This window comes from Lissotriton vulgaris, chromosome 3_1, assembly GCF_964263255.1.
Source record: "Lissotriton vulgaris chromosome 3_1, aLisVul1.2, whole genome shotgun sequence".
NCBI lineage: Eukaryota > Metazoa > Chordata > Amphibia > Caudata > Salamandridae > Lissotriton > Lissotriton vulgaris.
The window spans coordinates 1,122,389,797-1,122,678,154 of record NC_141689.1 but is presented as its reverse complement, the minus strand read 5'-3'; the positions used below and the strand labels follow the sequence as shown (position 1 = coordinate 1,122,678,154).

At 44.5% G+C, this 288,358-nt stretch overlaps 1 protein-coding gene across 1 annotated transcript; it reads left to right on the top strand.

The window, feature by feature from the left end:
* The first annotated feature begins 105,958 nt into the window (after positions 1-105,958).
* On the top strand, positions 105,959-282,103 carry DAPP1 (dual adaptor of phosphotyrosine and 3-phosphoinositides 1). Its single transcript, XM_086961596.1, has 11 exons — positions 105,959-106,351; positions 206,920-207,042; positions 210,628-210,761; positions 221,990-222,120; positions 230,786-230,833; positions 239,728-239,790; positions 254,623-254,708; positions 256,969-257,056; positions 278,064-279,135; positions 279,201-279,780; positions 280,006-282,103. Exons 1-9 carry the CDS (start codon positions 106,245-106,247, stop codon positions 278,115-278,117), a joined length of 834 nt encoding a protein of 277 aa, XP_086817722.1. The 5' UTR covers positions 105,959-106,244; the 3' UTR covers positions 278,118-279,135; positions 279,201-279,780; positions 280,006-282,103.
* The last annotated feature ends 6,255 nt before the right edge of the window (positions 282,104-288,358 follow it).

The following is a 288,358-nucleotide window of genomic DNA, read 5'->3' as shown; positions in this document are numbered from 1 at the left end:
TTATGTTATAACAGATTTATAGAGTGCACGTAGACCAAGGTTTCATGGCGCTATTCTGGACTGGTCGCATACTGAGGCAGGGCTTACTCGTATGCTTGTTTAAATAGCCATGTTTTAAGAAGTTTCCTGAATCGCAGTAGTTCTGTGCAAGACCGGATCTCCAATGGAAGCGAGTTCCACAGCTGTGGGGCCAGATATGCAAAACGGCATCCACCATGTTGTTTCCGTTTAAATTTCGGAGTGACTAACAAGTGTAGATGTTTGGAGCAAAGATCCCGAGTAGGGGTGTATCTAGATAACAAATTGTTGATGAATATGGGACCATGACAGTTTAAGGATTTAAAAATTAAGCAAGCTGTCTTAAAAGCAGATCGTTGAGGCAGTGGAAGCCAGTGTAGCTTTTTTAAAAGCGGTCTGGCAGAGTGCCACCTGGGTTACAGGTGGATCAATCTTGCAGCCTGGTTCTGCACCAGCTGAAGCCGCTTAGTCAGACAGGCAGGAAGCCCTAGGTAAATTGAGTTAGCATAGTCTAGGTGAGACAGTACCAGCCCTATCACCACCTGTATCAGTGCTGCGTGCGTGAGCAGGTGATGGATCCTATAAATCTTTCGTAATTGAAAGAAGCATGTTGAGACTACAGTCCCTATTTGGGTTTTCAGAGATAAACCTCTGTCTATGGTTACCCCCAGACTTTTCACAGAGGTAGAAGGTTTAGGGGAAGGCCCTAGCTCTGCTGGCCAATAGTGAGGGCCCCAGAAGACGTGGCTGCCCCCTATCAGTAGCACCTCAGTCTTCTCAAAATTGAGCTTCAAATGATTGTGATCCATCCAATGGCAGATGTGTAACATGGTTTCCTGGAAATCATTGATGGAATCAGGAGAATTGTTTATAGTAAATGAGAGTTGTAAGTCATTCGTGTAGTTGAATGTATTCACATTCCTGTTTTTTAAGGACTTGATCAGAGGGAGGAGGTACAGATTGAATATGTGAGGGGACAGGGAGGAGCCCTGAGGGACCCCACAAGTGATGTTCAGCCTGGATGCTGTGAAATTAGCCAGACACACTGCTTGTGTGCGGCCCTCCAGGAAGGATGTCGTAATCCACTCTAGGGCATCCACCCTTCCTCCCCCATCCTGCTGAGCGAGCCTTGGACTGCACTTCCATTGCTACCAGTCAGTGTCAAGTGCTGAAGGGGTACTTGGCCCAGTTGCTCAGGATCCATAGCTGGTCGGGTCCTGGGACATCAAGAGTAAAATGACTCAACCACCAGGGTTGGGCCCAGTAACCCCTGCGTGCCCTGTGGCCCTCTGAAAGGAGTTCTGACACAACTCCCCTTCCATGCTGATTGCTACTATCTCTAATCACAGCGCATGCTGTCAGAGAGTACAGCCTGCTGGAGCTTGATGGTTGCAGGTGCCATTAGCAGAACTTTGTAAGTGCATCTCTGCCACCTCCAGTAATGACATGGTAGGGATACACTGACTGACTCCAAATGCTCAGCTTCCCTTGCACATCCACATAGGTCTGGATGACATATTGCAATCTCTCCTGTTGCCTCACAGTGATGACTGTACATGATGAGGTGATTACATCATATTTCTGTCTCTTTGTAAGCAAAACCATTTATGTGTGGATCGCATGTTGTGCTCTTGTGCTACTCAGGATTCATGATGTCAAGTCACACACTAGATCCCACAGCTTGATACCAGTGGAGACATACTTGATCTCCTTGGTGCTCAACTCCACCTACACACATCCCCCTGGCCTTGCCAGGGCCAAAAAACATAGTGGCATATTTGCAAGCTCCCATCGCCCGAGGAACGTCACTTTATCCGACATTGCTGTGGCGATATAGGCTTCGCACAACGCAGCACACATAGAAGTTACAAATCGCCATTTAAGATTGTTTATGTGCTGGAAGGGACACTTGTCTGCACATAAACAATCATTCCCACAACGCAGGAGGCACCCTTGCACTATGGTGCAAGGGTGCCTGTATTGGCACTAGGCAGCTGTAATTAGTGCCAGCACAGGGGGAAACGCAGGGCTGCACAGTATTGTTGTGATACGGTGCAGTGCTGCATTTGGTATTGGCGGAGCGCTGCTTTAAGCCAAGAAGGCTAACGCCGTGCTCCGTAACTTTTCTTGTAAATATGCCTCATAGTGCCAGCACCTTGGAAGAGTCTTTTGAGAAAGACCCCTTTGCTAGTCGAATCCTAAGGCAGGAGATAATCAAGATCCTGCATGTCTCCCGAGTAGTTCAAAGGTCTTGGAGACTTTGGTAAATAAGCAACTGATGCTATATTTGGAACCGCGTAGCCTACTAGATCCCTCGCAATCAGGATTCCGTCCGGCCCATAGCAGAGAGGCGGCATTAGTGTAGGTCCCCGATACCATCAGGATGTCACTTGACAGAGGGGCCCCCTCTATGCTTGTGCTTTTAGATCTTTCGGCAGCCTTCAACACCATCTCCCATCGTGTCATGTTGGACAGACTGCGGGAGGTTGGTGTCGGAAGTGCTGCCAGGGTCTGGATACAGAGTTTTTTTAACAACAGAACTTGATGTGTTTTATCTAGGAACCCGATTCAATATTGTGACCTTAGGCCCATATACGGCTATAATCAATAAATATCCCTATAATGGCATAATAATCAGAGCCATATTTCAGTAAAATCGCCTCTGCAGTCCATGACACAGCAGAAGCTACTTCCTTAGATTCCTAGAGAGCACACCGAGTTCTTTCGACACACCAAACCCCCAGCAACCTGGGAAAGCCCCGCTTGCTTTGTTTTGATTTGTAATAGAACTCCTGCGAGCACTGTAGGAACTACCAGTTCTTAGTGACATCTTTATTGACGTCTTATGTCCAAACCTTACGTCAAACTCTGCACATTTCAGGTATAAATATACCAACGTTGCCTTAAGCAAACGCACGGTGGTGATTCTGGAGCAGAGCATCAAATCTACTTTCCGAGAGCCCAGCAGAAGCGAGAAGCCCACGGACGCTGCCCCTCCTCTTTTGACGCGCTGAGAAAGACGCTGTTTTTTCTCCTGCCGAGAAAATCCAGCTTTGGCGTTTCCAGCCTACCCTTGCGGGTGACTGGGATATCGGGTCCTGAGAGGGAGATACCAGACCTCCTACATTCTATTCCCAAGGTACAGTGCTGATTAAACCCTTAGAGAGAATTCTTGAACAGATCCTTGGCAACAAACCTACTTAACTTAAACTGCTACTTACTTACTCCTTCCCACATATTAGGCTTAGGTCAGGTACACTGGGGTAGGCGTATTTTAGAAGCACCAGTTGAGCACGTTAGCATATGTATATATATGTATATATATTTTATCCATTTTAAAGTGTCTTATGGCTAAGAAACCATAGCAATGCTTTTACAGTATTATTTCATAATACTCCTTTTACTGTACGTACTTTACTTTATAACAAGTATTGCAATTGTGGCAATTCATTTCTCTTGCATGAGAAGGAAGACTGCTCAATAAATAATACCTTTTATTGAAAACGCCCGTCTCTCTATTCTCTGCACCCTGGTGAAATTAAATATGCACAACTGACTGAGTAAAATAGCTGTCTATTGTTTCACACGACTCTAGAGATTGACTCTTATCCTGAGGGAGCAAAGTTGTCATGTTTATGCGGTTGTCGGAAGCCAAATCCCTTCTTGTCTGAGCCAGGGAAGTTGATCACTTCCTATTCAGTCAAGAAAGTTTCCAGTGACCTCTGAGCTAGCTGGCGCAAACCTAAATTAAGTCTAACATAGTCAGTAGAGACCTAGAAGACCTCAGTCCTACGTCTAAACTGCTGTTTATGTTATTCCAATGCGCAGGGCCTATAGGGAAAATAGGAACTACACTACACGGCACCCAACGTTTGGTAAGGCGATAAAACTAATGCAAGACGTTAGAGTAACTCAGTCGTGCTTTTTCACACAGACCCTTTCTCCCGTAAATACTCCAATAGACGTCTGGAGTGGGTGAAAGGTTAAAATCCGCCGGAACTTAGTAGGAAGAGATTACTATGTAGAGTTTCTGGTTTAGTCAACGTTGAAGGATACAGTGTTCCAAAATATTGTGCACCTAATCTTTTGTTTCCTTGAAACTTGATCTGCAACAAAAAACCTTTCTGACAGCAAAATACCAGATAGTGAAGACGAAAGGGAAGCAGCTAGATTAGCAGCCCGACTATTAGAGGATGACACGAGTCTCCTACAGAATGACCAGAATGCTATCCTCATTCCGGTCAACATAAGAAAAACTATAACTTTAAAACTTATAGAAAACGGACTGTCATCACGAGGTGGTATAGTCATTTTCGTGATAGAGGCACACGAATATCGGCAGACGGAGGTATTCTATTCATGGATAAACTTCCCAGTGGGAAACGCTACAACACACAAATTCCACTATTACAAAATAGTGGAACTACCAGAAGAATATACTACTTTCGAGGATATTGAAATACCACTAAATTACCAAGAGCCCCTGCTCTGGTTTAAAGGCGCCCTAAAACATAATGATCACATCACCAGGCTCGGTCCACTAGGTAGACCAGGAGCAACGTGGCCGGATCTAGCCAGCTACACACCACATCCAGACATTGAAAAAAATATGAATTAATAAAACCTGATTTTAAACCAATCAACTAGACTCAAAAACACACGGAAATTTTGAGATCCCTGCAAACAGACATGTTAGCTAAAACAAAATTGGAAACACGTGATAATACACGCAACCTTGTAATCTGAGTCATCCCAGGAAGATGCGGATTCACGTACCTGACCTCTAATGAGGGAGAAACGGTACCAATAGCTTACAAATCACATTTGTACACACAAGCAGAAAAAACATTCAGTCTCACAGAAAATACTGTAAAGGCAGTTCAAACTGCTGTAGCAAGAGAACGAGCCCTATCTAAAGGCAAAAGAATAACTGTTTTCACAGCAGAATCAGCTTTCAAGGCACTATTCAGCCCAGTAAATCTAAAAACAGTGGCATTAGATCCGAAATGGATACAGTGGGAAAATTCTCTTGCTGCAGAAGACGTGACATACTATTTTGTCCCGAACATGAAAAAACTGAATGATTTAAAATATGAAGAAGAATATCCTATGCCAATCGAAATTCTGCCTCTCCAACAATACTCTTGTATAATCTATACAGACAGGTTTGTACAGCATTATAATGTAGATGATAAATCCTACAATGCAGCCTGCGCGATTGTTAAAGGTCGCTGGCTCTGCGGTAAATTCAGACCGAAAATAACAAAAAACTGAATCTCTGAGAAACTGTTCAGCTCTGCGAGCTGAAATCAAATCTTTAAAGATGGCGCTTGAAAATGCAGAACGTGAATTCCCGACACTAATAGTGTGCGATTCGCATTTCTGCGTCAAATCTTACAATAATGATTTGCAGAACTGGGTTCAAAATGATTACAAAGACGGCACATGTGCCACAATCAAGCATAAAATGCTTTGGAAACAGGTAGTTCTTTTACAGAAAGAACTACAAAAGACTCATGTGATACACACTCTGAGTCATCAACGTGATGGCGTTCACGTTGCAGGGAATTCATTGGCTGATACAGCCACAGCGGAAGCAACTAAACCGGCTTCCGTAGCCACAAAAAAGCGTTCAGAAAAATACATAGACGGGGAAACCATGCTGGCGATAAAAACGTCTTCAAAGGCAACTGTGCAGCACTACCAGTGAACTATCCACTCAATTATACATACATAATTGACGCAAAATCCGTTCCTTTTGCTCGAATCCCTGGAGTGGGGGATAGGGTAATTCCAAATACGAACCGGAGAGTCTTATTAATAGCAGACCCACACATGGGTGAAGGTCCAAGGCACAAACAGATGAAGGAATCTCTGACAGAATTACAATCAGAATACTGGTGGCCGGGGATGAGCCTGCAACATTATAAATTTGCAAAGAGCTGTCCAGACTGCAACAGAGACCGCAGTAACGAGTCAACCGGAGTATTGCCATGGCCATTTCTGTAGTTAGTATAAGGCTATCTATAAGTAAAATCCAGCGTCCTATTAATTCCTTTTAAGACTAAAATCACTTAAAAATGCGGCCCCAGCGCTCGACTGACGCCAGAACTGTTATAAAAGATTTGCAAGTCTTTATCGGCACATACGCAATTGCCATGCTTCATTCTGACCAGGGTCCTGCTTTTAGCTCTCGAGCTTATAAGGAGGCCATGACCAGCATGGGCATTGGGTTGCGGTTCTCTTGTACCTTCCATCCTGAGGGAAACGGAGTTGTGGAAAGAAAAAACCGAGACATAAAGCAATCTATAACGGCAAAGGTATTAGGTTCGGGTGATCGGTGGGTCCAGCATTTAACAAGTGTCCAACGTAGTCTTAATAACCTGCCAAGAAATTCTCTAAAAGGTTTCAGCCCGTACGAACTATTGTTCGGAACGAGAATGTATGTTCAGGACTTAGATAGTCATGCTTCAGTAGTAGAAGATAAGAAAAAATGCTTTGACATCAAAGATCGTTTGGCTGTTTTACAGGATTTAAATGAAACAAGAAAAGCCCTGAGCAACATAAAGTTAAAACAGCAGCCAACAACCACTGAAGACACACCACCTGTCCCAGCAAGACCTGTCTGGATTCCAAAGATTGGGGATCTGGTCAGAGAGAAAATAGCGGTGAAGATGGAATTTGGGCCTTCTTACAGAAAAGCAGTACCTGTCTTAGCAATCAACGGATCAAGATCAGTTGTACTACCGCCCCTTGCTGGTAAAAAGGAGAACCGAGTTGTATCCATCGATCTGGTAAAACCACAATCATGTGGCCAATAATAAGTAGTAGGCCCAGTGGACTCCCAAGAAATAGCAGAATACCAAAATTTGCTACAATCCAAGAGGTTCAAACTGAGAGACTAATCACATTTAATAAACCTGCAGTGAATAAAAAAGGACTATGCAGAAATGCCATGGAACTTGTGCCTCTTGAAACCCAAATTGAAACAGTTCATCAAGAAGCACCAGTCTACAATGATGTAGCATCAGAATGCGCTAATGAAAGGCAAATTGAAAAAACAATTCCACCAATTGACAGAACTGCATCTGGCTACTTCATCAATTTCGATAACTTTTCGGAAGACCAAAGCGAGCCTGAAGTAACGCCAGCAACAAACACTTTTAAAGACAAAGCAATAGTACTATTTCATCAACTCAAAGAAACCTATCTTATTTCTCCATGGTTAGAATTTTGGATTGTGCTATGGGTATTTTTCCTCCTGCTTTGGCTCATCATGGTACTTTGTTTGGGAAAATTCATTGAGGGAAAATACAGTACAATGGACACAGCAAGTCAGAACATCAACTTAGTTCTGAAGCCACACAAGTCATCTCACATCGAGAAAAGAGAACTATCATCAGTGAATGTCACAGCCATTCCATTACCCGGTGGGGTAGTTTGGGACAAAACAGATTACGAAATATATGGACAGGTCGAACTCTTGAAATATCCTCATCAGTTTAAGGTTTCATTAAGTGACTTTGTAAAACCAAGTACATTCTCTGACGATTGGGACTTTGAAAGCATAAATAATATGATGTCAGATTTAGTATTGTCAGCAAAATTTACAGAACATGATTATTTGCAAGGTTCATCGAATTATGAACAGATGTATTGCTATACCCACTATGCTGACCACTATTTGCATAAATCTGCTCAACCTAGAAATGTTTTTAAATATAATCAATGGGAACATTGTGCAACTCCACCTAAAAGCAGTTCAAAAACATTCTATGGGAAATTCCAATACTTCTCAGGGTTTAACACGAGTGATGCAGAAACATTTTATTATAAGCTGTTAGATAAAACAGGAACAAAAACCATGCTGACAAATACAAAATTGATCTATTCGGAAACATTTTACAAAAAAATGATTACCTTTGGTTTTGATTTCTGGAAAAAAAAACATTGAAACAAAAACCATCTGGGGTACAAAAGAATGGCAGGTACAAGGCCTAGAAGCATTGTTTCGAGCCTGCATGATACCAGAACAAATAATGTTCTTGAATGACACCATTCAACAAACTACCTGTTTTGGCCTAGCCAAAATCAAAGATTTAAACAAACCGTCTATTCCAAAGCCAATACCTGATAACACAACCACAGATATTGAGATAGACGTATCCAAAATTTTACATCAAAATAGAACACATCCTGATTGGAAAAAGTGGTTAATCTGGCCAACAGACACAAATAAATGTCAAGATAGATTCCTGAACAAAATACAGGGGTTAAAAATGACCAGACCAGACCCTAGATACTCCCAGAGACAACATCCAGGGATAGTAACAACATACAGTGTAGGGAAACTATGCCTTGAATGGCTACAAACATCCACACTGGCACAAATTAAGCAACACTTGTCTTTACTTAAAGATGGTGCTGACTTGCGCGATTTCATAATGGGACCACGCAAACAGCGTCAAAAACGTTTCATAGCAGCCAGTATATATGCTGCTTACAACGAGGCATGGAAAGTGACTCAAATTGAGACAGCAGAGAAAATACGAGAAATTGATCGTATTAATTTGGAAAAATCACTTTCTGTTGTGGACAACGGGTTAATGACTCTGTCCTCCAGAATATATTCACTGGACAGTATTGTATCATCTGCTAAGTTCAAGGTCAAGTTTGGCATTTATACAGCGCACTACTCACCCATAGGGTCTCAAGGCGCTTGAGGGAGGGGGGAATTGTTTTCTGAAGGAGAGGTGGTTTTGAGTAAGGCGGAGATGGGTGGGGAGGTAGTTCCAGGATTTGGCCGCAAGGTAGGAGAAGGATCTTCCCCCCATTTTGGACCTGTGGATGCGTGGTATTGCGGCGAAGGCTTGGTTGGACGATCAGAGTTTGCGGGTGGGGGTGTAAAAGGAAAGGCGTGTGTTGAGGCATTCGGGTCCTAGATCGTATTTATTTATTTATTTGAGAATTTTGTAGAGCACGCAGCGGCTCCAACGGGGCGTCCCGGCGCTGAAAACTCTGAAAAAAAGAGGTCATAGGGTCGGGTGTCCAGTATTAGGCGGAGAATAGATGTGTTTTCAGAGATTCACGAAAAGCTGGTTCTGTCTGACAGGTGCGTAGGACTAGTGGAAGCTTGTTCCATCGTTGTGAGGTGCAAACCTCAAAGGTTTTCCCTCCTGCCCGGGAGCGTTTGAATCGGGGGGTATAGTATAGTGCTTTGTGTGCGTGGGTGAGGAGATGGAACGTTATTCTTTTGCTGACGGGGAGCCAGTGGAGGTCTTTCAGGTGACTAGAAATGTGAGCTCTGCGGGGTACGTCTAGAATGAGTCTGGCTGAGGCGTTTTGGATACGTTGGATACGTTGGAGTTTTTTCTGTAGTTTGGTTGTGGTTCCGGCATAAAGGGTCTTTCCGTAATCTAGTCTGCTTGTGACCAGTGCGTGTGTGACCGTCTTTCTTGTTTTGGTGGGGATCCAGCGGAAGATTTTTTTGAGCATACGTAGGATGTTGAAGCATGAGGGAGAGACGGCGTTGACTTGTCTGGTCATCGATAGGGAGGAGTCTAGGATGAAGCCCAGATTACGTGCGTGGTCCGTAGGTGTGGGGGCGTTTCCCAGAGCCGTTGGCCACCATGAGTCATCCCAAGCGGAGGGGGATGATCCTAATATGAGGACTTCCGTTTTGTCCGTGTTCAGTTTAAGGCGACTTTTTCTCATCCATTCGGCCACTTCTTTCATCCCTTCGTGTAGATTGGTTTTGGCGGTGTTTGGGTCTTTGGTGAGGGAGAGGATCAGCTGGGTGTCGTCTGCGTAGGAGATGATGTTGAGGTTGTGTTTGCGAACGATGGATGCGAGCGGGCTCATATCCTTTGGCTTGCATCATTAGAGCCTGTGGATTTGAGACAATCTCATATGCGGACGATACGCAGGTAATAGTCTCCATCGAGACAAATCCAGCTCAGACGAAAGTCAAGTTTAAGTCCTGTATACTGCAAATTGCTGTCTGGATGAATCAGAACTTCCTGCAGTTAAACGCCAATAAAAGGGAGATCCTCCTATTTGGGAAAGCAACAGAGATATGGTCTGCAGATTGGTGGCCATCAGAACTAGGGGAGGCACCAAATTCTAAGACACATGCACGGAACCTGGGCATATGGTTCGATAATAAAATCTCGATGGAGGAGCATGTAAAAGCAGTATCAGGAACCTGCTTTGGCATCATTCGTATGCTGACAAAAATCTTCCCATGGCTCTCTATGAGTGATAGAAAGAACTTAGTACAAGCTCTATTAGTCAGCAGACTTAACTATGGCAATGCTCTCCTGACAAACATTAGAGAAGATCTAGCAGCAAGGCTACACGTGGTGCAAAATACTGCTGCACAACTGGTTCTTAACAAACCATGGCGTACCCCGTCTCACCCTCTTTTGCAACAGCTTCACTGGTTACCTGTAAAGAAGAGAGCATTGTTCAAACTATTGGTAATGGTGTTCAGAGCGCGACAGGTGATCGGCCCCCTCTATCTAAGGAGAAAGATTACAGCCTATACCCCTGCAAGTGTTTTAAGATCCAGTAATCGAAACCTACTCCGTCCATGCAAGATTAAGAAAACAAAAATGGGAGGACGAGCATTTTCCTATCTAGCCCCTCTCCATTGGAATCGCTTGCAGGACGAGATGCGTGCATGCCCCAACCTGAAACATTTTAAGAAGCTACTAAAAACCTGGTTGTTTTAAAGTCGTAACTCCTGGATTTGCCGTCTGCATTTTGCTGCCAAAAATACCAAGAGATCCCTCTGGGGATGATTCGTTTGCGCGATATACGTTTTAAAATACATAAAAATAAATAATTTGCCTGATAGTAACAACAGATGTTTGTTGTTAGTGCGAAGGCCACTAGGCTGTTGACGGCTTTTATAACGAGTGCGTTAGTTCAAAGCTGGCATTAGCATGCCATTTTGTAGAACGAAGTATATCAGTACACCGGCACCTCGAGTGCTACCTAACATGCTGCAATAATGAATGCCGTAATCATGCCACTTACATTTTTTTCTTTTAGTAATTATACAGTTTACGTATTTGCTTTTTGACTGTCTTTCTAATGGTCAGTTTACACGCTGCTTCAATGATCAGTATTTAGTTTATGCTCCGTTCTTCCTCTCACAGGTGACTGCAAACATTGCGGGCATGTCTGGTAGCGGGACCTTTAGTCCGCGGCCCAGGCCACAGCTGTGGCCCGAGTCAGGGAAGGTGCAGGCTCCTCCTGCCTCATGGGTGCCACTGTGTCTTAGGGATTGTGCTGAGTATTTTGGGTACGACGTGTTACACTCCCACACCCTTAAACCCCCTCATACCCTAACCCCCACACCTTTAGCCGTAAAACCACCCCCACACTCTTAGCCCTAAAACTGCCACTTCCCTTAGTCTTAAACCTCACCCCATACCCTTAGCCCTAAAATCACCTCTTCCTTTAGCCTAAAACCTCCCCCTTCCCTTAGCCCTAAGCCCCTCTCCACACCCTTAGTTCTAAAACCGCCCCTTACCTTAGCCTAAAACCACCCCTTCCCTTTGCCCTAAACTCCACCCCACACCCTTACCTCTAAAACCACCCCTTCCCTTTGCCCTAAACTCCACCCCACACCCTTACCTCTAAAACCACCCCTTCCCTTTGCCCTAAACTCCACCCCACACCCTTACCTCTAAAACCGCCCCTTCCCTTAGCAGAAAATCGCCCTTTCCCTTAGTCTTCTGGTGTGATAGGGAAAGATTCGGCATTAAAGATGGACATACTATGGATGCCGTCATGATGCCGCTTTCATTCTAAAGGCTTTCTTAATAAAGCCTTCATTCAAAAGGGCATTTCCCAGTAACAACACAGGGTCAGACTGGCAAGCAGTCAGTGCCAGAAGGGCACACGTGGGAATGGCTCCATGTTTCTAGTCCTCACTTTTTACAAATCATTTTGACAAGTCAGTGTGTATACCATGTTATTTGGCCTATGTGTGGCCTGTTTAAGGGTCTGGTGGGAGGGCTTTAACTGTTGATTTCCTTTATATTATCACACACATTGCCTGCAGCAAGAAGAAATGCATACAGTCTCCCATACCATGCACATCACCTATACAGCGTGTCTTTACAAGTTAATTTCCACAATGTGCAAATGTGGGTCACTTTTTTAGCTATGCGATTTGCTAATGGGGACTACTTTTATTTTGGTGCCCGGGCCTATTTTCTGTTCATGTCTGACACGTAAAGAATACATAAAGGCCTGCATTTATGCAAAGTGACGCTTTGATATTTACTTTCCAGACCAAAATGTATTGTGCTGCCTTTTTCAGTGCAAACACTTCTTAGCACTGCTTTGTGTCACTTGCATCAAGGGAGCATTACTGGGGTGTTTTTTTGGGTGGACCAGTGCAAATGCCCATTTAAATGCAAATCCTGTTCTATTAAGATAGCCAGACCAAGTTTGTGTAAAGAACTGCCAGCTTGAAAAAGTACTAAGAGGAAGACATTATTTAATTTCTCAAAAAACTACACATTAATAGCATGATGAAGCACACATCAAGTGCATGGGTTCCTTCTATGTTGCACTATGGAGGAATGCATACAGCACAAGTCCTATGCTAGACAGCGCACATTGATGTCTGCAAGGTTGTGTCATGAAAGGGAGTCTTTTAGTGCACCAACACAGGGAATGATCACAGCAGCGAGTGAATCTTATTAGATATGGCTCTGCAATGTGTTTTCCCCAGCACATACGCAGCTCAGCAAAATGAGGGTGCTGCTCTGCGTTGCATGAGAAATTAATAAATCCCCCAGTGCGTTTAAAGTGGACCAATCCAAATTGTAAATGTCCCACCATACGCTGGCTGTGGTGGACTTACCCACTCACCCTTTCTGTCCACTTTAAAACATTGAAGTATTGGTTTCCAATATCAACATTGACACTAAACCAAAATTGTGTAATTCTTGCATTCTGGGCATAACTTTGATGTGTTTGGTGTAAAACATAACTATTCGTTCTACTGTTTTCCAAAATGACATGCTTCCATCTGCCCCTTTCCTCTTGCCTCATGCTTTCTGTAGTCTGACTTGAATCATCACCACATATCACATTATTCTATATAAAGTTTGTGCTTTTGATACTCCTGTCGCAATCTTTTTGCTTAAGCGTGCTTAGACTATTTAAACCTGGGTTTGCACAGTAGCAATAAATAGAATAAATAATTTAGCTTCAAGGGATATACACAGAAAATAAAGTGGACTTTTTAAGAAACAAAAGGTTAAAAAAACAAGTATGTGTTTGTTATCATCATTCACAAACTTTGCCAGTAATACATAATACTTACTTAGTTTATAACAATCAGAATCTCATTTGTCAATTTCATCTAAAAAAGAAATTATTTAAAAAGAGAGAAATTATAATAAAAGTAATGCAATCAAGAGGTAATCACGTCATCCAAATAGTCAACACAATATCAATACATTATATCTCATATACAAGTGCCTCAACTTCTTCACTAATGAGAGTCTAGCCTGAAGGTCACGTGGTCTTGCCCAACTTTGGCACCATACTGGAATGGTCAATTATCCATTAGTCAATCAATGTCCATTTTGTAACTGTACAATCCATCATAAATGAAGACATCAAAAACATAATCACAACATTGTCATATTTACATTGTCTGCATCTTGCCTCATAATTATGCCCAAGTGAGCTTATGTGTCACAGTTGTGGAAACATGCAAAAAAAGATTAAAGGTCCGAATTCAAAACAGTGAAATCAAAGCATAAACACAATTAGCCCCAGTGGGCGATGACAACAATTCCTTCTATTGGTAGATGCCCATAAACAGGTCCACAGTTGGTGTCTCTCATATACTTTTCATATGTTCTTTGGAAGAACCAGTCCAACCAGTGTCCTCTTACCCCCTGTCAGAACATAACAAAAGTATGGAACACACACAAATAATTATTTTTAAAGAAAATGTAAAGAAATCATATCTGTATCAAGGAACCATCACCCTAGTTTCTGGGACAGAAGAAAAGGGTAGGGGACACCATAGATCTCCACTAGTTGTTGTGATGATCCCCTTCCTTTCCTCCTATAAATAAAAAAGCAATTATCCATGTTACACAGATATTCAATAAAAACAAGAAACCTCAAAGTAGAATAGAGAAGGAACAGATTCATAATTAATAATTGGATTCAGCCCATTTCCAGGTGTATTCTAAGTTCCTCTTCTATACTAAGACCAACAGGAGTATTAGTCTCAAGGTCAATAATGTATCTTGACTCTCTTTTTCTGAAGGTCAGGGTCGTAATTCCACCCCTGGCTCATCTCGGTACATGTTTCACCAAAATTTATGAAATCAGGTTCCTGTCACTATAATGTTTCATTTGAAAATGCCTTGCTATGGGGTAATACCCATCAGCATTATCAATCGCTCTCATTTGTTCAAATATCCTTGTCTTAGCTTGGTGGATGGTACTAGTCACAAACCTTTTGCTGCAAGGGCACTCAAGAATAGACTTTGAAAACGGTTACTTACATTTAATAAAAAATATGATACTTTACAATATCAAAATAGGCCAGCACATAAGAGGGATATTGACAATTCAGTATATGAAAAGGGGTTGGAGTTGGAAGAAGAAACTGACATCTCAGTGATGGGTTTAGAAATATATCAGATGGTGATGATGGAGGAAGGCCCAAAAAACTTTTTAGAAGAGTGCTGCTTCCTACGAAGGAGGGGAAACTGATTCAACAAAGCGGCTGTGGCAGAGAAAAGAACAATAGGTTGAAGGGATGGAGAGAAAAGAAGAACAAATAGTGCCTGAAGAGGAAGAGGCAGAAGCAAAATAACACAAGACCTGATGGAAAAAGAAAAGAGGGCCAAACACCAGGAATCATGACAGTTATGAGCGAATTGAATGGTACAGTCATGAATTTATCCAACACAACTCTCACAAAGGATCAACTATCGGTAATGGGATATGGGCTTTACTTCTGCCCTACTAAGAGCTTGGACTATGCACAAACCCCTATTGATTTCTTTAAACAAACTCACAAGCAAAAACTGAAGAAATGTAATATGTTAAAACAAGGGGCTGGAAGAACCAAGAAGAGTACACTGAAACATTGGGAAAGCAACAGTAATTAGTCGGTAGGAGAGGTTAACGTTCTGGTCACCCTACATGAGTTGGAACATGAGGATACAAAAGGTAGATTATTTGACGCACTGTTCCCTCAAGAAAAGTGTCTCCCCAGAGCACTCAATGCCATATGTTCAATAAAAAGTTCAAAAAGCGTGTAAATAAGTTCTTGATGTCTTTTTTAATTGTCTTTTTTAATTGTTCATTTTAATTACTTTTCATGATTCATCTCATGGTTTGTAACTTTTCAACTCGTTGGCCCAATGCATTTCGGGCTAAGCCCTTCTTCGGGGGCCCTGTACAATTCTGTAAGAATAGTTGAGTACAGTTTCAAAAAGCAAGAATTCATAATCATGTCCTGTTATGCAATTATTACAATTTTCAACACTTGTGCACATGCAAAGGAAGAGGGTTTTCAGTGTGAGTGTTACTATTTGCGATGATATTTTAAAAGAATACTAATGTTTAGGAAACCACTCAAAATATTAAAAAGGTGTGTTCAATAAATTCGAGGTATATGCCACAAGGGTAGGAATGAAGGGAGTGAAGGGAGTGGGGTGAGTGAAGGGTGTCGATGATGGCGGTGCTTAAAAGTGCTCCAGGATAACGTGTGAGTCTAACCTGTATAGACGCTTTGTTCACCACATGGTTCGCGGGTGAAAAAATGGGTCTGGAATATAAAAGTAGATTTAGTCAAATGACTTGTGGCGGCGTAGAGCGGTTTGTTCACTATGTAATGGCTTACATTCATTAAAGCTGCAGGGCTTACCGGGTAGAGTATACACGGCGTGTTCTCTGTGGGTCCGGTTGAAGAGTCAGTGCTCGACCGGTTTGTCGCGTTCTGAATGAGTGTAAGGAGTCGCAAGACTCATAAGATCTAAAAGCGGTGCTGATTCGTGGAAATATCGCTGTGCGCGGCAATCCTTGGTAAGTTGGATGCTATAGGCTGACACGGGGTCACGTGTCATAACAATCGGCTTACCGGAAAACTTTGTGTTTGGAGTATATGTTACTAAATACATTATAACGGTCTATTACATTCCGTTACTGTTGTATACCTTATTAAGATTGCTTCCTAAAAATAATACACGGAGTTTGATGCGATATCGTGTTCTACTGTGAGACATTGTTTGTGGAAAATGTCCTGTTGACTGGTACATGGTCTCATAGTGAAACTCGGTCGGGTCAATATGCGGTAATCGTATTGATACTGTGGTGGGAGTGCTGGAATGAAGTGCAATGGTAAATCATCCGGGAGAGATGGATCGTGTATAATTGACATGTGAAACTGTCAAATTAAGAGTTCTAGTGAAAATTATATAAGTGATTGATAACATAAAAACTGCAAGGGTAATTTAAACACTTCACAAAGTTCTCCACAATTTAAACATATAAATTAACTGAAACGCTAAGGACTAGAAGCTGGTGGTAATTTTCATATGCATACTGTATAGTTCATGTATAATCGTAGTCTATAGGTAACAACTGAATTCCAAGCGTTCGCTATGCCCTCTCGGAGCTGTCGATGACAGTCTATTAATCCAGAAGAGTTCTCGTCTTAGAAGGTATTGGTCATTATCTCTTCCTGGAAGTAGTGGTACCATCTCTAAAATGCAAAACTTCAGTTGGCTGGGGTTATGTTGATGATCATTAAAGTGTACTGCTACTGTGGATTTAGTGGATTTGAGTCTGATGTTACTACGGTGTTCTGTTAATCTGGTTTTTATTTTTCTTGAAGTTTTGCCCACATAAGGGAGTCCGCATGGGCATTTTAACATGTAGATTAGGTTAGTACTATCACAAGTACCATTCACTTTCAGTTTGATTCTGCTTCCACTCGAAGGATGGTTGATTTCGTTCCCTTTGATAATTGAATTGCAGTTTCCGCAATTGTAACAAGCTAGTGTACCTTTGTATGATGTTGAGGGCTCTGTAGGTTTGGATTTCAATAGTTCTTTAAGATTTTTTGTCCTTTCGTATGCGAATCTGGGGTTTAAGGAAAAAATTCCCTTAAAGTCTTCCTCAAGAGCCAGTAACGGCCAGTGTTTTAAGATGGTTTTTTTGACTTTGTGACTTCTTGTGGAGTATTTTGAAATGAACACTGATCTTTGCTCTTCCCTTGGAATGGATGGTGTCAAAAGTTGTTGTCTGTTTATTTGTTTTATCCTGTCCACAGCTAGTTCCAATGTGGCTTCCGGATATCCTCGATCCTTAAATTTCTTAATCATGTGTTCCTTTTGTTCTTCATACAGTTTCTGAGAGGAGGCAATGCGGTTTACGCGTAGTAGTTGAGAAAAAGGAAGGTGATTTTTTAATGACGGTTGGTGGAAGCTCTGATAGGGCAATAGGTTATTTTTGTCTGTTGGTTTCTGAAATACTGTGGTGAGTAATTTATCCTGTTCCTTAATGATTAGTACGTCCAGAAATGACAACTGTTTGTTGTTGATGTTGTGGGTGAATTGGATTCGGTCATTAACGTTGTTGAGTTCTTGGATAGCTGACAATAGTTGGTTAGTTGATCCTCTCCATAATAGAAAGATGTCATCTATATATCTCTTGTATAGTATGAGATTGTCTTTCCATACTTGATTGGTTAGGATGTGCTCTGTTTCGAAGTAATGCATAAAGATGTTGGCGTATGCCGGAGCGGCACAATTTCCCATGGAAGTACCGTTGCACTGTGCAAAGAATTTGTTCTTCCACAGACAAAAATAACCTATTGCACTATCAGAGCTTCCACCAACCGTCATTAAAAAATCACCTTCCTTTTTCTCAACTACTACGCGTAAAGCGCATTGCCTCCTCTCAGAAACTGTATGAAGAACAAAAGGAACACATGATTAAGAAATTTAAGGATCGAGGATATCCGGAAGCCACATTGGAACTAGCTGTGGACAGGATAAAACAAATAAACAGACAACAACTTTTGACACCATCCATTCCAAGGGAAGAGCAAAGATCAGTGTTCATTTCAAAATACTCCACAAGAAGTCACAACGTCAAAAAAACCATCTTAAAACACTGGCCGTTACTGGCTCTTGAGGAAGACTTTAAGGGAATTTTTTCCTTAAACCCCAGATTCGCATACGAAAGGACGAAAAATCTTAAAGAACTATTGAAATCCAAACCTACAGAGCCCTCAACATCATACAAAGGTACACTAGCTTGTTACAATTGCGGAAACTGCAATTCAATTATCAAAGGGAACGAAATCAACCATCCTTCGAGTGGAAGCAGAATCAAACTGAAAGTGAATGGTACTTGTGATAGTACTAACCTAATCTACATGTTAAAATGCCCATGCGGACTCCCTTATGTGGGCAAAACTTCAAGAAAAATAAAAACCAGATTAACAGAACACCGTAGTAACATCAGACTCAAATCCACTAAATCCACAGTAGCAGTACACTTTAATGATCATCAACATAACCCCAGCCAACTGAAGTTTTGCATTTTAGAGATGGTACCACTACTTCCAGGAAGAGATAATGACCAATACCTTCTAAGACGAGAACTCTTCTGGATTAATAGACTGTCATCGACAGCTCCGAGAGGGCTTAACAAACGCTTGGAATTCAGTTGTTACCTATGGACTACGATTATACATGAACTATACAGTATGCATATGAAAATTACCACCAGCTTCTAGTCCTTAGCGTTTCAGTTAATTTATATGTTTAAATTGTGGAGAACTTTGTGAAGTGTTTAAATTACCCTTGCAGTTTTTATGTTATCAATCACTTATATAATTTTCACTAGAACTCTTAATTTGACAGTTTCACATGTCAATTATACACGATCCATCTCTCCCGAATGATTTACCATTGCACTTCATTCCAGCACTCCCACCACAGTATCAATACGATTACCGCACATTGACCCGACCGAGTTTCACTATGAGACCATGTACCAGTCAACAGGACATTTTCCACAAACAATGTCCCACAGTAGAACACGATATCGCATCAAACTCCGTGTATTATTTTTAGGAAGCAATCTTAATAAGGTATACAACAGTAACGGAATGTAATTGACCGTTATAATGTATTTAGTAACATATACTCCGAACACAAAGTTTTCCGGTAAGCCGATTGTTATGACACGTGACCCCGTGTCAGCCTATAGCATCCAACTTACCAAGGATTGCCGCGCACGGCGATATTTCCACGAATCAGCACCGCTTTTAGATCTTATGAGTCTTGCGACTCCTTACACTCATTCAGAACGCGACAAACCGGTCGAGCACTGACTCTTCAACCGGACCCACAGAGAACACGCCATGTATACTCTACCCGGTAAGCCCTGCAGCTTTAATGAATGTAAGCCATTACATAGTGAACAAACCGCTCTACGCCGCCACAAGTCATTTGACTAAATCTACTTTTATATTCCAGACCCATTTTTTCACCCGCGAACCATGTGGTGAACAAAGCGTCTATACAGGTTAGACTCACACGTTGTCCTGGAGCACTTTTAAGCACCGCCATCGTCGACACCCTTCACTCACCCCACTCCCTTCACTCCCTTCATTCCTTCCCTTGTGGCATATACCTCGAATTTATTGAACACACCTTTTTAATATTTTGAGTGGTTTCCTAAACATTAGTATTCTTTTAAAATATCATCGCAAATAGTAACACTCACACTGAAAACCCTCTTCCTTTGCATGTGCACAAGTGTTGAAAATTGTAATAATTGCATAACAGGACATGATTATGAATTCTTGCTTTTTGAAACTGTACTCAACTATTCTTACAGAATTGTACAGGGCCCCCGAAGAAGGGCTTAGCCCGAAATGCATTGGGCCAACGAGTTGAAAAGTTACAAACCATGAGATGAATCATGAAAAGTAATTAAAATGAACAATTAAAAAAGACAAATAAAAAAGACATCAAGAACTTATTTACACGCTTTTTGAACTTTTTATTGAACATATGGCATTGAGTGCTCTGGGGAGACACTTTTCTTGAGGGAACAGTGCGTCAAATAATCTTCTCCAACCCGTGTACAGAGGGTTTAACCCCACGGGCACCACCCACCTACAAAGAACTTTTCAAGCACATTAAGATTACCAAAGGAGTGCGTATCCCAACCACCGGTTTCGGATTGGACATTCATTAAACTTCTGTACAAACACAGTGGATACAGCACCCACACCAAAAATGCAATTTGACGATATGATACACCCAACGGATCAAAGAGCCGAAACTCTGGCATTCACAGAAGATGACTCCAAACGCATCTATGCTCTAATTCAGGAGGATGAAAGCCCCGGTACCAGTACAGGTTCAACACAAGCAAACATCAAACAACTAATATACATGTCCAAACGAATAGTCAATCAACGTCTTCACGCAAGTACCTTAATAAAATATCACAAGGCACAGCGAATTCCACGAGGCCTACGAATATCATTAAAATCAACTTTGTGCAAGAACAACGCACGTTTCACAAAGAAATGGTTCGCAATACTCAATAAGTGCTCTTTAGACCTTATTCTGCTCATTATAGAAGAACTAGCAAAACTAATTGAAGATTTAAACAAAGAAACGGCTCTACTGAAAGATGAACTAAACACCATGTTATCTAAGGAGGAATGGGACGAAGTAATAATAGACATCAACAAACAATTGGATGCTTATACCAAAGAGATAAATGATCGCAAAATTCGAAAGTTTAAGAGGGACACTACAGATTATCGCACAGTAGAGGTATACAATTGGGCAGACATATACGCCCGAAGGCGTCAACAAAAACCCCAGTACAAATCATCAGATGAAACAGCATCAGATGACTCGCAATCAAACAGGAGAGGTCCTACAACTACAAGAAATGCTCCTAGATCAAGAGAAGAAAATCAAACACTAGATTCCAGTGGACAACAAACAGCAACCTCTTCAACCACCGCGACTCCTTTTTTAGAGAGAGGCCAGGGACGCCCAAAAGAACCAGGAGGGGGAGAAGCAGGAACAACAAAAGGGCAACAACCAGAAAGTGTAGCACAAAACACCAGGAGTCACAGGATTTAGTGATCAATATTTCCAGCCATAACATCGACAAGTTTCAATTGAAAACTTTACAAAAAGGTACATCATTCGTCCCCACTTACCATTCCAACTTACTGGAAATACAAATTTGTGTGTAGGAATTTCTAAGAAATCTACGACTCAGACATTTTTTCTCAAACGTAGTAGAGAGACCGATTTCAGACACAGAACCAAATAAACTGATGGGACTAAGGAACCCCAGTCGTTTCACATCACCAGTAAGTCACAAGGTACTCGATGCCTTTGAAAAAATCGTTAATCAAGACATCATAAAGATCTTCAAAGTTCCGAGACGAAAAAGAACCAATATCACTCAAAAAGAGAGGGAGGCCATCCAAAACTTGGCGGAAAATAAAAATTTAACCATAAGACAGGCAGACAAGGGCGGCGCCCTCATAATCATGGACACTGAGTTCTACGACAAAAACGTCAATGAACATGTCAACGATGCTAACACCTACATGAGACTGAGGGGAGACCCCACAAACGAATATAAGAAAGTTCTGACGACAATCATCGAGAAAGCCATTGAACTACGAACCATTGGCAACAAAGAAAAAGAATATTTGACCAAACAAAACCCATCCATACCCTATATCTACATGATTCCGAAAATACACAAACACCCCACAGTTCCCCCATTTCGGCCAATCGTTTCCACCATCAACTCTATTCATGAACCCGTCGGAAAATTCATCGATAAACATTTACAACCACTTGTACAACAGATTCCTACGTATTTAAAGGACACCACCCACTTTCTGAATACTCTGGAAGCACACAAGACTTCATTCACTACTGAGATGATCTTAACCAGCATTGATGTGAAATCATTATACACCTCGATCCCCCATGATTTGGGATTAACAGCACTAGAGAACATCTTACTAAACAGTGAATTAGAAGAAGACCTGAAATTGCTAATCATGGAACTAATGCACTTTACACTATTCCACAGTTATTTTCAGTGGAAGAACGAATTCTTTGCACAGTGCAACGGTACTTCCATGGGAAATTGTGCCGCTCCGGCATACGCCAACATCTTTATGCATTACTTCGAAACAGAGCACATCCTAACCAATCAAGTATGGAAAGACAATCTCATACTATACAAGAGATATATAGATGACATCTTTCTATTATGGAGAGGATCAACTAACCAACTATTGTCAGCTATCCAAGAACTCAACAACGTTAATGACCGAATCCAATTCACCCACAACATCAACAACAAACAGTTGTCATTTCTGGACGTACTAATCATTAAGGAACAAGATAAATTACTCACCACAGTATTTCAGAAACCAACAGACAAAAATAACCTATTGCACTATCAGAGCTTCCACCAACCGTCATTAAAAAATCACCTTCCTTTTTCTCAACTACTACGCGTAAAGCGCATTGCCTCCTCTCAGAAACTGTATGAAGAACAAAAGGAACACATGATTAAGAAATTTAAGGATCGAGGATATCCGGAAGCCACATTGGAACTAGCTGTGGACAGGATAAAACAAATAAACAGACAACAACTTTTGACACCATCCATTCCAAGGGAAGAGCAAAGATCAGTGTTCATTTCAAAATACTCCACAAGAAGTCACAACGTCAAAAAAACCATCTTAAAACACTGGCCGTTACTGGCTCTTGAGGAAGACTTTAAGGGAATTTTTTCCTTAAACCCCAGATTCGCATACGAAAGGACGAAAAATCTTAAAGAACTATTGAAATCCAAACCTACAGAGCCCTCAACATCATACAAAGGTACACTAGCTTGTTACAATTGCGGAAACTGCAATTCAATTATCAAAGGGAACGAAATCAACCATCCTTCGAGTGGAAGCAGAATCAAACTGAAAGTGAATGGTACTTGTGATAGTACTAACCTAATCTACATGTTAAAATGCCCATGCGGACTCCCTTATGTGGGCAAAATTTCAAGAAAAATAAAAACCAGATTAACAGAACACCGTAGTAACATCAGACTCAAATCCACTAAATCCACAGTAGCAGTACACTTTAATGATCATCAACATAACCCCAGCCAACTGAAGTTTTGCATTTTAGAGATGGTACCACTACTTCCAGGAAGAGATAATGACCAATACCTTCTAAGACGAGAACTCTTCTGGATTAATAGACTGTCATCGACAGCTCCGAGAGGGCTTAACGAACGCTTGGAATTCAGTTGTTACCTATAGACTACGATTATACATGAACTATACAGTATGCATATGAAAATTACCACCAGCTTCTAGTCCTTAGCGTTTCAGTTAATTTATATGTTTAAATTGTGGAGAACTTTGTGAAGTGTTTAAATTACCCTTGCAGTTTTTATGTTATCAATCACTTATATAATTTTCACTAGAACTCTTAATTTGACAGTTTCACATGTCAATTATACACGATCCATCTCTCCCGAATGATTTACCATTGCACTTCATTCCAGCACTCCCACCACAGTATCAATACAATTACCGCACATTGACCCGACCGAGTTTCACTATGAGACCATGTACCAGTCAACAGGACATTTTCCACAAACAATGTCCCACAGTAGAACACGTATCGCATCAAACTCCGTGTATTATTTTTAGGAAGCAATCTTAATAAGGTATACAACAGTAACGGAATGTAATAGACCGTTATAATGTATTTAGTAACATATACTCCGAACACAAAGTTTTCCGGTAAGCCGATTGTTATGACACGTGACCCCGTGTCAGCCTATAGCATCCAACTTACCAAGGATTGCCGCGCACGGCGATATTTCCACGAATCAGCACCGCTTTTAGATCTTATGAGTCTTGCGACTCCTTACACTCATTCAGAACGCGACAAACCGGTCGAGCACTGACTCTTCAACCGGACCCACAGAGAACACGCCGTGTATACTCTACCCGGTAAGCCCTGCAGCTTTAATGAATGTAAGCCATTACATAGTGAACAAACCGCTCTACGCCGCCACAAGTCATTTGACTAAATCTACTTTTATATTCCAGACCCATTTTTTCACCCGCGAACCATGTGGTGAACAAAGCGTCTATACAGGTTAGACTCACACGTTGTCCTGGAGCACTTTTAAGCACAGCCATCATCGACACCCTTCACTCACCCCACTCCCTTCACTCCCTTCATTCCTACCCTTGTGGCATATACCTCGAATTTATTGAACACACCTTTTTAATATTTTGAGTGGTTTCCTAAACATTAGTGTTCTTTTAAAATATCATCGCAAATAGTAACACTCACACTGAAAACCCTCTTCCTTTGCATGTGCACAAGTGTTGAAAATTGTAATAATTGCATAACAGGACATGATTATGAATTCTTGCTTTTTGAAACTGTACTCAACTACTCTTACAGAATTGTACAGGGCCCCCGAAGAAGGGCTTAGCCCGAAATTCATTGGGCCAACGAGTTGAAAAGTTACAAACCATGAGATGAATCATGAAAAGTAATTAAAATGAACAATTAAAAAAGACAATTAAAAAAGACATCAAGAACTTATTTACACGCTTTTTGAACTTTTTATTGAACATATGGCATTGAGTGCTCTGGGGAGACACTTTTCTTGAGGGAACAGTGCGTCAAATAATCTTCTCCAACCCGTGTACAGAGGGTTTAACCCCACGTGCACCACCCACCTACAAAGAACTTTTCGAGCACATTAAGATTACCAAAGGAGTGCGTATCCCAACCACCGGTTTCGGATTGGACATTCATTAAACTTCGATACAAAAGGTAGGACAGTTATTGATATTGAAAGCTTCTTAGACGAGTTGGGCATTATATATGATAGATCTGTTCCAAGTAACTTTAAGCTCTAATTTACATTCCTACCCCAGATGGTGTATGATGCCATAGATACTTTTCAGGACACCGTAATAAAAGACCTGAAGAAACCTAGTAGGGCTGGGGGTAGCAGGAATAGAGCCTAACATGGGAACAAAAGCTTGTCCTTGAATATTTAGCCAAAGGTGAGAATATCATATTCACCTGGCGGATAAGGTTGGTAAACTTGGGGGACGTAGCTTGCAGCCGAACAAGATGGCTGCAGCTTAGAGGAGCTCCGAGGGAGGCCTAGGTTCCCCTAGCAATCCGACACACCATCCGGTCATTTATCCTGCCCCAAAGCCACACACAGTGAGCAGAGTGCACGAGGCATCAGCCAATCCAGCTCCCAGCCTGAAACAACACTCAGCGTGCTGAGGAGAGAGTGGAGAAGGGAGCGGCCTAGTTACGCGGCCACAGCCGGGGACTAACACGATGCAGAGGCCCGTCTGAGAAGTGTGAGACCCGGCAAGCAGCAGGCGGCGAGGTGGGCGACTCTGAAGGGGAACGGAGCCAGGAGCGGAAGCGCCTACCTTTGTCTGCTTCATCCGGTCATCAATCCTGCCCTTGAGACACACACAGTGTGCAGAGTAAACAGGGCAACTAACGAGCCAGCTTCGGGCCGGAATCGACGCTCGGCACGCCCCAGAGAAAGCAGATAAGGGAGTGGCCTAGTCACTTGGCCGAAGCCGGGGCCTAAAGAGAAGCAGAGCCCATCCTTAGACATGCGAGGCCCAGCTTCTGGCCTAAATTGACATTCTGCGCGCCCTGGAGAACGTAGAAAGGGGAGCGGCCTAGTCACCCGGCTGAAGCCGGGAACTCAATTGATGCAGAGGCCCGCCTGAGGGGAACGAAACCGGGGGTGGAAAGCGCCCACCATTTCGGCCTCAACTCGGCAGAAGATTGCAGCGCTGGAATCCCAGTAGGGGGCCTGAGGAGTTGAGCTTCGCCCGGGACAGCTCCAGACGGACCGGTGAGCAACTAAATTGAAGGTGAATCGGGGGGAACATTGCCCCAGGCCTCCAAAAGTCTCCCTTCCCGGCACCTGTGGCAGCAGTGCTTACAAGCACAAAACATCGCCCAAGGCCACGAATATAGCCGAGTACAGACCCACTAGCTGGAAGCCCGAGATTCAGAGAGAGGGCTCACGGGGTGAAAGTGTGTCACAATAGCATAAGTGCAGCCTCGTTGAATGCACATTAATGGTCACAGGACCCACAAATCACAATTTTGCGGCGCGGCAGAAAAACCGACAGGCCGCGCGTGGCTTGAAGTCATGCAGCAGGTGGCAGAGACTACCGGCCAGCGCTGCATTATCTGGACGAGGATGGGGGGGCAGAGGCCCACGCACGACCTCTCAGGTCAAGCTGGACAAATATGCTTATGCAAAAGAATTTCCTGCCCTGCCTGAGCACAAAGGCCTATCAGACAAGACCCCGGAATTGGAGGGAGCGGCCAAAGTAATGCTGGAAGATATTATGCCCGCTTTCACTAATGTGCAATCGACGGTGGGATCTATCTCCATTGATGTCTCCTTCCTGTGGGCAGACTTTCAAAAGATGACTGCCAGGGTCACAGAAGTTGAACATGTGACAAAGTCCCTTACTAAAGACACCACCACTCTGCTCCAAAAGGTCAGTCATTTAGAGGCAGAAAATAGAATCATGGCGGCAAAGCTGGATGACCAGGAAGGGCGCTCTTGGCGCAACAACGTCAGAATTACGGGCATTCCTGAAAGCGAGGGGGGCCCAGCCATGGACCTTTACATAGAAGACCTCATAAAAACCAGACTTCAGCCCAGGAGGCTCTCAACTTTCTTCTCTGTGGAAAGAGCGCACAGGGTGCTGGGGGGTAAGCCCAAGCCTGGGGCTCCCCCTAGACCCAACCTTGCCCGCATCTTCAACTTCCGAGATAGGGATGCCATACTGCAAACAGCAAGGGTGGCTCTGCCGCTACGCATTCAAAACTCGGTGGTATCCTTCTTCACGGACTATACGGCGGTGGTTACTAAGCATCACAGGAGCTTCCTTGAGGTAAAAAAGGAACTTAGACACAGACAACTACCATATTTAATTCTGTTTCCGGTGAAACTGCGTGTAGTAGCGGATGTAAAAAACTTGTTTTTTTGAAACACCGGAGGAGGCCCAGAACTGGCTCGAGGGATGGCGACGGGTGGAGGGATCCAGACTGGGAGGAAGAGGACTCCAGGTATCACGGACAGGAGCAAGAGGAAGAACATCCGCTGCGGACTGAGACCAAGGAGTGATTGAGGCGACATTGCATGGTCAGGATCTGCCCGAACTGAGGGACATATGTACGGCTTGGGCCCACACGAGGTGCGGATTCGATTGATGGAGGGGGTTCGGCCGAGCTGATCCTCCGCCCGAGGGAGGCAAACAAAGGACCAGGGCAGCCAGATTTGACCATGAGGTGTAGTACTCCATTGTTGCAAGATTGTCTTTGAGGATGGGGTAGACTACGGCACCTCACGGACTTCTCCCCCCCACACGCAAGTACTGTTTAATGGGATTGAAGCACTCTGCTATGTTGGAGTGGCGGGTAGTTGGGGATCCGTCTGGCAGGGGAGCAGAGAGGGAGGTGGTTGAGGGGGGCTGTTTTTCACCTGTGGTTTTTCACGTTTTTATTCTTTTATTATTCTTTGTTGACTAGTTACCTTGAGTTAAGCATGTGAGCACACACACAGTGGGCATGGTCGTTCCCGCGAAAAATAAGGGTTATGCTGGGCACACCACAAGAGAGGACCATAAACTATGACTACATCACACACACCACAAACACCAGTACGATAGCCACACATTCGCAACTGGATAATAACCACGCCCGGGCTCCCCCTTGGCCGTGATATCCTGGAATGTGAACGGCCTGGGTAACAAGATAAAGAGAGGGTTAATGTTACAACACCTCAAGAGACACGCCCCATCAGTCGTTCTCTTACAAGAAATGCACCTGGTAAGTACGGCCATCAGAGAGCTCAACAGATGGGGTTTCAAAATGATAGCACACTCCGAATTCACGTCGGTTTCAGAGGGGTTGGGATCCTAATCCAGAAAAGCTACCCCTTGGTGGTGACAGGAACGTGGACAGATGACCAGGGATGCTTTGCAGCGGTCTCTTGTCAATGGGAGGGGCGCATTTTCAATTTTGTCATGGTATACATCCCTCCGGCGCTACACGCACTTGCCTTCCCGGCCTTGGGTGGGTTTTTGTTGGGCTTACCCCCAGGGGAACTCATAATTGGGGGCGATTTTAACACCACAATGGGCGGCGAATGTAATAGGCATCCCCGAGAGGTCAGGGACCGGTTTCATCACCTCTGCAAGGCTTTACAGACGCACTGGGACTGCTGGATATTAGGCGTATGCGAAACCTCGCAGAACATCAATATGTACATCACTCAGACGCGCATAATAGTCTCTCCCGTATAGATTATTTCCTCACCCCCCCTACTGGTATTGATAGAATACAGGAGATCAAACACCTCCCCAGGGGTATATCTGATCACTCGCCACTATTGTTAACATACACTTCATACCTCATGGGAAGGAGACATATTTTCCCCATCCAACCAGGGTATTTTAAGGTCCCTAGTGTAAGGAAAGCCCAGCATAGAACTTCGGAACACTACTTTCAAGAAAACATGCAGTTGGTGACCTCCCCAATTGTCCTCTGGGAAACCTAAGAAACGGTTATGTGCGGACAGGCCATTGCAGGGATCACGACCGACAAACGTGACATGACACAACATGTATCAGCACTATTAGAAGCGGTTGCCTAGGCAGAGGGCTCACACGCCAGAGACTCCATTGACACAAACACCCATGCACTCCGCTTCGCTAAACAAGCCTATAGAGACCACATATAGGAGGCGGCCAGGGCAAGCATGGCGAAAACGCAACATTCGATTTATGAAGTGGGGGACAAAGCTGGCAAATTGCTAGCATGGCTAGACAAAAAAGAGAGAGCCAGCCGCTGGGTGGCGCGGCTGAGATTGCCCGCGGTTTTTGCAAACCATTATGAAAAAGTGTACACTCCCGTAGCAACAACAACCATTGAGGAGAACTTAGCATTCCTAAAAGACTTACAACTTCCAATACTGACTCCACAAGACGGACAACTGCTGGAGGCTGACCTCACAGCAGGGGAGGTTGCTGCAGCCATTAAGGGCCTCCAGTCAGGGAAGGCAGTAGGGCCAAATGAGATCCCAGTGGAGCAGTTCAAACGAGAGGCAGATACGGTGGTCCCGCACCTATTAGAATGTATCAAGCCAGTTTGAAAGAGGGAATATTGCCGCATGACCAAAGGGTGGCGACATTGATAATGATACTCAAACCGGGCAAACCCCCCCAAGAGTGTGCCTCTTACCGTCCGATTTCTCTCCTCAACACGGAAGCCAAAATATTGGCAAAGGCTCTAGTGGCACCACTGCAGCCCCACTTGGCGACACTCATACCAGACCAATCAGGATTTCTGCTCAGTAGGAACAAGGCGATGAATCTTAGAAGACTGAATGGCATACTGGCTCATGGGCCTTATATCCACGAGGATGCAGTCATCCTCTCCCTGGATGCTAGTATGGCCTTTGACTGAGTGGAGTGGCCATTTCTTTTTGCAGTACTCATTCATTTTGGTTTCGGGCCTAAATTTTGTTCCTGGATTCAGCTGCTCTATACATGGCCACTGGCACAGATGGCGGTTAATGGGAAATTGTTCAGGGATTTCATGCTGGGACGGGGGACTAGACAGGGCTGCCCTCTCTCCCAACTCCTATTCGCCCTGGTATTGGAACCTCTGGCATTGTGGATACGGAGAGACCCCGTGATAAAAGGACTGAAGACAGAATTAAGACAGACTTAAGACAGACTTAAGACAGTCTTAAGACAAACTTAAGACAAACTTAAGACAAACTTAGGACAGACTTAAGACGAAATCCTAACTTTACTACTACTAAATGCCTTCTGTGAATACCAAAAGTAGTAAGTTTAGGATTTTATCTTAAGTTAGTTCTGTGAATCGGGCCCTATATGCTTATCCCTGGCTAGAGTTTGTAAAATCAGTGTTTATTCAGATAGGTGGCAATTGCAACAAAACACCAGACAAGGATGCCTCTTGTCTCCGCCCGTTGCGCTGGAGCCACAGGCATTTTTTATGCAAGCAAAAAGCCGAAGCTGGGGAATCCTACTGGGAGACAAATATCACGCAGCAGCAAATATTTTTGAGGGGCCCAGAACAAACAATACCCTTATTAGTAGCAATACAATCAGAATTTGGACAGATGTCGGGCTCAAAGTCAATTGGGAGAAATTCTGCTTATGCTGGCTGAGGAAGCTGGTGGCAGTGGACAGACCACTGTATTTCGAGGATACACTCCGCTGGGAACTCACCATTTTTAAATACCTGAGTATCCAGGTTTATCATACTGACTCGGATCTGAAGGGCAGCAACTTTGATAACTGTATTGCAGAGTATGCAGTACTCTTCCGTTCTGGCTGCCGCTCTCTCCTTTTGGCTGGGTGGCTGTCATAAAAATGGTTGTTCTTCCCTCCTGCTCTATTTTTTTATGGTCCTGCCTTTACAATTACCAAAGACCTTCATTAGGGAGTTATGATCCTTATTCTCAGAACTGATATTGGGGACACAGTGTAAACACCTGGCACTTGATAAGGCCTCGTGCCCCATAGATTGTGACGGACTGGGAGTGCTAAATCCAGAAAAGTATAGCCGCTAAACTATTATGGATGATGAGAGGGCTGGCAGTGGCGGGTGACCTGGAACAACAGGACCTAGTGTTACTGTTGAAGGAGGAAAACCTCTAGAAACTACTCTATGACAGAAATAAACCAATACATACTTACCCAAGAGCAGTGAGGGTCATAAAGACCTGCTGAGATACATATACCAAGAGATTGGGAGTGGAATCCCCATGTTCCCCGTATCTACCACTGTGGTTTGCACCATGATTATTGGAAGTGGCAAGTTGTCATGATACGTGGGCATGAGGGGCATTGACACATTTACTCTGATTGTAAACTTCTTACATTTGTAGAGCTAGTGGATAATTGTGGCTTGCACAGAGGACAGTTTCTAACCTTTGAGGTAGTGCATGGCGCAATTCAAGATCTATGGGACTCTGATGCAATTGAACCACCCACTCTGAGGCTCTGACCGTTTGGCTGATGCACGAGCTCCAGTGTAGGGCAGTGACATGTATGTATCGCGCCCTAGCTTCCACCTTCTTAGATCCACTGGAACCTTTAAAAGTCAAATGGGAAAAAGCTCTTGGGTAGGCTATATCAGACAAAGAGTGGGGAAAAATACTGGTGAATACAAATACGTTGAATAGGAACCTATGATTCAAATATACACAACTCAGTTATCTACATTGTACATACCTATCCCCAGCTCTTCTGGCCACTATATACCCAGGGCATTCATCAGAATGCCACAGATGCAGTGCTGAAATAGCAAATATTATTCCACATGGTGTGGGATTGCCCATGCCCCTGCTGGTCTACCATCCTCACCTTGCTCTCTAACATAACTGGCAGGGAGCTGCTCAACACAGCAGCTGTGTGCCTGCATGGATGGTTCTCAAAATGGAAGTCATCCAGACTCCGGAGACCTGCAACACGATCCAACCCTGACCATTTCTCTTCAAAATGCTCCACTCTTGGGACAGAGACTCTATGCTAAGGGAAACTTGGAAGATGTGTGACATATGAGTTGAATAATGCTAAGGTGATGTTCTTACTGGACTATACTGTGGAGGGTTCAATGCCAACATGGTTCCTTTTTAGCTGTAAAGCGGCATCTTTGGCAACTTGACATCCAGTATTCTCTGTACGTCCCTGCGAGATTATGAGTAGTGGCAGAAGTGAAAACTCGATTTCTTGATGCACCACATAATGTATGGGACTGGCTTGAATCCACTGGAAAATTCTCAGACCCCAGACCGACTTGAGGGAAGGGTGCACGAGGGGCTGCTGCAGAAAATATCAGGAGGTGTAGTCGACAGAGGAGGATCCAGATACCACAGCTCACTGTGGTTCCCAATCTGGAGCAGATAATAAAGGAGTGGCGTCAAGTGGTCCAAGAGGCGGAACGGATCTCGGACCCGGTTAAAGACTCAGACAAAGAACTTATATTGAATCGATCATCAGAAGACGAAGGCTCTTTGGTGGTTTGTCCGTCCGATACAAACTCTCTGACATTGCCTAATATCACACTGCAGACATCGGAGGGAATCATCTAAGGCTATTATATATCCTTTGTTTGCCTGGAGGGTGGGCGCTTTAATGCCAAAATATCGCTCTGTAGGAAGTGTTGTATTGCTGCTTCTTGGAGTGATGATGCACTAATGTATAGAACAGGGGATGCTGAGCTGTGCTACAGTCACTTGCTAACGGGTGGACACTTAGGGCCCCATTAGGATCGCGGGCTGATTGCCCCCGCTGAGCAGGCGGTGGTCACCGCCGGCCATATTACTATGTGAATTTAGGAATGCCTTTCCGTGGCAGCATTGCCGCCACGGAAAGGCATGCGGAGTCTGCTAGGGGGCCCTGTTGCAAGCCCCCAAGGACTCCGGGGGGTGCACATGGGGTTACCTATAGTACGCCCCTGCAGTTCCATGCACATGCATGGAACTGCACATGCACTTCCATGCATGTTGTGCATGGAAGTGCACAACATGCCTCCCTAACATTGTGGCGGGCGGTGCTGAGTGCACCGCCCGCCACAATGTTAGGGATGCAGGATGCACCCGCCACTGTGGTGGGTGCATCCTAATTGCCACCACGGGACCCCCGCCCTTATGGCAGGTGGTCCCGTTTACTGATAGGGTGACGCTAATGTCCCCCTTAGTTCTGGTGAGCTCCTAGGAGACATGTTCCCTCATACCCACACACCTTTAGGGGTTGTTTTGCTTCAAGCCAACTTGGCTATAGGTTTGGGCAGTCCTGCGTGGTTGAAGGATCTGCTCTTTTGCCTGTATACATTAGGAAGTTTGACGTTATGTTTAATGAAAAGTTTGAAAAGCCTTGCGGTGCTTGAGAATGGCTATCCCAACATATTATCCTCCAGTATGACCATACAATTGAACCTTCGCCCTACCATCCCCGTACATAAACATAGCCGAGTCAGGACATCACAGAGTATCAAAACATGGAATGTAGAGGCCTTCGCACTCCTTCCCGTAAATATGCGGTTTACGCATGTCTTAACAGACATAACATCCAACTAGCCCTTCTACAGGAATCCCATTTAACATAGGTAGAGGAAACCAGACTACAACACAGGTGGAGGGGTCACATCATTGCCACTAATTACTCTGCATTTGCCTGAGGGGTACTGATATGGATTCGACCGTGTACCCCCTTATAGTAGAAGAGGAAGTGACGGATGCGGAAGGAAGGAAGATATATTTTTCTTAAAGGTTGACAGGATGGTAGATGTCTACTACTGGGAAATGTGTATGCAGGGGCCTTTCTGGGACAAGCTCTTAGCGGTACTTTCCAGGTGTAGTGATATGCCCTGTGTGATAGGAGGGGACTTCAACAATGTACTAGATACGTCCCTTGATAGATTGTTCCCTCCGTTGAGGGGCACAGCAACGGCTAAGGGGTCTGCAATGTCAAAGAGCTGGGCGAACAGCTGGGGATTGATAGATAACTGGAGACACGGTTACCCTACCACACAAGTGAACTCCTTCTACTCTGCACCTCATACCTTACATGTCCATATTGACAGGGTACTATGCATGCCCAACCTGCTACCATATGTGACACAGGCACTATACATGGGACGCAAACACTCGGACCACAACCTGCACGACATAACATTGGTATGGGACATGCTTCATAATGTGTCTTCAACATGGTGCCTGCAACCTAACATGCTGGAGGATCCACCTTTCTGTGAATCCCATCGCACCACAGCAGAGGACTATTTTAGATACAGTACAGACATTGCAACACCGGTCTTACTGAAATGGGACACGTTTAAGGCGACCCTACGGGGTACCTGTATGAGTTTAGGGTGCGGTATGCAAAAACAAGTGGAGCGGGAACTCCAAGATTTAGAAGGCACATTATTGTCACCAGCGACACATCTGGCTTTGGGTCCCGCCTGCTCTTGAGAGCTAGGGGAGGCAAGGGCTAAGCGCGCTGCTTTGATAGAGAGGCTGAGGTACCTCAACTATGCGGCGCACTTCGGGAAAACGCACGCCCTAGCCACCAGATCTGGATCACTACTCGCATGACTATTTAGCCACTTGATCCCATTACGGCACCCCGTTCTCCAGATGGACTGATGTCACTTTGCCCACCTCTCGGGCCTGCAGCTTAACAGGAGGAAATCCTGCTTGTTTCCATTTGATCCCAACACTCCTGACCCTATATTAATTATTAATGGAAGCCAGATAACTTGGCAAACATCCTTGTTTCGCTACCTGGATATCAGGCTGTATCATCGCGGACAGGATCAGCTGGATGTCAATCTCACTACGGCACTCACGTCTCTGTCCTAGCAGATGACTTTCTAGAAGACGCTTGCTCTCTCAGTAGCAGGTAGGGTCTTGCTTATCAAGTTGGTGGTCCTCCCTCAACTCCTTTATTACTTTCCAAACTTGCCGCTATACTTACAACTCTCCTTTTTTTGACCCATTGAATGCATGGTCTGTAGCCTGATATGGACTACATCTCGCTGTAGAGTGGCGCTTGCAAAGTTATACTTAAACCGATGGGACGAGGGAGACGGGTTGTTCCCAACTTGGAAAACTACTATCTAGCATCCTAGCTGCAATGGGTGGCATGCTGGGTGGAAGGTCGATACTTATCACGCAGAGCAGGAACTAAAATACCATCTACAGTGCACGCCATCCCCTATATGTTTCACCCTAGCGGCGGGAAAAATGGTTTATCCCCCCTCCTGCTGCAAGTGGCGTTCCAATGTTTTAAAAGAGCTCTGTTCCTTACTAACATATAAAGCCTTACGCTGCAGTGATTCCACTGCTTGGTGCACCCAAGGGAACCAGACTCACATCACTGACTGATCTAGCAGACTGGCATAATGCAGGCAAACATACACTGGGAGACCTCTATTTGGACGGTGAGCTTAGGCAATTTGGGGATCTGGCAGAGGAGGAGGTACTGTCTCCGGGGCATTTCCTCATGCATGCCTCCTGGATTAGTCTTGTACAGAGCAAATGGGCGGATATAATGCAGGAACCACAGACATATCTGGTGTTTCAATATTACACGTCATGGGAAATGGCAGGCACCTAATTCGCTGGTTTGCATACACGCTCCGTCAACACACAGCAACAGACCTGACTCCACTGCATCCAAAATAGGAATCCAACTTAGGCCGTGCATGCACATACACAGAATGGAACACAGTATTGGAGAGTCCAACATACGTACCCCGAAATGCCCAGGTTTAAATTATTACAAATCTATTTAATACATCGAGCATATCTCACCCCGAAGAAAATCAATCGTCATTTTACAAGAGACAATGCACAGTGTCCTAGGTGTCTCCACCCTGATGATGACATTATACACATGTTATTGGCATGTCCTAAATTACAGCAATATTGAGAAGAGGTCATATCACACTTAGCTGACTGCACAAGTAGGCAGCTTTCTAACACCGGGGAGGTATGTGTCCTGGGATTATTCCAGAGAGACAAAAAACACAGAGCCTCAAACCAGTTTGTAGATCTAGGTCTACATGTGGCCAAAAGACTCACAACTAAACACTGGAAATCCCGGTCAATCCTCAATAGGGCGAGGGCCGAGGAGGTATCTCTACGAAGGGAAGACACCCTGGGGCTACGTAAATATCCCAAATCAGACAGCTGGAACTCGATTCTACTGACGCTTCAGGTAAATTTAAACCGTGAACAGGAGTCCACTATTCCACAGCAGTTGGGATTGGCAGAAGGCGGAGTGGAGTGACCGGAAATCTATTGCTTTGGGATGGGGGAGGGCTGAAATGGTGAATGAGATATCATACGCACAGTAGAATGCTGCACCAGAGAAATATTGGTCATGTGATAATGCAGTTTCATATCATATTTATCACGGGGGGATCTGAGCACTGTTGGGCCTGAAGTTCATATATATGTTGGTTAATAAATTCACTGATCTTTTGATGACGGCAAAGTTCAAGTTACCAGTCTGGATTTTATAGTATGTAATAGGAAATTTATATACACTTGGATATGTTCAAATTTGAAGTATAACCATACTTGTAACAAAGGGATCTTTACCTCCCCTATATAATGGTGTTATGATCAATGTTGCTATGTAGGTGAATGTAGATGGTTGTTGTGTGTTACTGCTACTAAAAATAATAAACCGATCAAACACAAAAAAATGGAAGTCATCCAGACACACCTCCAGCTTCATATACCTGGCTCTGCTTCTAGGAGGTGAGCAATAGCTATGCACTGCAAGGATGAAGATCCCCCATCTAGGACACATTGGCTGTGAGATCTACTTAAGTGGAGTGTGGCAGAGACAAGTGTACTTACGCGTATTTATCAGCAGGCGGCGAGCGGGTCCATCAATATTGAATGGGACATATCGTTCTTAGCTTTTCAAGTCATGTCTGGCAAAATACCTGTGATCACAGCTTACAGTACACACAACAAACACACATGGGAATGGATCATTACTGACACACCAAATGAGAGGTTATAGGCAGTTCCTCAACAATTATGGGCAGGAAAGAACAATGCACACACAATAAATGTAGTGGAGATGTGGGGACAGTTCTATGCTGTATGTGTGGTATACATAGTGCACAGCGGTGCCGCCCGAACAAGAGAGAGGACAGCGGTAGTCGTAGTACGGAGGGGATGATGTGAGGGTGGGTATTTAAGGGTTAGGTTGCATACATTTTAATATGCATATATTATTTCAGTAAACACTGTGATATGTGACCACAGTACGTATGGCCAAGTATACCTTTGAAGACAAATGCAGACATACAATATTTTTTCAAACTAATAAAGAGCTATATAAAAAAACGTGGTTAATCCAGATTTTACATGTACCATCAGTAAGAACCATATTGAAATTTTGATGTGTTGGTGGAAGTTGAAGATGGTAAGATTCACAGTAGTCTTTACAGGATGCCCTTGACAGGAAATAGCCTGCTCCACGCTCTCAGCAGTCACCCAGAATATTTTTAATGGAGTATTCTTGTAACGGAGTAGCCGTACGGGATGATCCCGTCCATGATCAAGGGACATTGCAGGACGTTTTTCCACCTTCAACACCCCTCTTCTACCCTTCACAGAACATCAATACCCGAGCCAGCACGCAGGAGACCGAGGAGATACACTGGCCCTTTAACTCTGAGACAGCAGAGGAATGGGCGGGTCTGTACAATGAGGCGGAGAAGTCTTATACGGAGGAACGCCAGAACCAGGTGTGCTTGTTCACCCAGAGAGAAGAGGACTTATGGAGAGAAACTGTCGAGGAGCGGAGGACTACGGACGTGGAGGGGGAAGGAACAGAAGAGCTAGAGTGCGCTGAAGCTGCGACATCAAGGGCGGACGAGAAGCCAGGAGGCCAAGGTCTTTACGAGTCGCCCAGCCACACATCCAGGGGAGGTGTGTGGCTAACTCAGGTACGCGAAACTATCCGGAACTGGGTGGAACGTAAGGGCGGTTCGTCTTTTTAACCTCGATACCTCCTTGTCCCGGTGCGCCCTTCCCCGAGCACTACCCTTCACATTTAGCATACCGTCACAAAGAGTGCTACATGGGTTACTGTGTCCTCACTCCTTTTCCCCTACACTTGTATATATATAGACCACCCATCTCACGAGACATTATTTCTGTCTGTTTAAACCGAGAGTCAAAACGGACCCGTAGGAAGAAAGGCCCCGACGGAGCCCAGAAGGCTTTCGCCGACTCGACCCATCTGAACGTCACCACAGGCGGCCCAGTAGAAGTAGATCTCCACGACGAAATACACCTTTAAGGAAAACGTGTACTGATCACCTATATAGTATAATAAAGCCCGTTAAAACTAAGACCCGTTTACTGCCGATTTCTCTTGAACCCGTCACAATTCTATATGAGCAATTGTTGAGAGCGAGGAGCAACTGCAGTTGTGCTGGAGGATTTCTCAATCAGCTAGAGAATATGTGAAAAACATTTCGAGAGAAAGGATATCCTAGATGAGTTCCTAGAGAGAGCAGAGGAAAGAGAGAAGCCCAAGAGCAGGGACAGATCCCTTTGTCAGCATGTGACAAACCTAGGCAGGTTAAAACAAAATGGTAGAATGATCACCACATACAACACAGAATTGAGGAAAATTAGCAATATCATGCACAGACATTGGAACATTCTCCGCAGTGACCCTGCCTTGGGTGCTGTACTGGAAGGTAGATCCCACATCACATGTAGGAGAGGTGTCTCCCTGAAGGACAAACTGCTGCATAGTGATATTACCATCAGTAAGGAAAACAGGTTATGTAATTTAAATAGTTTCTACCCTTGTGGCCACTGCAAAGCCTGTAAGAACAGTAAGAATATGAGGGAATATTCGGTTCCTTTTGGCAGGGGCACTAAAATGATAAATCAGTTTCCGACATGTAGTACCGACCACGTGATCTATGTTCTTGAGTGCCCTTGCAGCAAAAGGTACGTGGGTAGTACCATCCACCAAGCTAAGAAAAGGATATTAGAACATATGAGAGCAATTGATAATACTGATGCGCATTACCCTGTTACACGGCATTTTCAAATGGAATATCATAGTGACAGGAACCAGTTCCTATATTTTTGGGTGGAACATGTACCTAGCTGAGACAGGGGCAGAAATAGGACCCTGACCCTCAGAAAAGAGAGTCAAGATACATTATTAACCTGGAGACAATGGCGACTGGTAACTTCTATTTAGTTGCCTTCTTTACCATCTAATAATGCAAAATCCAAGTTCGATAATTCACTGAAATGCCTGAGGAGGTGAAAGAAACATCACATATCCCATGGCATCACGGGAAATTACACCATATGACCTTTGACCCATATGTTCCATAAAAAAGCGCACAATTAATACAATCAAACACCAGCTACTTTCACAAATGTCGCTTTCAGATGCCAACTATATCTTAATTAGTATTCTGAAATGAGATGCCAAGGAAGGTTGCACTACTGAATATCAACTTCCAGAATGTTGTGAACAAGAATATTGAGGACAGAATATTGAGGGGCAAAATACTGAAAGGTAAGTACATGTAGGGAAGTATAGATTTACTATTCATAACACAACATTTACGTACCTTGAAGATATATAAATCACCAAGGTACATATGTGGAGTTTAGTATAGAAAATCTAAACTTCCTTAATTATCTATATATTTTTTTGTAATATTGTCCTTGATATTGTGTTCCATTGATATTCTGGAATCAATATTTAGGGTTCACCCCCAAAATAAATATTACGTGTTTCTTTATGTATTGCACAACAAATTTGTTTTTTCGAAGTGGAGCTTGTAGTTCCACAAAACACAGAAAACATTGTGAACCAGGATTATTTATATCACAAACTGTGATGATTTTATAATTCCTCGTGTTACCTAAACAGAAATATATTGATGAATCACAAGGAGATGCACAAAAAAAAGATTTCAAAACTAATAGTTTGTATGTCCACCTGTATTAATGCTATGAATCGTATATTAAATATATCATTATCACTTTTAAAATTATTTGATTTATGAGCACTTGTAAGCTACTGCCACTTGTGCTAAGCACAGAGAGGAAGGTTTTGTTGAAGTAGATTATTTTGAATGTATTCACAATAATGAAACAACACAACAATTTGTTTAACTGTATTTTTGTTTAACTTTTATATCTATTCCGAATAGTGTGCATTGTACTGTAGAATGCACTTTTTTTTACAGAACTGAAAGGGAATTTACAAAGTACCAGAGAAAGCTGTTGAAAATAAACAGTGCACATGAAGACTCTGCTTACCTTCTGTTATTGGCACTACTTGTGCTACCTCTCAGGCCTGGGGTTGCAAAAGCAGTGCCAGGTTCAGAAGGGGCAAACCAGGGGTAACAGCTGGTACCTCTGGTAACTCCTGAATGCAGTGGTAGCCAGTTATATGTGCAGGACGGGGATGAGCGGGTCGGGATATTCCGACATATCAACTAATACGCTTGCAGCTAGTGCAAAACCGAGCGGCCAGATTAATCTACCACCAGCCCAAATAGCACCATGTTACGCCCTTTAAAGGAAAATCTACACTGGCGCCCAGTAGCCAAACGTTGTGCATTCAAGCTGGGGTGTATCACTTTTAAAGCTCTTTATGGCAATAGTCCGGCATTTATTTCCTCCCGGATCCAGCGTTACATCCCTTCTCGGGACCTCAGGGAGTCTCACCTGAATCTTTTGGTCTTCCCGTCTTTCAAACGCAAGAAACACGGGGGACTAAGAATTGCGGTTTTGGCCCCTCAATTTGGGAACTCTCCCCCTGTGGAGATTAGATCACTGACCTCCTACGCTCAGTTTAGGAAACAGATAAAGACTTGGCTGTTCCGCAAGGCATATGACTAACCCTCTCACTGATGCAGCATTTCCTGGACGCCAGCGCCATGAAACTGTTTGGTGTACGTGCGCTTTACAAGCTCATTTAAAATAACATAACATAACATACATCCTAACTCACTCACAACCCCATGCATTCACAAGTGTGCACACATACACACACCATTCATAAACATGTACACTCATCATAGCACACATGCACAAATACACATACATTCATACATACACACATTCATGCTCACACCAAACATAAAAAAATACAGCTTACCTGCTGCAGCGGTGACCCCAGATGGTGATCTGTAAGCATCCAAGGTTCCTGAAGGATTGGAATTGATACCTTCTCTCAAACGAGGTGGCAGTCCCTACCTCGACACAGAGTGGGATAGGGTCAGTGAAAGTTTCTGAACCCAGCTAACTCTATGAAAAGGTGTCACTGATTGACACTCTACCCTTGGACTTCGGGGCTTAAATCTGAAGAACCCAAGTATGAGGCTTTCAGTGATGCTCCCCATAGTCAGGAGGTGGAGGCCCTCGAGGCACTTTGACAGGCTGAGGAGATCATGCCCACAGGGCTGTGACATCTTCAGCCCAGCAAAGTTAATCTTAGGCAGCCAGGTACCTGTGCATTTGGCGCATGTATAGCAACTGGCTGCCTGACCTAAACATAAAGAGTGCCTGTCACACTGACCTTTGCTCAGCCTGACACACACTCTTTCTGTTTGTCAAAGGGTTGGGGGTTGGCGCCCCTCTGCCCTTAGGGACAGGCCATTACTGCATAAATGACGGCCATAGCAATATATCTAGTTACTGCAAGTCTTTTTGTAGTGAAGATTTTTTGTGGGATTTCAATTCATTATCAGTAACACCATCCATGCTGGTGACGAGCTCAGCTCGTCATGGCCGTTGGAACGTTTGCACGCGGGGCTAATTTTCCCGCTGTGCTGAACGTTCTAAAAACGGGTGTGGCTGTGACGAGCTCAGCTCGTCATGAGGGCAGCTCCGCTGTGCCTCATGACAAGCTTAGCTCATCACCAGCATGGGGGCGCTGCACGCGCCCCCTCCCCCCCCCCCCCCCCCGCCCCACAACGGGGGGAAAACACCCCGCAGCTAAGGGGTTAAACACTCTCAGAATTCCCAGTAATCTCTTTGGCTGCTATTACATTTTTTATCTTGACTTGGAGAGTAGAAAAACAGTTTTTTGAATTAGTAATCCTAATTATGCTCTGGCTTTACCAATGCATTGTACAATTCTTACTATAATTTTTGCATTGTGCATTTTGGAACTTTTACCTGAACTACAACCTCCCAACACAGGGTCAGAGCATTGAGTCAATGTGTACGTTGGTTCAGCTGAGGCCAAGCTCAAAGGTCCCATAGGAGCATCTCGGGCTGCAACTGTTGGTCAGTAAAGAGAGGGGACCTCATGAAAAATATGTTGAGTGACCAATGAGATCCCTGTCTTGTTCTACCACTCCTAATAGCTTGAATTTTTGGGCCAGTGGATTGTAGCTCAGAATCGAGTTTGAGAACCCATTTTATGTCTAGTTTGACAGTATAGTTGTTTGGTAACCTATTGTTTACAATGTATACAGAGTAGACTCTGTGTCATCTGCCCCTTTCAAACATTGGCTTATATGGGTCATCCCTTTCAACCACTGTTTTGAAACAGCATCAATCACATCATAGCTTATCCTACAGGAGTATACATGTGTCTGCTCATTCTATTGGCTGTTTGGTATACCCTTGCACCTCCGAGAAAGTAGAAGTAGTTTCAAAGGAAAGCATTGGAAGGGATTGGAAATGATTTTAGCTCTAAAAAGTGCTCTCAATCTTCACACTTTTTGTCACATTCATATCTTTATCTCATACATGCATTGTATACAAATGCAATCCTTTTTTTTTTACTATAAGACACATTGGTTCACATTACAGCAAAATAAATGTAGGGAACCCAAAAGACTGTTCCTCTAATTATAGTTTCCATTAGAGGAATGACCCTTTGGCGTCCTGAGCAAACAAGTTTGGTCACTGAGCTGCTTATATTTATCAAGGGTGTGTGTCGACCTTGCGCCATGCAAGGGGAAGCAAGTGCGACGCAAAACCTAAATGAGATTTACCAACCCACCTTGCATGGTGGCCCTGCGTGGCTTGATAAATCTAGAGTCACGCAAGACAACAAAATCACTGTGTTGCTATACTCTGCGGATGGGAGGCATCCCATGGGTGGAGCGTGGGTGTTCCCACACATTCACCTATGCATTCTGACACATTCCCAGATTCACCAACACAGGTAGCGCTGTTAATGTGCCAGAATTGTATGACTCCCCATCAGAGATGCAACAAGGAGAAATATCTTTTTGTGCAGGAAGGTTTCCCTTCCGGCACAAAAACAATCCTGTCGACAACAGAGACATTGGCGCTAGGCAGCAGTTTGTGCGCCAGTTCAGGCAGAGAGCAGGAATGCACCTTATAATGTTAAATATGGTGCATTCCTGCCCTTTCACACAGCGCTTGCTGCACTGCAATGGGTGGAATATTGATAAATATGGGCCTTAGCGTGACCAGCAGCTCCCGCTTTTCTGCTATCAATGTGCTCAGTCATGAAACACAAAATGATGTGCCCCCCCACCATGCAGAATGGGATATGGGGTGTCTGAGTCGCCATACCTCACGGATATACATTGTTTCTGGGTGAAATGGGGGCTGCCTGAAGGCTTGGAGGCCTCCCTGCACCACAAGGACTGTAGGGACCTGCGTTATGCCCATCAGTGTGCTGCTAAAATGCAAATTCTGAACACTAGGCGATTAAAGCAAGTTTTTCTGGTGTATAACTGAAAATGCAAGCCAAAACTATTGACTTTAGCAAATTTGTTTTTATAGCAGTGTTATTCCGACTAGCTGTGGGTACCTGGTGCTCAGAGAAAACAGTTGTTCTATATAGTGGGGCCCTCTAAAGGGGTGTGGCATGACTGCGCCTGGTTGGCTAGTGGGATATGTGTTTAGGATGGTCACCTCACTCCATGTTATCGCAGACACTGTTTCCAGTTCTGACATTTTTCCTCTCAAATCAGTGGCATAAGGAAACTCCCCCCCACCCCCCTCCTCTGCAAGGAATGGTAAAGGGGCCTCTCGCAAAGCCCATACTCTCGAGCCCACAAGCTGAGGGGGCCTCCCTCTATGTCTAGCTGACTGGGCCCCCACACCGCAGGGGATGCCGGGTATCCGTTAGGCTACTGTCTCAAATCATTCCTATCAGGTGTGTAAGTCTCGTTAATTCAATTGAAGCACACCCAGACTACAATATCTAGGATGTATTAAGTGCCACATGAAGCCCTGTACCAGAAGAGTGTCCTTGATGACAAGCAGTAAGGTGGTCACCCTATGTGTGTTGTACCCCTGGCCATGTATGGGATAGGATAGGACACAGTTTCCATGGGGATAATTGCCATTGTAGCTGAGTCAGGAGTTCTGACAATGGCAATCATGAGTCTCGTTGCCCATTCTGCATCTATTTTACACCCATACAAAACCTATTTTGCCCCAGTTTTGCACCGAGCCCTCTGTTTCTTTGTTGTACTCCAACACTTCACGAAAGTTGTTTTTTTGCAGTGGCAGAAACTCCGGATAAATACGAGATGGGCTTTTAATTCTAACCTGTTTAATATTCCATTTTCTGGTCAAACTGTGACCCCCCACTAGGTTCAACGGTTAAGGTGATTTTGACTGAATCAAGTTTCTTCCGGTCGAAGAGGAACTATATTTCAGAATTATACATAAGTGTGCTGTAATGTAACCTGGATAATGATTTCACAGTAATAAAAATACAACAATGTTATGACTAGTTTTAACCATCGCCTAAGAATTCCCCTAGGGCGACAGACGTCATGCAAATGAGTAAGAGGAAATTCAGCAATGCTGAAATGTAAGCTACATGTACACATAGGTTCTTCTTTGCTGCACCTGCACAGCTACTGATACATTTTCGAAACAGCAGCAGTGAAACCTTTGTTCGACTCAATTTCTTAAAAAGCCAAAACACCTGGTAACGCTTAGTGTTCAAAACTTCTGCGTTTTGGTTGCACTATTTATTGACCTCTTATAATTAACTCTAGGTGACTCACCGGCAAATGAGCTTAAGTCTCCCCCATTGCCATGTTATGAGCTCTGACCCTGAATAATGATATGGCAACATCCCTTCTAATTGCAGCAGGGCCGGTTGTACGATGAGGCAATTATAGCCCCATAGATTTCAGCCACAATACCAAGTGCCTGATATCCACTCGCAAAAGTATTGACTTAAAGATGTCGCCTACCACTAAACTGTTAATGCAAGTATGTATAAGTAAGTATAGATTATCTATTCTTACCTCCATATCTATGTACACTGTCTAAATATAAAGAGTGGAAGAGAGTGTGAGAGAGAGAGAGTGTTTGTGTGTGTGTGTTTGCGTGTGTGTGTGTGTGTGTGTGTGTATATATATATATATATATATATATATATATATATATATATATATATATATATATATATATATATATATATATATATATATATATATATATATATATACGAGCTAGTTGTCCTGTCGCAGCGGGAGCGCTTTACAGTTGGTGCTAGCGTGGAGACCAGGGCAGTGTCTCAAAGATATTCAGTACAAATGAAGAATACGCTGCACACTTCTTGGACTTTGCAGTTGTTTATTCAAAAACGTGGCACGTTTTTGAATAAACAACTGCAAAGTCCAAGAAGTGTGCAGCGTATTCTTCATTTGTACTGAATATATATATATATGCTCGTAATTAACATTAAAATTGTTCTCCAAGTTACGAGCAGTATAAGGACACCCACTGGGGTAAGAATGGTACGCACTACAGATCCCAAGAGGCCACAGGGATGGCCACGCCCAATGGGGGCAGGAACTAATTTAAAAGTAATGCGCACCTATAAGCACTTCCCTGCTCTTGAAGAAACACGCCGCTGAGGAAAGGAATACTCCTGAAACGCGTCCGGCGTTTATTTTCACTGAAATGCACCACGGATTGTGAGCCTGCTGGCAAGCTGTTAATAAATGAAATGAAAGCAGATGAAACTCGTGTGGCTTCGTTTCGAATGGGGTTCCTGTTTCGAATTTATTAATGACGGCCGGCCCGGTCGTGAGATGAAGCCCACTGCTGTGCAGGTCCAAGCTGACACCACGATGGTTGTCAGTGATGGAACGAAGGATCTGGCGCTCTACAGGAGGGCTCCAGTGATGCCGAATTGACAGCTGTAAAGCAGGGCAGGCACCGGCCTTGGAACATTTCTAACCACATGGAGAACAATTTTAATGTTAATTACGAGCAGTATAAGGACACCCACTGGGGTAAGAATGGTACGCACTACAGATCCCAAGAGGCCACAGGGATGGCCACGCCCAATGGGGGCAGGAACTAATTTAAAAGTAATGCGCACCTATAAGCACTTCCCTGCTCTTGAACAAACACGCCGCTGAGGAAAGGAATACTCCTGAAACGCGTCCGGCGTTTATTTTCACTGAAATGCACCACGGATTGTGAGCCTGCTGGCAAGCTGTTAATAAATGAAATGAAAGCAGATGAAACTCGTGTGGCTTCGTTTCGAATGGGGTTCCTGTTTCGAATTTATATATATATGCAGCGTATTCTTCATTTGTACTGAATATATATATATATATATATATATATATATATATATATATATATATATATATATATATATATATATATATATATATATATATATATTTACTGAAAAAACCATAGGTTATAGACTATATATAGTTAGGGATTAGCATTTACAAAACCTTAATTTACTCGCACAAAACCATAGAAATTCGCATATATAGTTAGTTGCAATAACTATATATCGTGCACCCGCAATCCACTGCTGATGATGTCACATATTACATCATTCATGACATGGTCAGTGACATCACTGATGACATCACTGATGACATCATCCAGTGACTGTCTGTTTCTGTAAAGTTAAAATATGTCTTACATATTGAAGAATGAGTGGATGTATAAGTGTCTGGATGAAGGATTTAGTAGGTGCATGAGTGAGTGAGTGATTAAATGTGTCTCACTGAGTGCATGGGTTAGTGACTAAACTGTCTTAATTTGTGCATCATTATGTCTGTTGTTCTGTAAACTGCTGCATGTGTTGATCAGTAGCTATATGAGTAACTATATGGGTTATTGATTGATTGTCCAAGTATTTGTATGGAAGACTGAGTGTGTGTGTGGCTGGTTGGGAGATGTGTGACTGTGCAGATCAATGTGTTCTTGTATCATTGATTGTATAAGAGAGTAAGTATGTGTTAGTATATGTTTGAAAATGTAAGGTACTCTATGTTTAACTGTATTGATTAGAAAATGGAAGAGTGATTGATTCTTTACAGGACTGACTAGGTGTGTGAGTAACTCCATGGATGAGTGGCAGAGTGTGAGTGTCTGTATAGGTGTATGAGTGCATATGATAGTGTTATAAAGATGAGTGATTGTATGTATGAATGATTGTATGGGTGAATGAGTGAATGTGTGTGTAGACATAGAAATCAGTGAGTGCGTATGTAGAAACTAGTATTGGTGTGTCAATGGTTTAAAAAATTATATTCTGTATTTCACACTTGATGTAACAGAGGTTATATTAAAGTGTGAGGAGATGCATTGTATTGTCACATGAATGATATCATCAGTGATGTGACCATTGATATCAAATGAGATGTCATCAGTGATGTCATTTGTTATGTCATCAGTGATGTCATTTGAGATGTCATCAGTGATGTCATTTGAGATGTCATCAGTGATGTCATCAGTGATGTCATTTGAGATGTCATCAGTGATGTCATCAGTGATGTCACTGACCATGTCATGAATGATGTAATATGTGACATCATCAGCAGTGGATTGCGGGTGCGCGATATATAGTTATTGCAACTAACTATATATGCGAATTTCTATGGTTTTGTGCGAGTAAATTAAGGTTTTGTAAATGCTAATCCCTAACTATATATAGTCTATAACCTATGGTTTTTTCAGTGAATTTCAATGGTTTTTTAATAGCAAATATGAAAAGCTGTAAAATGTCAAGTACGTGGTAGGTAAAAACATTTTCGTATTTATGCACGCTGATAAGCTTTGAACGCTGCCCCCCCTCCTCTTTTCTTTTAAAAATTGGAAGAAACAAAAAGTATTCCCTTCCATAAATAACCCAAGACTTTTATTTTGTTATGGCAAGGGAACGAAATAGAGAATAAACTATAGTTGGTCACCATAGGGTTTAAAGAAGGAATGGTTCTTCACCAGATTAGATATTTTCCCAGACCCTCATTCTCCAATGTAATGAACTAGGCTAAAATTCTTCTGGTGCCTGCACCCTGTCACAAAATATCACCCTAAAACATGGAATCTCCCAAACACCAGATTGAGTTGAACCCCACAGTAAGCCTTATTTCTTCAGGGCCTCAGAATTTCTTTTGCTTTGCTCATGGAAATTGTGGGATATTGGAGAGATAAGGTGTCACCATTAAGAAAGGGTAGTATTTAAATTTGCATATCAATTATGTTAAACCTTTTAGACATATGATATGCTAGCTTGAACTTATGCTTTACATTTGAAGCCGAATTCAACAGCTTAAGTAAGTAGGTTTTCGTAGTTGTAACTTTAAAGGGTGATCTAGCAAGTTGTAAAGATTTTCTAAAACAGTGGAGCGTATTTAGTTTTTTAATGTACATGTTTATGGAACGATTACACAAATGAAACATTTGTGAGTTTTAAATTTCCGGAGAAGTATAATTCACCAATAGCTTTCTCTGTAGATGTTTTTCCATTAACAATCCCAGTTCCATCACCCGCCCAGGATATCACTACTGTTAGTTGTCATTGTTGCTTCTGTTTTAATAAAAAATGTTTTAAGGTGTTTACTGTTTTTGTTGCGATGTATATATTTATAAGTTATTAAAGTGTTATAATCCTAGTAATTTTTTATCGATTATTGCTCTTTGAGATATTCCCTGTCTACAAACAGAGAAGAATAGGAATATTCTGTCTCCCTTTGCAGATAGTGAAGGATAGGTAATGCGGACTTTTGTCCCCTGTTGTAATCCGTCATGCCTGTTTTTCTCCCCACTGATTGATTGATTGGCTGGACATTTATTGTTCAAGGAATAGTTCTTTCGAGGTATTCTCTGTTTGCAAATAACGTGGAATAGAAATATTCTGTCTAGTCTTTGCAAGTAGTGAAGGGTGGGGAATGCGGACCTTTGTCCCCCGTTGTAATCTGTCATGCCCATCTACTCCCCACTGATTGATAAACTAGTTCCACCCGGACCATTTATTAGAGGTACATCATCTGGCTCAACCGGAGGGTACCCCTAATAAAGAAGACATATGTAAAATACGAAGTAATCACTGTATCCTGTTAAACAGAAACTTTAGCATGAAACACACTTGAAAAGGAAGGGAAAGAAATCGAACAAAATCAGTAGGCCACTGATGAGTTTTTGACTTCGCTAGAAATAAGAAACATGAAAGTGGTAAGAGAAGCCAAGCTTGACGTTACGGCAGCCATGAGGTAGCTAGGCTCCGCCACCCCCCCCACTGCTCCAAGCATGTCTGTCCCACCGCCCGCCACGCCCAATAACGGTAACATGAAATAGATACAAATCAGCAGATACCTACCCCCATTCTGGAAACTCCCGAAGTGCAACAGGTTCGCGGCTACGCCCATCCGGAAGACGAGGCCTTCGGCACGTGTAGGGCGAGTCCTGCTGGCAGCCGTCAGCCGGGGAGGTCGTCGCATAAGGTGGGCCAGGAGAAGAGCCGAGGCCGACGGGATCCCTTGTCCCATTCTCTTCTTTTTTTCAATAATGGCTGCGACAACGGGGGGGATGTCTTGCACATGCCACCAACCCCCCCCCGGGCCAGGAGAGGAGCCGAGGCCAACGGGATCCCTCTTCTTTCTTCAATAATGTCTGCGACAACGGGGGGGGGTCTTGCACAAGCCACCGACCCCCCCCCTCCCCTGCCCTCATATCTCCTGGTCTGGCCCCGGCTTGGTATGAGCTCCCCGTTCGGTCCTGAAGCGGCGCCCTGCAGGCCACGGGGGGATGTCTTGCCTCTGCCTCCGACCCCCCCCTCTTATCGCCTGGTCCGGACATCACGGATATCAACACCAGGTGTCGGCGTGAAGTGCGCTGGGAGGGAGAGGCGGCGCGAACGAGCCTCTCCCACCCCCCCAGGTGGGGGCCCCTCAGCTGCACCCCTAACGCTCCACTCACCCAACAAAAGGTCTCGTCCACTATTGCGAGGCAATGATGCTCCGCTCACCCAGCGGGGGTCTCGTCCACTGTTGCGGTGCAACGGCGCTTCTGAATTCAGCTAGAAAATGGGTCCTGCGTCCAGAAACGTTCTCCTCAACTTTGAAGATTCTATAAGAGCCACGGGGGCCCCCGACCCCCGCAGACACCCCCGATGGGAAATGACTGCCATGATCACCCATGGAACGACCACGAATTAGCCGCGGGACGTCGGCGCGCTCATGCCGGCGCCGGCCTCAGTCTTGAAATGACCAAAATCCTGCAAGACTACCAACTTGATCAGTTCCGGTGGGACACCACTATGACCCGGTAGGAGAGATTGTTGCCTCCCACCCCACTTTGACTGATGGTTCATGTCGCCAGTCCCCTCTGCTACCCTTCAACAAAAACTTTTGGACTGCCGAAAGAGGTCCCGGTCCAACCACGAGTTGGTGGAGACATTTTGACTATACTTGGACCTTCCTGACCTCACCCAAAATGGCGCCGGTACAAATGAAACTCTCAACTCCTTGTTGTGCCCCGATTGCTCAGCCTTGATATCATGAGATATGTATGCAGTTTTTAGCACATGAATTGATATGGGATAAGACTGATTATATGTTCGGACAATGAATTGATCCGGGATGGGTATTGATTATACGTTCGAACAATGAATTGACATGGGACGGGTACTGATTACACGTTCGGACAATGAATTGATATTAAGTTCTAATGCATCATTGATTACTGTATTTATTGAAGGTTCGAATTGTCGACACTTTTGGTACTTGCTCACAATGAATTATCGATATGATTTTGTTGCACTTGTCGCACTTTTTACTATGAAATCAACGACCACTGACTCTGTTATGTTTTCCACAAATAAATACCCCCCCCCCCCCCCCCTATTTACAGTTCCAGCCTGCTCTGTGGCCGGCCCACGGGGTTGTAGGCCCGTATTTGTGCACCAACATTTTTATTAAAGGTTTTTGAAAAAGCAAACGTAGTTGTAACGCGTAGGTTTTTTCCGTGAATTTCAATGGTTTTTTAATAGCAAATATGAAAAGCTGTAAAATGTCAAGTACGTGGTAGGTAAAAACATTTTCGTATTTATGCACGCTGATGTGCTTTGAACGCTGCCCCCCACCTCCTCTTTTCTTTTAGGAGTATTCTCTCTTTGCAGATAGTGAAGGGTAGGTAACGTAAGCCTTTGCCCCCATTGTAACCCGTCGTGCCTGCTTCCCTCTACATTTGATTGATTGTTATCCAAGCATTTACTGTTTTAGAATTGGGTGCTCTCATGCTGACGCCAGCTTCAATCTGAAACATCCAGAAACACTGTAGACTACCAATTCAATCAGTTCCGGTGGAGCCCCAACGTGACCCGGTAGAGAAGAACTTGCCCTCCCCTCTTTGACTGATTGTTCTTGTTGCCTGTCCCTTCTGTTGTCATTTAACAGAACTTTTTGGACTGCTGAAAGGGGTTGTATTCCGACCGCTGGTTGGTGGAGACATTTTGACTATATTCTGGACCTGCGTTGTCGCGTAATGCGTCATATGACGCGCCACGTTAGCGCACCCGGAAGTGCTCCGGTGCGCAAGGCGCAGCTACCCGGAAACGATCCAGAGCGCGGCGCGCAGCGCGTAACGTAAGCATAACAGGTCATGTGACTTGTTAATAAAACTTTTCATTGGTTCATTTTACTTTTGGTTTCCTAATGATGGAAGGCTTGATCATATGACCTAAAAATAACACTTTTCAACTTTTCATTGGATTAAAACATTTTTTTTTTCCAAACGATGAAAGACCCACCTTTTTTTTTCTCACTCGGCAATCAAAAAAGGTTCCGTTAGATGACAACAGAGGGGACAGGCAACAAGAACCATCACTCAAAAAAGGGGAGGGCAAGTTCTTCCCTACCGGGTCATGTTGGGGCTCCACCGGAACTCATCGAATTGATAGTCTACAGTGTTTCTGGAAGTTTCAGACTAAAGCTGGCGTCAGCATGAGAGCACCACCATCTCGTAGCTCCGTCGTGGCCATTCCGCAAGCAATCATGGCAGCCGCTCCCCACCGCAAGCCTGCGGGAGTCGGGGCCCCCAAGACTTTTGTAGAATCTTCAAGGCTGAGGGGACGCTTTCGAGAATGGAGCCCAAGCCCTAGCAGACAAGCGTCCGAGTTCCAAGATGTCCCAGGGCCATTTTAGTGGACCAGGCCCAAATCCGAAAAGCCGGCCGCCATTTTAACAGTCCTGTTGCAGCCGCCTATCGCTGCACCGCAAGAGTGGGAGCAACTCAACTACATGGTGAGCGAGACGCTGTAGCCGGAAGAGCGGGCGGTAAACAGCTGAATGGCGGAAAAGGCACAGTGTAGCAAAAGCGGGCGGAATGGCAACTGAAACGGTAAAGGGGCGCCCCACTACAGCAGACGAGCCTCCACCTGGGGAGGCCCGTTCACGCCGCCTCCCCCCCCCCACACCCCCCCCCGGGGCGCCCCACGCCTTTTTTCGGAGCAGCATTGTAGGATACCAAAACCAGTGCGGCAACTTACTGGACATCACCTGGGTGCCGTCCAGATCTCAGCGCGTTCTGCTGCCTTGGGACTATTCGCACAGCAGACCGCTACTGACGAGGCACAGTGCAGCAAAAGCGGGCAAGTAACATGAGTGACGTTAATTCGATCTTTCAATAGTACAGTAATCAATAACACATCAGAACTTAATATCAATAGGGATGTCAAAATGTTCAATCAATTCTCGTCCCTGCTCGCCATGTGCTTCAAAACTGCATACGTATCTCGTGATATCAAGGTTGGGCAACCAGTACACAACAAGGAGTTACGAGTCCCATTTATACCGGCGCCATTTTGGGCGCGGCCGGGCAGGTCCAGGATATAGTCAAACATAACAAATGAGGCTGACGTCTCTGAAGCAGTTGACGCACAGCAGGACATAGCAAATAAACATGAAGTCTCTGAAGCTGTTAACTCACTGCAGGACAAAACAAGTGAACCTGAAACCTCTGGAATAATTGTCGCTCAGAAGAACAACACACAAAACTCTGTAGTGTCTGAGGAAAGTAAAACAGAAGGGCACTGTAGTTTCAGACACACTTAACACTAATGACTTAACAAAGATATCGTCTGTCTATGAAGCAGCTGTCATGTTCACAGAATTGACAAAGAAGTGTGCAGACACCAATGCTATTAAGAAACACAAGGAAATCCCTAACGCATCAGCATTCTCGGAAGAGGTTGACACAGATGACATCTTAAGGAACAAAGAAAGACAAATTAAGGATGAGGAAGTTATCACTTTAGTTTTTTCATCAGCTAGCGACAGCAACAAACACATTGTAATGGAGATTAGAGAGGCTACAGATGGGTGAATAAATTATCAAAAGAAATGGCGACTCCCCCCTTTAGCAGATTAGCTAAATCTTTGCGTAATTTGGGCATAAAAGTTATATTGTTGTTGTTGTTGTTGTTGTTGTTATGGTTATAGTTCTGGTTAATTTCCATTCAGAGTGTCCTACACAGCACCACTCTAGGTAAACACTACTTTATGTAAACCTGGGACATAGCACTCATTGAAATGTTTGTGATCTTTCCTGTTAAGTTGCATCATAAGTTATTTTAACCATTCCATATAAAGTCATGCATAAAAATGAATACACAGACACAAATAACATGTGTATCCAAAAACAAAATACAGATTTCGGCCTTATTTATTGCCTCTAGTTTTCAAAGGCAAATTTCTGTGGAAAACATGCACATTAAGGGTTGCCTTTCCTTAAACCTTTGTTTTTTAAAAAAAATTGGAAGAAACAAAAAGTCTTCCCTTCCATAAATAACCCAAGACTTTTATTTTGTTATGGCAAGGGAACGAAATAGAGAATAAACTATAGTTGGTCACCATGGGGTTTAAAGAAGGGATGGTTCTTCACCTGGGTGCCGTCCACAACTCAGCACGTTGTGCTGCCTTGGAACTATTCGCACAACAGACCGCTACTGACCATTGTTGCTTCTGTTTTAATAAAAAAAATTTAAGGTGTTTACTGTTTTTGTTGCGATGTATATATTTATAAGTTATTAAAGTGTTATAAACCTACTACTTTGTTGGAGTTCTATATATTTTTAATGTGACACATAATTGTGAAGACTTTGATGTACAAAAAGGCTTCCCTGGAATCTTCCGCTTCAGGCTCGGTCCCACACACCCTCACAGTGAGAATCCCCTCCCCAATCACAATACAGGATGGTTATCAGATAGTAGGAACGCGTGTGGTGTGACGGATCTCATCGGGTGGGGGCCTTGATCTACTGTAACTCCTTTGAAGAGGGGTGATTCTTTACAGTTGGGGCCATAAACTACATCCGCAGGGCTAGGTGATAGCCTGGGACCGGCCTGGACAATCGGACACAAAGGAAGAGGAGTGTCAGAGGGTGCGGTAGTGAATAGGGTGAAAGGGTGGTGTCGGGCGGGCACAGGGTGTGATTCTCAGGGAAGAGCAGCGCAGATGGGGGGAGGTTGATGGCCCATGCATAAGACAGAGAGCGCGGGTGACCAGTGCGTGGGGGAGATGCTTACGAGGGTGGGGAGCCATGCTAAGGATCGGCAGCGTGCAGAGAGTGGGTCTGGTCAAGGCATCTAAAATGGCTGCCGTGCACGACAAAAGTGTGGCATTGGAAAAAAAGCAAGATGGCGCAGACAATGTTTCTCAATACGAATTAATTTATAACAATTATTTTTAACAATATATTTACTCGCAGTGTCAAAATGGCGGTCAACACTTCCTGATTTCCTTCGAATCGAACGTTAACAGACGTCACGATCGGCGTCGTGCAGAGAGTGGGTCTGGTCAAGGCATCTAAAATGACTGCCGTGCTAGACAAAAGTGTGGCATTGGAAAAAAAGCAAGATGGCGCAGACAAGGTTTATCAATACGGATTAATTTATAACAATTATTTTTAACAATATATTTACTCGCAGTGTCAAAATGGCGGTCAACACTTCCTGATTTCCTTCGAATCGAACGTTAACAGACGTCAAGCAGCAAAAAAAAAAAAAACGCTCACGCGCAGCCGCTGGAAGACAAGTATCAACATATATGAGCATCCTCAGCCACCCTCAGAAAATAAGGGGGTCAGGATACGTCTCCCGTACCCCCTTATACCCATTTCCCACATTGTTTTTCCTCCATCTTGTATATTAATTAAAACGAAACACAATTTTTTTTTGGTTTTTTTGGCCCCGCGGGGCACTTTAATATCCCCCTCATCAATCCTAGGGGGTCAGAAGGGGTCTACCTTGCCCCCTTTCCTTCATTTCCCCCTTCGTTTTGGCCTCCTCTAGTCTCTCGATCCTACCGAGAGACAAGATGGCGGCCGCTACGGACTGTTTAGAATGTTGACAGTCACCGGAGAGCCAATCAGCTTCGCTTCGCAAAGCTCCGTTACGCGAAAAGTACGCGAACTGGAGCGCTATCCGGGACGCTGTCACAGATATATCTGTTTTTTTAAACGTTAATTTCTCAAAATCCACTGGAGCACATATATTGAGACCCAGCAAAGGCACATCGGGCTAACAGTCCCTACAATTTTGCCAAGTTTCGTGTAAATCCATTCAGCCGTTCGAGCTAAAAGTGAGGCCAAACGCCCTATGGAAAAATGAATGGGAAAAACGCGTTTTGGGACCCCCCTTTTTTCTCGGCCCCCCCTTGACGAAACCCCCCCAAATTTTCAGGGGCTGCTCAGAAACAAAATGTGCAATTTCAGCTGATTCTGTCCACAAACGCCAAAGTTATTAGACATAGAATTTTCAAAAGTTCCATAGAGAAAAAATCCTAACTATATATACCTACTGGCGACCACTGTTCCCAACAAGCTGCGCGGGTGAGCGCGCGCGCAGAGAAGTCACCCTAAGCGCGCAGGTTGCTGAATTTACCGCGCACTCCAGCAACACCGTTCGCGCCGCCGCTTTTAAAATGCGAGCGGCGCGAAAAAGTGCCATTTCCTCGTTGCGGGAGATTGAGAAAAAAAGCAGTCTCAAACACAGCGTGTGCTTTAGCACACGCTGTGTTTGACACTCTGCATTCCTTTTCTTACACCGCACAGCTGCGGGGCTGATTGTGAACCTTTAGTATTCATGTTAATTGTAGCCCCCCGGTGCGCTGCATTTAACACGAAGACTAATTCAAAGGACCTACAATCAGCCCCGCAGCTGTGCCCTGTAAGAATCGTCATTGTGCACTACTGAGGGGCTGTTTGTGATCCTTTGTGTTGCGTTGCCTTCCTCCAGCTCTCCTGTCCTGTAAGGGAGAGACGAACGATCATCAAGACCATTAGTATAGTCATAACACAGATGACTGAATGTAGCTCACACGGACAGAAAAAATTAACAAGATTTTTCAAAAAGTTATTGCTGGAGAAACACCTGGGCCTTCAAAAATATTTTTGAAATGGTAAAACGTGCTGACCCACATTGAGCCATGTTTTATACGATAGTGTGGGTAATAAAATGCGAATGACAAACATAACAGGCCATTATGAAGAGAGCAGGTTGAAAGTCCTTATACAAATAGTATATATAAATATATAATTTTAGTAAAAATGGAAAGGCCTCGGTTAACAACCGAACTAAAACCAGGGAAAGACACCAGGGAGCAGGGACAGACACCAGGTAGTAGGGACAGACACCGTGGAGCAGGGACAGACACCCGGGAGCAGGGACAGACACCAGGGAGCAGGGACAGACACCAGGGACGGACACCGGGGAGCAGGGACAGAAAGGGGGCAGGAACAGACACCAGGGAGCAGGAACAGACACCAGGGAGCAGGGACAGCCACCGGGGAGTAGGGACAGACACCAGGGAGTAGGGACAGACACCAGGGACGGACACCGGGGAGCAGGGACAGACATCAGGGAGCAGGAACAGACACCAGGGAGCAGACACAGACACCAGGGAGCAGGAACAGACACCAGGGAGCAGGGACAGACACCGGGGAGCAGGGACAGACACCGGAGAGCAGGGACAGACACCGGGGAGCAGGGACAGACATCAGGGAGCAGGGACAGACATCGGGGAGCAGGGACAGACACCGGGGAGCAGGGACAGACACCGGGGAGCAGGGACAGACATCAGGGAGCAGGGACAGACACCAGGGAGCAGGGACGGACACCAGGGAGCAGGGACGGACACCAGGGACGGACACCAGGGAGCAGGGACAGACACCAGGGCGGGGACAGAAATCAGGGAGCAGGAACAGACACCAGGGAGCAGGGACAGACACCAGGGAGCAGGGACAGACACCGGGGAGCAGGGACAGACACCAGACACCGGGGAGCAGGGACAGACACCAGACACCAGGGATCAGGGACAGACACCAGGGACAGGAACAGACACCAGGGAGCAGGGACAGACACCAGGGAGCAGGGACAGACAACAGGGAGTAGGGACAGACACCAGGGAGGGACACCGGGGAGCAGGGACAGACACCAGGGCGGGAACAGACATCAGGGAGCAGGAACAGATATCAGGGAGCAGGGACAGACACCAGGGAGCAGGGACAGACACCGGGGAGCAGGGACAGACACCGGGGAGCAGGGACAGACATCAGGGACGGACACCAGGGAGCAGGGACAGACACCGGGGAGCAGGGACAGACACTGTGGAGCAGGGACAGACACCAGCGAGCAGGGACAGACACCAGGGAGCAGGGACAGACACCAGCGAGCAGGGACAGACACCGGGGAGCAGGGACAGACACAATGGAGCAGGGACGGACACCAGGGAGGAGGGACGGACACCAGGGAGGAGGGACGGACACCAGGGAGCAGGGACAGACACCGTGGAGCAGGGACAGACATCAGGGAGCAGGGACAGACATCAGGGAGCAGGAACAGACACCGGGGAGCAGGGACAGACACCGGGGAGCAGGGACAGACATCAGGGAGCAGGGACAGACATCAGGGAGCAGGGACAGACACCGGGGAGCAGGGACGGACACCGGGGAGCAGGGACGGACACCGTGGAGCAGGGACAGACACCATGGAGCAGGGACAGACACAGTGGAGCAGGGACGGACACCAGGGAGGAGGGACGGACACCAGGGAGCAGGGAGAAGAAAGGCACCAAAAACGAGTGGGGCAGAAGGGCACCAAAAACGATAGGACAGAGGGCAAGAGGGCATAAAGGCACAACAACGAGTGGGACAGAGGGCAGAAGGGCACCAAAAACGAGTGGGACAGAGGTCAGAAGGGCACTAAAAACGAGTGGGGCAGAGGGCAGTAGGGCACCAAAAACGATGGGACAGAGGGCAGAAGGGCACAAAAAACGAGTGGGACAGAGGGCATTAGGGCACAAAAAACGAGTGGGACAGAGGGCAGAAGGGCACCAAAAACGATTGGGACAGAGGGCAGGAGGGCACCAAAAAGGAGTGGGTTAGAGGGCATGAGAGCACCAAAAATGAGTGGCATTTGGCGCCGCAGATAAGCGAGGTTCGGTTCCTGGCGCACATAGCCATGGTTGCAGCGCACAGAGACCCTCCACTGCCGCACACAGAGGAAAGAAATTAGAGGGAACATTGCTGGCGACCGCCAGTAGGTAATATATATATGTATATATATATATATATATATATATATATAAACATATGGTCATGGAACTCCGAGATGACTTGCAATATACATCTAAAGTATGGCAGGGGTGCTTTATTTCTCTATATGACATGTCTGTAATGTTGGGGGCCCTGGGCCCTCATACTGGAAAGGACTGACGCAGATACCAACAGCTACATGGTACAACTGGCCCAGAGCACGTGCGCTCAGCCACTTTTATTTAAGCTGTGTCACCTGACCAGTGACATCAGTGGTGGGTGGGTGTTTAGTGTAGGGCATACAAAACACTAGACTGCTGACTGTGACTCTGGGTCACTACATCCCTCCCAAACTTGGGGGAAAATGAAAACAAACGAAAGTCCAACCTGTGGGAGAAAAAGTGCAGTTTGCAAACCCCACGACAAAGTTCAATCTGTGGGAAAGAAAATGTACATACAATATAACACTGGACTCTGTAATTTGAAGTGAGTCTCTTTGGTGGATTGCAGGTCGCAGATGGTGTAGTTACTGCATCCAGGACTCATGAGTCACTGTGGCATGGTTTGCCGTTGTTCGGCGGGTCCTATCTTCTGTCTGCGCCGCCTGGACGTTGTTCTTTGCCTTGTCTTTGCTTCACACCACTGGTGACAGTTGGTAGCTAGATAGAAGGGTGACGTGATCCGAGTATTGTTTGTCTTCTCGGTTCTCCTCTTCAGTCCTGGTCCTTGGTGGTGTCTCGGGGCAGGCTTCAAAGTATTTCTGGGCAGATGAAAGGAGTAGGTGCATACATCCCTCTCACTAGGATGCCCCTCTCGCCGGTATTCCTCTCTCACAAGATGTCGGGGAGGACCTCTTTGCCAGGTTTCCACTGGACTGGTGATTTCGGTCATGTTGCTCCACCATAGCATTCGGGCCGTGAGCGGGGCGCTCCACGATCTTCACCGTTGTGTCCTAGTTCCACCTGAAGGTTACGCTGTTGACTCTTTTCTTGCACACAAAGCTTTCCTCTCAGTGGGTCCTGCAGACGCACCGTTGTGGACCTGTCTCTCTTGCGGGACTTGCTGCCACCAGAGTCCCTTGAGGCCTTTGTTTCTTGGGCTGCCACGGGTTAGTGTGGAGTGGTCAGTTCCTCAGCCGGATGTGTGAGCACTCTCGCCAGGTCGAGGTCTGGCAGGTAGGCTTCGTGGTGCTGAGCTTCTTGGACCTCGTGCTGGTCCCCTCTGCCGATGTCCGGCAGGTAGGATTCGTGGTGCGACCATCTGGCTGGTCGACTTCGTGCTTTGTGACCAGGCTGAGTGGTCAGGTTGCTTCTGTGTTGGATCTTCACTGCTGCTGGTTGTCTGCGCAACCATTTCCTTTGCGTCGCAGTTCGGCTGCTTTGGCGCGCATCTGGGTGCGCTCTTCGGGTGTTTCCTTGTGACTTGCTGCTTTGGGCTAGTGCTGATCGGCGCTGCGGCGCATTTGTGTCATGCGTCTTCGCACTTCCTAGTGCCGGGTTCCAGAACCTTCATCAGTTTGTGTGTTGGTACGCCTGTCGTTGCCTTACTGCTGCAGCAATGGCCTGTGGCCACCAGGCATCGCTGTGTTCTTTTCCGGCGTGGCATAGGTGCTTCTGTAGTGTCGCTCCTTGGAGGGTTGCGTCACTACTCCATTGACCTTCTTCTGGTCTTGCTGCTTCTGCGTGGTCGGTTGCGATTCTTTGGAACTTTTCTTGGCGCACTTGCGGCGTGCTTGTGGGTGTCTCCAGAGGAGTTCTTGCACTCCTGTTCCTGAGGTGTTCTTTTCGCTGTGGTGCACTCCCGCGTCGTCGCGTTTGTCTTCTCAGGCTGTGTGATGAGCTTGGTACGTTCTTTCTTCTCGTGCTGTGCTGCTGCTGTATTTTCCTTCTCCTAAGCAGCTTGGATCTGACTCCCTTTGTGACTCAATGTCCTTTGTCTTGTTGCAGTCTCTGGGCATCACTTGTGGGGGTTATGCGCTCTTGGCATCTCCTTTTCTTTCCGGGCGACCATCTGACTGGTCATCTGGCAGTGACTTTCTGGCAAGTCATTTTCGCTGTGACCTACTGACAGGCCTCCGAGGACGCGATCCCTGCGTCACTCAGTCGTGGTGGCGTCGAGTTCCTTCACTCCGTGTGCATTCCTGCGCAGTGCTGTTCGGTCCTGAGGTGCGGAGTTCCTTCATTCCTTGCGCGTTCCTGCGCAGTGCTGTTCTGTCCTGAGGTGTGGAGTTCCTTCACTCCTTGCGCGTTCCTGCGCAGTGCTGTTCTGTGGCGTTGGCGTGTCGCTGTGCAGCGTCACTCTGGCGCTCCTGATCCCTGGCGCTCCTGGCACGTTCCGGCGCAGTGCTGCGTGGTCCTGTCGTGTGGGTGTGGGGTTCCTGCACCCCTTGCGCTGTCCTGCGCAATGCTTTGCTTCTGGCGCGTTCCTGCGCCGTCTCTTGAAGTGTCCCTTGCGCTTCTGGCGCATCCCGGCGCCGTCTCCTTGCGTATTCCTGGAGTTTCTGGCGCGTTCCTGCGCTGTCTCCTGGTGCGTTGCTGAATGTTCTGGCGCGTCCCTGTGCCGTTGCCTTTTATCTTCCTAGGCTGTGTGATGGCTTGTATGCTTCCTTGGATGTGGCGGCGTCGCTGCGCCAGTTTGGTTTCCACATCAGTGTGCTGTACTTTCCTCATTTGTCAAGCAGCTACTTGCTTCTGTGGCAGAATGCTGGTGGCACTTGACACTGTGCGTAGCTACAGTCCTGGGGTGACTGCTAGTAATCAGGCTTGGTTAAGGTGCATTCCTTGTGACCTTGTCTATTGTTAGAGGCCGAGTCTCGTGTTGGGGACATCACAGGGTGCAGACACTGTGTGCGATGTATTTTGTGCAGCGGGTGCAATGCTGCGATTTCGCCACTAGGTGCAGTGGTGCACGTTCCGACATGATGCCGTGTACCGGGCCTATCCAGGCTTGTCCCTGGGCTCCTGGGGGTCCGATATTCACTGCCCCTGGGCGGGCTCGACGCCCACCCCTCTGCAATATTTACCCCAAACTGCAGTGAGTCTTTTGAATTCACCACGTTACCTCAGGCCGTGCGAGGGTTTAATATGCCTTAGTGTTTATTTGGGAGGGGGCTCCTCTCTCGGGCTGTGCAGCGGATGCGGGGTTGCTCTGCAGTGTGTCAACTTTGCGGGCTGTGCAAAGACTGCACACAGCTCAGGAGACCCTTCGAGCGGACGGCCTCACCGTCTGCCTTCACCTGGTAAGTGACCTCATTGCGCTTGGGCTAAGTGGGGGTTGGTGCCGCTCCAATCAGCTGTGGGTGAGCTCCGCTGAATTGAGGTGTTTATTGCGGGTAGGCTCCGCTTTCTTTACTCAGAGCCCCGCAGCTTTCTTCACGCTGCGGGCTCATTTACCATGAGACTCCCTCACCCGGTCGCCGCAGTTTCACGGCTCTCACACTGCGCGGCCGGCGGGGAAGGTTAGTGCGGGCTCGGACCGGGTGCAGTGTGGTAGGCTCTCGCTGGCTTGGGCGTACTTGCAGGCAGCCTCCATAACCCCATACACTCGGTTCCTGCTACAGCGGGTGGGCTCCGCTTTAATTAATCAGCGCCCTGCAGCTCTCCACACGCTGTGGGCGCTCTCTGGTAAAGTTCATTCACCCCGCCGCCGCAGCCTCAGGGCATACACGCTGCACGGCGGGGGCAGACAACGCTGCTGCAGGCAGGCCGCGGGTGGGCTCCGCTGGCGCTGCTTTATTTGAAATTCAATGTGGCTGCAATTACGCCCGGCAAGGCGCGCTGGTCATGCGGGTGGGCTTTGCTTTCCTCAATTAGGGCCCGGCAGCTCTCCACACGCTGCGGGGTCCCTTCCTCACCGCCACCGCAGCTTCGGTTACCTGCCGCGCGGCGGGGCAGGGGTGGCTGTATGCAGGCCGCGGGTGGGCTCCGCCGGCTCTGCTTTAATGTTAGTTTATTGTCGGCACTCGGCAGGGCGCCACGGCTATGCGGGTGGGCACCGCTTATGAGACCGTAACGGGGGTCGCTTTAGGCTTGCGCGGCCCCCTCCGCTCACCTTCGGCTGGCTGGCTGGCTTCCTTCACGCGGGTGGGCTCCGCGAAGGTCGTTGCGTTCGGCTACCAGTCCTGGCTCGGTGGCGGCCGATGCAGGTGGGCTCTGCACGGCTCTCTCTTCACCCCAGGCAGGGGGCTCAGTCGCGGCCGACGCGGGTGGGCTCCGGTCGGTCCGCTGCTTTTCCTCGGGGGCACCGCCACGGCAGGGCGGCTTGCAGCAGGTCGGAGAGGTGCGGAGTGGGCTCCCGGTCACCTTCTCTTGGATCCTTAGGCCCGGGGCACAGCACACGCCCCCGCGCGCCCTCCACATGGGCAGTTCCCTTCTTCTTTCCGGGGTGTTTCTTTTATCAGCGGCACGCGTGGCTAGAATCCGCCCTCCTTGTCACCAATGTAATGTTGGGGGCCCTGGGCCCTCATACTGGAAAGGACTGACGTAGATACCAACAGCTACATGGTACAACTGGCCCAGAGCACGTGCGCTCGGCCACTTTTATTTAAGCTGTGTCACCTGACCAGTGACATCAGTGGTGGGTGGGTGTTTAGTGTAGGGCATACAAAACACTAGACTGCTGACTGTGACTCTGGGTCACTACAATGTCCACACCTGATTACTCTTCCCACAAATCCTTATTTTGTTGTTCTTTAATATGAAAGAGATGGGATGCTGCAATATGAATAACAAAAGTAGAACAACTAGTCCAAAATATATATACACATTAAAAAGCAACCATCTATTAGTTGCACAAAGCATTAGAATTAGTTTAATACAAGTCATGTAGGAAAATGCTGGTGCACAGAATGCGTAGAAACATGCAGATTTTTTTTATCTTTGCTGTAATTACTTGCAAAATACAAACATGTTGTCATAAATATCTTCTTTCTGTTTATCACTGTTCATTTAGAAAAAGGGAGCAGAAGAAGGAAATCTCAAGTTTTGTTTTTTATTTTTTAAACTGCAACTACATGACCAGCCTCTCACCCTGGCTGCTGGCTCAGCTAACTGGCATTGTGACGTCAAAAGTCAACTGTTTGGGAGAGAAGTTGGCCAAACGGCTAGGGCGGTCGACCTTGAATCGACCTCGAATCTGAGGAATTGGGTTCAAGTCTCGGCAATGACAGTGAACATCCTGTGATTCTGGGCAAATTACTTAACCCCTTCGCTGCGGGGGTTATTCCCCGCTGTGCTGGGGGGAGGGGGGCAGGCACAGCGCCCGCATGCTCATGACGAGCTCAGCTCGTCATGATGCACGGCGCTCCTGTGCTCATGACGAGCTGAGCTCGTCACAGGTGCATTGGCTCCCGTGGAACGTTCAGCATAGCAGGGGAATTCTCCCTGCACCTGAGCGTTCCACGGGCCATGACGAGCTGAGCTCGTCATGAGCATGGGAGTGGTTAATGTCCCCGTGCTTGACAAAAATGAATGTGTGTTCTCATGTAACATAACTGGTGCTATGTAAAGCTCTCTGATACCCGACTCGGGTCAAGTTCATGCTATATAAAAATCTATAAAAAATAAACTGTTATAACTTATTACAGTTGAGCAGCTACATCATTTCTTTACAGGCAACTAGATGTGTCACAAGTTGCCTGTAATAAGGAAATAAAAGAAAGGCTTTTATACAGGAATTGCAGGCTGCCATGTACCAGGTATTTTGTTTTATATATAAATTATGTGGCGACCTACCAGAACCAGGTCTACCCTGGTAAAATTCCCATTGAAATTTCACAAATTGCACATTTTACCCCGGTACTGAACAAAAAAAGATTTGGGCTCCGTAGGCGGAGGTCCCGCTGGGTCCCCCACCCCCTTCAATGGCTATGGGATCAGGGTATCCCTACCCTGCCCCTTTATATGTTTTTGTAAAAAAAAAAATCAGGAATGGGGGACTGCGTCCCTGAGTCCTAACATGGCTGCCAAACATCTTTGTTCATGTGAGGCAGCCAATCAGATCTAATCTTTTGATCTGCTGGTCCCTCTGTACTACTGTGTCCTGATATGTCTGTTAATTTTGAACCTTAATCTCTAAAAAAAAAACTACAGAACAGATTTACACAACATCCCAAACAACACACTTTCTGGGAAAAGATGTAGCTTCTGCCAAATATGATGTAATGCACTTTAGTAATTTTGGCTGTATCTGTGCCTAAAATTCCTACAGCAAATTAAAGGGCGAGAATGCATTTTGGGACCGCCTCTTTTTTCTCGGGCCCTGCTTGACGGATCACCCCTAAACTTTCCAGCATGGAGTTGAGGTGGATGAACCTTTCATCTATGTAGATGTAGAGTTAAGTATCGTAAATCAACTCTTATATATACACACTTACGTTTCTTTTTTTACGCATTCTCCTCTTTGCTTTATTTAAACCATAGCCATGATAACAAATATTGTAGACCATAGAGTTGCTGTAGAAAAAAAAAACAAATTCCAGAGTTCCAACATGAATACAAATCTCAATAGTAGATGTCGGATAGCCAATCAGGACTCATGTTAACTTATAAACTGGGTGAACGATATGAGCACCGCCTCTTCTTTGTGCAAGGAATCTCTCTCTTGGGTATCGAAACCAGGGCCTCATTCTTTTAATAATCTTTTTATTAAACAGTCATGACAGTACAGTGAGAGGAATCCGAAGCCACACAGCATTTTAGACAAGACAACACACTTACATTTATGATATTGAGGTAGTCAGTAACCTTTGGTCAACATTTATTCGGGGTGATACTTTACAACTCAATATTGGGACATACATCCAAGCCAACTAGGGTTGGGGCTGCCCAAATGGCCTAATTAATATCACATCTGATCTCATTGCTGGAGGGCATAGGGGGCCACAGAAATGTCTTTTTGCCTAAGGGAGTTAAAACACTTACACCTCCCTTTGAAAGAGATACAATAATAATCTAGGATAGTCCAGGAAACTATTTGGCGACACCACAGTCTTCAAACTATATTGTCACACCCTTCTACAACAACTAAGGAAACAATTACATCACAATAACATAACATTACTTTAACTCTCCCGTCCCCAACTCCAACTCCCAAAAAAACAAAGCCTCTGAGGCTGGCGGAGAGCTTCTGAGGTTGAAGTTTTAAAGACTAAACTTTTGGGAACTTAGGAAGGCTTGCTTAGACCCATGGAAAGGCTGGCCCCTGTGGAGTTCTTGCCAGGCTGGACTGGCAATTCTGCTCCTCTGACATTTTCGTGGCACCTTCAGATTTGAGGGCTGCATTCACAGCTGGATTGGCTGCCATTAATCAAATGAAACCCCTCCTGCGGTGTGGGGATGATTTCATCGCTTTTGCCAGGGCTGATATTTGTTTCCGGTCTGGTGCTGCCCTCAGCAGCTGCAGAGTGTCGGGAAGCTAGAAAGGTTTTACAACTTTTAAGCAATGCGCTATCACTTTCATAAAACAGAAGGATTCTAGGATTGAAGGGTTGAAAAATATACTGAAGAGGGCTGGTATCCACATTTGTAACCTTACTTTCCCTGAATAAGGTAGGCCTCTCGCAGATTAGGTCAAGGGTTTCTCTGAGAAAGAAGTACTGGTGCTGAAGACTCATCTGTGAAGACAATGAGAACAGGGGAGGTTTAGTCTACGTGGGTGGAAGAGAGTCGCCCCACTTGGTAAACACCGAATAATAAAATGGTCATTACCATTTTATTATTCTGCGTGCCGCTGGCCATAGCAAGTGGATGGTGCGGGCAAGGCAGATTCCATAAGAGTACAGGATGACGTTGTAGGTGCTCAGTGCGCATGTCAAATTTGCTTTCATCTTTCGCCAGAAAGTGTGTTGTTTTTGATTTGTTAAACAGCCAAGGGATTGGAGGCACAGGCCCCCAGTCTCAAAATGTGTGTTGGGTTAGTCAGCTCCAACCAATCCTGGAGCTGCTGGAGGATTGAGTTGATTCGCATTGCACAATGCGGGGAGTCCTTTCCTTTCCTTCCCGTTCCTCGTCACCCCCAGTATCAGCACAATGAGAGGCGCATCAGTTTGGAGTGCTCAACAGCTGACAGTATTTATAGTGAGTACCCAGGCGCGCAACACCCATTGGACTCACCGGGCTTCAGCCCCCCCCCCCGTCGTGTGTGGCAGCCCGGAATGAGACAGATCCCGGGCACACACACTGCCACACCCGAACGTATCACAGGTCTTTAAAAGACCATTTGAATGTTAATTAGGCCTTGCTGTTGTTTCACCCCTTGTTGGAGGCCCTGCAGCTCCACTCTGCCTACTGATTAAAGGTTCGGTCCCCCCCGAAATGTTTTCTTAGCCCCCCCCCCGAAATTTGCCTCTAGTTGCACCTCTGTGAGTACCCCACCATTAATTAATGTTGCCAGCTGCCACTGAATGAGAACCTATTGATTGTTCGCCAAGTACTCTGATGAGGGCCGTAAAGGACATTTTCATGACCAGACTAGAACCCAAAATCAGCCTGGCAAAAATGATCAAACAATTCCCATACTAAAGGAGACGTGGCTAGACTTGAACAAAGGGGGCTTTCCTGGTTGGACAATGGCTGCCCATCTAGCCTACAGCCTGGAAATAGGTGTGACAGAAATCTCAACCGGACCCTTACTGTATGGGTAAAATTGTATTGTAGTGTATTGTAATAGCATTTATATAGCGCTGACTACCCCTGAAGAGTGAGGTGCCGGGTTTTTAGAGACCCGGTGGTGTCAGGGGACCACACCCGAAGACCTCTGGGTTCTCCCTGTTCTGGACTACAAAAACACAGAGTCTTCTAGTTGAAGTCAGAGATCGAGGTTTATTGGTTGCAACCAAGTAACATGTGTCCTAGAATTACAACAGCACGGGCTGTAAGTTCTCAGGAGACTGTTCGTTTTTACAGAACCAGCCTTCTCCTTATATACAGAAATAACAGCTGCGGGCAAGAATTCTTGAGTTTATGATATGGTTATACATATATTTCTACAATAATACAAAGAGCGAAGTCATGCTGGTCAGCACATATTTTAGATGTCCGGATCGTGATGGATTACCCCGCCAGGCCCAGAATTCCCATCAGATATCGATGAAACACCAATAAGGTCGGGCACCCTCCCATCGTAAAACTGGTCATAAACAAGAATCATGGACAGGTGTATGTGTATGGAAAACATGGTCTGTATGTAGTGAATGGTTTATGGCATGTTGTGCCTTGATGATATCTTACTCGGCCACTGGGCGAGGAGCTGCCCAAACAGGTTTGGCTGGAGGCAGTGGAGTCAGTTCGACCAGGTCATGGGGAAGTCAGCTACGGTGGACGTGTCCTTTCAGATCAAATTCGGCCTTAATCAATTGACTATATGAGGGCAAGTCATAAGATGGATGCCGTTTACAAAATGGAGTCTGAGGGTTCAGAACGGAAACCACGATTTAAGGGTGTTAGCATCACTCAATCATGACGCAAATGCATAGGGATAATGTCCTAATCATTACCGGTCCGTCGATACCAAATTCGTCATGGTACGACGATGTTTTGTGATACGAGTGTTTGGACCTCGGTACCGGTGGAACAGCAGGGTCCGGAATTTCAGTACCACAGACCCTCCTTTTGCCCTCATATTAGGCAATAACTCATGCTAATCTGAGTCCAAATCTGTATTGATGAATTCATGGAGATGCTGCTGTAGCATCATTCTGTTGCTCAACTCGTCCCTTGATACGGGCTTCCTTACACATGAAGTAGCACAGAGGCCACATATTGCAGGAGCGCACCGTACAAACAGACAGAACATAAACAGAACGGCCAGGATCATCCCAATGAAGATCAGAGTTTTCCATCCCCAGGCAGAGATCAGTTCCCACAGCCACCCTAGCAGGGACCAATCCCCTTTCTCCACGTGAAGGGAATCAGAGATTTTGTGTAATTTGGAGATGGCCTGGTACACTGTCGGAGCATTGTCAGGGATGAAAATGCAGCAACTAGATTGGATCACTCTACATACACCACCACGGTCTGCAAGTATGACATCTAGGGCAACCCTGTTCTGAAGGGTCATAAGTCGATCCGACTGAAGCTCAGCTGTCAAGTTGCTAAGGGCACCGGCCGTTTCAGTCACGGCGGACTCAACTATCCTCGTCAATTGTCGAATGTTCCTGCTGTTCACCATAGGCCCCCAAAATGGCAGAAAACCCTTTGCGAAGTCTCCAAACTCTTGACCCGCAGTGTCGTCTCGACTCACGACACCTCTAACTGTCCTTGTCCGATGGTAATCTGCCCCGGCCGTGTAGGTAGGTGGCAGCAGAAACGAGATAAAGCATGTGCCCGAGAAGTCAGGGGGCAACCATGTATAGGCTTTGTCATGGCAGACGAAATAGGTGCCTTTAGCCGCCAAGAATGGAGGGGAAGTTCGGGAGGCAAACACATATGTTTCCGTGCATACGCTCTTCCCCAACTGTGCTTTGGGATCCCTGCCAATACCTTGCAGACATAAGTGACCTCGGTGGGGCACTATCCAGACTGGGGAGGATTTCTTTGTTTTCTGGCTTTTATTCAAAGAGATCCCGTATTTAGTTACATTCCAACGGCTGTAGGGAGTGAGTTCATCTTTAGGAATCGTTTGATACGTGTCAACATCCCTACTCATATTTCTTATTCCTACCACTAGTGCCTTGTTGCTGGAATCGCTCTCTGTGGAACGGGGCGGGTATGGTTCTAGGGCGAACAGGAACATGGTCTGGAAAGCCCACAGAGAACCATAATAACTGAATGGCAGGATAAAGTATGGAATGCCCTTATCTGTCGTGTGCGGCACGAGTCCACAAATCCAACAATTCGATGTGTTCATTATAGACTGGTGCTGGTGTAGGAGCTGGATGAAGGAGTTATTTACGAACTCTAGTCTTCTGGCAGACTAGTGTTCAGGAAGAGGGTGAAAGGAGTGTAAAGGAACAGTTGGAGGAGGTGTGGGCTGAGTGTTGTTTACAAAGGTGACTTGAAACGTGGATAAAGTATAACCAATCAAGAACATCGTTATGCTACATGTCATCAAAATACATATTATCAAGAATCTCTTTCTAGTCATTACAGTGCACATTTTCTTGTTAAAGTTCATGTGTCTAGCAGGTCTCTCTACCCTCGGAAACTCCATCCTCTGGTTGCTGCCCGCGGTGGGGGGTTGCTTCTGCCAAGATGTGCGCTCTGTCCAGTCCGGGGTAATTCCCTCAGACTGACCAGAACCGTTGACCTAGGCGTCCCCGGCTGCACTCCTCAGACTTCAACCGCAGCCCTAGCAGCAGAACCGGATGGCGGTTCGAAAATCAAAAATGAGCTAGTTCCCTGGGCGAGAGAGCTGTAGAATCAAAAATAGTTCATGGGAAAAAGGGAAAATCGCACTAATTTGATTATGTCAGTTCCTTGGTCTTGACCTCAGATTATATCGTTCTTTCCCAGGTACGGTGTGATCTTCAAACAATGTTTCAGGTTCTGTAGTGTCCAACTGCATTGACGGTGGCACAGATCCTTGCATTGCAAAATACAATCGCTCTCTTTGTCGGTATCAGTTCCTTTTAATCGTGCATCGCTGAAGAGGACAAAGCGAGGTATGAACTCTGTCTCGGAGTCAGCGACTCCTTGCTGGACCCACCGGTCATATGGAAGGGGCAGCGGGACCCTTTTGCAATGGGCGCCGTGCACCCAGTGTTTTTTCCCGTGGACACGTACTGCAGAGCGGGTAGATAGCAAGACCTGGAAAGGTCCGGTCCAGCGAGGCGCCTCGTTCTTTGTTCGCCTGAAGTTCCGAACTAGGATCCAGGAGCCAGGTTCGATGGCGTGGCCTGGATCGTCAGACGCCGGTGGAGAGGAGCGGTGGACCTGTTGATGTAAAGCATGCAGTTTAGTTGTCAATTCGTGCAAATAGTCAAACAGTACAGGGTGCTCTATCTCACTGAGCCTTCTGGGCCTCGGTACCACCCATATATTTGCTGGGCGCCCGAACACGATCTCGTGTGGGCTAAGTCCCAGTCTAGAATGGACAATCATCCTGGTAGACAGGAGTGCTAAAGGCAGGGCGTCTGGCCACTTGAGACCTGTGCTGGCTTGGATCTTGGCCAATTTTAATTTTAACGTGCCATTATAGCACTCTATCAATCCTGCCGATTGGGGGTGGTTTGCAGCGTGGAATTTCTGGTGGATGCCTAGACACTCACACACTCTCTTCATCACTCGTCCCACGAATTCACTTCCATTATCACTCCAGACAATCCTAGGCATGCCAAATCGAGGGAAGAATTCTTTGACAAGGGCTTTGGCAGTTGACAATGCAGTGTTGTCCTTAAGGGGGTACGCTTCTACCCACCTGGAGAAGGTGCAAACAACAACAAGCACATATTTCAGGTTATTGCACCTCTCCATGTGAATGAAATCGAGCTGCAAGACCTCGAACGGGTACGTTGGAGGCGCAAAATGACCAACTGGGGTTGGGGTTCCCCTACCGGGATTGTGCTTCAAACACACCATACAGTTTCTGACCAGATTCTCTGCACATTTTGGGATACCACTATTCTGCCATACTGGGGCCAACAGCTTACATATTCCTTTCACACTGATGTGCGCCATTCCATGGGCCATCGTCACCACTGCGAGCACATAGGCGTTAGGTAACATCCATCGCTGATGTTCTGACAGTTCGACCCAACAACCATTCACATCTAATCTACCCTTGCTTTCTCTCCATTCATTCACCTCTTTTTCAGTAGCATCAGCTTGTATAGATTTCACGCTTTCGATGGTATCCTCACACATACCCACATCAGGGGCCCATCTAGCAGGACCTACAACATACATCCGACTCATTGTGTTCCTTGCAGTCTCTTTCGCGACCTCATCGGCAAATGCATTCCCTCGACCAACATCATCTTGAATCTTTCTGTGTGCACTGCATTTCACAATTGCAACTTGTAGGGGCAAGGTCAGTGACTCGAGAAGTAACATGTGTCCTAGAATTACAACAGCACGGGCTGTAAGTTCTCAGGAGACTGTTCGTTTTTACAGAACCAGCCTTCTCCTTATATACAGAAATAACAGCTGCGGGCAAGAATTCTTGAGTTTATGATATGGTTATACACATATTTCTACAATAATACAAAGAGCGAAGTCATGCTGGTCAGCACATATTTTAGATGTCCGGATCGTGATGGATTACCCCGCCAGGCCCAGAATTCTCATCAGATATCGATGAAACACCAATAAGGTCGGGCACCCTCCCGTCGTAAAACTGGTCATAAACAAGAATCATGGACAGGTGTATGTGTATGGAAAACATGGACTGTATGTAGTAAATGGTTTATGGCATGTTGTGCCTTGATGATATCTTACTCGGCCACTGGGCGAGGAGCTGCCCAAACAGGTTTGGCTGGAGGCAGTGGAGTCAGTTCGGCCAGGTCATGGGGAAGTCAGCTACGGTGGACGTGTCCTTTCAGATCAAATTCGGCCTTAATCAATTGACTATATGAGGGCAAGTCATAAGATGGATGCCGTTTACAAAATGGAGTCTGAGGGTTCGGAACGGAAACCACGATTTAAGGGTGTTAGCATCACTCAATCATGACGCAAATGCATAGGGATAATGTCCTAATCATTACCGGTCCGTCGATACCAAATTCATCATGGTACGACGATGTTTTGTGATACGAGTGTTTGGACCTCGGTACCGGTGGAACAGCAGGGTCCGGAATTTCAGTACCACAAGAGGCGTTGAAGCGCTTTTTTGGCAAGTAGCACACTACTCCCGAACTAATGAAGGATTAGTGTTGAATTAGTATAGTGAAATATAAATGTAATTTGAGTGGTAGATAGGTTAGTCAGTTATTTGGATTCTGAAGGATAGCGGAGGGATAGAAAAGGTAAAATGGTTTGCATTTATGTAATGCTTGTTACCCCTGATAAGGTGTTAAAGCGCTTTTATCGGCGAGTAGCACGCTACTCTGGAACCCATTAAAGTATTAGTGTTGAGTCAGTATGGTAAAATATGAAAGTAATTTTAGTGGTGGATATGTTAGTCAGTTATCTGGATTGAGAAGGGTAGCAGAGGGATAGAAGAGGGACGAAGGTTTGTATATATATATATATATATATATATATATATATATATATATATATATATATATATATATATATATTCACTGAAAAAACCGTAGGTTTTACACACGTTATAGTTAGGAAGTAGCATTTACAAAACCTTTGAAATTCACTGAAAAAAACGTAGGTTTCACACATGTTATAGTTAGCTGGACATTTCACTGATATAAAACCATTGACTTGTGTATAGATCTTGGAATTACTAAATAGGTGTGTTGTAAGTGGCATTGGTATGTCTATTGTATGGAAAATGTTATTTTCTATTTTTGAATGTCTGTAATAAAGGTTATATTAGGCTGAGAGAAGGTCTGCCACTCTTCCACAAGGATGATGTCATCAGTGATGTCATCAGTGATGTCATCAGTGATGTCATGAGTGATGTCACTGACCATGTCATGAGTGATGTAATATGTGACGTCATCAGCAGTGCATTGCGGGCGCGCGAGTTATAGTTAGCTGAACTAACTATAACGGGGGAATTTCAATGGTTTTATGTCAGTGAAATGTCCAGCTAACTATAACATGTGTGAAACCTACGTTTTTTTCAGTGAATTTCAAAGGTTTTGTAAATGCTACTTCCTAACTATAACGTGTGTAAAACCTGCGTTTTTTTCAGTGAATTTGCAAGGTTTTTTAAATGCTAATTCCTAACTATAACATGTGTTAAACCTATGGTTTTTTCAGTGAATTTCAAAGGTTTTTTAAATGCTACTTCCTAACTATACTGTGTGTTGTACAATTGTGGTTGAATGTGTGCATGGTTTCATCTCTCTTGATATACGATGGACGTCGGCTGTTTGATGTACAACAATCCTGCAACTCCTCCCACGCTTATGACGGAACCGCTCCGTCATAGCCCTCGGGTGGGCTGTGCTGGTAACGGAGCGGTTCCGTAATGGTCCGCCCGGCACGCCTGCGTGGCGCTGATTTCGCGCCTGCGCTGACGTTCTGAAGAACGGGCGGGGCCATGACGGAACCAGATGCATCACGTTGTAAATAGCCCGCACCATGGCGCATCTTTTGCACCGCCGCTGCATCACAAAAGTGACGCAACGGCAGCACAAAACAGGTGTAAGGGGCTTGTAAATCTTCCCCAAGGTGTCTAAAGCTAGGGTAGTGAGGTAAGGGATATTAAAAATTATGGGAAGAGCAGTATGGAAAAGAAAGTCAAGGAGGAGAAGTGACAGAAGGGGAGTGAGGATGGACATATGGAAGGAGAGTAAGGGACAAAGAGAGATACATAGAGTAGGGTAAGGGGAGTGAAGGTAAAATAAATGGAAAGATGGTGAAGGAAGGGGATTTGAGTATGATAAAAGGAAGGTAAGTGACCCCCAAGGCAAAAATTTTTTAAAACAAATTGTTTGAAAAATCACAGGGTGCGCGCACCGTGCGCGCACCCCGTGATTTTTAAAAAAAAACCATTTTTTTTTTGCCTTGGGGGTCCCTGAGTGTAAGTGTGTTTATAACTTAAGAAATATGTATGGATGGTAGGTGTTACGAATACGAAATAAGCTCTACAGGTTCATTCAGCCTAGGCTATCACTATGCCTTCTATAGATTCCACGAAATAGGGAATCTATCTCAGGGAGTGTCTCTAGGTAGTTTGACATTGCGCCGCTACAGAAGGTCAACATCATGTATATCCTGACCAGATTTTCAAATGTGTGTTCAAAATGTTAAGCTGAATTTGAATAATGAAAAATGAAATGTATTTGTTGGAAATGTATATTTTGTATGATTGTAAATTACATGTATGTAAAATAGAAAACTGAGACCTGTTTGTATTCTATTTTCCAGATTTTATATTTGTATCTTGCCCAGTGCACTGCCCCTAGCCCTGACGAAGGTGTGGCCTCATTGGCCTGTCACCGAAACGCGCGTCGGCTTGTGTTTCCAGGAATACGGTTCTTTGTCCTAATTACATCAGGACCCGTAGTAAAAGTCATCTGCCTGGAAGAACATCCCGATCTCTGCAACATATTGGTCATCTATGTGTTGCATTTGCCAGGATTGGAAGAATGAATGGAAGAATGAAAGTTGAATGATAGAATATAAGGTAGAGTGAGAGAATGTATATAAGTTAGTTTGATAGTGTGTCTGAAGGATGGCTGGTACTGGGCAGGTTTGAATATAGCATAATTCTCCTTTTTCACTATTGTTCCCATATCAGTATCTGTCCTTTTGATGTTCTCACTGTATCATGTAGATTGAAAGTACTGCTCAATTTTTTATACTTTTTTGATATCTCTATTCTAAAAAGAAAAAAATATATTTAAAGAAAATAAAAAAATATATATTTGAATATGCTCTGTTGAGTCCTTTTGGTTTGACCTTGTGTGTGTTGTGTGCAGTGTCAACTCCCAGGTTAATCACCCCTTCATATACCAATTCGGGACCCTCTAGCTAGGGCCCTTATATCCTAAGGCAGGGTGCTTTCTCTTGTTCTATTTACAGCGGACCCCGTGAGCAGGCCTAGGGGGTCAGGAAGCTTCTACCCTGCCCCCTTTTTGAGTTCTACATGTTTGTTTTTCTGCTTTCCTGTGCCTCAGTCTACAGAGGCACAAGATGGCTGCCAACAATTTCTGTTTTAGACTGTTGACAGACAGTGGCAGCCAATCAGCATGAAGCTTGTGCACGGCAAGGTGCGCGCACGGTGCGCGCATGGTGCGCGCTTATAGATATATAATTGATTTCAACTTTAATTTTCTCAGCAACTACTGGAGGGATTTACACCATTTAAACAAAAGCGTGATCTGCGTACCAGACCCTACCATTTTCCCAAATTTGGTGTAATTCCGTTCAGCGGTTCGGGCTGTAGCCGTGTCTAAACGTCCTATGGAAAATTAACATGGGGAAAACATGTTTTGGGACCCCCCTTTTTTCTCGGCCCCCGCTTGACGAATCTTCCCGAGACTTTCAGGGAAGGAGCGGAGCGGAGCGCGCCATCTTCTTTGAGAAATTCGTAGAGATTCATCAACCGGCGCCAAAGTTATTCCCAATAGAATGTTGCGGATTTCCTATGGAAACTAGGTCCTAACTATAACTACCTACTGGCTACCGCCAGTAGGTAGTATATATATATATATATATAGCGCTTGTTACCTCTGATGGGGTGCTGAAGCAATTTTTCGGGGAGTAACATGCTACTACAGAACCAATAAAGGATTAGTGGTAAATTAATATAGTGAAATATGAAAGTAATTTGAGTGGTGGATATTAGTCAGTTATTTAATTTGAGAAGGATAGCAGAGGGATAGAATAGGAAAAAAAGGTTTGCATTTATATTATGCTTGCTACCCCTAATGAGGTGTTGAAATGCTTTTTTCAGCAAGTAGCACGCTACTCTGGAACCCATAAAGGATTAGTGGTAAATTAGTATAGTGAAATATGAAATTTAAGAAGTGGACGGTAGTCTGTTATTTTGATTGAAAATGATAGTGGAGGGATAGACAAATGAAGGATTTAGACTTTTGGGGGGATTTTGGGTGGTCATAGCAGTAGTGGGAGGGTTGGGATGAGTAAAAAGGGATGTGGAGGGGAAGAGTCAGAGGGAAGAGTTTAGAAAGGCTTGTTTTTTGGGGATTAGTATAGTGGAAGAGATGTCAGATGGCACAAGGAGGGGTACAGTAGAGGAGAATCTAGCAAGGGCGATTTTGGTGAACGTAGTAGTGGTATGGGGTTTGAGATGAATGAGAGAGGGGATGTAGATGATATATAGATAGAGGTATAGGGTGAGAAATAGGGTAGTGCATTGGAGTGAGTTGTAGAAGGAGGTTTGAGATGAGTGAGAGAGTTGAGGTAGAAGATATATTGAGACGGTAAAAACGGTCTGTGTTTTAGCCATCTGTGACCTTTGCTGTTGCCGCCCCACCGCAGCTGAGTACGCCTAGTGAAGCACCACCCCCTGGAGCACTCTGACTCTGAGCACTCGGACGTAAGCAGATTGCAGCGCCGCGACGCAAAGCGCATTGACCCGCATTGACCCGGCGGATTTGAAAGGTACTTGGGACCCCTGGACAGATAATTGGGCCTTGCCAGTACCTGCCTGACTACAAGAACCGCGGGGGAGCAGGAGAAGGAAAAGGTGGGGCAGACAGCCCGGGAGCCCCCGGGTGCTGGAAGGAAGGAAGAGGAAAAGGCAGTAAAGGAATTCCTGAACCAGGTGCTGCATTGCTGAAGCGCCTCCCCCCTCGAAGATAGAAAGGAAGGGTCAGGAGGCCCTCAGCATATTAACCAGTGAACAGAACACTGAAAGTAAGCGCAAATTGGCAGGCATGGTAGGCGCGGCGGGACAAAGGCACAGCAGAGGTAAGTGTGTGTATGATTGAAGAGCGCTAATGTTTTCTAAGATACCAAGTATTATCAAATACGATTGAGTAAGGGGCCATAAATTTGAGACTTTAAGAGCGCAAAGATTACAGCTTATATCTCCGATACACTTCCTGTAAGAGACTAATGGCACCAAAAAGGAAACAGAAAAATTGCAAGGAGTCCATAGAGCAAAGCCCCGAGAGGAGAGAGCTGTCCATGGAGAGTAGAATCTTAGAAGAGAGCCAGGAGAGTCTGGGAAGCCCCAGAGAAGGGGCAAAAGGAGTATCTCAAAAGAGAAAAAACAAAAAAGCCTTTAAAGCCATTAAAGAGACTATGCAAGATAACAAAGGAAGTACATCAGCCTCTAAATTAATAAAGAACTTTGTAGGCAAACACTATAAAAAAGTAGATTTATCTACTAAGCCTATGGAAGTAGAAGCAGAGCAGCAGAATGAGATCGGCTCAGTAGAACTCTGCGAAGAATTACTGGAGGCATCATACCTGATAAATCATTACCCTTTTTAGTCAAAATGAATTAACAACAGTACCACGACTTTCTTCGTCACCCAAGTTGTTCTCGCTGCAGGTGCAGGAACTAGAAGCTTCTGACTTAATGAAGAATGGCAGTGAAGGATCGAGATCTGACCGGGGGATGCATCAGATCCAATAGCACTACGCCCACAAACAAATATAATTCAAATGCACCAGGAGATATCGAGAACTGAAAGAAGAGACAACTCCGAGAGGAACAGTTTACAGGACCTAGACATTTCTGCAACTCCCTCTTCCTCAATGATGGACTTACTGTTGATGCTTCAAAAAACCCTACCGGGGATATTAGATGTCACAATGTTAAATAACAGGGTTTTGAAAACACAAATAATATACTTACAAAAGATCAAAGAGGAATTGCAAGGATTTGGAGGGCAAATGCCAACTATGATGAGACCTGTATTAGACCCACAGTCAACAGAAAAGAATGGGGGTATAGAAACAATAGAAACCACACATAGTGTATACATATCTAAATGCCCGATGTTGATAAAAAGAAGAGGAGAAAATCTGAGATACAGTCTCTTGTGTCAGAGGGGTCGATTAAAAAGAAAGTTACATAGAAATAGGAAAGAAAAAGTAGATAAAAGTGAAAGAAAAAGGGAAAAGGTGGAAGAATCTAACTTAAAAACAACCCCACGGAAAACGTCACCAGTTAAGATCCCGAGAGCAGAGGATAAGAGAAAGGGCCTAAATACCCAAGTAAAGAAAAACATTAGTAAGGGATCAAGTAAGGAGCAACTAAAATTAAAACCAGTCTTAAAACCAACCAAATCAGGTTATAATATACAAATTCAGAAGAACCAAAATCAAGACAATGCAGCCCAGTGGCAAGGAAAAACAGAAGTAAAAAGTAAACAGGGGGAAACAGAATGGAAGAACACCGTGCGGTCAGGTATAGAATCCCCTAAGTTAGAAAAGGAAATGGGAAGTAATAGGTGGCTGTACTTTGAAACCGCCCAACCAGAAAAAAGGGGAAAACACCAAGGAAGGTTTTACCTTTAAATAGATCCCAACTCTTATACTCATTCTCAAAATGTCCAAGCCTGAGGGGTATTGGAATAAAAGGCCTGAGACAAGTGGGATTTATAGAAAATATACAAGGAAAGGAAATCTCAAGATTTCTAGTCTACTCAGATCTAGTAATATTGGCAATCTGAAAAGCAGAGAGGGAGATACAGCAGGAAGGCATACAGTTAATACCAGAGAAAGAATTGGAGAAAAATACTAATTCATGTATTGGCTTTCTAAACTGCCATGCAGGGCTCGGCAAGAGACAGGTGAGGCTATGTGAGGAGAATGAAGAGGGAGCAGGTAATCTGAATATAGTAGTTAATAACTCAGCACTTGATACCTCTTGGGGTAATTGGAGTCAAAGAAGTAGCCCGCAGGCCCCTGTCAGTGGTATAAGGAAGGTACGGAAGAAGATGGTGGTTTAAGTGAGGTAGAATAGGATAATGGGGGGTTGCATAGCCTCAATTTCATATCTTGGAATATAAATGGCCTTGGAGAGATAACAAAACAAGAATGTATAAATCAGTTGCCAAAGAATGTGGGAATTCTGTGTCTGCAAGAAACTTGGCTATGCGTTGAAAGCCCAACATTTGACGGTTTCCTCCAGTTCCACCGACCGGCCAAGAAAAAAAGGTTTGGGCGCCCGGCAGGCGGGATTATGACCCTCCTGTCTACAAAAGTAGCAAAGAATGTGATATTATTAAACTAAAAATGCAAATGGCTACTTGCACGTAGGTTATCCTTGCTGATTTTAGACAAAACATATGAAAATGTAATTGTCATAAATGTGTATATGCAATGGGGGGACACCAAGGAATATGGAGCATTTTAAAGAAGACTTAAACTTTTATGCGAAAAGTATGGGTCGGATATATTCTTTATTATGGGGTATTTTAATCATAAATTGTACCCAAAGAAGGTAGATCTCTAGCATAGCGAAATTTTCGAGGCATATGAAATAAAACAAGCACGCTTTCTAGCCTGTGAACCTTTAAGACAGGATAATGCATTAGAAAATTATCTAGGGACAAAGGGTCTGTTCTGCTTGAATTGCAGATTAGAAACGGATAGCCCTGCACAGAAAACTTTTAAATTAGGCAACCAAAACTGTCCAATTGACTATATGTTTATGTTTGCTTGGAACTTTTCTCTTATAAAAAGGTTTAAGATACTCCAAAGGGAAGGCAGCGACATAACCCCCTGCAGCTGAAGATTCAAGGGGGAATTCTGCATCCCTGAGATAAATAAATACCACAGCAAATTGAGTATCCTAAAAGAGTGACCACCAGACTAACGGATAAATATATAGAACAATCAGGGAATCTACAACAGGAGGTAGATTTGGGAGCTATAGGGGGGGGGGGGCCGAAATCTAGAATGGTATGAGGAAAAAATAGATCAAGTGGTTCAATGCCTTAGAATTGAATTAAAAAAAGATAAAATAAATCAACATACACTAATAGTAAGACAACACAAATGGTTCTCTGTAGAATGTTTAAAGAAAAAAGAGAGATAAGGAAAGTAACTAGAAGCATTAAAGCAAAACATGATGGGACGAGACTAACATATCTTAAAAAACTGAAAAGAGAATATAAACAGCTAATCACTAAGGCAAAAAGAGTGTATAAAGATAAATGCTGGGAAAACCTTCTGGAACCTATTGAAACGAAGAATATACTACAGTTCTGGAAGCTGGTACAAGCAGCAGCCGATCATTCGTGGGGGCAATGAACTGTGTAGTAGATGAGGCTGCATGGGAGAAGTATCTGAAGGAACTGTATGGCCCTCGTAGTGAACTTGAAGAAGAAGTGCCCCAGCCCTGGCAAGGGCTAATGGAAGAACTAAAACCAGACTTCACAGAAACAAATGTAAAAAATACAGTAGTGAAATTAAAGTTAACAAGAGCAGCAGGACCAGATAACCTCCCGGCAATTATAATAAAAACACAGCTGAATTGGTGGGCGAGCTTTTTTTCCCACATGTTTTTGGCTATCCTTGACATAAGGAAAATGCCTAAGAATTGGAAAGGGGCAGTAATAAGACCCGTGCATAAAAAGGGCAATATGAACGCACCACAAAACTATAGATTAATCAATCTGCTAGACATAGGAGAAAAGGTGTTTGCAGAAATAATTATGCATAGACTAAAGGATTGGGTGGAGCAGTTTTCAATCGTACCAGTTGAACAGGGGGGCTTTAAAGAAGGCCACACTACGGTCGATCACTGCTTTGCCCTGTGGGCAGTGGCTCGTACGTCAATAGAACAAAATGGTAAATTGTGCTGCTGCTTCGTTGACTTTCGAGCTGCATTCGACTCAGTTGACCATAACTGTCTCTGACAGACATTAGTAAATAAAAACATTCCAGAAAATTTGTTGGCCATAATAAAAGAGCTACATAGCGGAAACTGGGCACAGGTAATTAGAGAATCAGGAGGAGCTTTGATGCCAAAAATAGCAATTGAGAACAGACTTAGACAGGGCTGTGTACTGGCCCCTCTGCTCTTTGCAATATTTTTGGCGGATTTACCAGCAACCCTAGAGGTTGATAGAACCTCCAGCCCGAGAAGGGACGGCAAGAAAGTGTCATGTTTATTGTATGCAGACGATCTGGTGATATTGGACCAGATTGAAATTGGCCTCCAAAGGAAGCTAATTGCTTTCAGAGAGTACTGTGATGGGAAATGTTTAACTGTAAATATGGACAAAACTAAAATGTTATGTTTTGGGAAAAAAGATACCAGCTTTACTTGGTTTTTAGGAGACTTGCAATTGGAAACAGTGAAGGAATACCGGTATCTTGGGCTGTGGTTTGACAGTACTTTAAAGTGGCACACTCATCTAGAAGCACAGAAAGCTAAAGCTTTTGCATCAATCTGTGGGCTGAGAACATTTAACCGAGATTATGGAGACATGTCCCACAAACCGTTATTAAAAGCTTTTAGCATGATGATACCTCCATAGGTGCTCTACGGAGCAGAAATCCTTTATCTAAGTGGTAAACGAGATTGGGATTTAGAGGAAGGGAAGTGTCTGAAAACATTGCTGTCCCTACCACGCTCATCGATGATCCAGGCAATAAGAACCGAGCGAAGTACAACTGCCTGGGGCATACAGTCTCAAATGCTTTTAATTAGATTCTGGAAACGACTAGATACAGAATCAGGCCAGAAGGTATCTCAATGGTGCAGAAAGGAGATATTTACTCTAATATATTGAGAGAGGTATAGGGTGAGAAATAGGGTAGTGTATTGGATATGCTGAATTAGAAGAAAGTAATAAATATCTAGATCCATAAGTAAATGGAAAGTTTATAGAAGCATAAAGAAAGTAAGTATATGTAGATTAAAGATACAATATAGTAGCCTAAAATGGGCTAGGGAGGTAAGGAAGAAACTATTACTGGCTAGTGAGAATATAAAGGTGACAATCTGTCAGATATCATTACACATAGAATTTACCAAGAGTGATCTTAGAAACCACGGACAAGAAGCTTCCAGAAGGGCTGATATAGAATATCTGAGTAAGAAAAAATCTGTACAATTTATGAGAGAATCATGGTTAAATGAAAACTGGTTCCCCTACTTGGATATTCTACCTAACCTTAGGTATAGACAGGAGATTTTAAGATTAAGAATTGGTATTAATCCATGGCTGATAAATGAGGAAGTAAAAGCAGAAATGTTACATCGTGATGGATCGTGTAAATGTACACTGGGTACTAAAAATGACATAATGCACATTTAGTTAGACTGTCAAAAAGTTTTAGACCAGCGTAAACAATACCTTCGCCCAATATTTCTAAAATATGATACAAGGCTACAGTCTCAAGCGGCAGCTTAACTTACATAAATGCCCAACCTCAAGATAGCAATTGGACTGGGTAACTATATGAAAGCAATCAAAAGCTTTCCCAGGGAGGTTTTAGTCGGCATCTTTTAGAGATTTTAAATCTGTTTTAATTTTTGTACTAGGTTTTTTATAAATTTTAGGTACATGAACTGAATGTATTTTTAGAGAATGTATTAAATTAGATATACATTTTATAATGAGTTGGGCCACTCATCCTGAAAATCAATGATTCCACTTTTGATAGTGTATCAATTTCCTTGGCGTGCTAAGAATGTATAAATTGTGCTGTTTTACTAACTGTAATTGGTTTTACAAATGTTTAAAGACCATGGTCTAAATAAACTTTGTTTTTGACTCTAATATATTGAGAGAGGTATAGGGTGAGAAATAGGGTAGTGCATTGGATATGCTGAATTAGAAGAAAGTAATAAATATCTAGATCCATAAGTAAATTGAAAGTTTATAGAAGCATAAAGGAAGTAAGTATATGTAGATTAAAGATATTGATAGAGGTATAGGGTGAGAAATAGGGTAATGCATTGGATATGCTTTTCTTTTTGGGAGGCAAGTAATAAATACATAGATCCTAGTACATGGAAGGTATGTAGATGCATAAAGGAAGTAAGTATAAGTAGATTAAAGATGCATTCGATAAACTCTGGTTTTCAAGTGTTTTCTGAAGATAAGGTGGTTGTCGGTGGATCTTATGTTTGGGGATAAAGAGTTCCATATTTTGGCTGCTTGAAAAGAGAAGGATGTGCCACCAATGTTTTTTTCCTCGCATCTTGGGATTTTGAGGCGAGGTGCCACTCTAGAGCGGAGGTTCCTATGATGAATGTGTTTGGTGATTTTATTCCTGATGAAGAGCGGTCTTAACCCATGTATCGCTTTGTGGTTGATACAAAGCAGCTTGAATGTGGATCTTCTGGCAACCGGTAACCAATGCAGGGCTTTCAAGGCAGGGTGAGATGTGGTCTCATGGTTTGATATGCAAGAGTAGTCTGGCAGCCGAGTTCTGAATCTTTTGTAGTCTTTTCATAGTCGTTAAAGGTGATCTGTGGTAGAGCCTATTGGCATAATCGATTGTTTGAAATTAAAGTAAGAGATGACCATTAGAACAAATTTTGGGTTGGTGTAAAGGACCACCTTGTCTCTGTGGAGATGAAGGAAAGGTTACTCTAAGGTTAAGGCCTGGAGCTCACCAACATGTCTAAGTGATGTGATGGTGATACGAAATGGCAACTTTCATTACAGAGATTGGGGGGCAGTTATGTAGGGGTTCGAATGGAGGACCCATAAGTCTTGTGAGAACAATGTTAAGATTCCAGGATGTTACTGGTGGAATCAGACGTTAAATCACCATTTTAGTCCCTTCCATGAAGGCTTCATTAATAGGTACTTTGAATACAGACGTGTTGTCTATTTTGGAGATGGGAAGCTATTGTTGCAGGGAGTAATCGTATAGATGTGAAAGCGTGCGGAGAGTTGTAAATGCAGTAGGTAACAAATGTTTTGTATTGTGGCATTGAATGGATTTATGTGTTTATTTTGGTAGTAGCAAACAGATATTTGACACGGAAGAGAGTAGAGGTAATATATCTCATCCTGAAAAGGGCTGATTAGAAAGGGACAGTCATTATGGTGGAGGGAGGGTTTTCATTTTCACTGCTTTCAGAAAAAACATACTAGTGGGGAAGTAAATGATGCACAAATATCAAAAGGAGATATTGAATTTGCGGACAGTGTCTTTGGGCATTGAGCCAGTCCAACTCCAGGTTGCGCTTGAAAGAAGGTTGCTGGTCTTTCCTGAGTTGGGTGTGACTCTCGTTTTGCTCCTGGGTGACTCTTGATTTAAGGCTGAGGATGCCCAGATGGCCTTATATAGCTCTGGGATTTACTGCTAAATATTAGGTTTGCTCCTACTTTTTTTCCTCATTCTTCCTTTTTAGGTCTGGATTGACATTACAGTTGTCTACAAGACATTTTGCTTACAATATACATAAAGTGGGTTTAGAGCGAGGGTCAACCTCCTTTAACCATTATATTATTTAGATCAGTCCCTTTCAGCCACTGGCTTGAAGCATTGTCAGTCACATTTTAGATCATCCCAGAGGAGTTATTTCTCCCTCTCACCTTCTCAACATATTGATATTAACTGTTGGGTGTATCAGTCCACTTCCTTTAAACTGATTGCATTGCAATGCATGAGGGAAAGTTTTACAACTAAAAAGTATGTGCAGCCGTCACAGTTTTGTCACTTTTTGTCAAGTGTGATAATTTCCTAATACATGTGTTATGTACAGAAGGCAGTTACTTTGAACTGTATTTAAAATCTTTTTGTCATGCCCCTAGTTTTAGTCTGACACTAACATGGCCTGCTAATTATTTTTTAATCACATCCAAGTATATAACACCACCAACAACACCAATGCAAATACGACCAATACCACCTACGCAGATACCAGCAACATAAATATTACCACTAGGACCAATATCACCAACAATGCCATTACCACCAGTACAATCACCACGACCACCAGCAAAACCACCAACAATAAGTTAAATACAATCAAGACCACCTATACGAATGCCATAACTAACAACATCAGTACTACCAACATCACACACCATCTATACCTCTAGCAATATCACCAACAAAACCATCACTACCACCACTACCAATATTACCATTACTACCACCACCACCACAATTTCACCACAACCGCCACCATGGCACCACCAATATCACCAATACCATTACCACAATACCAATACTGCACTCAAAATCACAACCAATGCCACCTCAAATAAAAAACAACTACAAATACTACTGCAACCAAAACCACCACCCCACTATACCATACAAAGAACACCATAAGCAGCACCACCACCACTAGCATGCATTGGCACAGCCAATAGGTCTGCCTTTAATGTGCTATTGCATGAGGCATGCTTTCTTCACGCCTATGTTCGTTGTCACATTAAAAGCCAACCTACTGAATTTGGCAATGTTTGCCTTTCTTTGTACCAAAAATATTAACAACAAGGGGTGGTGAGGGACAGAGTCTCTGAATTAAACAGAATACTCTCACCCAGTCAAGAGATCAGGGCTAGATCCAACACCGTTTTTTAGCTCACTGCACCATCCCAGTTTCAGAACCTGGCTGTATGCAAATTAGTCTGTTCCTGTCCCAGTGCATGATGGGAACAGGGCAAACCAAACTACAAAAGCCAATTCTTACACTGGGAAGGAAACAAGCTACCGGGGACCGGTTTCTGGCATTTCAGCCTCTTCGGCCCGGCTTGCTTGAATCCTGATGGTGCAATGAGCAAGGGACTCACATCTGAGTATACCCTTCCACGCTTAGGGTGGACAAAAATATTAACAACAAGGGGTGGTGAGGGACAGAGTCTCTGAATTAAACAGAATACTCTCACCCAGTCAAGAGATCAGGGCTAGATCCAACACCGTTTTTTAGCTCACTGCACCATCCCAGTTTCAGAACCTGGCTGTATGCAAATTAGTCTGTTCCTGTCCCAGTGCATGATGGGAACAGGGCAAACCAAACTACAAAAGCCAATTCTTACACTGGGAAGGAAACAAGCTACCGGGGACCGGTTTCTGGCATTTCAGCCTCTTCGGCCCGGCTTGCTTGAATCCTGATGGTGCAATGAGCAAGGGACTCACATCTGAGTATACCCTTCCACGCTTAGGGTGGACAAAAATATTAACAACAAGGGGTGGTGAGGGACAGAGTCTCTGAATTAAACAGAATACTCTCACCCAGTCAAGAGATCAGGGCTAGATCCAACACCGTTTTTTAGCTCACTGCACCATCCCAGTTTCAGAACCTGGCTGTATGCAAATTAGTCTGTTCCTGTCCCAGTGCATGATGGGAACAGGGCAAACCAAACTACAAAAGCCAATTCTTACACTGGGAAGGAAACAAGCTACCGGGGACCGGTTTCTGGCATTTCAGCCTCTTCGGCCCGGCTTGCTTGAATCCTGATGGTGCAATGAGCAAGGGACTCACATCTGAGTATACCCTTCCACGCTTAGGGTGGACAAAAATATTAACAACAAGGGGTGGTGAGGGACAGAGTCTCTGAATTAAACAGAATACTCTCACCCAGTCAAGAGATCAGGGCTAGATCCAACACCGTTTTTTAGCTCACTGCACCATCCCAGTTTCAGAACCTGGCTGTATGCAAATTAGTCTGTTCCTGTCCCAGTGCATGATGGGAACAGGGCAAACCAAACTACAAAAGCCAATTCTTACACTGGGAAGGAAACAAGCTACCGGGGACCGGTTTCTGGCATTTCAGCCTCTTCGGCCCGGCTTGCTTGAATCCTGATGGTGCAATGAGCAAGGGACTCACATCTGAGTATACCCTTCCACGCTTAGGGTGGACAAAAATATTAACAACAAGGGGTGGTGAGGGACAGAGTCTCTGAATTAAACAGAATACTCTCACCCAGTCAAGAGATCAGGGCTAGATCCAACACCGTTTTTTAGCTCACTGCACCATCCCAGTTTCAGAACCTGGCTGTATGCAAATTAGTCTGTTCCTGTCCCAGTGCATGATGGGAACAGGGCAAACCAAACTACAAAAGCCAATTCTTACACTGGGAAGGAAACAAGCTACCGGGGACCGGTTTCTGGCATTTCAGCCTCTTCGGCCCGGCTTGCTTGAATCCTGATGGTGCAATGAGCAAGGGACTCACATCTGAGTATACCCTTCCACGCTTAGGGTGGACAAAAATAAATCGTTTTTGGCCACTATAGGTGTGGCAGGGTATACTCAGACATGAGTCCCTTTCTCACTGCTCCATCAGGATTCAAGCAAGCCGGGCCGAAGAAGGCTGAAATGCCAGAAACCGGTCCCCGGTAGCTTGTCTCCTTTCTGGTGAAGAATTGGCTTGGTAGTTTAGTCTGCCCTGTTCCCATGATGCACTGGGCCAGGGACAGACTGATTTGCATATAGCCAGGTTCTGAGCTGGGATGGGGCAGTGAGATAAATAACGGTGATGGATCAAGCCCTGATCTTTGGACTGGGTAAGAGTGGTCTGTTTAACTCAGACACTCTGTTCATCACCACCCCCTTTTTGTAAATCGTTTTTGGCCACTATAGGTGTGGCAGGGTATACTCAGACATGAGTCCCTTTCTCACTGCTCCATCAGGATTCAAGCAAGCCGGGCCGAAGAAGGCTGAAATGCCAGAAACCGGTCCCCGGTAGCTTGTCTCCTTTCTGGTGAAGAATTGGCTTGGTAGTTTAGTCTGCCCTGTTCCCATGATGCACTGGGCCAGGGACAGACTGATTTGCATATAGCCAGGTTCTGAGCTGGGATGGGGCAGTGAGATAAATAACGGTGATGGATCAAGCCCTGATCTTTGGACTGGGTAAGAGTGGTCTGTTTAACTCAGACACTCTGTTCATCACCACCCCCTTTTTGTAAATCGTTTCTTTGTACCAAAGGCATAAGTTAGATTGCTTCACCGTTTGCCTTCGGTACTTTATAACTTTTGAAGAATGTCAATTTGGAAGTGAGCTTTTGTTCCATTTGTTATCAGTTCATTTGTGGCAAGAGAAAATAGAAGATTAGTGGATTAGTGAGAAAAAGAAAAATAGTGTATAGGGCTCCTGTTTAGCTCTGATATTCTATCTTTTCTGACCGAATAAAAGGTTCTTTAAAAAAATGCGAGCCATGTCAAAAATTTTATTTTTTTGTAACAAAAAGATGTCAAGATTGTTTAGAATATTAACAGACGTTTTAAAATAATTGCAAACATTTTCTTTAAGAGCCATGAAAAAGTCTTGGAAAACAATGGTTTTAGAACTTACCATACGGTATAGTTGTTTGATTTGTAACCATAAAAATGTACCCACAACTACTGAATGTTTTTGGTAATGAGCAGTTATCAGCTTCAGTTTCTTAATGAGGGCGGGAGAGCATCGCCCCCTCCCCCGCCGCAAGCAGCCCTAAACGGGAAAAATAAAACAGCAATGAAATTATTTAATTCCCCTTTAATCTTTCACTATGAAGTGCCGCAGCAGCCTGCATACCCCCGAGCCAGATGAAATGGTGCGTGTCCTCTGCTGCGATTGTTAGCACAGGGCTGGAGCAGTGGCCTCACTGGACAGTCCAAAGTGTGCATGTCACTTTGGCCGGCTGTCTTGTGCCGGCCAAAGCAACATATGTACTTTGAAGCTCTCCACCCTTCTGTCTTAGCCATCTGGGTGGAAACCAAGCACTGTCCTCCAGGGCCTGACAGAGCATCTACCTAGCCCTACATGTCTGGATTGATTAGGGAAGTTAGGTCTTCTACTCTTGCTCAGAGCCAGAGACTGCAGAGGACGCAGCCCTGGTAGGTTACATTTATTTTATATATAATGTTACTGTAATGCATGCCAGTGATTTTATGTTTATTGTTGTGCATGTTTGTTTTATTTGTGTAATTTGGAAAGCAGTGGGGCACCTCGATCGCCCCACCCCTTTCAAAGGATACCAGCTGCCCCTGACGGTTACAGCCTATATAACATGCATTTGTTATTTCTGGTGAAGGGATTCGCTGTAAGAGGACAGTGATTGGAAGGGGAAACAACAATATGGCTGCGTCCACTCAACATTACGCAACTGTTCCATACTGTTATGTTGCTAAATCCGAAAGGCAGGTTTACAGAATATTCAGTAAGCGTATTAGGTCTCGCCTACGCAGCGAGCATGCGCCGCAAAGGAGGAGACCTCTTGAAATCGATTCGCTTTTTCGCCCAAAAACGTGCATGCATTGCATTGCTTTCAATGGCAACACATGCACGTTTGGCGATGCCCTTGGGGGAGCGAGCTTTGGTGACATCTGTTTGTAATTAACTTGCAAACAGATGGTGCCCCCTGCTCGCTCCCGCAAGGGAAACGCTGTGTGTGCTCCCAGCCGCACTCCCCCCACTCGCTCGTTACTTTAGTGCTGGGAGCCTTACATGGTGCTCCTGTCGCTGCCTCGTACTCACACGTCATCTCTAGGGGAACGAGCTCAGTTGCTGCTTCATCGTTGCTGATATGCCTTCATTTTCCATCCCACTTGAAACTAAGGCTTTGTTTACACATACCTCGTTAAAGGGGTAATTAGATGCTATCTGGGAATTTGATCATATCAATAAGAGACTGCATCTCTCGTTTATTTTTGTTTGCCCTGTGAGGTGGAAGTAGAGAAATTTATTATTGGTGCTTTAAGTGACCTTGATACAAAATCTGTCATGTGTTGCCAATTCAGAAGAAAAAGAAACAGAAACGCATGACTAGCCAGGGTTTGTGTATGTTTTTTCTGAAAATATAATCCATGTTGTGTGTGTGCACGCGTGCATTCTGAAGTCATGCCTGTCTGTCTGCTACAGGTCGCGAGATTAAAAGAACCGGCAATTTTTCACTTTATTTACAGCAATTAGGCAATTGCCTTGTGCGGCCAGCGCACGCTGGCTTCCTTCTCCCCAACAATGCGGCCTTTGACTGGAGTGGCATTCCACGAGCCGAGGAGCGTGCACCCATGACAAGATGGCGCGCTCTTGGCAGCAAGTGCAAGCCGATCCAAGCAGCTGCCGTTATTATGTCAGAGGAGATGCAAACGTTAAACTTGCTGATAAAGTACTGCCAGCACGTTTTCTTCAAACGGTCTTGTTTTCAGGAAGTTTTAACTTTTAACTTCTTCCCTCTTTAGCTTCTTCACCCGACCCATTGTGGCATGAGAGCGGCTGAAAATAGTAAAGGGGTTGTAGATGCACTGGCAGGCACTCAGTATTATGCTAGAGTCGACATGCCAAGTTGTGCTGCGGAGCTAGCTTTCTACTTAGTAGGTGATCTAGAAGTAGATGGAATATTTAGAGAGTGGGCTGACCGTGCCTGTCAAAATGCCCCTGGTAGGGTGAACACAGCATACATGCCAATAGACTGCATTCAGACAGACTCCCGATTTGTGTAGCAAAAAATGAGTTTATTTCGGCTCTCTTCCCCCTGAAATTGCATTTTCTCCAATGGCAGTCAATGGGGGAAATGCATTCTCCTTATTATTTTTGTATTTTTATTTCCCACTTTCCTCTTCTAAAAAGTGGGCATGTTTGACACAGGATGTATATTGAAGGTATGCAAGATAAAGTACAACGCAAACTATAATATGGCTTACCGTAATGTTTTTTTTTTACATTTTTAGTTCTGAAATCGATCTGTATTTTTACTAGAGGTGGATGAGCCACTGAAAGCTCAAGCCTGAAGCCTAGCACTGGCTAAGCTCGAGACCCTGTTGGAACCTCGAGGCCATAAATGAGCCGAGCTTTCATGTGGATTCTGGCTGTCCGGCTCCGCCGGGATGTTGTGTTAGAGCCAGAGCTGCCAACTAGGGAACTTGGGAACTAGGCTAGTGTCACCTTTCGGTCACAAGAAGGGAAGGAGCCAAGACTAGAGGGCGACTGTTTATCTATTTTATTGCGGTTTACAGACTGTAGAACAACAAAATAAAGTCTTTAGGTCAGACACGGGGTCGGTGGCAGGATTGTAGTCCTCGGGCACTTCCTGGGTCGGGGTCCGGGACACTCCAGCACATGGAAGAAAAGAAAAGAACGTGGCTTTTAGTGTTTTGTTCCGTTTACTAGAAACTCTCGGAATAGGGAGGGTGTGAGGGATAAAGCAAGAACCACCACCACATTCAGGGATTTGTACACGGCTTAGCTAAACGAGGTGCCCCGGTGCTTGCACGGTCCCCTATCCGGTCCCTCCCTTCTTAAAGTTCAACAAAGAACCCAAACGAGCACGCACCTGGGAAAGCCACGCGTCCTCCTTCGCGTGGCTGGGCGAAACGCGGTGTCGTTGGCCTCCTGGCTTTACAGCTGCCTCCGTCCGCTCCTCCTCGGTTACCGGTCCGGCACCTTCTCTGCTCCTGGTGTCGTCACCTTCCAAGGACTCCGTCTCCACGGTGCTTTCCACCTTCCCGGTCGCGTGGTTCTCCTGGCGTCTCACTTCTTCCTCCCACGACGGAGACACGGCGTCTTCCGGGTCTCTCCTCATATGGTGAGAGGCCACTCCTGATAGGCCCGAAAAGTCAGGTGGTCCAGATGCGAAGCCTTCGTCACGAACACAAAGGCTGTCCTTAAAGGGCCCGTAGTAATCCGCCTGTTGAGGAGATGGACAATCAGTTAGCCCTGCCGGGGCTGAGCATGGGACCCCCTGACAGCTAGTAGTGTTGGCTCAACATCATGTGATTATGGGAAAGTCACTTAATCTCCCCATGCCTATAAACAATGCATGTGAAGTTGTGTGGTATAACCTGTGCTTATGTGAAGCGATCCAGTATCTACGGGTTGAGTTTGCACCATATTTAAACAAGCATTGGCATAGCCAATAGGTCTCGCCTTTGGGACCTTACGAGTGTTTCGTTATCCAGCACAATATCATTGGTGCAACAACATCAAGTGTTGCATGGCTAAACACTTATAAGGTCCCAAAGGCGAGCCCTATTGGCTATGCCAATGCTTGTTTTCGATTTGGTGTTCATATAAAGTCACCTCGGTGCCTCTTTCTTCTTGTTTTTTCTTCACCTTCCTCACTTCTCAGTAAATGTGGCAATACCATCTGTGCCAAACATTCCAACAGTGCATGAAAATATTTGTACTTATACTCTTCCACATAAATAGCTAATATATTTTTGGGGAAGGTTTACTATTAAAGATTATAGTTCACTTTTGTGTGCTTAAGTTAGCATACATGCTAAATTAAATGAGTGGGTCTCTGATTTGGTTGCACTGACAGCTGAAGAAACATGGCTTTTAAAAGTTGCACAACATGCATGATCTCTCCATCATTCTGTGTTCTTCCTTTTTCATAAAATAGATGAAAATGTGCTATTTTTTGGTGGTAGTGTTTATTTTTACTCTATCAAATACACATGCTTCGAAGGAAGCCTGTATGCAGAGCTGGCTTTAGCATCGGTGGCGTTAAGTGTGACCCACAATGACCACCTTCTTCATGGATTCCCATATTACCAGCCCCAATGATGCCCCTTATGTCTCCTTAGCCTCATCCGCATATTTGTTTATAGCGCTACTCATCCCAATGTAGAGCGTCAGAGCGCTTCACATCACAAACAAAATATGCAGAGGTAATGAATCATGCAAGTGTGTAAATCATCCTATTGGATATGTTGCTTAAGACAGTGATGGCTATGAGGCTTACAAATCACATACCATCAATACAGACAGCAGTGGTTATTTCACTTGAGTGGGGGAGCATCGCCCCCCCTGCCCACTTCGAGCTACGCAGGAAAACATAAAATGGCAATGAAAAGATTTCATTGGCATTTTATTTTTTACTGTAATGCTTGCTGCAACAGCCAGCCTGCCCAAAGCCGAGAGACATACGGGGCGTGGCCTCTGCTGACAATTGCCAGCAGAGGACAGGAGCAGTAGCTGGCTGGATGCTCAAAAGTGACATGCGCACTTTGAAGCTCTACACCCAGCTCGTTGGAGACCAAGCACAGGCCTACAGGACCTGCAGAAGCGTCCAGCCAGCCCACTCCATCCAAACCTGGCATAGCTGTCACAGCATGAGAGCAGTGCCAGGAATGGTTGGGGGAGTTGGCTGGGCCCATGCTGCAGGAAAGAAGAAGATTGGGACCGGAGCGAGAAGTGCAGTCAGGTAAGTGGCTTCTTTTCTTTTTTTGTGTGATGTATGTTCAGCAGCCCCCCCACTCCACGGAATACAGGTAAGCATTATATGTTGGGAGTGCTTGGTCTGGCGAAACAAATGCGCAGATTTGCCTCATTTTTACGTAAAAACTACGGGTTCCATTAATATGCAGGCTTGGCCTTCAATCTTGCTGAGAAGCAATTGTGATGTGCTATAATGGTCCCAATTATCACCTATTATGCAGCTTTAGAAAGCTGATGAAGATAATGTCTTCTAAATTGAAACCTCTTGCATGATACAGTTAGAAGAAACATTTTTTACATTAATTTATCAATTTTTAGGAGGATTTTAATGGAGTGTACAGTTTTTTTATTTTTATTTTAGCACTTTTATAATTAATATGGTCTTAATTAACTTTTAATAAATAATACCCTGCCACTGATGACTGGCAAGTGAAACTGACAAGTGTACATTTCAAGTGCACAAATAGTGACAAAGGGCTTCCGAGAAGTAGTTCAAGGAGGAGCCATTTATGACTTTGAATTATCAGGATTATCTTATATCATGTTCTGTTTGTGCTGACAAACAACCTGATTATGCTAACATTAGGCAAGAGAACACAAGTATTTTGTTGGGAAATGTAGAACCTTTTCCAGAGGACTGAAAAACTGGAGTAGGACCCTCACTCATATGTTGTTTTGTTCTAAGAGTCTAGTTTGCTAAAACACAACTAGCGTGGTGTCATTTTCTTAGTTTTGTGAATAGAATTAATTTTCAAGTGTTCTCTTTTCTTTCTCTCAAATAATCCCCTCCTGAACCTCCATTCTCTGCATTCCTGGTCTCTCTGAGTACAGCCTACTCTAATCACATGCACAGGCATACTACATTATAGTATTTCAACAAATTGCCTACACCGCATTTCATAGACCACAACCTTCCCTTCTTTGAAACCATATCAACGCAACCTAACAATACTTAATTTCCAACAGCAATCCCTTGCACACGCCAACAGTGTGGTATACAACGTTTACCATGCATTTTTTACAACGCGGTACCGTTACCACGCAGTTCGTTACAACGAAATGCCCTGGGGGGGCGCTCCAGGATAGTAAATACTTTCATTTACTATCCAACTCCTTTCCCTAGAGTCCACGGGGACTGGAGTTGGAATAGTAAATTAAATAATTTACTATACAGAGCCCCTCCACGCAAGTCGTTGTAACGACTTGCGTGGTAAAAGTAGCGTGGTAACGGTACGCGTTGTAAAAGTACGCGTGGTACCGTCATACATCCCAACAGTGTATGTTGTATATATCATTAACAGTAACAAAAAACATGCGTGTTCCTCCGCTGAAACAGTCACTTCAGTTTAATCTTGAAGTCCTTAGCCAAACATGTAATGTCACGCTTAATGGTTGTGCGCATTGACTTCTTCAGGGCTAAGAAACAAACAAGTGTATAGAAGTTGGAAGTAAACGATATCCATCACTTTACATATGATGTCAGTTACCTTTGGTGACAGTATATTTATTGCAAAGAGCGGCCCGAGTCTAATCATCGAACCTATGGAAACCCATGCTGTTTTTTATGAACATATCACCAATGCTGTCAAAGGACAGACTTGTGCAGTTAAAATAATTGCTAATCCATACAGAATCGTCTGCAATGAAAGATAAGTCTATTTCTGGTGACCTATTTTGTGACATTCTATCACCGAACAATTACTAGTGACTTTTCTAAGGTGAATTTAAGAAAAAACTACACCCCCTTAATGTTGCCTGAAATTAAGAAAAGGCATATTGCAATTTAAAAAACCTATACTCTCTTTGTATGGACCCTAAACGGAAAAAGAGGAAAAAAGAAGAGGAAAAAGAAAAATACTGTGGTATTAGAATTTTGAATCAACCAGGAATGGTGAATAGCGATAGTTGTGACCAAATACTGCAAAAAAAGCAACCTTACTTCTGGTTGTATTTCTGATCCAGAAAGGGTTCTGGAGATTCAGTAATAATTACACAGTAATAGGCATCAGGGTATACTGTGTCCAAAAATGTAGTGTATTCCAAAATTCTTTTCTGGGGATAAACAAAAAAGAAAGACTGAACAGGGCCCATTACAAAGGGTATGTTCTGGCCTCATTCGTGATGTCGTCAGGAAACCCCACATACCTTAAGTATGGATCTGGTGTGTGCAAGTCATTAATCCATCTAGAATAACGGCGACATGCTGTTGTAAAACCACTCTTGGGGGCTAAGTATGTCCCTCGTACCAGCAACCAAGTCTTTGCTGGCGTGTAAATAAGCCCTAAACACGATAAAGGGAAGATAGGGATGTTGTCACAATGACAATGCAAACACTCGCAAAGTACAAATAATGAAGAGAGTCTCCCCCCTGTAAGGGGGTGCATGTATAGTGTACCACTGCTGAGCATTACTGGGTATCCTAACACGGGCGCTTACCTCTGTTCTGTAGCGGGGCTGCCTCCGGCGTTGCTGCAGAAGGAACTATTGCCCACTCTATTGATCTCACCTAACCCCTGTTAATCTAATCTACCACATGGAAACTGGGGCAAATGTATAAGATTATTTCCTTGGTAACACAAGACTAATCCTAATAATCAATAACCACTGAATTAACTACTAACCTTGGGTTCCGCAGTAGCATGCTACTCATCGTAAAGAGCTTCAATGCCATTGATAATGCAATAGAATACAAATATTCTGTGGAATTTACACTGATGTAACTTTTGATACCTGGCAAAACCAAAGGGGATGATGGACGGAGTGTTGAACAATGCAAGCACTCACTCCCAGTCAACTGATCTGGGTTTAATCCATCATCATTCTTTAGCTCACTCCGCCACCCCAGTTCAGACATGGCCATATGCAAATCAGTCTGACCCTGTGCCTCATGGGAACAGTCCAGCCCGAACTGCCAAGCCATGTCTACCCTGGACCGGAAACAAGCATCCTGGGACCGGTTTCTGGCTAATCAGCTGTCATCAGCCAGGCTAGCTTGAATTCAGTGGCAGAGTGATCAAGGGACCCACGTCTGGCATACCCTGCCAACTTAGGGCGAACAAAGCAAAACCAAAGGGGATGATGGACGGAGTGTTGAACAATGCAAGCACTCACCCCCAGTCAACTGATCTGGTTTTAATCCATCATCATTCTTTAGCTCACTCTGCCACCCCAGTTCAGACATGGCCATATGCAAATCAGTCTGACCCTGTGCCTCATGGGAACAGTCCAGCCCGAACTGCCAAGCCATGTCTTCCCTGGACCGGAAACAAGCATCCTGGGACCGGTTTCTGGCTAATCAGCCGTCATCAGCCAGGCTAGCTTGAATCCAGTGGCAGAGTGAGTAAGGGACCCATGTCTGGGCATACCCTGTCAACTTAGGGCGAACAAAGCAAAACCAAAGGGGATGATGAACGGAGTGTTGAACAATGCAAGCACTCACCCCCAGTCAACTGATCTGGGTTTAATCCATCATCATTCTTTAGCTCACTCCGTCACCCCAGTTCAGACATGGCCATATGCAAATCAGTCTGACCCTGTGCCTCATGGGAACAATCCAGCCCGAACTGCCAAACCATGTCTTCCCTGGACCGGAAACAAGCGTCCTGGGACCAGTTTCTGGATAATCAGCCGTCATCAGCCAGGCTAGCTTGAATCCAGTGGCAGAGTGAGCAAGGGACCCATGTCTGGGCATACCCTGCCAACTTAGGGCAGCTCTTGCTGGGGCAATTACACAAGAGCTCATACTTCTTGTTACCTTAAAGCAGTGTTCTTCAATCTGTGGGCAACGCCATCTTAGGGGGGGGGGGGTGGGGGGGGGGCGCACTCTATCCTAAACTCTTTCCATCATTTCCCACGTCGCAAGTCCGTTAGGGGAGGGGAGTGGGGGAACATGGAGGGTGTTCAGCAGTCACGGAGGGTTGGAGGGGAAATAGATGGGTCACCACGTGCCCATGCTTTTGTAATTTTAAGGGAAAGCATCTGAAAGTCCTCACGTTTTTGAATGCTTATTTTTCAGAATCTAGCACATTGAATGAAACTGAAAATAGTAAACACGTGCTCCAGAAAGCCACAAATTAGTGATGACAGCAGAAATGAGAAAAGGCAGAGTCTTGAGGGATGAAAGCACGACAGTAAACCAATATTCTAATAGCAGGAAGCATCATTATTTTTCCAAACGGTACCGCCCAAAGAAATTGTCGAGACAGGGAATGCGCTAGTAATGCTGCTTTTGGTATACGTGTTTGCTGAGACAGACCATGTGGTAGGGTAGCTTAGTGGGTTAATGTGCTTGCTGCAGAGAGCTGTGTGTAGTCTGCTGGTTTACCAGTATGAATGATCACAACATAACTTGTAAGGTTATGGTGTCTTCAGGTAATCTGCAGGTTCGGTCGTTAATGATGCTGTTGCAGAGATCCTGGCGTAACAAGTTCCATCCTTATAAGGCTGGTCACTGGGATACGCACCTGTGGCAAACATTTCAATATAATCTTCAAGGGAAGAGTGACTTGTTAAAGGTGTTAAACCAATATTTCTTTTATTTCTTTTTTTTAAAGGAGTACTAATTAGATAAATAACACTTATTGATTAATAAGTGCTCTGAAGTAAATTTGTATCATGTGTTATTTGAAGGGTCAGTGTTAGTATAACTTCATATGCACACTTACAGTGCATTGCCCGGTTCGTGTCTTGCCCATAACCTGAAGGGGCAGGCCGAGCGTATCTTTGCTTTTCCTAACTGGCTGTGGAGTCTGGAAACTGTGTTCTGCTATGGTCCCTATAACCTCTGCTACTTGCTCCTAGCAAGGACGTTCTTACTAAATAAATTGTTGACTGCCCCTGTAGTGAGGTATTTGAAGCTCTGCACAGTCGTGGGGTAAATGACCTTCCAATTTCAGTGGCGGCTCGCACAGTTAAGAGCGGTAGGGCGGAAGTTGGCAGACAACGGGATAAGTAATATCAACTAAAAAAGAAATAAAGCCACTTGATTTGCACTTGCCGCATCGGTGATGTGGCGAGCGCATAGTAAGTGGTTTTATTTATTTATATATTTAATATTACTTATCCTGTCATCTGTCAACTTCCACCCTGCCATTACCTCACTGCTGTTACCTGTGCAGCAGCTACATTCCAATTTCTGATGGGCCTCTCTACCATGGAACAGAACACAGGAAGCCACCTGCCCACATCTATTAGTGCCTGCACACTGCACCTGGGCACATGAAGGATGTTCCAGTGGGGCTGAAACCTCGTTGTGGCATACGAACAGCTGACCCAGTCCTGCGGACTACCACTCTGCCAACAAATACGCTAACAGAAGTTCTTAAAATGCTTGTGCTAGTATGGCTGTGGTTTTTGAGAAACAGAAGTGTGTTTTTGAAGGCAACACTTAAATGGGGGCTGACACTGCAAAGTTTGTTGTATATCCAGCATTTTTTAGGCAATAATAAAAGCGGCATCGCTTATATTCAGGTGTGGTTCACCAGGGTCTGGTGACTAATGTACCTGCTGGAAGATTGAGTTTTGAGCTGTGTAATAAGCCTTTCTCATTTAACCACACCCACTCACAAACCTGCAGTTAACTAAGCACACTTATTGTGTTCGACATTATTTGCCGGATATGGCCCGGGATATGAGGGTAGCGGTCGATTACGCGGTGTACGAGATTCCAGAAATTTGTCAGATGGTGGAAGGGGCCGACATGTAAAAAAAATCAGCTGGAGGAGGGCTCAACCTACAAAAGTTTGAAGACCTCTGCTTTAAAGGATACATTGAGGTTTCAAGCTGATGATGTCAGTGTCAAGGTGTAGGATAATCAATGGGGTATGTTAGGAAGGTAGATTCTGAAGTGAGAGTAACGTAAATTAGTTCCCTTTCGGAAGAATTCACCTGATGTAGTTGACAGTAATCAAGTGATGAATGACGCTGAGGGTGTTGTCAATCCATGACTGGTGTTGGTGAAAGAAGGGGAGTGGGGTGAATGAGTATTGTCTTCTGGGAGACAGAGAAGCATTTACCTGCACCGAGGTCATACTAGGGGCCACGAACGCCACCACCGGCCAAGAGTCAATACCTGCTTTGCATCGCGCCGCCGCCCCGGGACCACAACTCCCGGAAGCCTCAGCGGCGGCGCACACCTCTGACCTCGCGCCAGCGCCCGGAGGCACTTTAAATCGGCGCTGAGGTAGTCGGAGCTCCGGGGAGACAGAGAAGCACTTACCTACACCAAGGCCATACTAGGGGCCACGAACGCCGCCACCGGCCAAGAGTCAATCCCTGCTTTGCATCGCGCCGCCGCCCCGGGAACACAACTCCCGGAAGCCTCAGCGGCAGCGCGCACCTCTGACCTCACGCCAGCGCCAGGAGGCGCTTTAAATCGGCGCTGAGGTCCACTCCGCGGGACGCCGGGCGAAGCCTCGGCCAAGGGTGGGCCCGTTTAAGCCCCTTAAAGAACGGAAAAGGACGGGACGGGCCACCCCTCTAATGCTTGCTCTAAGACAGTAAGATCAGTGTCACTGGAAAAATTGTCTGTGATTAAATATACTTATTGTTTGATCGAGTACCATCCAGTCAATAGCGGGGATGCCTACCTCTCTGGATCCAGGCCATACTACCAGTAAACCAACGGGAGGGTCATTAATGGGTACCTTAGACAATTTCCTTATCAGGGTTTCATCTGCCCTTGCTAAAGATACAGAACTTACTGAGAAAAGGCTATCCTTGGACATAGACTTTAATAAAAGATCTTCCCTGGGCCTCCTGGCAGGAGCCAGATCTCCGGTACATTTACAAACTGATTAACAGGGTACGCTTCCTCCGTCTGGAGTGGAGGCGCTTACCCTGTCGCCTCGGGCAGTAACAATCTTGAATATAAGTGACAATTCTTCTTCAAGAGAGGTGGCTCCTGCAATTGAAACGGGTAGAGCCCCTTCACCTAATATTAAAACTCAATCAGCCGGCCAAGTAAAAGCAGGACCGGCCCAGCAGAAAGGAGGGGTACAAGCAAAAAGGAAGCGCCCTGGGCCCTAAACATCTGTAGGGGGCAAGAAATCTAAGTCGGATGTTAACTCTGTTCCTACCAATGACCCAGTAGTAAGGCCACCAATTAGCCCTACACAACCTCGATTGGTGGATAAAAACAGACATGGAAATCACCAGGACATTATAGGGGAGGAACTGCATCGGGACTTGGGCCCTTCTTTTTGGAAAAAAACTGGAGGGCACTATTAAGAAGATATGTCACCCGCTACATGAGCGTTTGTAATCAATTGAAAACAGATTGGTATGTCTTGAACTTTCACTGGCAGCAGCACAGAAGCAGGCAGCAGCAAGGCACAGTGCGAACAGGGCGAAATCACCTGTAACCCTAGGTCCAATTGGTCCCAGTAGTGGTGCCGGGACAGGGCAGGGCAGTAGGCCTATTTTGTCAACTGATAAGGCGCTCACTGCTAACTCAAAATCTTCTGCTCTGATAGGGGTGGGAAATTCAGCACAGGCTAGTGGGGTTCCCCAATCTACTCTGGCCCCGCTAACTGCACCCTTGGTTCACAATCAACCAGGAGTTGGAGGGACATCTTTGAGCAAAGGGAGAAATCAGGGAGGTGGCACTAAGAGGGATGCCAGGCAGCAAAACTTAACTGCTTTACCCAGTGCTCATAGCGAGGTTCCCTTGCCTTATATCGATCCTCCTCCCCAATCAGCCCCATTTGTGGTAGTCTTGGTAGGGGTCCCATCAGTTGTCCAGGGGAAACGAGAATCATCATTAGACCTCAAGCATAAGTGTATTTTCTGGCTCAACAAGTATCGCCCATTACCAATATATATGCGAGCTGAAATCTTGGGGGTTAGGAGAGTAAACTGGGTAGGCAGGGGATGTAAGACGGTGTCAGGAGACTGTATCATCATTAACTTTAGAGACCAGAGATGCGTTCATTTCATCTGCAACTGGTCTCAAAATGATCAGTCGGATGGGATACAAGTGCTACCTTTAGCCTACTTTTATGGTCCCCCAATTCCGGTCTCCTTCGAGAGGGACATGTTTTCACAGGAGATTGTACCAAACTACTGCCCATTGGGGAACATAAGGTTATTCAATAGATTCCAGGCCCTGTCGGGGCTGGTGGATTGCGACTGACAGTGCGAACCCCAGAGTACCATTCCGCATAGTAGAGAGAGAGGCTCAATGGAGGAGGCAGTGATTCGGATTGGGCAAGTGACCACCCAGAATAGAGGGAAAGTAGGGACGGATGAGGTGGGTCAGTGTAACACGTGTGAGGGTAACACCGAGGTGCCCAAGGTAGATGGGTTATTGAGAAGACAGAATCACGTATATCAAGGTTTAGGGGGTCTCCCTCAAAGGGGTGAACTGGCTGTACCATCTGAAGGATCTTCATGTCAGACATCCCTGATCTCATGGAATGTGGCAGGCTTGGGGTCAAGACTAAAATCGCAGCCCTGGGTAGAATTCATTGACCGCTTTGACATTTGTTTGTTTCAAGAGGTTTGGGCAGTTTAACCAATGTTTAGAGTGGGTTATTTGAATTACTTTGTTCCAGCTGTTAAAAAAGGCCAGGGCGTCCTATGGGGGGACTCGTGATATGGGTTAGGCAGTCCCTGAAATGTTATACACAGTTGCTCCTGGTTGTAAATAATGATATTCTTGGAGTTAGGTTTAGATTCTATGCTAATTTAGAAATTGATATCTACAATGTCTATGCTAGGGGCCTTCAAGGTGGCAAGAAATCTGATGTTGTATCTGAGCTGGATATATTAGTTCAGGCTACCCCTCCTAACACCCTGACAATGATCGGTGGGGACTGTAACACCACTTTTGAACCCTTTGGGTTGGATGATGCACACTTAACAGAGGATGAGGACGCTAGGTGGGGAGTTCCTCAGCTTGGTACTAAACCCATAAGGAAGTGGACCGAGACCGCAATTCAGTTAAAGTGTCTCTGTTTGGGAAACCAGCTGAGGGCGGCCAACTGGCGCACATTGTCAGACAAAATGGGAAAGGAAACTTTTGATAATGGTGTTAGGGCAAGCAACATTGACTATTTATTGGTCCCCCTTGGCTTGTGGTCTACCCTTCAGGATATGGAGGTGGTGACCCGTATTGAAAGTGACCACAATCCCTTGACTGCATTGTTTAACCTGGGTTTACAGGAAGGGGTTGAGGCTCATGGGGGGTCTCTCTCCTCCAGCTTTAGTTTTGGCAAATGATGAGCGCCACCTTAAGTGGTGTCAAGTTGTTGAGCATCAGGAAATTATTGGCAAAATTGAGGGAGATTTGGAAGGGGCACTAGAGGCTCTGGAGGAAGCTACCCGGAAGGGGTTCCCCTTCAATCTACTCTTAGAAGCTCATATCGGGTTTTTTACTAAACTTAAAACCTATTTTTGTAAACCGAGCTCAGGTAAAAGAAGAATTTTGAAAAAGGAAGTGGAGAGCTGGTACGATGGTTCGTGCCGCCAAGCTAGGGGAGAGTTGGGACAAGCCCTAAAAATTAAAGACATGGGCACAATAAGGTTGGCCCGTGCGAATTATAGGCTTAAGCAACACATAGCCAAAAGGGACTGGGAAGAGGCCAAGTGGCAAGATCTCATAGTGGCATGTAGTGCAAAGAACCCCAAACTCTTTTGGGAAATTTTTAAATGGGACAGAGGAGGGAATTGTGAGAGCCCCCAAAACAATGTTGATCAAAACGCCTGGGTTGCTGTTTTTAAGCCCCAATACGCTAGTCGGGAGACGGGGAACAGTGAGGGAGCATTTGATTATACATTCTATAAGGAGGCTGCCTTCACTGTGGGTGATGTGGATAGGGTATTCGACCTTGTCACAGAGGGACGGGCTACCGGCATGGATTGTTTCCCCTGCAGATCTTTTTCTAAATAATAGAGGACAATGGCGGACCTATATTTTATATGTGGCGAACGCCATAGCCCAAGAGATGGAAGTCCCTAAATCATGGAAAGGGACTGAAATAGTGCTGGTCTACAAAAAAGGGGATAAGTCACTTGCAAGTAACTACAAGCCAATTAGCTTGATTGACTATATGTAAAAAATCATGGGGCGGCTGGTTCTGGGCCGAATCCAGAACTGGATGGATAACGATAATATATTAAGTCACCTCCAGGCTGGTTTTCGCCCAAAAACAAGTACCATAGACCAGGTGTTATGCTTCAATATTTTATATTGGAGCACCATGGTCTTGGGAAATGGCTCCCTGTATGCAGTCTTTGTAGATTTAAGGGCGGCTTTTGACTTGGTCCCACGCCACACATTGTGGGAAGTCTTAGCGGAGCAGGGGATGGCCCCAGAAATGCTGAGTTTGGTTGTCCGTCTGCATGAGGGTACGTTCGCTAGGGTTCGGTGGGGTTGCCAGGGAGAGGTTACAGAGCCATTCCCGGTGGAGCGGAGAGTGAGGCAAGGCTGCGTTATGGCGCCGACCTTGTTCTCGCTCTTTGTGAACGGGGTGGCGGATTACCTCTCCCTGGTCCCGACTGACGCCCCTTCGATATCTGGTGAGCGGGTACCGATCCACATGTTTGCGGACGACACCCTCATCATTTCCAAAACACCTAGTGGGCTCCAGAACGCGCTGAAGCGTTTTGAAGATTTCTGCCTCGATAGGGGCCTAGAAATAAATACTGAAAAAACAAAATTTATGGTTCTTACTGCCCACAAGATGCAGGGGTCTGTCAGACCATTCAGAGGGAAGATTTATATGAATGGGTCCCCGCTGGAGCGGGTGGATGCATTCACCTACCTGGGGGTTACCCTCCAGAGTGATCTGGGATGGTCAAGCCAACTGGACATTGCAGTGCTTAAACATTGTCAGCAGGCAGGCATTCTTCTGAAAAAATTCTCCTCATCACTAACAAAGCCCACTAGCCCCTTAATAGAAGTTTACGGGTTGAAGGTGCTAAGTTCGGCCCTTTACGGAGCCGAACTTTGGGAATTTGAGGACTTAAGAAAGTTGACGCTGGCAGAAAACTAATTTTTGCGCAAAGCAACCAGTGTTCCCATAAGTACCCCGCTAATTCCACTAATGTGGGATCTTGGAAAAAAGGCGGTGCAAGATCAAGCATTCTTAAGGCCATTATTGTATTGGCGCCGCCTGTGGACTACAGAAGAATTACAGCATTACGCTCTGGGTCTGAGGGAGATAATGGTTAAGTATTCTTGCCATAAAATTCATTGGCTGAGGGCCATCCGGTCTCTACTCCTTAAATTGGGTATGAGCGAGCTATGGGATGACCCGGAAAATGCCTTATTTCCCTCTAAAAACATTTTCAAAGAAAAGTATTGGGAGATGGTGATTACAGACATGAGGGTAAAGGGATTCTCCTCGCACTTAACAGAACGGTTCTTGGAAATTAAGGATCGACCAAAGCTGGAATTATACTGGGACATTATTGGGAAACAGTTGGACCGTAAGCTCTATTTCCAACTTAGAGTAGGTTCCCTCCCAGTAAAGTCTTTTACAGCTAAATGGGCAGGGGAAAACGGTAATGATAGAAGCCCTAAGTGTGGGGAGGAGCAAGAGTCACTAAGCCATTTCCTATTCTTCTGTCCTTTGTATTCTGCCCCTAGATCGTTGTGGATCAAGCCTGTATGCAAACTATTAGGTATACAAAGACACGGGGAGGCTTTAAGAATTTTATGTACAGACCCGACACCCCTAATTGCTCTGGCTGTGGCCAAATTTCTGAAATGGGGTTGGGTAATTCGCAGAAAACATATAGCGGTAGGCATGTGACTATTAAGCTGTCTATACCCCTAAATATCGGGCGTTATTGATATGAGATTTTTGTTTAATACTCCTCTGGCCCCAAATGTATTTTATCAGATTGTTTTTAGGATTTATGAATTAATGTAAAATGATATTCGGCATTAGTCTAATGTAGTTTAATATCTTTTTTAATAATTAATGTATATGTTTTAATGGATTTTTTAATCAAAACTGTGATTTTTATGTACACTTTTATGACCTAAATCGTCGAATAAAGTTTATTAATTGAAATTGAGTATTGTCTTCATGGAGATGGCAGGAGAATCCAAAGCAAGAGATGATATCACTTAGGAAAGTATGTTAAAGGATGTAAAGAAGGGACCCAGGATTGAAACATGTTAGACAACTAACATGGTTGAATTTGGGCACCAAATGTGCTGGGATCGTGATAGCGCCATCGAGATGAGAGCATCTAACGACCCTCTGGCCACCACACCTCCAATGTGCACAATGTCAGATGTTGGTGGATGTGTTCAACAACCATGCCCCAATGACAACCCTCACCACAAGCTGCTGGGTTCTGTGAGCTAGCACTGTGGTGGAGAGATTGACACTGAGATTAGAATGAGGCAGCAGTACACGCAGGGCCGGCTCTAGGGCGGTGCGACTGGTACCACCGCACTGGGTGCTGACTTCAGCAGGCGCCATGTTTACAAGCTTATTTTACTTCAAACAGCACCTACTGCTATGTTCCTTGCCTCCAGCAATTTCCAGGCAACAATAAAAATGTCAAGCTATCTCCGTGATTAATGTTCTTCCTGGAGAAAGAGATCAGATTTTAGTCTAGTTGATGTTCTGACTGATCATAAAATAGCACAGAGGGTAAATGTGCCTGCTGCTGTCACTGGGTTGCTGCTTTTCTAAATGACATCCTTCTTTACTTGCAATTTATAAGTTAAAATCCTAATATAAAACAGTGAATTAACTGTCATCGGAGAACTGCATGCACACTGCAAAGTTTATGCCTGACAGTCTTGCTCAAGAACTCTTTGACACCTATGCAGGCAGCAGGTGGAGAACCCCTTGACTACATTTCCCATGCGCCACTGTTTCCTTTCAGTTTCCCTGCAGACAGGCTCCCGTGGGGTTGGCCCGTCTCGACTTCCTTATTTTTCACTGCTCACAAGAGCAGCCGGAGCACCAGACTTTGTTGTCACCAGGTGGTTTCACTGCTGCCTCCGAACTCTCCTCAGGTGGTTTCACTGCTGCCACCGACCTTTCCTCAGGTGGTTTCGCTGCTGCTTCCGAACTCTCCTCAGGTGTGCGCAGCTGAAACTCGAACTTTCCTCTGCATCGGTGGGTGACCTCTGCGTCGGTGGGTGAGGCGAGGCAGCAAGGCGTGGAATGAGCGCAACCCGGGGCGACAGCGTCAAGAGCAGCAAGATGAGCTGGGAGGACGACGAGGAAGAGGAGGCAGAGGATTGCGAGGGTTGCGAGCTGGAAACACTCGGGTAAGTGCACCTCTGCGCATCTCGCGCTCCGCCGCCTTCGTGGTTTTTATTTTGGTGATGTTTAAACTTGTCATTGTATAGTACGATTTTTTTTCTTTTGTAACCCGTGTGTGTCACTAACGGGAATTTAAAGCCAGAAAAAAAAATTGCAGCAGTATCTGGCGGGATTATGCGGCTTGGTCACAATACAAAAGACCTCCGTAAATGCTCGCCTTGCAAGTATAAGAAGTTACGACGCACACATGTGTAGGTTAAGGCTCAGGGGGGCTGCATGAAACGAGGCACTCGCACAGAACTAACCTACCGGTGTAACTCGGGGGCAATGTGTGGACTGATAATTAATGGTCAAACTCCAGTTGTGCCCAAGCGGCCGGACTGAAGTATCCTTGGAAACGTTTACCCGGTGACGCTTCGAAGACTCTTCTTCAAGGGCCTCGCGCGCTGCTTCCATGGGGACACCTGTCGGCGCCTTCTACCTTTTTGGGGTATCATTTCGTATCAGAGTTAACACATGGTTTTGATTTGCTGCACCCGCCTTATATTTTATTGTCTTTATTTTTTTGACTGTCCCGCTGTTCTCCCTATGGCTCCAGGTATCTATTTACATTTTGTCAAGTCAGATTTTTCTTTCTCTATATCTCTCGTTTTGGTTTTTACCGCCCTCTCCTTCGCTCTATCTTTCTCTCGTCTAACTTGATACCCTCCCGTTCTTTTCCTCCATAACTCTCACCCTTTTCCTCCATAACTCTCACCCCATTCTCTCCTTGTTCGCCTTTCTCTGTATCTCAACATGTTATATATAATTTTATATATTTAAAACAAATTCCTACAAGTAAATAAACTGAGCAGATGATTTAGTTCAATGGCACACTTGGACCTAAAAGTGCCGGACCGTTCTGTGGAGCTAGTTGTGTGGCATTCGTCCCTTGCATACACTTCTGAAGTCAATCACCTAAGGAAGGAAGAAAGCAAAGGGGAAGAGAGAGAGAGAAAGAAAGAGGGAAGAGAGTGAAATAGGGGAAGACAGACACGCATAGAGAACTAGATACAGCTCCAAGGAACTACAGAGAGAAAAATAGCTCAATAACTAGCGAGACATGCCGGGATCTGGTGATTGGCAGTATAGTGCAAATAACGAGTACACACAACGCAAAAGTCTATTTGGAATCCTTGAATAACAGCAGGGTAGCGGAAGATTACAGATTAGAACCAATGGCAGGGGTTAGGAAACAAGGGCACGGGTGTAGTATGTGGCTGACTTCAGACAGCAACGGCCCTGGGAGACAAGTTGTAGTTGAGTTAACACCTTTTGTGCGAGAAAAGTTGGTGATAGTGCTAGCCCAGGTGGTTGATTGCAGGTTAGCCCACTTCTGAGCTTTGAGTCTTCCTAGTGCGCTCTGTCGATTGCTCCTCTGTATTCCTCGTGCATAAGAATGCATTTCTAACACAGGTCACTGATTTCGGCAAATCCCTACATGGTACAGTAGAATTTACCCATTAAGCAGTGGCGGCTGGTGACATTTGAAAGTGGTGAGACGTAAACGTTGGGCATGATTTTTATATAGCAAGTGATGTGAACAAGTTCTATGGACAAACCTGGGATCCAGGGGGAGTCACTCTCCTGAGAAAGAATTGAAAAAAAGATTGGCAAATTGTGCATTTTAAAGCAAATTAATGTAGCAATAAAGCAAGGCTTATTAAGCAGTGGGTACGTATAGTCTTGAAATATTAAACACATTAAAAACCTCCCCATATCTTCTTGCATTAATTTGTTCAACAGCTATTGTATTGAGTAAATTGTTCTAAATGACAACTTTCGCCCATTAAAATGTGAGCTTGCCCAGTGTCTTGCACAACATGCAGCATTAACTTTGGAAAAATATGCTGTAACCAGACTTTGAGAAACACCAACAGATGCTAGCTGTAACCAGTCCTATTGAAATATGGACAGACAGGTCTTAAAGTGAGCTGAAAAAACTGGGTGCTCTCTAGAAAAGGGACTAAGCAAATGCATTTCTGTGATTCCTACAGTGTGCCACCTGACATATAATTTGCTTTCTCCCTGAGATGTAATTGTATCCAGATAAATGGCACAGCAACTGACATATGCCTAAAGCCTGTTAAAGATTGGCCTTGTCACTGTGTATTCTCTGTTTAAGATAAATGAGTAACAACAATGATTTCTTATAAATAATTAACAACGGAAATGTTTAAATTCTGAAATAGTGAGTCTGAGAATTAAATAGCATGGAGGTATGTGGAAGGAGCTTTGGCCTTCAGTTATTTATGCTTTATGTTAGATATGTATCCTCCTTTTTCTCTGCATATCTTGTCCATCTGCACATCTTCAACCCCCCCCCTTTCCTCTTCTGCATCCTCTTTTCACACTTCCCCATATGCTGTTCCTCGCATCTGTCACTTCACCGCCCCCAACATGCACTGCACTCCCTCAAATTTAAGCACTTTAACTTCCTTTTGCCCTGCAAATATTTTTCCATCAGTGTACCGCCTTCACACACACCCACAGAATTTCAGTTGCAAATGGAATACACAAACATTGTTCTGTGTGCACTGCAGAGAGGCCAACTCACTGACAGGCACTTTGTTTGGCTTTAGCCTTATTGCCTGCAAGCTCCATCAAAGCCCCTCATAAACACCTTGATTCAGAAAAGGGGGTGGTGATGGACAGAGTATCTGAATTAAACAGAACACTCCTACCCAGTCAACAGATCAGGGCTTAATCCATCACCGTTTTTTAGCTCACTGCACCATCCCAGCTCAATACCTGACTACATGCAAATTAGTCTGTCCCTGGCCCAGTGCATCATGGGAACAGGGCAGACCAAACTACCAAGCCAATTCTTTTACTGGAAAGGAAACAAGCTTCCGGGGACCGGTTTCTGGCATTACAGCCGTCTTCGGCCCGGCTTGCTTGAATCCTGATGTCCCCGGAAGCTTGTTTCCTTTCCAGTAAAAGAATTGGCTTGGTAGTTTGGTCTGCCCTGTTCCCATGATGCACTGGGCCAGGGACAGACTAATTTGCATGTAGCCAGGTTCTGAGCTGGGATGGTGCAGTGAGCTAAAAAACGGTGATGGATTAAGCCCTGATCTGTTGACTGGGTAGGAGTGTTCTGCTTAATTCAGATACTCTGTCCATCACCACCATCCTTTTCTGAATCCTCATAAACACCTGGCAAGGCTCAAGCTTCAAAGTATGCATAGAAAAAAATGCAGATAAACAACATTATAAAATAGTTAACTCGTGGGGAATGCTAGAGTAAGTAAAGCAGGTAAAAGAAGAGAGGAACTAAATCGCCGGAATGTATTTCCACGACTTTATCATTCATTGTTTGCAAGTCAATCCATGTTTTTAGCATCAGTGTTAAGAGGGGCAGGTACACAGGGCCAGTTTTAATGCCATACATCGGAACTGGGCACTGTAAGCATATTACACAGTAAGCTCATATCTTTCACTTTGGGCCTGACTCAGATATTTGGATCCATTTCGCAAGGGCGCAAGAGCAAACCCTGCTCTTTATGTGGATCCAATTCACAAGAGAGCAATTGGCGCAGCTCCACTTCTAAAGGAGCGAGCAATGTGTAGCGAGAGCAAGGCACTGGATCAGAATTGCTTGCATCCACTCTAACTATTGAGGAAAGGGTGGAATCTACGCCTTTGAATGACGGATGTCTGAAATCACGGAGGGATGAAGTCTTCTATGCCTGAAACCATGACGCTTATTGCGTCACTGGCCTACAGTGTGCATACAACCAGAGACCCCAATGGCAATGAAGGGCTTTAAAACAGAAAGCCCTGCGTCACGTTAATAAAGTTGATTTACTGCCTTGCTTCCGTCTCCTGCTTCAGAGCAAGGCAGGCAGACTGAAACAGACAGCCCAGACTTGAATACATCAATTTATTTAGAGATCCGATCGTATATCTAAATGAATCAATCTATTTAATATTTTTTAATGTAATGAATAGGAATTTTCACAGGGGCGCAGCCCCACGGCCCTAAAGGAGAATCCATCCCTGCCATTAAGATTTCAATCCCAAGAAGTCTGCAGATTGGAGGCCTTGCTGGCTCAAATTCCGCACCCCCTAAATGCAGAGATTGTTCAGGGTCAGTATTTATCCGTTGCACATATTGTGACACACTCCGCTTAAAGCACGTGGTCGGGGGGAATAATGAGACAATACTGCAAGTTATTCCCCATTCAGTGGTTACCGAACAGTGCTTGTGATATATTTGCACAGCTGATTTGGGCCAGGTTTAGCCTGGCAAACCCCAGCCAGGCAAAAGCAGCCAGGATCTGTAATTTTGTAGCAGGATGTAATACCGAGTTATGTGCAAGTTAAAGTTTGCACCCAATTATGTATTTGTAAAACAATAAAAATCTGGGTCTTAAAGTATATTAAATAGCTGAAAAAAGTTACATTGTATGTTTATTTGTGATCAAATGCAAGAGTCTTGACCTCTTTGTCTCCAACAAATAAGTTAGGCTGTGCTATTTGAAATCTCAAAACAGAGGGAGCAGGGTCAGACTTTGACATAAAATAGGCCCAGGCACTAAAATAAAGTGGCCCCATTGGTTAATTAGAAAGGTCAAAGGGTGAGACATGTTTGCATATTGGAGCAGATTTGAACTTGTAAACACTCATTCTATAAGTGTTTTGTGCAGTACAGAAGACTGTGTGGATTTTAGCTTTCTGCAGGTGATGCTTATTTTAATATCTGGGAAATCAACAGTAAAAACCAGCCCTGCAGACCATAAAACTGGCACAGAAACCAGCAAAATATTTGCCCATACACTGACCTTTCAGACCAGCCCGTTGGGAACTGCCTGATTGCCCTACTGGTCAATCTGACCCTGAGAGGGAGGGCGAGGGAAACGATTCTGTAAGGATTCCCTTATTCGAAAGTCAACAACGCAAATAACAAAGTTAAAAGCAGTCGCAGCAAGTGCTGGTAATAACAGTAGGGTGGGGTGGGGCTGGGGCTGGGAGGGGGGAGTTGTTAGATGATGGAATAGGGAAAAGAGAAAAAAGAAAACTGCTTACGTGTGCTCGCCGCATCGCTGACAAAGCTCATACAATCAAACATTGTAGCCTTCTAGCAAGCAAGCCGGGCTGAAGACGGCTGGAATGCCAGAAATCGGTCCTCGGAAACTTGTTTCAGGTCCAGGGAAGGCATGGCTTGGCAGTTCGGGATGGACTGTTCCCATGAGGCACAGGGTCAGACTGATTTGCATATGGCCATGTCTGAACTGGGGTGTGTGGAGTGCAAAACAACGATGGATTTAGGCCCAGATCTCTGTACTGGGGTGAATGTATGACATTGTTCTGCATTCTGTCCATCAACTGTGGTTTTTGCTTCTATCAAGGAAGACATTGGAAGCCTTCTGTATTTAAAATGTACATTGGACTTAATCAGAGTTCTTGTGAATACTTTTTCTGTACCTGAGTAGTTCATCCACTCCAGCATTTTCTATTTGCATTATGACCCATGTAGTCTTGAATTTGTAGTGGGATAAATATGTCTAAAACTACCAGAATGCGAAGGGAAAAAACGACTTGACAATATAATCCACATTCAGGGTGATGCAATTTAAATAAGTTATTTGGATTGTTTTCTGTTTTTCTTTCCAGAATTCCACGTTTCTTAAATCAGTTCTTTTTGATTTTCAAAGTGGTATTTACAGAGGTTTTTTTTAAAATCCTATTTTAAAATAACACTAATTATTAAGCTGTAGTTCGCAGTGAGAGTCCGAACGTTAGACAAATTATGAAACAACAACAGTGATTAACTGTGCAGGTGGACAAGGGGTGATATCAGAACACCCTGGGTGTACATCAGCCAAACCAAGTTCGTCACTAAGGCCTTAATTACGAGGGCAGTCGGTCGTCCTGCCGCCTGCTATTGTGGTAGCCAGGAGACCACCCAACAATCAGGCAGTGGTCCGACCGCTGCATTACGATGCGACCGATGTCCTGGTGGTTGGAAAGAGCTCCATATCACAGCAGCTTGTGCTGCGACCAAAAAAAAAAGGGCCGCAGCACAAGCCAACATGGTAAGGAGCTCCTCCTGCACGTCTATGTGCCATGCACCTTGTCATGAATGGCACACAGTGCATGAAGGTGAGTGGGGGCACTGCATGTGCCCCCAGGGCCACTTTGCAGAGGCACGCGATGAATGGGGGCCCTGTTAGATGGCCTCCATATCTGTTTCTGACAGACTTTTCTTGGCAGTTTCCCACCATGAAAAGGCTGTCGGAAATGGATATCGTAATCCTGATGACAGTGCCTGCCTCGGCACTGCCGCCATTCAGGGACACGATTCTGATCCACGCCCCATCGGGATCTCAAATCCTGTTGGAGGCGGCGGGCATCCCTCTGACCTCCAGAATTTTAATTCAGTGGTCGTACCACCACCTACGGCCTGTCGGTGTGCGGTACGACAGCAATCTTAATCTGGGCCTAATTTGTTCAATAATTATTTAGAGATGTCTAACTTTATACTCAACACTGTACAGTTATATGCATCCAAATACAGCAAGAAAAGGGGATGTAGCACAAACATGTCAGGCAGCCCCTCTGTCCCAATTCCTTTTTCATTACTCGCAAACAAGATACAGAATGTGAACTTTAATATATTGAAGCACAAGAGGAAAAACAAAGAGACATGGTGCGATTCATAGAATTTTAATAAAATGTCTAAAATGTATCTCTTTCAGAGGACCTGTCCTTTCCGCAGGTAGGGTGCAGAACGTATAATTTTGGTCCTTCACTGAATTGTTGCATCATGCCACAAACCCTTCTACAAGAATTGGGAAAATAACGTTTCTCCTGGAAGCTGCTTCTGTGGGCCTTATGAACTGTTGTGGTTGTTCAGTGTGACACGAGGGGTCTGGTATATTTCACATATTCTCGCCAATCTTATCAAATATTATCAGACGGCTCCTTGATCTACACTGGACAGTCCAACATAGGTCCTGAAGGGCTGGATACAGACCAGATTTGTGGCCATCCATAAGATATATACATACTATACATCTAATTGGAGCTCATTTACTCAGTGAAGAGCTGTCTTGAAATTATGGTGCCTATCCTCCCAACGATGGCCAGCACGGATTGAAGGTGGAGTGGTGGCAGGGGCGGACACAGGGGAAGCCGGCATAAAACAAACACATTTTAAAAAGCGCCTTCTCACTGCTTCCTCGACTTGTCTCTCCTCTGTATCCTCCATCACTGGCCTCAAAATGAAGGACACCCAGGCTTCCAGTCAGCCAATCACAACGCTGCCTTAGCAGCATTGTGATTGGTCTGCGCACCGTATTTCGTCACTCAGACGTTACCTGGGAGACTGGGCATGTTCTCCACGCCGGCTGTAATGCAGCCTGCATGGAGAGCATGCAAAGTGTGCAAGACTGTTTGGCTGTCTGAGCGGGCCGGCCAAGCAGTCATTGCGCACTTAGGAGGGGCTACCGCTCCCCCTTGCCCCTCCCCCTCATGCAAAGCTGCGGAAGTAGGAGAAAATAAAATGATAACACAATTTATTGTCCTTTTATTTTCCCTTTATTTCACTGCTAAAAAGGAGTGAGGTGACGCTCCTCCGCCATAGCGGAGGAGTCGCTATTGCCGATATGTTCTCCAGGTGCTGACCTTGAAATGCTCTTTCAACCCCCCTGGCCTTCATCACCAACACAGACCTACATGCACGCAGACACATACACACATGACTTAGCCATGAGTAATAGCCCTGTCTTCAGGTTCTGAAATTACAGGTTTGAAGTGTAGCCCTTAGGATGTCCTGACTCTCTGGAGTTTCCACGGCTTCCTGCACGCTAGGTACTTGCCCACTGGCTTAGCAACGCAGTCACGTGCTCTGCACGAGGACTTGCTTTGACTTCCTCATGCCATTTAACTGTTTTTCAAAAGTTCACAGTTTGTTGTAGAACCACCAATTCTCAGAAAGGCAGCGCCGCGAAGCTGGCCCTGGATTCCTGGCGGTAAAATGGAAGGGTTGAGGTCATACAAGTGCACACATGTACAGGGGTTGAACAATTCTTTGTTGCATTCAAGTAGCGTTTCCAGTCCAATGTGGGGGCAGCTGGTTTGCAACTTCCTTTCCTCAACTGCACAGTCAGCACTTTCAGGAACTTCCTTTTTTTTTTTTTTTTTTTTAGCTTTTGGACATGTTTAGACGTTTTATCACAGGAGAGAAAGATCAAGATGGTGGGTCTATGTATTAAAAGAAACACTTTTTTTCCTTACTTGCTAACCTAATTTGCATAGTAAGAGAGATGATCTTTTGGTGGTGGAGCTCCTGGGAACCTGAGCATCCTTGCTGTTTGCTTGGTCAGACTATGTGATCTTTGGCAAATAACTCTGCGTCAATGTACTACGATTCTGTCCATATTGGCAGTGTTTAGAAACAGACTATCCCCAGTATTTAGCACTTAAAAAAAAGGGGGGATATACAATACTATGAGCTTGGTTGTTTGGAGTTTAAACCCGAACTCCCGGCGCAAGTAACATTTGCACCACATTCGAAAATGTGTGCCTGATTTTGAGATGGGCATGAAATGTGGAGTAACACACCATCTTTTTGGGTGCGTTATTTCAGCATATTTCCGATTTTGTGTTTGCTGTGGCCACCAACGAAAAAACTGGTGGTAGGAATGAAATATATGCCAGCTTTATAGACTTTCAAGCCATACACACGCACAACACTCAGAACATTGGTGCTTACCCATTTTTAGCGCTGCACCAATCTCTAAGGGACGGTTCACAAAGGTAAACTGAGATGAAAGTCTAACTTTACAACTTTCAGTTTCCACAAAGGGCGTTTACGAGTAGTAAAGTTACAGTTAAGTTTTGGTCTTACGTTTAGCTGATTCCAAAACTGAGACAAAAGACTAACTTTACTACTCGTAAATACCCTTTGTGAATACCGAAAGTGAATCAGGCCATAAAATGAGGCGACAGATAGGGCACACTATCACGTGTTAATCTGATGGTAGAGGCTAACAGAACATTTAGGTAGTCACACAGCTGTATAATGAGAGAGTAATTAAATTGTTTTTAGGTGTTCTTCATACCCTGTTGTTGGCCTAACTGGATCTATATTGGCCACAGCTATCCTATTTTTTTTTTATTACCTTGCGATTATATTGCTCTGCATTGGAGTCACAGCCACTAACCAAGAGATATGAGGTTAGCTTCAATGTGTTTTTCCTACTTGTTTTTAAGCATGGGCGGAAAATCCGTTTCGCTCGCGGATTTTGCGGATTTTCGGTAAATTCGCAATCCGCGAGATTCGCGAATCTCCCGCAAAATCCACGAGCAGCGGATTTTATGGCTTGCTCGCACTGTTCGCGTGAGTTCGCGGCTTCCCAGTACAACTTCGCGCCCCGCGAATAAGCGCAAAATTGCAGAAATACGATCTTAGCAAAATTGAAACTACTTACCAGGTTCAAAAGTTCAGGCTCATCATTAGTAGCCATTTCCTGTAGTGCTTCCTGAGGGGCCCCTCCAGAGTTCAGTTGCCAGTTGCAACTATTATGTGACCCTGCTCTGAACCTCAGAATAGTTACACATATGCCACAAAGGTCCTGAATTACAGCTAAGGGAGACAAGCAGGAGCCAGGCTGGAAGTTCAAATCCATTAATCAGCCCCTAATTCATTATTGTCAGTTGGGGCAGGGCAGGTGTTGTAACTAATTTTGCAACAATGAAAGCACTTAGCAAGTGCAAAAGATCACTAATCAGGAAGCACTAAGGAAGCAGGTGCCAGCTAAAAAAATATTCTGTGACACATTAATCAGCCCCAAATTAATTCAGGTCACTTGAGGCAGGGAAGGTGTGCTTGCTTTGCCACAATACTGTACACTGACTGGACAACCAGAGGGTGCTGTGATGAAACAGAGGGTGGCATGGGTGGGCCAGAGGGTGGCATGAGTAGTCAGAGAGTGGCAGTGGTGACAGAGAGTGGCAGTGATGAAGAAGAGTGTCCTAAACAGGCTGGACACGTAGAAACAACAAGTTCGCGAAACTTGCGACCCGACAGGTAAGTTCGCGTTTGCGAAATTGTACAAAACCCTCGTGAACTGGCAGAAACCCGCGCGAACACACACAAAAAAATCCGCGAGAATTCGCGGATTTTGCGAATTGCGAGTTCGCAAATCCGCAAAATTCGCGAACGCGAGATTCGCAAAATTCGCCCATGCTTACTTGTTTTATATTTCCTGCTGACACTATATTTGGCAATGTCGTCGCCCTGTTACGCAAGAGAACGCTCTACTTGCCCATTCTTTTTTCCCATTGTTACGCAAGAGAACGCTGTACTTGCCCATTCACTGATGTAATGCTTTTGCCCCGAAGCAGATTGTGTTCTACTCGTAGTGCCTGAGTCACAAGGCATTCCCCATGAGTCGCTTAAATAAATCTTCAATACTTATGTAACCATAATAATGTAACATTAAAGCATTACTAAATAACAAACAAAAAATGAAAATCCCAATTACTCAAAACGTATTTTGTCAGAGGTGCCAAAAGAAATGCTTAGAAGTCTTTACCCACTAACATGAGAACATATCTCGCCCCTTCTTTAGAAAACACCTAAATGCTCACTTTTCTGCCATTTTCGAACTGTCTCTTTTCCAATCCCCAATTCATTGATAGAATCTCCATGTGTAAGGATTCCTCTGCACCATTTTAATACATGTACGATATGAAATGTAACTTATTAACAGACATTTTGTCATGTATCTGGTGTAAATTAAATGAAGTTCTAAGTACAGGATCCTTTAAACAAATCCCTTAGGCATGCCTAAAATACGTTGAATATCTAAAACCAGCATAAGGACTCTCAAAGATAAATAACGTACTCGCTCATAATCCGTGAAAGTTTGGCGCCATTTACAAAGTAGTCATGAGTTTGTGAGGGCGGAAGCACCAAGGGTGGGTACCCATAAAAACGTGGAGCTTCAGATGAGTAATTTAGGTTGTGCAATGAAAATTTAGTGAGCACCCACAAATTAGTTTACTTCAGGGAGTTGCGGCATTCTTGGAAAAAGCTATGAAATTGGCCAAAAAAAAGAAAGAAAATGATATAAATGTAAACATTTTTATTTGTAGACACTGCCCATCAGCAGGTTGCACTTGAGGAAGTTACACAATAACTAGTTAACAACGTTTGTGAATTCCAAAACTTCCTGTGGGTAGTTATTTAATGTGTTAATCAAATGTGCTTAGATTAGGGTCAATACAGTCAAAACTTACACAATGAGTTGGAGTAGAAGAAACCTTAGAATTGAAAAAGGTAAAGGGTTTTGGTTCATAATCTCTGAAGCGTTATACAGATCTGTTTAAAACTAACAGTCAAATATCTCAAGAGTGGCACATATTTTACAGCATCCTATAACGTATGTCCATATCAGAGGCTTAGGAAAATCTGTTTCCGATGGGGATTTCACTTACTACTATTATTGTACATCAGAATCATTAAAACAGGTATGTTCATGCCAATATTATTGCTACCTGAAGCCAGTGGCGGCTGGCATCTATTGTTAGGGGAGGAACGAGCACCTGCACATGTATAATAATATAAAAAAATAAAACTTACCAAACTCTGCGACAGACCTCTTCTTTCGCAGACACAGGAATCGCATGCTGGAACTCCCTTGGCCAATCTCTGCGCTGCTCTCACCAGCATAAGAGCAGTGCTAGGATTGATGGGAGCGGCTTCACTCTGTGCTCTTGAGGCTTTGGCTTTCTCTAAACCAACTGTTTTAGGATAGCTGGGTTAGAGATGTATTTTTTTTATTTCAAATCATTTTTATTGAGAAGAATAAAGCATAATAAAGAAGAAAATAACAAAGAATAGAATGAATACATACACTGGGTCATAAAAAAAGCATGATACAAAATAAGAATACATATCAAAGTCCAAAAGTGACATCCAAAGCAACAAATGTTACTTGAGCGCAAGTCGGTACATATACACTGAGGTCTTCTAGAGCCCAGGGTTACAATCCCACATAAGTCCAATCATTTAGTCACCAATTAAGATGAATACCATTAAATGTAAGTATCACCGTTGATCCCCAACAGACACTTGTAGAAAGTAATGCTACATATACAGTGACGACTAGGCTACACCACATCCACTAGTGGTACAGTTACTTTAGAGTATCTTCATGGAGGATCAAATGAAAAGGAAGAAGCATCAAGGGATTTCCAAAGCTTCTTATGGGAAGAATGCCAAGGGGTGGAGTGCAGAGCCGGATTGTCTGCTCCTCTTAGAAAGAATACCCATTCTTGCCACATCTTGAAGGATACTTCGGAAGCGTTCTTCCACTTACACAAGATCACCTTACACGCCAGGGTGAGCAGCAGGTTGAACAATTGGCGGTCATTATCATTTGTCAGATTTGGATCCAAGACACCCAGTAGGACATAAGCAAATTCCTTTGCAGGCTTAATTTTGAAAATATGTTCTATGCAATTAAAAATTCTTCCCCAGTAATTCTCAAGTGATGGACAGTTAAAAAGAACGTAGGCCAGGTCCCCTACATCTGAATTGCAATTCCAGCATGTGGGGCTATCCCTTAGTTGAAGCCTAAAAAGCCTATCTGGCGTCCAATTTGCCCTGTTAAGTAACATGTATTTGGTTTGTGACAATATTGGGGAGACTTTGTTCACAAGGGCTGTCACATGAATTGTGTCCCAGTCGAAATTGAGCCCCGTTGAATTGGGTTCAGCCTCCCACTGTGTCTCCCTAATCATTTGAGCTTTCCCTGGCAAAGGGAGGAGAAGTTTATATATCCTTGATACAAAATGGCCGGCTGTTCTAATACACGTTAACTGGGTCGTAAGCCATGGTTCGGAGGGTTTGAGAGAGCGAGTGGACAGGAGCGCCTTTTAGCTTTAGGAAATCATAAAAGTCCATCCGTGTGAGACAGTGTGTTGCCTGGATCGAGCAGAACGGTAGGGGGTACAACCCATCATATAGGTCACTCACCAAATTAATACCCTTTGCAGACCAATGCTTCCAGTGGAGGGGTTCCCCGTTAATTTTAAGGGCAGGGTTATGCCACAAAGCTACTGAGGTGGTCTTTTTAAATTTTAAACCAGTTTTGTGGGATTGGTCCAGTCTTAAAAGGGCACGTCTCGTGTTCAATAAGATGTATTTCGAGTGTGCCAGTTCCATGGTGAGTAGAGCAGGGAGGGGGACATTGCCAATGAGGGATCTCTCTGTCTAACCACAGCGGGATGTATGTTGGATCCTCAGCCAGCCATTGTGCACCTTGCTTACACAGGACGTAATTTGGTAATTACTAAAGTTGGGGAGGCCCAGGCCGCCTTTATCTTTAGCAAGCTGTAGCTTCTTCATTGATATCCTGGGCTTCTTCCCTTGCCATAAAAATGTACCAAATAGCTTATCTACCTTGTGTAAGAAGTCATTGGAAGCATACTTGCCAGATAGTTTACCAGCGGAGTCACCATCGTTTTCAGGGTCTCAGCCCTCCCCCACCATGACAGATATTTAGGAGACCATCCATCGAGTAACTTGGCCATTTTCTTTAGGAGCAGGTCCTCAATAATTCATAAGGTAGCGATAAGGTCCTTATCAAAGTCCAACCCTAAATACTTGAAGCAACCCGGCTGCCAAGTTAAGCCAGAATCCCCCAGGACTTCCTTATTCCCTTGGTTATTCAATATTTTAACTTACGTTTTGTCCTTATTTAATTTATATCCAGACACCTTCGAAAACTCTTCAATAGTGGGCATGAGGGCTGGTATAGCCTCCTCCGCTCTCCGAGGCGACTAGCACGTCGTCTGCATAAGCTCTAAGTTTTATCGTGCAATCGTTCAAGGGGATTCCCGAAGTGTCTTTATTATTGCGTATGTGATGGAGAAACGGTTCTATAGCTAAGAGGAATAGCGAAGGGGAGAGGGGGCACCCCTACCTGGTTCCCTGCTGTAATCTGAATGATGAGGAGAACGACCCACCCGCTCTGACTCTGGCTGAGGGACAGGAGTTGAGGGACAGAACTAATTTTGTAAAGGATGGCCATAGTTTGAACTTATTTAAAACCGCTTCTAAGTATGTCCAATGCACTTTATCGAACGCCTTTTCGACATAGTGTAATTGCAGCAGTAGGGGTGGTAAGAAGTTTCGCTTTCTCAAGGACATGTGCTAAGGTCCTAGTGTTATCGCTGAACAGCCTATACTTCAAAAAGCCTACCTGGGAGGGGTGTATAAGCTTAGGCAGAACATTCTGGAGACGGTTGGCTAGGATCGAGGCTAAAAGCTTACAATCCAAATTGATAAGCGAGATAGGTCTATAGTTTTTGGGGCGCTTTGGATCTTTCCCATCTTTGGGTAGTACAGCTATGATGGCCTCTGCTAGTGTGCCCTTCACTTCACCCGTTTCATTGATTTCTCGAAAAAGGTGGAGGAGTGGGGAAGATAATAAGGAGGAGAAGCATTTATAGAACCTAGCAGTGAACCCATCGGGTCCGCGGGCTTTCCCACTTTTGAGCGACTGTATGGCTTTCTCAACCTCAAGAATCATGATCGGGGTATTGAAATCTTCTTGATCTTCAAGGGAGAGAGACGGCAGTACACCACCCTCTAGGTAATCTTTAATTTGGCTCCCTTCCACATTCATGTTTTTGGCATAAAGATGTTCGTAAAAGTCTTTTTAAATATCTCTACAATTCTGAGAGGGTCTGAACAAGCCACCCCAGATTTGTCTGAAATGGAGTTAATCATGTTTTTTTTAATTTGAGATAGGCTGTCAGGCTTTTCCCAGCCTTATTTGACTCTCACAATTTAAATTGTTTTCTCCTCGTCAACCACACCCCTGCTCTCTCACTTACTATTTTATTGTATTCATACTTTTTATTAGCTAGCTTATTTCTTTCCTGTCCCTCAGGTGTCTAGCCTCCAGAGTAGAGATGTCTTTTTCTAGGGCCTCTAAGGCCGCGTTATGGTCCTTGTTCATAGCAGATTTAAGTTTAATGATAACCCCCCTGACAGTGCTTTTCAGTGAGTCAAGTCAGTGGTATCCCCCTATTGTTGTTTCCCAAATATTCTTTGATAGCAACTTCAATGGTGGACTGATGTTGCTCCTTTTCAAGGACTTCTTCATTAAGGCGCCACAGAGATTGGCGAAGTGATGGTTTCATATTGGAAACGGTGAGTGATATGCAAGAGTGGTCTGATAAAACCCTCAGCTCCTTAGTAGTCTCCTCTATTCTGGGGATGGCATTTTTGTGATAAATAAATTCGGGAGAACGAGTCGTGTGGAGAAGAGTAAAATGTGTATTCCCTCTCATCCGGATTTTGCAGTCGCCATGAATCTCCTAGATGAAACTTTCTGCAGAGATTAGTGAAGGCTTTGTGTGACTTGTTACTACGGAAGGTGCACCTGTAGTCCCTGTCAAGAGTCTAGTCAAATGGCAGGTTAAAGTCCCCAGCGAGGATATGTACAGCTCAGTCAGGGATAGTGTCTAATTGTTTCATAAGGTCTGACCAAAATGTTAAATCGCATGTGTTTGGGGCATAAACATTTGTGACGTAGAATTCGGCGCCATCTTTAATCAGTTTGGTTGTGACCCACCTCCCCTTAGTGTCAGCCGTGGAGGAAAGTAAGTCAACATTAGAATTTTTGGCTATCGGAGTTAAAACGCCATTTTTCTTCGCAATCGCTTCCGAACCTGCCACTTCAGTGTAGAATGTTCCTAAGCATGTGAAATTGTTTAGCATCTAGTGTGGACTCCTGCAATCGAACAATATCTCCTTTCTGCCTACGTAAGTAATCTAAGATTTTCTGACGTTTGACAGGCTGATTAAGCCCTTTAACATTAAGGGAGAGTATTTTCAGATTCCCTATTCTCGTTACTCCAAGGGGTGTATCAATTGTGGACGATAACATGTGAGTTTAGCGAAAGATCAATTATCAGCAAATAGGCCGGACGCCTATGGAGTTTGCATAATTTCCAAACTGAGGGGCATCTGCATGGGCATATTGGAAGTGTGTAAAACAGCAGTCGTATCAGCCCGAACTGAATAGCAGTCAGGATGAGGACAGCACTGACTGCAGAGCAACCAATGGTAGCTCCAGAGTATTGATAGTGTGAGGACCCTGGCATTGATATGCAACAACTAAAAGATTCGTAAGCAAAAGCAGAAAACAAAAGAAGGAACAAACTCTTACCCCATCCCGTCCCCCACCCCCCCACCCTCCCCCTTCCTCCTTCCCAACCCACCCAACCCTCCCCAAACCTAGATGGTAGGCATGGTGACTAGGAAAAATAACCACTTAGTCCCTCCCATGGCCTTCCATACAAATCAAAATAAGAGTTGGAAACTAGATCAACATTTGAACATCTGAGAGGAATACCAATTAGACGTAATCAGACATCTGAAAACAATAACTATCAAGTACCGTACAGTCTGAATCCATTGTGCTTCATGCTCCTATGCAACCTACGGATAACAAAATATGAGTATGACAAGATATGACCAATGGCTTGTACACAAGTTGTGGAGTGAGCACCGCTATCTCTATATAGGCTGTGTCGTACATGGTAGAACAACTGTAGAATAGGTGCAACGCAATAACATTCGTTTTGGAACCGGCTGAGTCACTAAGGCCGGGTGTCTCTTTGCATCTTTGGCAACGACAGTGAGCCAGCGATCAAGGGTCCCATGTCCCAGGCCCGCATGGTGCAGAAAAGCAACATGGCGTCAGTGAACAAGCTAGCATCAGTACCACACGGTGTCAAGCAAAGTGGTCTGGCAGCTGTGCGGAAAGGGATGCAAATGATAACATTGAAAGCAAGGAGGGCTTACCAAAGGTATATATCAACATGAGAGTACTGAGCTACACAAATAAAGGATACTAATTTATAGCCAGAGGCAGACGCCGCTGCTGATTCAGCCGTTGTTGTGTCCATATTCAGCTCTTCTGGGCCATTTAGGAACTTTTTGAGTCTTTGCGGATCTGTGAAAATTTGAGAGACTCCCTGGATAGTCACCCGGAACTTAGCCGGGCCAACAAATCCGAATTGGTGTCCCAATGATCGCAGTTGCGGACGCAGGGCAAGGAAGGCCTTCCTCACATCGACAGTATCCTTACTGTAATCTTGTGAAATGTAGACCTTGTTTGCTTTCCATAAGACGTGGTTATTCTTCCGCACAAAGGATAGTATTTGTTCCACATGTTGATATCTCAAGGGTTTGCAAACAATGGGTCAGGGGCCTTTTTGGTTCTCTGCTATCCTGCCTGGAACTCTATGCGCCCTGTCGACAATCTCCTCGTTGTCTGGTCCGTGGCTATAGTGAGGCGTTTAAGAGCTCCACAGGTCTTAACTTCTATATCCTCTAGTCGACTATCCTCTAGTCGACTGATTCTTGATTCCGTTTCAGTAAGTCTAGAGTTAGTGACTCTTATATCCTGCCTAATGGCCACGATTTCTTCCTTTGTAGACTTTGCCAGGTCACGTACTTCTTCAAGTCTGTTCAATATGATATCCATAGTCTCGCTAACCTCTTTCTTGCCTTTGATGGGCGATACTGGGTTCGGTGGCTCAGCCTTGAGTCGTTTGAGGTTTTTTGTCGTCTCCTTTTCCCCCATGTTGCCTCTTGTCGCGAACGTGTGAGAGATGAAGTTCCGGTCTCTGAGAGTGATTGCACTACTGAACGCGTAGGTTCTGCGCTGTTGGGCTCAGTCCGCTTGCACTTTCCAGTTGCGTCGCTAGGCACCGTCTAGAGCTTGAGAGAAGGAAAAAGGCTGCTACAGCATTATCATCAGGCACCTCAGTTAGTGATGGTGAGCACCCCCATATATCAGGAGTCATCAGTGACCTTAACCTAGTTATTCCGCAGACTCAGGATGAGGCGCGTTGCAAGAAATGCATTCCACCATTATGGGTCATAGATACGTGCTGTGTTGAGCTCATGGCCACGAGTCATTTTAAGTGGTATCCCTTCCTTGGATCAATAGTTTACTATTAGTTCACTTTTTTTATTGCCTTGTGTGCCAGCCGCCCCGACCTTGTCCCAACTTTATCCCTTGACCTGTATTGCGCTACCGAGTGCTGTTGCGTTGCTGTAGTACAAGTTACTCATATTGCCTCGCATTGCATTGCAGGCGCCCAGTTCACCTTCACAGTTCCAAGAGGGTCTCCTTTCAATGCTGATTTCCGTGCCAATGCGTAGCAGCACGCACCATCTGTTCAGTCGCTAGTTGCCAGTGAATTGGGTTGTCTGTGTTTCTCTGCTCATTTCTGGTATGCAGTAATCAGTGACAGTGTGGCTTAGTACCTCGTTTCTGCGCTGCTCTGTCACCGCTCTGTCGCAGCGCCTCCCTGCCTGTGGGCGCTTCCACAAGGCACTAGTAGATCGGTGGGCGATGGTGCTCAAGGTGCTCCACCTGGAGAGAGTGGGGCATTTGTGTTCAAGCGCGAGTGGAGATCGCGCACCCGTTCGCCATTTTGTCGGGAAAGGTTTGTACGCGTGGTGACAGTGGGATGTCAGGGATACCAAAGTTGCTTAGGGATGTCAGCGCCAGGCCATAAAGTCACATCAAAGATCATTATAATGGGACTGAGTGGGGGCACCGTTCCGCAATGCAGGCATGTTCTGGCCGAATCTCAAAAGAAATTGGGTGCGCCTGCCATTTTGTATGCGCCGCCTAGGAATCCGGTAGGAACTTCTAACAGGCGGGGAGCAGCGCTATTGCCACATACTCACTCAGGAGCCCTGGGATCACAGTCTTGTAGAGGATGTTCGTGTGAGGTAGATACAGAAGCCTCAGATTACGCCCTGCAGGAGCCGTGCAGGAACCCGCGCTTACGTCCGTGTCAGGCGAGAGCGGAGAGCGGGACTCGCATTGTATGCGCGCAGAGGTCTCGCAGTCGTCCAGGAGCCAGCCCTAGGTAGGACCCTCACTTCCGTTTTGCAGACCTACACTCAGATCCTTTTTTAGAGTGGTGGAAGTGTCCCCAAAATCATGTAACGCTGGTTGCCACTGGAGGAGAGAAACTTCACGCCGCCATTTTCCCCGGCGTCCAAACCACGCCCCTCTGGGTTAGAGATGTTTAAAGTTAATCTGATGGCCTGTTGCATGATACGCCTTCTTGCTTCCGGCTATAGGTGAGCACCAAGTCTGCATTATTAGAAGTCACAGAATTCATCAAAGAACATCTTGCTATCAGATGCCAAGCAATGGTAGTCCGTTTAGACCTATCGGCAGCGTTCGATACAGTCGATCATGGTACCCTTTTAAAGAGATTCAAAATGGCAGGTATTCATGGGAAAGCTTTCTTTTTGTTCAGGTCTTTTCTGCAGGATAGATCAGAGAGTCCATCTTCAGCAGTTTTCTTCCTCCCCTCGGCCCATACTATAAGGAGTTCTGCAGGAGCTGCCATTAGCGGAGGTGGGTTGGTGCAGGTGGTGAGGACGTGCAGGAGAGTGGAGATTTGTAAAAAGGATTGCTCAATTTTCGCGACTTTGTGAGAAAAAGCTAACAATTTCTTCACAATGTTAATTTGTGACGATTATAACTTGAGGGGGTGAAGGCGTGGTTTGGTGCTTGACGATGTTTGAGTTCCCTGGGTCGATTCTTAGCCATGTCCACTTGGTTGCGGAAGAAGGAGGCTTTTTCTCTAAAGATGTGTTTCTTGTATGAGAGCCTGGTCTTTCTAAGTAATGCTAGGTGTTTTGTCGAGGGGATTTGTCTCCATGACCTTTCAGCTTGTCTGAGCAGTCTTCTTTTGCAATTTAAATCCGCATCGAACCACAGTTTGAATTTTGTAGATCTCAGTTGTTTTAATTTAGGTGGGGCCAGTTGATTAAGAACATCCAAGATCGATGTGTTGTAGTGTGTAGTGAGCTCTTCAGCGGTGTATGCAAGGGGGGGACGTTGTAGCTGTTCACTAATTTTAGATTCAAGTTCAAGAATGAGGGCTTTTTTGATATTTCTGGATAACTGTTTCGGTTTCTTGATGACCTCAAGTAGAGGTTTGACTGGGAATTGATATTGAAAAGGATTAGATGGTGGTCAGACAAGTCAATAGGAGAGAGCGAGCTGATGGAGATCAGGTCATTATTAGTGATAATGGCAACTAGAGTGCTGCCTTTGATGTGTGTTGGATTACTGCAGAGTTCATTTAGATCGTGAATTTCAAGAAGGTTCGTAAGTTTTTGGACTGAGATGTCCTCCGGATTGTTCCAATGACTGTTGAAATTACCCAGGCACACATCTTTCATGTCAGTTAAGGAAAACCTAATAACTAGGTCATATAGCTCTTCTGTGAAGAGGGTTCGATCACCCAGAGGGTGGTAGATGGTGTGGAATTTGATAGGAGGGGAGTCTTTGCTTATAATTTCAGCCCCAAGGTATTAAAGTGGTGAGTTGAATTCCTAGTTTGTGAATTATGGCTAGACCTCCGTCAGTTCTTTTAGGTCTGTCTTGTCTAACGATGGTGTACCCAGAAGGGGTTAGCATGTGAAGTATAGGGGAGGCGTGTTAATTTAGCCATGACTCTGTGAGGAAAGCGATATCTATGTCTGGATGTATGACGTTAGCACGCATACTATTACCACGCATACCTTTACAACGCGGTATTTACAACGAATACCGTTACAACGCATAGCGCTTTGAGGTGCTGGATAGTGGTAAGTATAATTTTATATTCCAACTCCAGTCCCCGTGAACACTAGGGAAGGTGTTGGATATAAAATTAAACTTATTCCCTATCCTAGAGCGCCCCCCAGCGCAATGCGTTGTAATGGTATGCGTGGTAATGCCTGCGTTGTAATGGTAGTGCGTTGTAACAAATGCGTGCTAAACGTTGTATACCCAATGTCTTGCCTAACAATAGATTCCCCTATATCTGTAGCCTGTTTGGCAGCTGATCTACATTTCAGGAGCATGCAAGAGAGAGGGGCTCTTTTTTTTTTTCTAGAGGAAGGTAGTGTTTGGATGGTGGTGAATTATAACTGGCGGTCTCGGTTCAGTTAACGTTATGGGGATTCTTTTTGAGCTCACAATAACTGGGATAGTGAAGGGGGACATAGGAAACCTAGTTTTGGACTTAGTAAGGTAGGATTCGCTGAGAGTAGAGGCTTCAAGATCAGATAGGGTGCAGAGGGCATGATGCGGTCTGTGGGAATGACAACCTAGGGCAGTGTAGGGTCAGGGGATGTGCTTAGAGGCTGTGGAAGAAGAGCCTGAGTGTGGAGGTAACGTCTCACTTTCGGGTGGGAGAAAGCTGGAAAGCTTAGCCTGTCTTGCAAAGTCACATCTTAGGTTTATGTCATTCGCCAGGGAGTCCAGTTTCTGTTCCATACGAGATGAGATCTGTGTGTGAGAGGTATTGCAGCTTTCTGCATTGATAGAGGGAGGATGCGATTCCAGTCCTAGGTATAGAGGAGCAGAATATGTATTTATAGGACAGAATTCCTTATCATTGGGATTATGTTCGAGTTTTGACCAAGAGGGTTGAATAGGGTCGTTAATGGTGGGGGTGTGTTTGATGTGGGTTCAGGAGAAACTGTGTGGGCGACAGACAGATTCTGCCGTCCTTTCAGCAAAACTCAGACTTGAGTCGGTTTAAAGAATGCCTCAAGGGAGTTGCAGGTTGAATGAAGAATGATTTTCTAAAGCTAAACTCAGACAAAACCGAAGTTCTATCCCTTGGTACATGCTGTCTTCCTCTTCATAGCTTATTGTGGCCAGAGGAACTTGGCTCTCCCACCCGCTCCTGCAGACCATACGAGAAATTTAGGAGTCGTGTTTGACTTGACTCTCTTTCTCCACACAAATCAGGCAGGTGTCATCTGCTTATTTTGCCAAACTTGGATCCTAAAGGAAGATGTTGCACCTGATCTCAGATAAGACTCGTAAGACAGTGGCTCATACCTTAGCCACCTCTTGGTCGGACGACACAACAGTCTGAATCTGGGACTCACCGACTCTCTTAATTCGCAGACCTCAGATCATGCAGAATGCGTCAGCAAGGCTGATCCGAAGCATCCTGTATAGGCAGTCCATTTCTCCTCATTTAAAGCAACTTCATTGGCTACATGTGATAAATCGGATCAAGTTTAAACCTCTAACACTAGCTATTAGAGCTTTTTTGTGGGCAGGGCCCTGCATATCTGCAAAAAGACTGCACCCATATCAGCAATGTAGAGCGCTCAGATCAAACCATGTTCTACTGCTTCATGTCCCAAAGTTTAAGGAGAAAGATCATTCACAGGCTTGACAGCCAAGCTGTGGAATACCCTCCCATTAAATCTGTGCAGAGCTGCTTCTATTTCATTTTTTTTAAAGAACTGAAAACTTTTGTATTTGGCTAAAGCTAGCCCCTTCCTATTGATTTGTACAGGTTGTCAATTGTCTGCCTGAGCACGGGGACACCTCCTTGAAGGCAGTTGTGTGGTATACAAATGGTAATTGATTTTGCAAACAGTTTCTTAACTGCATTTGGATCCGACCATGGCCCTTTGTGGAACTCTTTCCAAGAAATATGGAACCAGCAGAATTCTGAATCCTGGTTTGACCTTGAAAAGAAGAGGTAACTCCTAATCGTCGCCAATGAAAAGAAGAGGTAACTCCAGGTAAGTTGTAGCCTCTTTATTATAGACCAGTCCCGTCAACTCCCAGGCAGCAACTGCCAGAGCCCCCACATTCCATGTTCCACGCAGGGAACATGGATGTAGGAAGGTTCCAAGCAAATACAAAGAAAGGACCCAACAGACCTGTTTCGGAACCAATCTTCCTCAAGGGTCCATGTTTCAAAGTATCCACTGTGAACCGAACTTAATGTCGTAGTCGCGTATGGTTGGATTACATCTTTTAAAAGATGGCAGTATTAATACATTATCCCAGATTTGTTGGCCAGAGGCACAACTTAGTGAACATAAATAGGTACAGGCACTCGTGAAATATATAAAATGCTCTTAAAGAATACTGTTTCTCATCAGGAGGTTTTGAATGTTGGAATCGGTTTCCACCTAAAAAGATTTTACAAGACATTGTATTTACACTGCCCATCACAAATAATATTATTTATTTATCCCAAAAACCTTCTATTGGGTTGACATTGCATACTTTGAGTAAGTTGGACATTTTTCCATATTTTTATTATTGGTCAGACTCGTCACCCTGTTTGGAGATTTTTAAAATATAGGTTTGGCTGTTATCTCTTGTATAGCTATTTTAGTTCAATACATATTTCATTGCTTTAAATATAAACAAAAAGAGCATATGTTAAGTGGTACAAACAGAATCATCATGAGAGGATAGATATTATACCCTTCTATGGACTTAAAAGTATGGATAGCAGCTTCAAATATTATACCATGAAATGGTCTAATTTCTCATTTTACTAACAAATTGAGCATTAAGTAGTGGACCACTATGATGATTCAAATACACATATCTGAGTAGATAAAGTGCAAAGATAAGAATGTGAGAGAAAAGTAACCTTGGAGATAGAAACAGAATATTGCTAGACTAATTTTGTTACTATAAACTAATATAATGTATCGGGAAACATTTGAAACTAATATGGGGGCTAAAGTGGAGCTGACCTAAATAGCGGGGAAACCTATTTTGGTAAATGTTGTCTGTCACTATGGAGGTTTAGAATTTTGTAAGTAAACTGTCTACTTTATTCCATAGGGCTTTTGAGTTTTCTGAGTTTGTCGTGTGCACTTATAAAATAACAATGGAGATTCTTTCTATTTGCCTTCAAAATGCAAAGTGTGCTATTGCCTATGGTTTAGTTGATTGATGATTGTTTAGAAAAAATTAAATCTTTGTTTTTGAAATATTGGGTTTATGCATGATATGCTGCAGATTGTTGGTCCAATATGCAATTTTTGGCATTAAAGTGTGTTTGGGACTATTTTTAAGTGCTTTGACGAATTCATATAATTATGAATCGGAATTGAACTTACTGCGATAATTAATTATTTAAATGTGTGTTGCTTTTATTGATAATTTAAACAAAAAGAGATGATGGACAGAGCGCTCAAACTTTTCAGACACTCATCCACAGTCACAGATCTGGGTTGAATCCATCATAGTTCTTTAGCTCACTTTGCCACCCCAGTTCAGACACAATTATATGGAAATCAGTCTTCACCCTGTGCCTCGTAGGAACAGTCCAGCCGGAATGCCAAGCCATGTGTTCCCTGGACCGGAAAAAAGCATGCTGAGACCGGTTTCGGGCTAACAGCACTCATCAGCCAGGCTAACTTGAATCTGGCTGTTAGCCTGAAACCGGTCCCAGGATACAGCATGATAATTCATTACATTGTGGCATACAATACATTTCCAATCTTACACAATTTGTTGTCCTAGGTTTACATATCTGGATTGACCGCATCATGAGTCCTGAGGTTTACCCTTGCCCAGCTAGGGTCTCTTTAGTTCGCTGGTCTTAGCCATTTGCCCCATACACGATCACATTTGGCAGGACATCATCTCGCCTCATATAGTTGTTTTCCTTACCAGAATCAGGTTCCTGATGCAGATGTTTGAAAGGAACGGTAGATCCTATCTTATGTATTTTCTGAAGTGTGCCCACATTTCTACAAGCAAGGTACTTTCCTATCAAGTTAGCAATGCGGTTTGGCACATAGGCATTCTCAGGGCTTTAAGTGGGATGAAAAAACTGGAAAGCTAAAAGTCTGTGCTTAGCATAGTGTGCCGCCCGACTTGTATTTTGCTGTTTCTGTTAATGCATCCAGATATGATACAACAAGTAACATACGAGTCAGGACTATTGGCTTTGTCAGTGGTTGTTAGTTGCATAAGATAAATAAGCAGCAACTATGGCTTGCATATATTATTGAAAAAGATTCCACTTAAAGCCGTGGTGACACCATGAATATGTTGCTGCTCCCGAGTTTCAAAAAGAGAAGGGAAATCCAGAGAGAAAATTACTCTCTTTAAAGGATTTCCCTTCCCCCACAACGCTCAACTGGCATGACGTCATGCACTACTGAGCAGTAAACAGTGTGAGCATGTGCCTGCTGTCACTGCAGTCCGGAACAAAACGGACCGCCTGTGCCGGGGCACAAAACAGAGCCAGATAGAGACCCGTTTCGAGGCCCCTTTAAAAAACTGACAGTGCTCCGCACCAGTGAGACCTGCCCCACTTAAAGCCCTGGGCATTCTGCAGTCTATACCTCTGTTGTTTCCGAATGAATCCGCACTATTGTTCACAAGAGCATATTAGACAACAATGTGGATCTGCCAGTGCATGCACAGTCATGCTGTGAAACTGGTTGGTTGGGTGAGTTCCTGGGACTAAAGTCCGCTCATGGAGTTAAGGCGTAAAATAACCTAATCATTTCTATGTGACTGGATGCAGCAAGCTTGTTTCGGCAACTAAAGTCATTGATGTGCTCTTCTTCTGGGTGTACCTGCGCCCTCACTGTCCACATATAGGTTAAAACTCCAGACGTTGCCATTTAATGCATCTAAAGTTTGTAACTAGATTCCAGTTCTTATGTTTAGTCTTTGCTTCCCTTTTCTTCAGAACAATGAGCTCATGTCCATGGGCGAAAGACAGGCAGGGAGAGGTCTGGGCATTTACGACAGGGTTCGCCTTGAGCAATAAGGGAAATCTGTCTTTCCTCACTTGTGGATGTTACACGTAATCTCGATGTATGTGGTCATGACACTATCTGGCCCCATCCAAAGTACACCTCCACCGGATCCAGTTAAAATACCAGGAAAAGCACACAGGGAAATCCGATTCCCAAATGTTTTTCCTTAAACACTTGTAATGCGTAATACTTTGGTCTCCTGGAGTCACTGAATGCCTGCAATATCAGTAATTGAAGGGTGGGTCAGGATTAAGTGCCAATTTCCTACTCCTATTGGCCCATAAGGCTGCATCTCTGCCACCTCTATTGGCTCCCACAGTGCATGGTGTACCCCTACCAAAGGGCGCCCGTGGAGGTCGAAAGAATATTAGTTTAACCCACGTCTTGCAAACGCACTTATTACATTTTGAGATTGCGTAGAATTTCGATAAGTCTTCATTTTAAAGGTGCTCTTGCGTGTGCATGGTATATCTTTAAGAGCCAATCCTGGTCACTGGTTTTATCTTGATATTTATTTTCTATTGCACTTTTAGCTTTAATATGACGAGAGCGCCTCATTTCTGGACGTTGCAGAAATAACCAATCCAAAACGAGTTTACGGAGTTTTAGATATGGTGTCCACATTTGGCAGTGACGACACAGCGAGCTAAGGCCAGGTCTGAGGATATTAACGCGGACAAGCTGGAATCACCTGAGTTTTCATCTGACTAGAAGATTACCTAGCCCGGTTTACCTGAACAACAAGGCAGAGATTTTGACAGCAATCCATTAAAGCTCAAAAAAAAATAATGGCAATGGTGGCAAGAAGGCTCAGTGAGTTAAGCACTCGCTGCTGACATTTGCAGGTTGCACGTTTAAATCCCAACAAGGTGAACGCTTCCTTCCATTCTTCCATTAAATTCGCAGGAAAGTGCTGCAAACAACTGCATTAAAACAAAAAAGCAAGTTACCATTATTATTAATAAATACAAACCTAATCACTAGACCGATACAGGAGGCATTCAGGTGTTGGCCGCCCATTGATGTACCCGAATGTAAGGAAATCCTATCTTCCACCAGGTAAAAGGTGAATTGAGAATTTCAACAACACAGTTTTTCTGTTGTATGTCTGAACGCACATGTATAGCCGCCTCTAGTATTAGCCTATAGTATTTGATTCTTCCTTCTAGTACTTTGCGGTTTGCCGCTTTGTACTGCTAGTGTTGTTGTGTCCGGAGATTTAGCAGCCCAATTAATGTCATTGTACAAAGTTCGGAGGGCTTTGTGTTTTTATTTCATTTCATGTTTAGATTTTTCTATTTTTACTATACTTAAGTTTACGTCAGAGATAAACACGTAATCAAAGAATATATTAGGACCTTTCTTTGATAGGAGTGAGTGTGTCCGTCATCAGACATGTCTTAACCTGGAAGTCTTTTTCTAGTGAGTGTGTTGGCTTGTTCTTGTCTTTGGTGCTCCTTTTGGGTGCGTTAGACCTCTTCTTGATGTTGCCTTTCTCCTTGGAACACCAAACGAGGAAGGTTTTTGCTTTTCTGATGCTGCTGTTAATGACTGAAACCATGTAGGGGGCAGCCAAAATGGTTGCTGTGTATTCTCGCAGTAACTAACAGATCTTGTTGAACTCTTCCTTTTAAGATTTTGCTGATCTTCTGGGGCTTCAGCCACAGATACCATAAGTGTAGTGTTTTTGTGAGAATTCACCCCCGTTGTTTATTAATATTGTGGAGCAATGCTAATTGGGACATTTGATGAGACATCCTTGTCATCTGAGGGCCCATCCCCTTTTTAATTGGTTCCTTGCTTTTTGTAAAGCAGGTCAAACTGGAGTGTGACAGAGTTAACCTAATAGTTTCTGATTCAGAGCATTGAGTGAACAGACGTGCTCATGGGATGCTTTGCGACTGCTTATGAGAAATGTCTTGGATACAGAAATAAATTAGTCTCAACCTCCCAAGCTATTTTCCAAGTAGATTAGATCTCTTCAGAGTCACATATGGCACTGACATGAGAGGTATCCAGATACTCTACACTGATTCCTTAATCATGATGATGGCCTTAATCCTAATTTTGAATTTTCTTTGGTCATTGTCCTAATTCATTTCTAGGCATTTTGTTGGCGTCATTGTTACTGTGTTCTAATGAGCACTGCATACTTACTTTTTCGAGATGTGTTCCCGTGCTTTTTGCACCGTTATTTATCAATATGTTAAACTGAACTTACTACCTTGAGTTATCCATTTGTGATTGTAGTTCAAGATGTGCTGTTATTTAGGAGTTTTCTATGGAAATCGCTGTATTGTTTGCCCAGGTTTTACCTTCGTGGTGGACAACCTCGGTGTTTGCTGTGTAGTGTTGTCCAAAGGCTTCTGGCAAAGGGCTGATTCACTGCTCCTGGCTCCCAGCTGTAATATCACTGCTCCCCAAGTACAGTGGTTCTGACTGACTACTGCAAATGCTTGCTCGGCTTTGGAAAATATTCTTTATGAAACTGTACGTTGCGGGTTTCTGAAGATCAGTCCTCTTTCCCGAAGTAGAAGGCTTTTCCCATGGAAGTGAAGTAGAAAAAGTACAGTTACACTTTTTCGTTATGAGTCCTAAATATGAATCCTAATCGCACGCAACACCCTATTAGGAGTGACCCATATGGGAGTGAGGTGTTTACCACACCTGGTAAATACAGACACACAGGGTGAGATTTACTGGGCGTGCCATCTCTCATAATCACAGTTTTCCTTCTGAAAAAGGGGCATAATATGTGGAATGCTCATGTGTCAGTAATTGTAGCCAATTTCTCCCTGTAAATTTGGATAGGCTTGGCCTACCAAAGTTTACCGAGGGCAGGGCCGGATTGGGGAACCAAAAGCATCCCCGGCAAAAATGTTCAAGCCAGTCCTGCTCCCTTTGTCTCCTCATGAAATCTCTCCCCTTCCTTCCTTCCATTCATTCTTTCACTCCTTTTCAGGGAGAGGCAACAAAAGCGACTCTGGGCTTTCAGGGCCAGCCTCCAAGGGGTCCAGCCCACTGGGGAAATTTCCAGTTCAGTAAATACCCTGTCCGGCCCTGACCTGGAATGAAAGTTGCAAGACCGCAGTAAAGAAAGCAAAAGTAGATATCGGACTTTAAAGCGTCCACCTGTATTTGGGGCCTAATTGCTGAAACTTTAATGCTCATACAAATATGTATTTTTTTTAAGATTAAACTGATTGGTAAAAGATAAATAACCATGCTAAGTAGCTACGACCCCCCCCCCTAAAACGAACCATACAGACGCAAAGACCCACTTCAAAGCTAGCAACATAGAATAACGTAAAGTGCTTCACTTAAACTAGTCTGTCTGATGTGAAATAATTAGCATTTCTTATAGAGATCAATTCGGATCAGTTTTTAAACACTGTGCAAAATTAGCACTTCATCTCAAAGTATGTCTACTATATTGTATGTGTGTTTGCAATTCCATATACTGCACTACTTATTTAACAATGATGACATTTACAGTAAGTTTCTGACTTTTTTTATGTTTAATAGGTACAGGTATTTTGTTTTGTCTATGGAAATTCCTGAATATGGATTAAGATATAATCAAAACCTTGCACTGATTTTAATATTAACTTATAATAAACCTGGTTGCTTTTTTTTATTTTCTCTGGCAGTTGTGTCCAATGTTAGTTCAGGAGGGTCAGATCATAGCAAGATATTTAGGATAATCACTGTTTTATGTAAATCCATTTAGTTTAGAAACATTGTCGGTAAATTTAACGTATCTGTATTTCCTGAAAAATCGGCATGGATCTAGCTCTCCTGGACTTAATTCGGTCATACCTTTTCTGCAGGGAATGTTAGTAGAAATCTTGGTTGGAGTTTCATTCGACTGTTCAATGGAGTGGTCTTGGCAGACAATCATACTTGTACTTCCTACTGCTGGGCGATCCTCGACATATAGTTGACTTTTAAATACTTCGTTACTTTACTAACTTTCACTTTACCAGGCCTACTGCGTTGCACAGAAGTTCAAATTTTTACTCATCCACTGTAGCAGGTTAGGGTGGTGGTCCGCCTCCTGCAAATGGTCAACCCAATTCAAGATCAGGCGTAGGTAGCATTGAGAATTCTGCTCTAGCACCGGACCACTTCCATCTGTATTTTTGTTGGCTTGGAGATCACAGGTGGAGTGAAGATAAACTTCCATTTCCACTCATGCATGAAAGTCTTGCCAAACCCGAGATAAAAGTTGAAGTTCTCGATCACAACTCGGGAGCGAGCGTAGCCTTTAGAGTTGGACTAAAGGGAAAAGATAGGTCTGGGCAAGTTGAGATGAGTGTATGCCTTTAAATAACATTTCCACGACAACCCAAACTGCATAATACTAATAATACTACTGAATTCTTGGTGGATCATTGTGACAGACCCCATAGTTCCTGATATTTCTTGCCGCAGATATACATCTTTGTCAAGCGTCTGTGCAGCATCTGTATTCATGGTGGATCACAAAAACGGCTTTTGATTTTAGTGTTAGTTGTAAATCAACTGAAATATCCTGCAACTTGGTAGAGTGCCCATACTTCTTTAAGTTATTTTGCAGGAAGAAGCAAAGGCCTCAAACCTTTGTACACATTGAGCACAATTTCCACAAGACGGTGTCCATCTGACAGAGCTTCGCCCAGAAATTATGCACATGTGTGATTTTCCCACAAAGCTTTGCCTGTGTTGCCCATAGAGGATTGTTCTTTTTTTGTCAGAATTGTCATGATCTCTCGGACAGTTAATTTGTGACCCCAGAGGAGGCATTGATGAAGCATTCTTGTTGTCTGGGCTCCGAACCGTCTTCATTTGGCTCTTCATGTTGTACGTTTCTAGTCCGACAGGCACAGGGGACTCCATCAGGTAGCTCGAGAGCTCCTGCTATCTCGCCAGCTGCCACTATGGAGATCCTGTACATGGAGTCCAGCCTAGTCAATGATTCCGAAGGTCTGGAGTATGGCAAATCTGACTTCTGCATAGTGCAGGAGGCAGCACTGCTGAGCTGCAGTCTCTTGAAGGGGCAGGCTTCTTTAACCAATGCTAAGCTCCAGGCTTATAAACATAATGTGAGTTGCCGCGCGTAACATGACCTAGACCAATCGCCATGCAAGAAATCACCATGCTGATAGGTTGTAAATTTGGCTCATCTCTCATTCACACACAGAAGACCACAGTAGCTAGAGTGTGAGGCTACAGAAGTTGGAATGGGAGTGTTCAAGCTTAATCAAAATCAATATATGAGGATCTTTTCTGCTTTGGTTACTCCTATAACACATCTATTCGTTAGGAGCTTAGGGTAGCGAAGTATCTCTTATTATAGAAGAGGTCGGGGGCCCCTGCCTGGAATAGACTGCAGACTTGCTGTAACGTTTCTAGCTGCAACGCCACAGCCCCTTCCTGTGGTGGAAAGCACCGTGTATTTATATTCATGATTACAGGCCCTGCAGGTGCAGCCGTGACTCTAGAGCGCACTAAAGCATCATTTTTAAGTCCAAAACCAGTCACGGCTTAAACACACTTGCAAATCAGTGCAGCAATGGTTTAAGCCGCATGAAAGTCACCGGCCACTGGAGGAAGGACGTGTCTGTCTATTCAAGGCCTGCAGGGCAAGGCAGGCCGACAACGAAATAGGGGGTTTTCCATGCCTTTATCTCACGGGTCCTGCACGCTGCTCTAATTTGTAAAAAACGTAGACGCTTTACCACCTGACGTCACAAGGCGTGGCTACTCGACAGGAACTCTAAGCGCATTGCAGGCCTCGGCGTTTTTCTCAGTCATTATAAGGTGAATTTCCCTGTACCATCTTCGGCATATACTGAGTTGATACTTTTTTGAACAAGTTGTAAATATAGTAAAAATAGGTTCCGTTTTCTTTCACACTGGCTGGTAGCGACTTCAAAGTTTTTTGTTTGTTATTGATACTACAGTGAATTTTATTTTGCAGCCCCGGAGCTAAGAACTGATTTTCTAAAACATGTAATGTTTAAGGCTGCTTTATGTGCCTGTATAGGATTTGAGAGTTAGAACCCTATAATAGACAACGAATGCAGTGATTTATGTTTCGGGCCTTTTTATGATGAGAAGCAAATGTAAACCTCTCAACGTGCTTAATGTAGAAATATTTGTTGTTTCTGCTACCGAAAGAGATGTAATTTGCAGTATAGGTAGGATCCGTAAATAGGAATTGGAATCTTGTCCTAGATTTCTAATAATCAGGTGATATGTGATCGCTTTTCGGAATCACTTAGCATTGTCTCATGAAATGTCGAATGTCCCCACTATGGTTTGTTTTCATTTAAACCTAGCTTTTGTCTCACTGCTACCGAGTTGTGATCATGGTATAACATAACATATGCATGCATTGGAAGGTATCAGCATAATAAGGATCTACATACATTTAAACTGCTATTTTTAGCTAATCTTTGGCAGTATGGGTACAGGGATTGCAGCACCAGAACAGAGCTGTGTGGCCTAAAGATGGGCTTGAGATGGCCTTATGATGGGTTTGAAACACTATGAAAAGAGTACAATACAATGGAATTGTTCTTGGCCCACTTCACCTTTCAGCTAGAATGGGCTGGACACCAGTTACCTTCACTCATATCCCTCCAACCCTTATGTAAGCAAATCTGGATTAGTTGCTCTAGTAAGGACTCTTTCTTCATGAAAGGGTGGCCCCGAGAGCATCTAAAAAGGTTGTTTTGTGACAAGTCCTGAAGAATTTAAAATTCAAAGTTGTTCCAAGCAGGGGCTCCCCAAAACCTTTCTTGACCAGTGCCCCCAAAATCTTTAAGCTAGCCCTGCATAAACCCGAATGCAGATCTGTCCTCGAAGTTAAGACTCCTTGCTAAGGTGTCTAGAGAGGAATTCATCTAAACCAGTGGCTTAAGGGTAAAGAGAAGTAATGATACTATAGCGTTTGTATTTGCTGGAAATAATCGTAGTACGTTCAGAAGTTGAAAAGGAATAAAAGGCACAAGACTGGGATGAGCGTGATAGACAAGGATGGGAAAGGGACAGTGTAGTGGGTTCTTACGAACGTTTATTTGTGCCTTTCTTGTTTAGACAAAACTACTATGAAGATGGTCTAAAAGGCATTCCAAAGTGAACTTAACGTTCAGCGTGCAAAAATATGACTGGTTTTGACTAGTTGGTGTTAGTGTCTGGAGCAATTATTTTGTGCTTTTTTAATTAAAAAAAACTGTATTCTCCGAAGGAGTATAATATAATCTGTAATCTCAGAAATAATGATTGTAGTGTATCTAGAACAAACAACCATCAAAGTGATAGAAGAAATGCTTCAATTAATCTCAGCCACTGGTGATCGCTCAACATGCTTTCCAGTCCATCAATTTTCGACCTGTTTCCAGACTAGACCGAACCCATCCATATGCAAATCTGCCTTGGTGCTTCTCCTATATGGACAATCCACTTAGAACTGCTGGACCAGGTCTCCTACTGATGACAACGCAAGTAAACCCATTATAAACAGTGTAATTTACCTAGACTAGCCCTAGCAAGGGATCTTCAAATTAATTATTATAAATGAGGTTATCCCTGCCTATAAATAAACCATCATACACTAGAGGATATCATAGAGAGGGCCCTATTACTGTTTTATTAATCGCCATACAAGATCCTTAACCATGCACATTTTTTTTTATTTAAAAAAGATACAACAAACTTTCACACATTTTCCCCATACCTACAAAACTCCTATTTTTTCTGAGGGCACTCATACGGCATAGATCTAAAATTCATAGTCACCTGTTTTATCAATCTCAAACTGTAGTGAATTAAGAGAGTTTCCATTACCCGTATATCAATGTCTTCAAGATCTTTGTGGGATGTCAGAACTTTACATTATTTGAAGTCTCTTTCATCAGGATGAGAATTCATTCCTGTTGAAAACACATACAATGTATGCTCTCATATCTATCCAATAAAACAATGAACACGCTCAATTAAAAAATTGCACATCGGTATGATTTGCTTCCTAAATTTCAGTTCAGTGAACCTACTAATCTCTTTTATCACTACAACTAACCCACGCCTGACCATGGGATGTTGGAATCTATGATTACTACCAATGCATAATCATAATTCCTTATGGCAAACATCTCAGAGGGCAAGTCATAATTGAGCAGGTCTATTCTCTTAGTCTATGATCACTGACAAAAAAATGCTTCCAAATTGCTATATATGATGCTCACCTATTTCTTAAACCACTTAGACTAGAAAGTGATCAATCTCATGGTTTCTGAAAACCATTATTTATTTACCATTTGTCTAAGACAGTTCAATGTGTATAATTTAATTGATGTGTCGCCTGGAACAGGATGGCCTCGTTGGTGCCTGTTATGTAAAAAAAAAACAAAAAGCACCATTTAAACAAACATCCTACTAAAGCACGAAATGCTAGACCTACTTTTAAATATCCGACCTCATAGTACCTGAGAAATTGCTAAAAATTGTTTTCCTCCGGTGCAGACTTTAAATACAACTTGAAAAAATATTATTGTATAGTAGCATCCAATCAAAACAAATTGAAAAGTAGATCATTACTACATAATTTTTGCATAAGCAAAAAAACGTACTTAAGGTCTCCTAATGCCATGATATCAGCTCTATCTGGAACACCGTCCATGTGATGAAGCAATATTGAAAGCCATCATCTTGGTAGTATATGTATCCATGACTTAAAACATTTCCAGGTGACAATCCAGAACCCAATAGCCCTTGCTGTATCTATATGAAGTACTGTATGGTGTACTGAAAATTGAATGCACCACTTTAAAATGAATCTACAGGTTCTTAAGTGTCCTAGTCAGCCTCGTTTTTTGTTTAAAAAGGCTACCTATTCAAACTCTCCTAAAATCAGAGTGTACTTGTTATAGGCATCCACATCTGTATCTAGATACTACAAACATCTCACAATTCAAGAAATGTTATGATCATGAACCAGGGTAAACCTAACCATGCCCATATACATTAAAGAGTCTGTATTGTAATGTTGGTGCACCATCACGGAAGGAGTCTGCGTGTTCCTTAACCTGTCAGCCGTATATCCGTTATCATTGACCCAACATAAGAATACCAAATTGATCAAACATTACAATCATTGCTTAACAAGTCATTCGTGGATGAAACTATTCTAATAGATATCTTCATTCCGTCCTCTGACACTGTCTAACCAGAAAATCAAACCAGTTTCTTGGATACTTAATTGTATTTCATTGTCATTGGCTCTCAGATTATTCAGTTTTTGAATGACCCACAACTGTAGTCCATCTGCAGGATGTTGATTTTACACAAAATGGTTAGCCAAAGGACAGTTCATACGTTTTTTCTAATGCATGACCTGTGCTCTAGTATTCAGCACTTAACAAGTCTTAGTCTGCCCTACGTAAGGAAGATCACATGGGTATAACACAAGATACACAACATTTCTAGTGTAGAAGTCTGTACACTCAATTAGTCTGATTTAAAACTGTTTATTGCATAAGCCACAGTTGATGGACAGAATGCAGAACAATGTCATACATTCACCCCAGTACAGAGATATGGGCCTAAATCCATCGTTTTTTTGCACTCCACACCACCACAGTTCAGACATGGCCATATGCAAATCAGTCTGACCCTGTGCCTCATGGGAACAGTCCAGCCCGAACTGCCGGGCTGAAGACTGCTGGAATGCCAGAAACCGGTCCTCGGAAGCTTGTTTCCGGTCCACGGAAGGCATGGCTTGGCAGTTCTGCAATTATGGACACCAGCACACTTGAAGTTGTTTCTGAAAAATATGTCGTCAAGATTAAGCTATACATGGGATATAGCATATTGTTCCCAGTTAAAAATTTGTAAGCTCCCCTCTGCCAACCTAACATTTAAGACTCCTCAAGAATACCTGAGGTTCACAGTAGATCATAGCACTAGGGGTTGTATAATTATGTTAAGGTTGGGCATTCTGCATTAAACAACTTTAAAAAGCGTCAGTCGAACATAAGAGTTAAGACTGCAACATGTGTTCTTTGCAAGGATGCGAGCCAAGATATAAAGCATACATTATTTGTTTGCCCCATAAAACCGTGCTGGAAGCGAGGGATCATTTTTTAAAGCCTCTGTGCTTGAAATATAGTGTGTTTAAAATTTTTGATTTGCTTTAGCAAAGTCATCTCCTGATGAATTTGTGTTATAATTTAGATACATTTTCTAAAGCCTTTTAAACTATGTACTAGGAGGATTTAAATATGGAGTTTTGTTATGTCTCTTATGAGCCTTTTTAGTAATTATTTATGATTTTATATTTTGTTGATCTCGGAGATCTAAATCAATAAAAACGGATTGACTGATAGTAACCTGCCACTACTAATTTAGATTGGAGATTACTAGTATAGATTTCATAATACCATAAAAAAGAACAATTGAGTAAAACCACAAAAAATGGCTCAAGGGCAGGCTCTTTTCGTGGCAGCCAGGTCTTTACTACTAAAGCGGAGGAGCAATGTTGTTTCAGATGGCTTTACACATAGATCGGTATATAATGTTTCTTCATATACTTTTTTCCAAATCCCCCGAAACTAAATCTTTCTTGCCAAAATAAAAAGTACATACTCAACTTTGAGAAAAGTGGCTCTGATTCATTGAGGGAATATCTTCTCTCAAAAGTTGTGCCTACAAGATTGCAAGAATTGCGGGGGGTAGGGGGTGGGGATCCCCCTCACCCCTCAGTAGTACCATGCCTCTGCAAATAAGAAACATTTTGAAATTGAAAAAAGTTTTGAGTTAATGCAATTTCTGCAAGTCCAAGAATAAACACACTTGGAACCTTGAGCAGCAGATGGTCAGAATTTTAAATGTTATTTTTGACAGCTCGCAAGGTGTCTTGCTGTGGACTACTTCTAAAAAGGAATTCAACATGCAATGTCACCTACATTTCTAGTAGGGTCAGAAAAACTGCCAACATTCATGTTTATCAATGATGTTGTATCCTACAGATAATTTGGAGTGGATGTCCCTATCGACCATAAGAAAAAATGTACATATTTAGAGAGTGGCTGAAGAATATTGTCCACTCCTGACACTGTAGGATGATAAGGAGATTTAAATGAATCTTTATGTATTTTTGTGACACAATACACCTGGCATATTGCTAGAATAGGGTTGGTTAATAACCGAAATTCTACAGTGGACAACTATTCATTCTCATACCCACTCTGTGATTATTGCAATCAGGGAAAGATGCTAATTAGTAAGATTTCAAGTGATTTAGACATAGTTACAATCCATAGTTACCAAATCATAAACTGAATATAATGTTGTCTACTAATCATCATCATAATCATCAAATACACTCTGTTTGGTTAATAAAAACCATAAAAGTACACATCAAACATCAAATACAACAACATACGAACATAGACAAAAATCATATTAAATTAATCTTGGGGACTGTAAAAACATTCCATCTCCAACTTCATAAAAATCATTAAAAACAGGCTTTCAGATTTTAAAATACATTGATAAAAAGGTCTATACACAATGTCTTTGACATTTCTCTGGGGCAAAGGGGATAATCCGACATAAAAAACATTTCTCCACATTTTTCAAGAAAGGGAACTCTTCAGTTAAAACATCATTTAAGACACACGACTGTTTATCGTGATTAAGATGGGCCTTCTTTTCCTTTCCCTAACTGCAGCAACTAAAAAACTGGCAACATAAAAAATCTCCCATGTATAATTTATCATCTGTAAGAACACTAATGCTGGCCGTACATGCAAAAAACCTTTACCCTTTATAATAGGCACTAGAAACTTTCTGCGAATTTCATGGAAGTGATCACAAAACATGATAAAGTGCAAGGTGTCTCTGGTGAAGAAGTTATCATATGTACAAGGGCCTATATCTTTCACCTTACTCGAACCTTGGGGTTCGGACAAAATGCAGTGCAAAAGATTACGTCGAAATCTAGTTAAAAGAAATCGATGATATGGCTTTGTTACAACTTTCAGATATGGTTCTATCAATGGGGGTATTTTCAGAAAAAGATGGGCTCGTACCATAGGTTTCATTATTTCATTTGCCTCTCTCTCCGTGTACTTTATGTTTAAAAAATGTTTTTTAGCCCACAATAGATCCTCTTTCCTGAAATTATCTGGTGACTCAAAGAGATCGAGGCACTCTAATTTCTTTGTTACAATCTTTATGTACTGTAGCCACAGGATGCAACTGACTATCCAAGGACAGACAGTCTCGAGCGATCTCTCGGTTCATCATCAGTTCTGGGTTAATCCAGATCGATATCCAGCTTACTAGTGGTGCCAATCCCATCATGTTGGAGACAAAGCCTATACCAAATTATTGATGAATGATATATGTGTGAATGGATTGCGGAGCCGAGAGTAAGTTCCTGCTAAACGTATTTTCCACTGTTTGTATTTTCTCTCCCGCCTTATATCAGACCCATACTTAGCAATGGCAATACATTTAGAACTATAGAAGTTAAGCATAGCTTCAATTAGCTTAGTCCAGAGTTTCTGTGCAAAACTAAGGAGAGCTACAGTTGATCTTTCCATAGCATATTTGTTTGCTTTCTTTTGTGGTGCCCAATATCTCCTCTCATCAAACCGTACCCCTAAGTAAGTAAATTAGGTCACCCTTGTTAATTCAGTTCCTTCGCCGGTGGAATGTTCTGAGCTTTTTGGATCTCTGGCCCATAACCATAGTGCGCGATTTAGAAATATTAACACTTGCATCCAGGGATCTCATGAAATCCGCAAAAGAATCCAGGAGACTCTGGAGCCCCAGTGCTGTGCGAGCTAATAGAACCGCATCATCTGCCTATAAAAGTGTGGGGATTGAACGGACCCCCGCTCGAGGGATATCTCGGGTAGCTGTGCACAGGAATATGTGAGGGTGAAAAAAATGGGGGGCTAAAATGCAGCCCTGCCTTACGCCTCTACCAATACGAAAGAGCTCAGTGCAGTTACCCATCTGGTCAAATCTCACTCTTGAAGAGAGGTGCCTATGCAAGTCCGCCAAAATGTTTACTACACTGTGGTCCATTCACATGTCAACTAATAAAGCCCATAATTGTGCTCTATTAACTCGATTGAAAGCCAAGGACCGTTCCATAAAGGCCAGATGTAATGTCCCAGACTTGGCCGCTGTGTATTTCCCAATTAACAACTTCAGGTTTAAGCACTTCCTAAATCCATACTGCATATTTGACACAACACCACTCTCTTCCAGCCATTCTGAAAGTTTGCTGAGGATTACTCTCCCTAGTACTTTCACAGAGGAATCAATCGGGGATATGGGCCTATAACATCGTGGGTAGTCAATCTGACCCTTTTTAAATACTGGTAAAATAGTAGATTGGGACCAAGACTTCAGGAAGCTGTGCCGAGTTGCCACATTAAAAACATTGGTTAAAATTTTTTGCCCAGAGTATCTCATCCATTTTATACAGGTCAGCTGGAACCCCATCCAGCCCAGGGGCCTTATTGCTAGACATCTGCGTAATTGCCATCCCCATTTCCTCTTAATTAAAAAAACAGTATATGTACCCGTATTTGATAAGGGGGAACTAAGGGTTCCCACATCTTCCTGGTCATCAGAAGTGTGTTTAAAATGAGTGAGCCATTGTACCTCAGTTATATTACATTTTAGCTGGGAGTTGCTAATTCCAGTGAAAAAGGTTTATTTACAATTTCTCAAAACCTGCCACTGTTCTTGAGAAGATCCACTGCAAGAGGCCTTTGGCAACTGCCTTCTCTGTCCATGTCTTAAATTGGCTCTGCATTTGAGCTAAGGCCGAACTAGTGTTCTGACTCATCCCTAATTGCCAAAGAACATTCAGAATCAAGGATGTAAATTATGCAACAAGCAAAAAAGTAAGAATATGATGAAGACTTTAAAATGTAGCAAGTATTTCCCAGTGGTGGCTGGCAGGAAACACTAACGGGGGGTGGATGTGGTAGTTAGAAAAAAAAATACTTACCTGATCGCCAGCTGCCGCCTTGCATCCATCGTCTGCTCTGCCTCGATCCAGGCAGCAGCCAGGCTTACAGACTCTCATAATTTATTTATTTTTGCGAAATTTAAAGTGCTGCAATTACCCAGGGGTGTCTCGGCGCTCTTAGACTAAGATAGGACGACTACGGTGTAATTACTGTGAGAACAGCCATGTCTTCACTTGTTTCCTGAAGATGATGAGGGTGGGACTGGTTTTGATGTTGAGGGGCAGGGAGTTCCACAGTTTTGCGGCAGCAATCGTGAAGCATCTGTCTCCCTAGTTGACCCTTCTTGTTCTGGGGACATTGAGCAGATGGGCAGTGTTGGAACGAAGTGATCTAAGGGTAGTGTGAGGTTTGAAAGTGTTTTTAAGAAATTGGGGTCCGACATTGTTGATTGCTTTATATACAATGCAAAGAGTTTTGAATTTTGTGCGGCTTTTGATAGGGAGCCAGTGCAGCTGCTTTAGGTGTTTAGAAATGGAACTGAATTTAGGGATGCCTAGTAAAACTCTTGCTGAGGCATTCTGCACCATCTGGAGTTTGGAGATGACTTTCTCCTGAGCATTCAGGAGGAGGGAATTGCAGTAATCAGTGCGTGAGAACACCAAAGTGGAAATTAGTGTTTTCCCTGCAGCTTTGGGGAGGTAGGGGAGGAGTTTTTTTGATCTTCCTCAGAGTGTTGAAAGATGAAGAGACCACTGAGTTGACATGGTGGTTGAAGAGGAGTTTGTCATCAAAGATGACTCCCAAGTTTCTGACCTTACTGACTGGTTCAGGTGGGGTGCCCATTTCCTCCGGCCACCATTGTGGGGACCATATTGGTTGAACTTTGCCGAACAGCATCACTTTGGTCTTTGTGGAGTTCAGCTTCAGGCAATTTGTGGACATCCAGTTGCTGATGGCTCTCATTCCATCTTTAAAATTTGCTGCTATTTTGGTGCATGTGTATGGATAGCACCAACTGGGTGTCGTTGGCGTAGGTGGTTAAGTTGATGTTGTAAGCCTTGATTACTCTCGCTAAGTCCGAAACATATATATTGAAAAGGGTCGGGCTTAGCGAGGAACCCTGTGGGACTCCACAAGGAAGGGCAAAGGTAGGGGATATAAATGTTCCTAACTTTACTGCCTGTTTTCGATCTGCCAGGAAGGATGTAATGAGGTCTTTGGCTTTGTGTTTGATGCCGATGGCTTCGACACGGTCGATCAAGGTGTTGTGATCGACCGTGTCGAACGCGGCGGATAGGTCCAACAAGATGAGGACGGCTGCTCCTCCGCTGTCCATGGTCATCGTTATTTCATCTGCTGCTTTTAGTAGGGCGGCTTCTGTCCCGTGTCCCTGTCTGAAACCGAACTGGGTGTCATCTAAGAGTTTGTTGTTGTGAATGTATTCAGACAATTGTTTGTTCATAATAGACTCAAATATTTTAGCGGGCGAAGGGGAGTGATGCAATAGGTCGGTAACTGGAAGGTGAAGAAGGGTCGAGTGAAGGTTTCTTAAGCAGGGGTTTGATTATCGTATTTTTCCATATGGCTAGATAGATGCCACTGGAAAACATAGAGTTACAAATGCTGACCACGGGCGGTGTGATAATATCTGGGATGGTGTTGAGAATGGAAGGGTGGCAAGGGTCCAGTGGGGAGCCTGATTTGATGGATGAGATAAGTTTGTGAATGACATGTGGGTGTGTAGTATTGAACTCTGTGAAGCTCGGTACATCCGTGTGTGATGGTACGTTGGATGCTTTGGTGATTGTGTCTTTAGGGGAAAAGTCCTTAAAGATGGATGTGACTTTTTCAGAGAAAGTCTGCTAGTGCGTTGCAGAGGGTTTGGGAGGTATCTGTTGGTGGGTTTGGAGGTGCTGCAAGGTGATTAACTACTTGGAACAGTTTTTTCATTGTGCATTTGGCTTGGTTAATTTGAGTGGTGTAGTAGTTAGTTTTTTCGGTCAATATCAGCTGTTTGTAGTTATGAAGGGCGGATTTGTAGGCTATTTTGTCCACCGAGTGATAGTGTTTGCGCCAAAGGCGTTCTAAGTTTCGGCAGTGTTGTCTTTGGCGTCTGAGTTGTTCGGAGAACCAAGGGGCAGAGGGAGTTTTCCTGTTATATTTTGAAGTTCTGGCTGGGGCTAGTGTTCTGAATGCCTCTTCTAGACAGTAAGTATAGTTGTTAGCTGCGGTGTCTGGGTCTGTCACTGCGCTAGATAAGGTATTGGTGAGGATCTGTGAGAGTTGTGCTTGATCGATGTTTCTCCAATCTCTGGTGTTTTGATAAAGATTAGGAGATATGCTTTTGTGTAGGAGGGGTCTTACTTTGATGTTAAAGCCAATCACGACGCTGCTGTCACCTTGACAGCAGCTTCGGGATTGTCCTGAGCGTCGTGGTTCAGCGCTCAGACAGGGAGTAGGAGCTTGTGCATGTTCTCCACCCAGGCAGTGTATTACATCCCGGTGGAGAACATGCTAAGTGTGCAAGGCAGTTTGGCTTGCCCCAAAAGGCCGGCTAAACCTTCATGCGCACTTAGGCGCACTATCCACTCCTTCATAAAGGAGCCCAGCCTCCCCACCCTAACCTGACTCCAGTCCATTATAGTAAAAATAAAATGATAATACAGTTCAGTTTATCTTTTTTTATTTTTTTTATTTTTTTTTACCTTTACGGGGTCACCAGTGTTTCCTCAATATATGGAAGTGTTTGTTTAGTACATTAAATCACAAAATTATATTCAACTTTATTTGACGGGAAAGTTTCTAAACATGAACTTTGAAACATTTAACTGTCATTCCTGCAACGCCTTGACTGACTGAACAAAGTAAACCAGTTTGTCTGGTGTCCCTTACATCATGACTCCTATTATTGTTATGGATGGTGGAACATTACATGCTATTCAGGCATATACAAGTGAGTTTTGTATAGGTCCCTTGACCTGAATTACTTGAAAGTGCTCTCAAATGTCACTGTCAAGAAAATTAGACACATTATTTTACCAATATTACATGATTTAGTCGTGCGGGGAAGCCGGAATTTAAACCCAGGTTTCCTAGCTACATGTAGTGCAATTAAGCCACTGATGAGATTAATTATTTTTTTCATTCCTGTTTTAACACCAGATGACAGTGTCTTTATACAATTTTGTCAGATGAATAGTACTTTGTGTTAAATAAATACAGATCACACGTTATACTGACACAATATTTAAAAACAAAATGTGCATAGCGAAGGTAAGGGAAGACAGGGCACCATATGCTAATATCACAGGCTTTCCCAGATTTTATATAGCTATTCAACACGGTCGGAGTGCTTTAAAATAAGCATGGGTACTGTGATCCTGAGTCCGATTGAGGTGAGGTCAGTGACCGTGGAGGTGAAGACAATGGCATGGCCAAAAAGAAAAACATATACTGTAACTAGTTTGTTGATTTTCCACAAACAGGTTACTGCCTATCAAATAACGCACATCTTCAGTGAAAAATAACTATAAGTTAATTAGTGGGAAAGGCATTACTTTGTTAAGAGACCTCTTTTGGCTGATGCATTCATTGCAGATGTTTGTTTGTGCAACCAGAGATCCACATAATTGAATCCTGTTTGATGCAGTGATAAAGTGTATTTTTAGTGCTACAAGGACCCGCCCTGTACCAGAAAGCACTGTGAATGTGTAAGTCATCGTTTTAAAATTGCATTACACATAGTATAAAATAGGGTTTCGCAGAATGGTCCACAAAATAGGTTTAAAATAAAAAACGTAAATTCAAAGTATACTTTTTAGTAATACGCATGCTGTACCAATTGCAAATATTTTTATAACTCTCCATTAAAACCAGGCACTCCATTGCTCCAAAAACAATGAATCTTTGGCATCAGGAGGCCTCAAGTGACTCCATCAATTAATACTTCTACCCCATGCAGCCTTTACATTTGCAAATTAACCTATTGCACACATTTACATTTCTGTCACAGTAGGGACCCTGCAAGATGCTTTGTTTCTTCTTTAGCTGTCTGCCACTCCCTGGCACTGCACTACTGGTTACTCCCTCCCTCCTTCTTAAACGAGGGCATCTCAATTGTCAGATGAAATGCTAAAATTACAGACAAACGCCATCCGTTGAAACATCAATCACGGACAAGGGATATTAGAGCTAAGGCTAATTTACGGACAGTCCAGGTAAATTATGGGAGGGTGGTGAGAATGGTCTTGTCCTTAGTGGAACCATTTTATTTTCTCGATCATTAATCCCCTTTCACTTCTCATCTGCTTCTAGACCAGGATGGAGTAAACCGATTCTGAGTGTTATCGCTATGAATATTTTATTTGGCGTTTAATTTGTCCAATTTTCTGTCCATGCCCTTAAAAATTTTGCTGAAAATTCCATTCCCTGAAACTATAATTCTTTTTTCCTATATTTCCATTCCTTCTTTTGTTGAGTTATGACCCCAGAGAACAACCGGTGAGTCATTGCGTATTCAGCCGCTCCCATTACCCCAACCTCGTCGCAACCTCCTCCAGTCTCTATGCATGCTTATTCTTACTCTCTAGTCTTTCTCACCATTATCCTGGGCTTTCTTGCCTTCCAGAAACTGGTCTCACTCCTCACCCACCACTCCTGGTTAAGTATATCATGAGATTGTTTAGAAACAGGCCCATATACTGCATAGCAGTGAAAGCTGCAAGAGTTCTAAACTCATTACATGGCTTCCCTTTTGTACCCATTCTTGAACCCATGTTACTTTTGGAGTGATCCAGCTACACTTTACCGGTCATCACTACTCACCAGATCTGCAAAACTCGGGAGAAAAGCAAATGTTCCGCTGGAAACTCCGAAGCTAGACACAACGTTGGCACTAAAGCCATACTTCATTGGTGCAGCACCCACTTTATGCGACTCACTCCCGCAACTACAGAGAAAACAAACCGATGTACTCTCTTCCATAAAACAGTAGAAAAAAACACCTCTTACCACTTCATCTGACCAAATTGTGCATTTTAGTTTGTTCTCTCTTGTGTATCCTCTTATTCTAGCGTTTATTTAATGACACATTATTCCATAAATACAATACGACAATTCAACCATGTCCTAAAAAGGGCAATACAAATCAAACACGTTAGAAGAGTGATGAAAGCCATGCCTTTAAATAAGCCCAGTTGTCCTACTCTACAGATAAAACTAAGGGCTATATTCCAGGGACCCCAGACAGTGTCATAAGTATTGTGCAATGGACTCAGAAAGAAATTATTAACAAGCCGAATATGGCATGACAATTACATACAACTTGTAAAACAAATTAAATGAAACAATTCTATTGAAGAGGGATGGAAAAAAGGAAGGGAGGCCTTAATTATTTTAATGTTTTTCTTCCCCTTTTGATTATGAATTATACAAGTTCCAAACAATTGTCCAATACTTAGTGAAATGTTGCAAGTTTGTTTTTACATTTGGAGTACTCTGTGTCGGAGTTATTTCTTGAAGCTAATGTAGATAGATCTTGTAACCATGAAAAGATATCTAGGATGTTCTTGCTTTTCCAGGGAGACAAAATCCTGCCATTTCTGTTCTTATAATCCCATGTTCCTTGGACTGATTCCTACAATGCATTTAATATGAAGACTATTTTCATAGGTCACAAGAGCAAACCTATTATCAACTTAATTCAAAGATTTAATTCCAAACTGGTACAAGTGTAGGGCAATTAAAGCACAAGTGTGAAAGGTCACTGTTTGGAGTCCTAAGCTGACAGTACACAAACAGGTGTAATGTATAAATATTTGCCAGAGATTAGTGCAATCCTTTGTTGTGTCTGTTTGAGATAAATAACAGGGCCAATTTCATTTACAGCTCCGCAATATTGTAGCCAGACCATGGAGTCAATTTCCTCTCCAATCTCTGCCACCCAGTCAGATCGATGTTTGACATGTACGTTATCACCTTGTTTTACATGTCATATTTTTGTAAATATTAGATGCTGAAAGAGATCAACTGCCAGTTTCTGAAGTAGAAACTATTGAAGACAATGAAGGATGAGTCTCATTCAGTTGGTCATATTTTCAATGTTCTGGTTTCTCAAATTCATAAATTTATCAGATTATTGAATGGGCGCATGTCCTAATCTGACCAAACGTGATTTAACCTTACCATCACTACTTCAAACCATTTTTCACATCTGAAAGTTTTATTTTGTATCCTAAACAATTAATATTCTCTAATGGTGCTTCAGCTTGTAACTCCAAAACAATGTTTATTTTCTTTGCCATGTTGCTCAATTGTTGCCTCGATAGTTTTACACGCATGAGTTATGGTCATCTCTTCTCTAAACTTTGGAGCACATGTTTGTTTAATAATTAGTGCCCAGTCCCTACATTATTTCAAGCTGGACCAATTTGACACTTCTGACACAGTGCAACTTCTAGAATTTTTTATCTGCTGTTTGGAAAAAGCTTGATGATAGTTTTTAAGATTCTAAAATCAACAACCACCTCTGCAGCAACTTGTTTTTTTAGCTATTTTAAGGAAAACCTTATCGTAACATTTCCTATGTGGAGAAACAGCACTGGAAGCTTGTCAATTTGTTTGAACCATGTGTCGGACATATCACTGGCAAATATATATACATTTTGTACGTTTATTTTACACCAATAACTAAAATTCAGTTTTACCATCTTGCAAATTCTATTTTGGTTGATTCCATAAGAAGTACCAAATTCAATAAAAAGAGATTTTGTATGTCGATTTGGAATTTTGTGCATCCATGGGATGACTGAGAGTAAGTCAGACAATGTAAGTACCATGCCATGTCAATTAATAGTTTGGAATGTGGATTTGAAAGTTAGATTCCTAAGACATTACTTTTCATCAAGTGTAATATGATAAACATTTATTTTTTATCTGACCTTGGTAAGTTCTCTAGTTACTGCACAAACAAAGGACAGGAGATATAAAAGTATCTCCCAAAGTGTAAGCATCCACAGTTGCTTTTTACTCCGACAGTTTTTTAAGGCAGAAATACAAATCACCTTCTCACTTAGAACTGTCTTTAAGGACTCACAAACTAAATTATTGTCTTGTGAGGAGATCAGGTTAGTGTAACAAAAGACTTTATTTCCTCCTTCAGATCCAACCCTACTTCAGGATCCTCCAGTGTTTATCTGGTCTCGATACCTCAGTGAGAACATTTATCATTACCATTGCATCATCAGAGAAAGCAATATTTTCTATTGAGGCATTTGATGTTTTCCTTTTGCTGTATTACATATCGGACAGTAGTCAATCTTGGAATTTGAGTTGTCAGGAGAAGAATGAAAATTAGTTGTTTAGAAGCATACTGATTACATCTAAGAATTTGGAGGGGATAAGAGGAAAGTCTGCTATTGCTACACTCTCAATTCCACAAAGAAAGCAAGCAAAGTGTTCCATCACCTTTCAGGTATAACAGTGTTATTTCTCTGAGACCCAGATCCACTTTCATCTGGCATAATATTTCTCTGTTTTTAGTGTTACCAATTATCATGCTAACTCTTATCTAATAGAGGGTCAGAAGAGATATTGAAATCCCCCCAGAAAGCACATTTCTATATTCTGAATCGGAGCATCTAGTATTTCCTATATCATAAATATTAGGAAAAGCATTACAGTTTGCAAGGTAAACATTAGTTACAGTATCTCTTGTTCATGCATATTCTTGTCAAAACCCACCGACCTTCAGTTTCTGTTTTAATTTACAGAACCTTAGAGCTGAGCTTCTTGTTAATAAAGAGTAACTCCTTTTATCATGTCTGTCGCTGAAGTTCCAATTCCAGGAATACTTAATCTTTTTTAAGTGTATGAGCTTCCTCATTCTGCAGTTGTCTGCCTTTTAGCAAAGCTAAGCCAGCAACCTTTGATGCGAGTGAATTTTAGAATGACCTTTGTCTTTATTGTAGCTCTGAGCTCCTTTGCTCTGTTTCTGTAAACAGGGCTGGACATCTTGTTCTTTATCTGCTCACAAATTCCTCATTCTTAGTCCTCTAGCCAGTGCTGCTAACCGCTTCTCTGGTCCCATGGCAATTCCTCATTCTAAGTGCTATAGGCAGTGCTGCAGCTGTGTCTCTGTTCACAGTGGCAATTCATCATTCTTAGTCCTCTAGACATTGCTGCTACCTGCTTCTCTGTTCCCGTCACTAACTCTCCCATTCTAAGTCCTCTATGAAGTGCTGCACCTGCGTCTTTATCCCAGTGGTAATTCATCATTCTTAGTCCTCTAGACATTGCTGCTAGCTGCTTCTCTGGTTCCGTCACCAACCCCCCATTTCTAAGTCCTCTATGCAGTGCTTCAGCTGCGTCTCTGTTCCCAGTGGTAATTCCTCATTCTAAGTCCTCTAAACAGCTCTGCTTGCTGCTTCCCAGATCTCGCTGGTAAGCCCCTCATTCTAAGTCATCCATATAGTGCTGCTAGCTGCTTCTCTGTTACAGTTGGTAACTTCACCATTATAAGTCCTCTAGGCAGTGCTGCAGCTGTATCTCTGTTCCCAGTGGTAATTTCCCACTCTCATTCTTCTAGGCAGTGCTGCAGCTGTGTCCCTGGTTCCTGTGGTAATTCCTCATTCTTTGTCTCCTAGATAATGCTACAGCTGCCTCTCTGGTCCAAGTGGTAATTCCTCATTCCAAGTCCTCTGGACAGTGCTACAGCTGCTTCTCTGGTCCCAGTGGTAATTTACTCATTCTTATCTACTAGGCAGTGCGGCTAACTACTACTCATGTCCCGTCTGTAATTCCACATGCTAAGTCCTCTAGACAGTGCTGCTAGCTGTTACTCTGGTCCTTTCAGTAATTCCACATTCTAAGTCCTCTAGACAGTGCTGCTAGCTGCTTCTCTGGTCCCAGAGGTTATTCCTCATTATAAGTCCTCTAGGCAGTGCTGGTAGCTGCTACTCTGGTCCCATCTACAATTCCTTTTTCTACGTCTTCCAGACAGCGCTGCTAGCTGCTACTATGGTCCTGTTGGTAATTACTCCTCATAAGTCTTCCAGACAGTGCTGCTACTCTGGTCCCATTGGAAATTCCCACATTTTAAGTCATCTAGGTAGTGCTGGAGCTGTGTCTCTGTTCCCAGTGGTAATTACTTATTCTTAGTCCTCTAGGCATTGCTGCAGCTGCTTCCCCAGTCCCAGTGGTAATTCCTCATTCTAAGTCCTCTAGAGAGTGCTACAACTGCTTCTCTGGTCCCAGTGGTAATTCCGGATTCTAAGTCTTCTAGACAGTGCTACAGCAGCTTCTCTGGTCCCAGTCTTAATTCCTCACCCTTAATCGTCTAGGCAGTGCTGCTAGCTGCTTCTCTTGTCCCATCAGTATTTCCTCATTCTAAGTCCTCTACACACTGCTGCTACCTGCTTCTCTTGTCTCAATGGTAATTCCTCATTTGAAGTCCTCTACACACTGCTGCAGCTGCTTCTCTGGTCCCTGTGGTAATTCCTCATTCTAAGTCCCCCAGGCAGTGCTGCCCCTGTCGCTCTGTTCATACATCCAATATGCTCCAAACCAAGACAAATTAGACATTGTCATTTACAACACTAATAGAAGGTGGGCCTACTTTGCTGCAATCTTTACTCATCTCATGCATTTTAAGACCGATAATAACCATTACTATTGAATAAATATTAGACACTTTAGTTGTTTAGAAGCATACTTATTACATCTAAGGATTTGGGGGGGGGGGGGGGGGGGGGGGAGTCTGATACTGGTGCAATCTCCATTCCACAAAGAAAGCAAGTAAAGCATTCCATCAGCTTTAGTATAGCCGTGTTATTGAGAGAGAAAATATATGAAAATAATCCTTGCCAGTTGTTCAACAATGTATCATGTAATATCTTCCTCTGCTTGGTGCTTGTGCACTTAAATTAGGAGCGTTGTCCATGAACTTATGTTGTAGTTATGTGCTTGTGTTCACACACATCTTGTTTCATGTCAATGACAGAGGTGTGAGAACAACCGGCCAATGTTCTCATTTGGTGTGACTCTGTATCTTTGGAACTGTAAATGTTCACAGAGTTTTTTGTCTGTAAAGTGCTTTTTACACTGTTACTTCAGCATCTGCAGGCCCTTTCATGTTGGGTGATGAGGTCAGGGAAGAGGAGGGTTAGATATAACGACCAATCACCATGCATAGTACTGCCTGCAATGCCCCCCAAAAATCACAACTTCTGCCTGATCAAATGCCAGTAATGAAGATAAACAAAGGGGCAGGGCCAAAGCTGTGCTCTCAGGGCCGGACTGGGAACCAAAGCAGCCCTAGCAAATTTTGTCAGACCAGCTCCCACACGGTGCATAGTGAATGAACGCAGTGAGCAAGCTTGACCACTACAAGGGGGTTGGGGGTATTTCTCCCCCAAGAAAATTTGGGAACAAATGGCAATGATGGTGCATTCTACAACACAATTGTTTTAGATTATAAAACACAGTAAATTATGGCCTTAAGGTGCACCAGGATAAGTCAATTCTCATTGGGGCTCTTCAATGATTCCTTCACTATCACCCTTCAACAGTGCCTCTCACCTCTCCACAGCCACTCTCTCACTTGTATTTATTTGTTTTATAGCACTTCTCATACCAGTGTAGGGTATTAGAGCATTTTACATGTCAAGTCAAGTCAAATAATTTATATAGCGCACTACATACCCAGAGGGTCTCAAGGCGCTTGAAGAAGGGTGGGGGAATTACTTGTTGAATATCCAAGTTTTAAGTTGCTTTCTGAATGCTAGGTGGTTCTGAGTGAGGCGAAGGTGCGTGGGAAGTGAGTTCCAGGTTTTAGCTGCCAGGTAGGAGAAGGATCTACCTCCCATGGTGGTTTTGTTGATGCGAGGTACAGTAGCAAGGGCTTGGTTGGAGGATCGTAGTTGGCGGGAGGGGGTGTAGAAGGAGAGTCGTGTGTTAAGGCATTCGGGTCCAAGTTCGTAGAGAGCTTTGTGTGCGTGGGTTAGGAGGCGGAAAGTAATCCTTTTATTGACGGGGAGCCAGTGGAGGTTTTTCAGGTGACCAGAGATGTGGTCTTTACGCGGGATGTCTAGTATGAGTCTGGCTGAAGCGTTCTGAATGCGTTGGAGTTTCTTCTGGAGTTTTGCGGTGGTACCGGCGTATAGGGTGTTTCCGTAGTCCAGGCGGCTCGTGACCAGAGCGTGGGTGACCGTTTTTCTAGTTTCGGTGGGGATCCAGCGAAATGTTTTTTTGAGCATGCGAAGAATATTGAAGCAGGATGATGAAACGGGGTTGACTTGTCTGTACATGGAGAGTGAAGAATCCAGGATGACGCCCAGGTTCCGTGCGTGGTCCGTCGGGATGGGTGCTTTTCCAAGGGCCTCTGGCCACCAAGAGTCATCCCAGGCGGAGGGGGAGGTACCTAGGATAAGGACTTCTGTTTTGTCTGAGTTCAGTTTTAGTCGGCTGTGCTTCATCCACTCGGCACACACACACACACATACAGAAAAAAATATTTATATGTATGTTTAATCAATGTATTGAAAATGTTACATAAGACAAAGTGCATGACCAGGTGTAGCATTCACATGTCATCCATACTGGGAGGCGTTTCTGTTTTTTTAAGAGTGCTTGTTCTGGGAAAGCACAAACTCAGGATATAAAACGTAAAACAGTGGTGGGGGTTGACTTTACTAATAAGAATGTAATTCTACCAAAACAAACCCTTTTAAGCAGGATTAGGATAATGAAAGACTGGAGAAAACACAACTTTCTAGCCTAGATGCCGATTGTAACTTATGAACTGCACAGTATCAAAACGATCTCTGTGACAAAAGTGTAACCCACTGAACTATGCACATAAAATATTGTTCTGAGATCTGCATAGTTAACTTTTTTTGCAGCAGGCATAGTAACCTTCTGCACTACCTAGATGAGTCAAAACTGCCTCTAGACAAAACTCTGATCTCTCTACAGCAGGTACGTTAATCACCAGAGTTTGCACTTTTATTGTTGCCTGAAAACTGTTGACTAACCAAGGAACCCTGCTGTGCTTTTAAAACTTCTACACTGCTACAACCCTCCCCCCACCCTCCCTCCCCTTCCAGCCTCCCATGGAAACGCCCGATGCCTGGTACAGCCAGTCTGGCCTGGCGTGCCCTCCTCACTGCTTTTTACTTCATTTGTTGGTGATTACATTAGCTCTGGCAGACAGATAAAGCAGTCTATAGCCAGGTCTAAAAATTTGAATTAGTGTGATTGACAGCTAGCTTTTTTTTCTACGGGTCTTCCGCTAATCATTTCCCCTCGTCCTGCTTTTAAAAAAAGGTTGTGCTGTGTGTATCAACGAAATAATGTTTGGAAAAAAAAGAAATGGATACTCTGCAAGGCACCAGTTGATACCGAAACAGGAGAAACTGGAAATACCAGTCCCTGAGGTATTTTGACACTAAGCAAAGAACCATGTTCATTGTGTGCGGGCTTGGCAACAGTAGCAGAAGATTGTTTTGAACACTGCCTGTCCTGTTTCGATAATCAAACAAAAATGTTACAAATAAGCGCACCGCTTCAAAGCTTTTGATCTGGATACTGAAGGTGGCATTTGAAAAAGATAGTGCCAGAAGCTGTGCCATACCCTTGTGTTAGACAGCCGAGTCCTATATACAAACGTGTTTGTATAATGACACTGAAGACAGCAAATAACCTTGGGCAGAACTATAAACTGCAATGTATACTTATTTATTGCAAACAATGAAGGGGTTGATCTAGTATTTTGCCCATGGAGTTTAGTCCAGCGGGATGGCAGAGGACAGTACCTCCGCCATCTCAAGAGAGCTCAACCTGGCAAAGATGGAGATGTCCGTCTGCCCCACAGACATCTCACTACACTAGCAGGAAATGCAGTCATTGTGGTTCCTGTCAATGTAGAAAAGGTTTCATAGATGGTATCACCGGTCATGAAAGTCAACTTTAAAACTTTAAAAAAAATGTTTTTGTTTCACAAAACAAACTCCTAAAGTGAGTTTGTTTATTGAAATTAAAAACAAAAGGCTAATGACCCAGTCTGGTACTTTATAGCTCCAGTGTACGCTCTTCACAGATCTCCAGAGTTCAATTACTCTAACACTCATACTCCCAAAAGAGAGGAAGAAAAGAACACACGTAATTGTCGAAGTATTCAATTAAATCAGATTATTTCAGTGTAATTATTCAGAAGAAACCAATCTGGTCTCTAAATTCATGAATGCCCTTTCGAGATGATCTAGAGAAAATGTTCTACCTTCATTAGTGTAGGAACTTCAAATAAGTATAATCTTCCTGAGGCTGGAGTTTAGCCATTTCAATCATTCAAACTCATACTTGACTAACAGATTCTCTGTATTTCAAAGTGTTTCACAGCTGACCATTTAGACTCCTATACTGTAATTTGCTGACTTGTTTGACTGCCACTGTTTTCTTACCTCATCGAAAAACAAACCTTAAAGAAATGTAAAACCTTACGCATAATTTAACGGTTTGAATATTGTAAGTTGAAAGGATGCGAGGGTAAAACAACGAATTCTTTGATACTATTGGTTGCCACTCTCTTTCAACGTAAGCTCACATTACTAGGGTTTTTGGTGACCTATGTTCTGCTACCACAGGCATATTTCTGAAATTGAAGCTGCTCAACAACAGTTTAGAAAAATAGGTGTTAAAGGTTTCTTTGTTTTTGTTAGTTATTAAAATAAATATACATTTGGTACAAACAAATTATATCACAACCGTTTGGATGCTTCAGGGTATGCAGGGGAAACTTGGCCACAACTAAAGTGGATGAGGCCTTTTACCACCGAGGTCCCGGGGCCTGACCTCTTCTGGTTCTGAAAAATGAGCATCAAGTACACCTTTCAGCACTTGATTTTAAGGTGAGTGAAGCAAGTATTCCAAATCTTCGCAGGGAGGTGGTGTGGGATAGAGACTCGCAACTCAACAATCACACAGTAGAACTCAATAATGATTGTTTTACCCACTGCTTTAGCTGTATGGAAAAGGAAAAGTACTTTATTACAGCATCTGTGTAATATAACACATGTAGATTATATGAGGGGAGAGGGTTCCAATGAGGCGCTACAATTAAGCAACAGCAATCTATTAAGGTAAATGGAAATTGCAGGATAACTGAGTTCTCTTAATGCTACTCTGTTTCTCAGTAGCTAGAAATTAGGGCTGCAGTCTCCGTTCCAATCCCTACATGTCTCGGCAGTATTCAGTCAGTGTTTACCTTTGCCGTTGTTGCAGGACACCGGGATGAGGTACTTGCTGGATAAGCTGTAAAAGGCAAAAATGAACACCCGTCACACTTTGATAATTTACAACGCTTTGTTACAGTTTCTCCTGTTGTCTGTCATGTGTTTGTATAACTTATCCCAACATACCCTCTCAAATATTATGAGGTGCACGGACTGAATGGTACACTTTGTTATCTGTTATGTTATGCACTCTATTATCCGTGATGTAAGAGAACGCCTGATCTGTGTATGTATGGGATGTGCAGGAGGAGGAGTTCTACAGAGTGGATGTGTCTTTGTGTTTGGTTGAAGGAGATGCGAATGTTCAGCTAGGTGCAGCCTGAGTCGTGTAGTGCCTTGAATGTGTGTGTGTGAGGATTTTGAATTGAGCTTGTATCTGGAGCCAGTGTACTTCCCTGAGATGTGATGCAAGGTCTGTGTGGGAGATGGAGGATGTGTCTGGCTGCCGAGTTCTGGATGGTTTGAGGTCTTCCAGTGAGTTGCCAGATGTAGAGGGTGTTCCTAGTGTCGAACCTGCTGGGGAGGGAGTGACACCTTTTCAGGTGTTTCTTGAGAGCCATTTGAAGATCTGCTTCAGAATCTTCAGGGTGTGGCAGCGGGATCCTTCTGAGGAGTAAGGTTTTAGGCTGACTGCTTGCCTGCTATCCATTCAGAAGGAGGAGATCCAGTGGAGAGCATATTCTTGGATGCCAGAGTTGTGAGGATCCGGTATGCGACTGTGTTAAATGCTGCAGAAAGGTCCAGGAGAATGAGGGCAGCCATGTTTCGTCTGTCAAGGATTATTCTGATGTCTGTGGTGGTGGTGAGTTTTGGATCTGTACTGTGGTTGGGCCTGAATCAGACTGCGTGGTGTCAAGGAGCTGGTGGTTGCTGAGCTTGGTTTCTTGAGCAGGAGCATGGCAGCAGCATGTTCTGAGAATGTAGCTGAGTCGATGGAGGCATTGAGCATGCGTGTTAGTGTTTCGCTGATCGATTGGAGTCCTTTGGTGAAGGCTTGGTGGGGACAAGGGTCAGATGGAGTCCCCGAGTGGATGGTCTTCATGGTAGTAGCAATTTAGATGGTGGTGGCACAAAGTCTAGGTTCATTCATTGGCCGTAAAGGGAAGTTGAATTGCAACGGGGATGAGGTCCAGTTGAGTCAACGTTAGTGGATATGTAGGTCCTTTTGTCACTGAAGAATTCTGAGATTTTGTTGCAAACTTCTTGTGAGGGGGTGATTTGCTGTAGGCGGCAGGAGGCACTGTGAAATCTTTGATGATGGTGAAGATTTCCTTGCTGCTGTTAGTGCTTGCGTCAATGCAATCTGCAAGAACTGGGCAGTTGGTGTTCTATATCTGCTGGTGGAAGGTTCTTGGGGCTGATTTGAAGATGTATTTATCTGCAGTGTCTTGAGTTGTGCTCCATTTGGGTCAAGTGGCTTGCATGGCGTTTTGCCAGCCTGAGTTCCTCTGTGTACCAGCTGGCCTGTGGATGGGCTCTTGCCATTGGGTTGCGCTTGAGGAGGAGTCAGGATGTTGACGCAAGTGGTGGTCCAGCTGTTCAGGTTTTTGATGGCTTTCAGCAAGTTGCTGGTGTGCTCAGGCAGGTGCTCTGAGAGGGCGGAAACACTCCTCTTCTGTGATGCTTTTCCAGCTATGGTGGTATGTTCTGCTGGTAGAAGGTCTGTGATGGTGTGGGATGAGTTGCTGAAACTGAAAGGTCATAGTTGCAGGCTTGTCACTGTGACGTTGCTGATTGAGGCACAAATTGGGCCCAATAGGTGTCTGGCAGTGTGGGTGGGTTCGGTAACATTCTGGGACACGTCAAATTTTCTGATGTTTTCTATAAGGGGGTAACGTTTGTATCAGTGCATTCTTCTAGGGGAAAGTTAATATATTCTAGGAGGAAAAAGGTTGATGACTTGTGCGAGGAAGTCTGTGATTTCACTGGCGAAATTGGTGCGGGGTCCTGGTAGTGTGTATACAAGGGCAGTGATGCATATCTTGAACAGGAGTTGCTCCAAGTAGCTAGTGGGAGTGTCCTTGTAGGTGGTGCTCCTAGGGGTATCTTTGAATATGATGGAAACTCCACCTCTGTGATTGTGCTGATAGTCTTGCCCAATGATCATGTAGCCAGTGGCGATGACTGTAGCAATGTCCGGTGCCGAAGTTTGGTTTATACATGTTTCTGTGAGAGAGAGCAGTCTGGAGTGGGTCATATTATAGGTCCCATATCTCCATGGCATGTTTGGTGAGCGGTCATGTTAAGGAGCATGCATGCAAGGGTGCCATGTTGTTGTGTGGTGTTTGGTTTTTGGGATCGTGAGCGGGTGGCTTGTCGGTGTGGGGTGCTGTTGGTGTGGGGTGCTGTTGGTGTGGGGTGCTGTAGGAGTGGCTGGTGTAGGAAGTGGGAGATTGCATGAGAACCTTTTAGGAGGCCCAAATAAACGCTCCTTCTGTGTTGTGTGGTGCAGCATGGCAACAGTGCAGCAAGAGGTTGCTGGGTAAAGAGCATAGAGGAGCACAGAAGGATATTAGAGGGTAGGGGGAGAACCTGGATTCCTGTTGTATGTCGCGATCCAGGAAAATATGGGTGCAGGCGAGTTTCCTTATGCCACACTGCAGCCGCCATTGGTAAAGGAAACCAACCTTCCTATGTACAAAGAACATATTAGCCCTTGCTATTCCCATTAGAAACTGATATGCCTATAATGTATCATCCAATAATAATGCATGTACATAAGGCGCTGCCCTTTAGGAAAATTTGTACAGTCAGAGTGTGATCTAAAAAATTCTTCAAGAGAATTCGTAGTCCTATGAAGCCTTCAGAGTACATTCTGTGCGCTAGTAGTCAAATAGTCAATGTGAGAGATCAATAAAACAGTACTCAATGAATGGTCTGTCCCCTAAATTCAGTGGCAAATTCTCTGCTGAGGAGGAGAAGGGTCCCCCTACTACTTTTAAGCAGTCTGGTATATTAACCATTCCTCAAAGGATATCTATGTACAAGTGCAGTCTCTGCTGAATGCCATAGAGTAGCATCCTATGGTCGGAAAGCAGAAAATTATCAAAGCTTAAGCATGTCTAGTAAGTATACTTCTTTTGAAACAATATCCACCTCCAGTTGAAATGAGGGGTGTCAGATTTGAGGTGGTGGGAATCAGTCCTTGATCAATGCACTGGAAACTAAACCCTGCTTACATCTGACAGCACAGAGAGCCACTAAAACATTAGCACAAATTCAACAATAGTCTTTTTAAGAATAAAAAGCCGTCATTGTATTATAGTTGTTGCAGTTCGCGAACTACTGTTTGTTTCCATTTTACAATTTTACTTACAAATTGAAAACCATGCTCCCAAAATATCATCTCACTAGTAAGGGAAAGCAAGTAGCTATCATGGCTTCTTAAACTTTGAAATACCTAATCAGGTCCACTGGGGAATGTGCTTACCTTGACTGACCTATGGTCTCAGTGCACTCACTGGTAATAATTAAGCTGTATGAAATGTATTCCAAGATGACCGCTAGGCACATGTACTGTGGCTAGCATGTAATGTTTTTTTAATAAAGTTTGACAAAAGCATTCCATGATGGACATTGTACCTATGCACTCACGACAGCCGTCTGTGGAAAAATAAACACTTGCAAAGCCAATAGCTTTGTGCCCGTATTTGAAAGGCAAGATCTATTGGGTTTGTCAATGCTTGTTTAATGAAGGCTTTCATGACTGTGTGACCTTTCACCTGCTGCATATTGGGGTGCAACAAGCCTGCTCAAGAGGGTGACACAAAAAATCAGAGACCGTATTTTTTAAGATCTTGGTGCTAATGTAACTAATATTGTTAGTAAATACTATCATGGTGTTTTTGGTGAATCACAGTGCTAAGGGAAACTAGACTAACTAGTGGGTTTATTTTACATTGGCCTATCAACGAGCAGCCAGACTTTGGAGGAATATTGTGATTACTGCCAGCCTGTTATAGATAACCATGATGTGAATGCCGCTGTACTGCTATGCCATGACCTTACACCATAACGCCATTTGGGCAGTGTTGATGTATGGTGTGCCATGCCAGAGCTTTCTCTGTTTATTTTATTGACTGAGAATTTAGTCACATACCATCATGTCTTTGTTGATTTATATTTTCCTTTTTATTTGTGGCGGCTGGTGACTTTTCAAAGTGGTGAGGCGCAAAGGTTGCTGACTTTGTCTTAGCAAACAAATAGAGCGAATTTGATATAAGTTGGGTTTGTGGGGCTCTCCCCCAGAAAATTGTGAAAAAATAACAAATCCTTCTTCAGGCTACAGGTCTTGTCTGCTGTGGCCACCACGTGCCAGGTCACTTAACAGTGATCGTTGTGATGTTACGGTCCATAATGGAATATATCAACCTTTGTTAATTCCCAAATCAAAGCATACGTCCCAAACAGGGATTTACGCTCCTCCACTCAATTTCTGTTATCTGTTCCTGGCTTCAGGAAGAAGAAATCGGGGGGCCTGAGGTTCGCTACCCTGGCTCCCACCTTCTGGAACACTCTCCCTCTCACCATCAGGTCTGCCTCTTCTTATCTTGACTTTTGTAAAGCCCTCAAGACCCTTCTCCTCTACGAGTCTTACCGTCCTAAGCTGTCTTTTCCTCTCCTTATGGGTCTGTGTCCCCAGCACCAAGAAACCGCCTGGTGACCGAGCGCTTTACAAGTATTTTAACTTGAACTTTGTCACTAGCGCAGAGAAACACTTTAAAGAAACTTTTTGTATAATACTAATATCTCTATATTCAGATTAAAAGGGCTTTTGGGCGTCACTTATTTTGCCAGCCTGCCACTTTTAAATAAATGCAATTCAGAATGAAACTATAAATGAAATGTCTGGAGGTGGGTTGTAATCCTTCCAACTTGCATTTGAAAGGCGCTCATATTCATGTCCATATTTGCCATATCTCATTTTACTTGGAGGAAAAGAATCCCAAGAACGGCTGCATTGCCTCCAATTTTCATTTATTTATTCATTTATAAGGTGCATAATCTTTTTTTATTTGATCAAACCTGCGAATCAAGAGCTATGGATGCCTCAGCCATGAAATGTCTATTTATCGTGTACACCCTTTGTGAGGGTTTGGGTGTATTAATTGGGATGGCTGTGCGGCCTTTTTGTGGAAAAAGCACTTGCAAAAACTAGTTTGGGTCCAGTCAGGCTCGCCTTGCTGTTATGCCTTGATCCAAAGGTCAGGTGAACGACTTTGGCCACAGAAGTCTGGGTCCATTGAAGTCCTCTTTAAGGCAGGAGATGACCAGTTGCGGCTAGGCTACTAGTCTTCGTCCACTGCGGTCGAAGGAAAATAACTTGTTGGAGGCTGGGGTCCCTCTTGGGTGACTAACCTGGGCTCTGATGACACTTTCGGGTCTGGCTGACAGGGATGCAACTTTTGCCCATCGAGGATCAGTCTTAGTGTGTCCAGCGGCAGTCAGCAGCGATTCTTCAGACGCAGTTACTGACTTTCCGAAGTGGGCTGCTTTAGTTTTGATGGCCCTGGTGCTGGTTCCAGCCAACTTACCCTTTGAGTCGCTTCTTTAGTCTGGGAAGTGATTTTTTCCCAAGCCAGGAGTCACAGGCACAGTCCGATCTTTGCTAGCCCAAGGTACGGCAGGTGCTGTTCAGCAGACAGTACAGCCTCGCTTCGCCAAGTTCAGGGGCCAGTAGGGCAGTCTTTCTTCACTGCTTTCTAACGTTCTGGTATGAGCTGAGGTTCAGGATTGCCATATTTGTTCCAAGAAGGTTCCCTGGAGGGATGATGCGGTCATTAGTTAATGGGTTACCTGGTATCTCCCCTCTTGGTGACAACTTGTTGGCTAAGTGTGGCTTCTAGCAATCCCATAGTGCACAATTCTGCCCACTTTCAAGATGTCTGAACCCTTTCTTGGATGTTGGAGTTTGCTAGCCAACACTACAGGTGTGGGTAAGACGTTTGGGCACTGGTCTTCCCTCTCTGTTCCCGCCGCCAGCAGGCTTCTGGAACAAAGGGCTGCCCCTCAAGAGTGTGATCACCATTTGCACAGCAAAGGTGCTTCCCATTTGAAGCTCCCCTTTTGGGGCAACACCCGGAGTGGCTTCCTGTGAAGGCGAGGTAAGACCTTGTCCCATAGCAGGTGCTATTGTTCCTGAGCCTGTGAGTCATTTGCACTACTCCCCAAAAGGGCATAAAGTGGTCTGGTGGCCAGTGACCATGGAAGGCCACTGGACAAACTGGGTCACAGAGTGGCAACTTTGTAAAAGTTGAATTTCTTTAATAGTCACAACAAACTTGACTTGGGAGTCAAGTCTGGTTCAATTCCACAACTAGTTCAATACCTTACAGTACCCATCTCAGTAATCCAATACAGAGGTTAGCCAGGCCGAACGGTCAATCAGTAACTCTATGTTAGCCAATGAGACAACTTGCTCTCCCACAGCAAAACAACAACTTGGAAGTGTTGCTGTCAGGATATACATCTATATCTATAAATCTCTATATCTATATCTCCTACTTACTAATATACATCTCCCTGCCATAGGGCTCGATAGGCCTTCCTTAGCAGAGACTTGCATATATTAAGGGAAGTGGGGGCTCTGCCATTGGTTTCACTGCCAAAGTCAAACTTGCAGTGTTACCACTGCTCTTCCAGTCTTCAGTGGCAGGTTGGGAGCCGTTTTGTAACTTGTCACACACAGGGCGGCACAATCAGTGCTGCAGCCCTCGGTGGACAGACTGCTTACATGCCCTGGGTACCATATACTAGGGACTTATAAGTAAGTCAGTCTTTGCCAATTGGAGAGAGCCAATTTGACGTACACTTTGTAATGGGTTAGAACATTGGCACTGAGGTCTGGTTAGTAGGTCCCGGTGCATTCCGAGTTGAAAAACCAGCAGCATCAGTCCAAGAATGTGGTTGTGAACAAGCAAAAAGAGGCATTCCCTTACCATTTACCCTTTCAACACTTCGTAAAGATGACCATGCATAATGGATTGCTTAAAAAGGGGCTCAACATTATCACATATGTAATTACTGTACGAGATCCAATGCACTGTGCAAATCTGTGGCAGTTATTTTACACCCAACACATTTTTTAAGATTTGATATGACCGGTTTTTATTTTCGATGACTGAGTACTGAAGCAAGAACATACCCAGCGCAGGCCAGTACTGTATTAACACGATCAGGGCATACACCAAAATTCTGCATGGATGAGCAAAGCGAGATCAGGTGTCCGATCTATGCAACTTCTCTTTATTGTTCTTCTGTGCACAGCACTGTTACTGATGCTGTGCATGAAAGGATGAAGAGAAGAGCATCACATCTGAGAGGAAAGCAACAAAATCTAGGCCAATCACTGTGTGTCTTCGCCATGAAGACTCAGTGATTGGTCACATCCCGGTAAATCTCCCACCCTCACGCTGGATCGCTGCATTGTGGCCTGATGTACTACAAACCATGAAGTCATCCACCAAAACCAATCCAGATGCTGCTCTTATACTCTTTTAATATTAAACATGAGCGCATCACCAGGGTTGTGGGGGGAAGGTGAGCCCAGTGCCCCTCAGCAGACTAGGAGGCTGGGCACAGCAAGCCACCGTTTCAACCAGACATGTTGACATCACTTACTACCACCATCAGGCACGTTCTCTGTTCCTTCTACTGTCAATCAACAGGACTATCTCCACCCTGCCTTGTTCAGTGTGGAGAAACCTTAGTGGATGTGGCAGTTAGATGGGTGTATTTGAGAGAGCAGCATCATGAGGGTTGGAGATGGAAAGGACACCAATCTGCAAGGTAACAGAAGGTGTCAGACTCTGAGCAAGTGAGGCATCCTGATGAGGACGGAGGGAGTTGGAAGCACTCTGACAAATAGCACAACAGATAGTAACAACCAAACAAATGTGCACTGAGTACTGTCTCTAGGATGGAGAAGCACCTCAAAAGAGAATTGCTTCCGGAGAGGTGTTTCACAGGAAGGGGTTCAGTACCTTAAGAGAAGGCAGCACACAAAAGGAGAAGTCGGAACAGTACCCTGAGGGGTTTCAGAGAGAGGGGATAGCACCATGGCGTATGGCACAGGAGAGGGCAGTGACACACACACAGCAGTACCCTAAGCTGGAAGCCTGAGCAGTTCCCTGAGAAGGGCACCACAGGAAGTCGCCATCAGCACTTCCAAGATACAGTAGTGCACTTAGTGTACTATCAATATTATGGAGCTAGACACTTCAGGAAATCTGTACAGAGAGACAAAATTTTCAGGGATGGGACTGTCTCCCAAGAGAGAGCAGCACATTGAGGAGAAAGTCAGAACAGTTTATTGGGGGGGTGGGGTAGACTGACCGGCGAACAGCTTTATAGGCAGAAGAAGTAAGGTGGCATCCTAAGAGAGGGCAGAATCCTAAAGAGACACCAGCACTAGGGGTCCACAGGGAAGGGGCGGTGACTGAGAAATCACACCAGATTGAGGGCTGTACCACCCTTCGAAAGCTGTACTAGCAGTAAGAGTTGAGAGTAAGAGCAGCACCCCAAGAGTATGTGTGTTTTCGGGAGGGACAGTGGGGAATCCAGCCGAGAGAACACGCCCTGGATGGAGGGAGTATCCAAAGAGATAGCAGCACTCCGAATAACAGGACAGCACCTGGAAAGGAGAGAATGCCACCCTAATGAGGAGACCGAGGTAGCAGCCAGAGTGTGGGTAATTGCCCTAAATAGGGGGCACATCCTAAAAGAGAGTTGCAACATGAGTGTAACAGGAAAGCACTTCTGAAAACAGAGGGCAGCACCCCAAAATGAGGAAACACACAGATTCAGTGAGCAACAATGAGAGCGATATCAAAAACAGCACACTGCGAAGGGTACACTCTAAGAGAAAGTGTTGGTAGCATACTGGAGAGTTTGGAACCAGTCAGTATACGTAGGAGAGAGGTGGGTACCGGCATACCTTGAAGACATAATAGCACAACTGCAAGAGAGGGGGCCGTACCTTGGTGAGCATATAGATCAACAACACCCTGAGGAGAAATACTTTCAATTATAGATAGGTTGGTTGAGTCATTGGAAAGGGTATATTGGAGGCCATAGGTCTAATCTTTGTATTCTGAAACTTTCTGATGAAACACAATAGGCCCGATTTTTTATTTGTGTGAAAATCATTTGTTCAAGCCAATAGTCCTCTAATAATGGGCGACTAAGGATGGATTATTATGCCACAGTGGTAAAGTCCCTATAGACCTGTACTGCGTTACCTGGATTCCTACAGATTACTGTAGCAGGCAAGGATACTGGTGCTCGTTCTCTTCTTTGACAAACCCTGCAAGTGGATTTACACTTTATTAATCCTTAATCAATGTAGTAGGAGGGGGTGAATATTGTTTTGTGAATATTTATAATTTTCTGACTGAATGCCTGAGGGTTGCTTTATGGGAACATTTATAAGTAAGTTATGGTGACAAGTCAGTGATAAGGCAATACGCTTGAATGGTTCATTGAGAACATTCATGTCGGATGCCCTATATCTGATTTGATTATTTGAAAAGTTACAACAAAAGAAGTAGGCCAGTCCAATTTATTGTAAAAAGGGTTTGTTAACAAAAATAGCCATTTCAGAGAGGGTTGCCATTTGGGTGCATTACGGGGTATAAACATGTTTTGTTAAATAGAATCTCAAAGATTATCTTAGTAAGTAAGGTTTCAGCATTTGGTATTCCTTCTGACAAACGGTGTTGAAGATTTGTAATTGGATAATACTTGCTAGGCCATTTTTTGTGTGGTTGTATATGGTTTTGCCAGATGTATTTCTGTGTTTAATTGTAATTTTATGACTGTATACTTGATGGTTACCAGTTTATGTACAATACGAGACCTCACTTGGCTATGGCGACACGCCACTGATGAAGGCCAGAGACTTGGCTGGTTCATTGGGACAATTTATATAAGATGCCAAAGGTCTAATCTCTTTATATGAATGCATGACAAAGACAGTAGAACTAACTTATTTATTCTGAAACACATACAATAAAGCCAACAGGCCTTTAATGGTGGATTGGCTTTACACTGTGTTAAGGACTGTAGATAGGTATGTCCGATAAGTTGATACATGGACTCTCACAGATTACTGTCATACTCAGATACTTTGTTTTGGTTAGCCCTCTCTGTCAAACGTTGGCAGGAGAACTGTTACAATTCCTGCTGGGCCCTTTTAGGATAGGTTGTATATTGTTACATTTTCTAACTTTGTACATATTGTTATTTTTACAAATTCATGCCTTATTATTGCTTTCTGGGAAAGCTTCTGCTTAATGCATTAGGCTTGAGTTGGTTATGGTGAAAAGCAAGTGATCAAGAATATAGGCTTGACTGTTTCATTAGGAAATTATCTTGTCTGATCTGTTTATCAAGTTACAACAAAGACAGTATGCCCGACTTACATATTGTAAAAAGCACATGTTAAAGTTATTGGAAAGGAATGAGACCTGACTTCCCTACTGTGAGAGGTGTTTATCAAAGCAAATAAGCCTTTACGGTGGATTCTGATTGCACTATGCTGAAAGCTGTAGAGTGGTATTTTGTTACAAGGTATCTTGCAGATTACTTTACTATGCAAGGGCTTTGATATTGGTTTCTGCCATGAATTATGCATTGGGGTAGAATATTTGCTATTTGATAGTCCTTGTTAGTCTATTCTGAGAGGTGTTTTGCCAACATTCGTTTTATAGAGATTTGTGATTTTGCTGACTCTTTGCCAGATGGCTGCCTTGTGAGAAGGCTTATTTATGGTTGCTATTGTACGTCTGAGTTAGTTTTGCTGAAGAGCCAATGATCAAGGTTATGGGCCTTATTGGCTCATTAAGAAAGAGTAATGTCCAGTGACATAGGTGTAATCTGTTTATTAGGAAAAAGCACAACAGTTGCAATAGGCCTGACTTATTGTGAGAATCAAATGTTAAAGCAATGGACCTTTTAAGGGCAGATTCATTTTACACTTTGTTAAAGCCTATATACAGTTTTTTTGTTACTCAGAATCTTTAAATAACTGTAATGGACAAGTATTTTGGTGTTTGGCAGCTCCCAAAGCAGTCCTAAGGGCTGCTCACCTTATTGATATTTTCAATTTATTCTGCCTTTGCTTGCTGAGTTTGTCTGTTTTATTGCTGAGGGATAAATGAGTGAATGCAAGAATGTCTCAGCAGTGGATGAATGAATGTATTCTCACTTCTCACTTCTTATGAGCTAGGCAATGTGGGTGACCCTTCCCAATTGCTTGGCATATTAGCTTCACCTTATCCCTTGGCGTATTAGCCCTGCCCTACAGCTTGGTGTTAGCCCCCACCCCCAATTTTCAGCTCTTGGTGCGCCCCTGTTCGTTACCATATTTTTCAGGCTACAGTAGACTACCAGACTCTCAAGACCGGCTCTCAACCTTATTGTAAACCCAAAGGAGATACACATGAAGGGAAGGAGAGAAGAATAAATGTGACCGAACACTATCAATGATGCTATGAATCCAAGTCCTGTGCACACGTTTTCTAATTATAAAATGAAAGTTGATTCAATCATATGCACTTGAAGAAATATCATTGAGGTCTATGTGGGTCGGTTCTTTGTCATAATCTCTTGTTACTTTAAAAAGCAACCAGACAACACGTATTTTGTCACAATGGAAAATTGCCCTGCGACTTCCTCAGGGCTGTACTTCGAGGAATGAAAAACTTTGTGATCGCTCCGCCTGTGAAAATTCTGACCCGGCTGGCCAATGTAGAAAATTATTTGTTGATTCCGTGAATGTTTTAGAAGGTGAGTATTCAATGGAAGCAGCCAATTCATGCTGATCCCGCGAATGACCTTGCCAACAGTTAAAACGAAGGGTGGGTAAACATCTCCGTTTGCAGATCTACAGAGTGCGCTGTGTTCTCCCGCAGCAACGGTTCCGTATTCTGCCCTGCAACCGTCCTTGCAGGCAGGTGAAGGCATCTATAGGAGACAGCACCTGCCGCTGCTCGTGACCAGGCACAGTCGCCGGTTGGACAATGGAAGAACCTGAGCACATCTGGATGCTGTAATTCACCTTCAGCTATGTTCCAATGCCCATCGCATCAAGGTCGTTGGCTAGCTCAGCTCCACTCTCTTGGTGCAGTTGTTGGCTACAGACGAGCAAACAAATTAATAGGAGAGCTGAGCCAGAGTCGAGTTGAGGGCCTGGCTTGGCTGTAAGACTCTTTGCACGGCTGAGCCCAGGAAATGTTTGCCATGTAAATCATGCAATAAATATCAAGTAAAATACAACAAAGTCTCTTCAAAATTAAAATAAATGTGTTTCTTTAATATGCGATAGCTTTGACAATAATAAATCGCATAATAATTTTCTTTGAGAGTAAATGAAGTAAAAGGAGGATTGATGAAACAAAATATTTCCATAAGATCAGAGTTTATTAAGCCGGCATGCCAGGATTAATCTCAGGTTTTCTGGTTTTACTTTGTTACAAATCAGCCCTTAACTGGGTAACTATCATTTTTACCTCAAATGTTGATGCTTTTTGTTTTTAACTTTGTGCACCAGGCGATAGCAATGTTGGCAGGCAGAAGCCATATGAAAGCTTGGATTGTCTTGAGCTAGAGTGTCCAGGAGGACCTCGAGCTGACCCAGAGTCTGACATCTGACTCGAACCTGGCCCAAGTTTCAAGTGGCTTTCTCACCTCTACTGTTGGCCATGCAACTGGTCAGACCTGTGCCCCTTTGCACAGCACCTACAGTGTCCGTCCATCTGTTAGCCAGGGTTTAACTTGCCTGGGTCAATTTTCACCATGTATTTCTTAAATAACAACAGTCCCAGGGTTTCAAATCAAACACAACTACATATTTCTGCAGAAACACATGCATATCTGTTTTCATTTATGATAGTGAGTCAAACATGTTGCCAGGTCACAGTGGTTTTGATCAAGTATTAGGGTACTTTCTAAAGGCAGATGAGGAAGCAGAGACTTGGATATTCTTCAGGTCAAAGCCCAATAGTTAATGTTGTTGCAAAGGAGGGGCGAGACAGGCATTGCCCAATTAGTTGTGTGGTAATGAGTATGCTTTGCCTCAGATCAACCCTCCTCTTGTGGATGATGCAAGGATTGTGAATACTGGAGAACCAATGAGCAGTTATAATACATGCAAGTGTCTAGGGGTCTGACTACATATTGGGCTCAGCCTTCTGTGCTCCCAAGGGCAGTCCAGCTCAATCTTAGTAACAGAAGCATGGGTACTACAGGGCACATGGCTAAGGCTGGGAGGGCAGCTCAGAACCACCTCCTTCCTTGGAATCCTGCACTGCTTTAAACTCTTTTTTTACCGATAAAATCACTGCCATTAAGAATTCCATTCCCCATTCACTCCCTCCTGTTACATCAGTCCCCTTCCCTGCCAACACACCCACCTTCTCTCAGTTTCCTGCGCTCGACCCGGAATCACTTGCTAGACTGTCCACTCGTGTGAAATCTGGATCCCCCAAGGACTGCTGCCCTCCTTTCGTGCTCCGTGACATTTGCCATACCTTTCCCCACTGTATCCTCCCCTTGCTCAACTCTTCTCTCAATTCAGGCACAGTTCCCAGCTCATTCAAAGAGGCCACACTGGTGCCCCTTTTAAAAAAGCCCGGCGCCGATCCAGCAGCCCTGGCCAATTATCGCCCCATCTCCCTTCTACCTTTCCTCTCCAAAATCCTTGAGGCTCATGTCACGACCTGCCTCTCGCACTTTATCGAGGAATCCAACTACCTGGCACCTAACCAGGCCGGGTTCAGACCAGCTCACTCCACTGAAGCCGTGATCCTCGCTGTGCTGGATAATCTCAGACGCAGCGAGGATAGAGGACAACCCCAGGCATTAGTTTTACTCGATCTATCGGCGGCTTTCGACACGGTGGACCATAACATCTTAATCCACCGTGTCGAATCCGCCGGAATCGGTGGGGCTGCTCTGTCTTGGATTAAATCCTTCCTCGAGGAGAGGTCCCAGGCAGTTAGCATGGGTCCCTTCTGCGCCACCAGTGTTCCCTCGTCCTGCGGAGTCCCTCAAGGATCATCTTTGTCTCCCCTTCTTTTTAATTTGTACCTTCAACCCCTTCTTCACTCCCTGGGTAAATGGGATATCACCGTGTTTAATTACGCAGATGATTTACAAATTATTTTTCCCCTCACTTCCCCCGATGCTGTCACTAATTTCCAGACTGCCATGACACATATCCAGCTTTGGATGAACCAAAACCAACTCAAGCTCAATCCGGGCAAGACTGAGCTCCTCCTTCCGGGGAGAAGTGCCCATTTTTGGGGCCCTCAGTACTGGCCGATTGAGCTCGGAACACCACCACCTCCTGCTGGATGTGTCAAGAGCCTCGGAGTCATGATTGACTCCGGGCTCACCCTCAAGGCACAGGTGAGCGCAGTAACATCTTCCTGCATGTTCCAACTTTACAGGATTCGGAAAGTCGCTCACCTCCTTTCACCTGAAGCCTTGTTGCAAGTCCTAATAGCCCTGGTGATGTCCCGGCTGGACTTCTCGAACTCCATCTACTACGGTCTCCCTAAATCTTTGTTATCGAGGCTGCAGATCGTCCAAAACCAGGCCGCCCGGCTGGTCTTTAAAACCCCCAAATGGCAGTCGGCCCAACCTTTACTATGCCATCTTCATTGGTTACCAGTGAACGAAAGAATCACTTTCAAGGTTCACTGCCTGATCTTTAAAGCTCTCACTGGTCCCGCCCCTGCTTTCCTCAAGGCCCTTATCACTCCTTATCGCCCCCCTCGCACCCTGAGGTCTACTCACCTCTCTCTCCTTGCTGTCCCCCGTTTCAAACTCTCAAGATCAGGTGGCCGCAGCTTTTCTTGTTTAGCTCCTAGGCTGTGGAACTCCCTCCCTCTTGCACTTAAGTCATCTTGTTCCCTCCTCTCTTTCAGGAAATCCCTAAAAACAACACTCTTCCCCCACTAAATTGCTTTGTTCCCCTGCTTCCTCCCCTTCTTTCCCAATCCAATCAGCGCCAGGAAACCTCTGGTGACAGAGCGCTTAAGAAATCTGTTATAACATAACATAACAGAACCAAGCCGTCAACAGGAGGGCGGAATGTATCAACTTTTGCACTAGTGTAAATTCTCCAAAAGTGATGCAAACCAGAGCAAAGTGTTGATTTGGGGGTTTCTTTCCAAGTTGTGCACTGAGTTGTTGCTTAATTGTTATGCAAAGTAGAGCTATGTGCTTCTGTACATAAGGGGGTGTCTCATGGGGTGTACATTGGTGTTCCAGAGCTACCACCCATGGTTTTTAACACAAAGATTTAGATACTAACATTTGTAGACCAGGCTTAGTTCCCAAAAATATGCCTCCTTCAGGTAGTTGCACAATAGGAGAAAAGTTGTATTTTATCCAATCTGCATGAGTACTGCAGTGTACAGCACACATACAGTGTGTTGGTACGCCCTAGGTTTTAATTACAGCCTCAAGGCATTATTTTCTTAAAGACCTTCAGACAGGACACTCACTTAGTCCTATACTAGATTGGCAGTGATTACTTTACTCGCTAGAGCATCTCACATTTATATTACACCTTCTATATATTTCCCTCATCAGCTCCACATAGAGTACAACCTAATCTGGAATTAATATAATAAATATTTTGTCACATTTCAAAGCTACTAATTGTATACATGGACATTGCTATTTGAATGTACTTGTGGTGCTGTCTTGCATGCAATGCATTATGGGTAGGGTAGATTTACCATATCTTCAAAGTTTATGATGCTCACTAGGGCCTCCAGGCACAGCTTGTGCTACTGCACCTAGACAAGCAGTGGTGGTGCCTTGCTCACTAGGGACATCTAGGCGCTGCTTGCTGTACTGCACCTACCACATCTCATTTATATTAGACCTTCTATAAATTTCCCTTCATCAGCTCCACATAGAGTACAACCTAATCTGGAATTAATATAATAATTATTTTGTCACATTTCAAAGCGACTAATTGTATTTGTACTTTGTACTTATAGTTATGAGCAGCAGGGTTGACAGTAACTGCGCCTCTTTTTCTGCCAGCCTCGCTGTTCATAAGCAAGGTCTATAGCACAAAGTGCATGTTTAGGCACCGCTTGTAGTGTTTCAAAGCACATAAATAAAAGACATTGGGCCAGATGTAGGAGCCCTAATACCGGTCGGTAACGGCCAATTTCGGTCGTTACCGACCGGTATTTGGCTTTTGAGCTGTAGGGGGGCCTATTCGATAATTTTACTGATTCGGTAATTTTACCGAATCGGTATATTTACCGAATCGGTAAATCCATATGTAGCTGACACTCCTAAGAGTGCCACAGGCCCTTAAGAGTCGGTATTTCACCACACAATCCTATTGTGTGGTAAAATACCGAATTCAGGTGTGCATGCACATCTGTGCATGCACACCTGTGCCATGTGACACACAGACATGCCCTTAGGGCATGTATGTGTGCCACATGTCAAACAAGCCTGTACTTGGGGTGCTAGAGGGTGTCAAAGTGACACCCCCTGCACCCTTGCAGGATTCGGTATTCACCGATTCGGTAAATACCGAATTGGTATTTCCCATTGATTCCTAAGGAATTAATGGGCAATATCGATTCGGTATTTACCGAATCGGTAAATACCAACTCTTACAGATTCGGTAATTGTGATTTAAAAATTACTTACATCTGCATATTTCTAATTTACCGATTCATAAATACCGAATCGGTAAAATTCGGTATTTATGAATCGGTAAATTAGATTTACCTACATCTAGCCCATTGTCTTTTACAATGGCAATAGCTCAAATTCTCGAAATGCGAGACCTATTGCATTGCAAATGCTTGTTATTCATGTCATAAGCTTTGGCACATGGCAAAAGTTGTGGCAACTATACTGAGTTCTTTTGCACTCTAGTTTCCTTGTTAACGTATACCTCTGTATGGGCGTGCTCCTCCGTGTATGTTGTCTACATACACTCCTTACTAACTTTAATTATGTCAAAACACTGTTGTTGCACCATCCCTAATAATTATTGAGAAACATACATTACATCAAACTGCGTAGAAGTGTAAGCTCTAAACACTAGATATAGGCTTCTACTTAGTGGCTGGTTGAAAGCAGCGGTGTAACTATAGGCACTGCAGTGCAGGGGGTGGGGACGAGCTCCAGAGGCCCCCTCTGGCATTGTGCATGTGGGGGCCTGAGAGCTCCTGACTGAGTCTGGAGCATGGGGGGGGGCCCCTTCGTGCAATTTGCAGAAGGGCCGCGGCTGGTTGAAAGATGTGCCTCGCTGTGTTCACATGTGAAGTGGAAGGAGAAGGAGGTCCACTCCTACTGACCCATATGGTTTGCTCCCCCTGGGGCGAGGGATCCTGAAAGCCACATTGCTCTAGGGCTAGCCATGCTGTCATTTGACCTTGGTCTCGTGCATGATTACTCCTTGGCACTTTTTGTTGGCTTTGGGGTAGTCCCTGGCTAAAGGAAGGAAGGAGACACTAAGCCAGCTGAAACCAGCAGCATCAATTCGATTCAAGCCGTTTGGACAGCTAGCAGTCGCTGTTTTCAATATCAAGCCATGTGATATGCTGTGTACAAAATCATCTAATATGCCCTTCTTTCTTTAATATCAATGGTGTGTCCACAAGTTGTTTTTTAATTGCCTTTCTTCTGGGATCTGCATAGGCCATAGAACTATTAGACAGCTTAGGCAGCATTTTCTACATTTAGATTTCTTTCTTTCTGATTTTGACATTTTCACAAAGAAGAGGAATAACATAAGTGCCACACGGTTTTGTCAATTGTTGTGAGTGTATGTACCACCTTCCTATAGCTGGTGATAATAAGCCTAGTATCTTGCTATGGTGCAGTATAGATCACATAATCAATGCAGTAATAGCTCATCATGCATGCAGTTTTTATTCCGTTTGGCTTTACCAAGACCGTTTGATTTTATTAAAATAATATGCATAATATACTTATTTATTGGGGGCTTTTACTTAGCCCTCTCCACCCACTGGTCTGTTATTCACATTTTTCTCATGCCCACTACAGCATACAGCATAGGCCAATGGGACAGTGCTCTGCAGTCTGTGGCTAACTTCACTGTGAGTAATGACATTCTGCTCTTTTACCAGAAGCAGTTCCACACACAAAGCAGTTCCCTTCTGTGCTAACAAATACTATGAAATGTACTTTTTGAGACCCAAAACATTTTTGCAGTTTGCTATTGGACAATATTTTTTTATATTGGTAAGAGCTTGCTGCTCTGTTATGTTAGATTTCTTATAGAGCGCTCGTTCACCGATTTAATTTCTTGGCGCTGAGCCTAGAAATAGCAATTTGCTGGGGCCTCATTTAATTGGATGTCAACAAGTCGAATTATAGGCTTGGATAAATAGCCAGGTCTTAAGAAGTCTACTGAATCTCATAAATTCCGTACAGGTTCTAATGTCTGATGGAAGATTGTTCCAGAAACAAGGGGCCAATACTGCAAACCTGCAACTACCTATTTGTTTCCGTTTATAGGAAGGAGTTAGAAGATTCTTGTGAGCAGAATGTAGGCTTCGTGCAGGTGAGTATTTTTGGACAAATCTGGAAATGAATTTTGGGCTAGCACTATGCAGAGCTTTGAATATAAGGCAGCCAACTTTAAACGCACATCTTTGCAGAGTGCCAGTGAAGCTGTAGTGGGAGAGATGTGTTCCCATCTAGGTTGTTGAGAGAGCAGCCTTGCTGCCTGAGTTTTTTTATAAGAGAGCGGAATGACAAAGTGAAGGGAATTGACATAATCCAGGTGAGATCACCATGGCGAGGACCACCTGGATTAAGGCTTCCTGAGTGAGTAATCTCCTAATATTCCTCATCTTCCTTATCTTCCTCAGCTTGAAGAAACAGTTGGAGGTCACGGCTCTTATCTGAGATTTCACTATTGATCATCACTCCCAGACTTTTAGCTGAGGAAGAAGGGTTAGGTGGGGAGCCAAGATCACTGGGCCAGAAATGGGTATTCCAGGGGTTCAAGGAGCCACCTATCAGAATCACTTCTGCTTTATCTGGGTTCAGTTTTAACTGGTTGTTATTCATCCAGTCACGTATGTGTAGCATTGCTTCCTGGAATTCAGAGATCGAATCAGATAATTATCGATTGAGAACACCAGTTGCAGATCATCTGCATTATTACATGTGCATACCTTCCTGTTTTTTAGGGAGTGAAGTAAGGGAAGAAGGTAAAGATTAAATAGGTGAGGGGACAATGAAGAACCCTGCGGCACTTCACATGTTGTTGCCATTTGAGGTGCAGAAAATTGTGAAAGGCGCACTGACTGAGTGCGTTCCTTAAGAAAGGACTCAACCCATTTGGACGCCATCCCTTTAATACCCACCATCCTGACACGGTCGATCAGAATACCTTGATCGACCATGTCAAATGCTGCTGACAAATCCAGCAGCACCAAGGTCTGGGGGGAGCCCTTATAGGCTTCCTTTCGAAGCGTATCCAATACAGTGGGTATTACTGCCTCGGTAGAGTGGGCTGGGCGGAGCCCTGCTTGGTTTGGATCAAGGTACTCTGACTGCTCAATAAAGGTACAGAGACATTTGGCCACATGAGATCTAATATTTTGGCCAAATAAGGAAGCAGGGAGATAGACCGATAATCAATACCCCAGGGTCCACGCCTGTTTTTTTTAACAGAGGGACCACTATTGTGTCTTTAAAAGCTCTTAGAACACTGCTCTGAGTTAGTGAATCATTAAGCAGTGCCAGAGCTGGTCCAGGTAAAGTGGTGAAAACTTCTCTTAAGATATGGAGCGGGCAACTATCCAAAGGTGATCCTGACTTAACTTTAGACAAGAGGTCCAAAAAAGTCTGATTTCTATTGCTGAAAACTGTTCAAGAGAGCAGGAGTTTTCCAACATTGGAGATAAGTCCTCAGAAGCAGAGCAGCTGGGAATACTAGCTTTAATTTTAACAATTTTATCAATAAAGAACGAGTTGATAGAGTTACAAAAAGCTTTGCTGGGGTAGATTTTAAATTAACTCTATTCGGATTGGATAGTTCGTTCACAATAGCAAATATCTCTTTAGACTTGTTGGTAAAACTCATAATTTTTAAGGAAAAATAAAAAGCCTTAGCGGAGGAGATTGCTTTTTTATAATCTTTTCGTTGCATCAGATATCTGGTTTTTTTTCTAGAGAGTAGTTAATTTGCCATTTCCTTTCAGCTTGACGAAGTGCTACTTTTTGGCTTTGTATATCTGGGGAAAACCATTTTTGTGCCTCATGACGTCTTGCTAAACGAATTGTTTTTAATGGGGTGTATTAATTGCTGGCCACAGTAAGCCATGCTGTGAGATTTTTCTCACTTGAGTTAATTGACGTCTGATGAATAGGAACTGTATTTGCTGGAGTGGCATAAAATTGTGTTCTGTTAATATTGTTCCAGTTTCTAGCCACTAGTTTTTTTTAGGTTTGGAGGTTTCACTGTTATAATGTCGTTGATCGTAAACTGAATTAAAAAGTGATCAGATCAGGCGCAGGGGAAGACAGTCAAGGCAGATATTGTGATGTTGGTTGTCCACACTTGGTCTAACGTATGTCTCTTAATGTGAGTGGCCGTGGTTATTTGCGGACTAAGATTTAGTCCAACAAGGAGATCATTTAGTTCTTTAGCATGGGGTCCACCTTGTGGGTCATTGACCCAGTAATTAAAATCACTTATCAGTAAAATGTTTGCATTGCTCCTGATTAGCGGGGATTGCTCTACCAACAATAAAGTTCTACAAAACACAATGACAAAACAAAAGTATTGATACAGCCAAAACCAGACCTATTGGTTTGCCAGTTCTTTTTCTGCATAAATGTAACTTACTGGCAATTGGAATATATATGCATATACATACAGACTCGTTTGAAACTGATCCAGAACAAAGATGTCTTTGTACACTTGAAGGAGATGAATGAACAATGAAAGTTCTCATTTTTTTATGAATAATGCACATATAAGACAGTGATAGCATGGACTATAAATGTATGAGTTTCAGTTGGAACATATGTATATTTATGAATTCCTTGGTATGTGAATAAATGTAATTTTAGAATTGATCAATCTGCTATAAGAGTATCAATTTGCTTCTTCCCATCTCCCAAAAAATGAGTTCCACACAAATGTAAATGGGCGCAATCGGGGAAACGTGGTAATCAGGGGCCAGATGTACGAAGGCTTTTTGTGGTCACAAGGGGTACAGTGTGCAAAATGTTACCATTTGTGACTGCAAAATGGCCTTTCAGTATGCACCAAATACATATTGTGATTCAGTAACACGTTACCAAATCGCAATTTGGGTTTGCAGCTACATACCTAATCAGTATTTGGAAGGGGCATGTTTAGGGCATGCCTTTTAAATAGGATTTTGGAATGGGATGTATTAAATCTGATCACTAAATAGTAATATTTTACAAACTACAACAAAGTAGTGGTAGACCTTTTCCAAACTGCAAGATGTCCCCTAAGAGGCCCCTTCTCCTTTGTGATTGTTGGCAAAAACATTTTTTTAGGAGTAGACAGTAGTCCAATGTACCACTACCTAGGCTTAAATATGTTTATAACATTTTTTTAATGCATCCCCTTTTCCTTTAAGGAAAACAAGTTGCATTTAAAAAAAAAAGGGGTTTCTTTATCTGAAAGCATTCATAGACATGGGGGTCTGGTGACCCCAGCAGGTCACGCTATGCCTGTGATGGGAGCGAATTGTAGATGATCCCAGTTTGCAACCTACCTCATTTATTTTCATGAGGTGTGTTGAAATGCATCCCACTATGATTCAGTATTTTGCAAGCCTACCTCTTAGTACATGGTCTGGTTCACAAAATACCACACTGGGCGCAAAAATACTGGTTGAAAGTTTTGACCAGTATTTTGCAAGCAATGTTTAGTACATCTGGCCCTTTGTTACTGCTCAATTTTTAGGTTGAGCCTGGGCAGCGCATTTGCTGCTCTACGAGGCATGCTGTATTAGGGTGTTGACTTGAAGCTCCGACCATCTTTTCAATTGGCTGCTGTGACTGTCCTTTGTAAATGTTGGCCTTTGCTTGGTTAATAGGCTTATTATCCCTCATTAGTACCTCCCTGTCTTGTTTTGTAACCTCCCTTCAGGACTGGACCTTTTACGTGTATCCTTACGATATTGCTTGCATTAGCCCTTTGGGGGGAACTCTTTGCCTAATTAATCTAAAGAGCACTGATGGTACGGCAGCTTTAGCAATGCGGTTTGCATTTTTTGGTCACGCCTAGCGGCAGCGCGCATGCACTGCTCGCTCAGCGAGAATGCTGTAGTAGAGTATGGGAGATAAGCCACACCCCCTCTCCTCCCATATTTTTCATTGGCTTAAGGTATTGTCTTTCCTAAATGCTGCCTTCAGATTCTGAAATAAGCTTGTTAGTCCGTCCTTAGTACAGCCTTGTCTTCATTCTTACCCTCCCATGGCCACTGGCCCTTTTACTTCAGTTGATACACAGGACCTGTTATTTAGTGTGTAACCACTATTTACTTTATTCCTTTGGATTCATAAATAGGTTTTATAGTCCCTCCTTACTACGGCCTTGCCTTCATTTGTACCCTCCTATGGCAACTGGCTCTTTTACTTCAGTTGTTACACAGGACCTGTTTAGTTTGTAAGCACTATTTACTTTATTGAGTTTCTCTTACTGCAGGCCGGATAAGCGCTGATTCAGCTGAAACCGCTTGTGTTTTTTTAAGCAGCTTGGCCGCCCCAGCACATCTGTGTTACATGGCATTTGTACTAAAGCCACCTGATGGGTTGTTTTCAAAAGCCTGTTTTATTAACAACACCACCACCACCAATACCACCACCACCAATACCACCACCACCAATACCACCACCACCAATACTACCACCACCACCAATACTACCACCACCACCACCAATACTACCACCACCACCACCAATACTACCACCACCACCAATACTACTACCACCACCACCACCAATACTACTACCACCACCACCACCAATACTACCACCACCACCACCAATACTACCACCACCACCACCAATACTACCACCACCACCACCAATACTACCACCACCACCACCAATACTACCACCACCACCAATACTACCACCACCACCACCAATACTACTACCACCACCACCACCAATACTACCACCACCACCACCACCAATACTACCACCACCACCACCACCAATACTACCACCACCACCACCACCAATACTACCACCACCACCACCACCAATACTACCGCCACCACCACCAATACTACCACCACCACCAATACTACCACCACCACCAACAATACCACCACCACCAACAATACCACCACCACCAACAATACCACCACCACTGCCAATACCACCACCAATACCAGCCTCACCGCAAATACCACCACCACTGCCAATACCATTATCACTACCACCAATACCACTACCACCAGCACCCCCACCACCAGTACCACCAACAGTACCACCACCAATACCACGGTCAATACCACCACCACTGTCAATACCACCACCACTGCCAATACCACCACCAACACTACCACCATAACCACTACCACCACCAATACCACCACCACGGCCAATACCACCACCACGGCCAATACCACCACCACGGCCAATACCACCACCACGGCCAATACCACCACCACTGCCAAAACTACCACCACCACGGCCAATACCACCACCGCCAACACTACCACCATCAACACTACCAGTACCACCACCAATACCCCCACCACCAATACCACCACCTGCACCAATACCACCACCAATAATACCACCACCAGTATCACTGCCAATGCCACCACCACCACTGCCAATACCACCACCACTACCAATACCACTACCACCAACACACTACCACCATCAACACCACCAAGTACCACCACCACCAGTACCACCACCATCAATACGACCACCTCCACCAATTTTGCCAATACCACCACCACCAATACAACCACCACTACCACCACCACCACCACCACCACTGCCAATACCACTACCAATTCCACCACCACCAACACTACCACCACCAGTACCACCATGAGTACTGTTGTAAACGTATCTAGGGCTCTAGTGTAATTTTCCCGATTCATGCCCTTATATAGGTATAACTTATCATATCCTTATATAGGCATAAGAATCATAACCATATTTAGACACAGCCAATGCAGTCCAATACAGCATGGCTACTTCCACTAAGCTCCTAGAGTACAACGAGTTCTTGAAGACAACCAGTCTTCAGCAGTACGGGACTTCCCCCTGGTTCAGTATTGATTTGTCCCAGAACTCCAGGAGTGTGTAAAGAACTTCGAGTTCTTAGTGACGTTATTATGTCCACCCTTACGTCAAACTCTGCACCTTCCAGGTATAAATATACCCACATCTGCCCTAGCAAACACACGGTGGTTTTGGAGCTGATCGACTAACCACTTGCCTGACGCCCTGCTGTAGCGAGTGCCGAAGGAAGCCGACCCTCCAGCTGACGCACTGAGAGAGACGCTGTCTTTTCTCCTGCCGAGATATCCAGCTCCAGTGTTTCCCTGCTACCCTTGCGGGTTACTGGGAGATCGAGTCCTGAAAGAGATACAAGACCTCCTTCATTCTATAACCAAGGTACGGAGCTGATTAGACCCTTGGAGAATTCTTGGATAGATTCTTGGCAGAAACTATTTAACTTAAGCTACACCTCACTTACTTCTTCCCTTGTACTAGACTTGGGTTAGGTACACCGGGGTAGGCGTATTTTAGATGCTTCAGTTGAGTACTTTTAGTCATTATTTATCATTGTATGTATTTTATCTATTTTAAGTATCTTATGGCTTAGAAACCATATAATGCTTTTACAGTATTTCATAATACTCCTTTTACTGTACGCACTTTACTTCATAGCAAGTATTACGATTGTAGCAATTAACTTATCTTGCATGAAAAAGAAGACTGCTCAATAAATAACCTTTTTATTGAAAACGCCCGTCTCTCTAATTTCTCTGCAAAAACCCTGGTGAAACGAAGCATGCACGATTGACTGAGTGAAATAGCCATCTATTGTTTCCGCGACTCTGAAGATATATTTCTTATTCTTGTGGAACAAAGTTGTCATGTTATATGGTTGTCAGAAACGAATCCCTTCTTGTTTATTCAAGAAAGTTTCTATTGACCTCTGAGCTAACTGGCATTCACAATTAAGTCTAACATATTCAATAGAGACCTAGTCGACCTAAGTCCTACGTCTAAACTATTGTTCGTTATTCCAATGCGCAGAGCCTATTGGGGAATATAGGAACTACACTATAGTACCACCACCACCACCACCACCAGTACCAGTACCACCACCACCACCAGTACCAGTACCACCACCACCAGTACCACCACCAATACAACCTCGGCAAAAATCACCTCCACTGCCAATACTACCACTACCAATGCCACCAGTACCACCACCACTACCACCACCTCCACCAATACCACCACCACCACCAACACTACCACCATAACCACCACCAGTACCACCACCACCAATACCACCACCACCATCAATACCACCACCAATACCTCCACCACCACCGTCAATACCACCACCACTGCCAATACCATCACCAATATCACTGCCAATACCACCACTACTGCCAATACCACAACTACTGCCAATACCACCTCTACTGCCAATACCACCACTACTGCCAATACCACCACTACTGCCAATACCACCACTACTGCCAATACCACCTCTACTGCCAATACCACCACTACTGCCAATACCACCACTACTGCCAATACCACCACTACTGCCAATACCACCACTACTGCCAATACCACCATCAACACTACCACTATCAACACCACCAGTATCACCACCACCACCTCTACCAATACCACCAGTACCACCACCACCACCAGTACCTCCACCACTACCAAATTCCACTACCACCATCAGCACCACCAAATACCACCAGTACCACCACCATCAATACGACCACCCACCAATTCCGCCACCACCAATACCACCACCAATACAACCACCACCACTGCCAATACCACCACCACCAGTACCACCACCATCAATACCACTACCAATACCACCACTACCAAAACTACCACCACTACCAATACCACCACAGTCAATACCACCACCTCAACCAGTACCAACACCACCGCCAATACCACCACCAATATCACCACTACTGCCAATACCACCACCACTTCCAATACCACCACCACTTCCAATACCACAGCAAATAACCCCACCAATACCACCACCACCATCGCCAATACTACCACCACTGCCGATACCACCACCACTACCACCATCACCACCAGTACCACCACATGTACCACCACTACCAATACCACCACCAGTACCACCACCACCACCAATATTAACCACCACCAGTAGCACCACCACTGCCAATACACCATCCCCATCCATACCACCACCACTACCACCACCATCAAGACCACCTCCATTAATTTCACCATCAATACCACCTCCTCCACCAATACAACCACCACCATTACCACCACCACTGACCATAATACCAATACCACCATCAACACCACCAGTACCACCACCAGCAATCCCACCACTGCCAATACCACCACCACCACCACCAATCCCACCACCACCAATCCCACCACCACCAATCCCACCACCTCCACCAATACCACCACCTCCACCACCACGAATACCTCCACCTCCAATACCACCACCGATAACACAACCATCAACACCACCACCACCAATACCAACACCAAAACCTCAACTAATACCACCACCAATACCACCACCACCGCCAATACCGACACCACTACCACCACCAGTAATACCACCACCATCACCACCACCAATACCACCACCAAAACCACCACCACCACTAATACTGCCAATACCAATGCTGCTACCACCAATACCGCTAAACCACCACCAGTACCACCATCACCACCACCACCAATACCACCAGCACCAGTACCACCAATGCCAGCCCCACCAATACCACCACCACCACCACCAATACCACCACTACCAATACCACCACCTCACCGCCTCTCGCTCACTAGTAATAGCAAGGGCACTGTATGAGGCCAGAGCTGCAGCCAAGCCCATCCCTCCCTTCCTCCCTCCCACCATTCCTGCCATAAAGCACAGCCAGCCCAGCACCAGGAGGAGAAGTTAAAGCCCTACTTCAGCTGGAGTGTTTTTTATTAGGCCAAAGATAGCAATGACATTACCCCACCTCACACTGCACACTCAAATCATGGAGAGGAAAGGAAATAACCACCCCCTCCAGCTCTTCCTCCTAAGCCGTGACAGAGTAATCACAGAGCGAAAGGTATTGAAGCTATTTGTTAGTGTTTATAGCTCTGATCATATGTAACCGGTGCTTAATTTGATCCGGTGCTTTCTGGTGCTCAGCACCGGCACCTAATGGTCAACAACCTACTTACAGCAATCTACCATATGGTGGCGCTGCTAATCTAATTTTGAGATGAGCAGAACAAAGGTTGTTTAGGATCAATATATACATTAACCGCATCGCTGCTGCGGTGATTTTTGCGCTACGCAGCTTTTTTGCAAAAGCCCGGTTAGATAACCAGCTCAGCTCGTCATCCGCACACGCCCCCCGTGGCTGATGACGAGCTGAGCTCGTCATCAGCATCGAAGGGGTTAAAATTGCTAATACCTGCCTCCCAAGCTATTCCTTTAGCTTTGGGGACCTGGAATAATCTCAACTGTTGCATTTACATGCAAGAGATATGGTTAGTAGTTGTGGCAGCGATGACCGGGGCGATTGGTGGTGCAAGTTGCAGTGGCCTCCTGGTCAGAGCCCTGGCACTTGATATTTTACAAATTAAGAACTGTATGTAAATCTCACTTCACACTTTGTGTCTGTGTAATTTACAACATTTACACATCTTCTTCACTGCACTATTTATCACTACTTTGAAGACTTCGCAGGCTGGTCTCTTCCTCTGATACTTACAATCTAACAAGCAGTCGAGAAGGCCCTTTATTGCAATGCAATAGGTTTTGTATTTGCGAGAGTTTAAGCTGCTAGTATTGTAAACGACACGCCACTCTGTTTTGTCCCACGCATTATAAAATGTATTTTTTTTAAAAAGCCTCTTTGGACGATAGCCACCGTGTTGCTGGTAGATGCGTGGAGGTAGACCCACTTCTCTTTCCATTTCCAGTTTTGGAACCAGTGCCTTTCCCTCTCTGTGTCACGGCTGCCGTGCATTCTCGTGAAAGGCTCATCTTGAGCTTGGTCAGCGGTATTGCCGAGATGAAAATTGATCCAGAGGGTCCCTTCAAGTATATGCTGGTGCGAGCTCAGGTTCCTGGATGGGAGGAACACCGATCATCGTGTAGTAAACTTTGCAATTTTGTTTAATGTTTAGGAAGCCTGTGCTTCTGCCAACCCTCCAATACAAATGCAGCAAGTGCAAATGGTATGTAACTGTTACCACTGATTTTTTACAACGCATACCATTACCACGCATACTTTTACAACGCAGGTCATTTTACAACGATTACATTTACAACGCATTACACTACAACGCACATACTATTACAACGCATACCATTACAACGTAAGTATAATTATAGGTAAGTTTTTTTTTGTTTTTTTTAAATATTTTTTAGTGGTATCTGGTTATGGGGTACAGGGGTATTTTTAGGTTTTAGGGATGGGTTTGGGTTTTGGGGTACAAGGGTATTTTTAGGTTTTAGGGTTGGGTTTGGGTTTTGGGGTACAGGGGTATTTTTAGGTTTTAGGGCTGGGTTTGGGTTTTGAGGTACAGGGGTATTTTTAGGTTTTAGGGCTGGGTTTGGGTTTTGGGGTACAGGGGTATTTTTAGGTTTTAGGGCTGGGTTTGGGTTTTGAGGTACAGGGGTATTTTTAGGTTTTAGGGCTGGGTTTGGGTTTTGGGGTACAGGGGTATTTTTAGGTTTTAGGACTGGGTTTGGGTTTTGGGGTACAGGGGTATTTTTAGGGTTGGGTTTGGGTTTTGGGGTACAGGGGTATTTTTAGGTTTTAGGGTTGGGTTTGGGTTTTGAGGTACAGGGGTATTTTTAGGTTTTAGGGATGGGTTTGGGTTTTGAGGTACAGGGGTATTTTTAACATATATTTACAAATAATAAAATTAAAATTAATTTTATTAATAAAATTCTTTAATAATTAAATAATAAATAATTAAATTAAATAATACAAAAATAATTATTTACAATATATATTGATATTATATACTTATACTTACGCTGTAATGGTATGCGTTGTAATAGTATCTGCATTGTAGTGTATTGCGTTGTAAAGGTTTCCGTTGTAAAATGGCCTGCGTTGTAAAAAATGCGTGGTAATGGTATGTGTGGTAAAAGTACGCGTGGTAACATCATATATCCGTGCAAACATCAGACTACACCTGGATTTACCAAAGGCATTGTATTTATTTATAATTGTAGAGAAAAAGGGCTTTAAGCAATCATAGGCTATAGTTTTTATTATGATATCCTTGGACTGCTATAGAATATGGACTTCGTGGATAATCATGTTTTGAAATTTTAAGTTTGGATATAATTAATATGTCTAAAATGCTATATGGAACGTTTTAAGATCTGTTTTATCATTTTATCTATGTACTTTTATGATTCTTATAAATCAAAGTTTTTCGAACAAAAGGATAATTATATGTATTTGCGTGTACGGTCGCGCTTCAATGGAATTAGTGTCACTGACTTCACAAACCTGCGATGTTCACATGTCGCGGTGTAGACTGCCTGCGTACTGCGCTCTCCAAAAAACAAACTCATCAGCTTGTCTGAGCTCCGCAGAAACTTATAAGAGGCACGCAGCGGGTGTTTGAGGTACCTGGCTGCACTACGGAGCGGAGTGTGCTGTTTTTTTTTTTCAATAGTTGCTTTGGTGTCCTCCTTGCTTCTGCTCCCCCACCACCCTCCAACACGAATGCAATCTCCGCAGAAACCTATGAGAGGCATTGTCATTTACAACGCCAGTAGCTCTAACTCTGAAGACAGGGAGACCTGTTTTGTTGCTTTGCAAATGCTTGTTCCATTTGCACACTGGTCTAAATATCCACCTTAGTCTTATTTCTAAATCAAGAACACTCCATGTCAAACATCATCTTTAATGCAAATATGGGTAGCCTGAACTGCTTGAAACAGCTGCAGGCTTGTAGACAGATATACTCCATTAAAACAGTGATGCGCGACTTAGTCTCACCTGCTTGCCCTGTAACTTAATCGTAACCTTCCTGGGAGAAAGTGCGCTGTGTTTGCTGCACACTAACGCCGCCTTCCCCACCGGGGCGCCCTGAGGAAGCGATGACTTTATTAGGAATATCTGATCTTTCACTCTTAATTAGATTGCTTCGTTGCCAATAAGGGATTTAATTGAACATGGTTGGCCTTTTCAGTTCGTACAAGCTATGTGAAAGCAGTTCTCCGAACAGCAACCAAACCTAGCTTCAAGCCGAGGAAGTGAGCCCTATCTTGTGGGTATTATGTTTCTGTCAGTACTACTTAACCTTTCCGACTTTTCATCCATTAAGCCTTCCCAGAACACTTTGCGCACCTGCGCGTGACTGTGATCTGCTCTCGCCATGCTGCTTCATAAATTGGCGCTCGCGCTGTGACAGGTGATAGCTTAAATGTGGATGCCATTAGGACGAGAGGAATGACTAGTGATGGGGCCCGGGTCGGTAGATCAGGTGACCGAGTAAACCCGGCGGTGTCAGGTCGGTTCCTTCGGTTTGATCATGTTCAACACATCCTGAGTCCTAACTGTCAACTTCCAGGAAAGCAGATCCTAGGTGATGTATTTTTTTTTAAAGAGAGTTCTTTTACAAATGCAAAAATCCAAATTATTTTATTTCCCTGCATGCGTGGTCATAAAATATTAATTCCCCTCAGCTCTGCTGACAGTCATTTTAGATAATTAAAACAAATATGTAGTCAAAAAGCAATTTGCTCTGAGTCATCGTGTTGTAAATATTAGAATCAACCACAGTTTATGGAGGTATTCTGCACGTAGAAATGGCAACACAATATTCTCTGCAGACTGAAGTTAACATGAAGTCCATTCTTAAGCAGGGCGAATATAAAGCTGCCGTTTAGGTAAACGAAGAGGCTGGAAAACTCAACGAGAAATATTTTTTTATAGTGCTCAGTCTTGTTTTAATTTGAGTAAGAATCTAACAGGTTGTTCTCTAATATATTGATTTATTTGTATTTGGACAATGTTTGAACAAATGATCACACATTTTCGTATGCAACAGAATGCAGTATGCAGAAACAGAATTAGGAACTGCAATACACTTAAATACAAGCAATTCATCACCAACAAAAAAGGCATCCGCTATAAACATTAACATGGAAAGGAGGGAAAAACAAAGGACGTGGAGAAACGTTATTATAGTGATTCGGAAAGCAATAAAAACAAACGAAAATCAAACTACCTTATGCTTGTGATATATATACAAGTGACACAAAAGTTTCAACAACAGACCAAGGAAAAAATTACAAGTGGCACCCGATTTACGGACCTAATCAGCTTGGTGGCTTTTAAATGTCTGATAAAGGCTACGTTTTCCAGATCCCACTTTGCCAACTCCCCAAAAAAGGGGTGTGAACGGGGAGAAGGGTAAAAGAAGCCTGGAAAATTTGTAAAAGAGCTGGAAATTTGCCAGAGAAGTGAAGACAGTGGAATCAAAGTAGGGAGAGGTAGGGTAAACTGGAGAAGCTTAAAAAACGCTCTGATTCAAAACTAGCAATCGGTAATAAAAAACGTATCATTTCAAACCAACGTAAACAAATAATCGCAATAAACAACTAGAGACATGGTAAGCAAACTTAGTGAAACCTACATGATTATCCTGAGGAAGAAATAAGGAAATAAAATGCAAGGGGATGTTCAACAAAACAGAAACCGAATCTAAAAGCATATTGACCTCAGTGGTGCCACAACCCCCAAATAACTTGTGAGTAATTTATCTCGAGAATGTGCCCTAAAACGGCCCTTAATTTTTTAGATCTCGCCTGAGACCGCCCATGCACTACAGCTTACAAGACATTTTGTAAGTTTACAGTGGGCTTAGAGCCCAACCATTGCTTGCATTTGGTCGGCTTCGTCGCTACTCTCGGAGCAGGGCTCGTGAACCAAAAGCAGCCCTGGCACAAATGCTCAAACCAGCTCCTCTCACTTAATCTCTTCACGCAATCTCTCTTTCCATCTCTCAGTTCTCTCTGTCTCGCCTCTTTCACTTCTCTCTCTGATTGCTTTCTCTCTACCTTCCCTCCCTCTCTTTCTCTCTCTCCTGAAGCCTCCCATGCCTTTAGTCATTAACCTCAAGGAGCTGGTGAAAGTGACGGAGGCACCATGAGCAGCCCTGGCCTTTCAAAATCGTCATCCAAGGGATCTAGTTTACCAGGGAAATGCTCGGTGGAATAAACGGCCTGTCCAGCACTGGTCGCTCTCATTTCCTTGCTTGTCTTCGGTTAACGCAAACCGGCTTCACTTCCTGTTCATGTGTTTGTCCTTCCCCTGGAGCCTTGACCAATACCTGTGTCCTTGAATTTGAGTGCATTTATTTGGCATGCAAATTATGCCTGAAGGGATCTCTTGGTGCCTGAGCAGTCTGCAGGTCACAGTTCATTGAGAAAATTAAAGATCAAACAGCCAGGTTTTCAAGGATTTCTTAAAAGACCGTAAGTCAGAGCACAAGCTTTGCTGTAAGGGTAACTGATTCCAGTGTTTGGGGTCCAAAAAAGATAGAGAATGGCCCCCATGCCTGGCTGTAGCATTTGGGGCGTAGCAATGATTGCTCACTGGACCTAAGTGGACAAACCAAAATATATGGATGCAACTTGTTTTTAAGATAACATGGTCCTCTCCCATGTAAGGATTTAAAAATCAGGCACAACATTTTAAAAGTAAGCCTTTTTTAATGGGAAGCCAGTGGAGAGAGTTAAAGCACTCCATAAGAGTGCATGTGTTTGCAGGCCATTTTCCTTATGTGCTTCTACTCTCGTCCCACTCCATGTTATTTCTTGCACCCTCCTGCCCTTTTATTCCTCTCCATGTTGTTGCTTATCCACTCCCACGCCTCTCCATGTTGTTGCTTGCCGCTTTTCACCCCTTTCTGTGTTGTTGATTGGCCCATACAACCCTTCTGTCCCATTCCGTGTTGTTAATCGTCCCCTGCCTCTGTGTTGTTGTTTGCCTCCACATCCTACATTGTTGCTTACACCCTCCTGCTCTATCTAGGATTGTTGCTTGACCCGAACACCCTCCCGCCCCATCCCATGTTGTTGCTTGCCCCCTCTGACCCTCTCCCACATTGTTCCTTGCTCCTTCGGACCCTGATTCATGTTGTTGCTTGCTCCCTCCCACCCACCCTGTCCCATGATGTTGCTTGTTCTCTTTCACCTAGGGACATAGATTAGTCCATAAGATTTGGGGGTTGTTAATCTCAAATTTCCCAACTAAAAAAGCAGTGGACCACAGAGTGAATGTGTGAGGTGACAAACTCTTTAGATGGAGAGTTCCCATGAGGGGCAGGACCGGTACTGATTTTCATTAGGTGGGCCTCTGGTGCTGATTTAGACTTTGGCTGACAGGCACTCTGTTGCACCAGCAACAGAGTACCCTTTCGACCAAACTTAATGTTCGCCCACTCGATTTAGTTTTGGAAGGACTGCAGATTTAACACTGAGAGTAAAATGTACTCTGTTATTATACAACTTAATTCAACAGCCTGACAGAGTAGGTGGCATCAGAAGTAACCTCACTCACCTACCTAGTAGGTGACCTGCTTCATCATTGGGTTCCAACCCTGGTTGCTGAATGCCCCCAGGGTGTGCTGCAACATCATATTACTGTGGAGCAGGCTTTTTTTTCAGTCACTGGAAAAAAAAAACTAGCTCCGCAGTAATCTGGCATCACAGCACACCCTGGGGTATTCGCCAACTAGGGTGGGAACCCAATGATGAACCATGTCACCTACTAGGTAGGTGAGTGAGGGTTCTTCTCAAACACCCTGTGGGTTCCTAGTCCCTAGACCACATAAGAAGAGATGGAAGGAAGAAAACCTAAAGTAACCAAATCATAAATAGGTGAAGGATCCATTCTCACTTTTTGTATAAACGTAGACTGGAAAAAAAAATGGCCCCAGCATCATGGAAAAAAACTGGTTTTGGGGGCCATGGTTATTTTTTTTTTTTAAAACTCCACTTTTTTTTGTTGAAAAATTAAGAATTTTGGAAAAGTTTGACGGCCAGCCATCATCTTTGAAACGCATATGTTTTGTTACACTTTTACACCCCCAAGTCCGCTTCCAAAGGGGGTCTCAGTCCAGTCAGTGCAAGGGCAGCAAGCAGTGAGGCAAATGATAGGATCATGTGATGGACTAGCCCTTCTTAGTCCTTTGAATACACAGTAGTGAGTGTGCTTGCTTGAACATAAATACCCTTTTACAGTCATCTTGCTGTGTGCTAAGATCAAGATAGGTTGCATCCCATAAATATGGAGCAGGAGCCCACTCATTCCCACGCATCCACTATTTTGGTTGCCCTCATTCTTAAAGACCTTTAGATCCTTCTTTCAAGCAATTCGTCCGTCTTCCCTCCAGTCTCTTCTCACTCCCTGCTGCATGGATGGAATTAGATCTTTAAGGTTCATGACCTCAACTAAAGTTACATTATTGATCTGGCTAGCGAAAATTTAATTATGTGCTATTCAGTAGTCTAGAAAATTAATTACTGACAAGGTGTAGAAATTCAAAAACTTGTTTAATAGTCCTCATGTCCCAGTGTTTACTAAGAGTTAAACAGGTGAAATGGAAGTTGGCCTTTTTTATGTATCCAGACTCATGAGGCTAGTGGTTTACAGGAATCTTAAGGAGTAAGAAACAAAAGGTTGCCAGCGGAAGCCAGGTGAGTAAGAAATACAGAGCGAAGACCAGACTAAATTTGAATTATTATAAAGCTTTTTGTGCTTGGCATCAGAGAGGTTAGGCAATGTAAAAGCAGAAACTTGTGTTCTCCATCTAGAACTTTATTCCATTACGAAGATGATCGTCACACCCTCGGCTTTCTCCTTACTTTGATTTATCGCAAAGATTTCAAATCTAATGTATATTCTATTAGAGGCTGCATTAAGACAATTGATAAACCTCCAAAATCTCCAAATGTGTACCATCCAACATCAAATGGATGAGGAGACATGCTTACTGTTCTTCAGGAGACTCCAGGTCCCAGATTTCATCAGAGCCCAGAGGCGGGGACTTGCACAGCTGATGGCACCACCTGGCGCATTTAATCAACCCCATTCTACCACAGCACAGGACTCACTTGGGCGCTGCCCGGGCAAATCCCAGGCCAGGGGCAGACCCATACTGCACCTGTCAGCGCCAGGAAGAGGTAGGACAAGGACACCCCCCTTGGCCAATAGTTTCTGTGCCATTTTGTCCTTGTTCTCCTGACACTTGAAGGTTCTGTAGCCATTTGTTTTCTTCCCGTCTTTATGGTGCTTTAAGGATGGGGAGGCAACTGTCCCTAAATAGTCCTGTGGGTTCGGCTGTTCAATGAAAAATTCCCATATATGGTCCGTCCTCCTACCCAGGACCCCCCCGCCTAAGCATGGGCGAATTTAGCGAATCTCGCGTTCGCGAATTTTGCGGATTTGCGAACTCGCAATCCGCAAAATCCGCGAATTCTCGCGAATTTGCGGATTTTTTTTTTTGTGTTCGCGCGGGTTTCTGCCAGTTCGCGAGGGTTTTGTACAATGTCGCAAATTGCGAACTTACCTGTCGGGTCGCAAGTTTCGCGAACTTGTTGTTTCTACGTGTCCAGCCTGTTTGGGACACTCTTCTTCACCACTGCCACTCTGTCACCACTGCCACTCTCTGACTACTCATGCCACCCTCTGGCCCACCCATGCCACCCTCTGTTTCATCACAGCACCCTCTGGTTGTCCAGTCAGTGTACATTATTGTGGCAACGCAAGCACACCTTCCCTGCCTCAAGTGACCTGAATTAATTTGGGGCTGATTAATGTGTCACAGAATATTTTTTTAGCTGGCACCTGCTTCCTTAGTGCTTCCTGATTAGTGATCTTTTGAACTTGCTAAGTGCTTTCATTGTTGCAAAATTAGTTACAACACCTGCCCTGCCCCAACTGACAATAATGAATTAGGGGCTGATTAATGGATTTGAACCTCCAGCCTGGCTCCTGCTTGTCTCCCTTAGCTGTAATTCAGGACCTTTGTGGCATATGTGTAACTATTCTGAGGTTCAGAGCAGGGTCACATAATAGTTGCAACTGGCAACTGAACTCTGGAGGGGCCCCTCAGGAAGCACTACAGGAAATGGCTACTAATGATGAGCCTGAACTTTTGAACCTGGTAAGTAGTTTCAGTTTTGCTAAGATCGTATTTCTGCAATTTTGCACTTATTCGCGGGGCGCGAAGTTGTACTGGGAAGCCGCGAACTCACGCGAACAGTGCGAGCAGTGCGAGCAAAATCCGCTGCTCGCGGATTTGCGGATTTTGCGGGAGATTCGCGAATCTCGCGGATTGCGAATTTACCGAAAATCCGCAAAATCCGCGAGCGAAACGGATTTTCCGCCTATGCTTACCCCCGCCCCCCCTCCCCTGGTGAAGCTATTGATTTAATCACTTCTTTAAGAGACGAGGTCGAAGCAAATCTTACTGGGTGTAATTAAAACCCTTAGCAATTTGCCTGGGATTCTAACTCCTCCATTGCCGTTGCATGATAGTGCTCAGTCTTCTCAAGCTTAGAAATAAATAGATTTTTTTAGAGTGCATATATACTACTTTTTGGTAATGAATACGTTTGTTTTTATTGTATTCTTGATTGAATGTCTTATTCTGTACCTTTTTATGGTTCAGTGGAGCCGAAATTAAGGAATGTGATGATGAAATGGCTGGGACATTGTTGCCCTTACCCTTCCCCTCCCTTTCAAGGGAGATTTCCCGGCCTCCCTGTTATGTCTCTCCTCTAAGTTTAATCCAACATTTGCCTCTAAAAAGGAACCCTATCTATTACTGAGGAGCTCAAAAGAAACACATTTTGAGTCTCAATGAGCCAATCCTGGCATTAAACCAATTTCCGAACTTATTTGTCTTCTTTATCAGTGCATAATTGCTCACCCTTTCCCTCTTAACCAGCCAGTTTCACACTGTTATGGAAACAGCCAGTTTAGATCTTTCAATCTCCAGCAGCAGTAGAACTACTAGTGGTCAAGCAGCCCTTGAAAATCATTACTACTTAACTGCAGGCCAGCTTGGATTTTTGCAACTTTTTACATGGAAAATATTGGACATATTCATTGCTGGATTGAAATAATATAAGGAAGGAGATATTACTGATCCTTTTGGACTTCTAGGCATCCTTTAACACAGTGGATCACAGTTATGGTATACTGGATATATAAGCTGAAGGAAGGAAGGGTAGTTAGCGGTTTTCTATCATTAGTAAATAAGAAAAAGGATTTTAAGAGTCGCTAACACCAAATGAGAGCGTTTGCGACAGTTAAAATCTTAACACATCTGCCCTTAGTTTTCAGTAGCCAGTGTAGGATCGCACTTTCAAGCATACAAAATAAGCTAATTCCCATCCAAGCATCTTGTGTGCACAAGAGAAAAAATTGATTTCTTGGACATCATTTTGGCTGCAGAATATGGAAGGGACAACAATAAGCTAGGTAGAAGAAAGCCTCTTTCCGCATTGTGGTGTGTTGGCCACACGGCTCGGGAAAGATCATTTTCATGTCTGCCCAGTTTTCCTTAAGTCGAAGTAAAGTTTTCGTGCCGAGTGAGCTGTGGATGATAAGGAGAGAGGTACCACTCACAGACTGGCCCTTCCAATTTGGTATTCAGGATAGTTTATTGTATTGCATTGCCTTCGCCTCTGAGGTACTCTTCATTAATTAATGGTGCCCTGTTTCAGGGCTTCTGAGATGGTTGTTCTGGAATGCGACCTCTCAGGCTGTGCGCCCTCTCTGCTATTCTTCTTGGTTATTAATATATGGGTTTGAAGTCCAGGCTACAGGTGTTGTAAACACAGCAGCAGTGTGATGAGTTACACAGCAGCTGTAGCATGAGCAGAAGGAGCAGCCCTTCTGCATCAGGGTCCTAACTAAATGCTTCCAGTTCCTGTAGCTAGAGCTATGCTCACGCCAGTGTTGCTGACTACATGGAGGCAAAAAGATCTTTGACACCTGTGAGAAAGTTTGGTGATGGCCCTACACCCTTCTGAAGTAAAGGGAGGTCTGAAAGACAAGCTTTGCCTCTTGGTTCGGCACCCCATTCCTGAAGGGGTGGGAATATGGCTGAACTATAGTCCTTAGTGAAGAGCCCAGACTGACCAGCAATGATGGGATAAATTGAGGAATGTATAGAAGTTCTGGTTGTTAAGTAGGGCCTTAGGTTGATCCCAGTAGTAAATGTAATTAGAGGTATGTGACCTTAGGTGTTGAGGGCATTTAACCACAGTTTTGATTTCATTACTTCTAAAGTGCAAACGAATGCCCGGAGGCATCTTGGCACTGAGTCCTAAGGTAGATGGTAAGTTCATGGCCATAAGTTCCTAAGGAGCCAAGTCTTTATTGACTTCAAAAGAGTAAAAGCATTTTGTATATGGAGAGGTAGAAGGTTCCAGTTCCGTGTTGTGCAGATCACAAAGCTCTGCCGCCCCACAACAAGAGTTTGAAAGATGGTACCACAAGATTGCTAGCTGGATTGGAATGAAGGGTCCTTTCTGGGACAGAACTTCTGCCTGGCAAGAGGCCCTCTTTCTGCTGGGAATCAGCAGAGGAGAAGTGCTGCTGCTATATTGTGCGAGTCTAGTTTCAGTTCAGTTGTGTTTGATATCATGCCAAACAAGGCAGTGCAAACAGTTCATATACATGCGTAATACAAAAAAATTCTCCAGTCATCTTAAAACATATACCTTTACAATAAAAATTACATCACTACCATACCTTACCCACCCTCATAAAAATGTTTAAGATCAGCAGGTATTAGTTTTACCCACTATCTGATCAATATCTAAAACATTAAAATCTCTCCTGCTTCCTGTCCATAGTAGAACAACATATCTTAAACCCATTTCCACTGGAATATTTCATTATATATTGTGTGAGAATATAAAGACAGACGAAGCCAGTGAAAAGTTGAAGGGGGCTGTGATCACCAGAGGCAAAGTTGGAGACACTGACCGGGGCAGTGTTGGCTACCAGTGAAGTAGCAAAGGGGGACAGGAAGAGTCAGAAAAGGACCAGGGCAAGAGTGCAAAACTGTGTGATTTATCAAGCACTCCTTTGTGTCCAGGGTGGCAGGAAGAGCTGTAAACAATTAGGGAAATCCAGTATTCCTATTTCAGTGCACAAGGGTGGAATGGTTTGGAAAGCCAGGGTTGCATTGCGGGGAACTGGAAGGAATCATTCAGTCATGCCGGATCCAGGCATGACACCCAGCCATCTTGATTATCCACTTGAGGGACTGCTTTTCCAGCTATGGGTAAAAGTGGCTTTGTTTCAAATGATGAAGGAATTATTCACTAGCTTAGCCAGTAGCATAGATGCCACAGAAGTTGCATGGTCAGAGATCACTCCCAGGAGGCCATATATAGGGGCTCAGCCCCAGGGTGGTATCCATGAGGAAATTAAATAGCCACATGGCAACATTCCTGTTGGGTGCAGCCTAGGTGGGATTAAGCACAGTTTAATTAATTTGATGTTCCCGGCATAATATGGTCCAGCTAGCCTGCACACGTTCAGACATCAATGTAGAGGTATTTCAACGGAAAATAAGGACGGCATTGACCGCTAAAGGAGGTTGGTAGGTATTGGAAGAATTGAGACGCATGTATGGTGGGCGACCTTAGTGGCAGCGGAAGCCACAAGCAAGGCATGGCAGTGCTTACAATAGGATCCTAAGAAAATTGGCATTTTGCCAAAGGGGAACACTACTGAAGCATGTCAAAGTCTGGAGCCAGAGAGTACTGGCAGTTTACCGCTATGGCCTAGAAGTTTCAATCGGATGGAAACCATCTATGGCAAAACCTGTGGCCCAAAGTAAGCTATTGGATATGTGAATGGGTTGCCTAGCAAAGGAAGGATGGAGACTTTCAACAAGGATGCCAATATTCATCTCTGGGCTGGAAGCTTGTGCTTGCCTCGAAGGAAATGAAAGGTTACACCGGAAATGAACCACCTGGCGGGCTGGAAACAAACACGGACCAGAATGAAAAGTTTTGGTTTCTCCAGAAGTGAAAGGTCACCCAGCTGGGCTGGAAGCAGACACTCTTGCAGAAAGAAAAGGGGGTGGGGGCAGTGAAAGGTCACCCTGTTGCGCTGGAAGCCGATGCTTACCCGGAAAAAAAAAGGTATGGTCACCCCGATAGTGAAGGATTATTCAGCTGGGTTGGAAGCACACGCTTGGTTGGAATGTAAGGAAATTGTTGTACCCAAGGTCGCAGGTCACAGGGGCGGACTAGCTAGCACTGAATGTAGGGCACAGTGCTTGTGGCTATGATAAGGAAGGTGCAGGCACATTAAATTAAGAAGAAAATTGTGGTTAAATGATCACTTCCAATTTGGCAATTGCCTAATTACTAAATAAAGCTGAAATTGGTGTGGTCTGCTTTTGTGGGATCTGGGCGGGAAACCAGGTTGGGTGGTGCCGTCGCTATGAACTTTGGCCAGTGCAGGCAGACCGTAGTTGGCACTGTGCTGTCTTCCACAGAATGAAAACACAAATAGGTTGTGTTTTTCCTCCAGCTCTTGCATAGCTCATCGCCTTTCAGCCCTGCCCTGCCCATAAAGATAATAGAGCAGAGTGGAATTAAATTGCAAGTAGGATGACTAGATTTTCCAAAACCAGAAATCGGACTGGCCAAATAGACACGGACGTCCCAAGACCTCAGTATTTTTTTCAGTGAGCAAAAGGGGGAAAGAAACACTTGAAATAAACACTATGTGCTAAGCATTGTTCTGAGAAATGTATTATATGGGTATGTCAGAAAGGCTTTAAATAAGGAAGAGTGAGAGCCAGAAGTAAACGTGCCCTATTATTGTATTAATTAAAAGCCTGTAAAGTAACCTGTCATTTTTTAAATTGAAGAGGCGTTCAGTTTTTAAGTGACGAGAGATTAGAAGAGCTATCTGAGAAACAATTGCTTTACCAGCGTTTTTTATGTTTAACTGGAGATGGGTAATCATGTTTCTAAAAAATAGAAATTGTTTACAATTCCTTCCTTTGGCCAAGCTGATGACCTCTCCGCCCTCGTACCTGCCCTCCCCACCAACTACTCATTGCTATCTTAAGTTAGCACTATAAACAGTAACGTTTGTATATATAATGCTTCATAGTGCCCAGAAGTACAGGCCTAAAGCTTCTGAGGGCGTGTACTGGGAAGGCTTCAAATTCCATAATGGATTTGCACTCTGGAGAGCCTGCATGCACATGCAGAATATCAGCTATATGTAGCGGTTTCTAGCTCCCCCTGTGCTCACTGTAATGACATCAGCTCTTTACCTGGGGACCGCGTGAAGAGAGCCGATATGTTATGACGTGCAGTGACGCAGTATCATTTGACCGGGCTGAACTAGAATGCTACTGCATGCACCATACAATTTCTGACAGGGGCGGCTACTCTGTTATGGCGGAGGAGCGTCGCCCCACTGAAAAATAAAATGATAATAAAAGTACTTTATTATAATTTTATGTGTCATTACTGCCAGCCGAGGTTAGGACGGGACCATCCAGCGGAGCATCATGCTACGGGGGAAGTGTTGGGCACTTGTAAGTGCGCATGTCTGTTTGGCCAGACTCGGGGCAAACAGACAAGCACTCATGTTTCCCCAATCCAGCTCTGTTGCAACAGATGGATTGGAGAAAGGTCCCAGGCTCCCTGGGCCTGAGCGAGCATCATGGCCGCCTGCTCAGGCCAATCACGGCACTGCTCTGATGCTGATTTTACCAGCATGAGAGCAGAGCCGTAATTGCCTCCTGGGAGCCTGTGCAGCGTGACCAGTGTCTGGGGAGGAGCACCAAGGCAGCGGGCACAGGAGCAGGTGAGTGTTTTTAAAAAAAACAAAAGATTATTCCCCCCCAATTAACGTTGCCCAACCACCCACAAATTGGAGCAGCCGACACTTATTTTTGCTCCTTCCCAAATTGCGCCCATGATCTTTGTTAGTGAAGCTTGAGAAACCGTTCCACTACACACAAGCCAACACTATTTTACTTGTCAATGCTAGTTAGTAGCACTGAATTAAAAAAAATAGATCTTTTTCATGAGCCTTTGATTACGGGTAGTCCTCTGGAGTCACCTTTCCTTTGTTCATTGAGGGGAAAAAGCCTCTTGGCTGGCCTGTCACTGTCTTCCGATGCTTTCCATTCCTGGCACCCGCAATTAACCAAGATGATACACAAGATACCCTAACCCGGCAGAAAGGCTATTCTCAATTTCTACACTGTCCTTTCATCAAACAAACAAACACTGTCTGCCAGTGAGGGAGACAAAAAGCACTAATAAATGTGTGAAACAAGCTTTTTGCTAGGCCTTTGTGTTCTAATATTTGTTCGTCTGGACAGCATTCCGCCATTTGGAAGTCTGTTCTCCAGACACACTTGCCACTCAACCCCACTGAGATTTAGCGACATCCCATTAGGATCTGGCTGGCATGTAATTCGTGGTAGCATTAGGTGTCCTGCGAGGTCTTTTATTTTTAGACTTGGCATGCCAAGAGATGGGAAGCTAATCCTTTGCAGGGGAATCCCCAAATTGAGAATAAGGGAAAACAGGCTTATTGTGCCGAGCTTTTTCCATTTGTGGTGTTTTTAATGTTTTCTTTACTCCTAAATTTGTAATAAAGGAGGAGCTGAATATATTGCCATCAGTGCTAGTCTCATGCTGCTTCCTTTCATGGGTTGTGATTTCTGGTCTTCTGCTAATCTGTGGCACCCCCTTTTAATTGCAGTGTGTTTCTGGCTGACTCTCCTCTGTGGCCCTCCGATTAGTTGACTGAGGGTTCTGCATGCCGACAGTCTGCTTCCCTCATTAGGTCGAGCCTGGGCAGCGCATGTGCTGCATTGCGAGCCGTGCTGCATTGCGAGCCGTGCTGTATATGGGAGTATGTACTTGAAGCTCTGCCCACTCTCTGCCAATATTTGTCTTTGGCTTGTGCCATTGTCCTTCGTAAATGCTGGCTTCTGATTCTTTATTAGGCTTGTTAGTCCCGCCTTAGTACCGCCTTGTCTTAATTTGTAACCTCCCATGGGGACTGGCCCTTTTACTTTGGTTGTTACACTGTACGTCTTCTTTAGTCAGTAAGCACTATTTTCTTTAATGAGATTCTCTTACTGCAGGAGGGTCTCTAGTGCGCAGTTGTGACCACCGGCTTGTTCATTTAACACGTCGCAAACGGGAAGCACTCAGCGATGCCTTCAGGCATTTGCAATGCAATAGGTCTCGCATTTGCGAGAGTTGAAGCTATTGGCATTGTAAGTGACAATGCCTTTTATTTATGTTTTAAAAACCAAAACATAAATAAAGAGGCATTGCCATTTACAATACCAATAGCTAAAACGTAGGTAAATGCGAGACCTATTGCATGGAAGATGATTGTTTTTAATGACTCTACACTTTAAAACATTTACCTGGTCAAGAACACTTTACGGATTACTTAATCAAGGAAGGCCTCATGAAGTGACAAGACTCTAAAGTGATGCACGCAGCTCGTAATATCAACAAAGTTGAAAGGCACGTGAGCAGTAGTCCACCCCAGAATGCAATAGATTGTCTGAAAGAACAAACACTTAAATACATTAAAGAATAATTTTTTCTAATCTGGTTAGGACACCTCTTAACATGAGTGGAATCAATTAAATACTTCCACCGAAGTTCTGCAGTCCAGTCAGTTTTTATTGGTTTTAATACTGACAGGCCGCACATCACGAGGTGTGTGGGTGTTGGAGAGGACACCGCCATATTTTTTGGACCAGGTATGGCATACCTTCCTGAATGCACGCCGAACGTTGCAGTAAATGGGTTGGAAAGTGCTCCACCCCAACATCCTCCTATTTCTGAAGATGCAGGAGAACTAACGTCTCCACAAAGGAAAAATGTTTTGTATGTGGAGGGATAAAATCGACAAAAAAAAGTATAAATGAAGGTGCCCCCTTAACTCTAAACCTCCTGGATTTTTAACTGGTTAGCAGACTATATGGAAAAGCAGGTCCAAGACTAAAACACCCTGATTTTGTAAGATTTACCTGCCTACTCCTAAGGAATTTTGTAAATCCTCAACAATGAATAAATAAATGCAATTGTTGGCAGTAGCGTAAGCTGTGATCATGTTTTTAAGAGTCTGATCCTTTCAACTGAAGACACCAATCTTGTGCCGACATAACTTTTAGATGTGTTTGACTTGATAATGTTTGCAAATCACCTCACCTATAAACGTTATGAATAAACAATGAGAAGGACTTCCTAGTAGGAAGGAGATATTAGTCTGTCACAAAATAGCTGTCTTAACTAAATTGCTGAGTGTCATTTTTGCCAAAGATTATACTTGTATGTCTCCTCAATCGGCAAGCTCTAGCGAGACACTACGGCTCGTGATCTAGTGAGATACGGTGACCATTCACCAGTCTAAATGAAATCAGATGCTATTGCGCCAATTGCGTTTTATAGTATTTCAGAGTATATAGGGTTTGTAGAAAGTTCCTCATTAGAGACTTAAAGGATATCAGTTAGAGTGCTTTCTTCTTCGTCTTGGAAAAAAAGAGGATTGGTGATAAGCCCTTGCCACCTCTCTGTAGGTTTGCCTGCTGTGGCCTGATGCATTTGCAACATTAGTTTCTCATAACACGCAAATAAGTACACTTGTAGTTATCATTGTTTCTCTTTGTTTACGTTTTGATATAATCTTTTTTAAATCACTCTGCATGCTTTTACGATGCAGTATGAGTTTTCTCGTTTTTCAACTTAGCCAGTTAAAATGTCTTCAGCAAAAATGATTGTCGTAAATATCTTTTTATAGTGAGAATTGATAGCGGCTTCTGTCATTTAACATTCCCGCTCCATCAATAGCAGGATATAAACATGGAGAGAACAACCTCATATTTCACAGAGCTGTAGAGAAAGAGGTTTCTCACCTGGTAAAATTATTTGCCCTATGGAAATGAAAAGATTGCAATTGCTAAAGCACTACGTTTCTCTATGCAGAGATTTGCATTTTTTTTGACAATCAGCAGAGATAAAAGTTATATGATTGTGTGTGCCAGGAAAAATCCAACTATAATTGTACAACTATAGGAATAGTCCTTAAGATTTTTGAGCGTTGTAAAAAGAGATAAAAGTTATATGATTGTGTGTGCCAGGAAAAATCCAACTATAATTGTACAACTATAGGAATAGTCCTTAAGATTTTTGAGCGTTGTAAAAAAAGTAGTCCGTTTTCTCCTGAGTTAGCAGTAACCATAATGGAGCAAATTTCCCGCTTCTTCACCTTGCAAGAGGTATACAGAGGGTTGAGATTTTGCGACTGAGTAATGTAGACACAGCACCACCCAACGTGCTCTTGTGTTAATTGAAAGCAGTAGTTATGTGTGATTTCACAGATGAACTGAAGACCATAGCTTGACAAGGGGTTCGGCAATGCTTTGGCCACTTGTAATTGAGCCAATGAGGAAGAAACAAAAAGTTGGTGAAAATTCCAGTTAGTGTAAATAATACTTCCAGTTCTCAGACAAAAGTCAGTTGACACAGGGTGCATGAATCGCAGCAGCGAGTCGATTTCATTGTCGTAGGAGAAAGCTTGCTCTGATGTTCTTCTGTAGTACTACATGTTGCAAATACATCAGACCACCGCAGGCAAACCTACACAGAGGTGGCAAGGGCTTATCACCAATCCTCTTTCTTTTTTTTCCCCAAGACGAAAGCACTCTAACTCGAAGCAGGGGCAGCCTTAGGCATGTGCAAGCTGTGCACCTGCACAGGGCCACCAAACCCCAGGGGCCACCATGCCAATATATATCCTTAATATAATAATCCTCTGAGGATGGATACATATTTCCGTGGCGGCCCCTGGCAGGGATTTGACGGCCTCCGGCTATATTCCACTTCCAAACACCCTGACCCCCCCTCTTCACTGGCTTCCGCACTCTGCCCCGCCTGAACCCCCTCTTCCGGGGCCCCCTACCTACGCTCCCTGCCCAGGGCCACCGTGATCCTAGAGGCGCCCGTGCTCCAAGTAGTTTGAAATACACCTGATTGCCACTAACAGGAAGAGGCCCTCTCAATACACCAAGGAAGGCACAGACAGTTCAGCCTACCACCCTTCCAGACCTCACTTTCCTCATTACCAATCAAGATTCCATTTCTGTCTTCTAACCCATTGTTTTAAATGTCTGCTATCTGTATGTTTCAAATATTGAGTCAAAAGGAAACCTGTGTTAGACAGTATATGATTTCACCCGTGATTATGGGAAACGTAACATGAGTCAATACCGTACTTGAAGATTCATATAGATAATTGTACTGTTTGTTTTTGTTGCTTTCCATCTAGGTGGTTTCATGCCAACCTTTCCCGTCATGCAGCAGAGGCTCTCCTCCTGTCTAATGGACTTGACGGAAGCTACCTGCTAAGAAAAAGTCATGAAGAGCCGGACTTCTACTCTCTTTCTGTCAGGTATGAAAACATGGGCTGGAGCAAAAATTTCTTTCCTTATTGTCCACCACAGCAACTATACAAAGAACACACAAGTGTTGAGTAGCACTCAAAACACAAGAGTAGGACGAGGACTAGAAAGTGACTTGGAGTCAGCAGTGATGTCACCCACTGAGACATGCGGTTGACAGAGTCCAGATCATAGGTGGTAGCAAAGGCCGGTTAGAATACAGGCAATTGACAGCAAGCGCAAACTGAGGACTAATCCAGTGTCCTAAAGCAAATAAGCCCAGGAACTACCTTGCCACCTTGAACTGCAAAAATTCCAATCCTTCTTTCTACACAGCTGAATGACATGTATGTAGTTTTACAATTTTTACGACAGTTACTCATTTTCGGTAACTAGATGTATCTAAAAACCTTAGTAGGTATCATCATCCATAATAAACTAGGTTGGTGGGTGAGGGCTTCATGACCAAACCAAATGGTTTGCCAACATACGTACCCATTGAGTCCTATCACACAACTTAGCTAGTCCTTCTTGATAAACCATATATAACCTAGGGGATCCGGACTAGCTTATCTAGTCCTCTCTCTCTATTTTGATTTGACGTTATAGTACAATAGACATCTAGAAAGGAATGCCATTCTTTATAGCTAGCCGCCTAAAGGGATTTATTTCCTGTCTCTAAAATTACTTGCCAGTTGCTTGCTGAGACACTACATCGAGTTTTTTCAAATAGCCTCTATAGAAAAGCGGGTACATCCGGCTTGACAGCAAGATTCTGAAGAAACTTCTACCAATTGCCAATTCCCAAGTACTTTGCTTATCGATTGAGTCGCTGGATTTGCATCATAACATTGAACCTGGAGGAAATGTGTAATCTTATTAAAGCTTAAAAAATGTTGTACATATTGTGGTCCGAGCCTCTCACCTTCCCCAGCACGGGGTCAGTGCCTGCCTGGCTGGTCGTGTACGGCTCCTGGACTCTTCACTTCTTATTAGTTTCTCATCAGGCACACGCGCCCTCCAGTGAACCACCTCGGCCATTGCGCAGCACTTTGCCTAATTAGCGTAGTTGGCCCGGAGTCATTTCACCATGTGCAGCGGGCTGACCTGTGCTGGCAGTATTTGCCTGTTGGGCTGGGCGCACTCCTCCATGCCGCACACTGTGCTGACTCTCTGCTGTGGGGGCTCTGTGAAAACTGGGTACCACCCATGTTGGGCAGTGACGGGACCCTGATACTGCCCCAGGACATGATCAGTTGGGCTGGGTCCACTTCTGCACCCCTGCTGAATCTGCTTTGTAGCCTCTCTTTACACACAGAGTGGACTTGGCTCACATCTACACCAGTGAGTCGGGGTTTAGGAAACTGCTCTTCACAACACTCCACCATGACCAAGGAGCAGTTTTACGGTGGCACTGCAGTCCAACACCCTCTTTGCCTTCAAGGCCTCCCAGCATGGCCCCACTTATCTCTGCATCATTTGGCTGCGCTGCCTGCAGACTAGTCAATGTACGTGAGTGGCACCTGGAGCAGCAAGGTATGGGGTGCATACAGTCTCTTCTCCTCAGTGTGGTTGCTTTGGTCAGACCCCTTGGCGCGAAAGGGGTGTCCTGAGCCCTGAGCCCTGGGCCCACATGCGAAGTAAAAGGAGGACACAGACCCTAGTGTTGGGGGTAGGCAACTGGCACTGGACTCTTTTATTAACCGGGTCACCTGACCAGTGTGGAAGGGTTTCCCCCTTTGGTGGAATTTGTTTCCTGTAACCTCTAACGCTCCTAGGCAATATAAAATGTTGTGGCGATATTTTAAATAATGCCTACTTTGGTAGAATTCGTGTATCATAGTCAGTATCTACATGCTTTATTCCGGGTTGATCTTTACCCTCCGGGCAAGCACAGTTAAGAAACAAGTTTAGAGTTCAGACATCACCATATACCGAATCAAGATCATGGAATACTCTCAAACAAAACACATAGGTTTATCTGTACAGTAATAGACACAAAAATAGTTTTAGATAGAAACATTTTAAGTATCGCATGTTTCTTGATGTGTATAGTTTCATGTAATTCTATATAGCTGTAACTAACAATTATTTTGCCCTTTTTGACTAGATCCCCAGGGCCTTCATAAAGCAGAACGTCAATATACAAATGGTATAACATATAAGCGTGTAAACCGTTATGTAGATACAAATAGTAGATGTACACACTTGTGAGTGATACACTGCACAGACAGGAGTAGAGGGGATACAGTGAGGGGTAAAATCGTATTTGAATGACTAATTCATGACAAAAACTTTTGAAAAATCAGACAAGGGTCAAGGAGGTGTGTGGTAACAGTAACTGTCGCCTAAAGGGTCAGAGTTTAAAGCTGACTTGTCACAGAGTAAGGGCCTGATTATGACACTTGCAGTGTGGCAGCATGCCACCACATCAGCGCCCGCTGCCACACTGCCAAAGTCGTTGGCCTGCCATATTAGGAGTTTTCTCCTGGTCTGGTGGGCAGTGCTTTGGCGGTTACAGGCGAAGAGCCTGAGAAAGGCACCGCAATGGGAACTGCAAAGCATGTTCCTGCACAGAACGAAATGCAAAATGTTGTGCATTTCGTTCCATGCAGGAATGGAGGTGCATACAGACAGGGGGGGGGGGGGGGGCTATGTGCCCCCTGCACGCACCCCGTACACAGAGGCACAAGGGTTCTCGGTGGTAGCAGCGGTCCTGTGCCGATCCCACTGCGGTAGTCGTAATACAGCGGGTGGATCGCCACCACGGGTGGCCCTAAGGCTATTGATGCTATGACTTAAAGGAAAAGGCTTCAACTCCATGTTAATTTGATATTTTGGATGGTTGTAGCTAAAAACCTGAATGAAAACCTGCACAGAACTCCCGAAAATGTGTATGACATTGGAAGGTAAGATGCTGGAAAGAGCTTACCTTACATCAAGCAGACGGGCTTACAGAGGCAAATAAAAGATGTTGACAGATGCACCAAAAAACATAAAGGTGATCTGCTCATGATGTCTTTGTGGTCCTATTGGAAAAGGTCTGTGGTTGGGAGACCAGCTTTAAAGCGGCCTCATTGGAATGATATTTTGGATGCTCGCACCACAGGAGCAAGCGGTGTCATGTAGTGTCCGTCAGGATCTAGAGTAGCTACAACAAGTGACTTAATACAACATAGCTGCCTTCAACATGGCCTGGAAAACCGGTGGCCATATTGGGAAGGGCGGGCACCTGAGCTGAATTAATTCTTCATAGTGTAATTGGGAGTGTTTCCCATGACCCTCAAATACAGAATGTGTATAGTTTGGTGCCCTCGCTGGGAGGGCGTTTTATGAGCCAAGCGGACAGGTAGAACCTTGGGAGGTTAGATCCTTTTCGGGAAGTCTCTTCTCAGCACATTGTCACCCACTCATTTGTATAAAGTAGGCAATGTACATCTGTACTGAGCAAATATGGTAATCCAAACAGCACAGGCCAAGGTTTTAGAACGGGGGATGTTTATACTTTCTAAATAAAATTACTTTGTCAAAAGAAAAATACCGCGTGTTAAATTTAGTATTGGTATTTATCCACTTATACCTTTTTGTTTTACTAGAGCAAAAAATTCTGTCAAGCACTTTAAAGTCGAATGGACGGGGTCATCTTTCAAATTTGGCTTCAATGAGTTCTCGTCCTTGCAGGACTTTATTGAACATTTTGCAAACCAGCCATTGATCGGAAGTGAGACAGGTAATGTTATTCTTTATTTTTGTTCTTTACTTTTGAATTGCAGCCTTACTGTGTTTCCCTCTTATAAGACTATCTGTTCACACCATTGGGCACAGAGCTGATCACAGGTACAGGGACCCTGCTGTCCCGCCAAGCATATTAGGAGTTTCCTGTCCGCCAGTGTTTACATGGTGGTTCCTCTTCCTCGTAACCCCTGGCAGAGAAGAAACGGGGCCTCTTCGCCTTGTGGATGCAGACAGGGGGCACAAAATGTGCTCCCCTGTGTGCATGCACACCATTTCCTGCACGGCATGGACTTTGCGCTCCATGCTGTGCAGGAACTGTTTTTGGCATTCCCATTGTGGTGCCCGTTTTAGAGGCAACGCCATGGGAATGTCCACCAGAAATGAGGAAACTCCTATTCTGGTGGGCGGCCGCACTGCGGCTTTAGTGGGGTGGACTCAGCGATGCATCGCCAAACTCTTAATCGGGCCCGAAGTGAAGTTGATTAGGAAAATCATAACACTTTCTTCTAGAGAAGAGTCACCTACTAAGTTTGCTCTTTAGTTTTAATTGGTGCAGCACCATCCTGGTTCATCCCACCAAATTTCCAGAATTCAATGAAGCTCAAGTAATTAGCTGGGGCTCAGATTAATTCAGGCATTCCACGTCTTACTTTTTAAGACCATGCTTAACAATGCAGCTATACATAGTGTTTAAAGTTAAGGAGGTAGGTCCCGGGACGTAGGGTAGGCTGGACCGTATATAATTTTTAGAAAAACAAGTGCCACCCCCACCAATTCTCAGTGCTCTTTACTACGAGCAAACAAATCAAAAATGAATTACAGATTTGTTTGGTATATTTATTTTTACCTTTTGCTTTAGAAATTTCAACGTATACACTGTTAAGGAAATTCAGGGATTGATAATGCAACTGATTCAGGATGGTAAAGACAGTGGGTTCGTAGGAGTAAAGGAAAGTGAATTTCTTGTGAAGAAGTTCCCTCGAACCCCTGTCTTGTACCTCCTCCCAAAAATCCACAAAAACTTGACTGACCCCCCGGGACGACCAATTGTCTCGGGGTGTGACTCGTGTTTGGAGCCTATCTCCAAATATATTGATTTTTTTCTAAAACCTTTTGTCAGTGGGGTAAGGTCCTATCTGAAGGACACTACGGATTTTCTAGCCAAAGTGGAGGGCACGGAATTCGATCCCGAATCTGAAATTATGGTCACAATGGACGTGACGTCCTTATATACACAGATCCCTCAAGATGAGGCGCTTGAGGTGATAGAGATGTATTTGGACACCAGAGAACGACCTCATAGAGTACCGACAAAATTTATTGTACAACTGGCTGAATTGACATTGAAAAAGAATTATTTCCGATTCAATTATCAATTTTATATGCAAATCAAAGGGACGGCCATGGGCTGTCCGTATGCGCCGGAGGTAGCCATTTTGTATATGGCACAATATGAACAAATGTTCATTGAAAACAATAATCCCTTCCAGAAACACATTAAGCAATGGCTACGGTACATCGACGACGTGTGGCTCCTGTGGCAGGGGAGCCACACCGAGTTGATGTCCTTCCACCATTGGCTTAATAATAAACACCAGGATATTAAATTCTCCCTCGAACAGAGTAAAACTGTGATGACGTTCTTAGACGTCCAAATTACCTGTCCAGAGGGGCGCCTCAAATCTTCTCTCTATCGCAAAAAAACAGACAAAAACACCATCCTCCATCACCGGAGTGCCCATCCACGTAACTTGAAAAGTAATCTACCATACGGACAACTACTCCGCATACGGAGAAATTGCTCAAGTCTGGAGGACTTTGACCACCATGCCGAAAAGTTCTGTGATGAAATGATCACCCGTGGGTACCCCAAGAAGATGCTTAAACACTCGTATAAAAGGGCTCGCTACACGCCAAGAGAATGCTTACTGCAGAATAAAACAAAAAGTGATCTTGAACAGATGGTGTGTGTCACAACTTTTGGGCCAGACACACATCGGGTCAGACAAATGGTCCTAAAGAACTGGCACCTGTTGGAAGAACTGGAGTGTCCCTTTCCTAGGCCTATTTTTGCCTACAGAAAAAATAGGAGTATCGGCCAACACTTAGTACGTGCCGACATTGCCATACCTAAACCCAAGCAAGACCTGTTATCCAAATGGGGCCTCAAACCGGTTGAGGGGCACCATAAATGTGGTAACTGCGTGTCCTGTGGGTCCTGCCTAGAAGGTTCTGAATTCCAACACAAGCAAGTAAAATGGACCAATAAAGGGTTCTCCAACTGTAGGACCAAAAATGTTGTGTACGCCATCATCTGCGGTTGCCCCAAACTGTATATAGGGAAGACTAACCAGCAAGTGAACACTAGGATAACACAGCATCGATCACGAATCAAAAATAAAGTGCTTAGCGCCCCAATGGTTCAACACTTCATTGATAAATCACACATAGAAACTGATTTCTCTTGGACAGTGTTGTATACAATGCCCACCAAAAAAGGTCTTGTTGACATCGAGGAAACCCTCCTGCGCAAGGAGGCTTATCTGATTATGCGATTTAACAGTGCCCAAACTGGATTGAACAGTATGTCGGAAGTATCGAGGCTTTAATCTTGTTACTTCGTAATTTGTGCAATTTTCTTCAAACTACATGTCCCAGAATTCCGTGCGCTAAATAAAGGTTTAAATCCCCGCCCCAAACATGGCAGTACTGATTCGGAATCGAACCTGGGAGATTGACGACGGAGCGCCTACCGAGCTGGTGAGTGCTCCGCATAACAATCAGTGGCTATCTTCATATGCGCAAACGGAGACGACAACTCATGAGTCTTTCGCCTTTGTTTGACAGGCTGCAGGCATAGACCTGGGATAAAGTACGGCTTTGCCCTAACCCGCTTGACCTTGATGCACAAAGGATCAGTAATCTTATTGAGATCCCAAGACGCGCAAGTTAAGGTAAATTTGGACATGAACCCATCCTGCGTGCTGCCTGTATTGCAAATAGTATGACTTGTGGCAGGCTTTTATACAATGCTACGCTCTCGCCCCCTTACCAGAACGAACAGCACGCCTGTTTACCTGAGACCATTGAGAAAACGCTGAGTCTCCAGGTAGGCGGTTTTAAATCAGAAACTTTGGTTCTTAAACATCTTTGCGCATTTTTAATGTGTGAGTCGGTGCAACAGTCTAATGCGGCGCATTTGGTTCGCACTTCACAGGTATAAAGAAGGAACGATGGGACACTTGAAATGAGAAAGGGACAGGGAGATATCCTGGTACTGTCCTAGGTATGAATCTGATGATTTCTTCTTTGATGTTTCGCGGGCTCGCCCGCGTGTGTACTAACTGAATATGCATTGCCTGATGGCATTTTAAGCTTGATGTTATCTTACAGATAACACGGTCCCGCTACAAGTATTGGTGCTAACAGATCCCCGAGATGAGGCCTCCGGAGCCACTTTCAGGTACTAAAAGGGCCTAGAGGGGCAGTGGGGGCAGTCACCTGGGTACTGAAAACATTTGGTGACATGTCGCTCTCTCTTTGTTTTTAACACACACCTTTAGAACCACATTGAATGAGCCCTGATGAGAGTCCGTCCACTTGTCTTACGGTCTCGAAACGCGTCGGCACCATTGGAGGAATTTGCAAAGGATACAGAATTTATTTCTGGGTCTCACTGACTATATGATTAATTTGTCTATATTCTTCCAATGTTTTTCCAGAACGTGTCTCTTTCATTGAGTTGATATATTGTTTTTGGTTGAGTAAATGTTCCAATCAATTTGATGAATGTTTCCAAACGATCATTCACTATGAAATGTGTATCATACTAATTGTGTGTTCCTTTTGAAATCTTTTTCGAAAGTTTTGTGATGTATATTCTTCTTTTTTGTTGCATTATTGTCTAGTAGTTGTCACATGTTGAGTGTCTTTCTCAGACAACTCGTCTGAGTGTATACGTTGAAATTTCTAAAGCAAAAGGTAAAAATAAATATACCAAACAAATCTGTAATTCATTTTTGATTTGTTTGCTCGTAGTAAAGAGCACTGAGAATTGGTGGGGGTGGCACTTGCTATACATAGTGTGGCACTTTCTCTCACCTCATACTATTAGCTATTTGGTGTCTTTATTTGGTATCATTCAGCCTTCAAGGAACTGCTTTGAAAGTCCACTGAAATGCATCAAGGACTGTTAACACCTGCAAAGTACACTCAATCATCATGATGTTTGTCAAATTGAATACTTTATCTCTTATATGCATCCAATAGAGAAATCGGTTTTATTTTGCTACTTTTTCTCAGCACTGGCAAAACCAATAGCGCAGGTTTTATTGTGATAACGGAGTTGGTGTATGCAATGCATGCAAATAGCATTTGTGAATGTCTGTGTTTACATATGTTGGGCACATTAAAACTAGACCCATCAGCTTTTCCAATGCTTGTTTGTTTTTCTTCCTCTTTTGTGAAGCATATACTAAAACCGCTTGAGCGATCTGAAACCCTACTAGACCACTAGCATGCTAGAATTCAGCATGATGTGGTGATTGTAATCTCTGAAGTGCTTTTTACTCTTCCCTGTTTCACTACAAAACGGATTTGAATTAAATGACCTGAAAAATAGTGACTGTTCCACTTTTGAAGCAATCTGAGGATCTTCGGGATCGAATAAATGCTAGGCTCCTCTCCTGCTTTCCCCTCTTGTCAAATAGTATGGAACAGGGTTAAATAAAAAAATATCTTATTTTGAATAATCAAGTTTTTTTGATCCTCTCTTTCAGGCTTCCTTGATAAGTGTTAGAGAGCCTGCACTAGATGGTTTGTGGCGGATGGCCAGCAGTAGTTGTGTTGGCGTCCTTGTTCTATTATGTTAGTCAGCAGTGTTTTGTACTGTTGACTGTTACATCTTGCACAGTTGCTTACGTGAGGTTGTGATAGGAGGTAACTTCCACAGAGACTCTGAGGTGATGGTTGTGAGTGGCAGTTAAAAACGTGGTTTGCATTGCTAATTCAGATATCTTGTCTCAGGTTAGCTCAGTGACTTAGTCCTTTACTCTGGTCTTCTGCGCCGCTCCCGGGCCTGAGCTGCGATAGCTCCATGAACTGAGTGACAACATCTCGGCCCCAGCCCTCGAGTCCCTCCTAGGTTTGATCACTGCCGTAGCTGACTGCTATTGTTGAGATTTGGTGTTTGCCCTTGTATTTTGTGTTTGCCTGGTTCCTGATGTAATTTTCTTTTATTCTGTGCCATTTTGTAAGTTTTGTGCTTGCTTTGTTTTTTTTTTGTTGCTCCTTGTAGATTTTGTGTTGGCCCCCACCCACTCCTGCAGTTTTTCCCGCTCCCGAATTTCGCTGGTTTTTTGTCCTCCCGCCTCCCTGCTAGCCCCTGCAATCTCCCAGGACTACTAAAGGAGGCTGCTTCGCTGCCCCGCCGTTGGCCAACTGACGGCAAGCCCATCTGTGCCTCTTCGCGCCTGGACCAAGACACATGGAAGGACCCTTCACCTGCCATTTCTGCCGGTTCACCTGCAACACCGCGGCCGACCTCCAACCCTTTGGACCAGCTCCAGTAAATGCTGATCAACGTCCGATCATATTGCGAGCACGCCACTGAAATCTGTGACACCATCACCACCTCCAGTCCCAACGTGACTTTCATCACTGAGACCTGGCTCACACCATTTTCAGCACCTAACATCGTGACTGCAGCACCCCATGGCTACAAGACAATACACAGAGACCATGCCAACAAACCCAGAGAAGGTATCGCCATCATCCTCAAGCAGGCCCTCGAATGCAACACTACCAAAGAACATCTCGTAAAAAAAAAAAAACCTCAACTTCCAAATCTGAATCGACACAAACACTACCATAAGAGGAACCCTAGCCTACAGACACCCAGGTCCCCCGCCCGGCTTCCGCAATGCCATCTCCAAACTCATTGCCACCTGCCAATCCACTCAAAGCACTACATCTTCCTTCTCATCCTCAACTTTCACCTAGACTACCCCAATGACACCAACTCTGGCTTCCTCCTGGAAAGCATGAGCAGCATCGAACTCCTGCAACTGGTCGCCAGCCCCCACAGACCATGCAAGACACACCCTGGACCTAATCTTTAAAGCCAGCTACTAAATGAAATTCAGCCATGCCACCAAACTCACCTGGACAGACCACAGCATCACCCACTTCTCCATTGCAGGTTCACCACGACTCATTGCCTCGCCTCCCACCCCCGCTCGCTGCAGATGGAACAAAATCACCATGAGCCATTGGACAGCCGCCCTAGATACCACCAGACCCCACCCCACCCCACCCCACCAACAACCTTGAGCTAGCCATCCAAAACTTCTTTGACTGAATCTCCAACTGCATCGACTGTCGCATCTATAAAAACAGCCAGCACCAGCAGACCCAGCAAACATGCCAGCTAGTTCAACTCCGTACTCCGGACCTTTAAATGTGTTTGTAAGAGACTGGAGAGATGATGGTACACCAACAGGAACCCCTCAGACCTTACCACCTCAAAGCTGCCCTCCACAAATACCACCACTGCCTTAAGGAAGCAACAAAGGACGCCCGAATCACCCGCATAGACGCTAGCACCAATGGCACAAATGAACTCCTGCAGCCACCTCACCAATTGTTCGAAACTCCAATCTCCTTAGCGACCATGACCTCCATCCACTCTGACAAACCACTGCCCCACCATGCCTTCAACCTGGGACAGAAGGAAATCCGCAATTCACTCACCAATATCCTCAACTCCTGCATCGCCACAGACACCTTACCTGACACCTAGATGGCAGAGGTGAAAACCCTCCTGAAGAAACCATCCACCGACCCCAGTGAGCTCAGGAACTACTGCCCTGTCTTGCTGCTCCCTTTCCTTGCCAAGGTCGAGGGGAAAGCCCTCAATCACCAGCTCACTGATCACCTGGAAGGAAACAACCTACTTTACGCCACCCAGTCCAGCTTGTGCTCCAACCTCACCACAGCACCGATACCACTGTGATAACCGCAAACGACAGCCTTTGACACCGTATTCCACCACACCCTCATCACCAGACTCCACCACATCAGCATCAGAGGAAACGCCCTTAAGTAGATCACCTCTTTCCTCACAGGACGCACACAGAAAATCTGCCTACCGCTCTCACGTACAAACCCAAGATAATCATCTGCAGAGTTCCCCAAGGGTCCTCCCTGAGCCCCACCCTCTTCAACGTCTACATGACTCCATTGGCCAACATCACCGTGACCTACGAACTCAACATCATCTAATATGCTACACAAAAGATTATACCTTCGACACTCTAAGATTTAACTTTGTGCAATTTAGTCAATACATCTATGTAGGATGGGCAAAATAATCATACAGCTGGAAATTGGCTCATACACAAATAGAAAACCTCATAATCGTTACTCCCAAAAGAGAGAAGAGAACATCTTAAGATTTGGACATTTGTCTTGTTCAATTTAATTTGTTTCAATTTCCCATTTTTTTTTTTTATAAAGCATCAAAGAACTCTGGGCATCCAGCTCCAAAAGATCCAAAGAACAGTACATAAGTTGTCAATAATGCATGTAGTACATAGGACCTTTAGTTCACATTCAAATGTACAATTTGCTGGAAATTCTCAAGGCTGTAGAAACAAATGATAACATGTAGTGCTCATCGTACACGTTTTCCAAAAATTGGTTCTGTGATGTTCCATCTAACAAGGTACGAGACAAGAAAGAAATAACATGCTGTGATGTCCTCTAACAGTGCCCAGGAAAAAAAGCTATTGTATGAAGGCCTTAATCTTACAGAAAGTATCACCCATTGTGCAATATTGCCAGTGAAGGAGAGTAGTATCCTCTCATATGCTGACGACACCGAACTCACCCTCTCTCTCATGGAAAACTCTGCCACCACCAGATTCAACTTTGGAAACGTCTTGACCAATGTCGCCGACTGGATGAGAGTCAACTGCCTGAAACTGAACATGGACAAGACAGAAGTGCACATCTTCGGAAAGAGCACCTCCCCATGGGACGACACTTGGTGACCCACTAGACTGGGACCCTCACCTAACCCCACTGACCACGACCGTAACCTCTGCATCATCCTGGACAGCGATCCCTCCATGAAGCGCCATGTCAACGCTGTGGCCTCCTCTTGCTTCCACACCCTCTGCTTGCTTCACTAGAGTTTCACGTGAATCCCTGCCTCCACCAGGAAAACACTAAATTCCTTGTCACCAGCCAACTAGACTACGGAAATGCACTCTATGCCGGACCCACTACCCACCTTCTCAAAGGACTACAGACCATACAGAATGCCTCGGCCAGACTCGTCCTCAACCTCCCTGAACGGACCAGCATCATCCCCATCTCAGAAGCCTCCACTGACTCCCCATCCAGAAGAGATGCCAGTTCACGCTGCTGACTCATGCCTTCAAGGCCCTGCGCAATGCCAGACCCTCCTACATCAACCACCACCTGACCTTCCATCAGCGGACCAGACAACTCCGATCCACATCCCTCGCCTCCCGCATCCAGCAGAGCTGCAAAGGAGGTTGCTCTTTCTCCTACCTCGCCACGAAGTCCTGGAACGACCTCCTACTCCTTCTCTGAACCTCCCCTTCACTCACCAACTTCAGGAAAGGACTCTAAACCGGACTCTTCGACTAAGGCTCGCCACTCCTCGGCGCCTGGTTACCCTCCAAGGTGATAAGCTGTACTCTATAAATACTAATTTATTTAGTTTTGAATCAATTAGTTAAAACATTTTAAAATATTTGCCATTAGTGTCAGAATACCGTCCTGTTTGGTTTATGGCAATACCCTGTATCTGGAAATGGCCTTCTTTTATCAGAAGGAATTTCAGATGCTCCTTAACCACTCGAATGTGGAAATTTCCTAAGCAGAGTTTTATCAGGCTCACTTTATTCATAAAGAATAGAAATGGGGCCTAGTGCTTTACATTTGTGGCTGAAACTCAAAAGAACCCCTTCCCTTTTCATCAATGTCAAAAATGGTGGCAAGATTTACAGAGTTTCAGGTTAAAAGTGTTGTGCATAGTGGCATACTTACTATACATTGAAGAAAATGCAATTTTTCTGACTAGCTGATGCTTAGATGTGACCAGGACCACACAGCTTTCTGTAAGGGCTACCATTGGAGCTTGGCATTTTCATCTCAACTGTTTCCATTTGAGCAGGATCAAGGCTGACTTGCTTATGGGTGGGTCTACTCTGAGGTGGCATGGTGGGCTCAAATTTTTCTAACCACACAGGAGGGTCATGCTGGGTCCCATGGGAGGCCTCATTGTGTCCCCTGAGAGTACTGCAACACAGCTGTCAGCAATTATTATTTTTTTTTAGTTGTGATCCAGGAGAGTGTTTTCTGGGAACCCCTGCACAAGTGGCAGGGCAGTACTTAATTTGAGTTGGTGGTTTTTCAGTGCTTACAAATTAAGCACTCGGTCAGGGTACCCCTACCCTGCCCCTTGTATGCTTTGTTTTTTTTAACACACAGTACACAGGGACCGAGTCCTAAAATGTTGGCCGCAAAATTTCTGTTTCATTAACAGTCAGCAAATCAGATTACTCAGTCAAATGGTACTGGAATTGACTGGGGAAAAAGTCCTTTGCACCAATCAGAATGCTCTATTTTTTTAATTTGCGGTACCCCAGTACTCCTCTGGGACCAGCTGTCCAGATACCACTATATTTTCAAGCTTAATGTCTATAAAACGGCTATACAGATTTACAACAAAAAAGCATACTTCTGAGTAAAGATCTAGCTTTCTGCCAATTGTGGTGCAATTCTGTTTGACAGTTTTTTTCAATATCGCTTCCCATATTTCCTATGGGAAATTGCATGGGATGACTGGGTTTTTAATCGGGGCCGGACTGGCTAAAGCGGGCATCGGGCAATCCCCCGGTCGGCCGCATGGGTGGGGGCTGGTTTTGGGCCCCTGGGGCCGTTTTTGTTACAGGGCCGCTTTTGCAGCATGGCTGCAAAATCGGCTCTGTAACAAAATCGGGCGAAAACCGGCCGAGCACTTTGCCAGAGCCGGTTTTGGTTCCCAGTCTGGCCCTGTTTTTAATTAACCTACTCTCATTTAATTGACTCCAAAAAGATTTGAGAGCATATATAGGGATACAATGTTTCTGGGAGAAACAAAACGTTAGTCACCAGCAATATTCTGAGTTTACATACAAAGAGGAAGCTCAACTCGAACAGGCAGGTCGGATCATCCAGATATTCAGGGCCCACTTAAGAGCAAGAACCTCTCTGTCCACCCCCAACCTGCATTACCTTGACCTGCATCACACCACTTCCCACACCCCTCCATTTAGCTGTAGATTTATTTTAGAACAGTTTGAGTTGGTCAAAGGTTCATGTGGCATTGCTCTGCTCAGTTGGGGACCTGTACTGTTATTCACATATGTGCAGTGGCTCCTGCAGAAGACCATTTTCTCTTCTTCCCCAAGCATTGCTTAAAAAACCCTAAGGAATCTTTTTTTAGACTAGTAATGACTTGCAGAAAATCCAATTTCAAAGTGAGAAATAGAGACTACTGAGCTTTTATGGAGAAAAGGTATGGGATGAGATACCTTTTCTACTTAAGTCTAAACTTTTTAATTCATTCATCTGTTGGAGGCAGGGCTCCATGAAATGCATGCCTACATATTTTCCAGTAATAACCACTACAGAACTAATTCCCAGGGTCATGCGAAACTGTTAGTCCAGTAACAAATAGATTGGAAGGAGGTGAATATGACCAACCTCTTCCAATGTGTCTTTTCTGTGTGAAGCTACTCATTGTCCCTATGCAGCGGGAACATGAGATGCTGTGTGCGCCCCCCAAAATCTAATCCTTTTATCTTTTCTGATCAGGAACTCCTTTTTGCACCTAAATTTTGTCAGCTGTGTCTCTTGGTGTCCTAAGTATGTGAATTTTCATATCACAAATGTGGCTACAGTGTTTGTCTTTCATTTTCTGCTTTTGGAAGAGTGAATTTTTGAAACCCATCTGTGCTGCTTCTGTCAAAATATGTGATTCAGACTTTGGATATTTTTATAATTAAAATATAGTTGAATGATTGAGGATTCAATTTTACGCCTCCGTTGTAAAGGACATGCTGTGTGAAGATACCCACACAGGTATAAATGTGACTGCCTGTTGGATACTGCCTCATTTCTGTATTCTGATTTTTTTTTTTTTTGCAGGTACTCTCATCGTATTAAAGCATCCGTATCCCCGGACAGTGGAAGAGCCGTCAATCTACGAGTCCATACGGGTTCACACAGCCATGATGACTGGAAAAACAGAAACCGATCTTGTCGCCAATGCTACTTCGGTAAGTTGCCCAAAAGGTCATTTACCGGTAAAATATATCTCTCCCAGCACTCATAAAACATATAAAATTCACTTGGGAATACATTGTGAACCCTTTATTTAGGACACCGTTTCAGAGGTAGTCTATTCCCCTCCTCCCCCGACTCATGATGGAAGCAGGAGAAGACATTGCTATATGAGGGACTGAAAATGATCTAGGAACCTGTAGTACAATAAAACTTTAGTACAATAATGAGCTTCAAGGAACATTAAATAAGGCATTAGCTGTATGCAATAATTCCTTTAATGAGAACCGACTAGGTTAAGAAAGCAGATGTTCACACATCATTGCATGAATGGAATCTACTCTCTCTATCAGCAGGGCTTCTGGGCATTTCGTAGTGTAATGTTCCACCATAAATGTGAACAGTTAATTTAAGGATGTACCTTTGCCATGGAAGGGCCAGTGGGTAGTGCTTATGATTTTGAAATATTTGTGTTAAGCAAATGGGAACCACTGCAGAGCTTGAATGATGAAGTGTGAGATCTGTATCTTGGGCCAATAAGGTGCACCACACCACACCACAGCACATTGTGGAGACTTCCAGACAAACAAAAAGGTATTTGGGAAGGCTCCAGAAGTTTTCATTCTAAAAGCATGAGCACAAGCACTGTACTGCACAGACCCGATAATTGTCTTTTCAGGGACACTAAGCTAAGTTTAAGAAGCGGGACAATCCATGCTTAATTTGAGCCAGTGGTTTCTGGTGCTCAGCACTTAATTGTCAACAGAAGGGTTTGTGACAGTCTGCCACAAGGTGGTGCTGTCTGGCTAATCTATAGATGATCACAACAACAGGTAAATATTAGTTCAATTTCCTTTAAAAATGACTATTGACTGCCGCCAAGCCATTCTTGTAGCTTTTGGGGCCTAAAATAGTCTGAATTGCCACACTTGTAGGAGTGTGATGGCTAGCAGATGTGTTGTTACTATCATTGGCAGCATAGCAGGAGCAATGTGTGGTGCAAACTGCAGTGGCCCCCTGACGAGAACCCTGGCACTTGTTTTATTTTTTACAAATTAAGCAGTGGGGACAATGCTGTTACATCAAACATTTAGGACCTCCCCACCCTCTTAAAGGTGATGTGGGACCTCCAAAACAGTTGCTGTTCTTTGGTTGTGCGGTGTTACTTATAATCCTGATTCAGGCCATTACTCTTATTACAAGAAAAGAATCTGATAATCTGATGATAGATCAAGAAGTAACAAGGGAGAGCGGTAGGTAGCAGAGAATCTGTGTGGCGATCGCTGTGTTCTTGGTGACTTAGAACACCAAGCACCACCCCATCTTAAATAACCTATCGAGAGGTGTGTTGCAAGCACGCTCTGATTAGCAAGAGGGATAAGGAGGGTCTGCGAAGGAGGGGGATACGCTTCAACAGGTTAAGTGCTTTCACAGTGTAGGTGCATAGTAACGGTTCTTGACTTTATATTTTCCTATTACATAATGATCACCAAAGTCTGCCACTTTCTGTATCCGTTAGGGCAGTGACTATGGGCCCGATTCACAGAACTAACTTAAGACAAAATCCTAAACTTACTTAAAGTTAGGATTTTCCTCAGTTTAGGAGCAGTTAAGTTAAGATTCCTAACTTTTGAGGAGGAGCCAAGATGGCGGACGGGACGGACGTGTGAGCTCCCGGCTCCGCAAGCCATCTGATTCCACATCGATATCCTGACATTTATCCTCGCCTACACCGCGTTGTAATGGAGACATAACCGCGCTGATACCACTCGCGTTCTTCCGAGGTCTCTGCCGGCTGTTTTGGTGGAAAACTCTCAGTGTTTGCCGACCTCCGACGCTGCCCCTGAAGCCTGTGCCGATCGCCGCCGCTGGACGCTGCTGGACGTGGTCGGTAGGACGAGCTGGGGAGGTGCCGGTGTTTAAGGGAGCGTGGCCGATTGCGGAGGTGGACGGAGCTGACCCCTTCCATTGTGGTGAGGCTCCCTTTTGTGACGAAGTGTGTACTGGCGAGGCTGGAGCCCTTCATGCGATGCTTCCCTCTGCTACGCTGCTTGCAAGCTGAGCGGACTCCATCTTGGAGCGCTTTCTCAGGGTGGTAATGGCGCCTGCCCTTCGAGACGAGAAGGTAGCTGCTCCCCTGTCCCCGGTACGTGCTGTCCAGCCTGTCCTCGAGTTGGTGGCTGCTCCGAGGGAGTCGCTGAGTAGTGCGGACCGGCTGACATCGCAGGGGGACCTGACTTGTGGCGACATCCTGGTTGCCCTTGCCGACTTAAGGGCGACATTGCGGCGAAACGCCCGAGATCTGGGGCGGAAGATCGAGGAAGCTACATCTGACATGGGGCGACCGCGGCTGACTGGCCCCCTGCTGCCTCTAATTACTCCTGAAGTGGATGCAATGTTGCAATATGAGAATACGGAGCAGCGTCATGTCCCTGGCTACAATGTTGGGTGTTTACTTATCGACGAGGCTACAGTTACAAAGTCTCCCTCCACTTCAAGAACTGAGACTTTGCCTACGCAATTGCCGCCATGGCTCCGCTTCTCAACTTCCCAGTTGCTGACCCCCCTCGCTGTTTCTGCCACCGGAGCCTCTTCTTTACATTGGTGGAGTGTGGGTCATCCTGCGATAAAGGGGACGTTCGTCATTTTGGACACTGAACTTGTTAGTGTCTGGGGACACTCCTTTTCTCCTCCTCTGCTTCTTCTTTGTCGAGAGCGGCCATCTTGCTCCTTTGTTCTGCCTGAAGTGGGCTCGCAGCGGTGGCCATGCTTGGAGGGATTTCGACGGTCAGGCCAGGGCTGATGGTGTTCCTCTCGTTGGATTTGCTTGATCGGCTGGCGGGGACCCGGACTGGAACGCTTTTTGATATATTGGATGCGTTATATGTGCTGCTCTGCCCCACTTAAGGTTGCAGTTGCTATGTCCTGTTGTTCACTCTTGTTGATGGGGTGGCGGTGTTGTGCGGGCCGGGGGTCTGGGTGTGCATGATTCTTGCCCTCCTTTGATTCTATGTCTTCCAAACTTATTGCTGCATATGGCGTTGAAGATGTCTTATGGCTGGGGAGTCCGGGAGACTTGATAATATTTGGTGGGCTCCTCCCCACCTTCCTTTTTTATGGGAGTCACAGATTAGTCTATTCTTTTCTTACTCCCTATATTTCAAGTGTTATAATTCTTTCTTCTTCTTCTCCTCTTCTTTCCTTGTTCTATATTTCGGGTTTATTGGGCGACAGACACGCTGCTGGGGGGGGGGGGGGGGGGGGTAGGCCGTAGCCTCTGCATGCGTGTAGGGTGGGGGGTTGGGGGATCGGATTTTCTTTTTTCGTTTTAGTTTCTATGGTGCCTTTTATTTCTTTGTTTTATGTTTCTTCTTCTTTCTTTCTTGGGTCCGTGTTTGGGACAGATGGGGGTGGGTGGCGGTGGACTCTGGGTGTGATGTTAGGACTGATGCTCCTGTTTGTACACTTTGAGCCGCCATCCCGCCTGGGGGGACTTGTTTTTTGGGTAATTGGATTACTCGATATAATTGTTGGTAATGTCACGTAATGCCTGCACGGACTTCATTTTCTTAGTCCGCTGTTTATGTAAACTTAAAATGTCGGACTCTAATAGTTGCAACAAAAATATAAAACAAACCTTCATTATTCCTGGACACTGTATTATGGTGATATACAGTGTAACTTTTACATGTCTGCTACACGTAATAACGTGCTACTGTGTCGCCGTATTGCATGCTTTGGTGCTTCAAGTATATCCGTGGCCGGCCTGACGGTTGTGGGCCTGTATTTGTTCTCTCATTGATGCACAATAAAGGTTTTCAAAAATTTAAAAAAAAAAAAAAAAGATTCCTAACTTTACTACTCCTAAACTAAGAAAAATCCTAACTTTAAGACTTTCGGTAACGACAGAAGGCATTTAGGAGTCCTAAAGTTAGGAGGCCCAACTTCTGTGAATACCGAAATGAGTAAGTGCCTTCTGTGAATACCAAAATGGAAGTAAGTTTAGGATTTTGTCTTAAGTTAGTTCTGTGAATCGGCCCTTAGCCATCATAACATATTATGTAATGAGTCTTGTAGAGGTAACCAAAACAGTTCAAAATAAGAGTCATGTGACTGAATTATCAATGTACTTTGAAGCCTGGAACTGTGTGGTGGACACTTTTCAAGGGCTACAGAGATGCTCCATCAATACAAGGATTATTTGCCCATGTGCTACCAGACCAGCTTGGACATTTGCAGAAAAGTCCGCTTGTTTGAGAAAAGGTTTAGTCTATGATACAGTGAAGTCTGGAGCCAGTAACAATATATTTTCCAAGCTATGTAAGATTTGAAAGAGCAGAGCCTGTCAATGTAGAACCTGGGAGAAGTAGTGTGCGGTGTATGATGCGAATCCTTCAAGTTCTATTGGTAGCAGCTATAACTGGATTTACTGCTTACGTGCCCTTTTGAACAGGAGCACAAACCAGTTTTTTTATGGGATTCACCTTTTAAGTATGATATAGGCATCAAGGAATGGGTGATAAGTTGGGTGTCCTCAGTGGTTCTGTGGATGGGCGGTCCATGGCTAGCAGAGTGGGCCTATGAGGTTCTATGTAGCGATAGAACGTCACTGATGGGGAGATGAAAGCAACACGTGACTGAGTGTTTGCAGGGGTCCATTTGGATCATTCTGATTGCTTAGGATTAGACAACGGTGTTGAGCTGTGCCTGATGGTTCATGTTGTAGAAAGCTGTAGATGTGTTAAGTGGTACTAGGAGAAACAAGTCCTATCTATTGAGAATGCATGGAGCTTCTTCCAGCTCCTGACTGTGGCATTTTTCATTCTGCGGGGTGACCTGACGCCAGAAGTCTCTGGGCGAGGGGAGTTTTTACTGTAGAGATAATTGTTAAGGTTTCTTTGTTGGCAAGTGATTTCAAGGTGGCAGCTGGGAAGAGGTTACTGTCATCAGAAGTTGCATTTAGGGATGTGTGTCAGTATGAGTGGTTGGAATATCAGTGTTTTGGTGTGCCTTGAGTGTGTGGGAGGAAAGATGAGAATGGGAATCCTGAAATAAATGTGTTGTGGAACTATTATATTTTCTCAATGAAGATTGCGTTGATGGTGGACTTTATATATGGGATGTGGTTGAAGTGGTTTTTTTAACTGCTCCGAATATGTATTTTTTTTTTTTTTTTTGCTTTTCTCTGTAATTGTGCTTGGGAAATATGATTACTTTGGCAGTGCTGATTCTCTCTGGGTGGCAGCAAGGGTTGTTGGTAATCTATGTGTCACTGTCTTTTGTGACCTCTTTTCTCCAGTGTAGAGACAGACTATTTTGCTGATAGGCCAGGTCCTGAAATAAGTCGGTAGATGGGACATGTCTTTTTTAACCCTTACTATGGCCTGGTGCTCCAGTGCTGGTTTTTGGTCCACTCAGTTAACAAATAAGGAAAAAAACCTTGGAGTCTGACTGGCGCAGTGATCCTAAGAAGGTGGTTAGGTAGAGTGAAGCTAGAACATCTGACTGGGATGACAATGAGAACATCTGTTTTGGAGCTGTTCAGTTTTAAAGTGTTGGTGCACATACATGTGTCGATAGTGGTCAGTTCTCACAAACAGCAGCTGGCAGTTATGACAAGCCATCAAGTCTGAGTGTCAACTGTGTAATTCTAACTTGAAAAATCAAAAGATTTAATCGCTCTCAACTAGATTTGTTGGTGTCACTTTAGCATTGTTCTAGGATGGTGGATCATTGGGTTATTTATATTGGACTGAGTAGTGATGTTTCCATATCCTCATGTGATGAAAGTCTGCAATATTTTCAGTACAGGGGTATCCTATCCTTTCTCTGAGGTGGTCAAACTCCACACAGACTTTGACAGGATGGTGATATCTCCTCCCCACTTCTTTGCTGCTTCCCAGAGAAGCACTCTTAAGAAGTGAATATGCCCTCTCCTTGGAGCGGTGAAGCACAGTAGTGGCGTGCTCCCAGGGCCGGACTGGCAGTAGCGGGCAACGGGCGATTTCCCTGGAGGCTGGAATGATGGAGCCCTATTTAGCAGCGATGGGGGCTAGTTTTGCAGCAGTGTTCCTATATTGGTGCCAGTAACAAAAGCAACAGGAGGGCCGGTCCATTAGCATTACCTGGGCTGTTTTGGTTCCCAATCCGGCCCTGCGTGTTACGGTATTCCCTTGGTGCACTGAAAGATTGAAGACGCGTGCTCTGGAGGGCAAAATGCTATGCACTAGCGTGGCGACATGCTTGAGAGGCTAGAAGGATATTACGTACCCTCTGTAAGGATACTAGGGTACTCGGAAAAAGCTCATTTTACTAATGGAATGCTCTTAACACATAGTTTGGTGCAACATTGTCGAGGCATATCTTAGTGGGCACCATGCCAGGCACCTGATGAGGTGAGACAGTGGCACCAACTCGAGCTGCTGAATTTGGTGTATATTTTCCTAATAATATTTTGCGGTTGCTACTTAACCCTGGTTTTCTTGACCTCTTTGCCTAGAGCTGTTTTATAGTGGAATACACGTTCCGTGCTCACTCATCCACAATATGTTTGTTTGCGGTGACAAGAGACCATGTTAAAATGTATCTGTCCGTTCTTCAGCTGCATAAATAGATTTTCCTGCTGAACCTTCTGCTGTGAGTTCTATCTACTGCTCAAAATGGAGTTTCTGACAGGTGTTATTAAATGAACTGAGGGACATGCACCTGGGCTGTTTGCACAGGTGTTCTAGGAGAGGTGTCCTACACAGTGGGAGCGCGAAATTAACAGAAAGCGACACCGTGACAGAGACTTTTTGAAATAGGTAAAGTAGAACACCAGGGGCCGTATTACACAAGTGTCCTGGGGGCGCAACAAGTGTTTGCGCCCGCTGTGCCCCCCCCCCCACCCCCCCCGGGCACTTTGGTATTACAGAAGTGGCTTCAAATGCTTGTGCGAGCCCTTCAGTAATAAAGATCGCGCTGGCGCACATATAGTGCCAGCGCTGTCATGAGAGGGGGTTTCCTCATTTGCATGGGGGCGTGGCCCCATGCAAATGAGGGGATCACTTTGCCTCTGCACCCACAGCGTATTGCCTATGTGGGAGCAGAGGCAAACATGCCTTTTGAAGGGGTTGTGAAAGTGTGCCACAGAAAGGTGGCACACCTTCCGTGCGCAATCTAAATGCAGCCCTCTTAAATGATGAAAGGGGGTCCCATGGACCCTCAAGACATCCCTGCTACAGGCGGGTGATGTCACTCGCTGCACCCGCCTGTATGATGATCTCTAATTCCTTTTAAAAGTGCAAGCAGGTCCCGCCTGCACAGAGAAACACGGACCAGCTTTAAAACCGCTGCTCCTTATTTCTCTAGAATGCGCTGCCTTTGGAGCAGTACAAGTGCTCTGATGCCCAAGAGCGGCGCATTCTTCCTGATATGGCACGCATTCCATGTTTACACCCCACGCTGTGGCACAAACATGGAAAGTGTGCCCTATGTGTAAAACGCTACAGTCGAGCGGGCAGTCAACGCGGTTCTCCTCAACGTGATTAAGTGACGTGATTGCTCCATTTCTTGGAGGCTCTTTGAAATCGATACGCAAGACGATATAGGTGAAGATTTTTGGACCTCACCTACATTGGGTTATTGCAGTGTAAAGCCTTAGGACTTCCGGCTGGAGGTCATTGATTTATATGTGCAACGTATGGTCCTGAAGATGGTCCTATGGATTGTTTTAACCTACTAAGGTCCGAAACGTCGACGCTTGACAGCGTTTTGCTTATGAATGTATCATCTTTTGATATCTAAATGATTGTATTATGCTAAGTACTTTCCTGAATGTGGCATTTATTTTTCCATGTGTCTTAGCAAAAGTTGCCATATACTACTGAGAATCATATCTGCCAATGTAGTAGTATTCCTGTTGCCATATTCTACATTGTTGCGTGAAAAAGAATAATCTGGAGAATAATAAACAGTTTAATTCTGTTTCTTCCTTGCTTCTGTCTAAAAATTGATCACTTTGGTGGCCAAACTATTAATTTATTGAATACTGACTAAATAATTCCTACAAGGACATTTGTTTTTGTTACTATGTGTAATACGGGCCCATCAGTAATACGGGCCCAGTAGTACTTTTTTACGTACTCCTATATGTCTCTTTCAATTTGACCCCAAAACATCTAAATTGGAAATACAATAAGAATATTCAAGGAATATTTATAAACCATTAGTACATGTGAAAAGGGCTAAGTCCTCTTTGCCCTTTTACTAATAGGGATTAGGACATTACGGCTGGTTCAGAGCCTTGTGAGAGTATGTAAAAGAGTACTGCTATAGTATTACTTCCCGCACTCCTAAATGCTTTTGTGAATTGGCCCAGAGTTCCAGCCATGGCCCATGATGTAATCTGCTTACTATGTACCTCTGGCTGGTGAAAACCAGAGATTAGATAAACAATTTATGGGAAATATCACAGAATAATACCATTTGTTAAGCAACCACCGTGCGAACTTTGTGTCCCACTGCCTGAAATTTTAAAAGGGCCAGTTTTCACGTGTATTTTTTGCAAAAAAATGCCTATGGTCATTTTTAAGACAGGTCGAGAAGAGCTCAATAATCTGTAATCAGTGGAAAAGAGATAGCATGATTGTTTTTTTTTTGTTTTGTTTTTTTGCTTCCCAGCTCGGTACAAAAGAAGGATATCTCATCAAGCAAGGTGGACGAGTAAAGGTATGTTTTAGAGTTTGTGCATGTTTAAGACTCACAATGTTAATTGTCTTATTCTAGAGTGCATATAGACCGCCGTTGCCGGCACCGTGTGTTTAGAGCAGGTTGGCACTGCTGTAAAAGGAGGACACAGTGTTGTGTCCAGGAGAACTGCCACTCACTTAGGGACAGAATGTAATCACAGGAATCCTCCCCCGCTGCTTTCAACACTTCCCAGCACTGGTCGCAGAAAGATGAAATTGTTAATAACAACCTGGTGAAGATTCACAATGGAAACCTCACTAAATATTTAACAAAAGGTATAAAGCTTACAATATATAAATCCCATAAGCGTTCATGTCAAATAGGTTTGTTTGTAAAAACTAATAAGTTGACCACATATTATTAAATTCCACAACTATGAAAGGATCTGTTTTCTTAAAAAGACAGTTAACTTCCATTTCAGGTGAGTGCTGGCTACTGATATAGTCTCACCTGCAGTGCTCATCTCACATTTATTTTGCAGCGGCACAATTTTTAGCATTAGAAATATATGCCACATAAAATTTTATAGTTAACAATGGGTACTTTTAGATAGTATATGCTTTAGATACTCCAAGGAAAGTTTTTTTTTTTTTTCAAGAATAGCCCTCACCATCAATTTGTGGCTCTGCATCCCGACATACTTTCTACCACACTAGTGGGAGCTTTTAGTATGTTGTTTACTTTATGTATTGGGATCTAGAGTGGCAGGTTTAGGGAATAAAATGGTCTTGAAAAACATAATTTGTGTGATGTAATTATTCCAGGCAAGATTAAAATAACATGGTTGAATAGAATGGAAAATGATTACACCCCATCCTTTCAAGCAACATTTTTCAGCCTTCACATCTGCCCATAGGGTTAGCAAACTTTCATAAGTACTGTGAGATCCCTTATAATCAGTGTGACTGTCAGTAGTTTTAAATCCAGACTACACCTACAACACATAAGTGATGAAGATAACACAGACATAAAGACAAGCACTATACACACTTTGTACCTAGAAATAAAGTTAATCCCCACTTGAGGGAGTTACTGGCCTCATCAGGAATGGAGGGAAAGCATCTCTCTGTAGGCACACATTCATCAAGGGACTAATGCCATTTGCAGGCAATTATCTCCATTGTTGCGACAGTAGATGTTCGGTACTGTGCCATAACGGCATGCACCAACCATGTGAAAAACAATCTTGGGCCAAAAGGTTGGAGTTCAACCCGATCTTCTACATCATGCCCCATAAGAACAGGAGCACATGTAGGCTAAGGCTTTCTGGTCTCAATGTTTAGGTGCAGCTTGACTGCTGGTGGCACAGTGAGCTCCAACATCCACGCCTGTAGATACTCCTTCACTCGAGTGACTCAGGGAAGAAAAATAACTGAATATCACTTCATTGAATTAGTGTACATGATGGGTGGTAATAGTATTCCAGAGCAAGGGCTCAAAATATCAAAGAGTGGATTCCCTGAAGCCTTTAACTAAGATAAACAAGGAGTGGTCAATCTTTGAAAATTTCAAGCGATTGCAAGTAGTAATCAAAGGCGGTGAAGTGAAAGACAGTCCAATGCTGCCTGGCATTCTGGACCTGAGGGTGTCTGTGTCCATCATGTATTTGAATGGGGATGGGGGAAAGGGGAGTAAGGGGGGAAAGAAGATCTGGAAACAAATGTTGATGTCTCTTGAAGGTCAATAAAGGTTTAGCTTGGAGTCCTAGGTGGTTCTTCCAAGAATCCAGGACCAAAAGGCTCTAGTATCTCCGGAGCACTGCAAAGTCAGTTGTGGGTTTGCACAGATTCCTTATTTGTTTAGAAATGAGATATTATAGAGCAAAAGAGGTAAGAGTCAAAAGAAATCTATTTAACGTTGCCTAGAGTGTACTTGGAGTGGTAAGGGGCTTCCTTTAACAAATGGAACACAACCACCCAGATAACAATATTTCCAAGCAAGGCAGAGAGAGCACTGCTATTTTAGGCTTCTGGAAAGTTGCTTTGTATGGTGCCAAAAAGAACAAGCCCCTGGAGTTCGTCTACTTGACTGGAAAATGACGTTCTGCTTGGTGCATGCTGAACTCACAGTAGAGTTGGACTCTTGAGTAAAAATGTGTTCGATTTGAAAATAAACGCTGTGGAGAGATCATTAACAAGACAATTTTTCTAAAAAAGGGAGCGTATTAGGGCATATAGTTGGAATCATATCGCAGGCTCTTATAGTCCGCTCTGCGGGATTTAGCCCACTCATTTTCTGCCTTGTAAAACTTGATGCAAATCCTGAGGTCTAACTGCACGTATTTCAAATGTCGGAATAGGGGAAACCAAACGCTGTAAGAGCCATATTTATGAAGAAGTGACGCAGTGCAGCAAGTCACCTTGATGTGCCTTGCTGCATGACCGGGGAAGGGCAAGAAAGCACTGTTTTTAAAACAATACAGCGCATTCTTGCCTTTTACCATCGCTGGCGAGCAATGTGCTGCCTAGCGCCATTGCAAGCACTCTTGCACCATGATGCAAGGGTGCCTGCGTTGTAGGCTGGATTGTTTTTGTGCAGGAAGGGAAACTTTCCTGAACAAAAACAATCCTGAGACATTTTCCTCTTTCTATGTGTGCTCAGAATACAGCACACATAGAAAAAGGAAAAAACTAGGAGAAATAAAGATATTTCTCCTCGTTACTCCTCTCAAGGGAAGGTGCAGCATTTTGGCACATTCCCAGATCTAACCGTAATGGTAAATCTGGGAATGCTTAAAAATTCATGGGTTTTAGCGCTGTAACAACCACGCTCCAGCCATGGAACACCTCCATGTGGCAGAGTAAGGCAATGCAGCAATTTGCACCGCAATGCATTAACCCGGATTTCTCAAGCCACGAAAGCTGGCCTTGCATGGCTTGATAAATTGCATCTTGAAAGTTGTGTCGCTTCGGCACCACATTGGGTTGTGTAAAAGTGACTCAACCCCTTAATAAATATGGCCCTTAGGGCCTTATTTAGGTTGTGATGGATGGGTTACTCCATCATAACTGTGATAGATAGCCCATCGTCGAAATATAATCCCAGAGGATATAATGGGGTTTATATTTTGGCGGACGGGATATTAGTCACTGTTGTGATGGAGTAACTTGTCCGCCTAAATCTAAATCAGTACCTTAGTGTCCTATCCGCCATTCAGACACCTGCAATGGTGTGATGTCTGTTCAGGTCTACTTTACCATCTGGGCGCTGTGCAAAAACTTGAAGCGAATAAAGCACCAAAGCAAACCAGACCGCACCGGGCATTGTATTTTGCAATTAACCCGATTAAAACAGGGAAGGCATCTCTGATGGTGAGTACAAGGGGCACAACTAAGCATTATATTTGTGGGTGGTGATCGCTCGTAGGAGCCTAGTTTGTAAGCATAAGTGGGTTAGCAAGATATTCTGCAGAAAGATGGCGATATATATAAGTGTCTGGGTAAAAATAAAATTGAAACACCACACAGCAGTGGATTTATCTAGGAAACAAGCAGACCATATGCCTAGAAAGGTGGCTGCAGTTAATCAGAAAGTGTTCATTGGAGCAACTGAAAAAGAAAACAGACCAACGGATGAGATTCTGGTGGTTGGATGTTCAGCATGAGGTTTTGATTTCTTGACAAACAGTTCAATTCATATACATTTTCAATAAGGAGGTTGCAGCTGTCGCTGCACAGGCTACCAGTATAGGGGTCATAACATGATTTACAAGATCATTTAGCATATATTTGCCCCCATCAAAGTGATTTTTATATATGTCTCCTTTCTGATGTCTATCACTAAGGGCCAGGCTTTTCGAGGACTGTTTATCATGTCATACTTGCCCCCCCCCCCCCCCAACCCCCCCCCCCCCCCCCCCACACACACACACACTCCCACCCGGCCAGGCTGCTAGAGGACTGCTTTTTAGGTTGAGCCTGGGCAGCAGTGCTCTGACTTGATAGGCACGCTGTATTGGACTATGCAAAAGAAGCCCCGCCCGCTGTCCGCCCATATTTGTCAGAGGCTTGTCATTACCCCTCATAAATGCAGGCTTTTGATTTGTAAATAGGCTTGTTAGTCCTTCCTTAGTACCGCCTTGTCTTCATTTGTAACCTCCCATGAGAACACCCCCTTTTACATGTGTTGTTGTTTGGTAGGCTTCAATTACAGCCTCCAAGCACTATTTCCTTTAATGGTTTTTGGATGCTGACACTCGCTTGCAACAGCTTTATTTTTTTTTACATAGCAAGGCACACCACGCTGATAGTGGTGGCCGTGCCTTTGCTTAACTTGCCTTGCCAAACGCAGCCGCATGTTTTTTTTAAAAACCTTTTTTTTTAATTGCCCCATGCCACATTTACACTTTAATGTCCGCACCCCTTTCCTTAAATGAGCCGAGTCTAAGGAAAGGGGCGTGGCCGCCATTGAAGTGAAAGCACAGCATGGGGCACTTTTACAAAAAAGAGCATTTGTTTGTCAAGTTGACGAACAAATGCCTAGCCTAGAACTAGCTCTAGCCTGAGCCAGTGCATGCGTTGCTCTGGTGAGACATTTAGTGAGTGGGCTTTAAAAAGCCGACCACAGCTTTTTCAGCAGCCTAGAGTGTGCGGTTCCGCGCACAGTACCGAGCAGAGGCGCCATCTTTCTTTCCTCACATCACTCGCGGGCACCCTTAGAGCGCAGATGCCATCTGGCTTTCCTCTTGCTTGCTCTCTCAAACACGCTCTTCAATTCTCCTCCCCCAACACAAAGCGCGTCTTACGGCCATGTGTCGTTTTTTGTTTTTTTTTACTTTTACTCGCATGCTTGACACACTATAGCCCTTCGGGTTTACCCTCTCTACTAGTTCCAGACTCACTATAACCCCTCGTGTGAGCTTTCACTATTTCTGGACTAATTTTGACCCTGTGAGCTTTCAGTAGTTCCAGACACACAAATGACCCCTCACGTGAGCTTTCACTACTTCTGGAATAATTATGACCCTGTGAGCTTTCAGTAGTTTCAGACTCACTATTAATCCTTGCCTGAGCTTTCACTAGTTCCAGACTCACTATCTATTACCCCTTGTGCGAGCTTTCATTAGTCCCGGGTTCACTAGAACCCCTCCAGTGAGCTTTCACTATTTCCAGACTCACTATTAACCCTTGCCTGAGCTTTAACTAGTTCCCGACTCCTTTCTACCTTAAACCCCCATCCATTCTACCATGTAACTCCTCTCTCACCATCCGTCTCTGTCTCTCCCTTATCTGGCCTCCTACCCCCCTCTCCTACCACCCATTGCAGTGACCCCACCCCCTTTCAAACCCTACGCCTACCTTTCAACCCTCATGGCTGTCTCTCCCTCAATTGTCATTTTACCTGTCGCTCTGTCCCAGTTCAAAGCATTGATTTGTCCACATGTACCAAGACAAATTAAAAGCTGTGTTCAGAAAACAATGGAATCTGCATAATATTTTGTGAGCCTTATAGAATTGGGTTTTTTTGGCATGAAATACTCATTTCAACTAAACTTTTCATGAATCCTTCCTAAACAAAGTAAGTAGTTTTGTCGATGCAAATATTAGTCAGCTTAATTGCCCTACTTAACTCTTACCGTCCCACACCCAATATTAAAATATGCTTTAACTTCTTGACTAGCTTGGCCTCACTGACCCTGGAACAGAAAATTTGGCATTAAATGCAGTGGAGTTCATAGCATTACTGTCAAACATTATTACTGCATGCATGTCTACTAACACTGTGGAGTAACTGGAGTTAACATGGTTTCTGCTATTCAGGAGCGTTTTCACAGGTCCCTGCAGCAGAGGGGAGCCCCAATCTTTCTGGGGGCCGCCTATCCTTAAAGTGTTCACATTTAGCCCAGGGCCCATGAATATCTGTGGGACATGGGATACACATGGGACACTCCTCACATTCTACAAGAGGGCATCACTTTGCGTTACGCCACTGTCACTTTTAGTTTACTCCAACTGTTAAATTGTGTTAATGACTAGGAGATGTAATGGTATTAACATTACAGCTCCCGAAAATTACACCACATTTATAAAGCTTCAGCATCGTTCTTATGAGGGATAAATGGGAGTTTAGAAGGGTACATCTCAACTTGTATTTTTTTTTAAATCATCACTCAAAAAATGTTGCTCAGTGAAGATGGAGAAAAAAATCAATGGATGATTTTGATAGGTGTTTTTTTTCCAGCATAACTATTAGCCCGATTTAGCAGGAAAGTGTAAAATATCCAAGAGCAGGGTGAAATCAGGTCAGAAAGATAGTGTAAAAGTGGAGTAGCATATTGACATATACTAAATGCACACAGTAACCAGCATTGGCATAGCCAATAGGTCTCACCTTTATGACCTTATAAGTGTTTAGCCATGCAAAAGTGTATGTTGTTGCACCAAGGATATTATGCTGCATAACTAAATACTTATAAGGTCCCAAAAGAGAGACCTATTATCTATGCAATGCTTGTTTTGTAAAAGTGTCCCATGCCCCGCTTTCACTTTAATGGCAGCCTCTCGCCTTTATTTAGACACGGCTCGGCTAAAGAAAGTGCTGCAGTCAATATTAAAGTTAAAGTGCCGAATGGGCGTTTATATTACATACTAGCATTTGTAATGCAATAGGTGTTGCATTTACGAAGTTCACGTGAGTGCAAGACCAATTGCATTGCAAATGCTTGTTTAATTTGAGTCCTGCTAGTCCCTATCCTGAACCCCTTTGGTTTTACTTATCTTTTATTACTAGGGGCCAAGCTATTTGAAGAGTGCATTTCAGCTGGTTTATTGCCCCATACCGCAATTGCATAACGCACTATACCTGGCACATGTCTTTTCATGGCAGACCCTCAACCAATAAGTTGGACAGCAAAATATTCACAGGGAGTGGAAATAAACTAATGAAAGCAGTCCGCTATAGTGATAAAAGGCCTCTCGCCTATCGGACTGTCTTGAATAGCGTTAAGCATGACCTTGAGTGCTCAATTGTTCGAGATTTCTATTTGGCTGCTATGAGCTGCACAACGCACTTTAACTGCTGCTGCTTTAATATAATGTCTATTAGAACATTGGAATGTAGAGCGTTACATGGAGGACAATGGAGTGCTCTGGGCTTCTAATGCTGGTAGAAGCCCGGAGAGCAACATTCCAAAGTTTTTTTTTTCATTTCCTGGCTGTTGCTGTGAACGAAGCCCTCTCGGAGGCCCTTGTTTTTACAAATTAGAATATTCAGCAATCTCGGAAGCAGGCCTTTAATGGCTGGTATAGCCCAGCTACGAAGGGACATAAGGCTATTAGAACATTCTGCCAGTAGAGGGCAGAATGTTCCAACAAGTAAAACAAAGGCCTCTTGGAGCCCGAGGGGGTTTAAATCCTTTCCGGCTCAGAGAGCCCTTTGTTCACAGAAACAACCGTGAAGAACACCACGTGGAATGTTGCTTTGCAGGCTTTTACCGGCCCGTAGAAGCATGGAGCACTCCATTGTATTCAATGGAGTGCTCCACATTCCAATGTTCTAATCATGCATACTAAACTTTAACAGTTTTTTGAAAATCTGACGAAATCTAGACTTGTCAACCACCAGATCTTTAAGATGTACTCTACAATGAGAACACTAACAAGGAAGAAATGTGAAACGCCTGTACTCTGTGTTCTTTTTAGGCAGAAGACCGGAGTTACCATAATGTTGAGTAACATAAACCTGGTCCCATCACGTTGCTTCTTTGCTTCCTGATCTGTGTAGAAAGCAAAGCAATTTGTTTTTCCGAAAGTAAAATACCCTGCCTTGATTCGTAACTTGAGTTGTTGTCGAATAGACTTTTATTTTAATGGAAACTCGTACGTTTCATTTAATAAAACATATAGGACGGATTTATCCAGCCCAGGTAAAATTTAGGATGTTACTCCCGGGGTTTTAATCCTGTACTTGGATTCCATTTCTGAATTTCTGGTCATTCACAAAGAATTTTATGCACACGCTTGAACATTTGCAACCGTTGTATTTTTGGATTACTGACGTGAAAATGTTCACCTTCATTAATATGTTAAAGAATACATTTGCACTTTTTTCGTTTTGTTTGCACAAGTAATACATTTTTATTCTAAACAACCAACTTTATCGAGGACTATATTGAACTATGAGGGTATTACCCCCAATTTCCTACCTTAGAATGACACGAATTCCTGCCTATGGTAGATTCATATTGGCCAGGGTTCAGAGCTACCTGCAAAAGGTTTAAGAATAGCCATAAATGTCCAAGTTTGTGTGTTGTCCATCAATTCATGCTGGCTGTTCGTCCTGAAACGATAACATCCCATTCCTTTCTTCCGCATTTACAGATCTGGAAGGCCCATGGCGTTGGTAGTTTTCCCTTGTCCTCAAATCTGTGCAAGAGTTAAAATCCACGTCCCCTAATGTTAAAATCTGTATGTGGAATTGCCCTCTCATTTCCGTTTTTAGATTGTTGTTTTGTGTGTGATGTGCATCAAACGCATAGATTTCATATGCTGGTTCCAGATTCTAGCTGGAACCCAATTTTTAATTAACAGTCAACAAGTTCTTTGAAGAGGGGGTGTTTGATTGGGCATAGTTGCTGTTAAGAGTGGAAATGCTCGTTTGTCTATACAGTCTGCGAAGCATATTGTTGTAATCTCATTGTATTTGGCATTTTCGGACTTCAACACATATATTCGATGTAATCCAGACAGAGGTATATTGAAATGAATCTTCACTAAATACTTTGGTTAATAAGTTCTGAACGAGGTACACCACCTCAGTCACACAATAAAGAGCATTAAATGTTAACAATTTTTTTTGCATTTGAATTTACACCTGAATGATCTACTCAAATGTTAATTAAAGCATGTTTCTTGTGTTTTGTGAAATTCTTTCAGAGTTGGAAAAATCGGTGGTTTATTTTGCATCGAAATGAACTTAAATATTTTAAAGACCAGTTGGTAAGTTCCTTGAGTATGTAAATTGCCAAGAAGACCTGCCTTGCCACTTTGGTTTATGCTTTTTGATAGAAACACTATAGGCACTTCAAATTTGCTTCCTAAAGATATTCTAAATGCAAATATGTCTAGAATTCCAAGTCCGGATCGCTAATATTTACACTCTCATTTGTAACTTGGTAGCAATCTGAAGAACTCGCTAGTTCAGATGCTCTTATATTCTTGTATTTTTGGATTAGGTAGCTATGAAGGCTTGGCTGTTTAATCTCACATAAATTGTACACCACTGACTTCTTCTACAAAGGATGGTAGGTACCATCAATTGTGAACATGTCTATTCTTGCAATGTTCATTAACACTAAATCCCTATGTGCAGCTACCTGTTTGCCGCACCATGATTGGAGCCCATCTCTGGTCATCGATTGCCACACCAAGCACTTCTCACATAGGCCAATTTACAAACCACACCCCCTTAACCACCCACTTCTGTCAGAGCCTGAAGGAAACTTGAAGCAAATCAGAGCGCTTAGAATCCCTGTCCGGTCTATGAATAGCTATATAAGTTAATGCTGCTATACAATGCCCTTGGAGTACATTTAAATCGTGTGTATCCTTTGCTTATTCTTGTTTGTACACCGCAGTCCCTACAACACCCAATCTCTATATGCATTTGGTCCTCTCTCACATGTGCCCTCGCACACCTTTGTGACAGGCGATTCATTGAGCAAACTGGAGCGGCTGAGGGGGAGGGTTACACGAAAACAACTTGAGCCCTGGAATAATCCAGCTCGGGAGCCAAGTAGTCCACACATTTTCCATGTACAACTTCATCAATTCAGGGTTTAGGAGAAAGTTACTGAATCTTTTTTTCTCTGGGAGCTTATTTGAGAGTACTGTATGTGTACTTAGTTTACAACCTGTTCCCAGTGATAGACCTCTTACTTTGCAATCAAATTATCACAGTATACACGTTTCTTGGCGTTCTCAACAGAGAAACCGAGCATTCTTTCAAGATAAATTTACCTGTGGCTATCAATGCTGTAATTAAATAGCCACAGAAACCGCGTCAAATCTAAAGTAAAACCAGAGACCCCTGCACTACCCTCCTATTTCTACAAGCCCACACTCATGTTTGCTGGGCTCATCCTTTGAGCGATACAGCCTGCCAAGGACTCACCCCTAAAGCTTGCGTGCCATTCCTGAATGACTTGCAGCATGCACACTCCTGTGCTGACTACTGAACAGACCAAAGTGGAGTGTCTTCTGCATTCCGGCAGTGTGCACCACCTGGTGGGATTTAGAGAGGAGCCGCCGCCACACTTGACCAACTGTGACTAAGCAAGCAGGGGAGCCGGTTCCAGACACATGTCTTTTTGAAGCACAGACTTAAATGAGCCTGGAGAGTCCATCTCTAAAAGGCCAATTTGTTAAACATCTTACTCGCTCTAATCCTTCTTTAATATGCAAAAATATTAAAGGTATTGCCACATTACTGCTTCGGAGAATCCAGAAAGGCAGACTTTTAATTTTGGATTTGCCAAGACTGAAATTGCAAGCATGGTGTAAGATCTGCATTTGCAATGCATTCGTTGGGTGGAGTTTGTGGTCATTTCCTATGGGAAACAATGCAAAGCTACTGGGAATGCAGACTATTTTAAACAAATCTTGGACCTATATTAATTGTTCATGATTGTACTTTGGGACTAATTACGAAGTCCGCCAAACATCGTTTCGGTCGTGGGACTGCCCGACCTCCTGTCGGCGGTCCCGACCGACCAATTAGACTGACCAGTGTTCGGTTGCCCTCCTATTCTTTACAATGGGAGCATGCATTTCGATGAGAATGCTTGTTCTCTTTGTAAAATAAAGCGGTGCAGTTCATCCCTGCACCTCAAGGTGCCTGCCATGGGGTGCAGGGATCAACAGGGGTCACCATAGGTGCCCCCTCGGCCACCAACCAGAGGCAGTGCACCCATGGGGCCATGCTGGGGGCCACCAATGTCGACTTACAACAGTCTTTCTGTGTCAGAAAGGCTGTCGGAATCGGACAATGTAATCCCTCGGGCGGAAAGAGTTGCCCTTGCAATTACTGAAGTAATTCCCACAGGTGGACTTTCACTCCGAGCCTGTTGGAAGCCAGACAGAATGACCGGTCGGATTCCCTTCCGCCCGACACCATCAAAATGGGTCGGTCGGAAAGGAATCCGACCGACTGATTAGGATTTGTTAGGAAACCCATCGTAATCAGCCCCTCAATATCTAATGATGATTATAAAACTCATGACATGAATTGAAATGTACTGAGCACTTTAATACAGATTTAATGGATGTTTTTCGTTAATCACCTTGGGAGGGATTTTAAACAAGAAAAATCACTTTTCTTGTAATATTGGAGGATCAGTATTAAAATTTCTTGACATTTCGGATTCTTAATCCACTTTGATAACAAGACCGCTAAGCCCATGAGCCATATTTGAGCTAGAAATTCTTGTCCCTGAAAACAATTAAAATTAGCTATGTTCAAGTGCAATTGGGTGCAGGAGGAAATGGAGTATTGCTAAACTTCTGTAGTGGAAACATGTCATGCAGAAGTTCAAAATTATGTTAACTCACAAGACAAATATAAACAATTAAGCAATATAACGGGGGACTGAACCTAGCAATTCTCTCAGGCATAAGGATCTCTTTACGCTTGATTATTCGAGCAAGAATGATTTTTCAGAAATAAAAAATACCTTGATTCCATGACATTCTGGAAATGGGAAGGAAACTCATGGAAAATGTTCAAGTCCCTGTGACGTTAAGAGGTCAGGGGTATAGATAATCCTAGGTGGAGTCAAAGAGGTTTCCTAAAAATTGCATTTTTATAAATGTAAGGTACAGCCAGTGGTCCACCAGAAATGAGATGTGTAAATAAACATCCAGGAAATGCACAGTTGTCTTGCAACTTTCCTTGTGCTCTTCCTCCAAGCTCTGAGCCAGAGGTATTGCCGTGAACTGAAGTCACTAAGGTCTAGGTCTAAAATAGTCATAATCTCTTGTACAGCGCGCAGATCACCAAAAGGTCTCAAGGCGCTAGGCAGCAGAGGAACAGACGACAACCATGTGTAGAGGAGGTGAGGTAAAGAATTATTTGGGAAAGAGCCATGTTTTTAGGCCCCTACGAAAGGCCTGATGATTGGACAAGCACAGTAGATGTCCAGGTAGCTTATTCCAAAGTTGGGGGGCTATGTAAGAAAAAGCTCTACATCCATTTCTCGCTGTTCTAGCCCTCGGCTGTACCAGGAGGGACTTGGTGCTGGATCTTAAGGTTCTGGAAGGTTTGTACCTGACCAATTTCTCAGCAAGGTAAGAGGGTCCTGTCCCATGGAGAAGTTTATGTGTAAGACTGAGGATCTTAAACTGACTTCTTTGGCGCACTGGAAACCAGTGCAGTTGTCTGAGGCAGGGAAAAGAAGGGGACCTAGGGGGCAGGCCTAGCACCAGGCGTGCGGCAGCGTTCTGGAGGGTTTGAAGCTTTGTCAACAAACACTCATTGATGGAGGCATACATAGCGTTGCCATAATCCAGATCGCTAACGACTAGTCCTTGAACCAGAGGTTTTCTGGACTCAATGGGTAGCCGTCTGAAAATCTTCCGCAATTTTCGCAGTATTCCATAACAGGAGCTTGATACTTGGGTAACCTGAGCCTTCATAGAAAGAGCACATTCGATCGTTATTCCCAGGTCACGCACCACTTCTTTGGGTTCAGGGCATGGTCCTAGTTCTGGAGGCCACCAGTCATGCGACCATAGTGTCTTTGCCTTGCCAAATAGTATATCAGTCTTGCTATAATTAGGTTGGAGTTTATTTCCAGTCATCCATTCACTGATCTGAATCATACACCTCTTGAATCTAGTGCGGGTGTCGCGGACATCTAAACTACAGGTGATGAGCACCTGAGTATCATCCGCATAGGATACTGTGGTTAAACCAAATCATTTTATAATGTTGGCCAAAGGGGTGAGATATATGTTAAATGATATGGGGCTCAGAATGGACCCTTGTGGACCCCCGACAGAGAGGAGTCCTACTAGATTCCAATGAGTTGACCTTGATATATGTATGCCGGTCCGCAAGGTAGCTCTTGAACCAGGCCAAGGCCTTGCCTCTGACATCAATCTCCCACAGCCGTTGATAGAGAATGCTGTGAGATGGTGTCAAAGGCTGCTGAGAGATATAATAAGATCAGAATCACCTCTGTCCAGGGTAAGACAAATGTTGTCCACCACTTCCATTACTGCCGTTTCTGTGCCAAAGACTGGTTACAGATTGTTATGTTGTTTATGGTGAAGTGCTGGGAATTAGTGTAGGAAAGTGGATTATTAGTAGATTGGTAATAGGTTCACCTTCAGTTAGGAATAGTGCCACAATCAGTGATAGGTCCAGTCAAGTATCAATAAATCAATCCTTGCTCAACCCATGGTAGCTTGGCAAATAAGCAGTCAGGCATAACTTAGGAGTCTGATATTTGTAGAGGATTTAATATCCCAAAAACAGTAAATATGTAAAATACAATACAATAAAAGCCCAACACCAATTTAAGAAAATTGAGAATATTTACATTTTTCAAAAAGACCCTGTTAGAAACGGGGGTCTCTAGTTGGCAGTGGCTGGCCACAGTCCGAGTAGGGACCCTTCTTCCTAAGTCAGAGTAAGGGGGCTACACCCTTTGATAACCCCTGCTCAACCCTGTGGTAACATAGCACGAGCAGTTAGGCTTATCTCAGAGGCAGTGTGTAAAGCCTTTATGATCATACACAGTAACACAGTGAAGGACACTACAAAGGGACACCACACAAGTAGTTATAAAAAATAAGTATCTTTATATATAGATTTAACACAAGGCCAATAACGGTAAAAAGCCACAATACTGAAAAAGGGGGTTACTCTTGAAAGGATGGAAAAAGAGTTCAAAGTGTTTGAATAGGGGTTCAGTTCAAAGCAGGGGTCTCTGCGACCCTTTTACCCACAAAGTACCAGAATTCCGTAGCCAAACAAACAAAAGGTCGCAAAAGAGCTGAAGCGATGATTTTCCCCACGCTAGGCCGGCGATGCGTTGAATCCTGGCCGCAAGGGAGGATGATGCGATGATCCTGGTGCGTGTGCGACCTCATTGCGATGAAAGAAAATGGCGCTCTGCGAGGAAGCGACGATCCGGGTGCGATGCGAGGAAAAAGGCGGACGCACGGCGTCCGCGCTGCAATGATCCGGGGTCAGCGAGCCATCGAAAAGCCCGCAGACGTGCGATGCGATGATCTCTGAGGTTAGCGAGCACTTTGGGGCCCGCAAGCGTGTGATGCGATGATCTTTGGTTTGCGAGAGCTCGGCGGCAGCGGCACATGGATTTTTCTTACCCTCTTCAGCTGCAGCGGCTCGCAAATGGCTTTAGCGACTATTTTCAGCTCTCCTTTCTCTGTAGTAGAACTAGAGGCCCTGGAACTCAAAGGGGGCCTCCCCTGCAGATAGAAATCCTCGCTGGGAGGAATCAGAAGGCTGGTGGGGGAGTCAGATGTCCCTGTGACTCCAGCAGGAGGCTAGCTCTCTTCTAGCCTTTGGGTGATTGCTTTAGCAAAAATAAGTCTCTCAAGTCCTTTTCCCTCTTCTTCAAAGTCCAAGGGGAATTACTGCAGGCCCATCCAAGAAACAGCACACAAGCACAGGGACAGTCCTCTCCTGCAGATTCCTTCAGTAACACGGACAGAGGTTCCTCTTGACATCCAGGAGCAATACCAATTGTAGGGGTTTGGGCACAGATATTTATACCCCAAAAGTCTTTGTTCTCAGAAGTCTCTAGTCACTGAACCCAGCCAGAACCAGTTCTGCTCAGGCCTGGAGCACTTTGTTTACCCGGCTGCAGTCTTCCTTTCAGAAAGAGGGGGTCTGCCATCAGATGCACGGTAGGAGGTGGAGCCAGCATTCACCTTGCCAGGCACAGCCCTAGTCAGGACAAGGAGCTACCTCTCCCCAGCACTCAATGCAGATCTCTCTATTCAACCCAGGTCTGACTCAGCCTGCCTTGCCCCTCTAAACCCAGACAGCCAATACACAACAGCAGAGCACACTGGACGCTTAGGCAAGAAAATACCTACTTTCTAAAAGTGGTATTTTCAAACACAGAATATTAAAACCAACTTCACTAAAAGATGCATTTTATTATTCTGAGTTCAGGGATACTAAATTCGATTTTCTACCATGTTCCCGGAGTCAGATAGGACTATAGGATGTAATAGCCAGTCTGCCCATTCTAGCCTATGGAGAACAGGTAGCCTTGCAGCAGTGAAAACAAAATGGAGGGGGATTCACTACCAGGACATGCTTCACATATCAAGCCATGTCATACCTTACAAACACAATGCACCTACCATAGGGGCGACTGACATGAGGCTAAGGGAAGGGTCAGGGGCTGGGAAGTGTGGGCACTTCACAGCCAAGATGGCAGTTCTGGACTGCGCGCAGACACTGCAGTGGCAGGTCTGAGGTAAACTTTACAAGCTACTTCTGTGGGTGGCGCAAACCACCAGCGCTGCGGGCCCACTAGCAGCATTTGGGTTACCAGACCTGGGCACAGAGGCCACGCTACTAGGGACTGACAGGTAAACCAAACAAGCCAATCAAGGATCTACCAATTCACAAGCCTATTTACACAGGGAGCATTTGCGCTGTGGCACTGAATGGCAGTGGCACAGCGCCCAGAGCATCAAATACAAGCAAAAACAGAGGAGACAACATGCAAAAATGGAGGGGCAAAAACCCAATGTTTCTAAAGAACATATACAAATTGTGCATTCTAGCACCAACAAGCTTAACCCGTCAATCGCAGCTATCTGGTCGCATTGGACTGGGACAAAGTCAAAGATTGGTGATCGGCTAGGATGAGTGTTTGGTCCCAGTCAAAAGTTTAACTTTGGAATTAGGGAATCCTTTACAATGAATTGGGGTGGGCAAGCACCGCAAGTCTTTTTGCTCTGCTGCCCTACGCCTTTTTGAAAGGGCAAGAATGCTCTGTATTTACTAGATACAGCGAATTCCTGTCCTTCCTGCTTTCACTGGCACACAATTTGACGCCTAGCACCAAAGCAGGCACCCCTGCACCATGGTACAACGGTGTCTGCATTGTTGACTGGATTGTTTGTGTGCAGGAAGGGAGGCTTACAGTTTTGATGAATTCCCATTTTTACAGAACCTTGTAAATCTGGGAATATGTCAAAACACTTGCGTGATGCACTCACCACAACGCCCATGGAAAAGCCCCCCTTTCGGTGTAAGGCAAGGCAGCCCCTCTCCTAATCTAATTAGTCGGGCTCCCATCTGGCTAGAGTTCGAGGAAATGGGGTTCCTGGGCCCTGTGATATCTGTTCTCCTGCCTTTGAAGTTCAACTTCTCTCCCCAGCCCCTTTCCTCTCCCTGGCGTCTCCAGGAAGCAACTCTCACACTAACTAAATGGATGTATTGTTTCAGCCCTAGGCCACTTCACAACTACTCTCGGGGTTGGGACTTGATCAGGCTACCAAAGGCTGACCGATCAAAGGAGGCTGCTACAAGTCTGCTTTAGCTAACCTCAGGATAGCAAGTTCTAAAACTACTTTCCTGTAATAGTTACAATAAATCTGACCTTGGAAAATTGTTGGATTGATTGTAACAATTATGTTGATACTTTGAATAAAATTGTAGCTAGCTCCCAAGCAAAAATAGCCTTTATTAAGTTTAATAAAGCTTTCCCATCTTAACTAATGGGATTAGCGACACTCCAATAGGGAAAATGACTTTGGCTGCTTTTCCTTACCAGGGCATATAAAACATAGTTTATATTGTCCCTGATTTTTATAACACGGCACTCTATCCTTGGGGTGCCTAGGACAGGACTTAGGGGTGAGAAAAATGTAATAAAATGGTATATTTGGGCTTTGGAAGTACTATTAATTCCAGAGTCGAATTCCGACACAGTTTTATTTTAAACCAGATAGCAAGGCAGGCCAGGCTTTAAAATGACACCAGATACCACAGCAGTGCTCATGTAAGCGCATTAGCAGTGCTCATGTAAGTGCATTAAGTCCACTGGGGTCTCTAAACCTACGTGCCCTACCATATATCAGGGACTTACAGGTAGGTTGTCTTGGCCAATTAGAAGTATACAAATTATTATTTACTTATTATGGCCCTGGGCCTGGTTAGCAGAGCCCACTGCACTTTTAGAGTCCGTAACCACCAGCATGAGTCCGAAAATTGGTGTGATCAGGGAAAGCAGGATGACTTTCCTACATTAAGTACCTGGTATTTCCCATGAAAAACAGCCTATTGTATCATCCAGTTTCAAATCTTGCAAAGAAGTAATTTGTGCACCTCTAGAAAAAGCTCTTAAGACTCCCACTCTTGTGGCGGTAAATACAAAGTATGAAATTTGAACAGCCTCTTTAGGTACACAGAAACACAAAGATGGCTTCTATGATGAACGCCTGCTGTTAAATGTAAAATAAAACTATTCACCCCACAGAGTATACATGGATTAGCAACCCATTAGAAAACAAGAGGAACCATCAATTATTATATCTCCTGGGGGAAGAAACATGACTGAACTTGGCCAGAAGATGGACAAGGGCATGAACGTGATTCCTTTTAGCTCTTTAGAGGTTCAAATTATCCTTATGTGCTAGCTAGAGGTCTGTAATAGTAAGCATGGATTTGAGTGTGACTGCTCCATCCTGAATGGTTAACGTACTCTCTGGACCAGTAATAAATGTTGTGGCATTAAATAGAAAGATAATTACATTGTTAAGATCAAATTGTAAGGAAGAAGCATGTAGTCTAGGACGGCATCATTTCGGGTCCAGTTTAACTGGTAGGCAATGCACAAAGTATTTATGCAGCTCTCGACCACTAATAAAATGAAAACCAAACACAAGAACAATTTCAAACCAATAAAAAAAATATTGTTCACTTTTAATAAATAAAATTACACTAAAACGACAAAAATTCAATAAGTATAACCTGAAAATGACGTTTTTAGTACAAATTACACCTAACAGCACAAAGCTCCAATCATGGTTATCCGGTCGTATTGGACCAGGTCAAAATCAAAGGTTACGGTCAACTGCAATGGAGTGCGGGTCAGATATAGGGACCAGGTTTGTCTAGGTGAGAAGTTTACCTTCTAGCATAGTCCAGTGAGTACTGCGGGCGACTTGTAGCATTTATTTTCCAGGCCTTGGGAACATGTAGTACCTTGTACTAGGGACTTATGAGCAAGTTAAATATGCCAATTAGATGTATTACAATGTTACTGTGTTTTGAAGGGAGAACACAATCTCGTTTCTACTGGAGTAGAGTGTACAGAGTCCTAAAGCCAACTAAAACGAGTTCAGAATAAATAGGGTTGTGAAGACAAAAAATCCAGGGGAATACCACGCAAAAGATGTCCATTTCCAATTGAAACAATATACTTTAGATCATCTCTGTCCCCACACCAGACCTGTGCTCCTGGTCTACCGACCCCAGGACCCTTTGGTTCTTTTCATGAAGACCTTCATGCAGCCTTTGTGGCGATATGTTTAAAAACTGATCAGTGCCTTCTGTTGGGGGATTTTAATGTTCACATGGACATAAGCTCTGATGCTGACACCATCAAGCTATTGGATGCTACTGCCCCTTTAGACCTTATTCCCTTTATTACCACGCCCACACACAATAAAGGACATACCCTGGACCAGGTGTTTTCCACAATCCCTATTGTTGTACCACCCCCTGAACCGGTCTTATGGTCTGATCATTACCTCATTAAATTTCAGCTTTCTCTGATTAATAAGTCCACTGCTCGACCTTCCGAGTCTGGGCGTCAAACATCAAGAGCTTTTAGTCGAGTATTACCGGACATGCTAGCTCAAGCTCTCATTGTACATCCCTGCCAGCTGTCAGGCAGTCTTGAGGTCGATATCGACCGCCTGCAGAGTTGGCTGACGGAGCGTTTTGCCGAATTAGCCCCTGCTTCTACTGTCTGCAATAACAGCATTCAGACGTCTGCCCCTTGGTTTTCAACTTCCCTGGCTGCTTTGCGCCGCAGTTGTAAGAAAGCGGAAAGAGCCTGGCGACGCTTCTATGACCCCTCGGACAAAATCGTTTATAGGGAGGCCATCAAGGGATATCATAGTAGCATTCTGGTGGAAAAGAAAGCCTACCTGGCTCGTAGAATAGAGGCTGCTGCTATGGTCAGTAAGGAAATTTTCCTTATTGTTAAGGAATTCATCTTCCCCAGCTCGGCCATGCCCACACTTCATCACTCGGAATCCTGGGTGTCTCTTATTGCTACTTTTTTCACGTCCGAAATCAAGACCATTCAAGACTCATTTCCTCTTTCCACTTTGATGCTCCCCTCTGATATATATGCCGCTCTTTCTGTATCACTCCCGGATGATGGTCCGGTCTTGGCTACTTTCCCTTTTCTTTCTCCCGCCTCCTCTTTGGATCTGATTTCTAAACTTAAATCGGGCTCTCCATTGGATCCTTGCCCAGCGAAGGTTTTGGCAAAAATGGCCCCTGTCATGAGTGAGCTTATAAATCCTGTGCTCAACGGTTCGCTGAATCGGGGAGTTGCTCCTCAGGCCTGGAAACATGCCCTGATACTGCCGCTTCTGAAGAAGCCCAATCTTGACCCTCTGTTGCACGCCAACTATAGGCCTATCTCCCTCCTCCCAGCTTTGGCTAAAGACGTGGAGAAGCACGTTCACTCCTCTCTTACGAACTTCCTGGAGAGCAATAACATCCTCCATGATACTCAGTCGGGCTTTCGGGCCAATATGAGTACGGAGACTGCCCTACTGGAGGTGACGGATACCATCAGAGAGGTGCTAGATGCGGGAGGTAAGGCCATGCTGATTATGCTGGACTTGTCGGCGGCTTTTGACCCCGTTCCCCACGGTAGTCTCCTTTTAAGACTCCGGGAGATTGGGCTGCGGGGAGCGGTGTTTAACTGGTTGAAGTCCTTCCTTCCCGGCTGTCTGCAAATGGTCTGGGCCCCTCCTTTCTCCGCCGAGATGCCACCTCTTGAGGTAGGGGTGCTGCAGGGCTCTGTTTTGAGCCCTACGCTGTTTAACATCTATATGGCACCCCTGGCAGCTCTGGCGGAGTCCTTTGGTGCCCAGATCGTGTCCTACGCTGATGGCACCCAGCTTCTTTGTACCAGTCAGAAAGGGTCCGATTTCGATGGGGGGCAGATCAGAGGCTGTTTGGGAGCCGTTTTTGATTGGTTCGAACGGCACAGCCTGAAATGTAACTCAGAGTTGCTGTTTTTTGGCTGTCCCGCCGACCCCAGATGGCTGACCTGGTGGCCGCCGTCTGTTTCCCCCTGCGATTCAGAAAAGGGGGTGGTGATGAACAGAGTGTCTGAATTAAGCAGACCACTCTTACCCAGTCCAAAGATCAGGGCTTGATCCATCACCGTTATTTATCTCACTGCCCCATCCCAGCTCAGAACCTGGCTATATGCAAATCAGTCTGTCCCTGGCCCAGTGCATCATGGGAACAGGGCAGACTAAACTACCAAGCCAATTCTTCACCAGAAAGGAGACAAGCTACCGGGGACCGGTTTCTGGCATTTCAGCCGTCTTCGGCCAGGCTTGCTTGAATCCTGATGGAGCAGTGAGAAAGGGACTCATGTCTGAGTATACCCTGCCACACCTATAGTGGCCAAAAACGATTCAGAAAAGGGGGTGGTAATGAACAGAGTGTCTGAATTAAGCAGACCACTCTTACCCAGTCCAAAGATCAGGGCTTGATCCATCACCGTTATTTATCTCACTGCCCCATCCCAGCTCAGAACCTGGCTATATGCAAATCAGTCTGTCCCTGGCCCAGTGCATCATGGGAACAGGGCAGACTAAACTACCAAGCCAATTCTTCACCAGAAAGAAGACAAGCTACCGGGGACCGGTTTCTGGCATTTCAGCCGTCTTTGGCCCGGCTTGCTTGAATCCTGATGCACTGGGCCAGGGACAGACTAATTTGCATGTAGCCAGGTTCTGAGCTGGGATGGTGCAGTGAGCTAAAAAACGGTGATGGATCAAGCCCTGATCTGTTGACTGGGTATGAGTGTTCTGATTAATTCAGATACTCTGTCCATCACCACCCCCTTTTCTGAATCGTTTTGTCCACCACAAGCGTGGAAGGGTATACTCAGATGTGAGTCCCTTGCTCATTGCACCATCAGGATTCAAGCAAGCCGGGCCGAAGACGGCTGTAATGCCAGAAACCGGTCCCCGGAAGCTTGTTTCCTTCCCAGTATAAGAATTGGCTTGGTAGTTTGGTCTGCCCTGTTCCCATGATGCACTGGGCCAGGGACAGACTAATTTGCATGTAGCCAGGTTCTGAGCTGGGATGGTGCAGTGAGCTAAAAAACGGTGATGGATCAAGCCCTGATCTGTTGACTGGGTATGAGTGTTCTGTTTAATTCAGATACTCTGTCCATCACCACCCCCTTTTCTGAATTGTTTCCCCCTGCAGCTGTATCCTCCAGGGCCAAGAATCTGGGGGTTCAGATAGACAACGGTTTTACCTTGAAGCCTCAGGTGTTGGGTCTTGTTGGCAAATGCTTCAGCATTATTAAGATGCTGAGAAAATGTCTTCCTCTGTTGGCCTCTGCCACCGGAAGGTTACTGTCCAGGTGCTTATTGGCTCTCGTCTGGACTACTCCAATGTTCTTTACTTGGGCCTGCCGGAGTTTCTTCTTTCTCGCCTGCAGGTCGTGCAGAATGTTGCAGCCAGAGACCTTTTTGGGCTTCATCGCAGAACCAGTGCGACTATTCTATTAAAAAATCTCCACTGGCTCCCCATTAAAAAACGAGTGATTTTCAAGGCTCCCTCACTGACATTTAAGGCGCTTCATGGCACAGGAGCTAAATACATTAGGAATCGCTTGCCATTCTATTTGCCTACGAGGACGCTAAGGTCAGCTTCCCTGGCTCTGGCTCAAGTTCCATCAATCAGACGGGCCAGAATTGGTGGACGTTCTTTCCGCTATCTGGCACCCAAGCTCTGGAACTCTCTGCCAGTGTCCATGAGACTTAACACAAGTCTCTTAGGTTTTAGGAGGGAGCTAAAGTCTTGGCTTTTTGTCCAGTAGGCCCGTATGTTTTGATCCCTTCTCGCACCCGCTGTCTGTCTCCTAGTTTTTATTAAAGCGCCGGGACACTCCCCGGAGTAGCCGTGCGCTATATAAAATCTTTTTAACATTAACATCCATAGATCTAATGGTATAAGGGTAATTCAGTACTCATGTTATTATAAATTGAAGACTAGTAAAGCACCCTCGATTTGCACTCCCAGTAAGTATGGGAGCATGGGCCTGCTGTCTCCAAGCAGCTTGGGTTGAAGAGAGCTTCAGTACGCATGATGGGGTGGCCGCTCTGAGACTGCTGGCCAAACTGTCATGCGCACTGATAACAGTGCTAAACACTCTCCCTAGTGCCTGTCATCTCCCTGTCCCTGACCCCAAGCTTCAGATCTGAGAGTAAAAATGAAGCTATAATAAACAAGGGTTTATTATCGGGGTTTTCTTTAACTTTATTTGGCTTGTTGGCAGCTGATGTGATGCTCCTTCACCATAGCGGAGGAGCCGCTACTGTGGTCAGGGCGAATATCTTTGAGCCCCTCGAATACTCTACAATTTACAGCCTATACACGGAGTTGCTTTCAGGAAAGGAGGGCAGGTAATACGTTTACTAAGCTTCTGAAATTTAGACACTGTATAGATCTTGGCATGGACATTTTTAGCATCCGAACCAGCCCCAGGTTAATATGACTGGTAGCAGCCATTTACATTGTACGGCAATCTAACTTTTATGGGACTCCTTGAACTTGCACAGGTATTGCTCTCTGCGTTACTGTAGGCACTTGTGTTATTTGTTTTATTTAAACCACAATAAGCCATACCAACTTTAGGGCATCTTTGGGAAAATATAGCACTGTATTAACTTAGTAGAAATGACCGTTGATTATTGTAAGGTAAAAAAATTATAAGGCAAATCTCCTTTTACCAGGATTTGATTGAGGTGGGTACGGTATAAGTGTTTCTTTAGAACCTATTCACTTAATGCTATGCAGGGTTCTATTTACACACTTTAGTAGTGCATTATTTTTTTGTAGAGGCTGATTTCTAATGTAAACATATGTCCACTGTTTTGTTTTATTAACTTGGTTTGGATAACTGTACTTGGAGTTTTCTGCTAAGTGTGTAGAACTTTCATAGTTGAAAGTTGGGCTTAGGTGGTCAGAAGTGGGTGTTCCTCGGGGAGTATTAGAGCAACCAGTTACAGGAAATCAATGCAAATCAGTGGATAACCTACTGAGAAATAACTCTGCGGATGTTCACAAACATTTGTTATGCTTTCCCCTCACCTCTAGACCTAAATCTGAATATTTGAATTCTAAGTGGTGTAACGTGTGGGGAGGAAGTGCACCAATATTCACAGCATCTGTGAAGGAAGTCAGTGAAAGCAATTTTTACATTTTGTAAAATGTTGTGTAGTTGTTCAGAGGTGGAGACTGCACTCCCAAGATTAAAAAAAAAAAACAGGCAAACATCAGAAATGAATATAAATAAGTGGGATTATGATTTGTATGTTCTATAAGGGAAGTTGTCCGTAAGACTGTAGATTTTGTGAGCGTGGGAAGCGTTTGTAAATGAATGCAATGCATCAATAGATTTCAAACTCTTTTTGTGAGATGGGTTACTGTGTTTTGTCTTTAAAGACCAACAGATAAATTGACTTGGCAGTTAGTAACCCCAACATGATCTTATTTTCTAGTCATCGGAGCCCATTCGAACGTTGGACCTGACGGAATGCTCAGCAGTGCAGTTTGATTACTCGCAGGATAGAGTCAACTGTTTTTGGTAAGTACTTCTCTGTAGGCGTCTCCAGAAGAGATGTTCGCACATCCTTCCACATGCTGGTACGGTGCCCTCCCAACCGAGGTTCCTATTCCATGTTTTAACATACCAGAAAACATCTGTTGTAGATGTTCCATTGTCAAGACCAAGATGGCTTTAGCACAGAGACCAGAAGCATCTTGGTTATGAAGCTCACAGCAATACAGCTCACCTTATGCTGGTAGGTTTTCTTGTGTAAAATGCTAATGCCACAACTTCTTGTTAGATCATGTAATTTGTCTAGCCAGGGGATAACCTGGGCTGCCTAGTTCTTTATTATCCCTAACACTTCAGTCTTACACCAGTACCTAATACGTTCCTCTACCATAAAGTGCATGTGACTTCCCTGTAGTCCATCTACAAACAGTCCATGAATGTTTTTGAATGCCTCAACCATGAACTTGTTGGTATCAAAGGATAAAAAAATTTGACCTCAATGTATGGTTACAACGAATTGATTTTCTGCCGTTAACAATGTCTCCCTAGCCTACACACCCTGATTCATGTATGAGGTATATTCTTGTTATCCCTTACATTCGAGGCAATGCATTTCTATGGCCAAGTCTATGAACTGTGGGTGATGCTCAGGTAACCTAATGGTAGTTTGATGTTTGTATCTACATTATTAGTCAATACAGTACCTTGTTATGTAACTCTGTCTGCAGTGGTCAGCAAACCAGTCTTAAACTGGTACAGGGGATGCAGACAGTCGTGTGAGGGGAATACACACACTCAACAAAGAGGCAAGTCTGATTAAGGATTCTCAAGTGTGTTTTTAAACTCCAGCTGCTGCTGGCTGATTGTTTCTCCATAGGGTCTTTGGGGTATTAAAGCGGAATTCATTTTAAGTAATTTAATATTTCAAGTCGGGTTTATGTGATTTATTGTCTGCACCGAGTATCGTTGGGTGGGGTGTCTCTGCTGCATAATTATGTCACACAATTATTACAAGAGTAACGGAGGAAAAAATATTTTTAAATCTTGGAGTTACAATAAATAACCTTGCATATAGACCAAAAGATCATATTATAAAGCAGTACTTCTAAGACTCCCTTAATGAAGCACCCCAGGTTACGAATTCAAATTATTCTCATCTTTTGGTTCATCTTTTACACTTCAGAATAGAGCCAATTACTCGTATAGAGAAAACCAATGTTGTCTGTCAACGTTGGGTCAGATCAGGATTCATTTCTTTCAGTCGTCACTGAATATGCTGATGCCGATATAGGTTCGCAGCAGATGGGCAATATGATAAGTGAAAATTGTGCCACCATGGACAACAATGGTGTAGCTTCCAGAAGGGCAGCAGGTGTAGGTGCACCTAAGCCCAGTGGCCTGAGAGGCCCTCTAACCCCTGATTAGAGGAGCATTTACATTGCCTGCACTGTGTGAAAATGAAGAAACAGCCACATACTGGCTTACTGAGGAAGCCAAGAGGCAGGCACCAGAATGCATGTCCCAAGTTCAAAATAGTTAAATTAGGAACAAAAAAGAAAGTTTGGGAGTAAGATATTCTCCCTGTGTTATACACAAAAACATATAGATGACTATTTTTTGGAACTGTAATTTAATTTTTCAGTTTTAACATGCTTAACAAATATTACTGCGTTAAGAATGTTATTTTGAAACATTATTAATGAATCTTATAATTCTGTAATGTTGTTTGACATCGGGACAGTATTGTGCAGATCCACAAATCACTTTAAACTAATGTTCTAAAACTGATAACACTCAGCAAAGTGACACTAGAAGTTACATATTTCTGCTTCAGATCCTTATAATTATCAGCACCTTTCAAGTCACTTGAACTGGTATTATATGTCATTGGTAGCTGCAGAATTTCTTCCCGATTCTTTTGAATTAGTATTTACTTTTGTATCCTGTCTATAACGAGTAGTGTTTGCGCCCAATTGATCTAAACTGAATTTTTAAAGGGGAAGCTCACTTTCAGAATGTGTACAAGTCTATTAATTGCGTAATCGGGAAAATGTTTAATTTCAAATGAACATGATTATTATTGTTGCACTGTCATTCTTGTGGTGCAATGTGTACCATTACCAATGTTATAACATTTGTATATCATTTTCATAAAGTTAAGGTGCTGCTTTCAATCTTGAGTTCAAACTCAACTTCTAGACAAGAATAGTACCAATAATATGTTGTTAGACTGGGACATCCAAACCCTGGTTCATCTGGGCCTTTCTTCTGTATCTTGTGTTAACAGTTTAGTATTTCCACTTCGGACGTATTACATGTGTGCAAAAACAGGAGCAGAGGCAGACGAGTGGATTAAAATTTTACGATGGAAAATGGTAAGTTCAGTAATAATTATTATTTGTACAAAGAAAATCTAATTTTTTTTAGTGAGGAAAATCTTTTCCCCAATTCGCACAGAAGCAGGGACGTTTCTTGCCATTTCCCTTGCTAAATATCATTAATTACATTTTCCCTTTTTGATGTATAAACTGAGCACGATTGGAATGGGCCAGGTTATTGCAAATATCAGTAAATATCCCTAAAGTTACAACTTTGAGGATGCTCCCAGCATTTACAATAGTCACTGGCCTAACCCTAGTTCCTACTAGTAACGAACACTGAATATAATAGAAAATTATGCATATATTAGTAATGTTTTCTCCTATATAACGGGAAAATTGTGCTTACAAAATTTCAGCAAATCTTGACTCTGTGAATTAGATCTGTCAACAGCAAATACAGACTCCATTTTGTTAACCAAATTTCAGCTAAGCGCACTGAGGGCCTGATTCACAAAGGTAAAAGTACACTTTTGTGAAAGTTTCCGACTTTTTTGCAATTCACAAAGCAATTTTATGAGGAGTATCTTTACGACTGCGTATCATTTTATCTTGTGAGTCTCCGCCACAAGTGCGGATAGTTGTAAAGATACCTGTTATGTTCTTCCATGGGTGACACAGCCTGCAAGTGGTAAAGGTAAGTGGAGCTTTAATAAATACACCTCATCGTACAGCGAACTCTGACCAACTGTCTCTCCTGACAGTTCATCCATTCCATCCCTGACCACAACACATTCCACACCTTAAGATTCTATTCTGTACTGTCTCAATGCTACTCTTAAAACTCCTTTGTGAATTGCAGAAAATCATAAACTTACACTTAAACTTACTTACTTTAGCTCTGTGAATCAGGTCCTAAATGGTTTGCCAATCAGACTCACAATGATAACATTTATCAATCACTTTACTGAAGGAGGAGTATGCATTAGTAGCACGTTTCCTGGAATTCCTGAGCTGGAACATTTGCACTTTTTCCACTCACAAAGTTGATCCGTATTTCCCTGGCGAAATTAGGATTGGAAAACTGCCAGGTTAGTACAATAACTTTGCACAAATTGTTATACCAATCCGTGCACAGACAAGTTTTATACCTAAATTGGGATTAATAGCCTGATTGCAATTGGGGCAAAAAAGGTAATGTTACTTTGGACATGGAATGAATTACATGCGAAGAAACTAATGAAGCTCAGTAGCCCCATAATTCGAATAGAATTTTTTTTCGTTCATTAGAAAGTCATATAAGTGATCATTATTTTCATAACCTATTCCTTTAACATACAAGTTATTCAATGTACGTTCATTTAAATTGCAAAGTTAACCTAATGAGTCTCACACATGCAGGATAATGAATTTGGTCATGATTGTGAGTGCTGAGTGGGAGTTTAGATTCTCCTTCACACAAACAAAATTTGGTTTAAATGGGTTGTAGGATTGTTTGTAGGACAGTGCCTTCCTAAAACCTGCTCAATGTATAAAAGCATTGGAATCCTCTCCAAGCACATGAGAATATTCAGTAGTAAACCAATAGGATTTAAATCCAATCATAAGGGCCTGAGGTACAAACAGAAAGGATGCATACAGTGGATACTATTTGATCTCCAACCTTTTGTCACCTGCATGTAATCTTGTGATGGACCTGTGTAATAATATGCTGCACTACAAAATTCCCACCCAAGGATGGGGGTGGTGGTCCTAAAAATACCTGCTTAATGAATAATAATTTGGCAGGTCACAGTTTGCCCCTTGTGATTGACTGTGAATAGGATGGATGCTTCTTCCAAACCTCCAGATTCCATTACAGGGACAGCTGCTACTTTAAAAATAAGTTTCCTGTTGAGGAATACATTGGGTTGAGCAGGCAAGTCAACATCTGCTTGCTCAACCCGAGGCTGTCAACACTATGCCTATAAGAGGAAGATGCCCCCCATAGATGGCGTCTCTTTTTTGGAAGTCAGATACTCTGTGGTCGATAACTGGTCAATAGTTTCCAGCTGCAACTGCAGTTGCGATCACCACTGATACATACCTTGGCACCTCACAAACAGGAGAGGGATACCTCTAGAATGCCACCTCCTACTTGTGATTCAGAAAGGGCCACAAAAGCAATTCTGAGTCAGAGAGGTCATTCTGACTCACAAAACGGCTTTTGTACATTACACAACTGTATTTTCAATCAATCAATCAGGAATTTGTATAGCGCGCTACTCACCCGGAGGGTCTCAAGGCGCTTGGGGGGGAGGGGTCTGCTACTGCTCGAACAGCCAGGTCTTGAGTTGCTTCCTGAAGGAGAGGTGGTCTTGGGTACGACGGAGGTGGGTGGGGAGGGAGTTCCAAGTCTTGGCTGCCAGGTAGAAGGATCTTCCTCCCATGGTGGCTCTTCGAATGTGTGGAACGGCGGCTAGGGCGTGGCTGGTCGATCGTAGCTGGCGGGTGGGAGTGTAGAATGTCAGGCAGTTGTTGAGGTACCTGGGGCCCAGGTCGTGGAGAGCCTTGTGCACGTGGGTGAGGAGTCGGAACGTGATTCTCTTGCTGACGGGGAGCCAGTGCAGGTCTCTCAGGTGTCCGGAGATGTGGCTGTCGGGGGATGTCCAGGATGCGTCGTGCGGAGGCGTTCTGGATGCGTTGTAGTCTTTTCTGCAGTTTGGCTGTGTTTCCGGTATAGAGGGTGTTTCGGTAGTCCAGTCGGCTGGTGACGAGAGCCTGGGTGACAGTCTTCCTGGTTTCGGTGGGGATCCATCGGAAGATCTTTCGGAGCATACGTAGGATGTTGAAACACGATGATGAGACGGCGTTGACTTGTCTGGTCATCGAGAGGCAGGAGTCCAGGATGAAGCCCAGGTTGCGTGCGTGGTCCGTTGGTTTGGGTGCGCTGCCCAGGGCATGGGGCCACCAGGGGTCGTCCCAGGCAGAGGGTGATGATCCAAGGATGAGGACTTCCGTCTTGTCCGAGTTCAGTTTCAGGCGGCTGTTCATCATCCACTCGGCTACGTCTTTCATCCCTTCATGAAGGTTGGTTCTGGCGGCGGCTGGGTCGTTGGTGAGGGAGAGGATCAGCTGGGTGTCGTCGTAGGAGATGATATTGAGGTTGTGTTGGCGTGCGATGGCTGCGAGGGGGCTCATGTAGACGTTTAAGAGGGTGGGGCTGAGTGATGATCCTTGTGGTACGCCGCAGATGACTTCGGTGGCCTCGGATCTGAAGGGGGGAGGCGGACTCTCTGGGTTCTTCCGGCGAGGAACGAGATGATCTACTCCAGTGCCCTGTCTTGGATTCCGATGTTGCTGAGGCGTTGAACTAGGGTGCGGTGGCAGACAGTATCGAACGCTGCGGAGAGGTCCAGGAGGATGAGAGCCGCTGTTTCCCCATTGTCGAGCAGGGCTCGGATGTCATCAGTGGCTGCGATGAGGGCGGTCTCGGTGCTGTGGTTGGCTCGGAAGCCAGACTGCGAGTGGTCGAGGGATCCGTTCGTCTCGAGGAAGGCGGCAAGCTGACTGTTGACGGTCTTCTCGATGACTTTGGCAGGAAACGGAGGAGCGAGATGGGCGGTAGTTCTTGAGTTCGGTGGGGTCTGCTGATGGTTTCTTCAGGAGGGCGCTGTGATTTTGTGAATCATGGGCTTTGTTCTACCACAAGAAACCAATGTACATCTGGAATCAGAGTTGTATGTATTTCTTGTCAAATTTACTGTAATACATAACATTAAGGGGCCAATTACAATGTTGGGTGGACTTGCGTCCGCCCAACACCATCTCGGTGTGAGAACCGGCCGACCATTGGTCGGCGGTTAGCACCCCCTATTAAGATGCGACCGCACATGGTGCGATCGCAAACTACCATTTCTCTATGGGAACTTGTGCTGCGGGCGGAAACCCTTTCGAAGTACGCACAAGCTGATTCCGAAATTCCTTGCAAATTCTATTTCTACAAGGCTGTGTGGTAAGAATTCACTTTAAGACTTCAACAAGCACACCTTATCTTGATTGGAGAGCTCATGGTTGTTTATTGCATGAGTGTATTTACAAAGGGGAAAATGTTCATATTACTAGTCTTTGTACAAGGTTGAGGTTTCTCATGGTTACAAGTTGAGGTTTGTCATGGGAATGTGGAAGAAAACTTCGCAAGGTGCTCATACCCATTACACAGCTTTCAATGGTTCACCACAAAAAAAGAACAGATGTCATTTGTCTCTCAACTGCTTTTCATTTCAAGCAAACCTGACCTGGATGAGGGTAGCGGCTCAGCCTAGCAAAATGACCTTCCATCTAGGTTATTTAAAGATTACCATTCCTGCTCTTGGCAAGTCAAACTTCCAGTATGAAATAATCCACACTAGTGCTTAATTTGAGCTGGCGGCAGTGGCACTTCATTCTCAACACAGGCACTTATGACAGTCTGCCATATGGTGGCACTGTTTGTCTAATTTACAGATGAGCACAACAACAGTAGTCTAATACAATATCCATTAAAAATTACTGCTACATGCTTGCCAAGCTAGCTTTTACTATAGCTTTGGGTGTCTGGAATATTCATAATTTTTACACTTGTAGTAGTGTGATGGTTAGTAGCTGTGTTGGTAGTCTCATTGGCAATTATGTTGGGAGCAAGGGGTGGTGCAAGCTGCAGGGGCCTCCTGGCGAGGGCCCTAACACTTACTTTTTTTTTTAAATTAAGAACTGGTCTACACACTGCTAAGTGTGGCTCTTGAATTGGTTCACAAAGCCAGTTATGTAGTGTTAGTCTTTCCCACAGAAATGAGGGTGTCCTAGTTGGTCCTATTTTAGCATTTCTACATATATGTTTCTGAGATACAAGAGTTTAATTTATTGCATGAGTTTTCCTCCTTCTACCAGATTTAACCACTAAATGGCCGTTCAGCAGTAATGCACGTGGCATCAATGTATTACCCTTTTTAGGTCTCGCGACCGATCGATGTGCGCAAGCGCATCGAGCGGAGCGAGAATTCAAGTGGCGAAAACATCGTCAAACCAAAGGGCTTTCAGCCCCGCGGTTTTCATGCAGTTCACGTGGACCACGTGATTAAACATGCAGGCGCATTCAGGGCCAGCCCAGCACATCAAAGGGCTTCTCCTCCCCTAATTATTCATGGCTGGCCGCAGGCCGGCCGTACTTTCAGTTTCCCGAAACGGCTTCTCCTCACCTAATTAGGGGAGGAGAAGCCCTTTGATGTGCTTCACACCAATGCGCCTCAGTCATTCCTAAGTCAGTACTCTGCCTCTGCCCAAGACCTGCCTTCTAACACTTTGAGCCTTGCAGGCAGGCCGTGGCAAATTGCTGCTTGTTTGTATTTGCTTCGGCTGCCATTCTTTATCTTCTTGGCTTAGCGCGGTGTCCACGTCCCTGTGTCTGCTTCATGGTGTATGTGTTTTATTTATTTATTTCATTTGTTGCCACAACTCTTAGCGGGATGGCATAAGTCCTCAGACTCCACGATCTGCTCATGTGACATGGTTGCTCCACAAGACGCTTTACACATTACACTCATCTGCCTGAAGTGGGAGAGCATATGTCATAAGTACATATGTCCTCTTCTTTTGCCTCTGAGTTTTAAACAAGCAAAGCTGGTCCTTCTGTACTTGCAGTTTCACTTCTAATGTGTGTTATTTATCATGATTTTTAGCTGAGGTGTATCACGCTCGTTCAGGAGTTTGATCTTTTCATACTGTGAAATGTTTTCTAAGTTGTTTTTGATTGTCTTACCGCTGGAGGTCTCCCTGTGCTACATTTAGCCTCTGACACATGCAACGCCACTCACACATGCAACGCCACTCACACATGCAACGCCACTCACACATGCAACGCCACTCACACATGCAACGCCACTCACACATGCAACGCCACTCACACATGCAACGCCACTCACACATGCAACGCCACTCACACATGCAACGCCACTCACACATGCAACGCCACTCACACATGCAACGCCACTCACACATGCAACGCCACTCACACAACCATGCAACGCCACTCACTCAACCATGCAACGCCACTCACTCAACCATGCAACGCCACTCACACAGGCAACGCCACTCACACAGGCAACGCCACTCACACATGCAACGCCAGAATATGAAAAGCACAAATATATCAGTAGTGTGGTTGAAACAAATGGTTTAATACGACCAAAACAAATCAATGCACTAGGTGATGACATTTCCACACATTATCATCTGTGTGCTTTGTTTTATCAGCATAACTATATGTATATGCAAATGTAAAGGTCATTTCAAATAAAGATGTGTTGTCTATGTATACTTCACTTTACCCCAGTGCACTCCACTGCGCTCTACTCTGCTCCACTCCAGACTGTGCTACTCCACTCTGCATCACTGCACTCCACTCTGCATCACTGCACTCCACTCTGCACCACTCAACTTAACTAAATTCCTCTTTACTCTATGCCAATGCACCCTACCCACATACTCTACTATGCTCCACTGCACACTTCCCCACTTCACTCTATGCCAATCTACTCTAAACCACTTTAATCTACAATGCATCTCTGCACTGTACAACACTCTACTCTGTCACTGCACTCTACACCACTTTACCCTACTCTGAAACAATCTACTCTTCACCCTTCCACTCTGCCACTCCACTCTACTGCAATCTACCCTGAGCCACTCCACTCCACTCTACGTCACTCTTCTCTGCTACACTCTACGCCACTGCAGTCTACACCACTTTACTCAAACCCAATACACTATACACCATTGCACTCTACACCAATCAATCCTGCTCCGCTGCACTGTACTCCACTATACTCTGCAACACTCTATGCCACTGCACTCTACAACACTCTAAGCTACACCATTTCACTCTACATCACTTTACTCTGCACCATTCTATGCCACTGCACTACACCACTGCACTCTACACCATTGCACTCTTATGCTCTACTCCGCAACACTGCACTCTCTGCCACAGAAGTTTGCCATTCTGCTGTGTGCCACTGCACTCTACTCTGCACCACTCTACTTCTCTCTGCACCAAAGCACTGTACACCACTATACTCTATGGCCCTACACTTTGGTCCAATCCACTCTATGCCACTCTAATCTACTGTGCACTACTACAAACTGACATTGTACTATATGCCACTTTACTCTGCACCACTCTCAATGCACTCTACCATCTACCACTGCACTTTTCACCTCTGTGCACCACTCGACTATCCATGCACTCTACCCCACTCTACTATGCACAACTGCACTCTTCACCACTATACTCTGCACCACTCTATGCCAATGCACTCTACGTCAATCTACACTATGCCACTTTAGTTTATGCCACTGCACTCTACCCTCTGCACCACTCACCTCTATGCCACTGTATTGCACTCTACACCACTATTATTATACACCAATCTACTGCCCCTGCACTCTGTCATTCTACACTCTACTCTGCACCACTCCACTCTACGCCGCCTCACTGTATTCTGAAATCTACTTTACGTCACTGCACTCTATGCTAATGGGCTCTACACCACTTTTCTCAAAGCCAGTGCACTCTGCGCCAACCTACTCTGCACCACTATACTTTACGCCACTTAACTCTAATATACTCTACAACACTCAACTCTATGCCAGTCCACTCCCCCATACGCCAATCAATGATGCTCTACTCCATTAAACTCCACTCCACACTATGACACTCTACACCACTCCACTTTACAACACTCTACTCCACTTGGGCACTACTCCACTCTGATGCTCTATGCAACTCCCTCTATGCCACTCAATGTCACTATACTCCACTCTCTTCTTTGACACACTTCTTCACTCCACTCTACTCCACTATTTGCCACTCCACTCCGACACACTATGCCACTCAACTCAACTCTACAACACTCTACTCAGCCATTCCACTCTCCTACACTACTCCACTCTCACTACACTCGACAACAATCTACTCTGCTCTACATCACTCTACTCTACAACACTCTACTCCACTTTGTGCAACACCCTCTATGCCTCTCCACTCTACATCACTTCATGACACTCTACAACACTCTGCTCCTCTCTGGCACTCTTCTCAACTCTACTCCACTCTATGCCCTTTAACTCTGACACTCCACTCCCTCCTCAACACTCTACATTACTCCACTCTGTGCCAATCCATGACTCCAGTCAACTCTGTGCCATGCCACTCCACGACACTCCTTAACACTCCACTCTTCTCCACTTTGACACTCCACTCTCCTTTACCCCACTAACTTTTAGCCATGCTGAACAGCAGCGATGTTGGTGTACAATATGGCTAAAACATATTGGGAAAGCCAATAGCTCTTGTATAGGAGTGGCTTATTGGCTGTGCCAATGTTTTCTTAACTAAGCCACAGCAATGTAGAAATCTGGCGACCAGGCCTGTCTTGTGCCACTTTTCCACTTTACCTTCTCTGTGATGGCTCAATGACACTGGAGACTCGGTATAGGGGGGTGGAGCAATATTCCTTCTGTAAAGACTTGTCAATGCTTCTGTTCATTCTGAAGCCTTCAAAGAAATCCTGATGCAGGTTGGAAATGAATACCAGACATTTCAAAACTAATGCAGCCGTAATAGGAGGATTGAAGGACATTGCAATCTCCAGAAGATGCCAACATTCTGAGCAGGCAAGGACAAGGGTTATATAGGTTGGTGCCTAGAAGAGTACTCTACTATTGTGGCCCATGAAGGTACACAAAAGCCAGTGTCTACTATGCACTGCATCAGATTTATAAAGCCGAAAATAAAAGGGTAGGGTTAAGCGATGATGTGCCAGTTGAATACACAGAAAATGAAAAGAGGCTATTTGCAAAACTAACTTACCTCCCTTTTAGCACGGCTCATATGTGTGCTTAAGACGTTTAAACCTGACCGTTGCCCTGACATCTCTTCAAGACAGTTGGCCCCACATTTACTAAGGTTGGTGCTCACGCAACACAATTTAGACCTGAGCAAAAGCCTTTAAAATGGCACGTAAAGAGATCTTTTGTGTTGTTTCGTACAAAACTTAAGTAAATGTTGACTTTGTACTAGATAATGTTACTTTGAGAATTCCAAAGTTAGCCTCTTGGTTGATTTTTAGTTTATTCATGGGGGAAGTATATTGGTGAAGCTAAATCAACCTTTGCAGTTCTGAAAAGTAAGACCATATAGTATCAGACTACACTGTTTTGGCTCCCTGTAGGTCTAGAGAAAAATAATGTTCTGCCTTGCAACATTAAGACAATGATGCCCAACAAGCGGTACAAAAATATTCCAAGCAGTTCAGTGTTGTACTCCGCATAAAACCCTCTTGCATTTAATCACAGATCGGCACTTGTTGTGCTGTACCCTAGAACAGTTTATTGGGAAACATACTAGTCCCGATCAAAAACTCGATTAAAATAGCACATTCCCTTTATGCCTAACTAAAGTGGCAGGCCATCCACCGAGTCTCCGTTGAGGCAACTGAAATCACCAGTAAATCATGTCCCTTTTGCTTGTTGCCTGTAAAACCCACTCATCTTTGCCATTATAAAGTTGATATCCTCTGCAATGAAAAGCAGCGGAACACCGTGCATAGGATTGGAGTGGCCGAGGAAACTATTGTAGATGTTGTACGCAAAACTGGGGATTTCTTTCTTTTCTTCTAACTCTTACTCCTTGAACAATTGAATCTGTCAAAATATCCTCTTTAAAGTAACTCGGTAATAAGGATTTAAAAAAGTTACACAAATAACAATGGTGCTATGACTTTAAGTTTTTTTTTAAAAATAGAAATTACTTTTTAAAGATGAGGTTTTTTTGTTACCGATGCTTTGCCTCACTTTTTACGACAGGGACCCCTGTAATTTCCAGTCCATCTCCCCCATATATCTGTATTACTCCTTGTTAACATGGCTACTCTTTTTGCGCAAAGTGGAAACATTCCCATGAGGTCTGCTGGGTTAGCTTGTAAAGGAGGGGACAGCTTCTCACCCTAGCCTGAGGCCCCTCTGGACGGTAAAGAGTTCTACCTCCAGTCACAACGTTTGGCCAGCCTTCTTACCCATTAAGCCCCCGGAGTGTGTTCATCAGCTTCTCTGTGTGTAGTATGACTTTAATCTACACAATGTGCCCGTAACCCTTACTCCAAAGACGGCTGGGAACCGGGCCTAATCTGGGCATGGTGCCCACTTGTGCCACCAGCCCATGACCCAGAGCTCTTTGTCAAGTGGGCTCTAGGGAACAAGGCATAGATTTTCGGCATGCCTTGTTCCCATTATTTGTCTGCTTCACATAACAGACAAGCTAACTATAAAATTGCTGAAGTGATTACCTAAAATAATGTTTTTTAAAACATAGCGCTGTGTGACTCGTGTGTGTATGCTAAATTTAGTTACCAATCTATCATAAACATATTTTTTGTAACCTTTGCTTCGTGAACTATGCTGAAGTTAAAATGGAGATCACACTTATTGTACCCCTTTCAGAACATTGCCCTCTTACCCTCAAACAATGTGCATGATATATTCTAGGACAGACCTAAAGATAAAGACTTATTTTTTAGAAAATTGTATCTAGATTTTAGAAAAGAGGCCAAATTTATTAGCGAAACAACTTTGCTTTTCATATGAACTAGCTAAGTTTAATTAACAATGTCAGCAATAGTGTTTCTGTAGTTATGGTTAGACCAGGAGTTTATGGCCAAAACACTTTGAGCTACCAAAAAGCTAGCCCTCTTTCAGAAACGTGAACACAAATTTCACAACAAAGTTATTTCTCCACCTATGAACTTTCAAAATGAAATGGCTATAGGAACGGGACATAGCTGCCAAGGTTTCAGAATCATATTCAAAATAAACAATTGATGGACGCAATGCTGGACAATGAAAACATTCACCTCCAGTCACAAGGATCTGGGTTAAATCCATCATTCTATTGCTCACCACACCACACCAGTTTGGACCCAGCCATATGCAAATCAGTCTTGACCCTGTTCCTTGTGTTAACAGTCCAGCCCGAACTGCCAAACCAGGTCCTCCCTGGACCGGAAACGAGCATCCTGGGATGCCCCTCTGATACTGCGCTGCTTTAAATGCTGCCCCCAATAGTCGCGGTCAATCCCTGCTTCTCCCTCACAGTGCGCAGGTGAATAATGCATTTTAATTCGGTAATGCGGACCACAACATTAAAATGCATTAGTCTAATGCCTGATGATTGGTAATTGGCAGGGCTGGGGAAAGAGGTGAATTGGGTCGGTTGCGTGTCTCAAAAGTTAAAGTAGGTTTCTCAATAAGCATGCTCCCACAGGAGAGATTTATTAGATGTTAGCTCAGCTCAGGTCACATACCTTTGTCTCCATCAGTGTCATCAAAGAAGCTTGGAACTAATTTATTACCCCCACTTTCAGTCAGACTTGCAGGACACAGCTGAAAGCTTTAGGATCTGAGGATAGTAGGACCACACAATGGGTAAGGCCAAAACCTCCGGAGTATAGCTAAAGGCTGTTCCTAGAAGGCCCTAGAGAGGGGGTCTTTTATGCATGCCAGGCTCTGAAGGGGAGTATGAGTTAAGGTCAAGTCATGGTGTTGGAACCTCTTTCGGAAGGCCACGTGGAACGCAGAGCTTACCTGACCCAACTGTGCTAGTTGAGGCCTTTTACTCGTGTGGCCCAGGGCCTGACCTACTATTGATCCAGCTCAACTGGGCCAAGTATCCCTTCTGCACTTGAATCTCAGTTGTAGCTATGGTGAAGCAGTCAAGGCTCCCTTAGAGAGATGTAGATACAGGTCAGTGGACAGGACTTAGAACTCAAAGAGCCAACAGTAAAAACAACGAATCAATGTCCCTCCAAATATTTGCTTTTATGAGGAAGTACTATTTTATTTCTAACTCTATTCTAACTTATTTTCTACAACATGCAAACAGATGTGACATTGAAATGAATTAATACAATCCCTCCTAAGGCCAGTGCTCAAGAAGTTGTCCGGAGAATCCCTGCCCCACCCTCCTCCGTGCAACTTGTTTATGGTTATTCCCCATTCACTGGTGGCCGCATCAGGGTTTGCAAACTATTAGACTGTACTCAAGCGTTCCATTTTGACTCTTCAGGATTTCAGTCATAAGTGTCTACGAGGCATCAGCACGTTTAGCAAGGAATCGCCCGGGCCCCCAAAGGCCTTAGTTCAAGTCCTAACAGCTCCTGCAGCACAGAGGCATTTGGCATTACAGTGGGTGCCCTCAGCACAGGCTCTCTCTAGATCAGGTCCTGCTCCGTTTGGAGGGTTACAGTACACGCTGCAGCATCTGACAGGCACAGACTTCACTCCAGCCCTGGGCAACAAACCGAAATCTTTGGTTTGGTCCTGGCAGCCCCCGCTCCGCATACAGGATTGCCACTGTACCTTCCAGATACAACATAGACTTTTCCGGTGCAATCGTCCACGCCACGGTGGCCCCCTTTTGGAATACGGGGTCACTGCTCAGGCTTTCACGAGTCCTGGTACACAGGTCACACAACTTCATTACGGATTGTCCCCTCTGACATACAGGGTCACTGCAATAAGGCCAGGTGGGCCCTGTGCCATCTGCACATCGCTTAATACTTAGCACAGTTTACCAGGGCCCTCGCCTGGAATGCAGGGGTTGCTGAAAAGTCTTGCACACGTGCTACAGCCCGATCAGTGCACCTTTAAACCCTCACGACTCACACAGGGAATCCTCATGGTAGGGCTACCTCCAACACTCTCCTCTTCATCACAGAGCACAGTGGTCTTGGCAAGCAGGCAGACTCTGACACTCCAGGGCAGGTGGTCTTAGTTTCTCCGGGTGATGTCCCCTTACCCAGCAGGGAGACTAGCAGGCCTTGACCCCCAGCCCTGGTCACAGGCAGAAGTCTTTCAGGTGGGCTGGACTGTTCCCATGGGGCACAGGGTCAAGACTGATTTGCATATGGCTGGGTCTGAACTGGGGTGGCAAAGTGAGCTAAGGAATGATGATGGATCACATCTGCAACGGAGAGAGGACAAAAGAGGGATTGCCCTGCTTTTCCCTTGACCCAACAAAAAGAAGCTGCATGAAAAACTAGACTGCACTTGCTGATCATTGGGCTAACAGAGAGGACTGTGCCTGTGGTGCCCTGCTGAAAGAAAAGTCACACCGCCCTAGACAGAAGATGTCACTACAAGACTCAGTTAGCCGACTTCCTGTTTCAGCTGCAGGACCACAAAAGCTGAAGAAGCCTGCCTTGGCAAGTTGGTAGCTACAATCGCTTGAACACTGAAGTGTACCCTGGGAGACAGAGTCTCAATGCTCAAAAGTTGGTCCTGAGTCTCTAGTACCTGGAAGTTTAATCAGAGTGCAGTTTGGTTGCCCAAGACGGACACTACCCTCAGTTAAAAGGAACTGCTGGTTTCGCTGTAACTGAAGACCTGTTGCAACCGGTTTTCGACTGGACTTCAATCACACTTTGAGGTACATTGACCTCAGTGGTCTAAGTCACCCCACAGTGTTCGTGGACTGAGTGGCCCCAGGAAACCCCTGTCATTGAAATAGCATTGTCAGCATCATTCAGCATCCTGTATGCCATGCATCAGGACCACTCCATAGAAGTCTATGGCAGTTTCCCACAGAGACTGGAAACTCCTTTGACTGCAAGGCCTCATTGGCCCCTGTTACTCACTCCCTCCTGGAGTTGGTAACCCAGTACAAGCCAAGCTGGAGTAGTTGTACTCCACTTTACAAAATAAAATCCCAAGTAACTGCAGGAGTTGCCAATGCTTGGTTGCAATTGGAATGAAAAATAGAGATTAATTACTTGCTTAATAATGCATATCAATGGAACGCTGACAGATTTTGTTCATTTTGGTGTCTAAAAAATCATAAAACTAAGAGCTATTTCCATAAATTGGTGTCAGATTTTCTTTGTGCCGTGTTATGTTTTGTTAAACTGTTACAGTACTTCTAAATGCTTTGCACTTGTTCCTCTGAAAAAGCCTGTCTACTCGAAGCCGCAGCTACCCAGAGTTGAACTAAGTTTTGCAAACGAGCCTGACTTGAGTTTATTACACAGTGAGGTTGCACAACCAAACCATATAATAAATCACTTTCCTCATGCTAGGCATGGTCTAATGTCATTTTGAAAAGTTTTGTGGGCAGGGGGCAGCGTACAGGGCCTGGTCAAAACCAATAACCTATAAACAGAGTACACAAGGAAGGTCATGCCCTGTGGGCTCTGGATTCAAAAGGAAGCTGAGAACAGTGAGATGTATAATTGAAGTCCATGTCTTGCACTCATACCATGTTTTGCACAGCCTTTTGTCCAGTCGAGCAGGCACTAAAGGCAGAGCAAATGGCAGGTTCTAGGCACTTGCTGGATTGTAGAGAATACTACACAAACAATTCAGTAAGAATATTTCATTGTGGAACATTATGTTTCTAAGTTAAGAGTTCAGAATTACTGTTAAAAAAATGAAACGGTTCTTAAACAATATTTAAAAAGATGTTCTAGTTAACAAGAATGTAAACCCCCTTAAATATGTAGATTATGCTAAGCTTATCAACGTGAACTCCATTCTCGGTGTGCTGCTCGGGAATTAACACATAAGAAACGCCACAATAAATATCAATTACATCATTTGTGTCTGCTAAATATAGTGAACACAGGGCCATAGGGAACATAGAACAATCCCTTTAGCCAGGCCCTCTTCCCACTACCCACTTCCCACTACATGGAGGGATATTGGACATCCAGGGCCTGGCTGATTGTGCACTGTGGGCCCTATTTATGGCAATGTCACCTAGTGGAGCAAGTCACCTTGCTGCGCTGAGTGACAAGGAAAGGGCAGCAATGCACCGTGGTCTGGGGCCGTTTTGGCTGCCTACCGCCAAAACAGGCACCCTTGCACCATGGTGCCTGTGTTGTAATAAGGATTGTTTTTGTGCATGAAGGGGCATCTTCATGCTCAAACAATCCCCCCTGGGGCTTTTTAGGGCTCGCACTGCGACTCAAACGCGAAAGCGATTGTCGCAGTGGAGTCCTATTGTAATCATTCTGGCTTTCAAGGACTAACGAGGTTTGGGACAACAGACTGGCACGCACGCAGCCTGCCAGAATCTGATCAGGTTGCGCGCTCCGATTCCGGCAGGCTCTTCAGTCACCATGGATCACGCACGCACACAGACACACACATGAGCGCATACAGACACACACCACACCTTCCCCAACCCACACACACACAAGCGCACACACAGACAATCCCCCCCGCCGCCCCCGCCCACACACACACACATGCACACAGAGAGACCCCCCCCAACTAACCCCACTCACCGCATCGCGTCACCGCTGCTCCTCTGGCCAGGCACTCCGTGTGCGGGCTTCTGAAGACGGAAGTCCCGCCCCGCACCAGGTTTCAGTTTCGCTCATCTTCAAGCATCTCTGTAGTTCAAACCCGGCCCCGTCCAACAGCCGCCTCTACAATCACAAGCCGCCCTTAGGTAACGAGGATCACAACCCCTACCCCTCCAGACGAAAATGAGGAGGAAGAAGAGGACGAGAACGACGAAGACGAGGAAGATGTGGGTGTAGAGGAAGTGTTAAACTGGAGCCAGCCGCCCTCAGGCGTAAGATTTAAACTATTGAGCGCGGGTGAAGCCAGTTGTGGAGCACAATTGTGCAGCTCCGCAATTACCCGACAGCGTCTCAATCCTGGCATGCATCTCCGGTCTACCGAGGTAATAGTACAGTCTACAATCGTGTGATAAGTCCAGGAGAGAATTGCCACCCACTTTGTGCCTTAAACTACAGCTATACACCATACGGGTGTACCCAAAAGGCATTCCTTAGGGGAACTGGTCCGCGACCCTCGCCCGCATTCCCCGCCCTCGGGAACCCAAATGCTTTCACCCGCAGACCAAGAAGTGGCCACATAAACCACACCGCTACGCAACCCACCAACCCGGCAGCCTCCAACAGCCCCCCGGGTCTCCTTGCTATGCCTGCCATCCCGAGCATCACTGCGTCCCTGTCCACCTCTAAGCTCGCAGGTGTCTCTGCCACCCCCAGGTGCTCAGTTGCCCCTAATGCCCATGCCCGAGGGCCCTCCGCATATCACTACGAAGCGGCGGGGCACACTGGGGCCCGGGCAAAGGGTGCACTCGCTGTCCTCACCGAGCCAGAGTCCCAGCCTTCACTACGGCTTAAAACCCCCAGAGCTGGCAGCGGGTCGTGCAGGCAGCGCCATGAACGTCCGGCTGAGAAACACCCCCCCCCCCTTCCTTTGTAATTAGACTCCTTGCGGCCTTTTCTTCGGCTGCCGAACCAAGGGCCCGTTGACCTCGTACCCATAATGCGACTCAAGCATTGATGCTCTTTACCGCAGCACCCATAGCGCATGCCAGGACCATATCCATTTTCTGGTACTACGATGACATTTATAAATCTGCCCAGGATCCCAAGATGCTGATCAGGCTAACAACACCCCCGCCCCTCCCCCCAACTTTGTAATTAGATCCCTTCCTTCTTACCCTTGGGCACCCGACTCAGCTATTGCTGCACTTTCCGTTAACATGTGCCTGCCCCCCCCGTGCCTACTCCACCTCCCCCCACTGTTGGCCAACCAAGCCCCATGCTTGTGTAAGCACTGCGCTGCTGCGTGGCCCCGCTCCCTTCCCTCGGGCAGAACTGCGCTGTGCTACCAAGAGATTCTCGCAGACGGGCTCCTGCCTCTGTGGGATGCCCGCCCTGTGCGACCCCCGCATCAGGCCCGGCCCCCCAGAGCCATCCTCTCCCACAAAGCACTACCTTGCTCCCTAACATACTATCCATCCTAAGGGCCGAGGACATGAAGACTGGGTATCTAACGGTGCACAAGGGACACCAGCTGCTCGCTTCATCCTCTCCTTATGTGCGGGTTCGAGCCACTAATTCGCTCTGTGAGGGAATTTAGACTGGGCCTTGCACCGCTTTCCAGGGACACCAGTGTCTCCCTCTCGTGCGAGTTACTACCCGACCACCAGTCACTTCAAGAGCGGAGGACTGACTACCTTCCCACTCGTCCCACCGGCCTATCCCATCTTGTGTCTGCGCGCTGCCCACCTCCCTGCATGCCCTCAATACCCCCGGTTCATGAGCCTACTCTGTCGGCTGCCCAAGCATCTTTTCTATTCTCGCTCCCTTGTTAACAGCGCCTCCCGCCTCCCAAGAGGCTAAATTATGCTGTTAGAAAAGGCAGATTATGCGTCACATTTGGTGACAGTATTGGGTCTGAGGGACCGCTTTTGGCACGTTGCGTTTGTGGAAAAGGCTGCTGTATTGAAAGAAAGCAAAGGCCAGACACACTGCAACCCAGCATTAAGAGTCGCCGGCTCCGCATGCGGTAAATAACAATACGCGTCTTACACGTCTGTGCATTAATAGGCTTAGAGACAGTAATGCGAGCTGCGGCCGGGGTGCTGTGCCTGCGCTAATCTAGAAGCCGGGGTGTGAGGGCCATGCGGCCACCTAGGAATGCCCGGTGCACAAGGGCACTGAGGAGACAATGGTGCGCATGAGCACCAAGGCTTCAGAAGTATTTGGGGGCACCAAGGCAACATAGTATATGTTTTGAGGCAACGCTAGGGCACAAGGGCAAGTTCACGGGGGCACCGGGGCAGACTCAGTGTATGAGGGCTCAGAGGCAGCGCAGGCACACGGGCACCGAGGATGCATCGGAGTATGTGGCCAGAGCTAGTTGGTGCTGGAGGGCACCGAGGCCAGTCTCAGTACATAAGGCACAGAGCATAATGGTGCCGAGATAACCCCACTGCATGAGGGTACAGAGGCAGCGCCAGTGCGCGAAGTCTCCGAGACAGCGCAGTGCCAGGGCCGTAGCGCATTGTACCCGTGTTTCATCCAACTCTTTCTTTTTTTCTGGCAAACACAGCGCGTGCAGTGCGGACTGCTCTGTCCTCCTGCTGCATCCAGGTCCTATCTCGTACAGCCCTAGTGAGTGCACTTCGGTTTCTGCTCACAGGGAGGCACATGGACTGCAGTCCTGCCCTGACAACCAACGTGTCTCTGTGCAAACCGTGCTGCACGAGGCAGTGCTTCCGACACTGGCCCCCTGTGCCCAGGCAAGGACCAGCTCTGGTGCTGTGGCGCCTCCGGGAGGTGGGAATACACGTCAGTGGTAGTGCACTGGGACACTCGGCTTCCTCGAGCAGCCAGCGCCTCCCACTCCACAACGTGCTGCCTGACGCAGTCCTGCTCACACGAGCCCATCCAGCTGTTGTGCTGTGGTACCTCCGGGATGTGGGCATGAACACCAGGGGCAGTGCACTAGTCCAACCAAGGGGTAGCTGCACACTTACCCGTACAGCACTGGCGCCAGGAGGGGTCCTCCTCTCCAGAGGGGGCAGCGGGTTCCGTTTGGGGCATGTGTTCCGAGAGGTCATTTAATGATTTCCCATTACAGCTGCAGAAACAACTCTCGCAGCGTGAGTGCCACACATTCAGCGCAGACCAAGTTTAGACCAGGCAGGCAGGGGTTTCCCTTTATAACCGGTCCCTTCACGCAGGCGATGACACTGTTCGCCCTCAATTTTCTATCACGTCCAGGACTAAGCTTCCAAGGCCTCCAGTCTGTCCTGCAACACTTACTTGTTTTTTTAGAGGAAACACTGAAGGATTAAAGCAAGAGTAATTACTGGGATTTCAGCTATGAAGGTGCATCATAACTGAAAGAATTGGCTCAGCAACCATGCTGAGGAAGGAGCGACCTTAGCAGCAAATAGCTCTCCAACACCCCTGGCAGCACACTGCAGCCATAGCAACAGAGCAGGGCTGTCCCAGACCGTGCCCGCTGTACAAAAGCATTGATTGTTCGAATTTCGCATACAAATGGGCTACTTTATGTACTGCAAAATTGCGGAGGGAGGGAGTCAAAGTTCCTGAGATGTGTGTGCAATTAATCAGCTCCTGTGTATTACTCTTTACCTTCTGTCTTTGTACACCTCACAAGAGAGCTGCCAGTAAGTCACATGCAATGCTATCCCTGCTACACCCTCACACACCCTCACGCTCACATACCTCCAACACTCACACACCCTCACCCTCCCTCACACCCCGTCACCCTCACACCCCGTCACCCTCACACCCCGTCACCCTCACACCCCGTCACCCTCACACCCCGTCACCCTCACACCCCGTCACCCTCACACCCCCTCACCCTCACACCCCCTCACCCTCACACCCCCTCACCCTCACACCCCCTCACCCTCACACCCCCTCACCCTCACACCCCCTCACCCTCACACACCCTCACTCCCTCTCGAACTCGCACACCCTCACTCACCCTTACACCCTCACACGCCCACCCCCTCCCTCACCCTCACACACCCCCTCACCCTCACACCCCCCGCACCCCCTCGCCCTCCACACCCTCACACCCCCTCACCCTCCCTACCCTCACACCCCCTCACCCTCCCTCACACCCCCTCTCAACTTCACACACCCTCTCACCCTCACACACCCTCTCACCCTCACACACCGTCTCTCACCCTCACACACCGTCTCTCACCCTCACACACCGTCTCTCACCCTCACACACCGTCTCTCACCCTCACACACCGTCTCTCACCCTCACACACCGTCTCTCACCCTCACACACCCTCTCACCCTCACTCACTCACCCTCACTCACTCACCCTCACTCACTCACCCTCACTCACTCACCCTCACTCACTCACCCTCACTCACTCACCCTCACTCACTCACCCTCACTCACTCACCCTCACTCACACACCCTCACTCACACACCCTCACTCACTCACCCTCACTCACCCTCACACACTCACCCTCACCAACACAGCATAGCATAACAAAACACAGCATAGCATAACAAAACACAGCATAGCATAACAAAACACAGCATAGCATAACAAAAAAAACACAGGATAGCAAAAGATAGCATATCCTAATTATTCCCAACTCTCCTTATTATTAAGCAACATCTGACAGTTTGCAAATCATCTTTATACACTAATTCAGAGTTTTCGAAAAAATTTATGCAACGCATTGTCATACACAATGCCAATAACTCAAACTTTAATGCTGCGAGACCTATTGCATTGTAAATGCTTGTTTCTCTTTCTGTGTGTGCTGCACAATACAGCACACATAGAAAGAGGAAGTAACGAGGAGACCTAAAGATATTTCGCCTTGTTATGCCTCACCTGGGCAAGCTTAGCATTTGCACATTCTCAGGTCTACCACTTTTGGCAAATCTGGGAATGCGTCAAAATCCATGGATGTTGCATGGGAACACCCATGCAACACACGTAGAACACCTCTCTGGCGCAGAGTAATGCAGCACAGTGATTTGCACTAAATTGCGTTACTCTGGATTTATGAAGCCACTCAGGGCCACGCAAGATGGCCTTCCGTGGCTTGATAAATCGCATTTTGGGCTTGTCGCACATGCACCATGTTGCGTGGTGCGACGCAACCCCACTCATAAATATGCCCCTTGGTATTGTACCCAAAGGCCATTCACTTCCTACATGGGCAAAGGGTATACCAGTAAGAAGCTCGTAGAGAGCATGGCCTTCCGTGGCATGATAAATCTCATTTTGGACTTGCATCGCACATGCACCATGTTGGGTGGTGCAAGTGCGACGCGACCCCACTCATAAATATGCCCCTTTGTGTTGTACCTAAAGGCAATTCACTTACTACATGGGCATAGGGGATTAACTTCCTGACATACCCTATGAAGAGTTCTAAAAGTGTCTTAAGACCATATGCAAATATTTAAGCCCATAGCAATAGTCATATGTGGAGGACCTCGTTGAGCTACAAAATGCTTTGCGAGTTGTAGAACCCTTACTGGCCCTACTCATGTGTTTATAGGACTCCTTTTCTGAAACTGCATGTTTACTAAGTAGACAAATGTATATTAATCACTCTATTCTATACCTGTCAAGCCATTTGATTCCCATGTTTTACTTAGGGATTGTAATTTCTCTGACTGTTTTGCAAATCCTGACTTGTCATGTTTCACAGGCGCAGATTAAAAAGCAACATTCGCTGAAGATGGGGAGCCAGTTCCGGCCATGAATTTGTCCCTGCCCAGGAAGACCATCTGAATACCTCTCCAATCTGCTGGGACTTCTGACATTATCACAACCACAGATGCCCACAATGAGGAGAATGGTGCCTTTCTGTTTTTATCACTCTGCAGCAAGAAGATGAGTTGACTACTGACATTTGTGGGTGACAGTCCTACAGGCTAGCTTCCCACCCCTTCGCAGTTACTCACTCATTTCATTCATGTGAAGAGCCGCCAATTTAATAATTGTAGACCAAAATTCATTGACCCATAGCTGGATGCTTAACCCTCACTGCACCTCGATAAAAAGGGCTAAATGTCATCAAAGTTAAGGAATAGTACGGTTGCTCTCCCTGACAGTGTGACACATGACAAGGTGGACTCTGTATCATCTCAGTTGCACAACTCTCTTAAGTATGTCTCCGTTAAACCACATGGAAGGAGGAAGTTCAGCAAGACAGAAGGACGTCCTTGATGCGAGTGAGGGATTGCTGGCAATGTTTAACCAAAGAGCAAACATCATGTTTAGTGTCATAGCACAAAGAACGTAGCAAACATGAATACCAATTTTACAAGTGTCTTCCTTTGTACAGGATTAATAAATGTTGTTTTCAAAGTTTTATTAAGTGCCTAAAGAAACAGATGTATTTTAATAGATTCCAAGTGCCAATGCGTATCCACTGATCTTCCAGTGCAACGCTTTGGTTCTGCATTGGGGTAAGACAGAGTTCCCTTCATTTGCAGCAGATCTGCACCGCCATTTTTTCAGATATATTATTGTCTTGTATATTCAGTGCCGTTTTGTGTCCATGTATCACTCACAAACCAGCATTCCAGCCCGTAGCATCATTTTTTTAGGTCCCCATTCTTGTTCCACAAAATTGCGTCTGTTGCCTAAATTACTGTAAATGTAGTCTTTGCAGATCCAAAGACAACACACACCAAGGCTAATAATAGATACTGACAAACCTTTTTGAAAAAACTTCCACAGCACATGGTCACCTGCAACAACTATGGTGTGGTAAAGTGATGACCTGCAACAAGCGTGGTGTGGTAAAGCGATGACCTGCAACAACTGTGGTGTGGTAAAGCAATGACCTGCAACAACTGTGGTGTGGTAAAGCGATGACCTGCAACAAGTGCTGTGTGGTAAAGCGATGCCCTGGAACAACTGTGGTGTGGTAAAGTGATGACCTGCAACAAATTTAGTGTAGTAGAGCAAACACCGGCAACAAGTGCGGTGTGGTAAAACTAAAGAAGGGGTGGGAGCTATCACCGCTGAAAACTGGGCTTTTTTTTCATTCTGAAGATGCCTCCGAAACCCAACTTTTGGCTTAAAGAAAAACAAACACCATTGGAACGTGCAGTCAATAATGAAGCTGATATGATATGGGTATACAGCTGTGCTTTTTCTTACTACAATATCAGCTCAGCCAATGATGACCTGCAACAACAGTGGTGTGGTAAAGCGATGCCCTGCAACACCTGTGGTGTGGTAAAGCGATGCCCTGCAATAAGTGCGGTAAAGTGATGCCCTGAAAAACTGTAATTTGGTAAAGCAATGACCTGCAACAAGTGCGGTGTGGTAAAGCGATGACCTGCAACAAGTGCGGTGTGGTAAAGCGATGACCTGCAACAAGTGCGGTGTGGTAAAGCGATGACCTGCAACAAGTGCGGTGTGGTAAAGGGATGACCTGCAACAAGTGCGGTGTGGTAAAGGGATGACCGGCAACAAGTGCGGTGTGGTAAAGCGATGACCGGCAACAAGTGCGGTGTGGTAAAGCGATGACCGGCAACAAGTGCGGTGTGGTAAAGCGATGACCGGCAACAAGTGCGGTGTGGTAAAGCAATGCCCTCCAGCAAGTGCGGTGTGGTAAAGTGATGACATCCAACAAGTGCGGTGTGGTAAAGCAGTGACCTGCAACAACTGAGGTGTGGTAATGCAATGAGATGCAATAGCTTTGGTGCGGTAAATTGATGCCTGCAACAACTGCGGTGTGGTTAAGCTGGTCATTTGGTTGATGTCCTCTCCTTCCCAAATAGTCATCATTTGCAGTTTGCGGAAAAGGTCAGTTATTCCTGTGACCCAAAATGGGTGTCTTTATATAATGTTTCAGGTTCATTAACATGTTTAGTATTAGACTTGCCTTCTGAGCTCACACCTTCCACACTTGTTTGATATGTCTCTGCCTTTCCCTCCTCCTCCCTCTCTCCCTAAACGAACCTATGCCACCTCTCCCCATTTTAAAGACTGATGCTTCACTCTGCCCTGTCAAACTCTATATCTCCCATCTCATTAATGTAAAATCCCTCTAACAATGACCACCCACAAACACCTATGATATTAAATGGAAAGAAATGTGTCCCTCACTACAATCAATAAACGTGCATTTAGTGGCTAAACCAGTCACTTTACACCTGAAAAGAATCCTCAGCCTGGCCGGCAGAAACAGGAGCTGCGGAGGTGGGAAGCAAAATCTGAGTTTGTGCTGGCTAGGAGGTTTGCCCTTGCAAAGGGAAGTAAGGCACAAGTTGGGTTATTGACACCTTCATGCATGTGTAAAGTCCAATGCACTGACCTCATTGGACTTGAAGTGGTTATTTTACTCAAGCCTTTGTTAGTTTGTTGAACTCTAGAAGTGGGTGGGTGAGAAGCATAACATCAAGCGCAACTGCTCTACGTACTTTGTGCATGGCCTCCCTTTTGCCAACCGGATCCAAATCAGTGTTGCACCATCACTTGTATGCATTACACCAGTGTGTCACTTGCATAGCCACCACACTCACCTTGAGATGATAGTATGGTAGGATATCTACACAGTTTCAAGTTTCCTTCCAGGACTCTGTGTTTAATTTTCAAAACCATATGCCCTTAAATACTCCCACCGACAAAACTGAGTGAATAAGTATTGTTTATGCTTCATGATACACTGGTCACACATATACTATTAACTAGAAATGTAACATCTATCTGACAGATCTAGAAGTGAAAGCTTTCTAATACTGACCTATTTTGTCAGACAACTGTTTTAGTACCGCATGCAAACGCCCACATATTACATTTTAAGCGTATCTGTTTCAGCACCAAATGACACCTGAAGTCTCTTTCGTTTACAACACATTCCTGATCCATGAAACACTGTTTCCGGTTATAACCATCTTTTATCCACTTCTGTTGATTCCAAATCTTTCTCTCCTTCATCATACAACTAAGTACTCAAAATGATTCTCAAAGAACTAAATGTTGCTTCACCCAGCAAGTGTCATCTTCACTCCCTCACTTTGCTCATCATGGTCACATTTTCTCCTATTATCCACTCAATGTCTGTCCTCAGTACCTCCATCTCCCATCTCTTCCCTCTCCCCTTCTCTTCTCATCCCTCTCTAACACTTCTCCCCGATTCATAGATTACTGCTATTCTCCAGACTCTTATTTCCCCAGGCTTCTGGCAGTATTCCCCCTTTTTCTCACCTCGTTGTTCTAAGTCCTTTGCGCACCCTGCTCTCTTTGTCTCTGATTTTTATGCTCTTCGCATACTTCCGTAAGAATTCATTCTAAACATCTGTTCTAGAGTTCACTCATTGCGTTAGTCCATCTTATAGTATTTTGTTCAGTTTAATAGATCTCAAACTCAGTTGTTCATTTACCTGAAAAGCATGCAGACATCACTGCGCTAAATAAAATGTAATAGAAAAAATTTATGCAAGCCACCTCATTTTAAAATAGTGGTAGGAATGGTAGCTGGTGTCTTTTCTGTAGTTTCCATTAATGATTTAGCTGCAATTTTTGTTTTGTTACTTGTTATCACAATTTTCCAGTGTATTAATGTTTTATATTGTATTTTACCCATGCTTACCTGTAGTTAAGTTCAATTTGGCAAATGGTTTGCATTCAGCTAGCTACCCACTGATATCTGGCAAGATGTTTAATAATGATGCAAAATTAAGGAGACCATGATTGTTCACAATAAAGGAACATTGGTACCTAACTAAAGGGTACAGGAGTTTACCTGCTTTACTTTGACGATACTAGCAGTTGGTTTGTATTCTCCAGTGATTGGCAGATGATGTTCTTCTTGCAGTCTAACCCTCTGTCTTGTCCTGTAGCTCCATTAAACACCTACATCACAGGGGACATGACTTAAACAACTTATCAAGAGCTTCTCTTGCTTTGGCCTAGCCTTGTTCCTGTTTGAATAAATGTGTGTACTTTACTAAAAAAGTAACGCTAGATGGGCTAAGGTTATTTGTATTTTTAGCCCTGGAAAGGCTGTGCCTCTGCAATTCTTAGAGGTAACATTAGAAAATGCATCTTCTTTCATGTCCACTTATTATGTCCTAGACAACCACAAATGAACTCTTGACGCATTGGAATGGAAGTATGGAACACCTTTCACACAAAAGTGTTATAGACTAAAATTTAATTTACAGAACAAGAAAACAATATAGGTAGAGTGTGGAATCAGTTGTAGAGAGAAAGCAAGGATAAACCTGCATTGTCCATGGGTTCAAGAAGTTATGACCATGTCCTATGGTTTTTTCAGGTAATTTCAAATATTTTTAAATGTTAATTTCTATTTGTAGTGTCCCAAAAATGCTTTTTCCAAATGTTTTAACTTTTTAATAAAAATATAGTGGTGATTTCTCTTTTTTTAATATGAATTGAATTTTTTTTTAAAGTGGATTCGCATACCAATCATGTACCAGTCACGGTGGGTGCACGAATCCAAGAATTGTTGCTTCCATATTGGTTAAGACGTGTATGATGCGCGTTGTGTAGGCAGAGGGTGCGCGGTTCTCGCAACGCAGCATAAGTATAATTTTGGGGGTCACGCTAGGTTAGCGAATCAATCGCAAATTTTTAAGTTATAAAAGTATATGTATGTAACTTAAAATTGTATACTATACCAAGAGATTATTTAACATAATTGTAAATATAATATATTTGTAACTGGAATAAAGATATATAATTGTTAAATATATTTTTCAGGAATCGTGTAGGGTGCGAGTTGGTTGCTCGCCTGGTGTGCGAGTCCAATGTGACTTCAAAAGAAAGTATTTCATTGGTTTAGAAGCTTTCTATTCTAGGACTTGCAGGTCCCTACCCGATTTTCTTTCTTCCAGGAGCATTTTTTCAAGAAACACCTCTTTGTGTTTTCTGTGCCTCTTTATTTGTTATTTTGGTGTTTTTTTCCAAGAATGGAAATGGCATTGCAAAATCCACCACAGGATATTCCTGCAGATGAAGAGGAGCTGGAAGAACCCATTAAGAAAAGGAAAGAGCGTATTGTGTGAGTTTTCTTCTCCATACCAGCAGAAGAGAAGAAGGTGAACACACGCAAAGTCACCTGTACTGTGTGTCAGAGTGTTTTATCTCGTGGATCAGAAAAGAAGTATTCTTGTGGAACTTCATCTAAGATGAAACATCTTCAGACGATGCACCCAAACCGCCTTGCGCTAGAGCAACATCGGCACGAAATGCAAGAGTCACAACCGGATGATGTCACAGGTGACCTAGTTTAGGACACCCCCCGCGCCGCACGGCCACCAGCTGCTGCGTGTGCCTCCCCGCCTGCCTCTCTGCTCCGGCTGCCGCCGCGTGACCACACCCCCTGCCATCGAGCGGCGTGGTCCGTGCTCGCTTTCCTGCCTTGTACCACTGTTTCTGTTTAAATTGTACATTGTTGTATATTGCTATTGTGTCCCCCCTATTGCCTGTTTGCCCGTTTTTGTTTCTTGGTTGCCCCCGTCTCATCCCTCCCCGCTTCCTGCCACCGCCGCTAACCCCGCCCCTTTCTTCATTCTGTACCCTCCCCGCTCCCGCCTCCCAGCTGCTCCGCCCCCCTCGTACTTCGCCATATATGGCGATCGTGCAGCGGTCACGCAAAGCGGGCGTGCCGATTGTGCGCCGAAGGCGCGCCAAAGGTAAGCCCGTCTGCGCCCGTCCGCGCCTGGACCGCGCCCAGTGCCAGGACCCCTGGCCCTCGAGGACCCCTGCCCACCCGCCTGACGTACACCGCCGCCACCCTCAACGCACTCAACACCGGCCGAATCCCAGGATGCTACCGAGCCACCCCACAACGCACCCACGGACCCTTCAGCTGCCACGCCTGCAAGTTCACCTGCATCCGGACCTGCCCCGCACCTGCACCCGCCAAGCCGAACACCAGCAGCAACCACCTCAAGTGCATCAAGCTCAACACCCGCTCCGGCCACAGACACGCCATCGAACTCTGGAACCTCCTCGACACCACAGCCCCTGACGTTGCCTTCCTCACGGAGACCTGGATGAACGCCTCTTCAGCGCCCGACATCGCCATCGCCATCCCAGAGGGATACAAGATCACCCGGAGGGACCGCTCCGCCAACCAGATGGGAGGAGGCATCGCCGTCATCCACAGGGACACCATCCGCATCACGACCAACACCGACGACACCCTGACAACCGCCGAACACCTGCACTTCCAGATCCACACCGACCCGAAGACTACCCTCAGAGGCACCCTGATCTGCCGACCCCCGGGACCACGCACACAATTCAGCGAGGACATCGCCGACTTAATCAGCCCGCATGCCCTCCCCTCCACTGACTACATCCTCCTGGGGGACCTCAACTTCCACCTGGAGAACAACAGCGACCGCAACACCATCACCCTGCTCGACAACCTCGCCAACCTCGGACTCAAGCAGCTGGTGTCCACCCCCACCCACCTCGCCGGACACACACTTGACGCCGTCTTCTCATCCAGCAAAGACATCGCCTTCAGCCACACCACAGGACTCCACTGGACGGACCACAGCTGCGTCCACTTCATCTTCAAAAGAACGACGATCCACCACCACCAGCAACAGGTTGCCCGAAGAAGCTGGAACAAGATCACAGCCGACCAGCTCGCCGCTTCCCTGAGCCAGCACCCTCCTGCCAGCTCAGCGAACCCCAGCCAGGCCGCCGACAACCTCACGAAGTGGATCAGCAACTGCGCGGATGAACTCGCCCCTCTGAGGACCTCGCCCAGCAGACCCGCCAGCAAGAAAGCCACATGGTTCACCGACAAACTCAAGAGCTCCAAGAAGAACTGCCGAGCCCTCGAGAAAGTCTGGAGAAGGGAACCAACACCGGACAACATGACCACCCTCAAGCTTGCCACCCGGAAGCACCACCAACTGATCCGCGCCGCCAAGAAAACTGCATTCAAAGACCGGCTGGACAACAACGCACATAACTGCAAGGAACTCTTCAACATCGTGAAAGAGCTCTCCAACCCCAACGCCGGAAACAACGACATCACCCCATCGCAAGACCTCTGCAACTCCCTCGCCTCCTACTTCCACAACAAGATCGCGGACCTACACAACAGCTTCAGCATTCAACCGACGCACGCCACGACCACAGCAACGCCGCCCACCACCATCCTCGGCGCCTGGACTCCGATCCGCACCGAAGACACCGTCCGCATGATGAACTCCGGATCTCCGACCGACCCCTGCCCTCACCACGTCTTCAACAAGGCCGCCGCTGTCATCGCACCTCACCTGCGGGACATTATCAACACCTCCTTCGACACCGCCACCTTCCCTGAGAGCTGGAAGCACGCCGAACTCAGCGCTCTACTCAAGAAACCTACAGCGGACCCCACCGAACTCAAGAATTACCGCCCCATCTCGCTCCTCCCGTTTCCAGCCAAAGTCATCGAGAAGACCGTCAACAAACAAGCTGGCCGCCTTCCTCGAGACGAATGGATCCCTCGACCCCTCACAGTCTGGCTTCCGAGCCAACGACAGCACCGAGACCGCCCTCATCGCCGCCACCGACGACATCCGGGCCCTGATGGACAACGGAGAAACAGCGGCCCTCATCCTCCTAGACCTCTCCGCGGCATTCGACACTGTCTGCCACCGCACCCTAGTGCAGCGCCTCAGCAACGTCGGAATCCAGGAGAAGGCACTGGAATGGATCGTCTCCTTCCTCGACGGAAGAACACAGAGTCCGCCTACCACCGTACAAGTCAGAGGCCACCGAAGTCATCTGCGGGGTCCCTCAAGGATCCTCGCTGAGCCCCACCCTCTTCAACGTCTACATGAGCCCCCTCGCGGCCATCGCACGCCAACACAACCTTAACATAATCTCCTACGCCGACGACACCCAGCTGATCCTCTCCCTGACCAACGACCCCGCCGCAGCCAGAGCCAACCTGCACGAAGGGATGAAAGATGTAGCCGAGTGGATGACGACCAGCCGCCTGAAACTGAACTCAGACAAGACGGAGGTCCTCATCCTGGGCTCCTCGCCCTCCGCCTGGGACGACTCCTGGTGGCCCCCCGCCCTGGGCACCGCACCCAAACCGACGGACCACGCACGCAACCTGGGCTTCATCCTGGACTCCTCCCTCTCCATGACCAGACAAGTCAACGCCGTCTCCTCGTCGTGCTTCAACATCCTGCGCATGCTACGGAAGATCTTCTGGTGGATCCCCACGGAGACCAGGAAGACCGTCACCCAGGCCCTCGTCACCAGCCGACTGGACTACGGCAACGCCCTCTACGCCGGAACCACCGCCAAGCTCTAGAAGAGACTCCAGCGGATCCAGAACGCCTCAGCCAGACTCATCCTCGACATCCCACGAAACAGCCACATCTCCGGACATCTGAGAGACCTGCATTGGATCCCCGTCAACAAAAGAATCACCTTCCGTCTCCTCACCCACGCACACAAAGCCCTACACGATCAAGGCCCAAGCTACCTCAACAACCGAATCAACTTCTACGCTCCCAAACGCCACCTCCGATCATCCAGCCACGCCCTCGCCGCCGTCCCCCGCATCCGAAGAGCGACATCAGGAGGAAGGTCCTTCTCCTACCTGGCCGCCAAGACCTGGAACTCCCTCCCTCCCTCCCTGCGCTTGACCCAAGACCACCTCTCCTTCAGGAAGAAGCTCAAGACCTGGCTGTTCGAGCAGTAGCGGCACCCCCCCCCCCCCCCCCAAGCGCCTTGAGACCCTACGGGTAAGTAGTGCGCTCTATAAATGTCTTTGATTGATTTATTGATTGACAGGACCTAGTACTTCTGTGGGATCCACTGTTCCGCACAAAGTACACTCATTTTTCCAGAGTTTTCAGGACTGGAACACCACTGCATAACGGTGCAAGACAATTCTTTGTGCAGGTGAGCGATCTGTTGCAGCTGTTGTTGTTGCTGCAAAGAATCATCATTGTTATTTTTTTTGTTAGTTTTTGCAATGAGTTTCTAAATGCAAAATCTGTTGAAAACTTTAGTTAATTTCCTTGTTTTTTTCAATCTTTTTAAAAAAAACTCCCTAAATTAACAAGTTTTAAAAGAATAAAAATGTTTTGAACTAAACAAGAAGAAATAAAATGTTTCCTTTTAGAACCGCCTAATTGGTTACAAATAGACAAACTTGTATGTGTTCTATGAATGACTGCAAGGGAAATGTCTGAGTCATTGTATGAGTGAATAATTACTGTCTGAGTGAATGAATAAATCCAGCAGTATTGCCTGAGTAATTGGGTGAGAGCATGGATAGTGTTTGAGGGAATAGATGAGCGCAGCAGTAGTGCCTGAGTGGTTGCATGAGTATTGCCTGGCTTATTGCATGAGTGCATTGGTATTGCCTGGGTGATTGGAAGAGTGAATCAGTAGTGCCTTAGTGCATGAATAGTACATGGCTAGTGTTTGCGGGAATGGATGAGTGCACTAGTAGTGTCTGAGTGATTCAATGAGTGCATGGGTAGAGTCTGAGTGCATGGATGAGTGCATGTGTAGTGCTTGGGGTGATTAAAGGAATGCATGGGTAGTGTCAGTGCATGGATCAGTGCATGGGTAGTGTTTGAGGGAATAGATGAGTGCAGCAGTACTACCTGAGTGATTGCATGAGTGCATGGGTAGAGCCTGAGTGCATGGATGAGTGCGCTGGTTGTGTCTGGGTGAGTGGAGCAGTGCATGCGTAGTGCCGGAGTATATGAAGCAATCCATAGGTAGAGCCTGGGTGCATGGATGAGTGCATGGGTAGTGCCTGGATGATTGAAAGAATGCATGGTTAGTGCCTGAGTGCATGGAGGAGTGCATGTGTAGTGTTTGAGGGAATGGGTGAGTGCAAGAGTAGTGTCTGAGTGATTAAATGAGTGCATGGTTAGTGCCTGAGTGCATAGAAGAGTGCATAGAAGAGTGCATGGGTTTTGCTTGAGGGAATGGATGAGTGCAAAAAGACTACCCGAGTCCAGGGGTAATGTC

What these genes read in the sequence shown, in the direction of transcription:
- DAPP1 (XM_086961596.1), top strand. Translation starts at nt 106,245, where the DNA reads ATGAGCGCAACCCGGGGCGACAGCGTCAAGAGCAGCAAGATGAGCTGG. An exon ending in TTGTCGCCAATGCTACTTCG is followed by an intron (nt 222,121 to 230,785) that starts GTAAGTTGCCCA and finishes TTTGCTTCCCAG; the next exon opens with CTCGGTACAAAAGAAGGATA. An exon ending in GATAGAGTCAACTGTTTTTG is followed by an intron (nt 254,709 to 256,968) that starts GTAAGTACTTCT and finishes TTGTGTTAACAG; the next exon opens with TTTAGTATTTCCACTTCGGA.